The sequence below is a fragment of the Hirundo rustica genome, chromosome 7 (genome assembly GCF_015227805.2).
Source record: "Hirundo rustica isolate bHirRus1 chromosome 7, bHirRus1.pri.v3, whole genome shotgun sequence".
Taxonomy (NCBI): Eukaryota; Metazoa; Chordata; class Aves; order Passeriformes; family Hirundinidae; genus Hirundo; species Hirundo rustica.
Window position 1 is genome coordinate 26,184,807 of NC_053456.1, and position 205,153 is coordinate 26,389,959.

The 205,153-nt window shown below is 42.1% G+C and overlaps 4 protein-coding genes across 15 annotated transcripts; 1 reads left to right on the plus strand and 3 right to left on the minus strand.

Moving 5' to 3' along the window:
- Nucleotides 1-14,470: 14,470 nt before the first annotated feature.
- PLEKHM3 (pleckstrin homology domain containing M3) lies at nucleotides 14,471-95,448 on the minus strand. 5 transcript variants are annotated; one of them, XM_040069831.2, is made up of 10 exons: nucleotides 95,400-95,448; nucleotides 95,180-95,259; nucleotides 85,145-86,001; nucleotides 77,819-78,754; nucleotides 65,394-65,539; nucleotides 60,441-60,634; nucleotides 48,794-48,857; nucleotides 31,733-31,890; nucleotides 21,781-21,843; nucleotides 14,471-14,561 (listed from the first exon to the last, which is right to left on the minus strand). In XM_040069831.2, exons 3-10 carry the CDS (start codon nucleotides 85,797-85,799, stop codon nucleotides 14,534-14,536), a joined length of 2,244 nt encoding a protein of 747 aa, XP_039925765.1. In that variant the 5' UTR covers nucleotides 85,800-86,001; nucleotides 95,180-95,259; nucleotides 95,400-95,448; the 3' UTR covers nucleotides 14,471-14,533. The 5 variants fall into 5 exon arrangements, with proteins under 5 accessions (XP_039925765.1, XP_039925766.1, XP_039925762.1 ...); XM_040069832.2 differs by lacking the exon at nucleotides 21,781-21,843; XM_040069828.2 differs by lacking the exon at nucleotides 14,471-14,561 and having other exon boundaries at nucleotides 17,969-21,843.
- A 14,333-nt stretch (nucleotides 95,449-109,781) lies between these two features.
- CARF (calcium responsive transcription factor) lies at nucleotides 109,782-144,559 on the minus strand. Of its 8 annotated transcripts, none has more exons than XM_040069838.2 (19): nucleotides 144,485-144,559; nucleotides 140,717-140,838; nucleotides 138,914-139,177; nucleotides 137,802-137,922; nucleotides 135,465-135,594; nucleotides 134,990-135,074; nucleotides 130,886-131,075; nucleotides 128,591-128,711; nucleotides 127,586-127,729; nucleotides 126,909-127,142; nucleotides 126,355-126,517; nucleotides 125,303-125,378; nucleotides 122,738-122,797; nucleotides 121,576-121,706; nucleotides 120,209-120,575; nucleotides 119,045-119,748; nucleotides 114,184-114,237; nucleotides 112,978-113,141; nucleotides 109,782-112,862 (listed from the first exon to the last, which is right to left on the minus strand). In XM_040069838.2, the coding sequence occupies exons 3-16, from the start codon at nucleotides 139,121-139,123 to the stop codon at nucleotides 119,630-119,632; spliced, it is 2,151 nt and encodes a 716-aa protein (XP_039925772.1). In that variant the 5' UTR covers nucleotides 139,124-139,177; nucleotides 140,717-140,838; nucleotides 144,485-144,559; the 3' UTR covers nucleotides 109,782-112,862; nucleotides 112,978-113,141; nucleotides 114,184-114,237; nucleotides 119,045-119,629. The 8 variants fall into 8 exon arrangements, with proteins under 8 accessions (XP_039925772.1, XP_039925768.1, XP_039925770.1 ...); XM_040069834.2 differs by having other exon boundaries at nucleotides 138,914-139,180; XM_040069836.2 differs by lacking the exon at nucleotides 144,485-144,559 and adding an exon at nucleotides 144,119-144,282.
- Nucleotides 144,560-144,622: 63 nt separating this feature from the next.
- Nucleotides 144,623-152,628, plus strand: WDR12 (WD repeat domain 12). The gene is made up of 13 exons (XM_040070205.2): nucleotides 144,623-144,754; nucleotides 144,836-144,930; nucleotides 145,928-146,022; nucleotides 146,668-146,774; nucleotides 147,611-147,726; nucleotides 148,120-148,274; nucleotides 148,937-148,982; nucleotides 149,166-149,251; nucleotides 149,438-149,578; nucleotides 149,693-149,798; nucleotides 150,719-150,851; nucleotides 151,359-151,431; nucleotides 152,164-152,628. Exons 1-13 carry the CDS (start codon nucleotides 144,714-144,716, stop codon nucleotides 152,239-152,241), a joined length of 1,272 nt encoding a protein of 423 aa, XP_039926139.1. The 5' UTR covers nucleotides 144,623-144,713; the 3' UTR covers nucleotides 152,242-152,628.
- A 20,258-nt stretch (nucleotides 152,629-172,886) lies between these two features.
- Nucleotides 172,887-200,844, minus strand: FAM117B (family with sequence similarity 117 member B). The gene is made up of 8 exons (XM_040070005.1): nucleotides 200,307-200,844; nucleotides 193,286-193,434; nucleotides 188,557-188,649; nucleotides 187,922-188,035; nucleotides 183,176-183,319; nucleotides 181,960-182,185; nucleotides 181,018-181,138; nucleotides 172,887-178,799 (listed from the first exon to the last, which is right to left on the minus strand). The coding sequence occupies exons 1-8, from the start codon at nucleotides 200,842-200,844 to the stop codon at nucleotides 178,481-178,483; spliced, it is 1,704 nt and encodes a 567-aa protein (XP_039925939.1). The 3' UTR covers nucleotides 172,887-178,480.
- Between the last annotated feature and the right edge of the window lie 4,309 nt (nucleotides 200,845-205,153).

A 205,153-nucleotide genomic window follows, 5' to 3' on the forward strand; every position in this document is an offset into this window, starting at 1 on the left:
CCCACGCCGGGCACCGAGTCCCGCGGCGGAGCAACGCCGCGCTGCCCCGGCCCACGCTGCGGGACGCGTCCCGCCGGGTCCCCGTCCGCCGGCGCTCGGAGTCCTGCGGCGGCCCGGGGACAGGCGGCGAAGCGAGCAGATGACGGTGCTGCCAAACCGCTGCTGCTCCGCGTCTGTGCATCTCCTTCCCCTCTTGCCCGCCGTGCCCCTCCCGAGACCCGGGACCCTCCGCCCCGCCAGGGCCGCGACGGCCCGGCCCGGCTTCCCCGGCTCGGCGCCGAGAGCCAAGCGGCTGGAGCAGGAGGGCGGGCGGCGCCCGCGGCTCTGCTGCCGCTTCGCCCCTTCCTCCTCGGGCCCTTCGGCCCCTCTTCGCGGGAAGAGGCCGGGGCCTCGCCCGCCGTAACGGGATTGGGACGAACGGGGGGAAACCCTGGGTAGGGAAAGGGAAGACGTGAAAGGGTCCCGGCCGGATCTGCCTTGCTCCGGCCTTGGCACATCAGCCCGGGCACAAGGGGCACTGTAGCATCCACCGCCGCTGCCTCCCGGCGCTGCCCGCGCCCAGGCTGCCCCTGGGGCAGCGCTCCCGACCCCCGGAACGCTGAGCCTCGGCGGGAAGGGAAACCGCCCCTGCCCGGGTGCAGGCAGCTGCGCTACCGCGCTCCTGCCCCGGATTCCGGTCACCATCCGCTCCTCCAGCCCCCTCCCGGGGGGTTGGCGAGCGCTGGAGCGCAACGCGAACCAGCGACGAGACCGTGCCGGGGCAGAGGGCTCTGCCCAGCGCCCTGGGACCGCGGGCTCCTGCCAGGGCCACCGAGGCGGTCACGCTCAGCTGCCAGGAATTCCAATCCTCCAGTCCATGCATTCGTAAACACCGAAATTGCCAGCCTGATTTTCAAACGCTTCCCTGATGCCCCCGGCACGTTCGGGGCGCACAGGGGAACAGACCTGCTTCAGAAGCCAGCTTCGGGGGCACAGAGTGCAGCTGCTATGGCACAGCCCTATTCTGGTCAAGGCAGAAGGCTGCTCCCAAGCCCTTGCACAGGAGCTACTCACTCCACCTCAGTGGATGCGGATGGAAGGGCAATTTGGACCAGAGCACTTGCATCCAGCCTGGATCTGCTGGTCAACACATACCCACAGCACACCACAGATACAGACAGCTTGCATTCAAAGCCTGATGCTGCAAAGCCTGATCAGCACCCAAAATACCTCTAACTGCACCCAGAGCCCACAAAACAAAGACTCAAAGCATGACTTAGCTCCTGCCAACCTCCCAGAAGTAAAACCTGGCTTGCTCATTGCTCTGAGGCAGTGGCTGATGTACCCACAGGCAGAGCACTGACTGCTGATGGCCAAAGTCAGCAGGGATTTTAAGGCCAGGAACCTCATGACCACCCCTGAAATCCACATGCACCCAGCCTAGGCATGCATATTACTTGGCACTGCCAACTTTGATGCTTAACAACATTTAAAAAAAAAAAAAAAAAAAAAAAAAAAAAAAAAGTCTGACATCCTGATACCTCTTTGCTTTATGCTCTAAGTTTTCCCTGTAATAGAGCTATACAGAAGAAAATTATAAGTCACATATTCCTTTGGAAGACAGTGGCATATCCTCATAGCAGGAGTCATAATTTTTAATTCTCCCCAACAATGAGTTTCTGTGAACTAGCAGCCCAGCAGAAAGCAATCATAGACAGTTTCATTATGGCTGTCAGTTGATTATCCAAATTATAGCTGAGAGCAGAGGGCAGCCTTTTTATTATCTTCATTGCTGTACAATTAGAAAATGCTGATGAAGCTCCATAAGAGCAGAAATTCCCTTTTTTGTTGGCATTTTTCATTTTTATAAGCATTCTCTTGGGCAATATCTTAGTTTGATTTGACACACAATGGGGAATGAGTACATAAGTGGGAAGGGAGAAGATAAGAAGGGGAAAATGGGGCAGCTCTTCATTTCGGTTAATCTATCAACTCTTGTAGCCTGGTTCGGGTTTTGCCACTCCTCCAGATATATCTAATTCTTAGAGCCTGGCTGTAAATAATGCTGCATTTGCTACACTGGGGACACATAAAATCCAATTAAGAGCCAGGTAGACATCTGTTGGCTTGCTCTGTTTCCCTTTTGTTTTTTTATGAATATGTAGCAGAACAACCAGAGCAGGATTAAATATGGCATAAGTGCAAGTGCAGTTGATAGGTTTGTTACTCATCTCTTCAGTACAAGAGTACAGTGCTTTATGTGCATCCAGCACTAATAGTAACAGAAGATGTGCCTGCACAAAATTTACTGTGTCAAACTCTGCAGACAAAAAAGGAAGTATTTCCTGGCCCAAAGAAAATGCTTTCCTAGTTAAAAAACTCTTCAATTATTAAAAATCGCTTTACCTTTTATCCATGTGCAGGAGTGTCCATGAAGATCCACCATGCTAAACAGCTCTGCTTGGGAGCTCCTCTAATCCCTGCTCCTGGCTCCAGCCCAGAGGATACAGGCATGGACTGAAAATACGTGTCCTCACAGAAACACCTTCCACCCACTGAGGCGCTTTCAGCTGGGATGCAGCAGTTCCTGGGAGAAGCAGAAAGTAAAAAGGTGATAAATATTTCTGTATTTGGTTCTCGCACTGCTGATTGTCAGGGTACACTGTTTACCTGGACAAATTGCTTTTATGAAGGATACCATGACTTTTAAAAGACTTCAGAAAAGGACTAAGCGAGTTTCCTTTGTAAAGACTGGCTGTTGCCCTTGCCCTTGTTAGAGGACTCAGCAGACTTTTGCAAAGAGCTTTTCAGCCCAGGCTTTGGGCAGGGACAAAGCCAGAGCGCTGATCTGGCTCTCGGCTTTGCTGGTACCAAAGCAGGGCAGGAACCTCCTGCCCCTCTTGTCATAGGATCAGCACACCACCCCTTGGCCCTCGACCCTTCTTGCCTGGAGCAGCAAATCCTGGTTTTGTCTGCGCTGCTGACAAGACTCCAGCTCCCAGGAAGGGAGCAGTGGGGGCCCAGCGCAGGTGACTCTGGTCTCCCGGTGCTGGTGGGCAGCCTGCCAGTCACCCCAGCTGGAGGCTCTGCTGGCTCAGGCACTGCTCGAATTAGCAGTGACCCCTGATAACAAACTGCTTGAGTGAGGGGTGCTGGGGACCATAAGGTGGTCTGCAGCAGCACAAGACTGTGCCTTACTGCCTGTCACAAGTGCAGGAACAGACATCACTTTTGGCATCACGGTGCAGCCCCCAGGCAGCTCCAGCACAGCAGACCACTGTGCACTGGTACAAAAGGAAATCAGTGTTTGCCCCACACTCAGGACACAGCTGCATGCTGCACCAAGGCAGGTGTGCTGCTGCTTCCACCTGTGGCAAGTGTTTGCCTTCTCACCTGAGAGTTGCAGCTCCAGGCTGCCTGTGCTGCAAACCCCAGCACCAAGACTGACCTCGTGCATCAGCTCCTAAATAAGACCAAGGTTCTTGCTGCACCACAGGCAGGAGGGACTCTTGGCCCTTTGCAAGCAGGCAGACCAGAGTGAGAATCACTGCTGGCATTTGCTGAGGGACCCTGGCACCCAAATCCCACTGAAGTGCAACAGCAGCAGGGGTGAAGGTTTCTCATGTGCCCAGATGAATTAAAGGCTGGGGCTGGGGAAGAGGAACTCAGATTTAAATCACTTGAATGGTTTTCACCATGCCTTGCTGAAATTCCCTTAAAAATCCTAGCTTACATCAATACAATGTGGTTTTGTATACTCCTGTGCAATTATACGCCTTAACATTTTGCAGGAAAACAAAACCATGCCGAACTGTAGCCATATCCAAAAAGTTACATGGAACTTGAAAACTTCTGAGTGAATTAACCCAAAACTTGATTTCTATCAGTGACTCAGACTTTAGCGATACCTAACACAAGTGCTGCAGTTTGCAAAATGCCACCAAAAGTTCAGGTAAGACCAAAATAAAATCAGGAAGAGTGGCTGCACATAAAACCAATCTTGCCAAACTCTTCACTTCTTAATTAACTACACTTGTACATGCAAGTGCACATAAAATGTATGTAATGAGTTTTCTTTGGTCTCTCCTGGCACTGGGAACCTCCCATGAGCCACAGGTGGAATACTGAAGGGGTGTACGTGCCCTGAGATGCCACTACCACAGCAAGCAGAGGCAGGGTCAGGGCCCTGGCCCAGAGGTGCAGGGATGTTGGTGATGATGAGGATGAGCCTCTGCCATGCCATAGCCATGGCTTCAAATCTCCTTGCTGTGACTCACACAATGCTGAGACAAAGAGGAAGCAGTGAGATTCCTTACATCTAACTTTCTTGGGGGGTATAGTGCAGCCTGAAACATCTGAAACTTTTCAGATATGCAGTTTTTGAAACACATCACGTTATGCTGCTTTTCTTTTTCTCTCATGGGCCTTGAAAAGAAAACAGTCCCCATAGTGAAGTTGACATGATAAATTAGTATGGCCCTGGCAAAGCCCTCACTCTTCATTTGGCAAATACTTATTTATGGACTTTCAATTTGTGGCTTATGTAACAACAGGGTGAGTGACTTTCAAAAAAGCTCCGCCATGTATTGACCTGATACAGCCTAATGGGTCCTTCAGAGCAATTAGGATTTATTGTGTTAGCGTCTATTGTGTATAGAGACCATTTTAAAAACATGTGTTATTTACCCAGAAAGCAGTAATGACTGTTTAAATACAGTGAGATTGTTTTTTTTAACTCTTGCTGCTCTATACATTGCAAAGAAGTTGCTCCAAATATTTTTTAGAGTTAAATACTTTGCTCCAGTCCGGATTATTGTATGGCATGTATACTTGTATGCCTATAGCTGTAAGTGAACTGAGTTCTCAGGAAAGCTGCAAAATGAGCAACCTAGAAGCAAGGAATCTGAGATTTTTTTCTCAACCAGGGGGCCAGTGCTTGCCACTCCAGTGGTCTGAGCAGCTCAGACGTTTTCCTAACTGAGAGAGCAGGGCATTTCCCATGAACCACGTGAGTTTGGCCCTGTCTGATCTGAAAGCCCAGCAGAAGTGACCTTAAGAACCATGCAGCTGTGGTTTGCATCATAGCACATCTAACCCTCTATGTGCACACGGGGTGGGGCCATCACCACCTCCCTGTAACCTCCTGGGGGCCAGCAAGCAGGAACACCAGAGTTGGCTCCCGAAGACCAGTGCAGGTGTGAGAGGCCAAAGCCCTGGCCAGGCTCCTCAGCAGGCCTGAAGGGGCACAGCTTTGCAGCCCAGCAAAGATCAGCACTGGCTTACACCAGCTCTGACTGACCACAGAGTAAAACAAACCCCCAGCTCATACATGGGAGCCATCAAGTGCCTCTGTGAAACAATAACAATGTAGACTCATTACTGCTTGACTTATCTTCAGACCAATGCTGTTTTGATCAGCACCAGCTCAAAAATAAGTTCTGTCCTTTTCTGCCTTTTTCCTGCCCTCTCCTTTGCTGTGTGAGACCTTCAAGGTGAAACTGCTCAAAGCAGCTCTTCTCTGGCAAAATGCTTTTCCTGCCACGCTTCAGATGACAGCCTTTGGAGACTTGTTTCTATCTGCTTGTTTTACAACAAAATTAACATATTATCTGTTACAGCCGCAGAAACAGAAGTACTAAGCAGTTTTTTATTCCAGCAAAAAGAGGGATAGGTTAGAGGACCCTTTGGCTGAAAAAATTGTGGCAAGTATTTCAGAGTAAGGATGCAAGTCTCCAAGGGACAATCCTCTGGAGAGCAGTCAGCCAGCCTAGACTGAAGCTGACCATAACTTACGATTTGTTTTCTGGAAAATTCCGACATCAAAAAACAATGTAAAACACACCAGTTTGTTCCATAAAGGGCAAGCTGCCCATACTTTTGAGCAATCCTGCAGCATCAGGAAAAGCTAGAAGGTTTCCTCTCAAAACATGAAGAATTCCTAGAAGCCCCCTGCCCAGGAAGGCCTTAGGAGCACAGGACAGGGGAGGACTTGGAGCAGGGGACATGGAAATCCTGGAGTGATGGATCTTGCCGGCAAACTGGGCAGACTTCAGGCAGGAATCTGCCTGGTGAGCATTTGTCTCTTAGGTCCTGCCTGATTTTCAGAGAAAGTTGATCATTCAAAACAGAAACTTTTCCAAGAAATTTTCTGTCTCTGCTGAACTGACAGTTTCCAAAGAAACTACTCCTCTCAGTATGAACATCTGCAGTTAAGGGTGGCCTCTCCTGGCCTTAAAATTCTATGAATTGGTGCAAAACACGATAACAACTGTTGCAAGTTCAGTCTGTGTTCAGAATTGCTTGAGTTCAATCTGTCTTTTCCTAAAAATACAGAGTTTATTCAAAATAGGTTTCAAACATGCCAGCCAGTTTGACTGCATCTCTTCACTAACCTCTCAAGATGCTGCGATCAAGACGTTCCAGATGCAGTGATTCCAGAGTTTCTCGAGGCAGCCTTAAGGGATCTATATTTCCAGAAACTGGGCTTCTTTGCAACATGCTAATTTGCTCACTTAAGATCAGAAGTAATCAAAAATTATGCATTTGAAAGCTTTATCCTGTATGTGTACTTACGTACAGTACCCTAGAAGGAGAACATTCACATACTCACATGCTTTGTTTTCATGTTTCTTCCAACAAGAAAGTGTCAAAGCCAGAGACCTCCCGAAACAGTGTCCTCTACCTGACCTTTTAGGCACTCTCGCTAAGATCAGGCACTTCACATTTTCCCTATCTGCTTCTTACATCCTTGAAGTGCTTGACACAGAGCTAGAGGAATATCTGGAACTAAGATTTAGTGAGTCATGTCATTCACATCACGTGAATGAAACTATGTTGAAATACAGATTTAAATCCCCGCATAATCAACATTTATTGGACACAATAAAAAGAACCAGAAACAGATGAAAAGGCAATTAGCACTAGCTAGAACTATACACATTTTGATTACTTCCTTCTGCAAATCATTGACAGCATAATAGAATACACAGGTCAAAGTGATTTTTGCAAAGGATGTTGCTAGCAACCTTCCCATTCAGGTATTAGTCAGATGTGAAGGATTAACACATGCAAGTGACCCTTACGTCCTGCAGTGGAATGGAAACAAGGAGCAGAGTCTACAGCAGGAGCCAGAATGGCCTTTTTCCAGCTCAAGGCTGAGTGGTTGATCTCCCAGCTCTCTGTGGCAATGAAGGCAGGGACTAATGTTAACAGAATTGGAGGAAATCAGGAAATTTGCTGGGGAAAAGAAGGAATCTGTTTTCTAATTCCTGTATGTCACTGTCATGTACAGCAATATTGAGCACACAATTATGTTATCCTGTTTGAGATATGATCTGGTGATGCAAGAAAGTGCTCCAAAATATTCCACAAGGGCTAGCACAGAGTTGCCAAAAACATTGATGACAAGGTCGTGTGCTTACTCTTACAGTATTTGTTTTACCAAACTGATACAATCAAACTGATCTTGTATAAGCAACAAACTGACACAAAAGGTAGCACAATTGCTGTAAAGATGGGGCTCAGCATCTTCCTTATGGCATGAAAACACCGAAGTAGCTTGGTTCGGCTTTTTGCTGAGGGAAGTCTGTCCAGCTGCAGGAAAACTCATGCTGTAGATGTATTTCCCTTATGCTGGGGAAATAACTGCCCCACTATTTGGGACAAAGGAGAAGCTGAGCCCTTCTCCATGTCTCCCAGAGACTGGCACTGCCAGACCCCCAACCATTACACCATCACGAGGCAGACAGGATTCAACTGGGTGCACCCACAGAAATTCCTGTGCAAGCTTCCACCTGTGCCAGGTGCTGAATGTATCTGCAGTTCAAACTGCTCTTGGGCTGAGCAGACAGGGAACACAAAAAACAGGAGGAAAAAAAGGTAATTCTCCTTGTTTCTGCAGACACAAAAGGTCTGTGGTTTGTCTCTGTGGCCAGAGGGAGCTGTGAAATCAACCCCACAGTCCTAAGCTGGAAAAATACCATTCTGTCTCCTGCTGCAGATGCTGTTCCTGTCTGTGTTCCAGCAGAGCACACAAGACTGAACCTCTGGCTCTCTGCTGCAGGGAGGCAAGGCTGCACCTCCCTTCAGTCAGGGCCAGACCTACTGTCCTGAAGACAAAATCCATCTTCTGGTAGACAAGCAGTCTGGAGGGAAACAAGGCAGATCCCTTACCTGGGCCAGCCAGGCTGCATCCTCACAGCACTAAACATCCTTCTTTGGGGGAGGAAGGGATAGAGCAAGGTGAGAAGACAGTGTAATCCTTTCAGCTGAGACTTTGCTAAGGATGTTGCTAATTAGCAGAGAGAGGATGTACTGTGGCTGGTGAGAGACAGACACGTTCTGTGTTGTGAGACAGTGCCTTCAACCAGCTCTATCTGTGAGACACTGTGAGCTGCCTGATTGTGTTTGTACTGCAGGAGCCATCCCAGCAACACCAGCTGAGCCCTTGATGCCCGCTGTGCTGCCCACAGCCTCATATGAAACTCTTGATGGGATTCCAAACAGACAAAAAGTCTTGGCTGGAAATCTTATTTTCACTGTTCTAATACAACCAAACCTATTTTGTGTAGACATACAAAGTGGCTGTGGATTCCAGGTGATGGAAAAAGACTGGTATTGGAGCAGCATCTGTATTTCCTAGGCTTGCCTGGATATCTGGGAGATAGAAGAGTGTTGTACTCATAGCTACCAGAGGAAACAGGGAGGCATTTTCAACCTCTACCAGCAGTGAGATGTTGGTCCAGAACTCTGTGTGTGTATCTCACACACTGCAGTTTGGAAACATTTCCAGCTGAGACTACCAGATTTGGTGGGTTGGTGTCTGGTCTAACCACAGTGCCTAACCACACTGAGTTTAATCTGCAAGAGCCCAGTTTAAATTTGTGGGACTGTGTGTGGTTGTGCTTGAGACGAGCACGTGTTCCAGCAGCCCTGTATTCAAGGATAGCTAAAACGTACATCCACTCGCTAAGGAAAGCCAACAAACTAACCCCAGAGCTTTCTTCCATAGATGTTATTTAGATGCCCTGACAACATAAAAGGAATGACTCTTAATTTTGTGCCTCTGTATACTTTCCATCAGGACTAAAATGCCCTGAATTTTCCTCAGTACTTAACCCCCTTTATGTAAGGTCAAACCAGCCTTGTGGCTCTTTTAATCTTGCATGTTACCAAGACACAGCTAAGACGCTCTGTTGGGCACATAGGCTCCTGACTAAACCTAGTACAAGAAGTTCAGGAGATGAGCTGAGACTGATAACAGCAGCAACCTGATCTCTACAGAAGTAGGGATTAAACATATTCAGCTGCACCCTAATGCAGCTGCCTAAAATAATCCCAAGGTGTGCTGGGCCAAAATGTTCTTTAATGACTTCTGTATGTACCGATGAAGGCCTTAGTGTGACTGAGAGCCAGCACAGATATGAGAGATTTGAGGGGAGAGAGTGGAGGCAAGTGCTGTTTGCACTGTGCAGACTTTTGGAAGGATGGGCAAGGTTTGGTCTTCAGCCTGAGCAGATTCCTCGCCTTTACAAAGCTGACTGAGCTGCTATCAGGCCTTTTCCTAAACAGATCATAAAAACCCAGGTGCAGGTGATTATTTTATGAACAAAGGGGGAACCAACAGAAGCAAAACAACAGCAGTGGCTTCCAAGTCTCTGCTGGGGAAAGAGGGACAGGCCACAGCCTCAAGGTGTGTCTTGCCAGGCTGCAAGAAGGGACAGGGCTTTTTAAAGGTCCTTGACATGGGCACGGTGCTGACTCTGACACCATCCCCCTGCCCTGGCTGCAAAGTACCTCCTGTAACCGGCTCCGAGCTTCAGAGAACGAAATCCAATTTACCTGCACAAAGAGGAGCTGGGCGAGGCCTCCCCAGAGCCGGTGGGTAAAGGAGGGCTGCCAGTTCCCAGCCCCGAGCTGCTCCCCTCCCAGCCAGACCGGAGGGAAGGGGGAAGGGGCAGCCACGGCAGTAAGTGCAGGAACAATTCACTGGAGAGCCACGGTGCGCTTTGCAGTTTGCCCACTAATTACTATTAAGCCCCGGTTCCTTTTTGTGTTCCAAGGGGCGTCTTCAATGTGGCACTGCTTCTTGGGCCTTTCATGCGGCTGGGCTAACCTCTGAATAGCGGGCTGCCCCCCTCCTCGCTACCTCTCCCTTTTTCTTTCCCCCTTTTGCTTTTCTGATAGTATTTTCTGTCCATGTTGTGTAAGGCCCTAAATGAATCTTGACTGCCCCTACAGCCGACTGGAGACGCACAAAAGCGGCCCATTCCAGCGGCCACAGCGCCATTGTGTGCCCTAACAATGCACTAATTGGCGGTGACAATTGTGCGGCTGGGGAAGAAGCGGGGGCCGGGCGGGGGTGGGGGTGGAACACGGGACACGGGTCCTTTCCAATCACCGAGGCGGGTCAATAAAAAAAGAAAAGCGTAAGGAGCGAGAAACACGCTCTGCTCCGCGTCTCTCCCGCGGGCACGTCCGTGCCCGTCCCAGGCAGCTCGCTCCAAGGGCCCCCCCCCCGTATTCCGACATGGAAGCGTAATGCCAAAAATGTTCCCGCGTGGCTATGCAGAGCAAGAGATGTGCAATCTACAAAGGTCACCTCAACCTCCCAGGCTGTCTCATCACGCCAGAGGCTGAAGAACTCCCGTGATGAGGACACCACTGAGATAGTACGGGGAAAGGTCACACACACAGTCAAGAAGATGCTGCTGCTGGGGCACTCTGCTCTGGGTACGCATGGGAGACTGCTCGCCTCTCTCTCAACTGAGCTTAACATATCTGTATTTTGCACCAGGACAGTGGGATGCAAATACAGCACTCTGCTGGGGTAGGTGCTGGTCCTGTGGTGCAGTTGGGAGTAGGGGAATGAATCTGAGCCACATCTCCAGCACCAGCAAAGCTGAGGGCTGGAGGGATGAAAGGGACAGCAGGTGCCATGGGACTGAAGCTGTTTATTGCCACTGGGACACTGGACTCAGGAGGGACTAACTCAGTCTCACACTGAAGTATGGCAGGAATGAACCCACAGACTTTGAAAGCTGTCCTGTATGAAGTTAGCCCTGGAGTTTGAAAGCTGATGTAGCTGACAGGTGAGGGACAGATTTCAGCTCTATTCATTAGCTTTTAAGATAAAATATGGGACAGGAAATGGCATGGACAATGCTGTTGAGAATGAAGTATGGGAGGCTCATCCAGCTGCTTTGGCTCAAAATTAATTCAGACAGTTGACAGATGGGGTCAGATGCTGAAGTGCTTAACACCTACCCATCTGTTTTCAAGACAGCTTCTATCAGCCCCCTCAGAGAACAGTGAAGACCAGGATGCATGGAGCACTCTGGTTCCTGACAGAAAAAGCAAGGCAAGCCAGGCTGGCAGCAATACTCAAGTTTATGAAGGGCTCTGAAGTGTCTTCTGGACAAAGATATTTCTCTTATTTGGAGCTGACTGACCTTTGAGAAGCGTCGTGCAGCGCAGGGTCAGGAAGCAGGTAATTCTCCTACTCCTCTCAGGACAGCTGTGGTGGGGAGACTTCTACTAAATGTTTTGATAAAGAAGAATTACCTCCTGCATCTGGAAAGAAGCAAGAAAAGGCCTTCCCATACAGTGGCATCTAAACAAGGAATAACTACATGGCAACCATCTCTAGTGGAAGAGCAATCCTTTTCTAGAAAGTGCCATGTATTGGCATGGCTTGGAGAAGCAATCTTGCCATAACCCTCTTGAAGGGCAGACACAACAAGCAGGGAGGACAAACTGGAGCTGCAGACCCATGGACAGACAGGCACTGTGCCTGGATCTGAACTCCCTGGTGCTCTGACTGATTGGGACTGGCGTTTCAGTTTGGTCCACTACATATAAACACTAAACTCAGCTAAGAAATCTGGTCCTGCAGCCAAAATGCTGAGGGGAAGCCTACTGTGAGCCCAGCATGAGCAGCAGAGTTGCAACAGCCTAGAGCTGGAAGTGTGCAGAGTCCAGGGTACACTGCGTAGAAACCCCGCAACACTGGACTCTCGCCCTTTTCACCTCACGGCCACCCGGAGCACAGGAGTTCTCTTACTGTAATCTCTCAGATTTTATGGGTCATTGTCAGCATTTCAGTGAAACACCAAAGGACATCCCTGCTGCCAGAAGGAACCCTAATCTTTCCAGTTATTGCAAGGCGGACTTAGCAGCAGTGTTAGCTCCTAGAATTTGGTGGTGGCAATATCCTCCCTGAGACAAAATCATGAATTACCTGCTCTAAACACAGTAAATGTGCTTCTGCTTGCTCTCTCCTAGCAGGCCTCCACACAACTCCTGCTGACAACTATGGGAACATTCCCATGGATTACCACAGATGCAGGAGGGCCCTATACAGTGAGACTTCTCTGCCACCCCTTTGCCCTAAGCCCTTCACAAAGTACTTTATTGTTTTATGACAGTGAACACTTGACATAAATCTCTAAGCACAGCTAACAATGTTGATACTGTGTAAATACCTACAGCAGAGACCTGTATTTTATGATGCTTTTGCCCTCTTTTACCTGTTATCACCCAGGGTTAACTCTGTGCTAGACGCAGCTGTATTTCACAAGGAATCTGCCAATTTATACACTGCTACAACTCCTGTCTTTAAACACTGAGAGCCCAGCTCTGGTTCTTTGACAAACTGCAGCTTTCACTGGAGCCAGCAGATCTTGGATCTGCTTAAAGGATCGAACATGCTGTCTGTTAAATCTGAAACAAGTGTCCTTCAGAAGCGCAAAGTCCAAGCCAGAACAGGACATTTTGCAATATGTGCACAACAAAGTATCCACCAGTGTCACAAGCCATTGCATGACAATATCTGATGACAGGATGGTGCTGGCATTTGTTTTCCACCCTAGCCTTGCTTTCTTGGGCATTTGTATCCCTGGTCTCAGAAAGCATTGCAGGGGAAGGTACAAACTGAGGGAGAGACACAGAATCATGGAATAAGCTGAGTTAGAAGGGACCCACAAGAGCTAGTGAATTCAACTGCTGGCCCTGCACAGCACCATCCCCAGGGGTCCCACCCCGTGCCTGAGAGCATTGTCCAAACTCTTCCTGAACTCTGCCAGGCTTGGTGCTGTAACCCCTTCCCTGGGGAGCCTGTTCCAGGGCCCAGCCACCCTCTGGGTGAAGAACCTTTCCTTCATATCCAACCTAAACCTCCCCTGACACAACTTCAGGCCATTTCCTCAGGTCCTGTCACTGGTCACCAGAGAGAAGAGATCAGTGCTGCCTGCCCCTCCTCTTCCCCTCATAAGGAAGCTGTGACTGCAGTGAGGTGTCCCCTCAGTCTCCTCCAGACTGACCAGACCAAGTGACCTCAGCTGCTCCTCTTATGGCTTCCCCTCAAGGCCCTTCACCATCTTTGTTGCCCCCTCTTGGATGCTCTCTAATAGCCCAACATCTTACTTACACTCTGGTGCCCAAAAACTGCACACTCCTTGTGTTTCATTACTTTGTTGCTGCACTTCAGATATTTGCCTTCAGTATCAGTCAGAAATGAGATTAATTTATAATCTTAAATGCTAGGAAAGCACTTTGGACTGAACTGCTCCATGCATGATGATTACATCTATTACTTTCTTACACCAATATGGTAATTTGCAATTTATTTTTAAACAATACCTAACTCTACTAATAATTCCTTCTTACTTACCTCTAAATGCATCATATTGCACCTACATGAGGAACAACAGAGAATTTTCAAGTCAGTGCTCTTAACAGTTCTTATCTGACTTGTCCTGCTTTCCAGATGAGACTTACAACTTCATTTTTAATATCTAAATGAATGCTAACACCTTGAACTAAATTATAGAAAATCGAAAGTCACTTACTAAAAACAATGGACTGACTTTTCTACAGCATGTTTACAGCTCCAGTGCCAAGTTTTATAAATGGACGGAATTTACTCCTGCTTGCCTTGGAGACTTTGTCTGGTTTTAATTTTAACACTTGATTATCTGAGCTTTTCATCACCTTCTCATGGTGGCAATACTCAGGCCACTAAATGGGACCACTACTTTGGAGAGTATTTAGTTAAACAAGAACTCTTTTAACAAGATAGTCCAGAGCTACTTACACACACTCCCAGAATATTTTCATTTGCCCTCAGGGTGCTTTCACTGAAAAGGTATGGTAAGCCTCACACCTGGAAGGTCCCTAAGGAAAGGAGGAGGATGCTTGCTCCAATCGACTTCGCATATTAACTCAAATATTATTAATTTTGGTCTGAGAGCTAGAAGGGTAGCTTTTTTAAAATGAATTGTCCTGGCTTTAAAATAAGAGCTAGAGCTTGGATTGGCGTGCTCCTCCCAGGGCTCCACAGACCCCACGGTCTCCACTCTGCGTGGATGCTCTTTCACACCATCACTTACAGGGTGACGTGAGGAGGGGAGGTGGCAGTGAAAGGGGAAGGAGATGTCATAACAGAATTTGCTCACCTTGTAAAGCAAATAAGGAGGAAGAGAAGATATCGCACATGGTTTCCTTGTGCAGCTTGTGTGGTCCTGGTCAAACATTAACTCACTGCTTGTAGCTGATTTCATGACAGGGATGAAGTCCAAAGGTTCCTGCAGGAGAGAGGATTGACATTCCAGATGGACTTCTGGTCTTTCTGAGGAGGGGCAAGAATAGTGAAGGAGGGGATATATCCTTCTCTTTGAAAGCTGCCAGAGCATAGGGCTGGGTGTGGAATGCTCTGGGGAATCTCAGGCAGTGGGTTTAGGCTCATGGGCTCCACCATAGCTCTGTGCTGCAATCTTTAGTCATCAAATCCAGATTCAAGGAGCTGCAGAAGCTCTTTAGCTGGTGCACTGGAAGAAACAAGAAGAACAAGACTCTTGCCTGCTCCTACATCCATGTGTGTGAGAGCCTTTATAACATGGGCAATATCCTGCCCTTCCAGCCCCACAGCAGTCCCCTCAGTCCACCTGGGAGATGCCTCCCTTAGTCAGAACTCAAGGCCCTGACCTTGGACCCTTCTAGCAGAGGTCCACGTGGCAGCCACACAGTAAGCAGCTGCCTCCTGCAAGCCTCCCAGGAGCTCTGTATCCAAGGGGGCCTCAAAGCCACAGTAAGCTGTCCTGGGAGCTTGTGGAAGGGGTCAGCATCATTAAAAACCTAGGAATTTGTGGCTTTCCAAAACCACAAGATTTAACTGGGAATCCAAACCCCCAGAGCCTGACGCAGACATCAACAGTACTTCCAGAGGCCCTCCTGGCTGATTTCAGGGAACAGTAACTATCACATCTTCTTAGTTTCAGAAGAGTTTAACCAACAGAGAAGCATTTTTCAGAAATCACTCTTTCAAAGCTTGCCCTACCCATGATACAGTACCCACCAGAAGTAAAATTAAAAAGGACGAGTAAGATTTTTCAGTGTTTATTGAGAGTTGCCTTTATACAGGAGGGACTGGTGCTCTGATGCAGTCACAAGTGAACCCAAATAAACCCTGCTCAAGTGTCAACAAGCAATTCAACTCAATGGATTTAAATTATAACATCATTACACATCAATAATAAATTAAGACTACTGCTCAGTAGTTGCAGATAATTTAAAAAAAAATCCTTGTCGAAAGTAAAAAAACCAAACCAAAACCGCAAACACAAGAACAATGAAACACACATAACAATGTTGCAAATAAGTTAACAGAGTAGCACAGACACATAACAGTATTCCAAAAACTCAGGGTGCACTGCCAGCAATGCTAAAATTCACTGTAAGTGGTGCAGGTGAGCTGGTGCTCTGGCAGGAGGAAAGCCCAGGCTGCCAGGGACCACATCAGCCACTGCGCTGTGCTGCTCACACCTGGCTTTCCTTGGCTTTTACTGCCTTGGCTGAACTAAAGTTGATTTGGAAGCTGCCTTTATCACTCAATACCTATGAAACACACATTTTTCTCATTAATTAACTTCTGCTTACCTAAAGTATTGCAGGAACTCATATAAGGTAACTTGTTATCACAGGTATTAATTAAAAATCAGCCTGAAAGCACAGTTTCGTTTAAGCAAAATCAACGCGGTAGACAAGTGTGTAAAGCAAAACCGAAAGAAATCCTTTTTCCACTAAAACAATGCTGTGTATTCAAGGATTTATAATGGTTTAACATGTGGATTAGACAGGAATAAATAAATAATTGAGCCACTGACACTTGTGTCTAATACACTTTGGTCGTGCTGATAACTCTCCAGACCTAGATATCTCTGATGCTGACCACAAGTGGCATTTTTGCAATTTGGATTAATGGCCACCCCAAGGAACTTGGGTGCAATTGGCATTTTAGGGTATGACTCAAGCCATCACGGCCACACCGGGTTTTCAAGTAAAGAAGGACTTTGCACATTATTATCCAGGCTGTCTCCTCGCTGTACTGCTAAAATGCAGTAACAGCACGGCTGCTGTCAAACGGGATTCCTGCTACTGGTGTCAAATGTGGACTTACAAAATCACAGTTAGCATGGACATGTGCCCCAGGCTGACACATGCCACATACTTTAGCAAATAATGCTAGAATTTCAACGGGTTAACCCTCTCTTTAAGGTAAGGCTGACTAAACCCCCACTGGATCAGCCTCCAGGGAACCAGGCTGCGTTACAATTGAGCTTTGAGGAAACACCTTCACTCCCACAGCCCGGGACCCAGCTGGGCAAGTGAGCAGGGAGCTCTGTATGGGAGCTCCTGGCCACACTGTGTGGACTGGCCAGGGGCTCTGGGAGGAGCAAAGCTGCATGTGACCTGACCCTGTTTTAATTCCCTGTACTTGACATTATTATACATGCATAGCTTCTGAAAGTCTTGCACCACTGCATCTCAGTCTAAGCAGCCCAGCTAGTCTCAAAAATACACATTATAAGAACCAATACAATCTCCACGCTATCCTCTCTCATAATGCCCTCACAAAGCAGACAGTAAACAAATTTTATGGTTACCATTCCTAGCAAGATGGAAAACAGTCATGAGCAAGGGTTTTAAGCTCCAATGCCAAACATATTGCATCATGGCATAGCATTTCTAAAAAAATTGTTCACTTCTCAAAATTTAAGGCACCAAAATAAGCAAAAGTGAGGAGTTCCCACATAGCTTGGTGTCTTCAGAGCTGGTATATGAAGCCTGTAGAGCTCACTTCATGAGGGCAGAACAAGCAAACTGATTTACTCAGCTGCTCCTGCAAAAGAGCAGGTACAGCACAGGAGAATTTCAGTTTAAGTCTACAAGTTAATAAAGCAGCAGATGTGATCAGGAAATCCAAAACGGGAAGAGAGATGCTAATATACAGTACTGTAAGGCACTCCTACTGGGAAGGGAAAATTGGAAGGCAAATCACGAAGGAGAGAATGACTGGACTCAACTGGTTCAAACGTAACGCAAAGAGCTATGAAGCTCCAAGTCTGGCTATAGGCTCAGCACCATGAGTAAGGACATGGACAGAGACAGTGGAGAGAGAGGGGAGACTGGCTTGCAACTGAGCGGCAGAAAAAAAATTAGATTACAATGATTATTCAATTCATTTCTTTTATACAGATCAACAGTCAGCTGCAACCCAAGCAGCGACCTTTGGCACGTCTAGGAAACTCAGTGGCTTCTGCTGCTACAGGGAAAAAAGCAAAATTCAACCAGGCAGCTTCCCCATTTCATTGTAAACAGACATCCTCTGCTCTTTTTAAAAATCTTTCAAGACATTATCATCAATCTATTATAATACACACACTATCCTAATAATAAGAGAAGCCTTGACAAGAGGAGCTCTAGAGATAACCCTGATGATTCACTCCTAACAGGGCCATCAGAGCCTGTGCAGTACTGCAAAAAACTTAAGTTCCTCTCAAAAAAGTCCCTTCCCTCTCACCTGCCAATTCCTACCAATCCCAGCAGTGAGCTCATGTTGGTATGTGCCAGCCAGGATATTTTATCACATCACAAACCCAACATTTTCCACCATGTAAGACAGGAAAAAAAAAAAAAAAAAAAAAAAAAAAAAAAAAAAAAAAGAAGAAAAAAAAAAACAATAGGAGGATTCCTACACAAGAAATACTAATCTCTCTTTTCATAGATTGACAATACAAAATGAGCTGCATTTTGCATCCCCTAGGTAGACCCATCTTCCCATTATAGGAAAGGTAGATGGTTAGGGTAAAGGGGAAAAGAGCCTTGAGTAAGGATCTCAATAGTGTCCTAGATTAAAATAATATCAGACTAACAACTAACTATAAGTACCTGTAGAGAGTGAAGCCATGGTCCGCTGCAGTTAAGCATCCTATTTTTACACTGATAACAAGTTCTGTACAAAGCAAAAGCAGTAACTGGATTACAGATCAATTCCTTCCCAGTCATCTATGAAAGCATCTTCTCTTTGAAGAAAACAAACAGCATATTTTATTCTTGATTCACAATGAAATGGCATCGTTCAAATTTCTTTCATGCGTGGGCAGGACAAGACTGAAGCACTAATACATAATTTCACCTGGGTGGCGGGGAGGGTGCGGGCAGAGTCGTGCAATCTGTAAAACACCCAGGAACTTTTACCAGCTCATTCAGAAATCTGCAGGCAGAGCCACGTGCAGGCTGAGGGCTGCAGAATGGGCAGAGAGTAGCAGTGGGGATCAGCACGGAGCACTGTTAGTACAGCAGAGACAACCAGGCAAGGGTACAGCGCTGTCTGAAACCCAAACCACATGCAGAGCCCCAGGCTGAGGCTGGATTAAGCCTTTCATTATGCTTACAAAAATCGGTGACAGAATACTTTATCTTGCCCATTCATAAGGAATAACTATTTTTGGATAGGAGCTAGGCATCCCTGAGAGGACATCATCTTCCACATTACAGCCTGCTCCTAGAGCTACTGTGAAGCTGTATCACTTTTCCAAAGTAGAAATGGAAGTCTATTCATTTTAGGAACTAGCTGGTTTACAACACTACTGGATTTTAAAGCAAATAACATGATCTGTATTTTACAGTATCCTTTTACATAAAGCTCTGGGCACTGACAGAATATCAAAACATGCTCTTGCTCTATGTTATTGGTAATGGCAGTGGTTTCAGACCCATGGCTAATTTCAGAAGTTTTGCCAACATCATACTCTTTATATCCTTTAAATCTCTGTTAACAAACAAACTGTTCTGTAATACCTATACAAACCCAGAGCAACTCCAATGCTATCTAAGTTGTTATTCCAGAATTCAATTCCAATATCTGACCACCCATGACTGGTACTTTGGAGATAGGACATACGTGAAAGTAGCTAATATTTTGAAATGTCTGAACCTTGATTCCTTGACTCCGTATGGTTTTTGACATGCACTTTAGCAGCCTTCTCTAAACTGAGCTGGACATGAACCAGCACTGTGAGGTATCATAAATACCAGAGCATGATGATATGAAAAACACCACCATTTTTTTCTTTAATGAACTTACATTATGTCTACAGGTAATTCAAAATAGTACCTGCCAGATGCTGACAGTTTCAGAGCTACTGGCTTTGCCACAGGAGTAATTGTAGTGACACAAGCTGAAAAACATGGGAGCGTTCTGTTTATTCAGCCAGTACCAGTGCAGTTCCTGTTTGCCTGACTAATTCCACAGTACTTCCCCAGTGTTTGCACTTCTGAACACACAGGGAGTTCTTTGCATGGGAATGGATTTGCAAGGAACATTATACCTTTAAGGGTGATAGCCAAAAGCAACTCATTTCACATAAGGAACAGTGAGCTGAGACAGAGACACCATTGTGTATGGGAAGTATTAATTTTAGTGACAAAGGTGCATGATTCACCAGGTTTATTAAGTATGGGAATCCCTACAGCACTTTGCCAAGAACATGGAAAAACCCTCACTTCCTTCTAAAGAATCCCAATGAAAGACGGATTTCTGGAAAAGAAAGGCACTGGTTGTCTAATGTATACAGATATAAACGTGCTTCTATACATATACTAGTTGCATTCAAATTTGAGAAAGCTACTTTTTCTTTAACTAGAGGCTGGAAAAGGTAACCACTTATATTCCAGTACAAGACAACTCATTGTAGCATTTTACCTTTTAATCTAAGTATGATGTACCCTGTTCTTTTATTTAACATACTTCAGCAATAGTGAGATGCTTCAACAATCAAAACTGCTTTCTGCCTTGAACACAACAGTCTGTAGATTATATAGGAAGCAAAAATCAGTATTCCATATTTTCACAAACCTATGTGAGATGAGAGGAAAATATACATGCAACTGGCATTATTCTCCTGAAACCATATTTGCTCTCTGTATATAGATGTGTGCGTGTGTGTGTGTGTGTGTATATATATATACACACACATATATAAATATATAAAGATAATGCTTCCATAGGTATGTAATACACATATCACTGCAGGGTGTGGAAAAGAGTCAGGAATGTGAAATAGGGGGAAGACAATCTAACTGCTCATTGGAGGTGAACTCGCCATAAATTCAACATACTGCTAGTAATGACACACATCTCCCCAGTTAAATCCATCATGTACTTCCCTTTACAAAATAATTTACTGTGTTTAATACTTCCCTATGTTTCAGGTGTGTGGAGCAGAATCATACCTCAAGGAACTTCACTGTCCACCACGGAAGTCATTACAGAACTATAAATGCCTTGGAGCTCAGAGAGAATGCAGGATACAAGTTGCATATGAAAAGGGCAAACTAGTGTTTCACAATTTTGGAGGTATTTGCTAACTGCAATGGGCAAGACCACTTTCCTGACTATCAGTTTAACAGGTTCAGATCAGAAAAACATTTGAAGTAAACTTCATGAAATAAAAAGAAAATAAATAAAAATGTGAAGACTTAAAATGCCCTAAAGTTTCAGATTGGAAGGAGGAGAAGCAATACCAAGTTACTACAGACAAGGACATAGCCTCCCATAAATCAAGAGTAACCAGCACAAATCTCAAAGGACTTCAGTGACAGAGCTTAACTGATATTCCCAGCCTGAACAAAAAGAGCAGCAAGTCCCATGCTTTTCTGAATATGGAGTAGTTCACTGGGGTCATTATAAATATATAAACATAACTGAAGGAATTATTCTGCACCTTATCTTTGTAAGCATCCCGAATAAGGTTTAATGGGAGATCCTCTTCTTTCCTTGGCAAGGAGATCCTTTAAAATGTAAATGCACTGATCCTCTAAGATAGTTCTGTGAAAACATGAGGAAATGGAACCACATGTCCATATCAGGAGGAGACAGTGGATTTAAAATAATTCCTGCTCTATTAGGTTCTGTGAAACACCTCACCAGAGCCCCTGCCAAGGCCACTAATAAATAAATAATACACATAAATAAGTAGATGATTCATCAATTCTAAATGAACAACATAAAAAATAATGCAATCATGGCAGCAAATATTTTCTGCCTTGAGATAAAGTCTTCTCCAGAGATGGAAAAGAAAGTCAGGTACTTAATTATCCAGACCTAAAGCATTTCTCGTAAACCACGTTTTGTATGAGACCTAACGGCTGGACTTCAATGCAGTTTAGCCACTGGTATTTCAAAGCCAACAAAAGGCTTTATGGCCACTTTGACAGCTCTTATTCACAAATGAAGAAGGTCAGGTAATATTTTTCAAAGAAATTTCTGCCTGTCTAAGCCAAGAATTTGCTTGAGCTGGCAGCTGGGAGAGGGATTCTCTTCAGGCTAGACACTGCCTTAAAGGACCTCATGTGTTCTGATATGACAATTCAAACATGTTGCAAGACTCTTCGAAGTTCTCATCCATATTCAGTTGCCTCCAGAAGGATTTCTGCTTCTTCTGCAACTCTTTACGCACACACCTGGGGCATGGTACAGCCTTCACTTTGCACTCAGAGTGGAAGACAGCACCACAGCTTTCACACCTGCAAACACAAATTAGTGTCAAAATTCAATCACAAAATAGCACCAGAGCATGCAACAGGCTTCATGTGGTCGGTGGGCAGTAGGTTCCTTGACACCATTCTGGGACCTCTAAGAGCATTATACTTCATTAGAGTGGCGTTGTAAAAGACACTGGTATGGCCACACCTCTGCTGGTATAAAGCTACTCAGGAGCACTAAAACAAATTGACTTGTACTCATTTTGCAGTTGCTGAGACTCTGTCCCAGCACTTCTGCTTCACAGACAAGTTTTTGGAAGGATTAATACTTATCTTCTTGGTAACTAGTATTCAGGTATGTCACTGAAAAGACATCAACTTTGTTTTATGAAAGACATGTCTTATTACTTTGTTTGTAAATGAGGAGTGACTATGTTGTTTTCCAGTAAGGTATATTTCAGCATTTGCAAAAACAGATTCTGTGATTTGCAACAGCCATGATACGACATATTTCTCATTGAAGCTCCAGAGGTCAGCTGTTCTGGAAAGAGTGAAGAACAGTCCGCTTCAACGGCAGGAGAAGTTGTCATTTCAAAAGTAAAAAATGAAACAGACGTAAGTGATATCGTCTGCCTTGTGTCCTGTGGAAGACTAGATGAACACAACCGATCTATGTTGATCAATTGACCAATACATTGAGCTATGCTTCTGGCATTCAAAGTTGTGTTATTCTGTTCTCAAATGTGACATTAAGACTTCAAACAAATCAACTGGTCAAATAAGATGACTGGTTTATTTCAGGGGCATTGTGAGGCAATGAATTTAATGTTCACAGCAGATCAAGCCCCAGTTGCAGACTGAGCAATGAAACATCTGGTGATCATGAGTCGACTACAACTGAACAGTTGGACATTCCCAGCCTTTCAATGGAAGTAACTATCTGTAGTGATGAGTTGTCACTACAGCTTTGTAACCAAAGGAAAAGTAAAAGGAGGATTGCCAGATGTCAGTCTTAGATTTCAGTTTTATAATCACATAACAAAAGCAACAAAACATGAAACTTTAGAGTAATCCTGAAATACGAACAACGGGTGTTGGTCACCGTTGGTGATTCTTTATGATATCTTGAAATGCCTTGCACTTTTTTTTTCCTTTCTTGTAGCTATTGCAGTCAAATGACTATAAGAATTCAAGTGCTCATTGTTATAACTTTAGTGGGGGTTTTGTTGGTTTGTTTTGAACCTATTTTTCATAGAAATAAGGTTCTTGTCTTCAAGACTGCAAAGAAAAATTGAAAACTTGAAGAAGGAAACCACCTTGGAGCCATAAGTGAGAAGCCATAAGGCATGTGGTCTGACAATACTGAGAGAAGTCCATAAGCTAACACAACCTATTAGCTGTATCAGCTGCATCTCACCTGTAACTTTTACAGAAACTGGTTCTGGTCTGGCTGCACTTGAAGTTTTATGCATGGGTCCAAACATGGCCTGAAATTTAAGAGCTGCAGAGCTTTGAAAAGTCTATGCAGAGATTTAAGGAAGCTCATTTCTAACTAGCATAAACTGATAAAACTCAAATATGAGTAAGAAAAGGCAGGTGAACAAGGCTAAGTATAAAGCAGTATATTTACTGGCTTCCATGCTCTCTTGCAGTAAAACTTGACTGTTGGATTTCTCAGCTCAGCTACAGTCTAAATCTGGTTTTGAATCACGAAACCAGCTCACGCAGAGACATTTACAATTTCTGTACACAGAGAGTGTGTTATTGCCCCTATCCTCTGGAGCACATGCACACATGATTAGGACTCATATCCCACTGATTTCTTTGGGATTACTGATCTGCCTTCCATTTAGTGTGCTTACGTGCTTTGCTGGGTTGGGATCTCCACAAACAGACACACTAATGGGCAAAGAATAGACAGAAGGCAGCAGTGTCTTTAAAACTTTACACCACTCTGAACTGACACTAATGGTGATTTTATCAAGCTAATTCTCCCTTGTTAGTCAGCAGTTTACAGTGCCCTGGAAGTTGCTAGAGGGTAATGATTGATGAGGAGTGCAATTTTGTACTCTCACATCGCCACTCCCTACGCTAGCCCAATATTTCTCTACAGCATGCATGGAAATGACAAAACCTATCAGAAATTGCTGCTGAAATGGATTGAGCAGGATGAGAGAGGAGCCAGCACACCTGCTCTCTCAAGTCAAAGGCTATCAGCAGAGCAAACAAAGATGGTGTTCAAATTAATACAAGTTAAATTTTCAGAAATAAGGTCAGTGGAAAAGATTAACAAACTTTTTTCCCATCGCCCAGAATCAAAACACAGAGAAAAACTGTCTGAACTGTTATTCATTAGAGCTGGTGCAGTAGGTGAAGCTCTGCCCAGGACCCCACACTGTCAGGCACTAAGCAGAGGCAGAGCAAACAGCCAGCCCTGATCTCACAGTCACTGCACTGACACCCACTGCTGCCATCATTGGTCCATTCTGGTGCCCCCACCCCTGACTGCTGCACTGAGGACCTATTTTCTGCCTTCTCTGGTAAAGGCTGAGCACAACCAAGGGGTGCAGATGACAACAAAGAGGCAGCCTGGAGGAAGGGTGCTCTGAGTTGGAGAATAAAACTGCCTCTAGCTCTGCACACGAACAAGTAGAGAGGACACCCATATCACTGCATGCTTGTGATACAGACACTGACACTGACACAGAAAGTCACCAGGGCAGGGACAGGTAATGCTCATCTTGCTCTGCCTTCATGCAACTGGCAAGTTACTCCCTTTAAATTGGTGGAGCTATACTACCCCAAGCTACCTACACAGCTTTGCTTTTCCTCACATCAAACACGGTCAAACTGGCCCTGGAATGCCGACTGGTTGACCATTTCTAGCCTCACTGCAAGAGATTCTCCAGTGACACCGAAAACTCCACCAACATTATATTCCTTTTTAGAATATTACAAACAGATTGCTTCCTAGTTAATCCTGAGACCTAATTTTATCTCCACATGTGAATTTCCTAGGGTTTTTTGTTGTTTTCAAGCCTCAGTATATCAAAATGATTTTATTTCTCCGGAGAAATAAAATATATTGCGTAGCCTATAAAAGGCTCACTTAATACTCCACTACACTTACTTATCTTTCCCCTAACCCTTGTTGTTGTCATAGGTAATTCACAGTTCAGGTGCTATTTCTGAATCCTGACTTATTCTTTGTCTAGAGGCCAAAAAGTCCATACATCCTTTGTAAGAATGCTATTCACCACTGATAATAAGCTGATGAGCCCATAGCCATTCAGGCTTTTCATGTTTCCTTCTTTAACGAATGATATTGTGACACTGCACATTAAAAAATAGCTTCTTGCTATTTTTCAAACAGTATTTGAAGACTTAGTGAACACTGCATATTGTTTTCACACAGACTTGCAGTCTTCTAAGAAGGCAGCTGAAATAGCTTCCTCTCTATTTTGGTGTTTTCTCTTTTTTTTTCCCTCTTTCCTGACCTAACTCAATTTCTGTTGATACTTTAGGGCGTGTTTTATGTTTTAAGGATGTTTTACTTGTATGGAGTAAAAAATGCAGAGAATTATTCAATCCTCTAAATAATTTCTATTGCAGGAAAGTGTAAGAGAAAAAGGACAAAGCTCTCCACAGCCAGACAGGCATTATAATGCTCTTATTACTATCATTACTACTTATAAAAGAAAAGCCTTTCTACATTAAAAGCATATAATCATTCCTTGTATGCTGAGGAAATGCTGATGTTAGTAACTCCCATTAAGCCTGGGCATTTGAAACACATCAATATTTAGTAAATTGTAAATTCTGGCATGTTCTTTTCATGCTTCCCATCTATCTTCCCCAGGATTATAACTCAAGTAATTCTAGATGCTGCACAACCAATTGATCATGCTCACATTTCTCCTCTGTGCTGCACCACCATTAAGTGCCCCTGAGCAGAATCACGTGCCCAAAGTGGGGGGTACAACACAGAGAGGCCTCAAAGAGCTTTCACCTTAAACAGACAAAATGAAGCAGGGATGATCAACAGGTGGCCCAGGATGTCATCCGAAAGACAGGTTTTTTCTCTCATAGGAACCTTGCTGGCTGGCAGACTTACCAATGACTGGTATAAAGGTGGGATAAAGCTGCTGGAACCAACCACGTTTATTAGGATATCTTCAGTCCCATGCACATGGGCTGGCTGTACCAGACATTTCACCATTCCCACCTCACAAGAGGAAGTGAGAGGTGAACTGGCTTGCTCAGGGTCAGCCAGGGCTCCTAGCAGAGCTGAGAAGGGCAAAGAGCTCCCATCCCACTGCAGTGCCATATTCACCCATCGCCCTCTCTTCTGTCATTTTATATATTAGCTTTCATTTTTTTCATTTAAAGAACTCACTTCCTTTGTGCCAGACCTTGCATACATTTGGTCAAGTGGGTAATCCTTTGAAACAAATTTCAGCAAGGATTTAATTTAGGGCTGAACCTTTAACTGACTAAACTCTTCAGTTTCTTCTTTCCTGCCATGGAGAGTAAAAGTAGGATTAAAGGGGGTAACCCATTATGCTTTCCTTAGATGATGCTAAACAGTCACCAAGCATCCAAAACACTGAACCACCTGTAACTTGGCTATTAAAAAAGCCCAAAGAGCAAACCACATTGGCCGAAGTAAGCCTTGTCTGGGGATTTCAGCATGACCACCATCCCACACTACACACATGTGTCTGTCTGCAAGCATTTCTGAATTGCTCAGCTGTGAATATCACAGACAGGCCCTTCAAACTCTGAGCCTTTAGCAGAACACAAAGAAAAGGAAAAAGGACTAGCCTGTGTTCACTTACAACACAAAAAAAGCCCCAAAGGCAATCAATGCCTGACACACACGTGCAGCAATATTACTCCAGTTGCCTAGGAACCAATGCCTGCCTAGTGAGGGATGCCCACATAGTAAATGAATGGAAGAAAGTTGGCATTAATATGACATTGATTGAACATTCTAGTTAAAAACCACTGTGACACGAGGCAGGTTAAACCAACCTCTAAAGCTAATTCAGTTGCAAAAGACAACACTTGATGAAAAAGCTGGTATACTTTATTGTTTTCTATTTACATATTCCAGATAATATTACTGTGCTACCCTGCACAAACAAAAGTAAGACAATGTGGGCCAGAAGATTTTGATCAGTTTTGACAGATTCAGGAGAAATTAAATTACCAAGAGAACTTAACATCTACTTAGGTGCCTACATTTCCTCAAAGAAGTGCTGAGCAGATCACTTCAGAGTGCTTTGAACTAGCTATCAGCATCCGATAAGCTAAGCTCTCTCAAAAATTAGGTACTAAACTACGGGCACAACTCAGGTAAGCCGGGCCTGGGGAAAGGCTTTCTAGCATAAGACAAACCAATCTAAGCAAGAGGGAAAATTATGTCCCTTGAATGATGTCTATGACCTGTGCCAAGGTATTTCCTGCAATGCTGTACACTACATATTTCAGTCTCTCCACCGAACATCTCTCTTTAACATTCTCCCAAATGCTCCAAGTTGCATTTATCCGGTGACACAGCATCCATAACACAGTAAGCTGTAACTTCACAAAGACTTCGGCATGCACGGCCCCAGAGCCTTTAGTAAGACTTGTCACTATGTGCAAAGTACATTCACAGGTCTTATCAGGATGGTGGCCAAAGATTATGGAGGCATCCAAGCTGGTTGATATAGTCAAGCTTGTTCTGTGGCACGTCTATTTTAAACTTGGGCCTTCTGGTTTGTATCTTAAAAGGTCTACATGTCTTAACTGATCAGCAGAACAAATTAACTTAGCAAAGTGAAAACAGTTTAGCCTTGATAAATGAATACGAACACAAAAGAGCAACTCTCCACGGTGCACATACATCTACAGTCAGCACATAAAAGGAAAGGAATGGACTAAATTGTTCTTAACAAGCAAGTAACTTTACCAGCAAAACACTACAAATTTAATTGCCTGCGAAAGCAATCACTAGGATGATGACAGGCAACACCAAAACTTTATTAACTGGGTAACATAAAATAATCTTAATTATAACCATGATTGCTTAATTATCTGATGGAACAGAAAACATGTTTTAATGAATTCTATTCTCATTCTAAAGGTAATTTTCTCGGTATTCCTTAAGATTTAAAAATTGTTCTAAGTTATAAAACAAATACAGCCACTACTGTAGACAACAGTGCAACAAACTTTAATTCTGGTGTTTGGTTGTTGGGTCTTTTTTTGATTTTAGGAGAAAGAAACAAAACCTTTTCTCCACATTAATGAAGAGCAAGCAAAATCAGAGCAACTTGAGGGGAGGTGCCTGCTTGCTAATAGGCAAGGTTAGCTCTAACGAGTCAATTTACAGCCAAGGATATTTAAAGTCATTGCACAACACCTGTAAATATAAAATAAGTGATATGATAATTTTATATGATTACACACTAAATTTAAGCCTGGGGCAAATTTAGTCCAAGAAATAAAATAGGAGGCAGAGGCTCAGTTCGTTTAAGTTGCCAGAACTCAAGCTAAAGCAGAGCTCTGAGAGTTTACATTAGCTGAAAATTTGGTCCATGAAATGTGCAATTAATTCAAGAGGCTTTGAATAGTTTTCATGACTTAAAGGCCTTCAAAAACAAGGTGAAACTGTGAAATTTTGAAAGAACCTTGATGGGTAAGACAGGAAAGAGGGAAATAAGGGACAGAAGGATCCAACCAACTGGAAGAGGCATCAAAAGGATGGGACAATTTTTAAGAAACTGTTTAACTACTGAATCACAGCTTTCATTAAGATCTGTGCAGAATGGCCACCTCCCAAGAAAAGCCAGAAGAAGGATGTATCATTAGAAAGCTTATGACTTTGTGAGCCCACCCTTACATTCAAGGCAGCAAACTGTTGCGCTGTATTGTTGAGCAGGATGTAAAGAGCCTGCCAAGCACAGCCCACAGACCCGCTAATTAAGTGAACTGATTGTGTTTGTTTTGGAACCGTTTGCCAACAAAGGAATGTGTCACACTGATTAGTGAGAGAAGGGTATGTAATATATGTGTATTCAAACCCCGAGGAGTGCATAACCCAGGTATTCACTCTGTTTGCCCAAGGACTGACAAAAATGACTCTCAAGCAAATAACCAGACCAAAGAGAAACTCCAGCCCTCAAGAGGGGCCCTCTTTTTCTCTCAGCTGTATCTATCTAAAGAATACCCATCCTTCATAAATTCCTGCTGAACACTGTACCAGAAACTGCTGAGAATATTTTGGAGAGAAACAATCTCTTCACCTCCAAGCTGACTTAAGAGACCATGAGGAGGGAAAATTACAAGCCAACTGAGAACCACCCTAGAATTGTAAAGGCCACTCTGACAGCTGTCACTCTTCTCTCCAAAAAGCAAAAAAGGTCAGGGAGGCAGGCAAAGAACCAAATGCCAGCTCAATACATATAGACATAGGCACACACAAACAAAAGCAGGCTTCACGTTTCAAACATGCAGCAAAGAGCTGAAGTCTGCAAAAGATGTCATGCACCCACACTTCAATATTTCTAACCTAATAGCCCAGTTTGCTGGTAGAATTAATAGCTCAAAAGTGAACGAACATTCACATGCAAAAAGAAAAATATAGTCTTCAGCAGCTTTTTCCTCCTCAGCTCACCAGCTTCAGCTGGGGTACCTGGCAGTCCAGTATCGTGTACAAAATATGAATACTATGCTGTAGATAGCAATTCCAGAAAACCTGGACCAAGAAAAGGGACTTGTAGTCAATTATCTCTGTACACTGTGGACTCAGAATAGTACAACTAAATCACAAATCTGAGCTGTTTACCCAGAGCTCTTTATGACAATTGACAAGGAAAGCTAAACATAGAATTTTCAGGTATAATTGCAACTCTTCACATGGACCTTTTAGGACTTGCCATTCCATTTGCCACAGGTTACTCTCCCTATTTCTAACTAGCCTCCTCACCTTACATTTGTCTTTGTAGTGGTCAGTACATCTACTTCAGAAACCTCTCTCATCTTCAGGAGATGGAAACAAACACAAAATCCCTCCACCTGGCCTTCTCCCTCAGTGCTTTGGAGCTGATGGAGCTGCACAGTAAAGTGTACAAGCTCCTCTGTTGGCATAACTTGCCTCCAGAGCAAAATATGGAACTGAAATAATCTGGTTAGTTCCACATAGGTGTGTGTGTAGTAATGGGATGAGAAAACTAACTAGGAAGGGAAACAAAAAATGCTGGGGATGAAAACAAGGTTTAGTTATAAGGCGTAAAAAAGGAGTAAGCAGAATGATGAAATAAGAATGAGAAATACGGGAGAACCTCTCATGCTGATTGTGTTTTAATTAAAACCATTAGCAAAGACTGCTGTCTTTGGCATGACATCAACCATAACTCCACATTTGTGAAACAGGAACACAAGTCCTTTCTGGCTTCTAACTCACATAAACACAGGAGCTAGAGCAGCTTCTGTTGGCTTGAACTGCTGACAAATTCTATTTGATTCCAGAGGGTTTTGAACTCTCTAATTGCAAGGTATGTCTGATCTCAGCTGAAGGGCAGGGAAACAATACATACCCAATGATGTATTTGTGATCAAAAATCCCCCAGCCAGATCAAATTTTAACGTAAACTTGTATTCCCAAATGTTTCTTCACATTCTCATTAATCTTTTGGGAATATCTTCAATCACCTTTTATGCAGTCTCCACAGACATTTAATGTTTTATGCCATCTTAGTCTTTCTTTTTAACTCAGCCTATCTCACCATACAGCCTAGATGTATCCTTTCTTAAAAACTGTTTATAGAACTCAGCCCCACACCTTGCTTACCTTTCACCCACGGCTGTATCAATACATTTTTTAGAATAAGACTCTGGAAAAACAACATGCAAACAACCTTTGAAACTCAGATCAGACTGAAAATCCCTTAAGAGTAGTCCTTGGTTACTTGTAATTTAACATCTTTGTGCACACAAGGGAACCAGACTCTTAAAAACCCTTTTGACAGGCTGGTCCTGATGGTTTTGAAAGGTGGATCCTTGATTTTTTTTCTCCTTTCGAATGAACACTTTGGAGAACAAATTACAATGTCTGTATTTGAAACCGCCAAAAAAACCCACTTATCTGTGGAGGAATGCTGTGCTGTCAGATATACTGTCTTTCTGTTAAGGGTGGAAAAAAATATATCTGCTTTATTCAAAATCCAAGACACTACTAAAAAAGGGTAGTAACACTGCTGTGTTGCCAAGTCTGCTTTGATCTGCTTCTAGGTTTTCCATGTGACTCCTGTCCCTGACCTGGCATCCAATACTCTACATGATCTGAAATAAAGGGGGGTTTTGTTTAATTTAGGACTTGCATACACTTATACTTACTTTGTTGCCACCCGAGAATAGCAATATCATTAAAAAAAAAAATCTTGCATACACAGGCAGTGAGGATTAAGCAGAGAGACTAGCCAGAAAGAGCAGAGAACTAGCAGAACATTTCATGGGGAAGACATTTCAGAATGGATGGTTATTGTTTTATAATGGATAATCCCTGTACATTATGGGTCCAGTGATACCAGAGAACAGAAAGATGTCTATGACCACTCCAGAAAAGTCATTTGGCTTTTCAGGACACTTTGCAAACTCAGAAGAGCTTTAGATAAATCACACTGTGCAATGATACTGGGGGGTCTTCCCTTTTTGAACAGCTATTTTGAGACTTACAGAGCTTTGGGAAGTAGCTTTTCTCATTTGTTTCCACATTTGCTCATGGTGGTCTCCCAGGAGCAGTGATCTACTGCAGCTGCCCAGAAATGTACATTAGTGGAATCTAATGTACCTAGTTATTTAAATAAAAGGTCATGAGGCTGAGAATCATCAAGACTTTAACACTCAAATCAAATGTATGACTGACATTACCACATTGGAGTACCTGCTTGTAGAAATGTCCTCAAAGGGGTAAAGAATTTCTCCATTGTTGCAAATCTCACAGATGAAACCCTTTTGGCTACAAAGGCTGCAGCTGTACACATGAGAGGTGGCAAACTTGATCACCTTTCCCAAGAAAGGAGCCAGCTTTCCTTCAATAACCTGGAATGAGAAGATAATACTGAATGAACTCCCAGAAATAACCAGAATGCCCTGAAGGACTGAGAGAATATTTATTACTACAGAAATGCAGCTACATGATGTTGGTTAAAACAGTAAGAAAGTTACTACCCAACAATTACAGCTCCCTGAAAACACAAGTGATAACAGTAGTCAGTGAAGCAGCAATGATCTGAACATGAAAACTAACTCACTATCTCTTTGTAAGTCTCTCCATGGCAATAACAAAATACCAGTAGTCATTTTAAGTACAACAATGCATTCATACAATAAGACACAAAGAAATAAATAGGAAACGAGTTTAAGGCTTCTACATTATCTCTGGTAACTATGAATACTGCCTTACAATTTTTACTTCTTCCTTTTTATGCACATATCACAGTTTTGGTTTTGTTTCTTTTCCTTCAAAGTACAAGCCTTTTGTGAACAGAGTCCTAGCTTTAGTCCTTCAGCAGGACTGTGTTTCCCACTGAAAACCATTCAGATATAATGTTCTGCTCCTTGCCAAAATGAATAACTTCTTAGGTAAAGTCTTAAAGAGGAGCTTGATTTTTTTCCCTTCCGTGTCCAGCTCTCAAATCAAGAAGTCCCAAAGAATCCAGCTAGACCATTAGAAGTGATTAGCACTCTTCATGTTGGTGTGGAAAAAACCCACCGAATCTTAAAACTGCTAATCACAACACTCATCTAAATTTGTGACTTGGAGACAATGCCTCAATAAGGGGTGCTATTCAGGCAAAATACTTTCCATTCAGATCAAACTTCTAGAGACTTCAAGGAATTTTGCTGCTGTAGGGAATAATGAAGATGGAATAAGGCCCTAAGTGTATATTCTTCTCTCCTGGGCTTCCTGTGGTCTGAATGGCAGCTTGCCAGATTAGTGATAGAAACGTGTCATGGGATTTGATAGCAACCTCCTGTAAAAAGGAAAAAGAATGCAGTAATTGCTGACTGAAGACTTGCACAGGGCTCTGCCCTGGAACCCAAAAGTGGGGAGTTTTACACTTAAATGAGAGCCAGACTCAGTTCAGGCACCCCTTCCCTTAATATGGTAACACACCACTTGTAATTTGGGTTTAGTGTAAACAAATCTAGATAACGCAGAGATACCAAGGCAAAGAAGAACAACAGAGAGTCTGGAACCAAATGCCAGGTAGTAAGGAAACTGTGTTCCAGGGCAACTTCCTGCCCACTAGCCAAGAAAGCCACTGCTAACAAGTACACCTGGAAAACGAGGTGCATGGGGAGAGCTGGTGCTGATGGCAGGGAATGGCACAGGCTGAAATGTGCCCCTTCTATGCCTTCAGCTCCAGCCTGCTAACAGCACCTGCAACAACAGGAAGCAGCAATGTTATTGCTACTACTGCAGATAGGACATCTGCTCATGTCAGAGGAAAAATGACGTTCCTATTGCATCCTGGTATAGGAAGATCCCCTTCAACCGCAATATAAACAATGCAAAGAAGCTGCTGCATGAAATAGAAAAATGAAGCCATAGTTCAAGGTAGTGTTACTGCTAACCTTCTAACAGATGGTCAGAAGCTAATTTAGCTCCCCTAGGCTGGGGTTTGTTTTTCATTTTGAAGGAAGAAACATTTTGCTTGAAGACTCAACAGTTACAGAGAGGGTCTGAAAGCCAAACAAACTGGGAGTAGGGGGAGACACAGAGGTTGACAACATTCAATAAACAGAAAGAGAGAAAGAGTGAAGCCACCCAGCTAGTGAAAAGGCTGCATTTCCCTCCAAAAACCCACTTAAGCACTAATAGATGAAATACACATACAAAGATAATAAATAAACCACAATGCATACAAATTTTCCAGAGAATTTTCATTCTACAGCAGTCACCTCAGGCCACAAGTGCTCGGCTTAAAATGCCAGGCTAAAGACACTCTGCAAACAAACTCTCTAAATCTGAACTAATGTCACTGTCAGCAACGATGTAAAAGTTAAATCTCTGAATTGAAGCAGCATTTTTTTATAATCTAATAAACAGAATTATCATAATGTTACCTTCCTAAGCACTGGGGGTGAATTTAAAACTACAAGGAACAAAAGCTTTCCTGTGGTGAAGGGTTCACAACCTAAGCAAGACACATCGAGTGGGCAGCTGCCCTGAGGAGACGGTGATATTTGTCCCCCTTTATTTATTTATTTGTATGGTTTGTTGTAGCACTGTACTGGGTGGGCTTGTTACTCTGGCCACTGCACACACACAAGCAAGATGGTATCTTCAAAGAGCCATGCATGCCAATTTTGCAATGTGAATTACAGGCCATTTTACTGTATTATAGAAGGAAGACAAAGTGCAGCATCAAATCGATGTTATCAGTGGTTTTAGCATCTGTAAATTTTGTGTTATTTTGTTTCATCAGAGACCTCAAGGCTGTGCACAGGATGATCTTTCCTTGCAGCTTTCTCTCATTCTTGTTTGTGGCTAGCAAGAATAAAATCTAGGCAAGCAGAAAGGGAGATTCTACTTGCTGTCCAAAGCCTACTTGCTGTCTACTCACAGTTTGCGGTAATAGTTTCACAGCGTTTTATGACTTGGGAAAAGGAGCACAGAACATGTCATCAAAGGTTTTAAAACTTCTGTGACTGCCAGAGGTCCAGAGTCAACCAGTTTAGATATCCCAGAACCATGATGGAAGAGTCCCAGGATCTTCTCCCAGTTGTTGCTAAAATCTGATTTTGAGTTTTAAGGAAACACAAGTGATTAAAGAATAGAAAATGTAATGCATTATCCAGATATCATGGAAATTAGGGGGGGAAAAGAAAGACCTCAAGAGGCTGTCTTGGCAGAGCCACTAACATTTATCTCACTCTTTACAGCTGTATCTGTTCCTAAAGCCTTTCAGAGATGAAGACTTCACAGCCCCCATGCAGTCTAATCCAGCACACTGCTTCTTACTGCACTGCTTCTAATCCACACACCGTTCTCACTGCTGGAGTCACTCCTAAGCTTTGACCTGAACCTTTCCTAAGAACATTTCAGTTTACAAAATAAGTTTACAAAACAGAGAAGCTGTGAAACCACTCACTACAAGCTGCAGAAAAGTACATCACATTTCATAAGTGTGGCAATTTAGCACAAAACTAAGTTAAGAGTATGCCAAAGGAACAGAAACCAAAATTTTCATCCTTCACTTATCTCTTTAACATAGGGGATGCCTCAGCATACACCTGGCAAAAAAATGAAAATATATACCTGTCTCTTAAAAAGAAAAAAGTATCAAGCTTAAATTAAAATTTTGCTGAGTTCAGATTCCCTTCTATTTAGAGCACACATAAAGAGCAAGGTCTGTTTACAATCCAAACTCTTTGTAGAGCAAGCAATTGCTTAATTGCTCAAAACTACAGGTGAAAGGTGATTAATGATGGCATCCCAGTCAGCAATTGACAGAGGGTACAATGCAGCTTCTTCTTCCTTAACTGGTCAAGGAATCCATCCCAATGTCATTTTGGACACAGGGCCACGCTTACCATCGCTGTACCTGGAATACATTGGGGTACACTACTTGGTGACAACAGAAGGAAAACAGTTCTGTTCAGAGGTCCAAAGCAAGTTGTGTCTCTGAACAGCTGCAGTGTTCAGATCAGAATCACAGTTCATCTCTCTGGATCAGGAAAATCATTTCTCTAAGCTTCCACAAGACAGAAAGCCATGGCTTTGTACACAGCAGCTCCTGTGTGTGTCACATTAGGAACTGTATAAAATACACACCCACATGTACATACATAAAAGCCAGGCCCTGCCCTCAAAGCACTTACAATTTAAACCAGCAAAGCAAACACTGGTTTTTACAGTAACTGCCACATATCTCCCAGCTGAAATGGGACAAGCTGTATTTCAGAGGAGCCTCCCATACAGGCTCCCTGCCCACACTGCAGAGCATCCCTCTGGCCAGAGTCTGGCTGCAGGTGCCAGGGCTGCCAGGAAGAGAGGAGGAACCAGGAAATCTAGCAGGAGCAGATACCTGCCCCACTGCCCAGCCTCCTGAACCTAGCTTGGGAAAGCTCAAGCTGTACTGAACAGCGAGAGGGGAAGGCAGAGACTTGTCTGCAGCAATGGGAAAAACAGAAGGGGTGCGAGTATCTGAATGTGTGCTGAAAGAGTGGTGGCACAATTATTTTAGATGACTTCTGAAGATGCATCTCATGCAAGTCAATGTTATAAACAAAGGTAAATCAAACTTTCTTGGGACATCTTTGTGTTGAGTTCAGGAGCAGTATAATTCTGAAGAAACAATTGCTCAGAATAAGTGAGGTGAGGGGAAAATACAGGGATGGCCAATCACCAGCAGACAAGCCAATCTTGGCAAAGGCTGCAAGAGTCTTGTGCAGTGGAAGACAGGACACATGCACTGGGTTATGTGCTTCCTGATTCACCAGGAAGACAGAAGATAAAAGGCAGCAGTGGCTATGGTACAAGGTGAAGTCCCTTTGGATACATCATATTAATATGATTATGAGGGCAATGTGTGATCAGTCAAAGTTTAACTATTTGCCAGGAGGACGGTTCACCCCCAGTGGTTTCCTGATCCTTCTATTCGAAGACTGGAAGTTACTCATAGTTCCCTTGCTCTATCAAGGTGATGTTTTCACAAACAAAGGGGCAGCCAATATCCCCAGAGAACAAGAATTGCAAAGGCCACAGACCAGAGCATCCACCAAGCCAGAGAAATCCCCCACTATGTGCACAACAGTGCTCTTGTTCACACACAACTTTCAGGAGCAGCAGGTGCTGCCCAGGGGACTGTGAGCAGTGTCCCTGTGTCTGACCTTCACAAGGCACTTCTGAGCCCACAGCACTGCCCTGCACTGGAGGAGGGGCAGTCCCCTCAGGTCTGACACACGCTGGGCTCCAGCTCTGACTCCATTGCTCACCCTGGCTCCCTGGGCCGAGCACAGTGCTGGCAGAAGTTCAGCCCTGAAGGCCCCACTGCCCAGATCCAGCTGTGTCCCTGTGCAGCACAAACCCCCAGCCCCCACTACACACAGCAGAGAAGTCAAGTCACTCTGTCTTCTCTGTTCAGTCAACAAAAACTCCTTGTGTGAGAACCTACTTACCAGCATGAAGGAGGGTTGCACAAACCAGTCCCATGGGAGAGCAATGTAGGGAATATGGTGTTGCAATGTATGTTTTCATATTAAAAACCAAACTAGAAAAGTGGCCAAGGGAACAGTAGCAGAACTTCTCAAGTCTGTTGAGAGTTTTAGCCCAGAAAGGTGGTAACCTAAACTCATGCCTTGTAACAACTTTCTACTTGGGAAACAGAGCAGGACCAAAAACTAGGTATGAAAAAACCCTATTGCAGAATTAGAGTTTGTTCCAGTTCCTGAGAGCTGTTCAAATTTCAAAAAGACATTAATAGAAGCCTCTGGCTGGGACTAACTGAAAAGCAAACAAATATTGATTAGGCAAGGCAAGCATGGAAGACCCCCCCTAACTCAGACTGTGTCACTTCCATAGATGCAATATCCCAGCAACTTTAGCGGGAGCTAGGGGAGAGATGCGTAGAAACAGAAGGACAAACGAGTTAGCTGTAATCCACTAGCACTTCAAGTAACCCCTGCAATAGCCTTTCACCCACCTAGTAGATCAGGGCCACAGAAACACCCAGACTTTGCATCATGGCCACATAAAATCAGTACTGAAGTCCATCAGATAGAAAGAACTTTCTGGACAGGAAAGAAAAAACAGCACAGTTTTCAGATATTTCTGAGGGCAGTGAGTGTTTGTTTTGAGGGCAGGGCTCCTGTCAGCAATGCTAGATAAGAAGCAAAAGGTACTGGGTAAGACCTCCATCCCTGCAGGAGTCTATGTTGTGAATTTGAGTGAAAGTCATTAAAAGTCCTACCCTGTCTGCGCATTTTTACCAACTTCTAAAAGTGCAGCAGATGTTGACATAGCATGGAGATCATAAATACCTTTGATCACCTACATTAGGACTGTCAGAACAGACAGTAAAGGGAATACAGCTTGCTGAGCTTTCAGATACGCTGTTCTGCTTAATGCAAGAAACTGCCAGGGTTAAGTCTAGATTCTCAACAGTGTCATGGTATATTACAACCACATAAAGCGTTTCAGGATTAAAATAATTTCAAAATTTTTTAATTAAATTTGCTACTCTGAGTAATTCCTACCATATGATAAAAGTAAAATCTGACACAGTCTAAACAAAAAAAATCCTTTCTTAGGATCCAAGATAATGGAGAATCAACAGATGAAGGATATTTTCACAGAAGCTATCCAGAATCTAAGAGCAGGAAGATAAATCTACACACATCTTTGGGTAGGATTCTGCCAGCTCTGGCACAAGGGGCAATGAACCATGGGTATCGTGCAACAGTTTGCCTGTAAACACTGTCAATTTGCTGTGGCTAAATCAGGAATAAACTCCAAGATGGGAACTCGTGAAACGTCCCCAGCGCTCCTGAATCCTCAGATCGAGACCTGCAATTTCCTCAGGTATCAGAAGCACTGGAGGAAACACTGGTTATTAGCCTCATAAAGGAGAACCTGCTGCTACTGCTCTGCCTAAGAGCCTGGCCACCAGTATTCCACGTAAAGTGGTAAAAATACTGTAAAACTCAGGTTCTGTACTCCTGCCACTGTGAGATAAGCTAAATTTGCCAAATGGCTTTGTGACCCCACCCTTGTAAATCAGCTTGTTAATCATTATCATCATAGAGGCGATAAAGTTGTTTTATGAGCCAACACTGAAGCAGTAACATTAACTACTTATGCAGGGGCTGCTGTATTTCTCTGCAGATAACTTTTATTAGAAGACACTCTCTTTAAAGACACAGGTTTGCTTCATAACTTTCTTCTGGAGCACTGAGCAATCTGTTCCTCTTATTCCTCCAGTCTGATCTACATGTCAGACACAAGTTTTGCCTGGTGGGTACGGGTTAAGTGATATGAAATTCCTAAAACACCTTGAACTACAGGTTCAAAATCTATCTAATCTGGATTGTCCTGGCCTCTCCTCCTGACAGAACAAAATTTATGATTATTTCTCAAGGCCAGACGCACACTTGGTTCTATCTGAGAGACAGACACAGACAGAATTTGCCAGGAGGCACTGACGCAATGCAGAAGAGACATGAAAGGCCAAGAGGCACTTAGAAAATAGGAGGGCTGGTGGACAGGAAACTCATTCATGATCCCCAATTATGTAAATTGAAGAGATAGAAAGTACTATAATTCACAGGAATAATGTCACAGGCATGTCTGGCAGAAGGAGGCTACCTGAAGGAGCAGTCAACAATTGTGCACAGCTTTCCACCATCCTCTATAGAAAAGGTTTCTGCCCCCTTTGGTTGTTTTCTTTCTACTCTCCAGAGACAGCTAGTCTGAATCATGCCTTTTCCTAACAAATTCAGAGGTAAGCTCCAGCTTTGCCTAGACTTTAAAGCACCACAGAGAATATGTTTCCTGGACTGAATGAAAGGGCAGATAAAATATCCTGAGCAGGCTGTCTTCAATTCACCACTTGGATGCCCACTACCTCCAAATTCCACCAGTGGAAGCTTTGTGGAGGAGGACTAAACATTCAATAATCTTTCTTCACCTCCAGAACAGATGAGAAATATGCTTTTAAAGGAACTACCAATGATGCAAGAAAACAGGCCTAGAAAAATCCTTTAGACATGTCCAGTTTGTTCCTCACCCTCCAGCACAACCAAAATGACTGTCTGATTTGTTTAAAACTTCTCACCAGAGAAATACCACAACAGCCCAGTGCTCAGAACAACTGGAAAGTTGTTCCTAATGCCTCCCTCGGATCTCTTTTGCTGCAGTCAGCTATCTTTACTTTACACTCTACCTCGTATCCTAACATCACATCTATTTCAGAAACCATTTTCTGACAAATTCTCTTGTCTGTCACAGGCAATCCTTGTCACAAGCCAGGACAAGCAAAAGTGGACTGGGGGTGCAGGAACAATACAATGATTGCCTTTACCTATTTGTTTACTGGATAACAAGCAGGTATTTTCTGCATTCATTAAACATGGAAGTTGGGCATTAAAGCTGAAATGCAATCTCTACCCCACTAAGATTTTGGTGGGGTTAGGACTTCTGTGAGAAAAACATTGACTTGGAAACAAGCGTGCCACAATATGCTTAGCTAAGGATAATGCAAGTTGCAGGGAAAATAAAGGGAAAACATTCCCTAGCTGGGAAGTTCCCCATCATTTATATCTAGGGAGCAGACAATGCTTGTGGACTGCTAATTTCCTCGAGGATTTTTTCTCTTCCGTTGGCTAGATTCTTAACACCACAAATTCTTGTTACGATTTCAATGCACAATTAATCCTTAGTTCAGAGGAAAAGGAAATGGGAGGAGGAAGGATGATCATGAGGTAAAAGTCACGGAGAGGCAGATACCAGATCTTAGGCCCCCTCTTTTGTGCAATGTACTAAAGTCAGCTGGCTCTCCTTGCTCCATTTTGACTCCCAGTCATCTCTTTCAGATTGCCATCTTGTTTATTTAAATTACAGGCGATTTAAGGGAAGAATGATCTCTTAGTATTTGTGTGCATGCACCCTAGAATCAGTCACTGTGCACTGCTATAAAACAAAAAAGAACACAGCAGTAACTTTAGAAGAGCTTCATCTTTGGTTGTGACAGGCATGCTATGGGCCGCAATCCCAGCTCCTAACAGCAAGAGTGATACCACCCCACCCTCTCCCTCCTCTTGACACCCCCCACAGGTCCCTTGCTGTCCCAAAAGCTGTTCAGCCTGTGGCACGGGTGACAGCGGGGTGGGCAGGAGCAGGCGAGGCCAGGGACTCTGCTCTCCCGCTGCTGACACCGGCGCACATTGCGCCGCGCTAACTCGTCACCCACGCGGGGCAGAGAGCAGCCCGAAAGGAAACCCTGCAATAAACACTGCGAAGAACAAAAGAGCCTCGCAAAACCGACTGCCAAATAAATCAAACTAAAGCAGAGCAAACTAAATGAGTGAGATTTCAATAAACAGAAATCAGAAGCCCCCTTTGGCTTGTTTGCATCAGGCGGTCTGCACTGATGGCAGAGCCGCTTGCTGTCCACAGTCCTTCCGGAGTAAACCCCTGAATATGTTTCACTTTAATTTGGTATTAAACAGAGACTCCACAAATTAGCCCCTAACTAAAACAGGCACTGGGAAGAGGAAAAAATACAAGGTCGAGAGCAAACACTGCTAATCTCTGACAAGCACACATAGGCAGAGGGCAAGGTGAAGATGGAGTTTTACATTGGCTGGGGGAGAGGAAAAACAAACTGGTGACAGCTCAAGTCAATTTATAGCAGGAGACAGAGAGGATGACAAGGTTCCTCCAAGCCCTCCCCCACTCTTCTCATTGAAAGGAAGAAATGCCAGAAATTTCAGCAGGTCTCTGGATGCAAGCTGACACAAGTGAAGAGGAGATGGAATTGTCTCAGTATAAACAACATGCTTGGAAATCACCTGTGCCAGCTCCCCAACAAGACTCACACTCACTGTGTTTTGTCTTTCCTCCTTTCTCCTCTCAAGGATTCCAGGCCGCCACATGTCAATTTTGTCACACCCCAAGTTCTCCTGATCTTGTTGCAGGGATGAATTATAGGTTGTTTTAAGAAAAAGGTATTCAATAAAAGGTTAAAAGCTGTTTTAATCAAACAAGGTTGAAAGAGTACCAGGAATTTGGCTGGTAGAAAACAGAAAGCACTTTACTTAGCTTAAAAACATACATGACTCTAAATACAGAAGCAAATATGCATTCAGGCAGAGACTATATATCTGCTTTCTTTTTAACATTAAGCAGGCAAATGCACGCAGAGATATTAACTGACTCTACATGGCCACTGAGCAAGATGACATTTCCTGAGTGATGGCACGAAATTAGAAACTTTCCCGCCCTTGCATAGGACTGGATCTGGGCATCTTAAGGAGGAGTCCTCTGAAGGATTTTAGAACAAGAAAGCAACATACCAAGAAAATGACTAGGGTTACTCTGAAAAAAACTCTGTGAGTACAAAGTATATTTAAAAGGAAAATCTAAAAAAATATATGTTCTTCTCTCATCCAAGCAGGTAGCCCCGAGACAGTATTTTATTTTTTGGGAAATTTGTTTTCTTGGGATGTTAGTCCTGAAGGAACACCCAGCTGGCTTTCCCAAATCATCATTTTACATGAAATAGAGCAATGAGTCCAGAGCCCAATTCTTCACACTGCTATCCACTGTACTGGCCTTTTCATTCTGCACAGCAGAAAGTAACAGAAGAAACCTGTTTAGTATAAGGCAGCAGAAAAGGGGTAACTTGTATTACTGCTGCTGCTCCTATGGGCTGAAAAAAAAAAAAATTAAAATATCTCAGGAGATCTCAGCTCAAAAGCTCCTGTGAATCACTGGCACCACTTTAAACAGAGTCATTTTAAACAGAGTTTCATTCTAAAAAGCCACACTTAGCCCAAGTGGCCTAGATTACATATTCACATGGAAAAGGACTACAAGTATTTAATAGACCCTGTTAAAAATTCTGGTTTCACACAGTGCTGGAACCAGTCCTGCTATTAAAAATATCTACTAACTATCTTGCTGGATCTCTAGACTTTGCCTGCAATACCTAATGCAGATGAACTTGTCATCCTGACAGCCACCTGCCAAAATGCTCCTACCCAACTCTTAATCCTGAGCCTGGCAGGTTCTGCCATGCTCTCTGCCTGACCATGAGCCACTCTGAATGACAGCAGCTCCCCTCCCCAGCAGAGCTGAGGTAAAAAGGAAACGCCAGTAAGATCATCGAGAGCCATTACCACTAATTGTAACCAGAGCTGTCAGCACTTTGGGGAATTACACACACACCGGAATGATCAGCTAACCTGAAGCTTCCTGTTCTGTTGAAAGGCAGCTCGGCGCTGGCAAACTCCAGGGAGTGACAGAAATAAATTATGTGCCAGGTGCTTTAGGATGACCCTGCTTGAGCAGGGAGGTTGGACCAGATGACACACTGTGGTGCTTCCAACCTCACCCATTCCGTGATTCTGTGATAAGGGAGCCACAGCCACAGGAAAGTTGACAAACTGTTTAACTGCTGCTTTGCAATCAGATCTTTTAATATTTATGAAGATGTACATTGTATGTTTTTCCCATCCTAGGACTATTTTCATATTCCTCTGCTAATATACTTACCTTAGAACACTGTCAATCAGGCACAGGTCATAAAGGAGGTCATAAAGACAGCTATTAACATGATGCCATTGTGGTCTAAGATGTATCTTTACATAGTTCACACAGAGAACTATCTGGTATTATTACACTGGCAGTAACACACTGCAGGGCTTGCATCTCTGTCACATGCTGTGTCAGCCCTTGCTTGGGAGGCTGGGGACGTGAATCCATGTTTTCCCAACGTTGCCGAACTCTGAACTGTGGCAGCTATGGGACAGATGATGTGCCTGGCATTTTGCTGCTCTTGTTGAGCACAGTCAGCTCCCACAGAGAACTGTGACAGACAAACCTTCAGCCACCTCAGAATAGCCAGGCCTGCCCAAAACCTAATTCTCCTTCTCATTTTCCACCTCCTGCCCCTCAAGCAGAAAAAGGGCTTCCCTATAATTAAAAGAATCTGCTGGTACAGCTACATAGGTAAACCTCTTTGGTACATAGAAGTTTAAGATGATACAGCTTATACTGAATCACTGAATGACACAAACTACAGCAGCAGACTTTCTCATTGATATAATTGAGTTTACACTCATGATTTCACAGGCACAGCTACATACACTAAGAGCAGGAGGGCGTTTGTCATGTACCCAATTCAGTAATACTTCTAAAACTAGAGCAAGCCCAAAGTATGTCAGTCAAATCCCATTTTTCTCAATCAATACAGCCACATGCACGGGTTCTCTGTGGGTTAGATGCTACATCCCATCCTTTTACTGCATGAATAAAAAGGAACTGATGGGCAGGGACACTGCCGCTGCTGGGCTTGGAATTCATCAGGCTGTATGTTACAAATCTATACTAAGCATCTATCAGCAATTGCATGAGGACTGAGTTATCAGAAAACAAGTTTTACTTCTGAAAAAAACAGCAAGTAAAAGGCAAAAGAAGTCCACACCTTGCATTCTTTGCTATTGTTGGGACTGATGAAACAACTTGTCTAAATCAACTAAAGCTTTGCATATATAAGAATAATAGAAAGAGCATCTCCAATCTCCTCCTTCACTTCTTCAGGAAGTGCAATGAAAGCACAGCATGGGTTAAAAGCCTGGAGGAGTGAAGGAGACCTAATTATTTGTTTGCTCTTCTAAGACTTTCTAATCCTAATCTAACAATGTTCTAGGCCCAAATTAGGTAGGACTTTTGTTTCACTGAAGTTAATTTTTATTTCCCACACTCTTGTTAGGGAGTCTTATATGCAGAAAAGCTTGACCAGAAACATTAATATTTCCCAGTGAGGAATGATTCTGTGAGACCAACAGTCAGCAAGCCCGAAATGCTCCCATGAGCTGTAATCAGTATTACAAACATCAGAGAGGAAGATGAAATCATTGATCTGTTTGTCAGTAGGGGAGACATCTTCCTAATCCCTTCAGTATAGTATGTCTAGTCTGAAATCTTATAATCCCTTTATTTTATGTACTGTAACTGTGGATATTGTCATTATGGGTACTTAATCCTCTCAAAGATGATACATTTCTGGCCTCAGTGACACTGTTGTGGCATTAAACTCCTCATACTCACTGTGTTCTGCGAAGAAGCATTTCCATTAAAGATTTTTATGCATTCCTAACACTCACTGTATGATCTGTGCCATATTATTGTGAGAACAGGGCTCTCCTGTTCATCCTTTCTCAGCACTGTTCTTCACATTATTTGTTAGCTCATCTACAGGTAGTCAGGAAAGTTGATCTGAAGTCAATAATGTTTTAACTAAATTTCAAGAGATTAGTTTATCTATAATGTTAAAATGGATAAATTATACTACATTAAATCCCTGTATGGACATACACATTCAGAATGAAAATGGCCTTAATACAATTTATGTCACTTTGATTCCAAAGTAAATGGAGATAAACCAAATGAAAGCCACTTATATTTTGAACAACAGTATTTACATAGTGATTCAAAGTAATTCAACTCATCTTTTTAAAATCCCATATTTTGTCACTTCAGTATTTTTCCCTGAGTGTTCCTGTACAAGTCTTCAAATTATCATCTTTTTCAATCTCCCATCTTGCTCACAATTTCCATCCTTAGCATCCAGTAATTTTTGCCCTTATGTGGATCCTTTTCATTTTACTGTATCTTTTAGACTTGGTATAACCAGGATGAAATAACTGCCATGATTAGGAGAGTTTCTGCAGTAAAGACCATCACAGAATCACAGAATGGGTAAGGCTGAAAGGGCTTGTTCTGTGTTATCTGGCTCAAGCAGGGTTATCCCAGAGCGTGTGGCACAGAACTGTCTCCAGGCAGTCCTTGAATATCTCCAGAAAGAGAAAACTTCACAACCTCTGGGCAACTGGTTCCCATGCATGGTCACTGCACAGTAAAGTTCCTCCTCAATGTTCAGGTGGAACTTCCTGTGCAGCATGGCAATAATCTTTGTACACTCATGTATCTTGCTATTTAACATAAGAAAAAGGCACAACATCAGTTAACTCTGTATGGATGAAACGATGAACCATCTGAATTTGGAAATCACCACAATAACCTCTTCTAGTATTTTACTTCAAAAGCTCCCATTAACATGTTATGTAGTCTAAGCAGCAAGAATTACTTGTCATGAGAAATACAGACTCTTGTCTGAGTCAACTTTGGTCCAAATCAACATTTAACAGCGTAAAAATTGTCTGTTTCAATAAAAGCAGCCCCATAATCACATCTGTATAATCTGAAGGGATAGTTTTTAACTCCTGTTGCACGAACTCTGTCCATACATGCACAAAAGCACTGATGTGCCCATCGGTAATGTCAGCAGAGAACGGAGTTCACACCTCCAGCAGCTTTAGGATGAAACTACCCCAGACTGCAACAGCACATCATGGTCTAGAAGACTAATCCATTTTTCTAGTGTACTATGTCTGCTAAAGCCAGCAAATTCAGGAGTGAAAACTTGCTTCCTAACAAGTGGAGATCTCCCTCTTGAAAGCTTTAATTGACTGGAATAACCCTGGATAAACTGCCTAACAGAGATGCACAGGGTTATGGGTGATGCAGGGCAGATGACACGAGGTTGCAGAGACAAGCAAGTGCAGTCAATGAGGCAGAACAGGCAAGCTGTGGTGTTTGTGCCTGTTAAATCACACTTGGTGTTTGTGCCTATTCAATCTGAACACATCTCCTCAGTTGCCTTGTCTGCTGATATCTCCAATGACACCAGCATTCTAAGAACATATACCTCACAGGAATGCCCACAGATAGACTTCTGTAAACTTTAATGTAGTCCTTGGGGCCTTGGTGTGCAGCAAAATCTTCTGGAGTCCACGTGTGCATTTGTGTGCACATACAAATAAAGATGGTCACTTGCTGCCTCTTTGGTTCCTAACATCTGCTCTACAAGCATTTGTTAATGACTCAAGTACTAGCAAAAAAACCACTGCCCCACCAGGATTTGGGAAATTTCCAAAATTAAGGCCATTTTGTTACTTTTTTTTTTTTCATTCTGCTTTTAACCTCACAGTAAAATCTTCCCCACTAGAGCCCTACCCAAATAGATCCAAGCAACAACCCCCCACCCAGACCACCAGGTTCATAATATCTAGGCCCTGTTAAGCTTGGAAAGAGATTTATATTCGACTGTATTTTAGAATAATATTATAAGCCGCTTCATCTACCGGCAAACAGGCATTTCAACTTTTTTTGCAACTAAGAACAGACCCTCAAACCCCATTTTTGAAACTCAGCTGCTTGGTAAGAAACAACCACGCTTTCTAGGATCTTTAAAGGAAACTTGGCCAGGAAACAAATCAGAATTGAGCTGGGACTAACCAGGGTTAAGGTTGCTTATATCTGCAGATTACCCCTCTCTGCTTTTCTAATTCACTCACCGTGCCTTATCTTTCCATTAATCTTTAATAAACCTTTTAGTTAATTCCCCAAACACATGCAATCTGCATGACAGCAGGATACAGTGCAAAAGCAGTCCATGGATACGAGGAAATAGGCAGCAGAGGGATTAAAAGGAGGAAAAACTTCTAGGATTAAAACTACCCAAACTGCAGGTCAGTGGAAAATGATGAGCAGCTGGGAGAAAGCAGCAGTAAGGGGCAAAGCAGACAGGAGGGAGGAGTTGTTAAGGGTATCAGTATTTATCTGACCATTGGATTCATTCTCTCAATGGGGCCCTCCTCTCCTTTCCACACTGGATCCGCTTCGACAAAAACAGGCAATCCAATTTCAAACTTAGAGCCTCTGAAATGTGGAAAACCCTCTCCATGCTGACAACAAGGATATAGCTAGATTAAAAGGTAAATGTAATTTAACCCACCCCAGCAGAAATGGTAATCAAATTACGTTGCCTCTAAATATGATAAGTTTGGGACCGGAGCCCTCAGGGGAAGACAAGGTGTCTTGCAAACACAAACACAAAGAAACATGTTAAAGAAAGTGCTAAATCAATGCATGAATTATGACTTCTACCCTCCTTCTCTCCCCCAGGGTGCTTGATAAGCTGCTGATTGCTTCTAAAATATCTACTAGCAATGTTAGGAACTGATTAAGCAGCTTACAAAGCACTGGGGGCTAATAGACAGGCCCACCAGGGAGACTGCAGCTCTGGAGTTAAGTAGCTCGCTTTTTCATGCCTTGATTATTAAAGATGAGATAGCAGAACATGCTGAAAAGATGTGGAAACAGTTTCAGACCTCAGGCAACTGGCCTTTTTATTTTATATATGGAATCATTTCTACCCTGTGATTTCACCAGCCAACAAAAGTCACATTTCCTGTTGTTCTGTAGTCTCCAGCTCTGAGGGGCATCTGACCTACCTCAACTTAATGTGTCAACTGAACATCCAGAACTGACTATGCTACCCTTATCCTGCCAAAAAGGCACCACTAGAGAAGGGAAACATAGGTGAAAGAAGCTTAAATTACTGTGTTTTACGTGCCACTGGCAACAGCATTAGTGTGAACACAGAGGTGCCCAGGCCAGCCAGCACACCTCACCCCATCACCTCCTCCACTGCGCATCTGAGCATTGCAGCACATTCACCTTAGATTCCCTATCCTCCCTTTTCAGCTCTTTTTTCCAAATTCTTCTTGTTTAATCTGCTACATTAATAAAACTCTGCTGTTCATGTAAATGTACTTCAAGGTTCCTGCTGCTGAATCAATATCAATGCCAAGACAAATTCTGCTGGCACATCACCTCTTCCATGGTCACACCTGTCACAGTAACACTGCGTGGCTCAGCTTTGTGCAGTGGGCTGGCTGAGGTTTGGGGAGAGGGGGCAGTGGGGGTTAGGTTCCCCCCACCCCCTCCTCGTGGCAATGCTCAGCAAACTCTGTAAATAATCACGCTGTACTAGGGACTTTACAAAGTTCAAAATTCCTGAATAACGACTCTTTCAAGCAAAGAAATAAATACTACTTGTCACCTGTAGGCTGTGACTTTAATGAGAATTTACTGAGCAGATAAAAAAATTTCTCATCACAAAGTTCTCTTTGCAGACTACAGTTTTCTTTCACAGTCTCTTTCCATCTCTATTTGAACACTGATGCTCTAGGCTTTCATCCCTAACTGGTGCCACTGTTAACCCATTTTTATACTAAATTACATACCACAGACACAACTCAGAAGGGCAGCTATTTATGCTATGAACAGCTGCAAGGGAAATGTACAGTTAGCTCCAAAGGCGAGAACAGGCTCCATGTAACAGTAGAATTAACCAAAGACACTCACCTGCTGAAGGTCAGCCAGAGAATAAAGATGGATTTGCTGAAGAAGATACTCTCTGGGAAAGATCCTGAAAAGAGAAAAATGGGTATGTGTCAAAGCTTTTTGACTGGGAAACTGGAAAGTTTCTTGCCCCCACCAAATAAAGGCAGGACAGTGATGTCAGAGAGAAAGAAACTAGAATTATATCACCCTCTAAGCACTAGCTATTTTTACAGCTTTCTGCATGGGCAGAACAGTCCCACAATAAGAATAATTTCCGTGCCACTGTCATTCTCTAGTTGTCAGATCATATACTGAGACATTAACAACCACTGAAATCTCCTTCTGACCACACACAATGTTTCTTCAAACAATTAATGCAGCAATAAAAACAAATAATGCAAACTACACATTAGAAGTATTTCTTATGGTCTGAGGCAAGATTCCTGGTCTGCTACAAAGCTCTAACACTTAGTTTCAGATGAGATTTATGATTTTGTAACTGATACAACTATACTGGGGAAAGGACCGTGCAGATAATGTTCTTCCAACATAAAGTTGACCGATATCAATTCCCCTTCCCATACAGAAATATATGTATTGGTACAGACTCTATAATGACTTACTTAAGAAAGCAGCATTTACCTTTCATAAGCCAAGGTTTCAGGCAAGATCATTGCTTATGTACTGACAGATGTGATAAGTAAAGCTAAATTACAGGAAACTGAACAGAGAAGAGATGCCCTAATTCGACTGATTGGCAGTGAAACGAAAAACTGGGTTAATATAACATCACAGAGAATAAAAAAAGGACATTAGAACATTAAGTCAATATTAACAAAGAAAGTTTATTAAAACCTATGCATCTGCTATAAAGATGTCAGGAACAGAAAAAGCACATCTATCTCGGTGTGCACGCACAGAGAAACAACAATCTGACCGGCTTTACTTTCCATCCACACAAAACAGATACACCACCACACTCAGGTCTCCTGGGGAGGGGAGTATACTCTTGCACATTACTCTTGCACAAAAAGCAACCAAGGATCTTAAGAAGTGAAACTATTTCCCACTATATGTTCCCTTTCAGAGCAGAAATTGTAAATCCCATTCCTAAATCTCAGTCACATTGTTTTAAGGCAATACAGAAATGAAACTCTTCATATTACTAAATGCATGAACAAAGCTCTGGCAAAGACTGGTTTGCAATGGTAGAGCTGAATGGCATTGAACAGAGAGACCACTGCACATATTCAAAAACACCCCAAAGAAAGGCCAGTATTAACTCTCATATCTTGATATGAGACTATTGAGAAAGCACACAGCAGTTCAAAGAAGAGATTTCAGAAGCTGCAACAACATAACCAGCTAAACCACAGATTGAGAGAACAAGACTACCAAGTGCAATTTTTCCACAGAACACAGATTCTAAGAGATAATGACAATGCCTCTGTTTCTGGTATTCCATTAGTTGTCTTAAACAACAGCCTTACACCAATAGTTTTCAAAGCTGCATGTACTGAAGGGACTAGGCCTTCTCACTGCTGCTAAGGTGGACAATACAAATAATTAGTAATTCCTTTTGTACTTTTGAAAAAAAAATTAAGATTTATTGGGGTAGGAGTAGAAGAGTTGCAAGCAAGGCACTGACAGCTGCACACCACCCATCTTACGGCACTCCTCTGGAGCTGGACTGTGCCATTGCTCCCTTTCACTCACCAAGCATATCCACTCTACCCACCCAATTCCCAGCTGCAATCTCACTAGGGCATTGCCATTTTTCCCTTTCAGCTCTGTAGGCTATACTATGGCTCCTTTCTCGGGGGACTGTGTTGCAGTGGCTCTGCGGCATCACACCTTCACAACACATTTGGCACAATGGCAAAGACCACTGGAAAACAGTAAAAATCCAGACATCAGACAGGATATGACACTGGAACTGCTCATTTGCACAAAGCAGACTTATTAAAAGGAGACAACTCCAAACAGCATTTTGAAGCATTAGTATTTTTCAGCTCAGACAGAATTTCTTTCATTACAATTTACCCATCATTCTCCCCTGATCACACAGGCAGGCACTAAACAGCTTTGTCAGAAACTTTTGTTTGCTGATGCCCTTACAGCACTGCTAAGGAAAACAATTAGCTAATGAAACATTTCCTTTTTCAGGAAATAGCCTGAATAGCCCATAATACAAAAACTGTAAATGACTAGCATTGATGACTAACATCACATTCCTCTGCCTTCAAGGATAGCATTTTATTTCCTTATTTCCTGCAAGTCCTATCTCCTAGTAAAAAGTATGCAGGAAAAAGCAAACTCACGATTGACCGAATTCCTTTGTCAGGCAAGTCTCAGCCAGCACAGGCCCTGGTGACAAAACTTATCCCCGAACCTGTCCCCTTCTTTAAAACATGCTAATTTGCAGAAATAGCTCTGCAGAGCTGGTATCCAATGCACCTCCTCCCTTCCAAATCTATTTCCAGGGGGAAAACAGTGGGCACTGCCCTCCGAGTTTTATGCAAAATACATACATATATATATATATATATATATATATATACACACACTGTACATACTCAGTACTCAAGTGAGGGGACTGATTATTTCCATTGCTACAGAAACTGAGGCATAAAAACCCCTTCAGTAAGTAAGGCTGGTCCAGCTTCAGATCTGCAGTCCCTCTATTGACTTGAAAAATTAAAACTGGTTCTCTATGGTAGGCCACAGAGAAACAGCAGGCAGCCAGAACTCACAAATGCAACGGCATTTACAGAAACCATGAAGCAACAGGGCCAGTCCCTGGATGATTCCCAATAAATGCAGAGATGCAAAACACTTCAACATTTGCTCACACTACCAAAGGTGGAAACCATACAGCCCCATGGCTGTGAAACCCTGAAATTACCTAAAAGGAGGTAGCTCAGCCCCCCACTCATATAAATGAAGCTTTTACCACACCTGTGGCCAGCTGAGCAACCGCTTCAAAAACAGGCCTTGCTGTGCTGCATGTCTGCAATTAAGTTCTCCCCCAGAAAATTTCTATTAGTCCCATTTGGAAAGAAAAACCCAAAGCTCAACAGCTACCTGAACATAAGCGGTGAAGCCACCTCCCAAAAATGTTCATTGCCAGTTGTCAGCCCCTAGTGGGTGGGGAACAAGAGTTTAACAGGCATCAAAATAGCAAACCCAAACACATTTTCAAAAAACTCATCATAAAACACAAGTGAATCAGCTGGGGCAGGAAATCCATACAGACCAAGCACTCCAGTGAGCAAGAAAATGACTGAGAGCCGGTTCCCAACAGTCTGTTTGCCTGCACAGGTCCTCTGAGCCTAATGAGGTCATGGCTTATATACAGTCCTTTTCGGTAGCAGGCACACAGGACTGATTCAGAGCCTCTTGCTTCCCAACACAGATGTCTCCTCTCACGTAAGTAGTAGGAAGGCAGTGCCTATGCTATCTCTGTCCCTCTATCTACAACTGAAATGGTTCAAAGGAAATCAGAGTCAGTAGAGAACAGCAGGTGAGACGGGGCTCACACAAACACCACGCCATGGCATTAGCATCTGGGCAAAGCACTACAAGGCATCCAGATCAACCTAAAATCACACTCCTGTCCAAAAATCTCACAGAGACCCAGAGGAGGCTAAGATAATGACACTTAGGAACACTTTACTAGAAAATATGCATTTATTTCTGCATGAGGTTGCATCTGGAGCTTCGAGCATGCTTGGATTAATACAAGGCCTTGATAGAGAAAGACCAAAATGTGCTTGAATTTTACTTTTCCCTTAATATAAAGGTCCTTTATAAACACCAAATGGGAAATCTCTGATTAGTCATTTGAAAACAAAATAAAAGATGTCAGTTTTGTAAATCTTTTGATTGATGTGCTACAACTAGATTTTTTTTTCTTCAAAGTTGGTCAATTAAAAGCATTCAATACACAGTGGCCTTTCAGTCAAATCTTAACACAGAAAAGAAACTGGAGTGAACTAGACAGAGGCCAAACACAAGATGTTAAGACTCATCACAATAAAAATTCAAACCTCTGCAGCTTCAGAACGTGACCTGTGACCCTTGAGAGGCAAATGGTATCAAGTGCATGTCCCACTAAAAGCACCTCCTAAGCTTTCACAGCTTGGAAACTCCCGGAGCAGTTTCACCACTGGTGAGTCACAGCACTGCTGCTGTAAACCCCGGCTGCCAGGCAGGGTTTAACCTGCAATGAACAAACCAAGTTCAATGCTAACCAGCCTCTAGCTTTGCCAGTTACTGTGAACAATGAAATCCAAAGTCCTCTTGGTTAAAGGTCTCTTAATGGCTTTATTGTTATGCCCTAGATAGAAACACAAACAATGCAAGCAGAAAAGAAACACACCATCCAAGACTTTTGATCTAACTAAAAGTGAGGATTCTCAGCTTCTGATTATTATTCTTTTTTGCTTGATACTTTGTAATCTGAGGTATAACCTTCAGGCAAGACAGAAATTTCATCTGTTCCTTCTCGGATGATCTTATCAGGTAAGTACTTGAACAAACAAAGGTTATCTTTTAGTGTCCTCCTGCAAACAGAACCACTGATAAGAGTTTGCCTCTTGCATTTGGATAAAGTGTGTAGTCAATGGTGCTTTCTGAGCACTAAGTAATTGCTCTGCATTTAAAGCCTGTTTATCACCAGCGTAGGTAATTTTTCTTCAATGGGTTAAATATCCTGACAGCTCTGCTAAAGCTACAACCAATTAATCTGCCTATGCCTGACACTATAACCAAAGTACAAACGTGATAAGCAGGGGAACTCTTCTTTTTGCAGTGCAATCAAAAGAAATCAAGTTAGTTGGCAGGTGGGCACAACCAACACTCCTTTATACCAGAAAGACTCTTAAAACCTAGGATGTGAGTGGGGAAGGGAGGGAAGCTGGCGGCACGGTTTCTGTGCCAGCCAGGAGTGTCCCGTTTGACCAGGCTGAGAACTGTGTGACTGAGCCGTGACTCACAGGGGACGCAGATGACCCGGTCCAGCACAGCCCTGCCTTCAGCCTCCTCTCCACCCCTCTGCAGGAAGCTGCTACACCCACAGCTGGCACGGCACCAGGGTGCCAACTCTGCTTCCTCCTCCAGCACAGTGCCATCCTGGCACTGCAACTCACACCTCTGCAGCTACTGCACCACGCTGCGAAATAAAGCAGCAGAAGGCTGGCACATGCTGGTTACTGCTCTTTTTTGCTTTTTTGGCCCTGAACAAGAAGCAAGAGCCCTCTCTGGTCGTGTCCCTGCAGCCACGCACTGGCACCAGCTGCAGCCACGTGTGGAGCAGATGGGCAGGACCTGTGTGCACTCTGATCTCACAGAGAGCAGTTCCAATTTTTCAGAATTACTAATCAGTTTTAAAAGTACAGGGGGGTATCAGTGAATTGCTAGTTATCCCTAATATACATGGCAAGGTAAATAACATTTCTTGCTGTGTTTTCTCTTGCAATTCATTTGACATGGACATTGTCAATTTAAGGAAGACAATGGCATCAGAGGTGAGGGAAAAAGGTAGGATTTTTTCCCGTGTTGCTAATTCTCATAATTTTCTTCAGGCTTTTGATTTTCTATTTCCTTGGAAATCTTAGCTCCTGGAATTTTGCTGGGAGAGAAGCACCCAAACTCTCCAGCCAACAAAAGTTGTTCAGAAAAGCAAGGGCTTGGGAAAGCTAGTGATTTTGAAGTCAAAAGATAAAACTAAATGAATGAATTTAAACCAAACCAAACCGCTACTTGTTCATTTAATTCTTGTCGCATTATACAGCAGTCATTTATTTTTCTAATTCTGTGAGTTTAGGCCAAAAAAGCATTTGTGAATCATTTCACATTCATGAGGTATGAACACTTCTGGTCATGTTCTGGGAACAGTCACTCCCACATATCTTCAGCCCACACTAAGTGCTAGATTTATTAGCAAGCATGTCCAGGTAAGGTATTATTTCATGCTGTTATGAAATTCCCCACGAGCATCCCTATGTTGAAACAGTTACTCTTATCACCCATCAGCAATCCTGAACCAGTTTATAAACTTCCTACTAAAATGCAGGACACCAACTCTCTCTCCTTTGAGATTCCTTGAGCAAGGTTATGGTAACATTGCGAAAGACAAGAATTACTACAGATTTAACTCACGAATCAAGTACCACTGTCACTAAAAGCAGAACAGACAATTAGAGACAGTTTCATTTTGAAATCAAAATAGTTTAGATTCCCCAGCTAACTTGAAATTAGGAATAAGAAAATAGCCTTTGCTTTTGTCAGGCCCTCTTGAACCTTTGCACTTTGCTACTGGAAGTTCTATATAAAAACACAGGGATAAAAATGGCACAAGTCATATTTAATAATTAATTAAATGGCGTCCACATCTAACAGGAAGTTGTTTTTAAATCGTTGTTTTTTCGAAACCAACCCGGTCTCAAAAGGTGAATAGATACTACCATTGTGAAAGAGATGTAATATTACTCATCTATTTGACAAGGAGATACAGGTGTGCCCCCTAGACCATAAAACACTAATGTGAACTGAAAGACGCACCTGTCTTCTGGAAGACTTACCATGGAAAGTTCTGGCAGGTTCCTCAGCTGGATGCTTACCATGGTAGAGCATTAGCTTGTGCTTTTGACCTTCCCTTGACATGAACAGACAGCAGCACTGCCTCCACCCTGGCTGCTCTGGCACACGTCTCAATGCTTCAGCTGTTTGTTACCTCTAGTTGAAATGAAAGCTCAAATTCCACCTTAACATCATCCCCTCCGTTTTAGCCAAACACTTTTTAAGATGCTAATTTGCAAAGATCCTCCATGCATGGTTACTCCTCCCAAAAGAGAGAAGAGTTGAAGCGAAGAGGTGAAGGTAGTCCATTTGTATGAGCTCCATCAACAGGTAACTTTATTTCAGCTACTGCAATGACTACAATCATGCAGGATCTAAATAAAACAACAAATGGCCTGTGCATACTTCTCTGCATTTATTTTCTCACCTTTCCTCACTTTGGGTTGTTGTTTGGTCTTAACACTGGTTCCTCTCAAGATATGTAGGTATCCTCTTTGAATAAGTTTCTCTCTCATCCTCCTTCCAACCACCCATGCAACAAATTTTCTTCTTCTGTTGGTCTTGCCATTATCTAAGAGCCCCATAACCATATCCTTCTGTTTCTTCCCTGCTCAAACTTTCTTTTGCAGTTAACTGCTTTCAGAACCAGTATCTTTGCTCTCCTGCTTTGGAATTTTCCACTCCCCAAACGGCCTAAACATTGCAAAGCAAATGGAGAGTCTCCTTTGACAGTCTGGAGATGACTTAATGACCTCCTGTTGTCCTTGGTCTGAAAGATGACATAGCCCCAGCTTCACATACATGAGGTATTTGGAGGTATAGTGATTGCATTAGATCAATCAGGATTCCTGCGATGTGTTTAGACAGGTTCCCCAATTGCCACACAAATATTTTGAAAGTAATCTATTCCTGTGTCAGAAGTGATATGTGTAAGGCCTCACTGTAGGAAGTGACAGGACTCCATTGTTCAGCATAACCGAATTTGGGCTTGTTTCACCCTGTGCTGACAGACCAGCAGGCTCAGCCAGGACCACACGTCTGCGGCAGTGGAGGTGTACCTTTAACCTCTGCTGCTACACAGGAAGACCAAACTGGAGCCTGCTAAGTGATGTATCTAGCACTGGAGTTTTGCTGGGGTAAAACTGATGTACTGCTGTTCTGGAGCTGACAAACAAATGGTATCAGACAAAGATGAGTTACAAGAGGGACGTTTTTCCATGTAGTTTCTCACTACCATTCAGATTTACTTACAGAACAAGAGCACTACAACAGGCATTAACGCATAGGGGAATGAGCTGCAAAACATTTACCTTGTGTCACTGACATCTGTCTAAAGTATCTGGGCTAGCAGCACCCGAATTGCAAGTTTAGATGTACAGCTGAGAGAACAGATAGCCCAGAGGGCTCCCCAGATGGAGCTCCAAGGTTGGCCTAGGTTACCCTACCCTACAGCAGATACGCAGGCATCTGAACACTACCCCAAAAATCATTCTGACAGTTCTTTGTCCTGAAGACTCTTCAATCATGACAAGAACAAAGCATCATTCAGCATGGTTTCCTAGAATACCCCCATTATTTAATGGACTCAGAGATTCTGTTTCCTTCCCAGCCATCAATTTTTTGGACTCCATCTCGGTTTGCCTGCGCCATTCATTCACCATTTGCAGGCGGTGGTGGGATCTGTACAGCTCCACTTACACTAATTCTGCGTTGGCTCTACGTTTCAGTCCTGTATGCCTCTGCCTGAACAGCATGTACATGAGCAAGGCAACAAAAACAAGTGACAACTCGTTCAGTAAAGACATGTGATGCAAATGATGTGTTGTAACACTGAGGTGACAGTTACAGCTAACTAGGCATAACAACATCCCTCGTAAAACAGGGAGTTCAGCAATAGGCTGGGAATCTCATCTGGCTAATATCAGTGGAACACTTGCTATGTGCTGGTGGAGGGCCTTATTTCACCTCCCAGCCAAGTCCATGTTCCTTATTTTTCCCCCTGCAAATATAACAGCGTAGAATCCAGTGGAGCAATAGGTGAGAATAAATCACTGTAACTGACAAAGACCATTTTTATTGTGAGCCTTCTAGCTACTTTAAGGATCTCTTCTGTCTTTTTCTTCCTTCCCTTTTTCCTTCCTCTTTCTTTCTACTTTGTCAGTCATGTCTCCAAGGTTCACAATGTGGTTTCAGTCCTGAGTTCCCTGCTAGATGCCAGGTTTCAAAGTTCTCGAAGTACCTACCTAGGCACACCAAACATTATAAATAACATTTCCAAATTTAAGCTGACTGGATCCTGAGCTAACCTGGTTTATAGCCATCTGGGATTCTTCAGAAAAAGTGACTGTAAGCATTGTAAACAGTTTTGTTATCACAGAGGACACCAAGAGTTTCCAACTTCATTGCCATCTTCGTTTTGTGATCTGTGTTAAAGAGCCAGGTATAGATTTAAAGTAGATGATAATGCAAATAGTATTAATAAAAGAAACCTCAGAGTGATCTCCTTTTCCCTAATAAGGCAGGCTCTATCAGTGTCCCAGAGGCAGCAAGGTGCCAATACAATTAATCAGTCTGTTTTTAGTTCTCTGTAGACAGCAATATTAACAGTTTGTTTCAGTCTGTTTATATGGGTCTGACAGGTCTTCAAGATGTTGTGTTCACTCTCTTGTGATTAATAGTTATTCACACACTAAGGTGAAGACCAAGCAGAGAAAGAATGTTTTTAGAGCAGGACAGATAACTGGATTCTCTCTCTCCATCTTTCACTTTTAATTAGGAAACAGTACTAAATTTAGGAATACTGTCTCACCATATTGTTTAAACTCCTCCTTTTCCTGCAACTTGCCCCTGTGATGAGCCAAAGGAAAATTGAAATCACAAATTTTCTTTGTTTGCTTTGCAGCCGTGCTCTATAAAGTCATCACATTGGTAGTGAACATCTGCACACTGGGATATTAGATGAAGGCAGAAAGCCATTGGGAGCATTCTGAGCAAGAAATAAATCCTTACAGGAAAAGAACTTCCTTCTTCTCATCTCTGCACACCTCTTAGCGGACATCTAAGGGAACAACCAAGCACCAAAGCCACCTCAACATAGACGCTACAAAGCAAGAAGGAGCTGGACTCTAAGGTGTGTATTGAACATTCCTTCAGTGCCTTTTACACTTGCAGCAAGTCTTGCTGAACTGGAGATGCTTCCCTAGTACAAAACCAAACCCTTCTTGGCCTGAGGTCCTTCCCTCCACCACACAGCTTTAATTGGAGACGGTATGCAGAAACTCTTAAAAAAGAAAAAGGAGCATTAGGAGCACTTTCGCCCAGTTTCTCCTTCTACCCTTCTGAGTGTTTCATTTTGACACAGGGATGTTTTCCCTCTCCACCCTGCTCCAAGAAAAGAGCATGTTCACATTTCTGTGCTAAATTTTGTCCATTCTCTCTTCGATCTCCTTAGCAATTGTCATCTCTCCATTTTGGAGGTAGATTTTGGGTTGTTCCTCTTTTGTCCTGGTTTCTTCATTAACTCAATTTCCTGAGATTTCTTCCTTATTTGAAACTCCTCCTGGTTTCCCTCATCCCTTTTCTTACCTCTAGTCAACTGATAGTTATGCTAAGCTATCCTTTGAACTCTCTTCTTTTACTGTCTTACCCAAGTCTGTTGAGTTCCTTGCCTCCTTCTCTCTATTTTAATAAGAGAATTACTTTTTTCAATACTAATCAGAAAGCGTAATCTCCTTTCTGCTACTTCTTCTGAACAACCTTCAAAAATCTCATTTTCCTTTTAGTTTTATTGAAGAGACAGCAGAGAAAACCAGCTCTGCAAGAAAATACCATTCTCTGGAATTAAAGAAAACCATCCTAAATGTTTAAAATGTTGTAAGCTGCCCTAGAAAAGAACAGGAATTGAGTAGTAACACACAAACACATATTTACCCGCAGTGCATCTGCACAAGAACTCAGCAATGCTCTCCATAAACCTGTTGCTGTATCCTTCTCCTACTTTTTCTGGGTAGTTCATCAAAGCAGTGACATAGGTTATGTACCAAACAGCAGACCAGCTCTCCTTACCTGGGATAAAGACGTGGATGCAGCCTCCTCCCCTTCCAAAGAATTCAGGTCCCTAGAACACCATGCTCAAAATGCAGTCACTGATGTCACCTGCGCCCTTCCCTTTGGCAGCTCACAGTTTCAAAGCAGTGGCTTTCCTACTTGCAGTCTTGTCTTAAAAACTCAGCTATACAAATGCTTACAGATGGATCAGGTCAGCTGCATGTGCCCAGAGCCACTCACCTCACAATATCTCCCCATCTCTTTTGGAGATCCACATCAAAAACTACTTGACCTTTTTAAGGCCGCAACTGTGGCTTGACAGTTTTAAGAAAATTGTTCATTTTTTAGCTTGTTAGAAAAATGCAGCAGCAGCTGAATGGACTAAGATACAGCACTTCTAAAGTTCACTTTTTATGAAACTCTGTTTTCACCACAGTAAACTCCATATGAAACACCTTTTCCTGTGTTGTGGCCATGTATATTTGCCAATAAACAAAATTTTCAGTGCAGCCATGTCATGGATCCTGGCTGAGCAAGAGACCAGCATAAATCACATGCTGAGCCACGTGCCAGGGGACTACATCTGACCTCTGCCTCTGGCTGAGGTCATCACAGAGGAGAGCAGAGGGGCTGGAAAGGGGGTTGACTCTGGCCCCCCTCCTGCTTTGCCACACTGTGAGGTGTTTCAAAGGTCCCAGCACTGGCTACCTCACCGTGATGCCATGGCAGGGGGCACGAGGTAGCAGATCTGCCTCAAAATACACGCAGCCGAGGAGGAGTAAAAGACACTCACAACAATGTGTGATGCCCCGGGGCTAAGAGCTGTCAAGAACAATTTCAGATATTCAAACCCTATAAAACAATTTTCTTTGGCAGAGGACAAACCAGCTTCCCAGGGAACTCAGATACATGCACAACATCTTTCTAAACGGGTAATGCCTTCAGAACCAGAGTGTGAGAAAAAACAAAACAGGCAGCGGGAGGGGCAACACGCCAAGGAAGCTCCATCCTTGTGCTGTAGGTTGGCTGTGGCTCTTACCTTCTACGCAGATCTTCAGCCACTGCTGCTCTGCAGCTGAACAAGTAGGCCCGCAGAGATTTTAGCTGCTGTCTCAGGCGGACAACGGTTGCCAGAGGTTCAACATGATTGTACAACATGGGATTTTCCTGCTGGATATCAATTAATGGCTCCTCATAAACATATTCCAGGAACTCTTTGGCTTGCTTTGATACCTAAAAAATAAAGCACTTAAGTTAGGCTTTTCTCCCAACTCTTTTTAAGCCGATCTCCCCCTCTGTAATCTGTCAGCTATCCTATACATCTGAAAATTTACTCTGTTACCAATTACAAATGGAGACAGAGTTGAGAGAGATCCAACTCTCTCTGCTTATAGCCAAGTCAAACTTCATCAAGTCCTTCAAAATTGAATGCATGAGATAGCTACTTAACCAAAATACAGTGATATCTGCAGTCACATAAGCTTTTGCTGCAGAGTAACATAGCTTACCAGATTTTTTAAAAAGTCTAAAATCTGAATAACCGGTTTCTTCTCTGTTACTATTTTTCTGTTTGTTCACTGCTTTTTGGCAAAAAGCAAGTTGTTGTGCTTTTTAAAATACAGGTAAATAAAATTGAATCTTATTGGTATTACCCAAGGTGGATCCTGGAGGCCTTTCAATAAATATTTAATTTTCTAGCTTTGTTCAGTCCCTGTTTTATTTTCTAGCTTTGTTCAGTCCCTGTTTCAGGTCAGCCTTCCTAAGGCATCAGTTTTGCTCCCAAAGTTCCATCTGCAAGAAGTTTTTCATGCACTTTTCATGATAATTGCCTGTTTTATCTCCACCTGAAAAAAGCTGCTGGAATCTCAATAAATGAATGGGACTCCTGTTCCATTTGAAAAGATGCTCCTGCTCCTTAAGTGAAAAGGCCAAATTCCCTCTCATTCCTGATTTCTGCATTTTATCACAGCTGGAAAAGAGAAGATGGGATTACATGAAATGAGCTGCAAATCACCTGAAACTGTGATACAGATATATTACTGGTTCCACAACTCAGTTAGTCCTCCTGGACCTCTAAGTCAATGTTTACACTGAGACAAAGGAGGGATGAGTTAGGCTAACAAAAGTAGAAAGGGCACACATGCCACAGCCTCTTGAGGTTCAGAAAGTTATTTCCCTTCTGGTGCTCTAGGTAAGAGCAATACACATCCTTATAAATAGCACCACTTCCAAAAACAGCATGAATAACCAGTTACTGACAGGGGAAGCTGGCCCCAGACGTAATCTTTTCACAACATTTAATACAAATGTAATCTTTTCACAAATTTAAGAAATATGCCAAGGCCAGCCTTCCCACCAATAACTACACAGGTAACAAGGTGTGCAATTTTAAATACAGTAGACCATAACTCCACAGGTTTCTCAGACTCTGAAGCTGTATTAAATATCCCTCCTATTAACATTAAACACCCCACTAATTTAATTATTCTATAAGCTCCAGACTTACCAAATTTTTTAACACTAGCAATGCTGGTATTTTATTATGCTTATTGCAGTGCATTAAAAAACTGCAGTTAAACAACCTGCTCTTACAATCATTAAATCTGACTGCACTACCTCAACAATCCCCTGGCAACCTCCATGTCTATAGAGTAATTATTAGTCCTCTTCCACCAATTAGCAAATTAAAGCAAGTATTCCATGATTCCCTAGGAGGTGTGTGAATAGTTGGCACAGTGAGTAGCTCCTCCCACCAGAAGGACCAGGTGCTCAGTGCTGCCTTTGTCTATCTCCTTGCTTTAAGCCTCTGTTGAAGTGATGGGCTCCTCATCCACCTGCCCTCCTTGCTGTCTTGGGAACTGGAGGGCTCCTGTCTGAATCCTACACTCACACCTGAGCACACCCGTACCCCTGGTGGGCATCTCTCCTGAGGCATTAAGAGCATAGAAACAAAGAGATGCCACAACTGAGGTCCCCTGAGTGACTCTGTCATATACATGCACCATGGTGACCACGTATTACCGTGCAGCACTGGTGCTGCACGGTCTGAATGCAGCCTTTGAGGAGAGAGGAGCAAAGCAAACCTTTTCCTCTCCCTGCCAATCCAATGTACCCATGGAGTGCTGACTGCAGGAAGAGTAGCTTAGCCCAGCATCACTGGCTGACAGAGAGGTGACGGTGCACTCGGCATGGCTGACACCGGCACACAGATCTTGTAAAACATTAACTCATATTGCCAAACACAGCAATGTTACAAGAGGCTGAAACAGTCTTAAAATGGGAAGGGTTGGGCAGGCACAGTAATTCAGTATTTTAGTATGCATCCTAGCATACTCACAGTCCCCCAGCTTTACTGGGCAGTAAAACGACCCTATTAAATCAGCCAGAAGACGCAAAGTGCAACAGGGTTTTGGCTTTAAATGTCATACAAGGATGAATGCTAACACTTCCAGACCTTCCTTTCTAGAGCCTGCAAATTTACAGTTCAAAATTCAATTTACCATAAGTCAGCTTCTCTTGAAACCTTCTGGCACAGGGAGTTCATTTCCTACTGTGTTTGTCTGGCATTCTGTGCAGGCTGAAAGCTACCTGAAACAAACTGCAATATTTAGCGGGCTTTGCGTGCAAACAGGGAAAACACTTGGCCCAAGCAAAAGGAAGAAAGAATGTACACAAAACCGCCTCTTTTCTTTTGCCTTCACACAAACACATGGAAAAATACCAATATGAAAACAGTAGGAGACACGAGGAAAAAAACGTGAACCTTGGGACTGAGCTGCAGCTTTGGTTCTGACAAAAGAAACGTGTTTAACTGCAGAGTCCTTTCAAAGAGCTTCTGTTGCAGCCAGGAGGATTTCTCTTTTCCCACCCACATGCTACCAGATGTTAATTGCACTGTTGTTTTTCAGGATCCTGCGTATGGGAAGAGAAAGCTCTAGAGAGGTTTATTGTTTCTGCTTTTCATGACCTATCTTGCCAAATGCAGACAAGAACCTCTCAATTTCCAAACTTAATTGATGCCACAGCTTATTTTACAGCTGCTGCTCAGATGTTGAGCTCATGAAACATAAAAAGAGAAACATGCCCAGCAACACTGCAAAAGCTCATGTCCTGCAGCAACTTTTGGTGCTAGCTTTACCAGAAACAGGACAGACCCCAGAAACCCCTGAGGAGGCGAGGAAGAAGTGACAGTGGAAAGGAGCGCAGGTTTGCAAGCTCTTCACTCAATTTTGCTTCCAATTTGGTGGACTGACACATTTCAGACTGTGTAAAACAAAGAAGCTTTTAAATCCTGGAGGGCTCTTTCAGTCCTGGCCACCAAACACGGTATGTGCTTATTTCCTGCAGGACCTCTCTGAGTGTGCAGCCAGAAGTACAGGCAGGAGCATGTGTCCCTCTGCAGAAGCTCCACTTTCAGGCAGGGCTGTGCTACCTACAAGGGGCAGGACAGCGTTCTGATCTTCACCTTCCCTCCCTGCCTTAGTTCCTGCTCTAATAGTTGGGGATGATGTTTTTTCCTACCTGAGGGGTTGTGTCCTTTCTTAAACTCACCTGAGCACTTTCACACAAAGACAGGTAATGCTGCTGCACAGAATTTGCTTGTATTTCCAAGGCACCTCATACCTTTTCTGTCTACGAAAAGTGCAAAATGGAATTTCTCACTATTACAGTGAGATGACAATAGATTAAGTTTTCTATGAATGCTTAAGCTTTAAAGTCCTGTTTCTTTTTGTGCAGCAGCTGCCTATACCACAGGAAACAGACCAGAGCATAGTTTTTCTACTGCAGATTTAGCAAAAAAATCCAGTTCATTTTCCTGGCAGTATTACTGACAGCTTGATACGAGGTCTTTGCCTTACTATCCACTAGCCCCACACCAGGTCTGCTTATACTACCAAGCGCTAGCAAGTTTAGTCATGGGTAAAAGCATCCAAAAAAGAACTTTTAAATATTCCTAACTTCTAGGCATGGGAGGGCTTTTTGTCTCCACACCTTGGAGCTCTGCAACTTTGAAGAATCTTGCATTTCACAGAGCAAGACTATCATTTTCCTGATGGCAGGCTCTGGCTACCTTTTAATAATCTCGCCATCTGACAAATTTTCTTCAAGAGACCTGCTTTTCCTCTAATAGGGCATTTACTGGCTATTTTTTTCCTTTACAAATAGCACATAATAATAATATTTGCAGACACAAAACATCAAACAGCCTCTCCTAACAGCGGCTGCTAGGTCTTAAGCTCTAGCATGGTCTGGATTCCTTATGAGTTTGTTATTCTTTCCGCATATACTGCCTGAGATGGCAAAACAACACTGTTACTGTGTTTGCTGGTGTAACGCTTTAAGGCATGTAATCAGTGCCCCTATCTAGCAACCAGCCACCGAGACAGCAGCAAATAGCAGATTATAAAAGTTTTAGAAAAGCTCTTGTGTGGCAAGTGAACAACTGTAGAATTTTCTCATTATGCTACTTTCATTTGTCTGGTTCAATCAAGTGCTACAGCAATGTCTTCCCAGTGTCCTTAAAATGCTCATGCCAAGAGACAGGACATACTGGGCCTCACAAACACTGAATTTGGTAAGCCAATTTCTTTCCTATAGGCCTTTCCACAACTGACATCCATCACTAAGCAGGGCCAATCCTCAGCCCCTGGTGGTCATGAAACAGGTACTCCTCAAGGGCCCAATAACTGCAAGGATTAGAGCTGAAAGAGAGTTTGCTGTGTTCTACCTCTCCCTGTTCCTTGAACAGCCAAATAAGCAGTAATTAAAATGATGCCACCAAGGAGAAGCATGGCTGCTCCTCTGGAGGAACACCTTAGATCTGGCCAAGGAAACTGTGATGAAGACATGTCTTACAGAGAGAGCGTGGCTCATTTTGTCAAGAGGGACAAAGAAGCCAGTATTAGCAATCAACTCCTGCAGCCTTTGGGCTGGTGTGTTTCTATTGGCAATTCAGTTCACTTGCTAGCTCTCCAACCTGCAGGGAGATTACCTTGTATTTGGAAGTGTCCCAGTTATGAACCAGCCGTGCAGGGATAAGGAAGGTGTCATCCACGTGGCAGGTGCTGCAGTAGTACCATCCACTGTAGCTGCACACCTTGGCTTTCCCATTGGACAAACCTATGGAGCGCTGACAGCCTAGAGAAAAGAGAAGGGCAAAAGTTTGGGTTTGTACACCAAGCCAGAGATATGCATTCAGGGTGGAGTCAGAAAAGTATTCCTCCACTTGAGATCATTTTAATATTTTCTTTATTTTACCCAAGAGACATTTCTCATTCCATAAAAAATTGAGAAATAAATATCAGTATTCTTGGACTAGTGCTGAAAAAACACACACTAACTTGATACGTCTGTGACAAATAGTTCAGACAGCAATCAAAAGATACTTAGCATTTCTCAAGAAACAAAGGCAGAAGACTTGCTTGTGAGACACTGGGCATTTAAAAGCCATGGCCATCTGAAAACCACGGCCTGAAGCTCAGACAGGCCACATTTACTGTATGCTTACTCCAGAGAATTCCCATTTTCCCCACAACAGAACGGGCCAGCATTGCCTGCCTGCAGGAGTGCACAGCCAGAAGGGATGCTGACTTGGCAGGTAAGACTCAGCCACAGAATTAGCACAGCCAAGGCAGACCACAGTCAGATCATGAATAATAACTGAGGAGCAGTCACAGTGAGAATGAGTAGTTCTTTACTAGCACCAGCGACACAGCTCAGTTTCCAGCAGGGATTTTTTTTCCTTACGATTGCATTACTTTGGTGTCTTACAAGGTCTGAGGTCTGCCTGACACTTTTTCACAGCTAGATCCCTTGCTTCTTCCCATGCCCTCTTGTGTGGAGTCCCCGGGGTAAAACAATGTATTCAAAAGCTGTTGCTTTAGTTGGAAAGAACTAATGCAGAGATCTCCTTCACCTGACCACCTGTTTTCACTAAACACAAAAACTCAACGTACTTGACACTTCTGTCCTTCAATAGTGACTAAAATGAGCCAAAAGTTCATATAATATTAGAGAGGATGGCTGAAGACAGACAGCACAGTCACATTAAACAACCTGCTCAGGAACTGAGGCTAAAGACGTTTGGGTAAGATGCACCAAGATGTCTGTGGTTGTTAACAACACCTCTAGACATAGCACACATGACCATAGTTTTGCTTTTCCTTCAAATGCCAGAGTGCCCATACGACATTTATAGCTTCAGCCAGAGCACCAGGGCCCCACTCTGGCATATGCTGTATGCTCAGATGGTCTCTGCTGCAGCTGGTTATAAATACTGAGTAACACAATCCTTGTACATCACTTTTACTGCAAAAGCATTGGTTAAACAGAGTTTTTCAGGTACAAGTCCACTGACAGATTGCCTTTGTCAATATCATTAATTTCATTTAGTGTAATGACATGACTTCTCCAGCTGAAAGCATCTTTTCTTCCCAGTAGAAGTTACACTGATTTGAGGAAAGAGTGCAGGTCAGCTACTCTAGGCATATATTGAGCTCCTTCTTCCCCACATCAAATGATGCCATCATGTCCCCCTCTGCTGTAATAAATATCATTAGAATAACCTAACCAACACAATCAGCTCACTTCCTCCTCTTTCACACACCAGAGCCATTTGGCCACTGATTCTCTGCAATACACACTACCAAGTGAATCAGTATGGGACATATCCTGTTTCCATCTCCCTCTTCCCCTGCCTTTTTGTTGTTTTTTTTTTTGTGTTTTTTTTTTTTTTTTTTTTTTTTTTTTTTTTTTTTTTTTTTTTTTTTTAAGAAAGGACATGCAGTTTCTTGGGAAAAGTAAATATATAAACCCATCAGTTGATAAAAAAATTATGTTCATGTCTTCTTCTTTACCCTTCATAAGATCAGAGCACAAGTATTAATGAAATTCTAGTGATAAAGCTGTGTTTGAATGCAAATAGTCTCCCAACTCAATGTCACTGAAACCTTATAAACCTTCCCCACTAGCCAACACTTACTTGTCTGGGGATGAGGATGGGACAGGACATACTGATTTCACTTAATGAGCACCATGCATCCCCTGACACTCCATTGGCTGCTACCTTGTCTTAATACCCTACCTCCTGTCTCTTAGACTGAAGGTAGAAATAAGCTAAAGTCAAATTTGAACTTTATTCTAAACTAAATTCTAAATTTAAAACAGTTGAGAATTTACCACTTTAAGGCCTAATTTATTGTAGCCTCCTACAGCTAGAAACTCATTCCAGTCTATGGAGGGAGTTTTCTCAGGAGAGGAGTGACAAAGCACAGAAATGCTGGGAGGCTTCTCTCCTCCTCCTGTGTCCAGCCCATAAGAACTGAAGTTCTCTGGGGTGAGGTGAGCCTCAGTACGCAATCTTGGATGCCCTTCATCTTCAGGAAGGGCGGTTTTATGAAGAGGAGGAAGCGGAAGAAATTCGTACTCAAGCAGCATGCACTGCTTTCTCCCTTGTTACAACGCTTTCCTGAGCCCACATTTGTTTCCTTGTTCCTCTTTACACCTGGTGTTTTTCATTCCTCTTCACATCCTCAAGAAAATACGTTCTGCAAAGCTACATAACAGTTGTGTAGTTGGGGTTTGTTAGATGATAATGTGGCGCTGGCATCCACCTTATATTTTCCCCTACTTTACAAGCTTTGCTGTTTGAAAATCACCATCTTTTCCATTCCGCTCTGTTGTGATTCATAATGATGGCTATTTCCACAACCCTTTCAAATCAAGTTATCAAAGCACTCATTTTCTTTGATGTTATGCAGTTCAAAGTGGTGTAGTGTGACAAACATATCTCTGTGGCATAGACCACTTATGCTACTTTGTTTTTTTAAGATGGAAGAAAATAGATCAAGAATGAGAGAGAAGGAAGAGGAAGAAGGACTGGCCATTGGATTAATGACCTTGGAAAACCTGCACCTGGGCATTCAGGTACATCAACTTGCCATGATGTTTACCAGAAGCAAAGCTAGTACCGATTTCTGGCTTGAAACTCTTGAGCACCTCTCCCAGCAGGACAATCAGATGTAGCTGACCACCTCCAAGATCAGTAACACAATTCAACAAATAGTTTAGGGTTTGGGAAGGGACCATGTTTGCAGAGAAAACACTTAATTGCCTACCTAACTAGAGAAAGCACCTTGCACAGAGTGGGAGGAAAAAGCAGCACAACTCTTACCAAACCTTTCTCACCTATTCCTAATGCTCACACAAAATATTATCTATCTAATATTATCTGTACAAAGGTCTGGCAAGCCAGGAGCCTAATGCAAAGAGAATACCACAGTATTTGCTAGCAATCCTAAAATCATTCCTCCCTATAGAATGTTATAGAGCAAGCTACAGAGGGAAGAAGCGTAGGTGTAAGGTATAGTGTTAGCAAAGAGAGGGAAGGAATCATCCCAAACCTTTCATCACAGAAAATACAATAAAACAACCTTGGAATCAAGGAAAGAAAATAGGGGTTAGAAAAAATAGCAGTAAGGAAGTGCTGTTGGGCACAGATGAATCTCTCTCAACAACATTTCTGCGAGCAGAGAGGGAGTATCAACATCAAGAGACTCATGTCCAAGTGCAAAGACTTCAGGAAGAAAGTAGTACAGAAGGTGAGGTTAAAAAGTTGGAACAAAAGTCTATCCTTAACTTAAGGTGGTGGTCTAGTATGGAGGAGGAATCCAAGATATCTGAACACAATTCCTCTTTGAAGTGCGGAAAACACCACTTTCAGGTTGCTGCATATTCTTGTGGTCAAGGAAGACACATACAACTATCCTTTTTATCCAGATACCTTTCTCTTTAATCTTAGAGCAAGAGAAGACTGGAGTAGCTCCACAGTGAAAGAGAAACAGAGAAAGTGAAAGACCAAATTAGAATCAAGTACACAACTATTTTCCTTATTCAATAAAGTTCCTTGCTCAGTAACAGGAAAAAGCAAGTCCCTTGTGATTGTGTGCCATAATTAAATCTGTGACAGATTAGCTTAGAAGCTAATTCATTTAGAAACAACATACAATACAAAGGAAAGAAAATGATCCACAGACTTCAAAAGGCTTTCAGCTTGATAAAGGCATAAAGCAGACTAAGCAGAAGGAGCACCGCAACAGATTTTCAGTGTTAGATCAGACATACAACACTGCCCTATCAGCTCAGCACTAACAGAAGAAATAAAGTGAGAATTACTTCACTTGCTTACCTTTATTCCTGCACATCTATTCGAATTCACTCCACCATGGGAAAACTCAAATTCACAAGGAAGATACCCTAACAATCCAACTGAGTTCTCTCTTATGCCTACCCAAGTTTGCATTACACTTTGTCCTCTTCCCACCATTACTTTCCAATGCAATTTTATTTTAAATAAAGAATTAAAAACTTATAAACCTCCAAGCAAAGTCTGACACACTACTTGCCTTGCCTACATTTTTCTGTGAGCTTCTTATGAACTTTAAAAAAAGACAACAAAGCCTTAACAGATTAAAATTTTTTTAAAAAAAATCTGTGTTGAAGCCATGTGGGTTTAACCCTATCAAGTTATAATTACCTGAGCCACATATAAAACTCATGTCAGCAATGTAGACATCCCACTTTAATTATAAACTAGATCAGCTTCTCCAGAAATAAGGAAGGGTTCACACATCCCCAGCTGACTCCAAAGGATGGCCCAACTGTTCCAAGTCAATGGAAATCTTGACTATTGGCTATCGCTCAGGACTAAGTGCTACAGTAACAGATCTTGCATCCTTCTTAGCACCACTTGAAGGTACAATGCACAGGCCTGGCTTTCCTGTCTTACACATTCCAGCTCAGCTGACTTAGCTGTACAGGCTTAGTGGCTCTGGGCTGGGGAGACTGGACCCAACCCACCCTGCTTGGAGATATCTCACAGGTACCCAGCTTCAGAGCAGCTCCCCAAGGCACATGAGATGAATTATTCCCTAGGCACCCAGTCTTTCTTCCAATCAGCAAAGGTTGGATTGGTGTAGACGTCCAATATTTAGATGGCTGGGGGTAGGTGAAGTGAATAAAACCCTTCAGTCATGCTGAACACACAGAACTGTGACTTTCTATGAGAAGATCAACTATCAAGAAAAAGAACCTCATGTTGGAAACAAGTCAGGTGATAGCACGTATGGGTGCATACACAACATTTTGCATGCCTGCATTGTACATGTTCTTTGTGGAAGACAGCAGACAGGCATGCTGCAGCTTACACAGCTAAATTCTGCCTTCCCAGTAACACTAATAGGAGTTAAGCCTCCAAATATAACACCAATAACTTAAAAGTCAAAGTGTAAGCTTGCTCTCCACATGAGAAAGTCAAGAGTAACATTTCACCACTAAATGAGAACTAAAAATCCTAGCTGTGTCAAATGGCAAACAACAAAACCATACATTTGCAAAGTAGACTTTATGTGCTTGGATTTCCCTCCACTTGAGTTTCATCAGAAGATAAGTTCTTTTACCTTTAGTGTCAAATTCTAAGAGGTGGCAAAGTCATATTCTTCCCAGAGAATATGCTCTGAGGAAATTACAAACAGCTTTGAAGACACACTTTACACATAAGCTGATCTTTGTGATCCTTTTAACGCATGGCCAGTCTGCATTCTCCTACTGCACATTTTCAAATCCTTTCCGTGTTCACAGGACAACAGTACTGAGGAGTAACACCATACACCTCAAACTAATCTGATATTCTCTTCCCCATGTCCCTATAGGATTATTCTCTGCAGTATCTGGTTCTTTGCTGAGACTCTGAAGTGCTCCCTGACAGAAGCAAATGGGATCTACTATGGAATGACTTACTGGTAGGATTCAGTAATTCACCAGCTCTTTGGTCAGGAATGGGAACTGAGCACACTCTCTGGGCCAGCTCTTGAAGCCTGCCTGCCAGCTAGCAGTAAGGAGATAATGTAAGTGTAATTAATAATGGCATTCCTATTCATACAGTCAATTACATTCCTGCTCGGTTCTACATACTGAGATGGTAGACCAGAGAACAGAGCAAAGAGCAGGCCAGCCATTTCTGTTACCAGAACAAACACTGGTGCCAGTACCCTCAGCCAGCTCATTTAGCAAAATGGGCCTCTACTCCAATCCAGTTTTCATTTCTGCTCTGCAGTTAGTTTGGAGACCACTTACCCCTGCACTGCTCGCACCTTGACTTACACAGAGGGCTACCTGGTTTGCCAAGTTTCATTTATTTGATACAGCATTAGCACACCTAGAAATAACCAGCTCTTTCTTTTTGAATACACAACTGGTTTCATATCTCCTTTTCACAGAAGGAACAGAAGGAAGTGCAGTAAGTGCGGTGACGTATTTTTACCAATGCTATTTGGCTGAATTTTCTCTTGGTTGCACAGCACTACCACAGCACTGCCTTGGGCATATGAACTATCCAGATTTACAAAGCACAGGTACATATCAGAGACTACAGATGCTGCAGAAGGCCAGACTGAGAACCTAAACCCTCCCTACCAGTTGGCCTCTGGTTTGTTCTGTAATTTCTTTTACATTGCCCCTGATTTGATTCACATGTAACAGTTTTGCAATAACACACTGCTTTGGCACGCAACAGAAGAGGGAGAGCCTTGCCAACGCACACCCAAATGCCCTAGTTTTGCAGCAGTGGACCCTAAAGCAGCCATTTTCCTTCAGTGTTTGTCCCTCAAGGCTGCACATCTGCAAGGACACTCTGATATCAAACAAATGCACAGTGCACTTCACAGGAATTTTTTCCAGAGCAGCATTAGGACAGGCTCCCTGTGATGCTGGCTTCTGTGACACCTCTGAGATTCACACATCTTGGCTACATCTTCTCCTCTGTCAAATTTTGTTAGAACAGTCAGGTAGATCCAAATTTTATGGGGCAAGGGTGAAGCTGAGCAAACAGTATTGGAACATAAGCTTTGCTTTCTTAAGAAACTAAATTAACAGCCATGGCCCAAAACAACTCAGGAACTTGGTATAAACTGCAACTGCAGGAAAAAGTGTTGTGCAGATGCCTGTGCCTTTCTGCAATGACAACGCCTTTTGTAGCAAAAGCTGGCTTGACTGATTTAAAAGATGCTAGCCCAACAAATAAAGCTCTCTCTTGCACACAATTCATGGAAAAACCTCTGGGTTCTCCAGAGAAGAACTGTGGGGGGTGTAGTGGTGGTGTATATGTGTTGGCATTTTCAGGTCGGAAAAATACTTCCTTTTGTCCAGATGTAGCTTTTTTCCATCTCAATAAAGGTGAGACTTGCACATTTAGACTCCCTGGTTTGGACACTCTTTTCTTTGAACTCTGTGCCAAAAGAACCCTCGAGACTAGTTTCATACAACAAATGGACCAAAAAGGTGACCAGACAACCAAGAGTTCTTTGGGGGCAGTGGAACTCATACCTAGCACCCACAAACTAGGAAGAAATGAGGCACAGCCAAGAACAAACAGCCTATGCTTACAATAGAGACACATTCACACCCAGCAGAACTGAGCTCACAACAGCACTATAAATTAGCACAAGAACGTACTGAAAACCTGCAGAGTTGTTGACAGGGGCAGGTTAAAGCAGTGGGGTCACCTATCCCCAGAGAGGCAGAAAAGGCTCCTTTCAAGGAGGAATATGTAGATTCATCGGCCAAGACAGTTGTATTGGCAGTTCCTCTGCAGGGCTGAGACAAAGAAGTCACTTAAACACCAGTCGATTGCAAAGTGCGCATCAGGGCACAGAATAGGCACTGAACAGAACAAACACTTATCTAAACTGCACTTCCAGGCAGCAGAAGGCCAAGTCCAAAGTGAATCCCATGCAGGTGAAAATCCCACTCTGTGAAGGCGCCAACCAAATCCCAGGAGGGTGAAGGATACAACTTCTACCAGACAAAGCTGATAGTTTTCACTGTCACTTCCTTTAGTCATGCCATCCTAGAGCTGCACTGAAGAACTCGTCTTATCAATGATGATTAAATGGCCTCTGTGATCATAACTGATCACTGATAAACAGGTTCAATCAACCCAAGCATGTGGTATCTTCCAATCTTTTTCCAAAATGAGCTGTCATATGGCAAAGCACTGTGGCCCAGCAACCTCGTGTTTTGAAGCGTGTGGGTCCACTGCAAATAAAGTGCTCCCTGCTACACAAATTCCTTTTTTTTCACCCTTCTTTGCAAACACTCCCCCCACTCCTCCCAACAAGTCAGTGACCTTGTTTAAACATGGTGCATTTTCCAAATACTAACTTAGACGGTGTTTTTTTCTGCTCAGCTGGTTTAGAAATCCCACTGCTAGCAGTGGAAGTCTTAAGTGAATAGAAATAGGGCCTGAAAGTCGCATATGAGACTAGAAGACAAAAGCCCAAAGTGAAGATACCTAAACAATAAAACCTTTACAGTGCAAAACATTCCTAGGGGATTTTACAGTCTCAAATACAGGGAAGGTAAAAAGCCGCTGAAGCCTTGGAAGAAAGAGATCAACTGAAATGAAACCAAGCACAAAACAAATACAGCACTCAGAAAAAGCACAATCCTAAAAGCCCTGGACAGGTGAGAATAATGGTTATTTCAGAACTGAAATGTGACAAGAGTGCTGAAAACCTTCCAAAAGACCTTATGGTATTTTATTATTGTGCTGCATTTTCTAGGTTTATCTTCTAGCATCTTTATTTCAGTGACATGCTACAAATAAGTGTTGGGTGTAATGACAGTTCACTAAGTATTTGCTAAATTCACGGATGCTTTTCAACTATCTGTATTTGAGAAGTTTCAGTTGTAAGGCTTTTTGATGATGCCTTGGAAAATTGAACAAAGTTGACATCACACGTGACTATTTGATTTTGGTTTTAAATCACACTTGCTGGCTTGCAAGCTATTAGGAAACACTTTCTTTTCATTAAGGCGGGGGAAAAAGGAATTTTATTTTTACTGCAGTAGGGACTGACTCCAGACCACGGGGCTGAGATAGAGCAGAGGTTGCATGACCCGTGCATACTGCACAGGGCTATCCCCAGGCTACACACATGATCACAGCACTAGGTGCAGAGTGATTCCTTGAAAGACAACAGCTCTCCACCTGCTGCTTCATTTGGCAGGGCTGCAAGCTCAGGAAATAGCACATTTACTAACCTTGCCTTCTCTGCACCTAGTGTTCAGCTCAGCCGGCCAAGTCATTCAAGCCCTAATAGCAGTATTTATCGTTTTGGCAAGAGAGGAGACATGGAGAAAGCAGGGAGGAAAAGACAGAAGGCACCCAGAAGAGGAGCGAGGAAAGCCACACAGACAAATGAAAGGGTGCAGAGCACATTTTCCAGAAGGCAGGAGTTCCCACATCCATTAGGACTCGCTGTCTAAGTAACAAGAGTTCCTGGCAGACACAACTGACTTCTCTGGAAAAAAAAAGTATGTTTTAATAAAGGAAAGGGGGAAAGAAAACAAAAGGTGAAACAGAAGAGAGCTATCAAAAGAACAGGAGCTATGCAAAAACAGGAGGTGAGGACAAAGGCCATTTGTCTTCCCCATCTATGGAAAAGTGATGCCACATGACAAAGAAATAACGACAGTGAAGGGCACCTGGGGATATTTGCTCCTTACAGACCTCGAAGAGAACTCCTCCAGGAGAAATGCCTACCTTTCCCTACAAGTTTTTGTCTGAGCCAAAAATATAAATAATGCTCACAAATCTAAAAGGATTTATAAAGTCCCTGCCTCTCCACTGCTAATCAGTGGCCTGTTCATTCAGTTTTTTTCAAATTACAACAAATAATGCCCTGCCCTCTGCAGTAAAACATAATTAGAAATGTGGAGAAAAGCTTTTGTATCTGCTGGTCAAGCAAAAGACAACTTTTTTCAAACTGCCCTTCTGACTCCAGGGTATCAACAGTTATCCTCCCTGCCCCATGACTACATCTGACACCACTGCCCTGGCTCATATGGCGAGTTGAAACGTGCTAGTCAGACTCCAATATAAACCTGTCAATAGCGAGGCACAGACATTCACATCCTTCCCTACCTGCTTGTGAATATCAGCTGTTTGTCTGGGACCAATTCCTTGAAAAGCTTTTACTGATGGAGAAAAGGAAAGGGGTATGCAGAAAGCATGTCAAACAGGAAAAAAAAAAAAAAAAACAAACCCAAAAACCCAAAAAAACACCACAAACAGGGAGGGGAACCCCACAAAGACTGCAAAGAGAAAAAAAAATTTTAAAAGCCTGTCCCCATCAGGTCCTCCCAGCAACCTTCTTTATCAGAGGTTCATTGTCAATCAATTAGCCAAGGCAGCAGGGGTCTGTAGGGAGGGGGGGAGCCCGAGAGACAATGGTCTGCCCTGTTGTATTACTATTTAATCGCTTTTCCTAAATAAATAAAGCAGCCCTGAGGTGCTGTCATGTCAAGGGAATTTATAACAAAAAACCCATCATTTTTCATTGGTCATTACTTTTCCTCCCCTCCCACCCCTGCAGGACTAGAGAGGGTTATTACTGTAGCCGTAAGTTCCATCTTTGTGTTGCTTGCCTTTGATTCCCACTCGGACCTTGCCGCTTTCTGGCACTAATTTGTCAGGCTGAACAAAGGAGGGATTTGTACCTCCTGTAAGGTCTCAATTAGGAAAGGCTTCTGCTGTATTATGTGCCATTGGGACAGGACACAAAGACGGTAATTACAGGAATTTGCACTAAATGGCTGAAGAATTCACAGCAAAACTTTTCTTCCTCCCCCCTCCTCCTCATCTTTCTCCAAGCTCACCCCTCCCGGCAGCCCTGTGGAAAGCCGCTCTCAATGCCTGCAAGCCGTAATTACCAAGAGCAGGCCCCTGGGGTTAAACAGCAGCCCCGGCCCGAACGGCACAACTGCCCGCAGGGAGCGAGGAACGGGGAGAGAGGCTCAGCTCGCCCGTGTGCCTCCTCAGCACAAACTTCTCCGAGCCAAACTAGTGCCCCCAGTTTCTCCCAGTTCTAACTAAAATTATTTATTCCTTTGCACCATGGTAACAGCTCCAAGTTCCAGCCGGATCTAAGGGTCTCAGGAATGCGAAGGACTCGCTCCTACAGAAAGTGCTGTGAAGCCCCATCCTCGGGGACAGAGAATCGCAGTGACCAGCTTCCCACAGACCCTCCACAATTCAAGAGGAGTTTCTCTGCACAAGAACATTTGTTCAGTTTGGCAGACTAAAGGGAGACCACAGGAGTATTGGGGAATGCCTCAGGTGTATCAGGAAAAGACATAATGCAAGCCTGGTCACAGCACCTTATTTTTGCAGGGAATACATGAGTGAGTGGAGATTAATCATCCCATGTTTGGGAGAGGGAATCCACCCACTCCCAGAGAAAAGTCTGCTCCTGTACTACATAAAGCAAGACTAAAACCTGCTTCACATTGGAGACATGTATTTTGTTGCCATCCCAGGGCCTGATCCTACTTTAGAAGAGATCATTGGAAATATTCACTTGAAACTCTCCTGAACCTCAGTTAGAGGATGAAGAAAAACGTAAAACAAATTACATCAAGTCATAAAAATGTTGCCAAGAACAGAGCTGAATTCAGGCAGAAGCCCAAATACTGTGACCAAATCATTAACTGCAATGATGCCAACCTTCACGATGCACCAGCTGCCAGGTGGGTGCCATGCACCGTGGAGAGACAAGCAGGAACATGACCTGCAGGTGACTAGCAGAGAAGGACAAACCCAGCTGCACCCACAGTCAATTCTGAGGGCAGTCCAGGACTTCCAGGGCTCAGGTCTCCCCTGGAAGGGATTCAGGCCAGCCAGCAGGTCCTGGGCCCTCACAGATACTCCCCAGAGTTGTGTGGTTCCAGAGCAACATGAGAACCACATCCCAAAGCAGCATGGGGAGGATCCAGGACCATCACAGCTCCCACAATACAAGAGAAAAAGTCTCCAAAAGAGCTGCTTCTGCTTGAGCTGACAATTTCTAAGTAAGCGTAACTAAAGCAAGTCAGAGACTATATTTTAGGCATAAGGTGCCCATATTAGCTCCATACAGATGCCCTTGCTAAAGTAAAATTACAATGAACTGCATTCACACAGGTCCTCTCCATTTTCACTTCATTCCCAAACTGGATAAAAACATGATCTTGCCTACAGGACTAGAGTCAGACAACAAATGAATTTAAACCCCTTTAATTCTGGACCACCTTTACAGTGTCCTGAATCAAGAAAACAGCTCAGCCATCCTGTAGGGCAGCCCTGGCCCATGCAGTGCTGTATGTGCAGGATCTAATGTTTCAGCACTGTTCATCAAAAGCAGATGAACCTCTGAATATCCCATAGGTTTTTCTCCACATTTGACAGAGAGAAAGGCTAACTACAGCCACAGTGAGAGGCAGGGAGTAGCTGTGCTGCTAAAGCACACACATGCTCTTCCAAGTGATTTCCTTTTCCTGCAGAGGGGGTGTAGGGGCAGATGCTGCAACCTGGCTGCTCACCTGCACACTTGAAGCTCTGAACTGTGAGCCCTCTCTCCAGGGACAGTGTGGTCAGGATGCTCAGGAAGCTGGTGGTCACAGACTGGCGCTTGGCCTTTCTGAGATCATTTCCAAAGGGCCGGTCTGCAGGTTTGTTCCTAAGCGTGACCTGTGGGTTTTGAGTTAAACTACGAGTAGCATTGGCTGCTGCTTTCAGTGCCTCCATCCACTCCTGGGCCCTCTGACGGGTCTCTGCGCGCAGCCGCAGCACATCTTGGGGAAAAATGACCTGAAAGCAAGAGTCACAGCCATCCTGTGTATCTGTCTGGACCGACAGGCACACATCCACATTGTAGCTCAGCAGGGGATCTTCATCAAGCCTACCGGGTTGGAATGCCATGAGATAAGACCTGTTCAAGACAAAAGTAAATGCCTTCCAGTTATTCTGGACAGTTAACCTGTAAAGAGTCCCTGATTTCAGAATATTTTGGTACTCTTTAGTGTTTTCAGTCAAATTCATGGACAGGAAGACCTCCATAGGCTTCTCTAATAATCCATTAGTTTGAGAAAGGTCACTGTTATTTTCAGGCTTTGGCACATTCTCCAGCTTCTCCTGCTGTCTTGTAAAAGCAGGCACAGAAGCACGCACCGCTTCCCAAAGCTTCTGTCCCCAATCCAAAGTCTCCCATGAGGACTCTGCCTTCAGCTGTAGCTGTGAGCTGTCTGACAGGACAGTGTCCACCACCTTGGTTTCAATGCCACCAGTAACAGTGACCCTCTGAAAACGCATGAGTGGATACACGGTGGGAAGAGTCTGGTTGCCACTGCTGTCCAAGCAATACAGGTACAGTTTGTACTGGGAGAGCTCAGCATAGCAGGTTTGCCAGTAGCTGTCATTGTCTCTTCTAACTTCCAAGTATCCCTTCTTCAGAAGATTTGGGAACACTGTCTTGTGTTCTGGAAGAAAAAAATTAGAATATTACAATTACGATTTTTTTAATTGTCTCAAATTATTACATCATTCTGGCTTCCACATCTCTCCTACCCATACATGGCATATCTGAGGATAGGATCACAGAGAGAATCTTCATTTAATAGGTTATAATTATCAAACACGAGCACTAACTCTACATTTGAGCCACCGAGAATACAGCGCTTTTTTACCCAGAGGTACCAAAACACCTTACAAAAAGGGAACAAAGAAACAGAGGGAGAGAGAAACAAAGCAATTTTCCTAAGATATCCAGGATGACAATGGCAACAAAACACTAGAGGTCTCCCAGAATCTAGTCCAGAAGTGGACAATACTATCAGGTAATCTATTGCCAGCTCAAATAGATTTTGACAGTGAAACACATACAAATTAAAACACCTTACCCTCTCTTTCCTGCTCCTTCCCAGGCTCAACTTCACATTTTCACACACACCACCTCTGCCTCCCCCATCTTAAGCAGCTCAGAGGGAAAGGGAATAGTGGTATCGGATCAGCTCCTGTCTGCTGCTCCTTCCTTCTCACACCTTCCCCCTACTCCAGTATGGTTCTCTTCAGGGGCTGCAGTCCTTCAGGTTAAATGTACCCCTGCATGAGCTCTCCATGGCCACAGCTCCTTCAGGAAACCTCCATGTTCTCCAGCATGGGGTCCCACACGGGCCTGCAGGGAGATCCTACTCCACCACGTTCTCCCCAGGTGCTGGAGCACATTCTCATCCTCTGACCCTCAGCTGCTCTTGACAGCTGCCAGTGCTGCGCCCTTCCTGAGATATGCTCTGCCAAAGAGGCCTCACCTGTGGCTGATGGGCACAGCTGTGTCCTGTGGAGGGGCTGCTGGAATGGGCTGGAAGAGCCCTGCTGCCAGCACTGGGTACAGCACCCGGCACCTGGACTCACCTGCCAAACGCACAACCATGCCAACACAGCAGTCTCTTACCACATTTCAGCACGACCTGGGACCAGAACATTTTGTGCCGCTGTTTACTCCAGGGTTTTGCTGATTTATCACAATCAGGCTCAGGAGTAGCAGACACAACCAAAAATGAAAAGTAAGAGGTTGCCCAGAGGGATTCAAACACACACACCTGAGCGTCTCAGCACTTCAGGTGCTTTGGAGCAGACCATTTCACAAACCCCCGCCCAAGGTAAAGTCAAGGGAAATTTTCTTCATCCACAGAAAGCCAGCCACACACAAGTCACTCCAAGCACTAAAATGATGCCTTTTAAAATTTAAAAGGAATTATCTAAAGCATGTCCAAGTTTTAAAAAAACATTTTCCTACAAAATTTGTTCCAATCTGATTTACATCACTTCAGCCACCACAGGCAAGATTCATATTTTCACCCTGGGCTAGGCATGTGGCCCTAGGCAATTTTTGTTGGTCCCTGTACAAATTCAAAGGCATTCATTGTTACACTGGATACCAGCTGTAATTCTTGGCACCCTCTTGGCACCCAGGCCTGAGAAACAAACTCTTATACCCATTTGAGTTCTACTTCACCCTTCCAGCAAGGGTACCTGTGCTGGATCTTGACTTACAAACAGTGACAAGCAAAGGTTTCTGCCTCCGACTGTCTGTCTCCCTTGGAGTCTGCAATTCCTGGCACAAGAGCAAGGTAGCCACCCGGAAATAGCTCCTCATCCACTGCCCAGCATAATTAGGTCACAGCAAAATCAGCATCAATTGACCTTAACACAAGCATTACAGACCACAGCAATACAAGAGCTCTCTACTCCAGATTCCTACCCTGGGGCTGACAGCCTTTGAAACGGGGATAGCTGGAGGCATAAAACATTTTCAGCATCTCAGCTTAACCAGTTACACATGTTAACAGGCCACACAAGCTTCAGACATCATCTCTGAGTATACTGAGGATGGCTGCAACACAGAGCTAAGAGAACAGAAACATCCAGACTGGGGGTGAAGCTGGGAAACAAAACCACACCTGTATAGAAACGACATCCCCATCTGTACTGGGCTTCCCTGCTAGCAAGGTCAAGCCTGTTGGCCCAACAGCTCTCACCACAGCTGGCTGAGGGGTGAGTCTGTCTGTCCTCCCGGAGCACAAGGAAAGTCGGGGACTTTTGAGTATTGGAGGAATTTAGTTACTATCCAGGGGCTTCTGATACCAACTGGGGCAACCTTGGGCTGTAACCTTCATTCTAAGAAGATGCTCCTGCCTTTGGCTGGAAGTATTCCTGCAGCTAATTCTCAGTTTCTTCTGTGGGCAGGAGAAAGAAGCAGAATAGTAGCAATGTAAAAGCTTTTGCCAGCTCTTCAGCGAAGACCACCTTTAAGGATTTATAAGGATTAAGTTGACAAGCTTCAGTTAAACGTAATGAACACTGAAAATTAATTGGTTGATATACTTAATGTTGGTCTGGAGATCTCATGGGGGTTAAAAATGGGGGAAGGATGCTACCTTGCATCTCCCCCTAACAAAAAAGAGGCATTTAGGTTTCGCCTTGACAAGTCAACTTCCCCATTCACCCACATACTCAGAATGGAGCCTGCTTTTAACACCAGTGCTCAAAGCACTCCATCTACAGAGATTTCCTGCAGATATGGCTAAAACCATAACAACAATTTTAAAAACTGCTATTCTGGCACTAGGTCTAAAAAGGTCAGTATAACTATACCTTGCATATCAATAAACTACTCAAGAGTATTTCAGCTAAATATGAAAACTGAAAGCCTAATCTATAACCCAAAATGGTAGAGGAAAAAGCACACTTTGATAGCCCAAACAGATAGATGTGCACACACATGGACATACTATAGAGAGCCAATTTTGTTCACTGTACATCTCTGGCCCTGACATTCATTAGTATTTCTGCACTAACTCAAAAGCCATTAATTTCTCTGAAACCCACACTAATCCCTTTGTAGTGCAGATAATGGACAGCCATTCTAGAGTCATCTTCCCTTTCTATTAATCCAATCAGGGAGGCAGCGCTTCTGCAGCTCCAACTGCAATCTCTCTCACTTCCATCAAGTACAGATGACCGTTCAAGCTTCTCCATAATAAGACAACTCATAACCTTCCCCCAGCCACCCCTCCTTCATCTGCACACAGGTTTGCTTGTTTTTTGTTGAGTTAGAGAAAGGCTGTCTCTCCCTGTCTCTCACAGCAGCAGCCCCCTCTCCCTCCTTCACCCCACTGCTTCCCTCCAAGCTCTGTGAAATTGCCTCCAATGGCTCTCGCTCAAACTGGGACAGGACCAGCAGCCACCCTGATTAACATTCAAATGCCTGGTATTGTTTAGGTCAGGGCAATAGATGCTGGCACAGACAGGTTGAATCCATATGCTGCACATACACACACATCTTACAGCTCTGCTCCTTTATCTCCTCCACATGCACTCCGCCAGATAATACCTTTTTATTCAGAGAGCAAATTGTACCATCTCTTTATCCACCTTCCAAACAGAAACTGCATCTCTTTTCCTCCTTATGGAGACAGGCAGAGTAAACTGAAGAAGAAGAGTAAAAAAAAAGAGGAAATAATCTCAGTAAATGGCCCACATCTGAGCCATTTGGAGTTATAATTTCAAGGAAAGAAGTGGAAGAAGGCAGGGGAAAACAAAGAGAGTCAGCAGCTGGGGACAGTGTAATAACTTGCTCAGCATCTCTCCTCTCCCTTGGGAAGTGCCCACTTGTCCCAGCTGGAACCCTGCACACAGCACTGAAACCAGGACAGCCTAGAACCCACCTACCACTCACCACACTTGGGGCAGCTGATGCCACCAGCACCCCTGGAGAGGGAGAGCAAATGTTGTATCAGCATGTGCAGATGATACACACTCCAGAACAACTGACTGTACTTGCATCTCGGTTGGCACGGCAGGAAAGCTTTCTCTGTTTTCCAGCACTGAAGCATTTCCAACAACAGTCATTCCAAGTAACTTGGAAAAGGGCAGTAGCAGAGATGCCTAGTTTGTGAGGAGTTTGCATCTTGAGGGGGCATGCCTCTCTGAATTCCCTAATACTTAGTAAGTGACGAGCATAAGTTACAGAGTTTTTGTCAGTAGTTTTCCTCTCGGATTTTTACAAAACTGAGCATTTTTACAATACGTGTTTGGGACTTAAAACGCTCTCAAATTGGGTTGGGCTAGTCCCTTTCTTGGCAGGATATGCTAGATCAGGGACAAACTGCGCCTCAGGTCCACAATGTCCACTTATTTTCCGACTTAAAAAAAGTCCTTTCTTCCCACCTGGGTCTGCAGATATGTATCTTTCAGTTTGTCAGTGTGCAGCTGCTCAACAACAGTGACAGCTCTAGAGTGGCCCAAGCTCACAAGCACAGCAGGCAAATAAAACAGCTACCTGGAAAAAGTACTGTAGCACCCACACTGTCAGGAGTGGTGGTGTGTGAATGGTAACATCCACAAGCATCAAGCTGTGTTTAAAACACTGTGTTTTAAAAATCCAAGCCAAGCTTCACTGTATATTACAGAAGCAGCATTCTCTCTGTTTGTCAGGCCACATGCCCAGAAATACAACAGCCTGCCCTGAATTTGCTTACAACTTCTGTCTTTGATAGCCCTGCTTCCTGCTTATGCCCCATAGCACAAACTGGGTTTATTTCTAGCACATGAGCTCTTTTACCAGCAGGCCTAAAATACTGCCCCAAAAGGCACAGCTTCTTTTCAGGTCCTTTTCTTTCTCAGCACATGGAAAGGATTCAGTGTCATTTTATTTGTATTACGGTAGAATTGGCCAGGTTAACAGTTGGAGTAGATAATCTTAAAGGTTTTTTCCAACCTAAATGATTCTATGATTCTATAAAAGAGCAAGCAGCAAGAACAGATAAGCCCACAGTAATGGGTATACTATGATGGTAAGGAAAAGAAAAAAAGTGAAGAGTTCATCTATGCAGTAGCTGGGACAGCTTTGGAGGACTGGGAGACCTCTGCAGGCTCCAGAGGGAAGTCCTTTACAGCAGAGGACTGACAGGAGTTGCTGAAGGTCCTCTCAGTATCCCACAGCATTCATTTAATTTGGATTAAAACCCTGAAAAGGGATGTCTTCTAAGGATGCAACCACTATGACCCCTTCAACAACTGCAGCAGGTTTTATCCAACCTCCAAATACATTCTTCAGTCTTTTCTGGAGAATAATTAGTAGCCACAGATACACGTCTGCAAAACCTACTCTCTTGTTTTTGTTCTCTTTTCAGCTCAGCTCACAGTAGCAGCAAATTCTTTGTGAGGCTCTCTCATAAACACAGAGGGAGGAAATAGCATGGCTACCTTGTAAAACCTGCACAGCAGCTGAACAGAACATGTAAAGGAAACGGGTTAAAAAAGCATATTTTCAGAGCACAGAAGCTATCCCTCCTCAAAGAAGGTAGCCCTGCCTTCCAACATCCCATACAGAAAGGCTCTTGGAGGGCACATAGCAAGCACTGAAAACCTCGCGAAGTGGGTCCATGAGAATTTCATATCCCAGAATCACAGATTAGGCTTAAAACACTATCAGGGACACGTACAGATCTTCAATGGCTACATTTTAATGGAGTTCCTGTGGGCATATGAAGTTGTTACACATCAAGTCAAACCCAGGAGATGCTAAAACAAAGAGCTCCGGCTCCAGACTTGTGAGAGCATTTCTGTTCTACATCCTTTCCACAGAAAGATATAGAACAGAGACCCCACTCTACAAGAAGCAATATATCTCCCTAAACAAAAATAACAGCAGGTATACTTCAAGGACTATATGTCAACCAAGTACACCCTTCTTTGGGATACAGCAACTATGTCACAATATAACACAATAACCTACATGTTTGTAGGTTAATATTGACAAACTGAGTGCTTTAGTTTCTGTTAATTGTTTATGGACTGAAGAGCCAGCATTATTTAAAGAAAGAGAGCAGAGATCTCGGGCCTTACAGTAAAGCTCTGCACACTCTCTTTTTAATGGCCACTCTCACTTTATGAACACCGCTTTAGTGTGGATTTGCCATTCTCCCAATAGCTTTAGCAATCAAAGCTTTTTTTGAGTTTGGGAGAATCATTCAAAGAAATTATCAGAAATACACAGCAAATAAATTATTTTCTTCCTGAGTCAAACTGAATAAGATAGAAGCAAAAAGTAAAACAAGTTTAGTTTTTTAAACCATAAAAAGAATAGAAATCAAGGTAAGTTTAAAAAATTACCCTTAGGCAGGCAAACACAGAGAGCCACACCAAAGACAAAAGAATCATACTGATTTATCTTCTTTTAAGAGTTACCTCACAGTTGGGTTTTGAGTGGGTTTTCTGTGCTTAACATCCAGCTCCTCCTTCAAGACAAGTATTAAAACCAAATAGGAAACTCCTCATATAAACATAAACAAAGCACCTGCACAAACCTGTGTTTCCTTGGATATCCTCTCCCTTAGTTAATGCCAGGTAGGAAAGCAGAGCACAGTTACTGTCCTGACCAGGGGCAGGTGGCTGCTGCAGGGAGGTGCCTGTGAAGACCACTCTCCAGTTTACATGGCTGATATCAGAGCGTGACCTGTTGTGACCTGGTTTGAACATGGAGGCTTCCTCATTCTGCACCAGGATGTCATTCACTGAGCGAGGCCTATCTCTCCGCCGCTGGCAGATCCTGAAGATATTAAAAGCCGTGGTCTCCCCTTCCCCTGCCCAAGCAAGGCTGTCAGCAGCCGTTCCCCTCTGCACCATGAGTTGGTCTTTGGCAGGGAATGCCGTCTGAGCTTTGGTTTCCAAGAGGCCATTTTTGCAGTGATCCCAGATGAGGCTATTTTTGGCTAAGGAGGCGACGTTCCTCAGGTTCCTGCTCTCTGCTATCTGATCAAATACCTCATGGCCAACGAGTTCAGGGACCTCCTGCACACCATACACCTCAGAGGGCTGCACAATCTTTTCAAGCTTAGCATCAAAACTATTGAAAAAGTCCTCAGTCACTTCCAAGGCAGGGCTAATGTCATCCACTTCGAGAGCCTCCATATCCTGCGCTGCTGTGGGCTCAAGGCGTTGCGATGCGTTAAGATACCACATCAATATGGAGCTAAAGACCTGCTTCACATCTGTCCCTGGCACACCATTAACTTAGATGTGGTGGGCAAACACAGTCACCAGCCCCAACCCATAGTGGCAGGAAGTAACCAACTCAGTTTGTCTTCAGAGGGAAGATCTAACAGCCACTGACCAAGTGGGCTATGGTCCCTGTATGAAACAAGCTCATAGTGATGAAGAGTACCTGTAAAGAAAAGCAAAACATCACGTCAGTAAGAGTCTATTCCCAGGTAAATATGTTTAATCATATCACTACTTTCACAGTCATAATCTCCTCCATTTAACTTTCTTCTTCAATTGGCACCAATATTATTATGTATGAAGAAATCCTGTGGTTTTTGTTGTTCACTCTGTATGAACTCTTGCATACAATCACTTTTTAAACTAAAGCTGCAGAGAGCAGGATGGGGCACCAGATGATGGGAAACCAAAGCGATACAATTTGTTAACCAAGCTTTAGAAAGCTACTTTGAGAGGTAGCCACCTAAGGAATGCTTCATAGAGTTTTCCTTAGGGCTCTAAGAAAAAGTTGATAAACTACAGGGTCATAAAACAGGCCAACCAGACTCAAATAGTTTGCCTTTTTGTCCAAGAGTGATTGAACTCACAATTTTATGGAGGCCAACATGAGTTTTACAGTGGCTATTTTGCCTGTCTGCATGAACAGAACTGTGGCGTTTGCCAAAAAAATCAATGCTATGAGGCTGCTGCAGAGCACTGCACAGTTTCTTTCTAGAATACCACTGTGAAGTTAACAGAAATCATGCAGCAACCTAAGCCCCAGAGAAAATGCATCCTACCACCAAAATGAAATATACTATATCCTGCACTGTCGCAAACCTGCAGATCTTTACTTCTAAACTCTTGACTAACTGGGCAAAACATAAGACCAGCAAGGAGCTCTAAAGGTAGAACTGTTGAGAGCTGTATTGAACACCTGAGCTTACACCTGTAAGGAGGAAGGAAGGGAGTTTCTATTCCCTATGGTGCAGTAGGGGGGTGTCCCATTGCTGACTCCTGCCACACCAAGCCTGCTGCTCTCTAACTTCTCAGTGTTGAAGCTCCATCCACAGTGCTGCCATGATAAAGGGAAATGGATCATGGTATGTATGTTTAAATTGGGGTAACCTGTCAAATGTCTGCAAGTTCTTGGGACCTATAGACTGGGCATTTGTACTGGCAGAACAGCCCTCAAGTCTCCTAAGATAAATCCCAGTACCTAGAGCCTGTACATGCAGAACAGCTTAAAGTCAGAGTTTTGAACACATCAGCTCATGTCCTAGAAGCAGCAAAGCTGCATTAGCTCAGAGCTCTGCCCAGATTAATACACTCTTAACAAAACTAATTAGCTGGGCTAGGCCGATAATTAGCAGATTATTAGCTTGTAAATGCTGCTGAAGTGCTACCAGGACCCATGAAGATTTACACCTAGCAGGAAAAAAACATCTATTAAACAGCATCAAAACCAGATAATACTTCTATTAAGGTGTTTTGTTTTTAATCCAGAACAGTCTATTAGCCTAACTTTTATTAGGAAAGCTGCTTAAATAGGCATCCTTTACTACAGCAAGCCAGAGGGAGGGAGGAAGGAAGGTGGTCAGCAAGCCCCCAAGAAGGGGGCACAGCGCAGCACAAACCAATTTCCACAATCCCCCAGTGGTTTCCTCCCACACCTGCTCCAGTTGTAGTCAGCCATGACACAGCTGTGCTCAAAAGCAGCAGCTCACCTTCCTTCCTAGTAGATCTGCAGTTCAGACTGTGATGTCCACAAAGACACTCCAACTAAATAACTTTCAAAAGCAATAACTAATCACATACACAACTCTGGAACATTAAGCCTTTACACCAAGATCTTTCTCCCCTTAACTTTCTGCAAGGATTCATTTTGTTAGTCTCATAGTGAACCAGGGTAGGATAAACCTCAATTATGTGAACATAGAGTAATACACTGAAGATAGAGACAAAACCACAACCAGAGAGCTGAACAAAACAGACCTGGAGTTATTTCAAATCAGAACAGTAAGGGAGCAGACTCTTCACAAAGCTGTGCAACTGTGCCAGTTGACAGCAGTAGGAAATTAAGTCATCCTGGGCACATCTGCATTGTCAGCTTAATGTAGCATGGAGTTTACTCTTGAAGCTCATTCCTGCCAGCAGCCCCAGAACAGTGTTCTGCTCCCTGGCACCACAGAAGCTTGGGAGCACAAGGAACAGCCTAAGGGACATGATGTGATGCAACCTGGCCACTTATTCTACATCCTTCCGTAGCATATTTTTACAGCAAGAATGGTATTTAGAAGCTGCAAACCGCGAGAGGCGTTCACTTGAACAAAACCAGCACCAGCATAACCGGAGGCCTGCGGTGAAGGCTACAGCCTGGTCCACTCAAAGATGCTGCCTCATGGGGACTGGCAGAGAACGCAGCCTTGCACTCCCCCACACAACTGAGCGGCAATCACTCCAGAAGGGCTGGTGACACGCCACTGCAGCATTCTAGCGATAGCAGATACAATGTTGTTCTGTTCTTTATTGTAAGTCACCAGGAAAGGTGGAAAGCGAGGGATAAAAATTGACACTTACTTTTAACAAGTTCATTTTTAAATGCCGGAGGCTTCAAGCGGCTGAACGTTTCTCTGGATCCTGTGAGACTGGAGCTATCCAGTACCACCCAGCCAAGTGTGGTGATGCCAAACTACAAACTGACCTCATATCCAGTAGGATGCTGAATCACACGGTCATGAGAAGATGACAGGTCCCTTAACACATGGTTCACAAACTGCAGCATTCATACCTTCCCAACTAGTCTGTTTGCCCTGCTCAAAAAAGATGGGAAATCAGTAGTGGCAGGCTCATCCTTTCCTACACCACCAGAGCTGTGCCAGTAATTCCCGCTAGCACTGGGATCCTGCAATTACATATCCTCCATAAATGCAATTAAGCACTTTCTACCAGTGGCACTCAATGAAAATTTAATTCAGACGTCTGCATGGATTTGGTGCCAAAAGAAAGCAAACTCTGACACTGCAGTAAACAGTTTCATCAGAGTCTCCTCCAGGAGGGAAGGCAGTGAAAATCACTTCCTTTATGGGAAGCGTAAAAAAAGGCAAACACTGGGATAAGTTAAACTCCTTTTAAGTCACTGTAAAATGTATTGCTTTATGTACTGTTTCTTGAAACACCTTAAATTTTCCAAAGACATTCAGTCTAAGGCAGTGAATATGGAAGGAAGAAAGAAGCATCAGCCCAAACGATTATAAATTGATGAAGCTATGGGCAACTACAAGCTTGGATTTGTGCTCATGCAGGCCCCTGGGAACTAGTCTTAGTGAAAAAAGGATGAAGAAACATGCTGCACTGTACTCAGCAAAAACAGGACACAGGGATTGCAGCAGCTGAAGAACAGTTTTCTGTATATCTGCCCAGCAGGAACATGCAGCAGTCAGATAATTAATGTGCACCTACAACATGAATAGTCTTTACTATCACAAGTTTATAGTGGCCCCATCGCTCACATGGCTGAGGTAAACAGCAAGGATTACTGGTCATAGCACATGAGACACTGATGTTCAGCTTAGTAAAGATTACCTCCCTTGGAGAAGCCACATGGATTTAACTTGGGTGACAGCAGAGAAAAATCATGAATGACAAACACCAAGGAAAATCATGAATGACAAACACCAAGGAAAATACACTGGAAAAGATCATTTAACTTCCTGATAACGTTTTCTGGATCCTTGTGGGTCATGGAAAATAGCCAAGCACTGCACGGCAAGGTTTAAAAAGTACAGAAAATGCTGTGAAGAAGAGGGGAAAAGCAGAAAGAAAGGAGACCTCAAACAACTTGATAAGCAATCCTTTTGGTTCCAGTACTCAGAGGACTTCCTACCTGTATTCCAGATAACAGAGACACTTAACACAAGTGATGCACAACAGATAAACAGAGACTTCCCCTTTCCTCTGGTACTTGGAGAGAGAATTAGAAAGGAACTATAAATGATGTTCATGTAATTCATAAATTACAGGAGCTCTCAGTCAGTAAAAGGTAGCAAAACACAGGTAATATTAAAAGTCCCTCAAGTCTCATTGATTCTTAATGATTCTTGGGCTCAAATTCCTGGCAAAGACTTGTGTTTCTGAGAATTTTATCTCAAGAGCACAAGAGGAGTTTTACAAGCTACCTGTACACAAATAGAGAGCAGGAGTGCCTCAGGCACTGGGGAGCTTGCCCTCTCCCCTTCTCAACACACTGGAACCTTCTGTGGGAACCAGTTCTACTTATTCCATACTGCATTACAACTGTGGGCTGAAACTCCAAAGCCAAGACGGAAAACAGAGAGAGATTCTTTCAGTTAGGTAACAATTGGGGTAGCAGAGCAAATTCAAGCAGCCTAGGAACTTTTTTTTCTGTTATGCTGTAGGCCTGGACTACTACAGTCCAGTTCATGGGCCATGTGTTGTTCGGACAAACCTGGTCTGAACAACAGCTCATGTAAGAAGAGGTGAATGCACTATCTCATTGAATACAATTCACTGGGGCTGGCACAGCTAAGGACCTACTGAGTTTTTCTACCTGTGACCTGAATGTCTTCCAGTGGTACCTCAAACAAACACAACCTACAGGTTTTGCTGCTACAAGGATTTCTGACCTGCTCTGTAGGTCACACCAGACAAGTATTGCCCTGAATCTAAACAGGACACTCTTAGGTCAGTGATAGGCCTTGAAAACCAGGAGGCTGTGCTGTGCAGAATCCCTGGAAAAAGCTATGAAGCTGATGACTTAGGTGCTGCCTAACAGCCGAGAAGTTGAGCTGTCAGGTGGGCACAGCTGAGTGAACAGGAGAGAACAAGGATGCACAGACGGCTCACACAGAGCTGTTACCATTGCCTCTGCAGTTCTGCACATCACTGGCACAAAGTGCTTGCATAAGGAGCTGAAGAGTCCTGCAAGAGTCCTGGTTCAAGGCACTTCCCCTCCGAGTGGTTATGAACCTCAGGCAATGCAGTTCTCTGAGCAGCAATTGAAGGCTGCGCTCTGGCTTGCCTGTCACACTCATCTTGGAGAGGCAACTGATAAGGAGGAATTTCACAAGGGACAACTGTAGAGAATGAGCATCAGCTGGGACACTGTCCCTGTGCAAACTGTCACATTCTCTTGGATCCTGGCTGTATTTTGTTCCCGTGGCACAAGGCAAGCCTTTTCCCAAGTGATTCCAAAACTTCTGCTGTGTGTATCAAGTTAGACAGAGCACACAAGCTTGTTAGATTCACCATTTCAATGGCTGGAGGAAATTTACAGTGCCTCACAGAGAAGAGAAAACTACAAGAAACTTTTCATATATAGGGAACCACAGTTTCAAAAGGTTGCATATGACAGTCAATGGTTGGTTCAAAATCACCTGCGCAATTGTCTTTCGATCACATTTTTAAAGGCCCTCTCCAAAGGCCTCTTTCTCCAACAGACAAACTGAGAAATTAACTGCTTACATTTTTCACACTATCCCAACTTTAAAATGTCTCACAAAAATATCTTTTGACTGATAGTTCTGCACAAACCCACTGGAAGTACTCCGGAAAAACTCAAAAAAACTGGAGAGACTTCCTGGTCAGGGAATGCTTGGCTGTAGGGTCAAGAGAGGGTAGCTGAATGTAAGCATAACCGTTTCCATGTTGCAAACCCACCTGTTTACCAGTCTCATTGCCCTTAAGGATGAAATTAATTGCCAAATTTATCAATGAAGAAGAGCTCCCACATCCTGTCTGCTAGACCCAGGGAGGGGCAAATAGCAGGAACAGCTCCAATTAACTTGGGACCTAATTACAGTCAAGTTAAAAGACAGTGGTGATCTCTTCTACTCTTCAGAAAACAAAACAAAAATAAAAAACTTCGAAAAGATGAACTAAAGAAAGAAGTGAAACCAGGTGGGAAGAAGGGGAGGGGAAGCAGACCCTTAGCAAGGATACATGAGTCTGGCTCTGTGAAGCACAGATTTTCCTCAGCTGCTGATCTCACCCAGTGCCTCTAACAAGGAAGCTCCCCGGGCATCCTCCCCGTGTGGAGAACTAACACAACACATCCAGTGATGAGCACGCAGCAACACACAATGACAGTGCTTACAGTAAATATTATCTTTAATTTTGACTGTCATTTGGAAACAGTGATTAAAACACAAGGAACACTAAGCTGCAAAGAGCACAGCAGCCTGCACTAGAACAAAGCAGGGCTGGAGGCTGAGGAGTACTCAGGAGTGGAGGAAGACAGACCACCAGAAGGATTCCTTTTCCAGAAACTGCTGGACAGCTCTCTCCAGATCTTTATCGCTGACTGTTTGCCTTGCAGCCATCTGACACACATCCCTCCTGGCTGGGAAGCACCACCAAGTAATGAAGGGCTGTGTCACTTCCTGGGGATGAGTAACCACTTCAAATTGCAGCAGCTGGACAGGGATGAAGGATGAAGGACTTTACCACGGAAAGGAACAAAAAGCCAAGCGGACTGAGCACAGGGGAGCAGCTGGTGGTGACACAGCCAAACCCATCAGCACGTGGGCACTTTCTTAGGTCACGTCAGACTGAAAGCCAGACCACCCCTCCACATGCTGCCTCCTGGCTGCCTGACCTCGCAAAATCCACAGGGACAAAAAGAACAAAGCAGTGCAGTGATTTGGCCCAAGACGTGTATCTGTGGCCTTAAACACACCTGTAGCCTCAAATAACAACCCAAGGGAGTGAATGATTTCTATGTTTATATTCTAGTTTTGTCTGAAGCTGTGGAACTTGCATTTTACATGCTGTCCTTGTCCATAAGAACACTGCTTGTTCTGCCAGGCACACAGACACCAGAAAACAGCCTGTCACCTCCTGAATTCGGCACAGAGTACAGAAATTGTCAGCGAACAGGGTATCCAAGCTGGGTGATACAAACTCCTCCAATACAAGAGGAAACATGATTTAACTTGACAAGCAGGAAACAACGAACAACATGACTCAGTCTAATACTTCTAATTGTATCTAGCTCTGTGGAGCAGCCTCGCTCCTGCTAGGATGTGGAGCAACATTGTATATGTCAGGTGAAATAAAACTTCTCTTAAAAAAATAAACATTTCTACTTAATGCAAACTGAAATTTTATAAGTATCTCCTCACTCCATGTTTTCTAGGACTAGGTTGAAGAGGAAAGTCAGTCAGTCCTTAAATGCTTGATTTTTTTTTTTTTTTTTTGATTTTTTTTTTTTTAAGTTCAGAAATTAAGACATTTTCAATTTGCCCTTGTGGAGCTGTAAACAGAAGTAAAAAAGCACAGCTGGGAATAACAGCTTGCTGGCAAGAGGCCCAAAAGAAGATAAGAAACACACCATCTCCCACAAGAACACAGGAGACCATTTCTTCCCTGAGATCCCAGCACAGCTGTAAGAAAACACATTTGACATCCAAATCTGTACTGTTCAGCTTTCTGAGTAGCCCTGATCTGCAGATGGAGCTAACTCCTATCTCCAGCTGTGGTACCCAAAGAACCAGCTGGGACAGTACAAGCCATTCTACAGTGAGACCTGGATTTCCTGTAACTGTTAGCGGTTGCATGCTGACACTGAGGGAAATACAGCTCTTAATCACCACCTCATTTCAGACCTCAAACTAAGCTCTTCTCTAGTTTTTCAAACAGCCAGGACCACAGTGCTTTGTCACGTAAACTGGCAGGAGAAGGAAAGGAAGCAAGGATCCAAATAATGCTTAAGTTCGGCAATCTACCACAGCAACCCAAACGCTCAGGTCCTGGCAGCCCTGCCCCTACAGCTGACCCTGTGGGATGGCTGTAACCACAGGCACCGCTACAGAGTTGTGTGACTACCCAGCACAAGCGCTTGCTCTTTTCCAAACTCAACTACATCTTCATTACAGAAAATCTTAGCAGAAGCCCTGTAGAAACCTCAAGGCATCTGATGATATTGAAATGCTAACAATAACCTGACTTCAGTCTGATAAGGTCCTGCAGGAACAACGTACAGTCTACTACAGACTGATAAGTACTTTCATTCCACTGTACAGTGGTCTGTTTCACAATTTAGATTTTTTGATTTAAGTCCCAAATTTAATTCATTACTTTTGAATAAATAAGACATAAAAGTGGCAAGATGAAAATTACTGTTACTTAAAGTGGTATGGGCATTGGACCAACTAAGATTCAGATGCTTTCTTATTCTTACTGTGACGATTTGTCATCCGTTGGTAGGGTATGTAGTGCTGAAAGTGAGATTTGTCTGCAAAGCTTTGAAGGATGAGGGCCATTTGTGCATATTTGCACAACAGATCAGGAGTGAGTCATGATGCCCTAACAAACGTACACTCGAGTTTCTTCCCTCCCCTCACCTCGCACTGCCAGTAACTCCAGCGTTCTGCTGACACTCCAGCTAGCGCACATTCATTCCCATATAACACACTCCACTGTCAGGCCTATTTGGTTCCAGAAGGTATAACTCCACTGGCTGTGTCTGGGTGCCTGCTCCTTAAAAGAAGCAATTTTACCGCAAGGTAAGAAGACCACGGCATTATGTCACACTCTGGGCTATTAAAATAGAGAGGGACGTCAGCACCCTGTGCCTACACATACTGGAGTCTGACCCGGGGAGCACCCAAATTCCTGCTGAGACCGTGAGCCGGGAGGGGAAACGAAAGCGCGGGGCCTTTTTATGCAGAGGGGAACACGTCCTTCCAGACGAGCACATGACTGTAGGCGTGTTCGTGCTATAAATGCAAACGCGGCCGCGCCCGGGCCCTCGCCCGCAGCCCCGTACGCTCGGGCGGGCAGGCAGCGCGGCGAAGGCTGCGGGAAGCCCGGCCCGGCCGCCCGCCCCGGAGGGGCCGGGGAACCTGGCAGCCCCCTCCGGCCCCGCCCCGCCCGCGGACCGAAGGGAGGATTTCTTTACCTGCGCCCGGGCCGCGCCGCGCCCGCGCTCCGGGAGGGGCCCGCGCTGGCCCTGCCCGGCGCCGAGCGGCCCCTCCTGCCGCCGCGTCCTGCCGCAAAGCCGTCCCGGCCGCCGCGGGAAACGGCTCCGCCGCACCAAGGTTCCTGCCGCCGCCAGCGCCGCGCCCGCGGAGCGCCGGCCCAGCCGCCGCGGGGCCCGGCCTTGCGCCAGCCAGCGGAGCGCCGGCCGCCGCCCGTCCCGGCCGCCCGCCGGTCTCGCCTGCCTTAAAAATACGGCACTAGGAAAACCGCAGGTTTTCCTGTATAAACATCGAGGGTAAAGTTGCAGCTTTCCAAGTTTAAAGCAGCCGGGATTCACGGGGAGCTGGCACTTGACTTCAGGAGAGATGGGAAACGGAAAATCCTTACCGGATTTTAACGGACCCAAGTGCGAGCTCGCTTACCTAGGCAAGAAGGCTGCAGGGAGCAGCGTGGTGCACGAATCCGTATCGCCGCAGGGCAGCAAAAGGATCTCTAGCAGAACCTGTTACCCAAGGAAAACAAAGAGTTACACGACAATTACAAATGGCTTGTTTCAGGTAGCATGGCAACCCACCCATCAATACTGGTCCTGTAAAAATAACCTCAGAGCAAGAAATAGCCACGTCTGTACTAGGGATGCACCTGAATTTTGACGTTTCGTGTACACAGACCCCTCTCACTAGCACCGTGCTCGGGTCTAAGCTCACGGGCGCGGTTGTGTCTCACTGGCTGTGCCACAGGGGAGTCGCTGGTGCTGTGCTGAGCAGCACAGATCGGGTTAGTGCTGAAGTGGAACCACAAGATGTGGTGCTGAATTGAATCCATAAAGCGGATTCACAATCCACAGCAAAAGGCAGGTCAGCTTCCACCAGTAATTTTTCATCTTCTCACACATTAACCATTTACTGTATACTGCAAAATACAACTGTCACAATTAAGGAAGTAGTATTCGTATGGGTTATCTCACTTCAGTGACAGAAAGGATAAATGAGAGCCTTTGGCACACAAAATACCAGTTAATCTGGCTGAAAAATTAATTAATCTCGGCCTTCAGACCACCATACATTCAAAGTCCTGCTCCCAAAGATGAATGGCTTCTTCACTGGGTAACAGTCAAGGACTAATCTTTTTTATTCCAATTCAGCTGTATCCACCTAGATCCCAAAAAGGACAAGGCACTATCGTTGCCTGCCAGGTTATTTATCACTACCCAGCCTTTTCTCAAATGGTACTTAGACATTTATCTCTCGAGCTCCTCAGAAGAGACTCTATAGGACTCTTGTATCAGGCAGTGCCTTTCTTCCAGTTACAAACTAAAAGTTTCCTTTCAGGCCCAACCAAATCCTGCACAGGGTAAGCTGGTCCATATTACCTGTGAGGACACAGCTGTCAGGGGAGAAAAGCAGGCAGTGTGCACTGTAAAAAAAAAAAAAAAAAAAAAAAAATCTATCCCTTCTTTGCTTCTGATTCCTCTAGTCGATTTCTATAGTAGGGATTTTTCTTCTCGCAGTCTGTGTGCCAATGGAGAGAGGAAAAAAAAAATTATCAACATTATCTTTCAAAGCTGCAGAAGAACACCCTCAGTTCTGAAGAAATAGGAACCTTTGAATTTTTTTATTGTTGTTGTTATCAATATATATATCTTTCAGAATGCAAGCTTCAGATTTTGCAATTTTCATTGTTTAAGCACATCATTGTCCCCCAACATGAAATCACAAGCTGTTTCCAGTAAGATATACTGGTTAAAGACACAGTGGCAGCTATCTATCAGAACCTTCCACACAGCTTGACTTCCAGCTTTGTCCTCGTTGCTCACCAGCCATCACCATATAGCCCAACACTGAACTGTGCATGGAGCCATATGGTGGTTACCTGAATGAGTAAAAACATTGTACATTATTTGTCCATATGACAAAGACATAAAGGAACTCATCTTCCTGCTACTCGGAATGTGTCAAGTGTAATTTTTTCCTTAGTTTCAACACTGTGTTGAAAGAGGTAAAATTGTCTCTCTTTAGTAATACTAGAAAATTAACTTAGCTCCTTTCCTTGTGGGACAGTTTGCACGACCAAGAGATCCTTCAACCTGAACATCTTCCATGAGTACTCTAGCATTATCCTTCAAAGACCAGATCATTGCACCATGTGTTCCTAAGTTTGGCTGCTGATGACAAGAATCCAAAGCTCCTTCTCAAACTCTCAACAACACTCTGGACACATCCCTTGCTGGCATAATGTGGAAGGAGCAATACCTATTTTTTGTGGCCATTGACCAACTTGACAGCTCATACCAGCTGAGAATCAGACCCACCAGTCTTCCACTGCCTCTGAAAAAGTGGCCTTTTTTCACACGTTTTAATTACTGACTCCCTACATAGAAGCTATTTCCTCAGAGAAAGGCCATTAACTAGAGCGTTCAGGACGAGATGAAGCCTTTCTGATAATTGTTGCTTGAGTTCATGTTTGTGAAAATAAATATCATCAGATGATTAAATTAAACACCACAGCCAGCCCGGCTATACACTATTTTCACTTATCATGCAGAAGGGGAGATCAAAGAGAAAGACTCAGGTAGAATTATTCCAACTCTTCCAAGTTTGGCTGATAGCTACCCATTGAACACACTAATTAGCTTCCTGCTTGGGGTGTGCAGCACAAAATAAACCCTCCCAAAATTGGGTGCTATAGCCATTTTCATGGTCTGTAATCACCTGCACACAGAAGGATGAGCATCTCGTCTCCTCCGTACAGCAAAGCAGCAGCTCTGCCCGATTCTGAATTTGGGGGCTATTAGGCCTCCGTCCCCTTAGCAATTTTGTGTGGGTGCAAGGAGAGCTGTGCCTAGGGAACATGAGGAAAAGCTGGAGGCACCCCAGTCCTGCGGGGTTTCTGCCTCCCAGCTCTTCCCCTCGCTGCCGGTGAGCAGCCATGCCCGTCTCTGCGCTGCTGCAGTGAGCAGCAGCACGGCTCACACAAGGCCCCTGGTACGGGGGCTGCTTAAATAGGGAGATGGTTTCCGAGATGGAGTTTGGCCCAGCAGTCGCCTGCTTTGCTTCCTTGGGCCCTGGAGGGCAGAGCGAAGCAGTGGGCAGCGTAGTCTGTTCCCACTGCGAGCCCGCTGTCCTCCCGTGAGCACACACACCCACACAACCAGAAAGCTCTGCTATTCTTCTGCTAATGGGATTGGCACCGCTTAAAGCAGTCTGCGAGGGTATTGTCTGCAACCACAGCAAGAGAAACATTATTCAAAGGCTATTCAGGCCCCAAAAGAAGCGGCAGAGCAGAGTAATTATCGAAGACTCTCCATTAACGAGGGCATCTTTGCTCTTTGTCTGTGTTGGTTTAATAAGGGCCACTAATGGGGCCGGGGGAGGGGCGCACTAATGCTTCTAAACAAACCTCCTTCCCTTCCCCACCCCCGCACTGTGAGGAGAGCTGCCTTTATGGGCACTGACAGCCGGCCTGGGAGCTACCATATTGCAGAGTGACCTTCGCGAAAACTTAGCGTGAACCCAGCCGCATTCAGCCCCATCCCCACCGAGCCGCTTGGAGCATCGTTTGGGTAGCTGTTCTCTTTTTAGCCTTTCCATATTTCCCGATGCTTGCCAGACCCTTTCGTACAGCCCCTGCCCGACCTCTCTCATGTCATCTTGTGACCCTTCCTGGCTGGACACGACGGCACTGAGTGGCAGTAATGAGGGACGACAGTGCAGATTAAGTTCTCGCAGCAAAACCTGGGACTGCTGTCCATTATCCAGCAGCTGTGACTGGGAGATGCTGCTGGGAAGGCACGGCTGGAGCAGCCTCTCCTTCCCACACTGCCGGAGAAGGCAGGCTGGGATTTAGCATGGGCCAGTGTCTCCTACCTGCTGACTGTGGGCAGTTCTCTGGTGATGAAGAGATGGACTGAGGCAAAAGCAAGCATGAACCTCTATCCCAACATCCTTCAGAGCCGCTTTCAGGAACATGCAGCTAAAATTCTTCTGAGGGTTCCTAAACTTCCCCCATCTTCAACCACCAGCTGAAAGGGGCCAGTTTTTGCGTCAATTTGCAATGTTACAGGGTCAGATGCATGCTGGTCACTAAAACAGTGAAATGGGGCCAAGAGGTCTCAGGAGGTGTCTGCAAAAGACAGCACTGAAAGAGTGAACTGTAATGGTACACACAGATACAAATAATGAATGATACAGCCTTTCCCAAGGTGTTGTGGATAGAAGGTTGAGGACTGCTAGACTAATTTTTAGCCAATGAGGAATTGGAAGAACAATAAAGGAATTATTCTCCCATGAGAAGGTCTTTTACTGAAGCCAAGCTATGGACACTGTGCTACTCTATCTCGCCTTCAAGTAGACGGTTGTACTGTACAACCAGTCCATGCACTGCAGAGACAGAGCAGTGTCTTTGTGCCTGTACCTGTGCAGGGCAGCAGTCTTGGGAACCTCACTGCTGAGCCTCTTTTGTTATGATAAATTATTTCATTCAGCCAAGGTATGGAATGACAAAATTCTCTGCACGGGCACCCACCCAGTCCTCTCCACTTAGGCAAATATCCTGGTGCTAAAGGTTTATCACAAGCAGAGGAAGAAAGATATGTGGAGACAGACTCCTCACTTAAACCACATGACTCCGGATTGAAGAAAGAGCCTCCACAAAGGATTTTACCCTTGTTTCCTCAGGGCATGGTAGTTTTGAAATTTTCATGATTTTCACCTTTTCAACATTTCACCAGTAACTGCATCTCTTCTAACAAAAGAAACTTCTCAGAGGTGCTCCTCTGAACACCATTCTCCGCAGGATCAAAACATCTCAGAACAATCTTGTAAGTCAAAGAAAGAGCAATCACCCTTTACAACAGAGAGCTAAACCTCAGTAAAATTAAATAATACCTGAGGTCATTATTGCCAGGCAGAGCTCAGAAGTCGATACAGTCCTTTCTCCAGAGTCTTACTGCAGTGTACCAAGATCACTGGTATTCCTTCACCCGCTTTTGAATCACACTTCAGGATCATACTCCTAATACAGAAAATCCATCCTGTTTTCAGTATTTCATTCTTCATGTTAATCAGTTTCTGTTTATATTGTTTTTTTTTCCTTCTCAAAAGAATAATCATTAAACATGCATAAAGCAATGATTACTAGTAGCACAGGACTTGGCCTCTGGCATGGGTTTTGCTTTATAAGTGTCTTTAAAAGTCCTCCTTCTTTGCCACTAGCAGATAATACTGAGAGCTTTGCTGCAAATGAAGACAATATTTGAACAAAAACAAAACAGTGACTCAGAAGGAAGAACTGAAATCTCATTGATAACCAAAGCAAGGGGAAATTAACAGAAAGGTGAAAAACTAAGTTGGTTTATGGCTTAGAATATATGGATACCACGAAACAAGTAATTGTAGCATGTAAAGGAGGGATGATCAAGGCAGAGATTTGTCATGAGAAGGGGGAGTCTTGAGACCCTGCATGAAGGAAAGCTCAGTGAGCAGCTTGTGCATGGCAGGCTGAAATAAGATGGTCCTTTAGAAAGGAGGAGAGCTCACAGTATCTTATCTCCCAGAGACAGAGATAGGATGGGCAGTGAGAGACTGGTGGATCTATTTCTTGGAATTTCAGCCAGACTAGGACAGCTGAAGGTAAGGCATCAGGTACAAAAGAGATGGAAACTCAGTAAGTAAGGTCTTAGAAGCAAAGCTTCCGTCTAAGAGCCACCATCTTGTCTGCAAGTCTCTGTCCAATTTATTCTCCTCCAGGTCTAGTTCCTGCAGCAAGCAGGGAATCACTACATCAGATCTCATCAAGCCAGTTCTATTTAGACTTGCTCACTAACACCTATAGTTTAGTACAGAGATATTCTCTCACCACCCTCTCCCTTTATTTATTTATTTTTATTATTATTATTAATTCTACTAGCATTTGAAGCTAACAGACAATGAGCGTAAGTGGATTCCTCCAGGTTGTTTTACTTCACTCTACTGCTGTTATCCCGTTACACTTTAAATAAACTATCTAACTGGGATCTGATCTGAATCCTACTAAAACAATGAAAAGGCCTTCACTGGCTGTGCAGTTTTGGATTGTGCCCCAAATTGTGTTTGACCTCATTTAATGTAGACTTGAGCCATTCATTCAATTGCACCTGTGTCTTGAAACCCAGAGGAAACTAGGCTGGAGTAAGGAGGAGTAAAGCATGCATTTCCAGAAAATCCTTTGTGTATGTTTGCAAGGAGAAGACATATTATGGACAGGAAACAGCTATTAATCTCTCCAAGTGCCATCCTGGTTTAGTTCAATGCAACTTCCCTGCTTTGTCTTTGTACCCTTAGAACTCTTCTTTCCTTACTAAACAGGTCTTGTTCTGCCAGCTTAGCAAAATCCTGTCCATCTAATGCTCTCAACTGGTGTTTCCTCCACCTCCTTTTTATTCCTGCAGGCCATTCTCCTGGATAAGAGGAGTGGTACAGGGAAGCACTCACTCAGCAGCCTGGTAGATCAAGGGTCCACTAGAATGGGGGACAGTAGAGACCGTGTGACATTTTTGTCTGTCTCCATGCAGCCCCATTTGGAAAGGTTTACAGGCAGGAATGCCAGATTAGGGTGGTGACCTTCTTCTTTTACTTCTCTGGTATGCCATGGGCTTCCTGTGTGAGTTAAATCAAGCTGCTTTAAGTCTCCACATCTCCATTTCCTTGTCCAGAAAGGGGAATGCAGATGCAAGGATACATTTGAGAACACTTAAACTCTACACTGATAGGGACTGGGAAATCAAGTTTTCATGAACTCCTGTCCTAACCAGGAGTGGCTTCTGTATCCTGCACCATTATTTAGCCTCCCCATCTTATGGGGGTATAGGCAGCCTTAAGTGAAGCAGCTGAATGTTCAGTACTCTCATTTCCTGACATGTTTTCTGCTCTGCTCTACCTGCCTATGAACTCCCCCTGCCTACCTTTGCTCCAAGCCCATCTGTCTCCTTGCCCTGGCCCCACCCAGTATCTTGGCTTTTAGTGGCCAGTTTTGGTGCAGTCCATGGTTCCTCCAGCTTCCCAGTCATAGGCACTGACCTTACTCTGCTGTCAGGACATTGCTCACTCACCCTGTGAGGTCTTTAATACAGCAGAAGAGAGGAATATCCATACCATGGGAGGCAGCTCAGTGCAGAGATTCCCCTCTCCAGCACCAATCCTGCCAGCTTTGGGACTGGGAGGAACTCTGACACCTCAGTGCTGTGCAACACTTCACTCACCTGCCCGTGGGGCCCTGAGAGCAGCCATCCTGCACCCAGAGCCTGGGCCAGTCCCTCTGCATGGCAGCACAACCATGTGGAGCCTCCAGCCAATTCAAGGATGCCTCACAAGGCACTCTTTGCAGTCAGTGTACATACAGCCTATGTGAGCTCCTTGCTGGGATGGAAACGCTGTGGGAAGGAAATACTGAAGCTGGAGTGAGACAAGTGAACAGATGTCATACAGCAATAACTTCCACCCCAATTCCCCTGGAAAGGTTTGGATAGAGAGCCCTGACCCAGATCCCATCTAGAAGAAGTCTGAGATGCCAAAGCTTTCACAAACATAATCTGTTAACTCTACCTTAAATCAGTTTATAACAACTGACCACATAGAATTGTTGCTGCTAGCAAGTTGCTTTTATTTTCTCCTACGAAGTTAACAGCCAGACCTTCAGTGTCTGCTGCTGTACTTCCCTACAGTGACTCCTCATCTTAATGCTAATTGAATTAGCAAGTAGCAGAGCAGGGAACTCTGGTTGATGCTTTAGCCTTCCAGGTGCAGCTGCAATTCCATGGAAGTTAGAGCAGCCTCAGGGCTCTTTTTCTCTCTGGCTTAAGGACCAGAGCTCTCAAAACCATAAGTGTGGCTCAGAGGTATAACTTCCCCATAGCTACAACTGCCATACAAATACTATCCTGAGATTTAAAATCCTCTTTACTCCATCTATCCATCATGGTACTCATGTTCAAAGTACATCCAAGAATATGGTCAGCCTCAATATTATGTGTTATAATAGTCTCAGACTTTTTCATTTTAACTTTTAAAGATAGGGCACAAATAAAAAGAAGGGGACAAGGCTGATAGAATAAACAGAAAAGCCAAGTAAATAAAAATGATGTGTTGGTGTTCATGCAGATGAACCTCTTAGGTGATTAAGGAATATAAGTTTGCCTCGGGCAGAGGAGTCTCTACAGTGTCACCTATAAGAGAGTAACACTTTCTAGTACTTAATGCTTCCTGTAAGAGTAAAACCCAAGCAATCAAGCTTTAGACAACTGTGTCATGAGATACCAAGGAGAAAAGCTTAGGCATTCTGTATCTGAGTATACCCTGAAGAGGGCTGAATTATCTTCTATTCCACAAATCAGATTGAGCTGCAAATCAAAACTGCAGTATTTAGGCATAGGTATTATGAAGTCAATGCCATTGTAATGCCTTCCCATCTTCAGCCTTTTGCAAGAGCCCCCTTGTCTGGCTTCCTTAACAGGATCTATATCCAGCAGGACAGCATGTTTCTGGCAGTAATATGCCACTGAAATACTGTGACTTGCATGTGAGTGATTATTTTGAGTCATAGCTCATATCCATCTGTCTCTATGGACCTTCCCCTCCGATATTTCAGATTTTCCCCACCGTGGCTACTCTGCTGGAGACGTGGCCGGGCATCAGTGCCCTCTCCCGGGCAGAGCTGCCCCGCACGAACGCCAAGCCCGGCTTGCCAGAGCTCTGCACAGCAAGCAAGCTTGTTTTGCCTCAGGCACTGGAGCAGTATGATTGTCCATTTGCTGTTGCCCTGACACTTAAAGTAACCTCACCGAGCATTAAAGTGACAGCTGAGCTGCTTGTGAAGGAGTTAGGATATGTTGAAATATAACTAAACAGATTAGAGGTGATGCTCTCTAGGAATAGAGGTCCACACGTCAAGAACTCTGAATCATTAAATGGATGTCATGTAAATTAAGCTTTGTTCTGATTATGAAAAGTTATTTTAGCTACTATATCTAAGCTCAGCCAGTTCAAGTGTGGCTGTATTTCAGCCTCCAAAGGCCCTAAATTCTGGTTGCTAATGTGCTGTCAACTGCACTGTTACAGTGACAGATCGCTAGTGAAGAACAACAAGGAGATGACAAACGAGTCAGTCAATATGCTTCATGATGTTATCTTGTGTTTTCAAGTCCTCTCTAGGAGAATTTTGGCTTTGGAGAATATTGCTTGAACTACTACTTTGTGTATATATACACAAACACATAGTAACACGAGTGCTCCTGGTGTTACAGTCCCCGTGTATCCATAGGGATACAAGAGACAATTTACCTCCTCAAAGAAAGGTGGGAAGATAAATCCGGTCACAACAGGGAGGTGCTCAGATATAAAAGAAATTGCAGCTACAGCATTTCATGATCTGAGTGTCTCTGAAAGCCATGTGTAATTTCCTAAGCAGATGCAGTCAGCCCTTCTAATTTTGCCAGTGATGGAAAAAGGTGCATTATAGTCATCAATAGCACTTTACTTTCCATCTGTGTTTCCTCAAGAATTGTGCAAGGTATCATGATTCGTTCTGACTGCTTAAGCCATGAGCTCCCTCTAGCAGCAAAAAGGATTAATGCAGTTGGTACCTTTGTCTTTAAGGAACAGAGAGCATATATAAGGAAATTTCAGTAAGATGAAGGACGTCTGACCTTTTTCTTATTTTTTGACGAAAAAACCAAAACCAACCAACCAACAACAACAACAACAAAACCCCCATAACACATAGTTATGTGCACATAGCTAACATTGTCACCCTAAGAATGATGGGGGCAAACACACTCACAGGACAGGAAAAGGCAGGCTCTTCGTTTATGTCCTAATCCATGAAATACAGGTACAGACTGTACAAGTCTACTCTGGTTATCAGTTTTCACAGGAGAACAATATAAACTGGCAAGATGATGATTCTGGCCTTGAAGATGTGCTCATTGTTTAGACGAGCCTTGTCACCAGAAAAGAAACAAAAAGAGAAAACAGGATGAACTTTGACAATAAGCATGTGAAGTAATCCTTTAGAGTACCTCAGACCACAATATTCAAGCTGGGCATTCAGGGATTCTCTAGTCTTTCCTTCCATTTTACAGCACATGGGAGCAAAACAGGATTGTTTCAGTGGTGTTAGAGCTCCCCTTTCCCAGGGGTTCCCAAATGGTGTTACTTGAGTTAATCATGTGAGTGAGAAGGGCATCTATGGGCTACGGTTTAAATCTTCCAGAGTGTGTTGTCAAGTTTCCTTTTCCAGACCCAGGGAAAGAAGACATGTAGCCAACATCTTTTCTGGTGGCATTTGGGAGTGGTTTTAGAGGCGACAAGCACAAACATGCTAAAGCCTGTATGTATCTGCTTCACTGACTACAGTATTTCTGTTGTGCCTGGGGCCCAGGAAGCCTCTCTCATTGGCACAGCAATTCTCTCAAAACACATAGAGAACAAAGAATGTCAGAGTGAGGCAAAACTCCTGACAAGATAGGAAAGGTCAAATGAATTTGCTGCTATACACAGTTGCTGGCCAAAACTGCAAGCCAAACTAGTACATGGAAGCAACACCAACCTTTACACCGGTGCTCAGTAGTTTAGAGAGCTCCTTCTCCTATGTTCAGAAGAAAGCCACAACTCTGTAGTCCAGGCAGGCATTGCAGATTTCAATTGTTTGTGACATTCTCAGTGACTCTGTACTAGTGTCTGCTGTCCCGTCTTTGACATCCAAGTCTTATCTTTCACATACATCACATCTTCATCAGTGCTACCAATACCCCAGAAAGATCAAGCACCTAATTAAACTCCCTACAAGGCTTCTGTTTTGAAGAGGCTGTTAATGTAAGAAGAATTTGTCTCAACTGGTCCAGTCTTGCTGGGAAGATCACAGACTCCATTCCATGTTGCAAGTTGCAGGGGAAGCAGCACTGAAAGTCCAGGAACCTCTCCTTCTCCCTTCATACAGTCTGAGATGCTTTAACTTCAGGCACTCATGTTGTGGCCAGAGAGTCCCAGTGACCCCCACACAAAACAGATCCGTTGTGGCTTTTCTTAGGAAAAGAACAGCATCGTGCTGAGCAGGGACACTGCACCCTCTGCCATCCCTCCCTACTGCCAGGGCAGGGGGAAAAGACACAAAGGGTGAAGTGCAGGGAAATCAGCTGATGTGGGAAACCAGGTCAGGCCAGGCTGAGATAACCACATATCTATCAGTGCTGATGCTCCAGAATTGGTGCCTAATAGTGTTGGTAATTGCTTAGTGCTCATCTACATTTAGAACTTTGGCACGGCCTCTCCCTTCATTCAGTGCTACTTTTTCTGATGTCTTACATGCACCACCTCCTGTCTGTGATTGCATGGGCCACCCCACTGCAACCCCTCTCTCTCTCCACCTGTTTGCAGAACAAGGAAACGCATGGATACTGGCTGACAGAAGCTGAAAATGAATTTTTGATGTGAGCTGAAGAAAGCAGAGTCACTAATGATTCACAAACCATCCAGACCCTTCACCCTTCCCAAGAGTTGGACTTTACAATTCACTGAAGACTGTCATTGATTACAGCTGCTAGTGATTTCATTACATTTCTTAAATTTCAATATCTAATTAGAATAAACCCTCTAATTCTTCTAAAATTCTCCAGCTTGAAAACAGCTTAGAGACTACATTCGCTAATCAAAGGTAAAAAAAATCAAATTTCTGACTGTGTAATTATAATGTAGACTTCAGTGACTGCTCGGCACAGAAAGAGGAATACATGGTAAAAGCCATGCTAAATGTTTAAAATTCTTTTAACACACAAGCAAACCACATAACACTTCAGAAAACACTAAGTTTTTAATCACTGCCTTTGTCAAACTGCTGTGCATTCTATGAACAGTTTCTAAGGTTCTTGCCTTACTGAACTGTCACATGAGAATAAGCACTTTGCTTTTCATAGGATGACTGAAAGCAGCTTTCTGCCAAGTTGTTTGTAGCAGTTACTATTAACAAATAATTACATAGGTACACATGTATGTGCACTCTATGAGGCTGCACACACACACACACACACACACACACACACACACACACACAAATCCCAGGGGTTTTGCAGCCTCCAGAAGTATACTTCCTCAAATTGCCATCTCTTGATGTGAACAGAGCACCTGCTGCAGAAAGAACCAGAAACATTTACAAGAACTGCTACTAATGTTTGTTGTCTGAGCAGGGTGCACTTAGCCAACATCCATCTCCTCTCATAACCTAACTGGCATCATCCCTCCCGAAGTCAAGAACTAGGGAATGGATAGCCTGGGAAAGAACATACTCCTGCCAAAGGGTCTGAAGGAGGGCTGGGAAAGTATCCTCTCACTTCCAATGCCACAGAAGTAGCGGGATGACTTAGTGGAGTTCAACCAGATGCCATCACCAAGCTCCCACCTCGGCTTTCTCCTGCAGTGCTGCTCATTAATTCCCCTAGAAACCTTTTGATCTAACATGTAACACCAGAAGAAAAATGGGGCTCACATCTATCTTCTATTTCATCCCTTGTTCTTTCATCTGCTGGATATAGAGATGGTGGCTGTGTCCCCTGCCCACACTCAATAACTCTGCAGCCACTGTTTTCCAAACAGCAGAACCCTCAGCCTGTCTCTTCTGCCTGATTCTGTAGATGACAAAAAATTTTACAGTGCACAGACCTTCCATGGAAAGAGTGGGCTCTAAATTATTATTGTCAGTGATCTACTGCCACTCAAAACATACAAAAATCTGATGAAAGCCAGCAGAAGTAGTTTTGGATGCCCCATTCTCTACTGTCTGACACTCTACTGTCTCTACTGTGCTAATTTTCTACTGTCTGACACTGCTTGGCCCTGTATAAGTGATAATGTTATAAATGTGGATTAGAACATCAAGACATGCATTAGCAATGAGAACCAACCATCACAAAATCAAAAAAATTGCCTGCTTTCCTCATACAATATATTAAAACATCAGTTCACGTAAATATAGATAGAAAATTTAAAATCGAAACTAATTAAAAATTCCAAAAGAATGGTATTTTTGTCCCAGTGCTTTAAGGCATTATGAGCACTCCTTTCAGGCCCAAATTAATCAGCCTATTACCTGTTATGCTATGTAGCAATAGTAAGGTAAATATTTTTTCCCACTGTCTCCCTTCTAATGGAAAACAGGAATTACAGATTTGAGCACAGATTAGTTTATTTCAGCTTCTACTTTTAAAAAATGGAGCTTCAATTTTTGACTGCATCATTGTTTTTAGGCTGCTTTCTCAAGCAACCCATTTAAACTGGGATGTAGTAAAATGACACTAAAAATTAATCTTAACTTAGTATGTGGCCTAAGTAGAGACTTCTTTTCTGGCTTGAGGTGAACAGGAACAAATTTGTGTGTGTGCTGCTGAGAGGGTTTTGGAGGTTTGTGATAGCTTGTGCTCAGGTCCACAATGCCAGCTTGGCTCATGCTCCAGGATTTCAGAACACGTTCTATGGGCTTCTCAAAAGCAAGAGTTTGTTTTGGTGCACATTTTCTAAGTGATACAGACTTTCCTTGACCTTTCTTTAGTATTTTCCACTGCTTCTCTTTCTGACTCAGCTCATTGTCACCTAAAAGACAGCTAAAGTACTTGGTTGTGAAACTGCACTTCTCAAGCAGCCAAAAGTTAACCATTCATTCTAAAACAGCGAAAAGGAACTGGAGTAAGTGATGGTCAAGTAGTCAATAACCTAGTTCAGTTCTTACTCTGAGGGCAGGGATGATAAACTCCGTGCAAAAGACTTTCAGCTTCAGGTATCAGCCTCAGTGAATACTATGCTTCAGCAATGGTAACATCAAAAAATTATTCCCCTGGTTCCTCCAAATCTCAGTACTCACCATATTCTGCCAGTTTTGCCATCTCAGCAGCCTTAAATAATTCCATCTCCAGAAGACTATGTTTTATCTAGACAACCAACTTGACTAACCTTCCTGTAAATCACCTCAGGAATGGGAAAGAAAATTTTTTCTAAGTTAGTAAACAATACCACTTCAACACAGCAGAGACAGCGTGCCACTAGAATGTACTGACAAAAATCCCCTGGAGAAATTAAGTGACAGCAACTAGAAATCTGAAAAAAGCACCCAAATAGGACTGTTACCAGTCTGTAATATTATTAGCACTACTTGATCCTGGATCCTAGGAATCTCTTCAAATAAGCTTAACATATTATCTTTTGTTACCAGACAATGCGAGAGAGAGAAAGAGAGAGAAAAACCAACCATCTTTCACTCCTCAAATATCTCAAAACACTCACCTGTGTAAAATTTTTATATATGCCAGCTGTTGCCTCGGTTTCTGGGTTTAAACAAAACATTCATCATGGACTCTGATCTTTTTATCATCTCACTGGTACGTCAGCAGCAAGACGCTGGATAATGAACACGGAGTATTGCAGGCATCTCAGAGCAGGCAGCATCACTGCCTCACACCACACTATCCTTGGCTCTGATGCCAGTCAAACTGCTCTGGAAATCTTGTCGATCTTTGCAACGTTATGCCCAAAAAGTAGTGCTTCTCTGAGTGCAGAGATGGCTCCAATGTCTCTTCTTTCTGGAAATCCTAGCCATTCAAAATTAAATACAAACCTGGTTTCCCTACTTGAAACTATTTTAACTGCAGTCAGGAACCTACAGTTCATTTCAAAACAGTCATTTCATTGCTAAAATCTCCTGACAACTCTCAAAGAAATGGGAATTCATCAATTCTGAAACACAGAATGAATACAGCATGTGAAGTCTCTCTCAAATGTCTTCTGATAATTATCAAGAATATTCAACTTTTATTATTTGTTAGAAAATATGCAAAATATCATATATTGCCATGAAGTACTTGTGTCTTATGCTCTAAGTAATAACTATTGACTTATTTTAACTTATTCTACATAAGAGATCAGCTAAAACAGACCCTACAATGGATACACAAAGGAATGAACACCAAGTAAAAGCTTGACAAAGCCAACAGAAACCAAAACCACAGACTGGCATTTTACAAAGTGCTTTATTTCCCAGTTCTTTCTGCAATAAACATTTTTGTTTACAAGATCAGAATAAACATCAGTGTACCACCAAAAGTATTAATCTGTAGTTAATCTCTGAAAGATCTTACCTTACTAATGCTAATTATGCTGGCTGACTTTAAGGTACATTTTGTTAGCACCTGTCCCCAGTGAAACGTTTCCATTTTTGCAGTTATTAGCTAATCTCACTAGCGATTTCTCATTTTGCAAAGGAGTTCAGAAGTCTGAAATAAGAGGAATGAAGACACTTTTGTTCATAGATTAAACCAGATGAATAAAAACATTTCACTATGAAAACATCAATCTTTTTACAATTGCAACTGATGAACCCTAGGTCACAGCTCCTGAAGATGCTAAATTTGGTTCCAGTGTAGCCTGCCTTTTTTTTTTTAAAGATAGCAAATTCACTTTGCCTGATCCAAGGAAAAATCACAAATTTAAGGAATACTTCTGCACAAAAGATATTTGGTAGCTATGGAACATGAATAATCATGGATTTTTCCACAACAGCTGGTGGCTAAATGCTAAATGAAGGATTCCTTTCCCTTTTATAATAGTTCAGAGAAAAGAGAATTGCCATATGGCCCTGACATAGCCAGAAAAGCTTACAGCAAATAAACAGTAAGACAATAATCAATAGTGAGTGATATAATTGGAAGAAAATACTTGAAGTCACAATGACAGTGCAATTCTTTCCAAAGCTCATCTAATTCATTACCAAAGAATTCCTTTTCATCCAACTGTTCATAAACAGTTTTATGGACAACTAACAATTCACCATGTTCCCTTCAACAGAGACTCTTCCCTTTATAGTGAAATGTGAAGAGAGAGGATGAAGAGAAAATTAATTTAACTAATGTTAGGAAGCTATCCATCAATTTTATATTCCAGTGGCTCCTTTATAAACCAGGAAGTGTGTCTTGTCCCCTAGTACCCTGTCTAGATACCCTTGGTGTTCAGGTATTTTCCAAAGGTGGTGTAAAAACATACATATAAAACTTATCCTCTAAAGGAAGTTCCCTTCTTATTCAGGAAAACGATCTCTGAATAGCACAGATAATAAATCTCATTCCCAAACTTGGCTTATTCCTTTTCCCAAAGTTAACAGCACTTTCACCAAAGATGTCACTCACCACAAACTTTGCCCTATTTTGAAGCACTGCTAGACAAAACACTGGGAAGATGCTACACCCTTAACACCTGTAAGAACAGCTTTACCAAATGACTCTCCTATGCTCAAATCTATAAAAATATGGCTGGTATTCTCTTCCAGCTGAAATGTAATGGATTAGACATGTTCCTGAGTTAATTCTCCACCTGAGATCTACTCTAGTGAAGAGGTGAATACACTGAACTTGAAAGGCCTAACATGAATATATCCAGAAATGCAATTCCTGATTCAGGCAAGGTACACTACTTCCTTCACACAGAATGAATTCTTAAAAATTAACCTCTGATTACTTAAAAAATTAAAGGCAATAGTGACTTGCAGCAATCAAACAGAAATCAGGATTTTTCCACCGTGACTTGCGTCCAGATGTAAATTTCAATAGTTGAATCAATATGAGGAAAGCTAATTTAATTTATTGCCAATAAAATAGATAAAAATCACCGAGAAACAAAAGCAAATTAAAACAGCACATTCCCTTCCTATTGCCCTCTTTCCTCAGACTCAACTTCACATTTTGAAACCCAACTTCTCTGTGTCCCCTTGTCCAAGGCAGCACAGGACAAACTGGAATATGGGCGTTACACTCAGTCTGTAACAGCTTCTTTCTGTCTCTCCATCGTGGGTCCTCTCCACAGGCTGCAATCCTTCAGCAGAAGCCTGTACTGGCATGGCTCCTCTCCATGGACTGCAGCTCCTTCAGAAAAATCTGCACCTGCTCTGCCATGTGATCCCCTGTGGTCTGCAGGGAAAACACCTGCTCCAGCACCTGAAGCAATTCCTCCCTCTCCTTCTTCTCTGATCGGGGTGCTCAAAGGACTGTTTCACCTTCTTCCTCACTCCCCTCTGCCTTGCAGCATTTTGCCCTTGCTTACAGACCCCTCCACAGAGGTGCCCCATCTCCACCGATGCGCTCGGCCGTGTCCCGTGGCAGGTCCACCGAGAGCTGCCTGGAACCAGCTGTGTCCTGCACGGGGCCGCCCACACCAGGGCACCTCGACTCAATACAGAAGCACAAACTAAAAGCTGAACATCGAGAACTTCCTGGCCGTCTCCTGTGCTCTCTTTCAAGTTGTGCCCAAAGTGTCACTTGTGAGGACGCAGTGGGGCAGGCCCACAGAGTGATCTGGAATCCCAGCAGTAACGCTGTACTGATAACGTGCTGGTACACAAAGTGCAGCCTGGCATCAGCACAGTTCTGCGTTTGCGCTGGCCTGTGTGGAGATGCAGCTGCAGGAGCAGAACCTGCGGCAGCTGCTTCCTCTGAGGACTTCTGGAATGAAGGGGGCAGTGGAGCTCACCCCAGTATTTCCCACTCCTTAAGCAAAGCGCAATATCTTACATTGCAGTCATGTAAGAAATCAAACTCCAGCACAAAAAAGCAAAGAGGAAACCCCAAAACATGGAAAACTGAGGATAGAGAAGTTTTTTAAAATGAGAAATTTGTTTCTGTGCTGCTCTGGGTATGAGAAAGAGGCAACAGGAGAAAGGCAGAAAAGTGGAAAATGAGAACATGTCAAAATTATTTCCCCACTCCCAAAAAGCAATGAGTACAGTGGTAGGAGACACCAAAAAATACGGCTAAGCCAATGAGAGGTCATTTTATGGCTTGTATTATGTACAAAGTTAGACATGCACTAGCACCTGACATGAAAAACCTGTGCACCCACCAAATTATTGTGAGGATATTGATTTTAAACTGGTAAAACCCCCTTTCCACAGATCATCTGTTCTCAGTAGAAGTAAGGTCAGGAAGGTTCCCACTTCCTCCATCTCCTTCCATGTGCAGAACACCTCGGACGTGATAACAGCTTTGTCAACAGCCAAAAACACAGAGTTACCAGACCAGTTTGCATTCAGAAGATAGCTAGTGCACTGAAGATAAAAGCAAAATACATAATTACCATTCTAGCTTTTATTAGATGTGAGATCAGAGCATAAATAGTAACAAATTCAGCAATTAAAAAGTAGTATATAAAAAGATATTTACCATCTAAAGTGAGTAATTTCAGCTATAAGAAATTGCAATCTTCAGCTGAAACTTTGAGAGCTTTCTATCTCCTGCAAGCAGCTTTTTGAAAACTTCTCTTCCTCTTCTGTTCTCTGCTCTGGTCTCTTGACAGTTATCTGGAGTACTCTCAGAGGTAAGTGATCCTGAGAAAACAGCAAATACACAGTGAACTAAGAGATAAAAGTGGAAGACAAGGGGGAAACACCTGCACACTTCAGAGAACTGAAGTGTCCTCTGTAAGAAACAAGATTTCCAATTCTCTCTCACATTTAATTTTAGCTTTGAAAGAAACAGCTATGTGAAAAAGTTAAATTTATGTAACTTAACAGCGACCTGACAAAGCAAAACTGAACCTAGCTCTAGAATAGATTTTTAGGCCCAACTTGCGATTAATTTGCAGAAGCACTGTTAAGCGGTAAGCTGGCAGTGAAGAGAAATTGAGATTTGTTTTCTTCCCACTGCTGACCAGTGTTTGTCAAGAAACACATTTAAGAAGAAGTATTGTGTAAGGGCAATGTTATGTAAAGAGCAAGAATGCCTAGTTTTACCATGATCTTCAGTTGCTTATTCCTTCTATACCAGCTCCCGTTCCTAAATTAAGTACACTTGAGGCTGACTGTTCTAGGTGCTCCCAACTCCCTGAACATTTTCCACCAAGTTTTCATACACAGAGATTTTATCTTCCCTTAAGCTGGAAAGCAGAATTTCAGGAGCCATCCTTCAAGAGATTAATAGGACCAGCTTTGCATCAGGCAGAAACACAAATGCAGCTGTTCTTGGGAGCTGGAATGTTCTTTTTCTGCTCAAGAAGCACTGCAGAAGACAGGGGCATAGCCTCAGAATTTGTCCCTAGCTCAGACTAAGAGCAAATTCACAACAGAAGGCTCTCAGTTCGTGAGACCTGACCATTTTTGACACCACTGACTTCACTACACCAAAGCAAATTCCATGCACAGAGAAAATTCACCATATCTAGAACTGATGTGACAGATGTTAATGAACAAACTGTGGTTTGCAGATACTATTACTGACATGATGTCAAGTGACCAGGTAGATAGATTATGCAAACGAGAAAGTGCCCTCATGTGATGGGATGGGTCTTAACTATGGATTCTGGTGTTATATGCAAGACACTGAACACAGCAGAGATGGAAAACCACCTACAGAGGAAGAAATGTGCCAAACCTTTCAGGCTCTGAGCATGGTGGTTTTGAGGGGTAGTTTGGAAGGCTTCATGTTCTGGATAAAAAGAAAAAAAAAAGTGAAAAGGCTTAGGTTATTAAAGGGTTAGAAGTACACAACATTATTAAGTTAAAGCTTGCTCTGTAAAAAATAAGGAAAAGGACTGAAAGGACTCTGGGTAAAAGCTCTCTGCTGCTTCTTTATAAAACAAATATTCATTTACTTGAAGAAAATGCAGAGAGACAATAAAAAGATCAGGAGGTGCCACTTGCCTGCAGTTTCATTATGACATGCAAAGATGGCAATGTATGAATGAGTATTCATTAAAATTGTGGGACACACTCATAAAAACACTGAGATCTGTCCAAACACTAGGCATCTTGTCGAGCCGACCAGAGAGAGTTTGCAATAATACTAATATTCTGAAAAGGAAGATTTATTTTTATTCTCTATTGGAAAATCCTCTTCCTCCCACCAAAGAAAGTGCATTACATAGAAGTCATGTCATCAAACTTTAATCTCCTCTGTTTAACTCCTGCAGGTCCTCTCATAAGATCTTACACACTTTCATGCTCCCCATGTCCCTTGAAGGCTTGTAGAACTTCTTGTGTGGACAAGCAGAAAGCACAGCTATGTCAGCACACAAAGATAACCACTGTATCCGAGGGATGCTTTCAGGACTAGCACAGAGAACGTTAGTCTGGCACAAGGACACTGGGACTGCACTCCCTCTCACTGTCTGCCAACACACACCTCTGTTTCTGGCTCTCCTACTGCCATTTGATTACCACACCTAATTATGTTTCAAATAGTATCTAGAGACCGTTCTCCAAAGAGCAGAAGTATTCCTATGATCTTTGCTGGAGCCACTGAACTGTCAACGTTTGACCAAGGGAGAGTTGAAATTTTTACAGCATTTTAATGACAGTTTATGCTGTATTGACACTGTCCTGCTATAGAAATCCAAGTACATTAGACAAATGTCCAAATGACAGATCCAATAGTATGGAAGCTTTTGCTCTCTAGTTCCTTCCTAGTGAGGACCCAGAAATCAACTCTTATGAAAGCACTATATTACAAACAGATTTTCATTATAAGCCTTATCAATCCCTATTAGAAAAAAGATCAGGAAGAGCGAGAAATTTAATTTACTTTGAACAGCATGCTCTTGTTTAAACAGGCAGAATGCCATTAACAGAAGCCAGTACATGCCAAATGACCAACTGAGCTGCACTGCAGAGAAGGACGGTTGTAGTAAAAACATGAATTCCAATTATCCACATTAAAAGATCTAATTACATGTGCCCTAAAATATCTGCCATCAGTTAACCACAGATAAGTGCAATTAAAATGGTATTAGAGAACTATGTGCAAACCACTATAGTCATGTTTCCATTTAATTTTAAGGTACATACATCTATACATGTATGTGTATGTATTTTAAAACTATTGCCTATTCAAAAGTAACTTGCATACAGGGCTATCATGTACATGCTTTTTGCAAGGTTTCTTCTATCCATCAGAGGCTAAAAGACTACTGATGAGATTTATTCCCACAGCTCCTATTTTCCCGTCCAGGGAAGACTCCTTAGGACAAGGACACTCAGTACTTGTCCTTGTAAAGCTTTCCATGCTTTTAAAACCACTTCTGTACAAGAACAGGATGGGGTCCTAGCTGACAAACATGTACTAGTAGTTTGAATGATACAGCAGTACTATTAAAGGCATGCACATATACTCCTGTTATTTGCTCTCCCCTCCTACCCTCCTCAAATCATACCTTGGCTGCTGTTGTTGGATAGACCAGCTGGATAGCTTCTGACCTAAGAAATCACCACCACCTGTTTTACACAAGGCTTGTTTCATTCATTAATGAGGTGCATTGTTGCAGGGAGAAGGTAATTGTCACTGATGGGATAGGCTCATCCCATGAAGTCCATTCCAACGAAAGCTTTGTTCAGAAAGGCAAGGCAGGTCAAAGATTATTTTCTCATCAGAGACCCATAAAGAGCAGTAACGTTTCCCAGCACCATCCTCAGCTATATCACACTTTCTATCTCTAATGGAACAGATTCTTCCTACCTAAACATCTGAGAACGTATCTGCTTGAATATGCTTGTGAGAGAAAATTGTACTTTTGCCAACAGACAACAGCTAGAATCGGAATTCAAGTGGTGTGAGAGAGGCCAGCCCTAACAGCTGGCAGATAAACCATCCTTTCCTTCTTGTTTTATCAAATCTTTTCAGTTGCTATGAATGTAAATGGTCTGTGAAACAGGGCTCCTTCATATTCATCCTAGTAATGATGATAAACTCCTAAGCAAGCAAGTAAAAAAACTTAATGAAATTTAAAAGAACACATGTACTTATGATCATGGGGAAGGAGGGGGGAAAACTGATGGGGCAAAGCTCACCAGCATTTACCTGTGCAGTGAACTCAGCAGCTCCTTCAACAGTCCAACAGTGACACACTGAGAATTGGAGGGCCTGAGGGCATGAGATATCTGTGGAAGCCTTAGTAAGTGTGAAGAAAGAGATATTTGGGCAGATACTGAGCTGCAGTCAGTGGGATGAGGAAAGCAGCAGGTGAATCCAGTTGGGAAGAAAAGGTTTGTTTTTCTTGGTAAGAGATAAAGAAAAAGAGTCTACAGCCCTTGGCTGAAGCTCCAAGAGGAGTTTCTCCTTCATATTAGAAGCTAAGAATGGGCACCTCAGACTATGTGGAGTCATTTTTCTAACTGTGGTGCTCACAAAAACTCAAGCAGCTTTTCTGTTTTTAAGAGCAGGGCAGGCTTCCCTTTACTTCCACATCTTTAAATTCCTACCATGAACTCACACTATCCACTACTGGCATAGAGAGGACTATGGATAGACTCAGGAACTGCACTGAGCCTTTGGGCTCTCATCCCCAAAGCCCCCCAAGCACAGCCCCCATCAGCCCTCCCAGCAGGATCCTTGCTGTTCAGCAAATTCTTCCATCTGGTCTCCCTGGAGCTGTCCTACTTGTTCTCCACCATCCCTAAAATCCACTGCCCTGAAAGAGCTCTTGCATTTCTCCTCATGAGCCCCCATAGCCACAAAATAGAACATTGCTTTAAAAGACCAAGTAGTTTACATTTGAATAAGAATATTATACATTAAGTTGCTATAGAAAAAATATACACATACCTATACAGACATTTGTGCCTCTATATTTTGTAGAAACTGCAATAATTTTGTACCACAAAATGCACTCATTACCAGTACTGGTTTCCATCCAAGAGGCCTCTAGCCTTGAAGGAGAGCTATGGATGTGTACCTTTTTACACCTTCTCCACATTTCACCAAAAGGTTATTTTTGCATGCACATACAGAAGAACATCTCCTCTTGTAAAGTAACTAATCACTCTTACAGACAACCAACAACAAGGATTACTGGAAAATAAATCAGTTGTTCATTTACAGTACTGTTGAAAGTCAGGAATTCTAGGTTTGCAAAGTAAGTGCTTGCACACAACAACCACAAGAAAACAAAGTAAGCATCAGAAAAACATCTACAATTCCAAAGTAACAACCACACTAAATATGAGAGGCTCCAAAAAACTGGAGATTTTTTTAATGCACTTGCATGATAAAATACTGGCTCTTATTTAATAAGAGCATGATCCTGTTAGAAAATTCTAACGGGAGCTAACCCATAAACATTACCTTTAAACAAACAGTGTTTGCAATGTTAGTTAACCTTAGAGAAGTTTATGTACGTTAAGACTAAGATATGGCACCTACCAGATTTTGCACATAAAGGCATTTGGAACACAAGTTCAGCGTAAGGGTTACAAAAGTTTTAGCTTTAAATACTCAAAAGAAAATGAAAAAAAAAATTTTGAATAACCGTTGTTTGGAAGATGTTTGTGAATACTTGAATGTAAGGTAAAGGATCAATTTTAAAATGTTAATATTTTGGTTCATATAATATTCACAACACTTTTTCTCTACAGAAATGAACTAATTATTTTCCTTGGAGTCTTCATTTGTTTGTTTTCAAGTCTGAAAAAAGTCCTCACACTGAATTCTTCCACAGCATGCAGAACCCGCCCCCCCATTTTTTGATCAAGCTCTCAACTGCTTAGTAGGAACTAATAACAGAAAGGCTTCTATTGCTGTATACAAACTACTCTGAATGTTGCTCTAGGAATTCAACATCTGAGGCAAACAATGCAATTGCTTAACTTGACATCTATGTTGGCACCAGTTTCATTTCATTTACAGCTTTAAACTGATTCCAAGTACTTTGTAGGTGTGATTTTTTTTCTTAAGGAAACATCTGCCACACAGTGCTTGTCACTTACTATGGCTTTAACTCAAATATTACTAAACAGTAATTTTTATCACATTCAATTTTCTAAAGATTCCTGATAATTATTTTAATTGTGTGGACCACATAAGTCTTAGAATTTGTCACTTTTGAAAAAGATGAGTTTGTTTTCTGAACGTTGAGGTGAAAGCACACTTGAACATATTGCTTTGATTACTTCCTTTGTTTTCTTGGGCTTCTCTTTGTTAGGAACGTATCTACAAGCCCTACATCACAAACAGCAGCAGGCTAAATCACATTTGTCTGAGCTGATAGCTTTAAGTGCACACAGCAAGAGGTAGATAAGCTGAAATGGCAGCATCAATCATTTTCCATGAGAAAGACTCCTGTGTTTAGCTGTTATGACCAACTGCAAATACAGTAGCACTGCAAAGGAAGGCTGCATGCATCAATAAACCCCATTAGAAAGGCAGAACTTAAGTTGAAAGACGTCAAAGTTAAAAACATTCACTGTTACAATTCACACACTTTTCTTCATAATACAACTTTACGTTCACCTGGCAGCCTCACCTTTCTCCTCTCCTTGATCTTCACACCATGAACATTATGATCAGGTCAAAGCTGCATTTTCTTAAGCATCCATGTCCTTTATCACTTAGAAGTTCAGCATCCTGGACCTTCCTTTTGTCACAAAACCATTGCCATATTGATCACTTTGCTGTTGGATTCTATGATCTTGGAGCTGACAGATTCTACGGTCTCTGTAGTGCAATCACAATCAAGAGTCTCAAGGGGAAAATGCAAACCCAGCATTGTGATCCACATTCTAAAGCTAAGGAATTAAATTGTGGAAGACCTTCAGAAACAATGAACAAAATGGGCTATTTGGATAGAATCCAAATTACTCAAAACTTGAAACAGAAGAGAGGTGGTGTTCCACAGGGCAACTGAATGACATGGAGTTGGCAGTGAGCCACATCAGTCAAACCAAAACAGCTTTCTGTCAGAACTGCTCTAAAATATGCTTAGTCTGAATGTCACAATACAATTAAAAAAGAATGGCAGTACTTTGAGAGCACCTGCCTTTCCTTCCAAGACATTTAGAGTCCTCCAATTTGAAAAATCCTTCCAGGCTTCACAGGTGAAGGTGAAGAACTATGGTGAGGAACTGTGGCAGTCTCTGATTTTATCTGTCTCCATAGACAATGCTTTTTCTCTTGGTTCTTGTTTAACTCGGCTCACACAGGTAACAACACCCTCTGTGTTTTCTTCAGCTTAAAAACAAAACAAAAATCAAACACTGAAGTTCAAACTCCATTGATAATGCTTCAGCCCCAATAACTGTGCATTTAAAAGAACAAAAAAGTTAGGAACTCAAGCTAATAGTTAAGGCATATATGAAGTTTACTACTTTTTAGCTTGACAGACAGTTAGTCACCTACCGTGCTCTAAAACATCGCAAGTTGATGTGAACTTACTGCAGTAAGGCTCCCCTTGAGTAACAATATTTAAACAAATTTATAAAAAAATAGAATGTTTGGAGTTATAAAATCACTTTCACACAAAACATCTTTCCTCTTTCCCGTGGAAAAATAAACTAATTAGAATTGGCTGGAAGAAGTCGGTCTTGGAGTTCCCCACTATCAACACATTTGCTTCCTTTCTTCAAGACACAAAGAACAAAATCCAGTGCATTTTCTCTATTCACATATTATTGAGAAAACTGCAACTTACTAAGTTCTGGCTGGCTGCCCACAATCTGTACTGGAATAGTCTGTACATCTCCCAAGAGAATCTGATGCACTCCTCCTTCCAGGCTTCTGGAGTCATCCACTCCTTCAGCTGGTACCAGCTGGCCCATGGCAAGCAGACTGTGATCAGAGGCAGGCAGAGCCCCAAAGGAAGGTGCAGCAGCACTGTCCTGTGTTGGGCCAGCTCCTGCCTGCAGACTGTGCCCCTGGCTCAGTGCTAGAGAATGGCTGCTCACTGCACTCCCCAGGGAATCCAGGAGACTTGCAGGGCTGGGAGGGGAATGGTTGTTTACAGCTAGCAGGGCTGTTGATCCGCTGGTTGAGGTAAATGCTGACTGCAGCTGTAATCCCTGTAAAAGAGAAGGCAGAAGTACCAACATAGCAGTATTTACAGTAGAAAGAGTTTACATTTAACAGTATGTATTGCCTAGATAGCTTCTGACTTCCTACTCATTAACTCTTCTGAACATTCAATCCAGCAACTCTAGACTCAAAATGTACTTGAAAACAATCAGGACAATGGAATCCAGCAGCACTTAGAAGACTGCTTATGACCATGAAGCTCTAATTTTGGATTGATATTCAGTTTCAGATCATTCCCCAGCACTGCCCATTCCCACAAGAGGGGTGTACTACAAGCTAACAGACTGCTTTAAATAAAATGATGTGAGGTGGAGCCAGGCTGTCCTCAGAAAGAGAGGAAACAGCAAGTAGAACAGGATCTTACTTCAGATTGTATTTCTAGGGAAAAGATCATGCATTTTGTTGGGGTTCAGGAAATATGAAGGTAGATTTTCATAGCAGTTAAGGAAGGAGGATAAGAGAGCCAGCTTTGAAGGGAGATGAGCTTTAGAAGAAGCTCTTTTAGCATGACATTCTTATCCCTCCCTCTTCAGCCATTCAACCTGCAAGTTTACAGCCCTGAGCTAAGAGCACTTTCAGGATTTTAACATATTTTCTTAGGAGGCTGGAGAAGATTTAAAAGGAATAAACAAGCCTGTCTTATCTCCCTGCAGTTTTGCAGCAATTTCATTATGAAGTGACTGGACCACATGAAAAACGAATAGGTACTTGGTTTGAGGTGGAAATCCACTGCCTCCATCCTCTTGGTTTTGCCTTCACAAGAGACCCTAACTTCAAAGTGTCAAAGGATGGCAGTGGGATCCCCTGCACCACAGCTATATGCTAAATGTGACGTGCAAGAGCAACCAATGTAAGAGCTGACAGCTACTTCAAAGTCCGTGTTACCCAGCTACATTTGGGATCAGCTGAGAGGGAACTTGCTGCTCTCAGCTCACCTTCAGCACATCCAGCACAGCATGTTTGATGTTCTGTAAGACTTGACCGTACCTGAAGTTGTGCAAATATCTTGGGCTGAAGTGAAGAGAGTGAAGACAACAGCTGAGCTGTTTCTGGTATCAAGGACTCCCCGCTCTGGTTGGATTCTGCTTTGGTGATGACTGACTCCACTCCTGAGCTCCCTATGGTGCCAAAGTGAGGAAGCAGACAGTTATGACAAATCTCTTCTTTCTGTTTAATAAAAGCCTCCCCTGTGAACCAAACAAACTCCCTTCAATCTCAATACAGATATACAGAAGACATATACACACATACATATATGCTGTTCTCTTTGCAGAACTTGGATGCTAAAGAAAGAAGACTGGGTATGACAAAAAGACAATTCTGCAGGAAGGTTGTATGTATCTGTACAGAGCAAAAACAAGAGGCACCAATAAATCTGTTCCTGAGAGCAAAGTAATTGCACCCTACACTGTGCTTTGAATTAATTTTAACATAAAAGCTGAAACATCTCTAGGAAAGCAATAAATAATTTGACAATCTCTATACCTCAGTAAGGGCTTAAAAACACACAGGTATCAAAAGAAAGGGTTGTCTTTCAAAATAAAAATCTACACAGGAAATTTTCTATGTCTCACCACTCCCACTCCATCTTTGTGAAATCAGCATAACTTCTATGCAGTATCATCCAATTATCTGGAGGTTTTTCAGCCTACAGATTATATCATATCCTCAAAATTCTTATTTAGTGCAAGAATGATGGACTTCATTTCCTGAAGTTTTGTGAAAACTGAGATTTGTTTATAACAATTGCTACAAGAAAACTTCTCATGACATCATTCCATTTCCTGTTTGATCCACCCTGAACATTTTGGTTAAGCTTTATGCAGACACAAGCAGACACTGCTCAGCTTCTTATTTCTCAGTTCCACTGTTACAGAAGTAGAAGAAGTTGCCCCGTGAATGCAGATTAGTCTGGTGAATGCAAAAAACTGAGAATGGTCAACTGCAAAACATTTTCTATCAGAAAATCACAGGAAAAGTTTCCAGCAATCTGAGTGGAGGTAGATTTTTCAACATACATAATGATCTGCAGACTCTTAACTATCGTAACTGACCAGAAGCTACATACAAATCTATAAATCTTCTTGAACACAAGTACTTCAAATATTTAGACTCTTTTGAATAATTTACAGAGATCCCATATGCGTACGTGAATGTTCACATGCAGGAACAGAGTTCTCTCCCTGGGTTGTATTCCACAGCAACACCCCTGGGAAAAAAGATAATAGTTCAACTCCTCCCCTACTCACTACAAAGAAAGTTGTATCACACGGAGATACAGAGTTCTGCACAAACAAGTTCTGTTACTGACTGCTTTCTTAAATGTACAGTTGTCTCCATTTGGCACAAGTTGAAATTAAAAAAAAAAAGTATACAAGGAGTAGTCTGAAAAGTCTGTTTTCCCTTGCTACCACTTCACAAACATTATTGAAAGCTCATTTTTAGGAAGTCAGGCTTCTTTTTTGTAATACAATTATAAAGGTGTTGGAAGGTGTACAAACACATACCCACACATGTAAGGGGAGACGAGACATGCTGCAATTAGAGTTTTTGCTTATATTCACTGAGCTGATTCACATGTAGAGAAAAACTAAACAAATCCCATACTTTTGCTTCCTGTAAAATTCAGTATGTCGCTGGGTGGATTTTTACACATTTGATAGGCTACTTTGTCTTAGAAAATCATCCGTGTAAAACAAAGCAAGCAAGAATTGGTCTCTTTCTGAATGTTCTCCAACACTTCATATAAAAGTCATCCCTGCTGAGTTCTAGCACAGCTGTCGAAGGCACAACTATCCTGTGTCTCTCCACAAAAACACAGAAATGGCAATATTAGTGCAGAGATGCAAGCTTAAGTGCAGTCAGTCTGTTCACACTGCAAATTTCTTTTTTTTCCTAAAAAACAAGACTTCCTTAAAAAAGAGGGACACTGTTCAAGCTGGGTCTAAAAATTTACCTCTTGTTCTCTCACAGCTGTAAACACTGGAATTCTTCCCTAAAAGCACCAAGCATACATAATGCTCTGCAGTTCAAATCAATCCATTTCAGCAACAGCCAAAACAAGTTAAAAAAATCCCCAATGAAACAGAGCCCAACCTTTGCCCTTTTTTAACAGTTTAACACTGTGTACATGGAACTGCTTCACATAAATCAGGTTCACCAAGTCGCTGAGGAGAACTCATGCAGTGAGCCAAACCTCTGGGGGTTTATATTTCCTGCTACAATGAACATGAAATTGGCCCACGTCACACCCTGACCTAAGGGGAAAGGGACACACAAACACATCAGGACTTCTTCAGGCAAGAAACACAGGATAACTGTTGACACTAGTAAATCCTGAACATGACAACTGTGACAGTGCCCCTTTGGCCCCCGTAGACTTCTCTATCAGCTGTCTAGAACAAAATGCACCCACCACCATGGTTCAGTTAAATGGGGAAACCAGCTGGCTCTGCTACTGAGATTAAAAACATCTGCAGAGTCTGCAGCACGATCTTAATGTGTGCAAGCAATTAGGCTCTTGCACCTCACTTCAATCATATCCCTGCTAAAAGCCAGGGATAGTTCTGGTGAGTTTCACATCAAACTTATTAAACGGAGGATGGGGAAAGCATCTACAAACATGAGGAAAAGCTCTTTTGGTGTCACAGTAGACACAATATTCTTGAAACAAGGGTGGGAAGGGCAGAATAATCTAATTTTAAATTTATACCAGCGACCATAATCCAACAGAACATCTCAGCCTATGTGTAATTTTAACTATGTGGTCAGCAAGTAGAACTAGTTACAAACACTTGTATTTTGTCTTAGTACATGTTTTGAAGTTGAAGTAATAGTAGTAGGAACCCACTTTCAATGAAGCAAAACCAGCACAACATCTTCAAAAAAACAAGTCCTTGAACAAAGAATGCATGAAAGTAAGTTTATATACAAATCTACCATATCTATACTCCAGTTTTGCAACAGACTGGAAAGAAGTTTAACACTTTGTGGCTCAACAATCACTAGGAAGAGATGATACTTGGGTACCACATTAATAAAGAATTTACATCACAAAGAATTGAAGAAACACATATCTCAGGCCTGCTGCTACTTAACAGCCATGTTTCTATTTCTAAGCAACAAGGAAAAATGGAAAAGATTGCTCTCAATTCCAACAACAGGAACACAGTATTTGTTGTTCAGTGCCTGATCCTAGCACTGGAACTCATCAGGCCAATGACTTCTGAGGAGCAGGAGTCTCAATGTGTATTGAAGTCCCTTTCAGCGAGACATTTAAACATATGTGAAGCACAAACCACCTGGAGACTCCAGTACCCTACTGGATCCCGAGTACTGTGTCCCCTGACAGACATTTCTGCCCAGTAGTCACTTAATACTCTCTAAACAGGTATTATTAGCACCTTCATCCAAGGCAAAATGTTCTTTCCAGGCAACCATCCCATTAAAATTTTTGTTTGCTTGAAGATGCTAAATAAAAGCCAAATTTATAATTTTAATACTTCTGCCAACAACATCATGACCACACATATTTTTTCCATACATGCAGTCAAACAGAAAAAAAAGTAAACCAAAATAGTTATAGCAAAATAATGTTTCTAAGTTCACCTGAGTGACAGGACATGAATGCAACCTCCCGGGAAGGAAACAGAACTTCTTTGATATAGCTAATAAAACATATTTGGAGACAGACAGGTTATACATGCAGTCCTACCATCTGAAGGTGGTGAGGCAAACGCAACAGTCACTGTTTCTGTGAGGACATTCCCACTGTCTGTGGTCCATTGCAGCTGAAAGGAAAAAGAACTCAGTTCTCAGAAAGGATGCAAGCTTGTCTACAGGAACACAGGCTCAGTATGGGACTGATAAGAAAACAGTGTCTAAAACTACATTTCTTACTTTTTTAAAATTACGTATTTTAGGACCTCTTGATTCAACAAAAAAAGTACTGTAAAAGATTTTTAAACATGCACTGTGTATCAGGAAGGTTATCTGCTTTATCTGCTGATGACAGTTTAATGACTTTAAAACAGAAAACAGTCAAACCATTTGGCTAACTAACAAGCACAGTCACCCACCTGGGCTACACCAGCATAGGGACAGGGAAAAGACTGATGACACAGCATGATTTAATAATGCTGCTTGTCAAAGCTGATTTTATATCAGCTATTTCTTAGCAGTTAATCATAACTGGGAAAACTAGGATCACTGTGTACCCTTTATTACTCAATACATGGAAGAAAATTAAGGAACAAGATTCAAGAGTTACTGAGCATCTGGAAGATTCAACTCCAAGCTCATTGCATTTACTATGAAGTGCATTTATCACTATTTACACATTCAAAATGTTTACCAAGTCCTAATTTAGACCACCTGAGACACACTTCATCCCCATTTTTTAGCTACTGAAAAGTAGCAGTAACTTCTTCAAAACACAGACAGCAACAAAGCCATGAATAAAATTTTACACCACATGTCAGTTTTTCTACTCCAATGGCTTCCAGTTCATGCAGTCATCAACAAGTGCTAATACTGTAATTTGTCAACCAACTAGCAATCTAATGCTGACAAGATAAACACTGAATAAGGTCAGAAGATTTTATTCACATTTAATCCAAGCTTGCTCAGCCAGAGATTCCACTGAAAATATTGCTGCTGGAAATATAAAGTCACAGAGAATTTTGGATGAAATACAGCTAAGTGGTGAAAATTAAGATTTCCAGTATTTAACTCCAAAATCAAAAAGATACAAAAAGGCCAACATACCGTTGCTGGGATACTGTCTGAATTATACACCATCTCTCCATTCCTTAGGGACTTCTGCACTTCATGAATGTGGTTCTTGATGTCATTCACAGTGGGGAAGAAGGACAGGTTATGTCTTTCTGGCACTTCATCAGGCGTGAACAATTCCCTTTCCACATACTTTCTGTCATATGTTAAAGGACATTTATTACCATACTTAAATATATTCCACTATTTCCACTGTTAAGAGACACTGCTACCTTCTCCCTCCCCTTGTTGCAATGGCAAGACAAAAGCAAGCTAGATGATCCTCTGAGCCAGCTCTTTGCGCATCTGCTACAGAGTTTGGAATTTAAAACCCCCATTTATTCAAGTAACTTTAAAGAGTACAGCAGCTCTTAGTGGCTATCTACAATGACATCAAAGATATCAAAAGCTGAGAAAAACAGACTCATGACATCTGGGAATTAGATTCAGTAATGCACCAGCACTGCCCTTTAGCTGCAAACCAAATTAATCAAATACAAAAGTAGATATAGCACTACAGACTGAGAGCACTGCAGACAGTTCTGTACCTCAGTTGCTTCCTCACTGCATAGACCTGCTCTATTCCCTGAGACACCAGCTCTCGGATCTTGTCTGCCACTTGAGGATGAAGTCGAGAAGGCAGAGTACTGTTCTCATCTCTGATGACTTCCTCCTCCTCCTCAGGAGAAGACACAGAAAGATGGGATGGTGAAGGAGGGAGGCAGGAAGCTTCCATTTCATGATATTGGTGGGCTTGCTGAGTAGGTAACTGTACATACCACCTAGCAAGAAAGAGAGAGTTCATACACACAATTCTCAAACAAAGGCAAAAAATTAGTGTCTTGGGGGAACAGCCTGAGAACTATCAACAACCTAGTCAGCGTGACAAGTTTTTACAGCCCCTGAGCAAGAAGCTGTCTTTCAAAACTCAGGGCCCTCTCACACCTTTCAATGCAAAATGAACTAGATCAAACCCAAAACAATACAACTATGTCTATTGATACCCTGCACGGAAACCCTGCAAGTTCTATAGCTTAGTGCTTAACACATTTACCAAATTAATACTTCAGTGTCATAGAAGTCTTACTGACTTTGGATTTTTGGAATTGTTAATTTTTTACTATTAATAAGTGACTAGGTAAAAAAACAAAACAAAACAACCCAATTAAAATACTGCTCTTTTCTGCTTCATTTGTGAAAATAAAGAAAAAAGTGGAAGTTTCACCTGAGGACACCACCAGCATCTATCAAGTTCTTCTTCAGCATGTTGAATGCTTTCTCCTGCTCCATTCTTATGATTTTCTTGTCAATTTTAGGGTCAGTAGGAACCCCGTATTCTGGAAACTTTTGAACCTTTTTAATATAGATCCTTCCAAGGAGGAATAAAAAAAATTCTCCATCAGTATACTTCGTCCTTGGGAAGGGAAAGGCAAAAATCCCACTTATTTCATATCAGGCAGTATAAAAAAAGTTCAATTAGAGAGCGTGAGGAGTCTGAAAGAACTGTAAAATTCTTAAGGATACATTAATACATATGGATGCAGACAGACACACTTCTGTTCTGAGCTGGAAGCCACTCAGCCAGAGTGATTTTACTCCTCAGCAAAAGCCCTTGTCCCTCAGTATAGTAAATGCACTAACACCAATTGTGAACTGGCTGCAGTTCACCCAGCTGTGCAGAATAGAGCACATACAGACCTAGCTGCAACTATTCATCAAACACACTCTTAGCTCAGTAAAAAACTGAACAAGCACCCAGGAGAATGCTCAAGGGTGAGGAAAAAACCCATAGCATTGAAGAAGGAGAAAATCCCCAGTGACAGGAAGAACTGTAACTCCTCCAGCACACAGGACAGGGCTAAACTAGGATGTCTGATATCAGTGCAATTAAAAGCCTGAAGAAGAAACAACAAATAAGATGAGTTTTAGCAGAAATAGTCACTAAAGTACACCGCAATAGTTTGTGAATGCTCAGGTAGATAATGAATCCCACTTGTATTTCACAGTGCTACTTTGCATTCAGGGAACCTATCAAGTTTCAGCCTCATTCAGTCAAACAGGGCAGTATCTCCTCCTTACCCTAAATGAGTATCAACCTCAACTTATCAAGGAGATAAAGCTAAGAGCTACACTATCAGCTACCACCCCAAACCAGTGCTCTGTCATGGCTCACAGAAAATGCTTCCTTAGGATGCTCAGTCACTCTCACAGCTTTACAGATAATTCTTACCTTGCTGGACAAGTGGCTTTGTACAGCTGGCCAGAGGTGCTTTCCTGCTCACCAGCTTTTTTGGGCTGAAATCCTTTCCTCCTTGGCCCATATTGGCACTCCATTACAATGGCTCTGCTTCCTGGAAACAGAAAGTAATGCGCTCTGTTCAAGCAATCACTGAACTCATTACAGTAAAATACTAACTACAGAAGAGACAAGAGTTCTGAAGCAGTTATTTCTGTTTGCTGCCAGACTCTTCAGAAGGCAGAACCTTCAGATACAGCAAGCAAATACAATGCAAATGCTTCTCTCCCAGCATCTAAGAACTCAGAGCACTTTAAACCATTTCTCAAACATAATTATAACACCTCACAGCACTCCTCAACATATGTGAAGGCAAAATATTGGACTTTGCCCTGGTGAGCATCAATACTTCACAAGATGACAAGTCTTTCAAGCAACCAAAGGAGCACAATACTGGTAATAAACATAAAAAGCAGAACCCCCAAAACAACAGAGAAAATCTCCAGCTGAAATCAAAGGTGTGATGGTTTTGGCTGGGATAGAGTTAACATTCTTCCCAGTAGCCTGTGTGGGGCTGTGTTTTGGATTTGTGCTGGAACCAGTGCTGATAACCCAGGGATGTTTAGTTACTGCAGAGAAGGGCTTACACAGAGTCAAGGTCTTTTCTGCCTCTCACCCCACACCACCAATGAGGAGGCTGAGAGACAAAATAAATCAGGAGGGGACACAGCTGGGACAGCTGATCCAAAATGACCAAAGTCACATTCCATGTCATATGGCACCATGTGCAGCACACAGAGCCGAGGGAAGCAAGAGGAAGGGCGGGGAGGGGACATTCAAAGTTAAGAGTGTTTGTCTTCCCAAGTAACTGTTAAAAATGTTGGTGTCCTGCTGTCCTGGGGATGTGAAGTTGTGAATGAATTCCCTACTTTGCTTTGCGTGTGTGTGTGGATTTCCCTTTACCTTTTAAACAGTCCCGATCTCATGAGTTTTCTCACTTTTTCCTTTCTGATTCTCTCCCCCATCCCACTGGGGGAATGAGTGAGCAGCTGTGGTGATTTCCAGCTAGGGTCAAACCATGACACAAGGCCAACAGCCATTTCCAGCCTCCTGGCTTAAATCAACATTTCAGACCATGCTGGCCCATAAAAAGCTCAGCATTGCAGTTAAGAAATCTTAACTGCTTAATAACAGAGTTTCAGAGTGCACAAAACCAGACAGGCTCAAACAAATACTGCTTTGCTCTAAACTCAAATTAAGTGACTTCCTCCAGTCAGACCTCTAACAAAAGGGATTGAAAAGCAAGGCATTAAAGTGGTCAAGAAAGGGGTATCTTCCAAATGTCTTCAACATCACATTTAGTTATCTTTTATTTATAGTTCATGTACTCTAGTATGTTGTATAAGGAGCTGCCTAAGCCACAAGTGATATACCCAGAAACTTTTGAAGTATTATAACAGCAACATGATGTGCTTCCATAAGACACTAAATGATCTAGATGAAACTAAAGATGTCTCATACGCATGTTGGGGAAAAAAAGGATAAATTGCTTTGATTTTATTCCTAGTTTTCTTTTATCTCAGTTTATTGCTGAAGCTTTAAAACTGGTGCTAACATTTCCCTTTTTCAGTAACTTTCAAGGAAAAAAGGAAGAAAAAACCCCAAACATAACATGCATTCCTGTCACTCATTTTCTCTATGTAGCAAGTAAAGCCCATTCATTTTATATCCAGATTAAACTCTTGGTAATTTCATGAGCTAAATATGTAACTACCAAGCTGTGAAGTCTGCATGTACATTTCAAAAAACCCCAAATGCCAGAAGTGTCTCCGCTGAGGTCTGTTGATGTTTATCTTGCTTGCTTGTTTGGTGTTTTGAATTTATTTATTTATTACTTTAATCTTTGCAATTTAAATAGCTTAGTGACTCCTGTGGAACAAACTCTGCTAAAGATCTTCAAATCAGGCAAGAATAATCGAACAAGCTCTTACCCTTATGGGAACTTTCACGTCCTAATAGAGCAGCTGGGACTTCCACCTAAAGACCTCATCACAAGAACCCCCATCAAATGGTACTTAGCTAATCTCTAAAGAACAAAAGGAAATAATCATAGCAAAACATAAAAAAGGAAACAAGCTCCCTCAGACTCTCACAGCAGTGTGCAAGCTGCTCCTTTTTTTGTTTGTGTCTTGACCTTATCAAAACTAATGAACAACATAAAGATTCTCCTTTACGGCCAATTGGGTGCCAGTGTTGAAATTTTGAAAGAAGTTATTAAAAATTAGTTACCTGCATTGACAAAGGGGATCCCATCATATGGGACATACTGAGATTTCCACATCAGGCGTGTGGCAGGTTTGGCTGGGCTTGGAGACTGGCGCGTCCCCCACACGCTCTGTGTCTGCTGCTTGTGTAGCGTGAGAACACTCTCTAACTCTGTCTCGCTCACACAATAGCCGCGGTACGAGTCCCCAATTCTCTGCGTGGAAAGGATGGGAAATAACAGGATTATTCACCCATCTGACTGCTGAACACTGCACAAGAAAACAAAAGCAGTCAGGGACTCCAGCAGGTGAGAACATAGGCCCAGATTTTTGGCATTCCATGTTTTTTGTCACCACAGTGGTATCCTCATAAAGAGATTTATCATAGGATCTAACAGAAGAGCAGGCCCCACGGAGGTCAGGAGTTTGTCAGCCATCAAGACCCTAAGAACACCAAGAAGCCCTGAAAAGGATACAGTCACTGCCAACTCTGATTTCCAGAGGACAACTGCACTCCTGTGGTTTACAATTGCAGACAATGACTAGACAAATTAGTATTATATTAAGTTTTTCACTTGACTGCCATAGAGAATCTCTGAATCATGAGTAATTGTCTCTACATTTACTGCAACACACACCCTGCACTAAGCTGGAGCAGAACGCACCTGCCCATACCACCAGTAACTGTCTCACCTACTCAGTGCACTAACTTCGAACTGAATGTCTCCCACAGCATCCCTCCCAACCTTCGAGGCACTCTTGATTCTCAGCATCACACAGAAATGTACTATACCAGATTTGCCACATGCAAACTGATGATAATTTCAATGAGCTCTGCTAATGTCTGAGCAACTCCACAAAAACTGCATCTAACTTGACCCGAAGTAGTTATCTAGCTACTCAGTCCCATCACAGTTGGTTCAGGGCTGGTCTGCAAAGGCCAGCCAGCAAGCAACAAAATTACCGGGACAGAGAAGAACTTTTCATCAAAACCCAGAATGTAACACTTGCTTCTGTTTATATGCAGCTCAAGGTCAGGCTGGCCAACCAGCTGTAACAGCCAGAGAAGTTTGCCAGTCCAGTGTTAAAGTATATCTCTAGGACAAACACGTGGGGCATGAGTACTAAGGTCTGATAGAGTTGTTTTGCCACCTTCAGTGACAGAACACCCAGATATGAAACAACACTGACAGCAAAAGAGCAACAGTGTCTCTCAAAGACTATCACACAGATACCTTCGTGACAACTCCTTAAAACCTGCCTCACACTCACCTAAGCAAAACAGAACGGCGGCGGTTAGCAAGACCTAAAGTCAACAATGAATGAATTGTGCCAGCACAGCGCCGCCGCTAGTGCGAGGCCAGACAGGGAGGGCTGTGTGTGCACTGCGTGTGAGTCACTGGCACTGCTCACAGCGCAGAGCTCACTGCTCTGCAGGCACTGTGCGCCAGCGAACCAACCCGCACAGGCTGCGCCCACGCCGCTGCGGGGAGCGAGAGACACTGCCAATTGTTTAGCTAGGTGTTATAAATACTACTTCTGAACAAAACTTGATCTGAAACATTCAGGAGAAGCAAAGTAGCCTGAGAAGTACCAGAACTTCTTTTCTTTCCAGAAATCTGGGATGCTGCCTTTCAGAAGAGGGATTACAGCACCACTGCACATAATAAATACTGCAAAACCAGCTGGTTTGTTTGGTTGTTGGTGTTTTTTTGTTGGTTTGTTTTGTTTTGTTTTTCCCCATATCTTATACCTGTCACTAAAAATAGGTCACTGACCTTATTTTAGAGAGATGAGAAGACTGATAAAACTGTTGTACCAGAAAAGTACCAAAAACGGATAAGGCACTGTCTCCTATTCTGGCTTTACTTTTGCACAAGTTAGATCATTTTCCCTAAATTGGTGGTAGGGGAGGAGGACAATGAGAAGAAAACCATACAGTACATAACAGCCCTGATTTCTACAGGCTGCACAAGTAGGAAAAAAAACAGATAAATGAGACTACCTTCTTCAGACAAATAAATTAACTTAATTTTGTATAGTTAATTAATGCAGTTTTCAATTACATTTTATTTCAGTAGGCTGATACATGCAGGAAATGCATTCTGATCAGACCACTGAAAACTAAACATAAGTTATTGAAAGGAACTGGTTTTAAATTAACTCTGTAACAATGTAATTACCTTGAAGTAATCACGTACTCTCCAGCCTTTTTTAACTCCATGCTTCAAGCCAAAAAATGGAGCAATTCCTTCTTTCTCCCCTGGCCTTGCCTCAGCAAAGTACATAAGCTTACCCTGAAGTACACACACCCAGATGAGGAAACTCACAGCAGCAGGGTACCAGAGGCACTTTGCAGCCCAGACACAGCAAGTGTAAGCTGAACCTCCCAAGGCAATCAGCTTTTACTGCTCGGTGTTTGCCCACAGCATTAACTGCCAAAGGAGTCACTGCCCTTTGGAGTGCAGGGGCTTCACCTGCTGACATCTTGCGCGAGTCACAGATACCACAACACTGTTTAGTTTCAATTCTGGCGGACAACTGAAAGAGTGGAGTTGTGAGCTGCCATATTTACCAGCATCTCTTCAAACTTGATCTGCAAATTTCAGTAGGACCCTTCAACTCTGTTACTAGTAACAAAACATTTTGACACCTGAAAGATAAATGACACCTCAGTATCCCAGTGTCTCTAGTCTGTGCCCCAAAAAAGGCACAATGCATCCCAGCACTCTCTGGTGGATCAGGGAGGATTAATGCATACAGGCAACAGTTCTGTTGAACAGCAGATGGATATGTTTGTGTCCTCAGAACATATTCAAATAGATATTATTTCTATTTCCTTTTCTTTAAAAATAAGAACTTTGCTATAAATGCCACTGCGAATTTTAAACACAGCGAGTGAAATTTATTGTAATAGAGAGACAAAGCAGATCCTAAATCCTCTGACAATATGATACCAATAATAAATGATTCAGATAAGCCACATGGATGTGAAGACAGGAATGAATGAACCACACAGTACTAAAAACACTGTGAACTTTATGAGCTAACTGGCCAACTGAATTAAGCAACTGATTCTATAAAAATGCTATCTCCACCATGGAAGAACTGATGCTATCAATTTTCTGAATTCTTAACATTTACATGGACATAAGAGTGGATGGTACCATTTTCATTAAATAAATGGCATAACACAAAAGGAATAGATGAATATATTTAATTTAAAAAATGTTTCTAAGCAGATACAGAAAGAAATTCAATTTCTAGGTCCCTCAAACTGCAACTTCTCATTATCAGTGGTCAAGTCAATAGGAAAACAAAACAAAAAAGAAGTGGTAGAGATATCTAAAGAGATTAGGCAGCTACAGACTATGAGCTTTCCTTTTAAAAGGTACAAAGAGAAAGTAAAATCACGAAGAGTCTGGCAGCAGGAGGAAGGGGTAGTTGATCTCTCAAGAAACTTCCCATCTCCCCTCCCTTCCTCTTAGGGGACTTATGATGCATTCTAGCTGCTGACAGCATCCTAGTCATCAGGACAGCTCTGCAAACATCTAACAATATGCAAAAATGGAAGAGTTCTGTTTAGGTCAAAAACCATCACAGAACATAAAGACAGCATTTTTCAACAAAGGAGAAAACAAGCACAAGTAACCTAACTTGCTGGGACAAAAAAAGAAATCAGCAAGAATATCTAAAATAGGAATCTTTAGTGAAATATTGATATGAGGGTGTGTTAAGTCTTAGATTTTACACTGGCCAACGATACAGATTTTGATTTCTACATGATAACACAAACCACGTGAACAGTTGCAGAAGTCAGCAAAGTTTGCACTGTCACTCAACAGCAAACTAACATGGCACACAATGGCTCTTCCCAGCACTACAAGCCAGCAGGTTTTCAGCAGCAATTCTTTTACTTCGGGAACTGTTGACAGTCAGTTATTCTAAAATTCTCAAAACAGAAAGGAATTTCACAGCACTTTATGTGTTTAACTGTGCCAGCAGTACCAGTGCTATATAGCAGGAAGCTTGAACACTTCTACAGCTATGAATTACTTCTTTCAAGGAACAGGAACACTGTCTCAGAGCTAGATGACAAAAGATGAAGTCAGAATTCTTTGTGGCCCACCTCACAGCTTCTTAGATGGCGTGCCCACGCAGGTGTATTTAGTGGCAATGGCTGAAGAGGGATTGGAAAAGAATCTTCCACTACCCTGGGGAAAAAAAAAAAATAGAAGGCTATGCAGACATTCAGAAAAGCAACAACTTAGTCTAAACTCTAGGTAAGATCAAATCAGTGTATTATGTATAACCCTAGAGCATATGATCAAACTATGGATATTATATCAACATGCCTTAAAAATCTGTGGTTCATTTTCTTCATATTCTATTTCATTGTTAAAATAATCCACAATTTAAAAAAGCATTTTAAAACCCTGTTGGTTTCTACATTCAAGTCCTCCAAACATTCAGTACCATGTGGGTTCATAACCTCTGTTCCATGGTAATTTTGTGATAACCATTGCAAAAACAAACTACAAGGAAAAAAGGCAGTGCTAACAGTGGATGGAAATGATTGTTCATCCCTTTAACCCCTGACCTACCTGGTAGTTGTTTTTTTCGATATAGTGAGAGATGCCTGTGGATGTAGAATGTAACTGCTTGCACTGTCTGCTATAGAAGCCACCACCACAGTCTGCAGGTTCCCATCACCACACTTCTCTTCCAAAATATCTTTACAAAAAAAAAAAAAAGCGGCTTCTTAGTTAATAACTGAATGTAGAATGGGGAAAAACAAGCTATGATTAAACTTTGTGTGTTGTTAAAGCAAGCCTTTTGACATCAGAAAGAAGTTTTATAGATGATAAAGCAGTCTAATAGTTGTGAATCAGTGCTCAAATTCCTGGCACACATAAGAAGGTACACTTGAAAAGGCTGCTTATATTTAAGGACTTTGCTAATTGTGCTAATGCTTATGGATCCCTCCACAACCAGGCAAAGAATCAGAAAAACTTGCAAATTACTCTGCTTCCAGGAAACCATATTGGATTGCTCAAGTATTTTGTTCAGCTGCGAGTCGCAAAAGCTGGTTGCTTTTAAAACAAACAAAAAAAATGAGGTAATGATACTGCTTTGTATTTAGAAAAGAACACTTAAACAAGAAAAACAGGCCTCTTGTAATTGAATCTGACATGCTGTTAGAACAAATGTTTTAGCCATTCTTGGTAATAGGGAGCAATCCACAAGCCAAAAATTGCTCTTCGATTGAAGCCTGTGTGTACAGTTAAACAAAAACATAATGGAAAACTGGGAAAGCAGACGTTCAATACTTTGGTCTGAACACAAACACACGAGATCTCTTTAGAAGAAGGATTTTTGCCCTTCAGTTATGAAAGCTTCTTTCCTTTATCCAGAGAGAGTGGTAAGCTATTGACACAGCACAGAAATGGATCCACACAAAGCTCCCTAAGAAGATTCGTAAGTGTGCACTCGGATTAACACCGCTCTGGCTCAAAGCACTGGTTCCTCCTACAGGGATGTGCCCTTAAGACACTACAGGCTACTTTGAAGTCTGCACCATTCCACACATTACCACCATGTGCAGATGAGTGAAACTCAGGAGCTGACAGGCCATTCTCCTTTTTCACCTCCAGTGTAAACTGCTGACAAGTCTCCCCAAATGTCTTTTAAAAACCAAAACACTACAAAGTCTTTTACACAGTAAGCCTCCAGGAAAAACAAACAAACAAACAAACAAACCCAAACAAACAACAAAAAAAACAACCACACAAAAAAACCCCCACACAAATGACACCTGGAGTACTGTTGTACAACATGTATTCAAATACTATGAGACCAAACCCCAAGTTGCATGAAAAATGGAAATGCAAACCCACTATTTAGTATTTCAACTTAATGCTTACAAAGAGTAGCAGCAATTATTTTGTAACTAAAGGCTCCCAGTTGGCTTTAAAGTAATATAAGACTGTGCTGTAACCAAACCTGGTTTTACTCCAGCAAGAGCTGGAGAGGGAGGGAAGGTTGAGCATTAGGGTAGGAACAAGTCTTTCAACGCAAGGTCAGGAAACCATATTGCAACTCTAAGTGAAAAGGGCTAGATCATGATTTGAATTGCAAATCCTTCTTCCATCTACCCAGCACCAGGACTATTCTTACTCTTATTCTTACACACTTAAACGGTGCTCAAATCTTGAGAATTTTAGAGAGAGAATGAAAAAACAGATTTAAAACATTTGAGAGTTTAACAAAATGTGACCACCTCATTCTTACTCTGTGAATGCAAACTAGTACACAGCGTTTTGCCATTCAGCAAGGACTGCAGATAAATAATTAATGCTTTCAGATTTCAGTATGTCCATTTTCTAGAGAAAACCTTAAAATTTGTGCTTCTAGTTGTCTATCTCAGCACACACTTAAAATGTGACACTAACACATTCCAATGAATGGAAAGTTACATCTTATTTTCCTTGACTGGGAACTGAATTTCTAGATAAGTGATTAATTCCTGGCTTCACAAAAGATGCATCATCACCAGTGATCTCTGGAACAGATGACTTAATGTTCTTCTGGCCTGTCTGCACTACAGGAATTAACTACTTCATTCACGATGAAGTAAACAAATACTGATAGTACAGCTGATGGCACAAATATCCTTATTAAAGGTAAGTAAAGTAAGAAACAACTCTGTGCTTGATACGTCAATCTACCCATCACATACCCTTCAGAAATGGGACATAAGGCTTTTGCCCAACAGAAAATGTGGCGTGTGAGGTGCCAGACTCACAATCAGAACGTGAGATTCAGTGAATATTTTGTCTTATAACTGACTACAGAAAGGAAACAAGGTGCTTAAAAAAGACCATGGAGGATGAGCTTCATCACAGGAGCACAAGCCCTCGAGTCCCACAGGTTAAACTCACCCTGTGGGCTGGTCACATCCAGAAGCTGACCTGGAGGAAAAATCACTTGGGTCACTCCTGGCTGGGCAGAAGGAATGACATGCAGCACCTGTCCATCTTCTGACTGGCTGGCAACAATCATCTGTAAGGCAGTCACACAGCAGCATGAATGACTCTAGTTTGTACAGTGATCATGCAGCACAACCGGGTTTGATTATTGATTATTACTAGAACAGGAAATCTTTTGCTTAAAGTTAGGGCTTGTATATTTATTTGACTTTACATAATAAGAAAACTGTCTCTTTATTGTCAATTTCTTAAAATTACTTTCCCCTTTTAAAATAGGCCTTTAATTAAGGAACGAAAAAACCCACACTACCTGATTCTACAATGAATGACACATTTATTTGAAACTGACAACTCTATTATTAAAGCTATCAAACACCTGAAAGCCATTCATAGTTGGATTCGCTGTAACGCCATTCACGGACTAGCAGAACTAACAGTAACATAAAAATTGTGACCTTTAATTCAAAGAAACTGACCTCTATGGGCAGCATGTCATGCAAAAGCAGAGAGAAGAAAAGCTCCAGGGATTAAAATATCAATACAAATTAAATCACTGGGGATTCTGAAAACTTGAACAACTCCTTACATCATATTCACCCATAATTACAAAGGACTCTTTTATTACAAAATAGATATTACAAATTACAAAGCAATATTTTAAGAAAATTAATTGAGGGCTGGGGGAAAGGTGAGACATAATGATGTGGCTTACTGCTAATGCTCTGATTCCCCCCAAAAACCAGAGAGATTTATCCAGAGACTACAGAGAAAGCAGCAGCAATAGAAATACAAGATCTTATCACGCTACAGCATCCAGGCTCGATTCTGACAAAAGACATCAGCTGTTGTTTAATAAAATTAGTAATGGTTGCAGACAGGATTTGCCTACCTGAAGAAGGGCAACTGGAGCATGAACTGTACCATTGAAAAGTTCCACCTTGTTGCTAGAGATAAAGTCTGAATCAGGCTGTTGCTACAACAAACCACCACGAAAGAAAGAGAGCTCTTCAAAGAGCTCCCTCATCTGTGAGCACAGCCCCAGCCCCGTGCGCAGACACACTCACCATGGGTGCACTGGGCCCCCGCAGGGGCTGCAGCTCACACAGGGGCTGCCTGGGCTGCTCTGCCAGGTGGAATTCCTCCGCAGAGCGGGACCGCGCCTGGGGCGGCCGCGCGGCCACGGCCGATGCTGGAGGGCTGCCCGAGAGGGGCACCGCGATGGGCAGGGCTGGGGGAGAGTCGCTCTGGCCAGACAAGGGATCCCTGGAATCCATGCACGTTAGTTGCTTTCACAGAGGAAAAACAGTAAAATGTACTTTGAGTAGCAGCTTCTACGAAGAAAAAAAAAAAAAAAAGAAAAAAAGAGAGCATTTAAAACCAGCGTAGTGTGCTATACTGTATACTCAGAAGAGTTCTTGTCCTTCTGGCTCAAGAGGCTAATTCTACTTTTGTTTTCTATTTCCATGCTAAAAAAGTACTCATATTCCTGCTTCCTAGAACAAAGTCTGTCTACTAAGGCAAAACACAAATCCTTTTGCTCAAAATCTGCTCCCCAGAACCGCTTACCACTTTAAAACATTCTCAAGTCTGCCCAGAAACTGAGAAGACATATACCAAAAAGAAACACTGTAAAATATTCACCAACTTGATTTGACTTCAGAAGAAATCTTAGATACTATTCCACCCGGCCTTTCCACACATTTAGCATTTCCGCACATTCCACACATCTGTAGCATTTAGCTACAAAGAAAAAAAATCTCTACACACTTTTAAAATTCTTTACCAAAGAAGAAACATGAGCAACACAACCTCTGATTCAAGGCTAAGAATTGTACAGCACAAGGCCAAGAATCAGATTTTCAAAATCTTAAAATAAATAGAGCACATCTTCATCACGTTTGCACAAGTGAAGTCTTAGAGTACGTCCCATTTTCATTAAATTTAAGTGCATAGGCAGAAATACTTGTCTTGTTGAAACTGACAACACAAACATTAAGCATGTTAAAATAATGGAAAAATAGGCAGTCCTTGTGTACAATAACATGTCAAGCTGTCATTGCACCAATGCAAGAAGGGCTGCAATTTCTTGTATCTCTTGCAGCAACTGCACAAACAACTCTGGTGTTTTTGTGACAAAAATTAATACACTGCAAATCAAATAATGAAGAAAAACATTCCTAAATTTTATATATAAGTCAGATTTGATCTAAATAATCTCATCAAAAGTTCTGCAGATATAAATCTTCTGTGCTGAAACTGTAGACTGTGAACTACACCAGAAAAGCAGCAAGAAACAAATGGCACTCATTGTGTTAAAGACATTGTGCAGAGACCATAAGCACACAAGTCAATCACTACCTGAATGACATTTTATGTTAGAAGAACAATCTGCAGAAGAGTATTCATGCACAGAAATCTCCCAAAATAAGAAGACCTGGCAATATCTGATAAAAAAATATATGAAAGACTCTTCTTCCTCAACACATACACAGGTGTCCTGTGTCCCTGGACTCTTTGTCACATTTGGTCACTAAGCAATGTCACCTCATTTTCCCCTGTTCTGAACCTCTCCATTCCAACACATATAAAGTATTCATTTTTTAAAGGGTTAACAAGATAAAACATGCATTTCTTCAGCACTGTAGCAGGATCTAATTACTGAAGGTTGTCATTACATGTAACCTCTGGATATTCATCAGTTCAAAACTGAATGACACAGGAATCCAAGGGAAGGATGTACATTCTTAAAAGACACGATGTATTACTCTAAAGGCAAGAAAAAAAACCCTGCATTCATGAAATAGCATATTTTAATCACAGAGTGGATGTGAAGGAAGCATCTTCACGGACAAGTGTTCATACCTCACCTGGAAAACCTGATCATTCGTTTCTGACTCTTCTGTACCATTACAGCTGCCTATGAACAAATAGTTAGATCCTTCCATAGCAATATCATGGTCAGCTCCACTTTCTTCCATTACAAGGTGACCTGAAAAGGTTATAAAAGTTCATTTTAGCCTTCTGCCAGGAGACTGCTGCAGGTGCTGTCTTTAGGTCTTACAAATTTAGTGTTACAAGTTCTAATGCTGTTGCAAGATAACAGCAAAGTTCTCAAGAAATCCTTGCCTCCTTACCACTTTATTACTCACTCCAGAAAAACGTCAGCGTGTTGCTCCAGGAGTACAGCTTAGCCTTTTATATAAGACAACATGCTTGATTTGTCATTGCATACACAGATACAAAACACACATACACCCTCCCACCATTTTCATCTGAATATGTCCAAAAGCACTGAACTAACAACCACACACATCTAGAAAACACTTGATATTTAAGCACATGCCAGCAGTGCTTCATAAATACATTAGTCACCTTCTTCCATAATCACCAGACAGAACTTGCATTATGCAACTCTGTCATGCAGACATCTTGAAGGAAATCAATTTGTTTTACAGGCTTATAAGACACCATATAAATGAAATAAAATGAAATTAAATGAAAATACAGTGGTATGCTTTGGAAAGAAAAAACCCACCAGATATGAAAACAAAATTTGGCACTAATCACAGGGTAGAAGACAAAAAGACAGAGCTCCCAGCATTTCAGTGATACACCCCCTACCCAAAGAAAGCTTCAAGATCCTCAGTTGCCCATTATAAACCTTCAAACAGACAGATAATACTGGGCAGTGAATTACCACATCCACAGGATAATGCTCTCATGCACACAGCATACCCTTAAAAGCAGTGACGAATCCCAAACATTCCAAGCAACAGGACAAAATGACAATTAACTTGGCCCCTACCTAACAAGAGTATACAAACATAAAGCTGCACACATCACATACCCAACTGAATAGAAGAAAACTCCTGTAGTTTGGGGTGAAGGAGGGGGAAGAGTGGTCACGATTTTTCCCTTCAGTATTTATTTTAAAGACAGGCTGCACTATATTAGCACATGACTCCTACCAGCTGTATCTTCTTCACCACACCATGCAAGCAAATTCCTCAAGACGGACCTTCTTGGCTGTGGTATTTCAACTGTTTACAGCTTTTGTAAGGAGACTGTAACGGGCTAGAGAGTCACTTCAAAAGAATGTACAACTCTTAAAGCACAGATTTATTCTGCTTTGCAAAGGTATAAAGGACACAGGCAAAGTAAATCCACATCACCTTGGCTTTTGAAGCTGAATAAAGCATCCTGCTGATACAAACAACGTTGAGAAGTTAAGCTGCTCATATGCTCAATATATTAATACTTTAATCTAAAGCAGATTTATTTTTCCATTCAATTTTCAAGTGATGACACTCCAAACCAAGTTCCAAATGAAGTTACCTCATGTTTACCAAACATGAGCTTTTTTGAGCTTTGGATCTGAGAACAATTATAAGATGTTCCTTTTAAAATGTCTGAAGCATCTTAGCAGCAAATGAAAAACAAAACCCAGAAAACTAGATTTCGTCATCACTCAACCATTTCCTGTCAGCTCAAAGATGTAAAGAAGACATGGCAGTTTTGCAAAAGCAGCACATTTAGCTCTTTGAGATAAACTGAGTTTGTTCCAGAGATACTGATGACACGTACTCTGAGCATGCTGGAACCCAGCAACAGAACACAAGGACAGCTCTATGGGGACAGACCAATGACCCAGGCAGCCCAACATCCTGCATCTAACAACAGTTAATAACAAGGCCCAGGGAAAAAAATCCAGCAGTAGGGTATATACATGGTGATATTGATCCAGCTTCCTTTCACAAGCAGCCCAGAAAAATCTGAAGATTTACATTTGTTTAGAATAATCCCCGTGGTACAATTTTGTCCCATGATTTTGTCTAATCACTGTTGTAACCTGGGCAAACCACTGGCACACACATCACTTGGAAAATCAACTTCATGGTTTAGCCATCCAGGTTTCATTAACCTAAGTGCTTGTGAGCAACAACAAACGAAGATTATTATTTTCTGCCCTAAAGAAATATCCTTCTACAGACGTGTACAAGTACATGCACAGTTAATAGACCTTATAGTCATACAAATATTGCTGACCAATTCCCCAAACAGGAAAGATAAATCCTGTATATTTATGTATACCTACGGATATTTTGTCATGAACGTGTAAATAACAACAAGTATCTCTTCATAAACATTAAGTGAGCTCCACAAAAATTCTCACAGTAACACCACTGTATCACACATTTAACAGTCAGCTGAAGGAGAAATGTGGACGTTTAATGTTAGTGTACAGTGGCAACAAGAGCTGCATCCTCAAAGCACACAGGCAGTTCCCTATGCCTCAGCTTCAGCCTTAACACAACTCCACCCCCACGACTTTGTAGGCTGCTTCCTGAGTCCAGCGCTCCAGAGCCATTTCCAGCACATGGATTAGTGTATTTTAATGCCACAGCTCCATTTCCTTCACCCTGCTTCCATTTGGGAAGCACCTTTGTAAAATAAATAAGGCCATTGTTGTCCTTGGTTCACCTCTACAAAGAGCAAGCAGCCACAGAAACTGCCAGCACAGGCAAACATGAGAACCATCATAAGCACTGTATGCAGGGTGTTGGTTATACTTAACAGAAAATACATACAGTCGAATGCTTCACCATCAATCTCTTTTGGGTTTTCTGCAAAATGTTGCCGAGGTTTTATACTTCAGATAACTGCATAGCTTACAGCAATCAAAATACACTGTCTGAAAAAGCTCCCTCTGAGGGCATTTCTCTACAACCATTCAGTCGCACAAATTCTCAAGGGCACGGATTACAGTAAAACATATCAGGGAGGAAATTGGGGCATAGTGATACTCCCCAGTAAAGGAGTTACAATTAGCTTTGCCAACTTGTACCAGGTTTGAAATTTAGCATTGTAACTATCGCGGAAGAGGAGGCAGATGCTGTTAAGAATACAGAGAAGATCTGGGGACTCACACTTAAAACGTTTCTCAAGTCAGTTTTTGGTAGACACCAAAAACTGGAAAATGCACCTGTGTCAACTTCGCAGACAAACAACGTTAGGTCTTTGAAGTATGCTCAATAAACAGATGAGCTTTCAGAGTCTCACGAAACAGCAAACACTCAACACCCGCCCGCTCCAGCAAGCGGAGCCACCAAAACCCGACCCAGCACTCAGGGGAAACGCCAGTTGTTCCCCAGAGGCCACGAAGGACTGTCAAAAAGGTAGGGGGGGAAAAAAAATATTATGCACAACGCAAGCATACAGCATATCCTCACACAAGCACAGCTTTCTCCCAAAACACCAAACTCACTTACAGCTTCTTTTTAAGTCCACCGCGCGTTGGGTTTATTACTTCTAGTAGGCAGTTTATTGTGGGTGTGTCGCTTGACAGGCAGAGAAACACAACCCGAGTGACTCCAAGCAGAGACCCCCCACTCCAGCGACCCCGGGCGCCAAGCGGGGCACTGCCCCAGCCCGGGCAGCGCGGGCGGCCGCGCTCAGGAGCGGCCACAGGAGCCGTTCCCGCACCCGCGAGGGTCCCCGGAACGCGGCCCCCGCGCCCCAGCCCTGAAGGAGCGCGAAGGGCGCCTCAGCCCGCACGCGTCGCGCCCGTCGGCCCCGCGGCGGGGGCGGCGGAAGGCGGCGGCCCCGGGGGAGATGCCGGAGGCGCGTTACCCCACCTGGGCTCGGCTCCCGCAGCCCCTCCGCCATGCGCGCCTCCGCTCCGCTCCGCGCACGCGCGCCCGCCCTCAGCGCGGTGCGGGGCGGGGGCGCGCGGGGGGCGCCGGGAAGGCGGCGGCGCGCGGCCTCTCGGGAGCGCGGCGGGCGCGCGGCACGCGGGCGGCGCGCGGTCCCGCGGGGGGCTCGGCCGGGGCGCGCCGCGACACGTGGCCCGTGCCGGCGGCGGCGATGGCGCAGCTCACGGCGAGGTTCCGCACCGAGAACCGCAGGTGAGCGGCCTCCCCTCCCGGGCCGGGGGTGGGTTCGGGAGCGGGTGACGCAGGGGCGGTAACGGAGCGCTGTGCCCGCAGGTTCGCCGTGGAGGATGTGCCCTTCTCGGTGCCCGCGACCTCCGAGACCACCGACCTCAGCCACCTCATCAACAAGCTGCTGGCGGCGGCGCACGGTAGGTCCCGCGGCGGGGCCGGCCCCCCGGAGCCCGGCGTCCCTCGTGTCCCCAGGCCGGGCCCGGCCCCGGGCTGTCACAGATGGCGGGGACGGCGACAGCGACAGCCCGAGCCGGTCCTGCCCGCTGCTTTGGCCTGGCTGCCCACAGTGAGGCACTCCTGGAGCTTGATCTGAAACGCTGCGGGTACAGGGGCTGCTGGGCAGTCCCAGGAGAAATGCACCAAGGGCTGGAATACTGTGTGTGCCCGGCGCCACGGGCCAGGCTGCCACAGGAATGGAAGTGTTGCCCAAAACCTGGTACAAAAACTAATGAAACCAGAGGCTTGGGTTTCATAACAGCCTTTAAGAAAACCTCAGCTATTCTGTCAGCTCTGAAATGGGCCCACTGGCTTGAAAGCTTATCTAAGGAAAGACACTTGTCCAATGTTTTTGGAAAATCCCATTTTACCCATGACGTTGCAAACAAGCTTGAACAGAAAACTAGTGCACAGTGCAGTGCTACTGCCAAAATGCAGAGCCTATGTCATTTATGCCATTACAAAGGGAGAAATATGACCCAAAAGTTCTTAGGATTTTCCTACTGCTCCACAAATACAGGACTCTAGCTGGTGGTAACAAGTGGCAAGATCCATACAGAACAGTCAGGAAGCACCGCTGGGGTTTGATTACGCATAGCTACAGAGAAAATACAGTAAGAGGCAAGCAACTCTTTGAACCCCAACAGCAAATTTGTCTTCCTCTTAACTTAAATAATCCTGTGGAAGTAATGGGCTGCCCATTTAAAACTGTGAGAAGAAACTAATCGGTTGGGGTATTTGTTCTTATTGTCATTTGTTTTGGGGTTTTGGTTTGGTTTTTGGGGGTTGTTTATGTTTGAGTCTTTTTTAAACTCTTCCTGGCTCCATTTTCCTAAACCAGTCACAAAATTATGCCATTCTTGAAGGTATCAAATAAATACTGTCACCTGAACATTGATTTTTCCCAATTTGTTTCAGAGGATCACAAGTATGTGGAATTTGACTTCCTTATCAATGGCCAGTTCTTGCGATTGCCGCTGGTCACACACATGGAAATGGAAAATATTTCCACAGTAAGTCATACTCAATGTCTCCCCTTCTTGGACAGTAGAACAGACTTAGTCAGTTTACTTCAATCTGATTTTGATACTACACTCAGCTAGGTAGATTTCCTTGCTCAGTTTCATTTCTTTTCTGACTTTCCCAGGAGAATTCCCTGTATTTTTAAATCCATTATGAACTGCAGTGATTAGAGACTACCGACAAAGCGGTGCAAGGAATGTTATCCAATCTGTTGTCTGCACAGTTCAGAGGAGAAATTCTTCTTATTCAGTTCATCATTAATACATTTTTGTCTCTTATGGTGGGGGATAATGGGGATGTTTAATATTACCTCTAGAAAATGTTGCGAAGTGTTTTAGACACCCATTTTGTATTAGTAAATACAGAAGAAAAGGAATGTAAAAAGAATGAAATCACTTGCTTTTGCTTCCAGCTTGCTATTAATAGTAATTGAATAAATAAAGGGAAAGCAATGTAATTCACACTTTTTTCCTAAATATTTAGTTCTACTGATGTGGTGAAGGACTTGGGTACCAAGACCTTTAGTCAATAAACTTGTATATTTGTGCCACTCTACAGTTACATTTTACTGTTAGTTATTAAAAAAACCAAAACCACGCTACATCAGTAAATAAGTATTTTGTCTGTGAGCTCAGGAAGAAGTGGTGGAAATAGAGTATGTGGAGAAATACATGGCCCCTCAACCAGAAGAATGCATCTTCCATGATGACTGGATCAGTTCCGTTCAAGCCACTGAAGAATGGTACATTAAGCCAGTTCTAAGTTTTGTCTTGCTTATTTGTGTTCCTCCATAGTATCAAGTAGAGCAATATTTTCTCTTTAATAATCCCTTGGGTGGGTTTTTTTTCCCTATTTGTTTTATTTTTCTTTTTTTAACACCTCAAGTCAGTCAGTTACTTGCTTTTGTAAGCAGTTCACTGCTTACACTGTCACATGACAGTGACTTTAACCAGGTAGAAAACAGCTGGAAACACTGAACTTGAGATACTCCTTATTCAAATTAACACAACAAATGCTGTTTAGTATCCTTTTTTTCTCAAAGGAAAGCAGGTTTTCCTCATTACTCTTTTTTGCTTAAACCCTTGACTTCCAGGGTGACACCCATTAACAACAAATAGAGCAGCATACCTTTCTGCAGAGATTTTCCTGGAAAAAAGCCAAAGAGGCATAATTGCCTTTTTCTACTGTATTTTCACATTAATTTTCTAATCAACTAGGTAATATTCATATATTAAGAGAGATTTGAAAAGGCTTTGAGAACCTCTGGCAACATGCTAGTTTCACTAACAAATTAAGTCTTGAATTATGTAAATTCTGTAAGGGATCTTAAGTCCCACCAACCAGAGCATGCGGTACTCTCACTGCTTGTCTTTCTAGCCTGAACACTTGGCCTCCCACTTGCAAGGCTTTAATGAAGCTTGGCCCTGTAGCAAAAACCATTTTGTCCCCCCTTTCAAAGTATTTCTTTTAAACCAGTAACTTTGCTAAGAGTTTTCCAAGTTTCTGGTTGAGGCTTTATTTCATAAAAACATTTGTTGGTCTTAAAGACAATGATGTTTCCAACGCTGTACCCTGTAGGATATTAACTGGCTGCTACGATCAGACTGCTCGGATCTGGTCTGTGGAAGGAAAATCCATCATGACAATAGCTGGGCACACAGAAGTAGTGAAGGATGTGGCGTGGGTGAAGCAAGGTCAGTATATATAGCAGGGAAATAGTAGTAGTTTGATTTAATGGGGGAGAAATGTTAGCATTCCTTGACTATGGATATTTCATTATCTAAATGTAATTATTTCAGTCTCTGTCAGTGGTGTAAGAAATGAAGTCATGGTGTGCATAAAATAGTCCTTTGACTATAATGGATATAGTTACTTTAAGATGATTCTTGTTTATCCACCTTTCAGTCTCCATTAGCAGATTCTGGTGTAGATGTAGTTATATTAACTGTACTTGCAGGGTCACAGGATGTAAGCTGAAACACATACAAGTATCTGTCTGTCTGCTCGCTCTTCTAGGATTAGAATAATTATTTAAAAAGATTTTGGAAAGCTGAGTTGGGCGTGAATGTAAACTTTTTCTTCCTCAGACAGTTTATCATGCCTGTTACTCAGCGCTTCCATGGACCAAACTGTCCTGCTCTGGGAGTGGAACGTGGAGAAGAACAAAGTGAAAGCCCTGCACTGCTGCAGGGGACACGCTGGCAGTGTCGAGTCCGTGGCTGTTGATTGTACGAGAACCAAAGTGAGTGACTTCTGGAAAGAAACCTTTGTGTTTTGGGATTTAGCAGCCTGTTCCTCAAAAATCCTGGCTTTGTCCTTGCATGGGTATGCATCATGATGATTTTATGACACAGTGATAATTTTCCAGTCTTGCTATGAGTGGTGGTTATTGGGAATTAGGAATGTTACATCAATGCTAAGCCATAGAATCACAAAACCGTTTAGTTTAGAAAACAAAATAAATTTTAAAGTGTATTTTACTTTAAATACATGAGAATTTTGTGCTATAATGAACTATTTTGAAATTTGACCTAAATTTTTTTGCAGTGGTTTTGGTGGGAAAAAAAATTCCAGAGTTCTTGGAAAAAGCAGGTGGTAAAGAGGTTCTTTCCCTTCACCCAGGAATTCAACAGAGTACTCCCACCAAAGGTGGAGTCATTGCTCCCAGCTTGACTCAATATCAGGTTAAAGTCAAACGTTTTCATGCTGAAGGAAATAGGTATTTTGTAGATATTTTTCCTACAAAGGAAGTAAAAAGAATAATTTGATGTATGCCAAACATTTTTGGGGGATTTTTAGGAGCCCAGCACTGTGTGTTATAACACGTTGGTTCGTTTCTCAAGCAGGTCTCTCTTCCAAGGTCTATGTGCATCAATATTTAACAAAATGTTTGTGTTCATACAGTTCTGCAGCGGATCCTGGGATAAGATGTTAAAGATCTGGTCTGCAGGTAAGATCTAAGTTTGTAAGGCTGTACATCACTATGGTGTGTTACTGGTTTGATTAATGACACAATTTCAGATCTTGTTATCACCTGGTTGTAGGCACCACAAATATGGGGATTTGCTTAATTACTTATATGGAGGTGGAATTCAAAAACCTATAGCTCAAGTCTGCCTGTCTTCTGTCCCAGTACCTACAGATGAAGAGGATGAGATGGAAGAAGCAGCTAACAGACCACGGAAAAAGCAGAAAACTGAACAGCTGGGACTGACAAGGGTAAGATGAGCTCTGGGTTTGTCTGGATTTTTCTTTAGAAGTGTAGCCACGACAAATAATTTCTCTTTGCTAAAGGTGACTTTAAAACTCCTGCTGGTATGTCTCAGGATAATCAGACTTTTTTTATTTGTTGAAATAATAGATTTTTTTGATAACTGACTCACATTTGTCACCATTAAATTCCAGACTCCCCTGGCAACCCTCTCTGGCCACACAGAAGCCATCTCCTCTGTGCTGTGGTCAGATGCTGAAGAAATCTGCAGCGCATCATGGGACCACACCATTAAACTCTGGGATGCCGAGACTGGAGATCTCAAATCAACTTTGGTGAGGTCATTATACTCTGCCTATAGGTTCAGCTGGAGTCCAGTTCAGAGAAAAAGAAAAAGCTGTGTAAAATAGTAGCTCCTGCCTTAGAGTTATTATTTTCTTTACTGGCAGACTGGAAACAAGGTGTTCAATTCTATCTCCTACTCACCGCTGTGTCGACGTCTTGCGTCAGGGAGCACCGACAGACATATCAGACTGTGGGATCCTCGCAGCAAAGGTGAGCTTCAACGTGCAAGGTCTCAAAGATGTTCTTCAAAATCAGAACTCTGTCCTGAGACATCTGACAAACTTTTCTGGTCTCTCTGCTTGCAACCAGCCATTTGGGGGCTTTCATTAAATACAAAGCTTACATGTATTTTCTGTATTCTCGTGCAAGGCTTTTTTTAATTTCTTACCTAATAATTTAGATTTTTTTTTTTTTTAATTTGCTAATGAATGTTTAGCTGTGCAGTTACAGAATGGATTTTTTTTTGTAAGCTTCAGACTGAGGCTGGTCTGATAATCGTTAAAGTGAAACAGTAATCACTTGGACATGGTACTATATTTCATAAACAGATGGAATTACAGATATTATGACTGAGCCTGCCAGATTTATTTTCATAGACACATTTCATAGAATGGTCTGGGTTGGAAGGGACCTTAAAGATCGTGTAGTTCCAACCCTCCTGCCTGGGCAGGGACTACTTCCCCCAGAGCAGATTGCTCAGAGCCCCACCCAGCCTGGCCTTGAACACATCTTTTTTGTAGGCTCTGTTCAGATACTGGAAGGCCACAAATAGTAAATAACATTTACTTGTTTGGTTTCTGTAGATCTAATCCAAAGTTCACCAGCATATTACATGTTGTTAATAAAAGTTTCTTTTTGTTTGCTTTAAAAAAAAAAAAAATCTTTGAAAAGGTAGTTTAGTGACAAGAAGATACATTTTGAGGGGTTTTGGGTTGGTTTCTTTTTGGTTTGGTTTGTTTCTTTGGGTTTTTTTCTTCCTCGGAACTTGCATGGCTTACATTGTTGTTTACTTTAAATAAAGTTCACTTAACATTTAACTTGAAGTGAAATCACACTGGATTTTGTACACACCTTCAAAGTGCTGGTTTCAGCATCTGCTGACATCTGTGTTTTCTCCTCTTTCTATTCAGATGGCTCCTTGGTACTCCTGTCTCTGACTTCTCACACAGGCTGGGTGACATCTGTGAAGTGGTCACCTACCCACGAGCATCAGCTGATCTCTGGTTCTTTGGACAACATTGTGAAGCTTTGGGACACAAGGAGGTAAAATAAACCTGTGTTTGTTGCTGTTCAAAGGCATGTAAGCTTACAGGGTGAGCTACCCTCATGAAACAGCAAAAGCAGTCAGACACATTCAGTGGAAACACGTGTGGCATTTGTGAAAACCCTCTAGGTTTTGGAAGTCAACCATAAAATAAGATGGAGAAAAACACTTATAGTTTACCACATATGCTGTTGAGCAGCATCTACACATGGAAGAAGGAAGCTGTAATAAATTCTTCCTCACAACAGATTGAATTTCAGTCTCGAAGTTGTTTTCAAGCAGATGAAAAATGTTGCTGCTTTTCTCTTTGGGGATGTAGGAGAGGATAATACTAATGTGATTGGCTCTGGGGAAAGCAGAGGAAGCATCACAGATGGTCGATGTCTGTGCTCTCAAAGTGCTTATAACTGCTTGATCACATCTGTTTGATAGCATTGGGATAGCATTTCTCCCTGGGACCAGTTGTCTGCGATTGCTCACGTAACTTCAAACCTGTTTTTCGCCAGTTGCAAGGCGCCTCTGTATGACTTGGCTGCTCACGAAGACAAGGTTTTGTGTGTGGACTGGACAGAAGCAGGGGTAAGAATCTGAAGAGCAACTTTCTTGATTTGTACACATGGTGTTTAAGAGGAGAGCTAAAAGCAGTCATGGGCTGTTACTTCCTTATGGTTAAAGCTGGAAGAGAGCAGGCAGTTGTAGTTGTGCTGTGTTGGATGTCTGGGTGGTGGTGTCACAGGCACAGCAGCATGTCCCCACACTCTGCAAAGGAAAGGGTGGCAGCAGCAGCAGCAGCTCTGTGGCTTTAACTGAGCATTATAGTGATATTCCAACCAAGGAGAGACAAGAACAGCACTGCACCTTACTCAGAAAACACATGTTCCAAGGTAGTCTTCTGCCACTGGGACTAAAGCAGCAGCATGAAGTAAAGCTGGGGCGTGCAGTCAGTACACATAAAAGGGGGAAACTATAATCCTCTATAGCAAGCTGTTCTGCTGCTGTAGTGGTACACACATATTTAAAATTACCAAAAAACCCCATTCTGTGAGTGTTCAAGGTTCTCAGTGTGGCTCCTGTTCACTGCAAAAGTCAGGAAAAGCTTTAGCAACTTTCCTACACAAGTTTCACTTCTAATTTTAAGAGGAGAGTAAGAGACAAAGTTGCTTCTGCATTTTAATGCATGACTCAAACCTGGAATCAGCAGTTTATTATTCACTACTGCTTTTTATAAAGGAAAGAAAAATTGAGTCCTTAACTTTTGTGTACTTATTTTGCTTCGTTCTGATACTAACCACAGTTTCCTTCTCTCCTCAGTTGTTACTGAGTGGAGGAGCAGACAACAAACTGTATTGCTACAGATACCCAGCTACCGCCTCTGATGTTGGGGCATGAAGGTCAACAGCCAGAAGACTTTTTTTAAAAAAAACAAGATTTTTGCAGCTGTTGCTCTCTGTTAGCATCTCTACACAACCAGCTTCTTAAGAAAGGTAGAGTTTGTTGCTCAGAGAGCTATTCCTGGTTTTGTATTGGTAACCTATACCCATATTTCTCACAGAAAAATAGCAAAGCCCAAATGGGATTCATGTGAAACAAATCAAAGATCATTTCCTCCCTTTTTGATGGCTTTGAATTAACATCTTTTAAATTACTATTTGTATAGCCCTTTTAATAAGAAGTAAACTGTTTGCTGATAATTACAGAAAAACTACTCACTGACTAAATTATTTTTTGAGTTTACCAGCTTTCTGTTGAAAAAAAAAAATAAAGCTTTTATCAACAGTTCATTGGTTTAGTGTGTCATTTCAGATAAAAATGACATTTCAGGTCTCCTCTCAGTCTTGCTGTTGGGAGTCCTTAATTAAGAACCCAGGCTTCTTTCTAGGATGAAGGCTTGGTATGTGTGCAGTGGAAATAGCATGATATAGAGGAACTTGACAGATTTACTGGCAGGTGAAATATTCCATATTTTAGTAGCTCATAAATTAGGGCTGTAGATTATAAGAATGCCAGCCTTGTACCACAGTACTTGTGTTGCACTAATGTGGTGTCTTGGTCCTAACAGCAGATGCATAGAGACAATGGTGGATCACAGAGAGAAGGCAGAAGTAATTTGTTCTTGGAAAGAACAGATTCAAAAAGTTGCGATAGCTTTTAGTTTAATAGAGGATAAGCACTATTCAAACATGCAATTTCTCTGCTGCTGGTTTTGCTTTGAGTTCAGCATTCAAATGAAAAAGCTGTTAGTGCAGCTTGTTAGATTACATACCTGTGGTGTTAAAGCAGCACACTTGACAAAACACTTTTTAAAAAGATAAGCTGACACTTCAGGTGACATCATCTTAGACTAGTATTACTTAGACTCAAGGAAACCCAGCTGACATTAGTTGTTTCAGTTCCAAACAGTGAGTTTGTCAGATCTATCACCTGTAAAAAAATACACTGAATGTATCTAAAAATGTAGCTTTTGACAGACCACAGTGAAAAGCAGGAGCATTTTTATATCCTCCCCTTGTCTGGAAAAGTACTGGGCAAAGGAACAAAGAAGAAACTAAGTAAACCATATTAACGTGCAGTGATACCAGTGTAAGTACAACTTTATTTTTGGAATATATCTGCATTACCACTGTCCAGAAATTTTCCTGAAACCAATACTTTTTATATTTGGCTGACAGTTCTTTAGATAATCTTCCATAAATGTTTTAATAAGACTTTCAAACATGCAGTCCTTCCATTTAAAATAATCGTGTGAAATGACAATGGTTAACATGAGTTGATTTTAAAACTGCGGAAGAACTGAGTCAAAAACATGGTAATCCAGAATCAAGGTGTTGATGGTGACTGTACTCACAAAAAATACTTTTTTTTCCTCCCCTAAAAACCATTTCTGCATATTCCTAGTGCCCCAGTAGTATAATACAAAACAGTAAAGATTTTTTTATGCACTAATCACCAATTTTGCTTAAACATAAATGATACTACAAGTGAGGGGAATAAAGACAATAATCAGCTACTGCCAGGTTAACCCACATGTTTTTTTAAATCGATGGGAGGTGGGGGTTGGTTTGTTTTTGGGAGGCTGTGCAATACACATTGGTCTATTTCTATCTTCACTCTGCACTGACACCTGACATAAAACTGTCCACCAGCACACGTGTGCTGCCTCTGAACACAGTTCAAACACCACCATGCATTAAGACGCACATTAAAAGCATTAGTTCAAGACAAGGGTTCACCTGCTCGGTCCCTGGCTTAGTGTCACACTTGCATGTTCTGTTCGTGTGTTTCTTTTTACCCAGCTGGTTCTTTCAGCTTGCTTCTTGCTTTGAGAATTTCGTCTTTGCTTCTGGATGGTTGCCATCCCTTTCCTACAGCCAGCCCTGGCAGGGCACTGTTTTTTCTCTCTTGTTGGCATTTGGCTAATTTTTTCAATCTGAGTCTTCTCTCAGCTAGGAGATTGAATTAAAAACAAGGGAAGGGGGAAGGAAACAGTAAATATTCTAGTGACACACAACCTGAATGGATGTGGCTAATGGGATATATGGATATATGAGTTTGGGCCAACAGTGCAGATCTCCAGCCAGTGCTGCTCTGCCTGTCCCTCTCAGCTTACAGACCAGAGCCCAGGGTGAGGTTTGACCTTAGTGAAGATAAACTTACTGAAGTTTTAATTGGTTTTGTATGGGCTGATAAATTTCCAGGATACTCAGCATTTTCCTCTAGATTTTAGCATGCATACCTTAGGAAACAGATCTAACCACATATGCTTAAAGTGACTTCTACAATTTAAACAAAAGTGTTTCACCAAGATCGGAAGGAAACACAAAGATAAAGGAATACACTTCTAATGAAAACTGAGATACGAGGTTTTCTACTGCATTTTCTGACATTTCTGCAGCAGAAAGCACTAGTTTGGCATATGCACGGATTCCCCAAAGGAAAAATACACTTTTGTTACACTCTTAAGTTGATTTAAGTCTTGTTAATTATCAACCTGTTACTTAAATGTGGATATAACTCAAAGAATTCCAGAATTTTTAAGGTTTTTCTCATTACTGAATTAATGGAGGGTGCAAATTATCTCCAAAATTGTGTGATGATAAACATGATTCTTCAAAAAGCGAACAACCCCTCCAAAAACCAACAATCAAACAAAAGTCCCAAATAAGTGGTGGATGTGATTTAGTTTCCATGACCTCTCTGAAATTTCAGCATGTGCTCTTTTCCCTTGCTGCAGGGAAGGCAAAAGGTTTTATTAAAACTTAATGCGAGCTAGGTTGACACGCTTCAGATTTCTACTCTCCGTCAGAATGGGGCTGCCAAGCTGGCCCTGACACACCCCAGTCCAGGGGTAAATGCAGTTTATGGATTAACACCCTGCTTGAGTTTGAGAAGCACAAGGCTACAGTGACCTGCACAGATACTTCATTGGCTAACGACAAATTGTAGTAGCTTATGCTGCAATTTATGTGCCAGAAAAAGTCCAATCAAGTTTGAATCACCAATTTTATTTGATGTGAGCTCATTGGCGGAGATCTCAAATTACAGGCAAAACCTCGGTTGAAATTAACTGTCAAGAAAACCAATTTGAATTGTCCTGTAAATTGCATGAAATAAGTGGCTTTTCAGCTGCCAGTGAGAAGCTGGCTCAGTCTGGTCTAGGAAAGACAGCTGTTCAGTCTGGATGAGTCTATCGAGCCATCCAAATCAAGACACGTACTGCAGGGAATGCTGAAAATGTAACTCAAACCACAAAAATGTAAATTTCTGTAGCAATTTCAATATTCGTGCTTGAAACATCAAAATGTTGATTTTCTTTGTCTTTGCAATCTATTCCATTGGACAACTAGCAGCCTGTAACCAACAGGGGATCTGAGCAGAAAAACACCGTAGAACTAAATAAACATTGAAATAAATGCTCTGTGATTAGTACCTACACTTCCAACTATAATGTATAATTTAAGCAAAGAAATTTCATTAAATGTTCAAAATGACCTCTGAATGCAAACCAGAACCCACCCAGTTTGTATGGATGATAAGTCAGTTATAGCAAAACCTCCCAATAATCTATATTGCTTATCCAAAAGAGTCCCCCCATCACACTTCCTACTATCTATGGTCTATAAATTTAAAATAGGGAAGTACAGATCTTCAGTCAGACCACAGCTGTTCTAAACTGCATGTGAAAGACAGCTGAAATCCCTTGGAAGAGCCTTCAGGAAATGCTCAGTGAATTCATTCCTTTCCTTTAACTCTCTCTCTATCCCAGTTCTTGAAAACTGTTCAAGTCTGTTACACACACGCACAAACCAGAAGTCTCCCACGGATTTCTGCTCCCAAGACAGGTCAAAAAAAGCAGCTGACAAAGCACAGAAGAAATATTGGAAATTGAAACACTCACCAAAGAATGAAGATGACTATGGTAACATCTGATGCAGAGCTGGATGCCAAGTTAGTGATAAACCTGTGGACCATGAGGAGAGTCAGTAAGAACCGACAGAATATGAATACATGAAACTGGCTCATTCTTCCTGCCAATAACAAGTACTGGTTACTTTCAACAGGGCACCCTCAGTTGCCTGTATCATTTGAAAAGCCCAAGTGTTAGAATGGCATTATTGCTTTCTGAGCTGTTCAGCACCAGAAAGGAAAACCATCTTAAGCTATTTTCCCCTCTCAGTGGTGTCACTGCCGTACCTGTGCACACATCCCTGCACGGGTGGAACAGCTTAGCAGGTTTGAGTTTGCTGCAGTAACCAAAGTGTTACCACAGAGTCTGGCAGTCAGGCTGAGAATTCTTTGTCATGTGGATTTGTTTGGGGGTCAGCAGGATGACAACAAATCAGCTACACTCTCCTTTTTTAACGTACTTGCAGCACTGAAGGCTACCCGGTGACATAAATTCCTTGTTTGTGTGATTCCAAGCCTTAGGCACACTGCTGATTGAACAGTGGGGGTGGACGCTCAGCCCCATCTGCTCAAAACACGGACTGAAGCAAAGCCTGAGAGGTGTGGCACGGGTGTGCATTAACGGGAAGTGTTGTTCACACCATGGTGCTTGGGATTCACAACAAATATGTTTTCTAATGTCCCTCGTTAAAGCCAGTAATTGGTTTTCTAATTTAAAGAGCACAGATTTCCATCTCTCTCCTATTCTTTTCCCCTCAGGTTTTGCATAAGCTTTAGCCCAAGTGTGTGAAGGTTTTTGCAAACTTGCAAAAACCTTTCAAAAGTAAAACAAAACAAAAAAAAAAAAGCAGTTAGAATTTGTCAGAATTTCCCCGAGTTCCATTGGAGAGATCTTACCTCTCAGGTCTCAGATTGGTAGTTTGTCATTTTGGTGGATTCTGAGCATAGGATGTGGTGTTAGAAATCGCTGGCAGTAGGTTTTTAATACTTGGAGTAGAAATCAAGAATACTTTTGATGTTACACAAAAGATCTTGTTTCCATCTTACCTCGACATGCAAATAGTCCTCTTGATATAAGTATAGGATATGAAAGAATAATGGATTTAACAATCATAATGTTTTGCCTTTGGGTCTAAGAGTATGCAAAGACCTTCAACAAATATTCTCAGTTGCTTCTCAGAAAACAGTACTTACCTCTTATTGTACCTGCAGCTACCATACCAAACAGAGTGTTTCCTAGATCTAAACAGAACAAATTGAAACAGATCCTGGTTTCAGTTAACCTGCTCTGATTACAGAGCATGTCAGTTAATACAGTGAAGCCTACCCAAATCAATGGCATTAATACAGATCTACAGAGGAGCTTACACGCAGCCTACCTGCATGCAATTTACAATAATTAGATCTCCTATCTTAATGTAGCTGAAAACTGAGTCAGAACCAGTCTCCAAAAAATCAAATACTCCATGTCCTTTTCTGACAGGAAATAAATAAGATTTGTCTTCCTAGTAACTAAGCTTTGGACAGAATGGTGAGGGGGAGGAGATGATGGTTTTTCTCCCCTTCTAATCCAATCTATTTAAACAGAGGAATCAAAACAACAGATGTTTAATATGGTACTGGCACCACAGAATCCAGCATGAACTCACCAAAGATGAGAAGATGAAGAGACTATAGTTTCCTTAGTTCAGCTTTCCAGACTCTAGGCTGCTGTGATTTCAATGTGCAAATCCAAATGGTCCTGTTAAAAAGCAGCCATGGCTTTTTCCAGAAGAGCAGCTTCCAGCTGTGCACCATCCCACCATGCACCACTCTGAATCTCTGCAGGATCTATAGGTATTGCTTGCTACATGTAAACAGAGGATTATGAGACAAATTCAACCAGATCATTGAGAACAATGATATTATGACTACATACCAGAGGAGTCTGTCTTAATGAAAGAAATCTCTAGTTCTAGTATTTTTCAGCCTGCTGCAGTATAGTGCAGCAACTGAAAAATATTTTCACTTTTGGGACGTCTGAATTGTAATCTCTTACATCTTTACTGACATATTTGAAGGTAATAATTTTGCTTAGCTAGCTCAAGTATAGCTTTTGCCATTTCCTACCATTCTTCTGTATTTATTTTTTATAATTTGTGATACAACATTTTGTAGGGCTGCTATTTAAAAAAAGTTGGAGGAAACCAAACTTTTTTCATTTCCCCCTGCAGCAGCATCTTCTTGCCATTTACACTCCTTATTTTGCTACCCACTCCCTGTTTTATAAGCAAAGTACCTAGTTTCTTATTCCTCACAGGACTATCAAGGTCAGGAAGGTAAAATCTTCCTCTTTTTAAATAGACCTTTAGGCTAACGCTCGAAGATAGCAGACACTCTGGGTTCCCAATGCCATGTCACCATTTTTGTCTCCCTGCACACATTTCTAAGTTTCCCCCGCCACCCTGAGAGGAATTCCCGAGCACCTAAGGACAGGCTCAAGGGATTCAAAGGAAGCACAGCCGATGCTCTGGTGCAGCCCTGGCTGCTGACATCAGCCCTACAGCCCCAGCAGGGCCCTGGGAGGAGCTGCTGCCCACAGGCAGATGTCTGCATACCTGTGGCTGAAGGCAGCACCCATTCTCCAGGAGCTATTCCTCCCCGTCTGTGCTCATCCTTACTCTTGGTGAGAGGCACAAGGAGCTTGGATCACCACCCTTCTGGGACTTTTGTCTTGGTTGCACTTCATAAACTGCCTACAAGGAGCACTCGGCACTTGTCAGTAGTTAAATTCCACTCTTGTTTCTATTCTTCCTGTTGTTGGGAAGCTTGATTGCTATGAGATCAAAGAAAGCTTCTATATTTTAAATTTTCTAATTTTACACTCCTACTGCTCATTTATATGATTATATAATTAATAGTTGAACTGCTTATGTTCATCAAATAATAAATCAACAATTTCTTTCTAAAAAGTGTTACTTTTTTAATGTTCTTCCATTCAAATGGCCTGTACAGGTATCTACTACGGAGCAATAGAATACTGATGGCGACTTTATGGTACAATATACAGCAAAAAGCTTCTCCTAGTTTCAGATTATTCTTTCTTTTCTCTTTTTTAGCATTCTTGTTATTTAAATAAGTACTGAATTTGTAACATTAGGGATATACAATATCTATTTCTCTCGAGATACATATTTCTACAGTATATAACATCAGGGTACATTAAAACATCTATGGTCTCCAGAGGGAGTCACTACTTGGAACTGACCACAGAGATTAGCATTGAAATTTCATTAAAAAATACATTCATGCTGCATTTTCACAACTAAAAGAATAAAAAGTCCTCTGTTAAATATTCAATCTAATTATACTTTGCAGGGCCTACAGCTGTAATTGTAATGACGAAAGAATTTTATAATGCTTGAAAACTTCAATAGCGTATTATATTGAAAAACAGTAATTAGAGATTTAAAAAGATTTTGTGTCTTTTCAATTAAAAAATTAAATGCCAGCATAATAATATGTAATTGCTGATGTGCTATTCTTTATAAATCCCACAGTGTAAAATGACAACTAATGTGGAAAGATTGTGGAAAAGAAATTCCCCCTCCACTGCACCTTTACCTCATAATCCTTAAAAAAAAAAAAAAAAATCATCACCAAAACTACCTTGGGATAGTAAAATCAGTATTTTACAGATATATTAAAAATATTTATGGGAAATGGGTTGGAAACTAATATTTAAAATTACATTACAACTACATAGCCTTTTAAACTGCTGTTTACAATAAGCTTTTCAAAAACGTTAATCAATATGGCCTTAAAATGTGTAATAACACATAAAATCGTATACACAGTGGTTTCTCATTCATTTGTAACTTTTTGCATTTTGTGTAATTTTGGGAATTATTTAGATATATAATTTACATATAAATTTATTTAGATAGTATAATTTTTTCCTAAGCTTCCGTAAGTCTCAAGAACCTGAAGAGAAAATTTACCTCATAAAATTCCTGGAAACATTACTAAGAACATCATCTTCAATCCCACAGTTCAGTTAAAGACATTTTAGTAGAAACCCAGCAAACCCCACCACATTTAATAATATGGAAAAATATTTACATTTATCTTCTTTTGTAGCATGCCTACACATTCCTTACATATTTTTTCTTCCCAATGCCTATCATGTCTCCATTTTTCCATATGAAGTCTGACATGTACAGTAGTGACTTTTTTTTTAATTCACTCTTCCCCCACCCCAGGTACCTCACAAATAACTGCAAATGTCAGAATCTGAAGGTTGTCTTATGCACCTTAGGAGTTTGGAACAACGTGCTGGGTCTGCCACCCTCAGAGCTCTCAGGATAAAACTTGTCAGTAAATTGGAATTGCCACACATTTTATTTTTCAATTACTTGTTTTTATAGCCATATCGGAGGAAGAAAATAAGCTAGGGCTCTTAAAATGTCTCCGGCAGATTACAATGCAAGTGAATCTGGAAAAAGAGGACAGATGTCAAGGGCAAGGATTTCAATTTTATTTTTCAGTAGTCCCCATTCATTCAGTTGAATGCACAGCTGTTAATTCATATGAAGGTATTGCTGCAGTATTTGGAGGGACACATATCAAAAGCAGAAGCCATTTGATACTTGAAGAGAAAACCACTTTGCTAAACTCTGATGTCTGCCAGGTACAAGCGTGCAGGTGCTGGAGATCCGGTGATAAACGGGAGCCCTGCCCCTCTCCCCCGCTCAGGCTGTGTGCCTGCTCTGTGTCCTTCCCGCACATGCTTCTCCTGTTCACTGGGCTACACAAGCACCTCAGAGCTATTGCTAACACAAACCCGCCCAGAGACTCACCAAGTGCCAAACTCCAGCCCCACAGGCTGGCACTTGGCACAGCCCTGCGCAGCCCTGTGGGAGGGATCTCATGCCCCAGGGGCCAGGCAACAACAGCTGCTCTTGGACATTGGCACCAACAGATTGAAGGGAAGGGAAGCTCAATGCAACTGCTGGCCAGATAGACACACACCTTGCTATCAAACACAGATCCTTCCCCCACTTGCCTACTGTGAGCCTGCAAGAGCAGAGGAGTCATTATTACTGGATGACATTTTAGCTCTATTTATAATCAGAATGCTGGGAATTCCAGTTTAAAGGATTGGCATTGCCTAAGTTGGCTTTTGCAGTGTTTTCATTCAAAGCTGTCCACAAGCAGGCAAACAGATTCCTGTTATAGCTGTAATTTCTAGCTGCATTTATGGAACGTGCATCTCTGGTACTTCTACACTTTGGGGCACAGAATGGCAGAAAACCAACTTTATGTACCACCTTCTAGCTTTAGCATTTATTATTGTTCTTACCATGCGGTAAAAAGGCAGTGAAGGGCAGCCTGGGTGTGAAAGCTGAAAAACATGATGACTAAAATCTTAATTTTTACTATTTTGTAGTTACAGTCAGTCCATTTCTTCCATATTTCTCAAAATATTCTGCTCTTGCACATTTTTATAATTTTACTTCTACATTTACATTGGCCTTTGTTTCACGTTTGTCAGGAACTACCAACATTCTGCCATAAAACTGCAATGTTTGATGCCCTCTGGCATGAAGTAGAAAGAAGCAGTGATGTGGATAAAAGATGAATCCCACAAGTTGTATTCCTGACAAGAGCAAGCAAAATGGGGAATTCCAAAAAGCAAAGATTCACTCATCCATACAAGTACTGTCTACACTGCAGGACGTATTGGCTGCCAGCAAGTTTACCATGATTTAAGTGGATACAAAGACACGTCATCAATATTAAGGTTTTATTGGATCTCAAGAGTGAGCTCAGAAAACAAAATAGAACTAAACAAATCCCCTCCACAGCTGGAGAACAAACCCCTGCTGTTCTCTATATTTGTTATTAAAGCTGAAGAATGTGCTTATCACCATGAACAAGTCACCATAAGAGAAACCTTGCAACAACTTTCTTACTCGTTTAGGCAATCATCTTCCAAAAGCCACTCCTCCATCTTCTGTCCCTCCAGCAGTTACTCTTTCAAGTGCTCTATGTGAGCAAATGAAAGGGTGAAGGAGAACTTCTCTCTCTTTGCTGCCCAAAACACTCGCCTCCAGGACGACAGTGTCATTATACACAAAGTGCACAGCTAAGATTCTGCAAAATAAAATAGATCTAAGCCAAAACTGCACATCTACAGCTAGGTTACTGTAAAAGATTACCTTCACTCTTCAGTTTTCACTTTAAGAAAGTGAAGAGCTTATAATTATTATTCAGTATTTCTACATTTTTCTACAACAGATGGTCAATGTCTGTGGAATAGACATGATCATATCATAGAAGCACAAAAAAACCTCATACCAATAGAAATGTGTAGGACTGGGATTTAGAATAAGTTGTTTTAAATTCACAGATTCTCTAATCAGAAACTGTTCTGGGTAGTACACTGTACAGTAAGAGTCAAAGACTGATCTTCTTTTGCCTTTGCACGTTCCAGCTTGCAGAGGTTTAGCTGCAGATGGAAGGAAGGGTTACCAGACCTGAGTGTGAGAAGCTGAAGGGGCGCAGGCCAGAAGGTGAACCTGCTTCAAGGCAGTCACTGGAGCTCTTGTCCCATGCCCTGCCAGTCTATCAGGTATCTGCTCTATCCAGACCCCTCCTGCTCACCTGCCCTTGCCAATTCCCCATGATTTGAGCATGCATCTTCCCATGGTAGGGATGGACCTGATGCCTTTGTCTGCCTACATGTGGGAATGAACTCTCCCGAACTGCAGTCTTGCACAGCTTACTCATCTCTTTCAATAAAAGAGAGCAAATGTAACTTTGATATTTAAAAATTTATCTTCAACTTAAAAAAAAATAAAATATGAAGAATTCTGCAGAGCCTTCTGGAAAGCAACACAGGGAAAGGCTAAGCCCTAATTCCTTGTCCTCCTCCAAGCAAATAGATTCTGTGCTCATTCACCCCTGAATATCCCAATTATCCTTCAATCCAAAAACTACATGCACAAGTACCTGGAGAGCTGCATGCTTAGTAGTGAGTTTTCCAATTTTAGAATATGTGAAGTTTTATGAAGAAGCAGCTATAAGCTTGGGATTAAGTGTGGAGGGGTTTTGTTCTGTTTTTGGTTTTTGTTTGTTGTTGTTGTTTTGTTTTTTGTTTGTTTGGGTTTTTTTAATGATAATCAAATAGAAAGCAAACTGTTTGAGATACACATACTGTAGGACCAGACAGTTAAACAAAATGCAAATAGCAGCCATCTTTAAACTAGTTCAATGAATTCTTTGCTTGTGATTCTGTAAACTAGCTTAGCTGAGGTCCAAAGCCCTTGAACAGCCAGTGGACTCCCATCTCTATCACTCTGTTGCAAGGAGGCAAATTTCTGTTGTAGTGAGTGTGACTTTCTCACATATGCAAAGTTTCAGAAAAGGAGACTGATGAATTCAGCACACTCAAGGTCATTCCACATGGTCATTTGCCAATGTATACAGAAATGCAGAACATTTATTCTCCTTTACTCTCACTTTTTCCTCTTTTAAATCTCTCTGGCCATATTGTTTATTAAAATTCCGTCTATAAAAGCATCTTTACAGAATTAAGAAATCTGATTAAATTAATACATCGCTGTACAGCACTGTAACTTAGAAAATGGAATCTCCCTAAGTGTGACCAAAATTTTGGCATACCATCATCTTCCTGAGGAAATACAAACAGTCTCAGTGTTATGAAGTATAACCAGAATTTCTGTGACAGTTTCTAAACACATTATTGAAACTATTTTTACAAGCAGAAATTTGAGAGAACATCATCATTACACATCTTGCGCTGGAAGAATCAATCAATTGGAGAGATGGAACAAGAGGTCAACGTGTTCTTTCTTTCTCAAGAAAGATTTTTCCCTAACCGTTACAGAAGTCTCCCTTAAGCAACACCAGTGAAGAATGTGGAGAGGAGAAAGATGACATTTCCAGAAATATCAGTAAGCAACAAGCACAAAAAAATAAACTGCACTCTAGAAGAATCATAAACATTCTGTACATGTTTCATTAGAAAGGAAATAGCTGCTTCCCAGAATTCTTGGAAAAAAACCCTCAACTAAAAAAAGACTGATTTCTGATCTTCTTCAACTCGCAGTCTTCCATTTTATTTCTTTTTCCTGTTCTAAACACATATTTTACAGTATGTCTGTTTTACCCAGCTAACTGAATTACCAGGAACAGGAAAAGTTAACACTTAGATTATTAAACCCTTGAAACACCAACAATGGTTTTCCTGTAGATTGAATGTTAAAGTTTAAAGGTCCAGGACTGTGATGATGGGGTTACGAAGGATTGCTCTTTATCTCAGGTCACCTCACCCACAGCGCCAGGCAGGTCCTTCTGCACACAGGGCTCACATCTCCAGCCCTTAGAACCTATTGTTTGTCCTCTCTAAGTGCAACCCCAGCTCTCAGTCTGTCTTTGAAGCATCTCAGAGGTGACCACGGCAGCACTCGGGTAGAGCTGGCACACAAGAAATTGGCTCTGTTTTCACCTGATCCCCAGCTGGGAGGAAGGCAAAGAAAACAGTTTTGTTCTTATCCAGATTTCAATAGCAGCTGTCGGAAAGCTGCTCAGCTGTTTGGAATGTCAGAAGCAGTCCCTTTGGAGCTGGATTAGAGGGAGACGGAGACAGCCAAGAGCGCTGAGCAGATAGCTGTGTAACCATGGAGTAAAACTTACTGCATATTCACAGACAGAAAGAACCCATTCTCTGTCACATACAGCTCACCCTCAAATCTTGCAAGCAAGGCCTAAACGAAGCCTATTCTTTAGGCTTCACTAATCTACTTTCACTAAATAACTACATAAGATGTATTGGGACAAGAACTCTAAAAATAAATCTGCCAGTCTTATTGGAGGGGAAGCTACAATGTCTGCAAGCCAACAAAAATAACAATTTTTCATCCTACTCACAGTTCAGGAAAAATATTCATGTTTGCCAAATTAAAAAAAAAAAAAAAAAAGACAAAACTGATGGGAACGGAAAATATTTTCATGCTGAAAGAGGATATTACAAACAATGGAGACTCAGAGTCAAATGTCTCTTTATCCTTTTTAAAGGAACTTTCTGAAATACAACACCCAATTTTTGCAAGAATGATGTAACCTTTAAACAATGCTACTCTAAATACTTTGTCATCTAACTTTTATATAATTATTTAACAAATTATGATGGAGCTGACCCACCCATGCCTACACATTTGAGAATTTCTTTGGCCTCCTGGCTTTAATTTTCAGCCCTTCTGGCAGTATTGAAAAAACTGTAAAAGAGCTGAAAATTTCAGGCCTACTTTTATTTCAGGAGTTATTCCAGAAGTCTAGAATACAGAAGTTCAATGAAGAAACAGTGTGCAGATAAGCAAGCCTGATGATTCCCAGATTCAAGCTCAGAAATGGTTAAAAAAGAAAACACCAAGAAAAATTGCCTGCAACACCTGTACTCAAAACTACTTCTTGACATTCCTTACTATTATTCTTCAGAAGAGAGGGTAGGTGGAACAGCTTTTCCATGAGATCTGCCTAAATATATACACTAGGGCTGATCTAGACAGCACCAAGAAGTACCTGCAGTAGTATCACTGTTTTGGGGTCACTTGGTCTGTCCAGCCTGGAGGAGACTGAGGGGACACCTCACTGCAGTCACAACTTCCCTGTGAGGGGAAGAGGAGGGGCAGGCAGCACTGATCTCTTCTCTCTGGTGACCAGTGACAGGACCTGAGGAAATGGCCTGAAGTTGTGTCAGGGAGGTTTAGGTTGGATATGAAGGAAAGGTTCTTCACCCAGAGGGTGGCTGGGCCCTGGAGCAGGCTCCCCAGGGAAGGGGTTACAGCACCAAGCCTGGCAGAGTTCAGGAAGAGTTTGGACAATGCTCTCAGGCACGGGGTGGGACTCCTGGGGATGGTGCTGTGCAGGGCAAGGAGTGGGACTCAGTGACCTCTGTGGTCCCTTCCAATTCAGCGTATTCTGTGATTCTATGTCAACAATCATCCCTCTCCTCTAGCTGAGATGGTTTGAAAAACCCAAACATTCTGTACTGAAACATGATAACAAGAACATTAATATTTTCTGCACAAAGTGTTACAAGAGGAAAGGAGGAGGAAGTGTTTCAGCCTGCAAGACCAGGAGCCCCCAGCCTAAGACAGTAGCTCACATTTTCAAATGCTTCCCAGTCAGAGGCACGTGCACGATAATCTCCTGCAAACGAGAGGAACAGCTGGCTAATTAATATATTAGCCACACGCAAAGTTAGGATGAATCAACCCAGCTACAGCTTCAGAAGTCCCAACACATCTACAGAGAGGAAAAGCTTTGCTCAGCCCTCTTATAGCGGCCAACACACTTCTAGGCCACCTGCAGAATCAGTTACTCCAAAGCAGCATGAAAAAATTTCTGCAGACCCTGGACTTTCAAATGAGAACATGCACTCATTTAAGAAATGCCAGTTGAAATCTGGCAGCAACCAAATGAAAACTTCACTACTTATAGAAATTAATTTTTCATCTTGAAAGTAGGTTATGATACAGTTATCTGAATAAGTTTACACATAAAGACATTACATCCCACTGTCCTACTTTACAGATTGCTAAGTTTTGCAGGAGAGAAGACAACTAGAAAACTGAAGGAAGAAAAATTCTATTGTGTTTTGGCAACTAGAAAAATGGAAAGAATACCATTAGTCCATTCTCAATATATCAGGATAATATTCTAGGAATCTGGATCCCTTACTAAGTCCTGATTCTTTCAGTGTTGAAGAGATCAGCCAGCAAAATGAAAATACATTAAGTATTGGGTTCAGAACTTTATAGTTTGAATGCACACTTTTCAAACATACATTTTAAAATACTCAGTCAAGTTGCTTTTGCTAGACAGAGAAAATAAGAATCAGAAATAAGCTTGGACTGAGAAGATTAAACTGAATTCTTGGAGACTTTCCAGTAAACCCACTAAAAAAAAATTCATTTTAAAATTTGTGTGCAATTGTCTTGTATTCAATAAATACAAGTTCCAGTGTTCCTCAAATCGGTATCAGTACTTCAGGAAAAAAAGAAAAAAAGAAAAAAGAAGAAGGAAAAAAAAATGGAAAGGAAAAAAAAAGTAAAAACCACCATCTCTAATTCTTACAGTAATCATAGATCTTGTAAAGCATGTTTTATAATGTAAAATATGTAGTGTTCAGCACTACAATAAAATCAGAAAAGGGTAATAGCTGATGCAGTTAATAGTATCTACTGGGGCACTATTTCCTTAAGCTGCTCAAAGGAAAGATCCAAAACAACTGGAATAAGAACTAATTTGTAATAAGTGAGTCATCACAGGGTAGCCTGTGCCTTGTACTGAATCTAATGGCTCCTATTTTACAGCATCTTAATCTTGTAGTTGACATCCAATTCACTACTTCCCAAAAAGTTATTAGTAAAAGCGATAACATCTGAATTTGCAATGGAAAAATGAATCAGCATATGAACTCTTGTCCTACAGATCTTTTAGGCTCACACAAATTCATTTTTCTCTCCTTCAGAGGTCAATCACATTTGGCACTTTGCAGTACAAGCACTACATTACGGTGTTAGCCAGCAGTACCACACTCTTGGCTCAGGGAGAGAATTTGTTCTTCACTTTGTATGCTCAAAGTCCCACTGCTGCCAGAAAATGTGCCAGTAAGAGGAAGGGAAAAAAGTAACATAAACATTCCTATCAAACAGCATTTGACACTGGCTGTACCCAGTCTCATGTAATGGAACTCAGGCTGAAGGATGGAGAAAACATTCAAGCAGATTGCATTCTATTGGATTATGAAATACTTTTTGTAAGAAACACCAAGTTTGTACCTTATTAAGACCCCAATTCTAGGTGATCTGAAACATTCTTTGAGTTGCATTCAGCATATGAAGTAGCTCAATCTACCACTTCATTGCATGGACCAATCAACTCAAGTTAGGCCAGCACTTCTAGTTCGTTGAGACAAGAACATACTTCAGATACTTTTTGTTTGTTTACAGATATATCCTGAGGTCAATTTAAATGTTTTATTATTTAAAAAGGTCTTATTGTATTTAACAACAAACATTATCTTATCTTTTTTTCTCGCTGTCTAGAATAGTATCAAATCTGTATCAACATCATTCAGTAGTTTTGCAGATCTGATTCTCCTTTCAAAGCCAGATGCCACTGGATATTCAGCAGATTAACTGCTTAATGTTTAGATAGTTATTCTACGGGCTGTTATCAACTGTATTTTATTACAGTGGTCTTTAAAACAGACTAATTTCATTTCACTATTATAAAAGGGTTTAACATCCTGCTACAGACACAGACCATCATCTGGCATGATGACGAACATTTAAGTTCCAAGAAGAACAGCATTAAAGGATCCTACTATGAATTTTAAGAAAAAAATCAGTCTCTAACGCCTTGGGTTTGGGACATTTTGGAGCTGTTTGAAAGCCTATTAAACTGGTGTGGTTCAATCCAGATAAGATTTGATTTGTGATGGATCACAGAGGATGAAAGGGGGGGGTTGGAACTAGATCTAGCTAATTATTTTTTATCCCATAGCCTTCTAAAAATAAAATCCCTGGGGTTACAAGGCAAATAGTAGTTCCAGGAAAATACTCCAGGGCATACAAAGGATTCTTTTTAATTGTTCTATCTTCAAGGAAATCACATGCTTACGACTCACACCTGAGACAGCAAAACTCTATTTGGGACATAAAAGTGGATGTGATGATGGTATCATTTCCCAACCCTGAGAAAGCCATGAATTTAGTTTTTTCATAGAATCATGTAACAGCTTTGAATGGAAGGGATCTTAAAGATCATCTTGTTCCAACCCCCCTACACTGGGCAGGGATGTCAAGGCTGCTCAAAGCCCTGTCCAATCTGACTTCCAGGGATGGGGCATCCACAACTTCTCTGGGCACTTGGAAAGCTTTACAATTGTTCTGCTGTCGGCAATTTCACAGGACCTTCTTTGGCAACAAAGGTGAGACTGAGCACAGGTTCTGCATTGCTTCTCCTGCAGTTAGAATACTGATGTGGTATTGCCAAAAATGAGTCATGGCTGAAATCTTGAAATTGCCAAAGAAACACATGAAACACCCATCGAGACTAGGCCAGGATGTAGCCCTTTTATGAACTTGGCCCATGAAATGCCTCTGTCTTAACGTGCAATTCACTTCTTGCAGCACCAAAACCAGCATCAACCCTCTGTGGGTTCGAGTAAGCCCAAGGCCGTGGAGAATTACGCTGCAGGACAGAGTTTGAAGATTTTTTTTTTTAGTCTATGCGGATTCTAGCTGGTCTTGCATTTCTGATCCTGTAATTTCTGACTGCACAATAGTGGGTTTAAAAGGAGTTTTGACTGATTTTGTGACCCTAAAAAGAGATTTATGGAACCACTGAAAGTGCTGTGGAAGAGAAGAACAGATATGTAGGCAATCCAGCTTTAAACAAGCAATGCAACTGAACACACATCTGTGAAACTATGTTTTTAAGTGGCTGCATTTGATGCTGGCCAGAGATCACAACTTAGGATCAGAATCAACCTCTGACTCCTGAGCTCAAAGACCTGCTGCTTCCCATGGGTTTGCCTTACTGTGTGGATGGATGTGGGTGATTTGGGATGGCAGCTGTCACACACCTGCAGGAGAATGCTGCCATCCATCCTACTCATGAAGCAAGGACAGCTTCTGGAATTCTCTTGTAAGAAATTTTTGAAACTTAGCAAACATGTCCCTGAAACCTGAAGATAACTTTATGGGCTGAAGACATTGCTTACAACTTGAATTAAAAGATCACAAAAAGACCATTTTCTGTGTGAGGAAAGGAAATTGTTCCATTGAAACTGCAGGAACATGCTATAAAACCTTTGAATGAGGAATTAAGTACCTACAATACACAAAAGGTTGGGAATGTCTAAAAAAAAAAACCCAGAACAACCCTAGACCAAACTGCTCTATTTAAACAGGAAATAGAAACAAAAACTTCATCTCAAGAGAGATGTAACTCAATTATCTGACTGCTCAGCCTAGTTTGCGGTGTCCCAGCTGACGTTAACTGTATTCACTACAGCAAATATATGTAATTTTGCAAAACTGCAAATCATAAACCAAATTCTGCTGTAGCCCTTTATCTATTCTACACAGCACCCGACTACATTTTGCAGCTGATCAGCGCTTTTATGAATATAGAAAAATATTCTTCAGACACAATTAAAATCTTGCAAAAGCCATGCAAAAGATTTGGGCTAGGCCAGGATGTACCTTCTTTGTTAATCTGTCCAGTACAAGACATTGTAGGTCAAATTCTGTCCTATCTTGTAATTAACTTCAGAGATTTGGAAAGATGAAGGGCAGAAAGAACACACTCTTACCTGCTGCCTGCCTGACACACAGAGCCAGATTAGTTCTGGCAGTGCTCACTGTTCAGCTACTTGCAGTGGACACCACTGGCAGGAATAGAGAAACCTCCCTAACAACCACTTCCATCAACAGTGAAATCTGTGTTTACAGTGGTCAGCTACACATCTGTAGCTGGAAAAGGCATCCACAACAAACAGTGCGAACAGTTTCTTAATCAACAGCTTAATCACAGCAGTTACATCCCCACGCTCATAAGTGCAGGAATTAATGAACCGTGCTCTACTTTGCTTGCAGTAATGAGGTTTTAATCTACTATTGAATCTTTTCTCTGCTACAAGCAATGTCACCACAGTGTGAAATTGCTACTGACCACAGACATGCTCCTACATCAATATAAGCATCAGTTACAGGGCCATGGCCCAGGTTAGGTGAAACAAGAGTTCTGTAAACAGTGCAGGAGGAGATGAATCAGGCTTGTTTGGCAGGAGTAAGACTTGAAAAAAGATATATGCAGTGGTGATGAATCCAGCCTATTTCAAGTGTGGGAGAATGCCACCTAAATTATCTCCTCCATCCTATTCTAACTTATGTCAGCAGTACACAACACTTAACCAGGACATGTTAGGGAGTGAACAGTGCTTCTGAAAATGCTGTTATACAGATGAAATGGTATTAGACAGCAGCACTTCAAAAGTTTTAAAGTCTGGGTGGGATGACTGTCTTACACAATTTCCAAATGCTGAGTGAAGAGCCAGGAAAAGGACAGCAAGTGAATATGATAAAACACAAGAAGCCTTTGCTTACAACTTCTATGGTAATTTGCTATCAAGTCAGATCTAACACCAAGAAAACACTGAGATACCTGAACAATCCTCCCAGCAGTCTCCTGCCTGATTACCTCTCACAATCTGAAGAAAAAAAATAAAAAAGAGTAGCTATTTAACTGAGGAACATAACTGTTTATAATGGAAACAGTGCATCAAGAATTGGAAGACTCATTGCTCACCAGAGATGCTCTTTCCATTCTCTTTGTCTTCACAGGTAATCTTCATCAGCGTCTTAACATCTCTGGCAGTTTTCCTATATGTAATGCAAAGTCTGAAAGTATTTTGAACACCAGACATATTTACAGTAAAATCATCCTTACATGCACAAAAACATAAATACTAGATTTGTAAATAGTGATGAAGAAATAGTTTAATGGAGAATGAGGTCACAGCCTATTTAATAAAGAATCAGATCCTGTTTATCCAGAGACAGGCAAACATCCACCGACAACTGAACAGGTAAAAAAGACTAAAATGGAGAAAGCATCAAATACTTCAGACTTCATTGGCTGTGAATTCCTCTTTTACATTTCAGCCAAGCAGTTTCCCATTTGGATGTAAATTGACCCATGGTGTCTGGCTGCGAAATGCACAATATTAGGAACTTCATGCTGATACCATATTTATTAGCCCAAACTTTTAAACCACTGGAAAATCACAAGCTAGCCCTGCCTTGAGGGACACACACTGGTAGTCCTTCAATTCTTCAAGATTCCAAGGAGTCTACCTCTCCATTCTGAAATGAAATATGGCCGACAATGATTTTCCAGAAGGAAAAAGCTCCAAGCCTTTTAGACAAATTAGACCAAATTTAATATAAAGCTAGCAAAAACCTCCCAAATCCAATAACTTATCTACTTTACCACTTCTAGTTTAAAGATTTGGCTCCAAATTCTGTTCATGAAGAAAGACGCTTGTTTTGAGTAAACAGACAAATGTAGAACATGAGACTATTTCAACAATCAGCCTAAGTGCCTCCTCAGGTAGGCTTCAGCAGTTGCACTCTACTGGACAGCAGAATGAACCTACCAGCAGGAATCCAGGGCTTTTCCTCAGTCCTGCCTTCATACCTTCACTCCCAGGAGAACACATGCTGAATCCTTCTGTTGCCAAAATCCAGGACTTTATGTGCCTTCCCCTAATGGTGGAATTGTAGCATCCTCAGGAACTGACTAAACTTACTGAAGATGAAGACAGGGAAAGGCAGAATTTTCAGGACTCTTTTCCAGGAGGCACTGGAGGAATGAGGGTATGAATTAAACAAAGATTACATCTTGACATGTTTTTTCCAAAAGGGTTTAAAAAGTGCTTATTTTATTTGCAGTAAATGCCCACTATCCTCAGGGTAAAAGCTCAGGCAAATCTCCAGACTGTGAGAACACAAAAACCCCTTGCTAGTAAAAATAAATCCAAGAATCGCCCATAGCTTGAAGTGACAATTTTTTATTTTAGGCAAAAACAAAAAATAAAAGGCCAAAAACATTCCGCTATTGCAGTTTGTAAAATTTTCACTGTTTTCAGTAGAAACAGTTCACAAATCAGAACGCAATATTCAAATAACATTGTGCAAAATTGTACTGGCATAACTACACATAGCAAAAAGACTAGTGTAAATCAAGAATTCCATTGAAATTAGTTGAGCTGCTCCAGTTTTACAACAGTGTACATCACCTCAGAATAGGCCCTTTTTTGCAGAACATCCCTGGAATTCCTCTTGCTTACAAAAAATGCTTTACATGCAACAAATAACCTATCAGTACAACATAAGCAAGAACATCTCCACAAGTTATCACAGTGTAACAGAGGAAAACATGTCAGCCAATTTCATACAAAGGCAAATCTAATGGCAGTTTTGAACATTCCTTGACTGCTACCCTCAAAAATTGCACATTTCAATATCCAAAATAATTTAGAATGAAGCCAAGCTATGTTCTTAACTATCAGTACATTGACAATTAGGATGGATGATGTGTTGTTCAGAAGGGGGTCGTTTTCTTTTTTAAACTTGGTAAATTTTCCAAAGAGAGTTGTATCAGAAGTTTGTGTAATAAATGCTAATTTGCAGTGTTATCAGGCTAAGTCTTCTTCTCCTATTCAGATAGACCTGTCAACACTACAGAAGTCTCTGTAGTCAAATACAAATCCCAGTGAAGAACTATTAAACAAAGACCATACTTTAAACATTTACTGATGACATGCAATGAAACCAAGCAAGCAGTAACAGGACTCCATTTATGTTTGGAGCATTCAGAGAGACTGTGAGGCTCAGCTGGGGTACAGGACTGGAATTTCACAGAACACTTGGGAATAGTTAACATTCTCTCCCCACTTGACAAGCAAAGTAACAGTTTCCAAACAATGCATCTAAGTAATTCTTTGTATAAACAGAGCGCTGAGAGCGGAACTGATTTTCAGAGTTGCTGAACACTCACAAGCTCACATCAAGAAAGTACACAGGTACATCCTGCAGTGATTGGTCACTTTGTTTTCCTGTATACCCATATTCAGAAAAACAATTCTATAACAACTCTGATCCCAGTAAAACCAATCATTCCCCAGTGCTTTTCACCTCCCCAGGTTATGAAGGGCTTACCCTCTATTGGCCTTCCTAAGAGCAAACACTTTTGGTGTAACATATATCAACCTGGCTCGGGTCTAAGTCATCTGATGAGGAGCACACACCTGAACTATGGAATTATATGGAGAAAGCACAGTCCTGATGTTCTCAAGTGCTTGGGTGCTTTTATTTCCTTTTTGCAGGTTATATTAATCTCATGTGGATGAGTAAGAACAACACACAGGTGTTGCTTTGGAAATGCATGTAAGTGTGCATCAGTTCTGGAAGAGAACAGCTCTGCAAGCCTGTACATAGGAAAAAAATAATAAAAGGGTCTCAAAAATACCAGCTCTGCCTCCAACCACATGGATAAAAGCAGCAGACCTATCCAGACTGTATGTGTGCATGCACACAATAAATCAACTGGAAATCAAGATACCCAAGAAGTCACCCTGCAGGAATAATCTCTGTAACTGCAGATCTCTGGTGACTTCCTACACATCCTCCTTTGCCCTCTCAGCTTCATGGAGAAGCTGTCAAGTACTCACCAAGGAAACATTTAGCAAGGAAATATGGACATCACTGGCACTGAGTTTCTGTGAAGACATCAGTCACCATTTTAGAGAAGGCAGGGAGAGAGAACAGATAATACTTCAGCAAGGAATTACTGTGGTACTGCTGAATTCTCTTAATAAGAAACAAGAAGTTCGGCCTGAGGCAGAGGAAAGGTTAATGGATATGACTTTGTTTCCTTCTTCCCAAAAAGCTCAGTCTCAGTGTTTTTCAACAGTCTCAGACTCTGAATTCCAGGAAATTGTATTTTAGAACAAATCAAAAAATAGCCCTGAGACTAAACATACTTTATAAGAGCTGCTATTGCTTTTGTAAGTCAAACACAGCAATCATTTACTTCCACAGTAAGCAATATTCAATTTTCACTCCCTTTTTACCTCTCTTGGGATATGCATCTGAAACCAAGAATTTCTTTCCAAGATATATGTACTTAAGCACTGTCTGTTACTTTTCCAAGTACTTAAATACTACAGGATTATGGCACCAAGCAAGGAAAGAATAGCTGATGCAGGTCAAACTTTACCAAAGGAGCTCTTTCCCTGTGCCTTGAGTTTTTGAAAAAACAATTCTAATAATCACAACTGTCACCATGGACTTCATTACAATGAACTCCTTCCTTGTGACTTAAGCAGAATTTACAACTGGAGTAACATCTTTTAGTGTATCTCAAAATCAACTGCCAGTGTTATTGAACACAACCAGCCTTTAAGTGTGGCTAGAAGTGTAGAACACCAAGAAAACAAGAATATCAAATGTGTCAAGTTGTGCATAAAAATAGTCCTTTACTTTTTTCTTAAGCTACAAAGTAGGCAATCAAGGAACTGACTAGGTCTATGCATAGTTAGGATTTTAAGTAAGCCAAAAGAATTTGAACTTTTTCAGTAAAACTGTGCTTGTGTAATGCACAGGTCAGCTCCCCCCAAAAATGAACATTCCACTCTATACATAAAAGAATTTTTTAAAAGCGCCATGAACTCTCAGAGCTATTTCCGAATTGATTCAAATACTTTAGCTAACAGCTATGCTATGGCACAGGACAGCACATAAAAAATTTAAGGCTAATTTTTGTCTGCACACATGAAAGCTGGTCTCAGAACAAGAGCTGTCATATTTTCTTAACTCTGAGTCTTTAGTGTGGATTCATAATAAACTTGAGCTGCCACAGCAATAGTAGAGTTGTCCTGCATATAAAAAAGACTGAACGTTGTCCTGAATGCAGCTTTTTTTATAAAAAGCAAAAACTTCACACATTTACATTTGGTTTTTATCAGAGCAGCTCACTAATTTGTACAGTACATTGTCCAATAACATACAAGGTAAACTACCAGAGATACTCAAAGTACTACAACAACAGGTGCAAAAGAAAGTCCTACGTAAGAAAGCCCACTGCTGTTTGGGAGAGTCACACTGTGATGAAAACAAACATCAGAATGCATTTTGGTGAAGTCAGTTAAGTGTCAAGGCTGTAATAAAGGCTATTTGTTAACTTTAGCCCTTCTTCATGGTTCTTAACCATTCAGTTAAGATCTCCAAATAAAGCACTAGGCAGTTTGGCAACAATGAAGTTCTTTACGTGCTACTGTTACAGAAATAGAAAACAGACTTAAAAGCACTTCCTTCACCTGAATATGATCTGGATTCAGTCACACCAGGTTTAAACAAACCTATCTAAAGCAGTAAATTTTAGACTTCAAATTGCACTGTAGTGTTTCAGAAGAAACAGATTAAATCCACAAAGCCTAGAAAAGAACTATTAACTGGTGAAATTACACAAGTTTGATGCACAAAGCTGCTTATTTTTAAAGCTCTGTTCCCTCAACAACTCCAGGCGACTGTCAATGTCGATGCAAATCAAAACTGTTATTTCAAAACAATTCTGTCTATTTTCATGGGAAGATAGATAGATAGAAAACCAAATTAGGTTTTTTTGCTAATTTAAGAGGTGAAATACTTTCATATTTCTGGGTACAATTTTAATTTACTGATTTTTTTGCATAACATTTAAAAAATACTATAAATAGAGAACTTGCACATTCTAATATGATTTACATTTACTTGCTTCATAGTTACTAATACAGGATTTAAAGGAACAGCAAATACGCACCAAAATTATGATTATTATCTGCACATATGTGCAGGTGATTTTTTTTCTCTTAGACAAAATGTTTGCAAGCAAATGCATCATATTAAGCACTGAACAAGACTGTTTGCAGTGTCATCTTTAAACAGTTGCCATTATGAGGAGACCTGAGAATACGACTGATCCATGTAGGCTACGTAGATGGAAGTTGTGTATATGCAAGCCAGTGAGACCTGTTTGCGTGTAACAGACCAATATTCAGACCCAGACACTGCCCACAATGACACCTACTTCGAAAATTACTGAGTCAAACTCTGTTGAAGAGGTACAAGATCAACTTGTTTTGTAAGTGACTGTGACACTGGTCTTCAGGTCATTGCAGTTTTCTGCACATCTATAATTGTATTAACTCAAACCCAAGTAATGCACTCCAGGAACACATGAGAAATCTCAGCGAAGTTCCCGAACGGTTTCTTTTCACAGTTGCCTTTCCCTCCCATTTTTGCCTTCTATTGTAATTTCAAAGCAACCATTAACTGCAACATTATCAGGACAAACCAAGTATCAAAAGAATCCTCAGTTTTACATGCCAGCCTAAGCTGCTAGTCAAAAAGAGAGAACGTATCTGCTGCTGTAAACTTCTGCATAACAGATATCATGCCTGACAAACCACCACCTTCAATGCACACACAAACACCACTATGACAAAAGGGAGGAAACCATGCACAGGTATTTCAGTATTATGTGGCCAGGGTCTATAATACAGTGATGAGTCACGTCAGAGCAAATTTGTACCAAGAGTGATTAATGATTCAGGCTGACTCTTAAGGACCTAAGCAAGCCTGTAAGAGCCAAGTATTTTCTGGAAGAAAGAATACTGTGTAAGAGGATAGAATGTTTTTTCCCTACATCTGCACAAAAATTTTATGAACAAATAGAACAATACCAGGGCAAGTGCTCTAAAATGCAATTTTCCAGCCAATAAACCAAGTAGGAATTCTGTGAAGGAAGGAGTTTTAAGAATGTGACTTACCAGAAGCACAAATTTCTGATATTAAAAAAAAAAGTACACTATATACTAACACTGTTTTTGCATATTCTTCTGTTTTAAAAGTTTCAAACATATTAACTTGTCTTGCTTTGTTTAGGTCTGAGGCTGTTCAGCAAGGTCACATAATTTGAGACTGCTGTAATAGTTCAGCAATCCTTTGGTCCCATCAGCTGTAAGCCAGCCAAGTACAAAAGAATCTTCCCTACCAAAAGAGAAAAGAAAAACCAACAAAACAAACCAAAAAAAAGGGTAGGGGGATCATCAGCAGGAAAGACCATCTGCTACAAACCAGAAAAGGCAAAATTTTGTTACAAAATACACATTTTCATACAAAAGACATCTTGCAAAACCATCTGACTGCCCCTCCCTCTGAAGATTACAATGGTAAATGGGATCAGCTGGCTGGTCTTGAGATTTGTTTTAAGGGGGAAAGAAAAATCAGAGGACACACCATCATAACAACTGGTCCTTTAAATGGCAAAGGAATATGAGAGTCTGTTTTCACCAGTGTTTAAAAAAAGCAGGAGAGAAACAGAACCAGAGTCTTCAAAAGCAGAAAGTACAACAGCGTATCAGCTGCTGCATCCTCCTGAACTTCTCAATGTGCTACCAAACTGTCAATTATACAAACAGTTCGATTATGGCAGTGCCATAAATTATTAAAACAATGCGTATGTGTGTGATCAGAAAGGTCCGGTCAACCGGTTCCATTTTCTTCCCCAGTAGTTGCCCAGAAAAATGTCAAGACAATCTAAATTATTCTTCAGCTTCCTCAATACATCCTGACTGCTGGAGCAGAGAGGTCTGTGGTATTACTGTACTCGTTCCGCGAGAGATCCTGTCTTGATCTGTGCTTGTAGTCAAGGCGGCCATAGAAATGGGCTGTAACAAACCAGGCGTCATGCTGGAGGAGACAGTCAGGCTGTGCGTAGTGCCCTTAAGTGTGAGATCCTGTGTGGGAAGAAGTGGCTTGAGGATGCTGACAAGACAGAAAGCAGAGCCACTTTTCGGAATGAAATTCACTTTGTTCTTGTCAGGGCAATAGAAGGCTGGAATTTCATGCAATGGCTTTGGCCTAGAAATAAAATACACACAATAGTTTCATGGAACAATCAAATTCTGCCAATGGCAGGGATGTATTGCTGAACACATCACCAGAAACAAGCTGAGGTTTCAATCTGAAGTATTTCAGCTACTCAATAATGCCTTAATGACACTCACAGCACACAGCAAATGACAAGACGGTTTAAACCGCTTGTTTACACGTGCTGCAAGGCAACAGCAAGTTCTTAGGGCAGGCTGTTTCCAAACCTAAGGAACCCAACCAACTTCATGCTTGATCACATGCCCTATCCATGAATTAGCACATTCATTATATGAGAAAGTATTTTCAATTGTGTTCTTTGGAAACTTTCACAACCCAATCAGTTCTGCCCCACATACCGACACTATTTATACAGCAAGCCATGTGAAAGAAAGCTGGCATAGCAATGATCCTAATACTGCATATCTCAAAGGGGTTCATGATCATCGGGGATCCCCTTTTCTATACTTCTGCCTTCTTTGCATGTTCACATGAGAGTGCCCTGACTCTCCACAGAAGATGACCCCAATCTTACTAAAAAATTCCATGCAGAGAGTAAAGCCTAGTTTTCATGATCAAATACCTATAACATGGGAAGGAAGTGTGGAACACATATTTAGGTCTTGACTTGCAGTTTTGCTATCTCAGCAAAAAATTCAGCCCAAGACATGTTCTAAAAAAACCCCAGAGCTCGAATGGAAATCATGGACAGCTTAGGAATGCCTTCTGTGTTCACTTCAGTGTTCTAATGATGCAATGTAAATCTACTTACAGTGGCCAAAAGTTTACTTCAAGATGGAACTACAGAGATCTGCTCTAAAGTCTCTCTTTTACTGCTTGAAAACAGCCATCAGAAATTTTTATTCACTTTTTGTTGTTGTCAGCACTGTCCTTTAGCCTATAACATCTCCCTCCCCTCCCTGTGTTTGTAAAAGAGACATGTTCACTTCTGTCTTTGTTTTACTAAGCCAAGCAAGCCAATTTTCCAGCATATTCTTGTAGAGATATTTTACTCTGAAAAGTAAATCTGTTCATGAAATAGGGTACATTTTCATGCTAGCTGATTCCCCCAAATGTGCAGAAAATTCAACCCCACTTGTAATTTTTTTTTTTCCCCAAAGAAAATCCTGTATAGGATTTTCAAAAAGGAACTATGTTAAACAAAGGCTGAGCTTTAAATAAGTGCACTCATGCAGACACATGGAATTCAAGTAACAGACGTGAAAAGATTTTTTTTTAATGAGACTGCAGTGTCTGAGGACTGCCATAGCAAGGTAGAAACCTGTGTAGAAGCCTGTTTCACTCTACAGCCCAATAGTCCTACAGTTACACAGAGAGGACTTCCAAGAAGAAATGCAAATAGAAGTCAAACTGCAATAGAGTATGTTCCTGTAGCAAGTGACTAATTACCTGTTGGCTACACAGTTTACGCACACTAAAATAGAGACAGGTAACTTCAGTTACTGCAACCCTTCCCACATTGCTATGGGACCGGCTGTAGAGACCTCTCAAAATCCATTTGCACAGGTCAGCCAAGCTAATTATTTTTTAACTAACATTTATACTAGATGGCATTCTTGAGGTAATATATAGGCATAAGAGAGTTGTAATCTATCTACACTCCTTGTGTGACAAGATGCAATTTTTAACTGTAGGTTAAGATTCTTGCATACAAGTGACATGAGGGTATAAAAACTCCTCTGAAATAATAATAAAACACAACCTCCCATAATATTCCCAAATGACAAAAGTTGGCTTTTTCAGAATAATCCAAGCATGAAATACTCAAGGTCAAGTTCACTCCTCTGTCACTAGAAGTTTCATGACTACTTTGATTTAGCTGAAAAGAATATGGTCTTCAGAGTCTAGATCAGTGGATGTGCCTGTCAAGCTGTAACATACATTAGCAGATGCACCTGCACTACAGGCTGTTATTACCTCTCTCCCTGTTTGATTATTTGAGTTTTTTCCCCACTATCTGCCAGGTAAGAGACCCCTCTCAAATTATGCTGGTTTTTAAAAAACACAACTCAAGATTTTAACACTACATACAGATATGCCAGTATAAAGTCACACCAAAAAAAAGAGATCAGGCTGTTAGCATGGCTTTAGCAACTGCACTAATAACTTCTATCTGACACAAAATCAATAAAGCAATATTTAATCTAATGGTTAGATGTTATTTCTTATGCAGCAAAAATCAACTTACAAGTTTTCCTCAAAGACTTTCACCTTTTCACAGCCCTCAGGAGGTTCACGCTTGAACATGTAGCTGTTGTTGGGTTTTGGCGAGGTAGCGTATTTTGGCAAGGGAGAATTATTCCCATTTTCTGCAGGAACAGAGTTTCTCATTACTGAAATGTGACACACTATAAAAAAACCACAAGAGCTACCTTTAAATGCCCCCTGAATTTAAAGCCACTTCCTTACCAATGTTATGAAATTAAAAAATATTTTCAATTGCCTTCAAAGCCTTAATTTGCAAATAAATTTTCTTATCTCAATCCCTTTCCTTCTTTATATTTCTCCTTACAACATTTTCAGGCAATCTCTGATCATTCCTGAATATTCTCAATTTCTAACTGCAAACCTAAATTTATGGCTCTGTGCTGTCACCACTTACCCAAAATAAATGGGCAGGAGCCATATTCTTAGAAAAACAGAACAGGTTTATGTTGAATTATAAAATTCTCCTAGGATCTCTCAAAAGATTTCAGATAAAGAAAGAATAATTAAATAAACCCTAAACACTTAAACTGCTATGGGTATGTGTATGTGTATGAAATGCTATAAGGTTGCAGATTTTGGTCAAGATCATTAAAAAAAACCCTGACACAAGCAACAGGACTACTGTGCTGCTTCACCCGATACTGTATATTTTTGCTTCTTCAACCTGCTTAAAATACTTGAAGAATCTATTACCTAAAAGAAAAGCTTTTTGTGAAGCACATTTCTCAGTCATATCTATGCAGCTTTAATTAATATGTGCACACACAGTATTTAGAGCAATTTGGAAAAAAAACAGATCACATACAAAACCCCCCACATTCTACCACTTCTCCACAGATGCCGGGAACAAACCTCTTTTACTTAAGTTGTTATGTGCATCGCATAAGTTTGATATTGTTGAACTTTTAAAGTGACAAAGTACCTTTATCTCTGGAATCACCAAGGAGATCATCTGCAGAACATGGGCTTTCCTCACTGCCTTCATTACAGATGGTAAGAAATGAGGTTGGAGATACTGACTGGGAGCGGCTGCTGTTGTTACTGCCCTTGTCTGCTCCACCGGGTGTCTGGGTATCAATGCTGCGAGTGCTGCTGCTGCGCTGCACCAACGGAGGTGGGGCACGGTGCCCATCTGGAATATCCTGAGGCTGTTCAAAGTTAAAGGTATCAGACAGCTGCTCTTGTCTGGGTGGCAATTTCTTTACATCCAGTAATGGTGAAAGTCTTTTGGGGTTTTATAAAACTATTTGAGGTAGAAAATTCTATTTGTTACATGCAATTCTAAAAGAAACTAAAATGTCAGGTTCAGAAACTAAGGGCAACAGTTTTCAAGATTTCACATCATCACAGGATTGCTGTGGCTGGAAGGAACCTGTTAAGATTATCAAGTTTAACGTCTCTGCTCAAGCAGACTCAGGTAGAACAGCGTGTCCAGGACTCTGTCAACTCAATGTTTCCACAGTTTCTCTGGGCAACTTGCTCTGGGTTTTGCACACTCTCACACAAAAAAAAAACCCACCCCAAAACCTAGCATTTTAAAATTTATGCCCACTGCCCCTTGCCCCATCACTGGGCACCACTGAGAAGAGACCAGCTCCCTCCATTTCTGCATACAAGATATTTATGCACTTTGATAAGATCCACAGAGCTGTCTCTCCTCAAGGCTGAACACTTCCATCTCTCTCAGCTTCTCTTCATATCAAAGACATTCTGGTTCCTTAATCATCTTCACAGCCTGTATTTCTAATACCTTATTATTAAATCCACCATTAAATACCATCAAAATAGAATGAAGATTAAAAATGGGCAAACTATGGTTCACCTAGGATGAAGAGAGTTCAGCATGGGCAAAAAAGAGTTATTACAAAAAACTCTCAAAACAGACATTTTGCTTTTCCCCATTTCACTGAGATTTCTTATTATGAGGAAAAGGTTCAGATTCAAGCTTTAACTCTTTCATTCCTTTTGCTTTCCAAGAGACTTTTCAACTAACTTTATTAAAGAAAATAATAAATACAAACATAAATTTAAAAATTTCAGACAAATTTAATTCAAAAATGGTGCAAAATAAAGTTCATGACTTGATCTCAAAGCAAAACCAAAATAATTATATACAGCAAATGGTGGCAGATACATACAACAAGTTGCTCCTCTTTGTCTCCTGTCTCCTTAATTATTATCTCAATCTCTTGATTCAATCCTTCTACACTGTTTCGGAATCGTGACCCTGTTGATTTGGTAATAGGTATCACAGGAACGAGAGCACTCTTTGGGATGGGAGCCTAAAGAACCAGAGACAATAAGAAAACAAGGTAGATTTATTTACAAAACAAAGTTACTATTTCTACCCAAAAGTGACCCTTGAAACAGAACACATCTACACCTCACTACCAAGGATTTACACAAAATCATAATGATTGTGTTCAAATGGATGCTTGAACTGAAGACAGACACCCTGAATTTTGTTTCAAATCCAATTTCTAGCAGGAAAAGCTATATAAACTAGTCTCAAAGTCTCCCCTGATATGGTCTACCTCTACCTTGACATAGCTTTACATGTGAAAATGAAACAGTAAACATTTAAATGTAAGTAATTTTGAAGTCTTTAAAATATATTCACATTTCTCCTAAAACGAGCTATACCACAGTGTCACATCACTCATTGTTAGACTGTCACCTCATTAAAATTATATTCTAATGGAAATCTGTGGCCACCTGTAATAACATGACACACGCAGAAGGAAAATTATTCCACAAATGCAAGATTGCAGTATGTCAAAAATTAAGGCAAATGTATTAACAGTATTAAGACAGAATAAAAGGTCAACAAAACAACTTAGGGAGAATAAAATCCCAAACTCAAATGTTAATATTTAGTTGCTTCAGAATGAACATTAACAGTTTAAAAATCCAATGTTTCAAAATAAGCACAAAAACTTCATTCTCAGAAAACACGTTACGGAAATTTCCCAAAGCTCCCTTTGGCACACCACGACTTCTTGAGATTTCCCAGTCTCTCCATTAGCAACTGTCCTCCTGTTAAAAAGGTCCCCCTACCAGAAGATTAGAAGATTCTGCACTCATTAAGCAGGGATACCCTACAGGTAATGTAAGACTCCCTGCAAACATTTAGTTCAACTCGAGTAACAGCACAACACGCTTAAGTCACAGCAGAATTCCCAAGTAAAATTCCTGGACTCTATGGCCTAGTGTGCCATGCCTGAGGACAACTCCTCTACTGACTGAAGGACCAGCATTATCTGGTCTTCAAAGTGCATTTTTGTGAGGGGGTTTCATTTTAATTTTTCCTTTTAGTAACAAGACTGCATAGACAGACACCAAAGCATTTTAATTTCCTGTGTACATTCTCAAAAACCATACAAAGCTTGTCTGGCAGAAAATCTACCTCAGAAAAATTAATGTAAACAGGATATTTTAAGCACAGTTCCTAACAGAGACTTCTTGTCACAATCACAAATCTCTACAGCAGCAAAACTCATGAATTATATTGCTTCTGCTTTCCTGAATCATTAGGTTAGCCATAAAAAACCCCCCAAAACCAAACAACTCAAAAAAGACTTGCACAAGAACTACAAAAGCTTCTGTTCAGGAAATGCTTGTCACTCTGTTTCTGTCAGCAAAAATGAAACATTCTCATAGTGGCCAAACTTGTAAAGAGTCTCCAAAGTCTTGCCTGAAGATGAAAAAAGCACTGGAGAAAAGCACAAAAAAGTCTGAGAAAGCAACCCTGCTAATTCCAAGCAAGGCCTTGGCTCAACAATCGAATAAACTAATACAGGTTGATTTTCAGCCACAATACAGATATATTAGCACAGGTTCAGGCACTAAAGGCTGTTTATGCACCCATAAACATTATTCAGTATATGCATTCTTAGGACAAACTGAGCTTGTTAAAAAGCGGAACACAAGTATGCTTTAAGATTCCAGCAGCCATTAACAAAATGTGGGAATTCTTCACCTTTAAATGTGATTGCCTACCACAACAATTCTTACGTTCATGCTACTATTTGAAGAGCTCAAAATAGATTCAGCAGAGTTCAATATAGTGAAGTACAGCTTGTTTCATTTCAAGACAAATAATATTATGTACATGATTGAGGATTATTTCTTAGCTCAGGGTGTCAGAGGGTGGAAAAGGAAGGAGGTATCGTGATATGGAAAATCAGCCTCAAAACAAGAAACTTTTTATTAGAAATACTGAACATGCAGGAATAGGCTACCAACCTTTACCTGGGAACACTTACCACGAGGCAAGGTGCCAAGCACAGGATAATAATTACTGTGCTCACACAGTAACACATGGGCACAGTTTTCAGTTCTGAAGCTTACAGGTACAGCATAAACTCACAAGGCAGGATAAAGGGAGGATGACAAATCTAAATTGTTTACAGGCATTTCAGGAAAAATGCTCTAAGCTTCTTCAAGCTAGGAATGTGAAAAAAATATTTCTAAATATTCTAATTACTAAATTCTGGTTTCCACACAGTCCTTCCCACAAATCCTGAAGGAATATAGCTGCTGCCAGAAATTCTAGTTTAGCAGTTCTAAAAAAAAAAAAAAAAAAAAAAAAAAAGAGAAAATCCAGGAACTTTGCCCTTGATGACTACAGTTACAGATTTTCACTCTGAGTTAAAAAACAGCTGCTAAATGTCATTAATCTAAACTCTTCTCTTACTCTTTGAATCCTTCTTTAACATCTTTCCTTCGCAAGTAGCTTGACACAGCTGGCACAAAATTCACCACGAAAAACAATGTTTTGTTTTGTAACACTGTCCTGGAAAAGCTGCTTTGCTTCAATTTACATTTTATAGTCTGTTTCACAAGCCCAAAAACGAATTATTTCATTGCACAATATTTTATTCACAAACCATAAAATTTGGCAGAACGTAAAGACATCCATGCCAGAAACAAAATAATAAAATAATTATGATATTTTAAAAGTTATGTATATAATTTGGGGAGGTATTTTTCAGAATAGCCGCATCACTTCATTTTTGAAATTAAAACACTCAAAGATCATCCGTACTTAAGTGGCAATACCTTAGCATTCAGAAACCCGCAGGTTTGTAGAACGCCACGCAAACCTATTAAAATGTGTGTAATTCTCCAGTGTACTAAAGAGCCTACATGGAAAGTTCCTCAGTATACTTTTTGGTTGAAAACATCCACCCGCTCTACAAAGTCAGATGAAACACCTTAGCTGATCTGTCTTTTGCTTTGTTTTCTTTTTTTTTTTAAACCAATAGTTTGACACATTTTATATGTTGATTTTCATGAACTTTCTCAAAACCCCCTAGAAAGGGATTGGGCATTCTTGATTTCGGACTGTTCTGACTCGAGCAGACAGTAAAATCAGCAGCACTGTACACTGCAGCAACACTTCAATAATCCCTAAATTGCTATGTCAAAAAATGTAATTCTAAAAAAAAAATCCTAAATATTTCCAGTAGCAGAGAATTCAAACTACTGACAAACTGAATTCAAGAGGCACGCAAATCCTGAAAAGTCATAATTCCTAATTAAATGTCCTACAGCAGAGCTAAGAAGTTAGAGTCTGACACAAAAGGTGCTAATGATTTTTATACAAAGTAGGAGTCAAGAAGAACAGAGCAGAAGAAATTCAAAATACTCTTTTTTCTTATTTTCATTCTTGAAGTAGAACACATTCACTCAGACACTTGACTTTGAAAGAAAGAATGAAAGAACCTGGCCAAAATTATTTCCAGAAGGATGGAATGATAGAAATGAAAATTTTCATTAACTGTTGTCAGATTGTATTTACTGGAACAATTAATGGCATTTCAGGAGTAATTTGGAATATGATTAGATTTTTCACAGCTGAAGTACTTTCTCAATGCACAACACGGACAGCTTCCTAGTTTCTTTCAACTACATTGCCTAGCCAAGGCTATTGTGAGGGATTTGTTCTTTTTGTAACTGTTAAAGAAATAGTGTGTATCAAATGTACATTCATGAGATATCAGTAGGGAGAGGAAAAAAAGTTTCCTTCTGAAAAAAATGACCGAACTTTGCTATTGGTTTTCTCAAAGTTACTCAACAAAAACACACTTGAAAAAGGATCTGTGTTTCTAAAAGCCGATAATTTTTTTCCACCTGTTATCAATTGAGCTAAAAATAGTACACCTCTGTCAACCTGACCTCATTAGAAGTCTTGAAATAAAACTGAAACTGCACACAGAACATGTGGTGGCCTAACCATTATAATTTTTGCAGAAGGGATTATTATTTTAAGTCTCAAGGCATGATAAATGAAAGGGAAAAAAGAAGATAAAATCTTTCAAAGGCTGAATGAAGTTATGAAGTGTGTAAACACTTAAATAAATAATTCCATGGAGCAATCTTTTGTCAGGTAAGCTCATCATAGTATTAGACGAGTGTTTGGCAAGACAACAAAATGTGTTCAGAAGAGCTACCTTTTATCTGAGTATACAGTCTTACCAGCAGTTAGCTCCATGCCATAGTCTACATACAAAGTCATAATTGTTACAGCAACATGTAATGAAGAAGATGGTCTATAGTGTTAGATTAAATTTATCTGTTTTCCTTTTGTGGAACCTGCAGAATGCACTTTAAAAACCATGCTTTAAGGATGTATTTAACTACCTGAAATTATTTGAAAATCGGAGTTCAAAGCCAGCTCACCAAAGCAAACAAAAAGATCTGGGCCCCCATTCACTCAAGTAGCCAAAAGAAAGTGCTCTATTTCGTAGAATTCACCTCTAGCTACAACATATTTAGCAGTCTGTGGCATTTCTAAGTTCCCTCTAAGACAAATCACAACCTTGAAAGGACCTAAAAGTAGTATTAGCTACCCAACAGGGCCAAAAAGCACAGAGCCTTACCTGACTGTGGTTAATGGCTGCATGGTTGCCATGAAAAGGAGACTGTCTTTCCTTGTCTCGATGATGCCTGCTGCTGTGTTTGCTTCTCTGCAGCTGTTGACGCAATTTTGCAATCTAAAAAAGGAAAAATTCACATCAGATTTCAACAGGTGTATTCAGGTACACAGGTAATTTCATCCATTAATTCCACCTTTTAGTTAAAATTATTTACTACATTACATTCATAATTATTGCCAGTGCTAGATTATACTCAAGTCCTTGCAAACCTAGTATGTTAGCTACCAGTTCAGCTGATGCTCAGAAGACGCCTCTGGAGGTCTAGTGAAAAAACTTGAAATACATAAAGTGTGAAAGGAGTGAGATCATTGCTATTATTCCCTTCTTTGATGAAAAAATGTCACCAGCATTGAACACTTTCTTTCCCACACGTTCAGGTTTAAAATATTAATTGACCTGCATTGTTACATTAAATCAATATCAAATGAACAGCCATTTTATATTTTTTACCAAGCCCACCGTCTGTATAATTAAACCAAGTACTAAAATACTCCTGCCTTCCTGAAGCATCATGGTATCAGTGCATACAAAAAAACCCAATTTAATCCAAAGTTATCTAAAGTAATGGCGTTTCTGACCTCCTTGAGTTGCTCATTGCTGCCCCATGATGATGAACGTTTGTGTGAGCTTCTCTTCTTTTCCAAATATTCTTCAGCCCAGGCACTTTCTGTCTGTAGGAAGATTACAGGATTAATTAAAAAAGGTAATTGCTACTTTTTGGCAGAATATTTTGAGACAAATGAGAAAAGAGAACATTTAAGATATGCTAGATTCAGAACTGAAAGTGAACGGTAACCAACTAGAAGCCTTTCTCACACGTAGAGTACAAAAAAGCAGAGCGAAACTATATAAATAAAAAAACCCAAACCCACAACTTTCAGACCCAGTGTAATATAGGGATGTGCTAGTTTCCCTTCCAAATGACTGAGCATAAGGCAGTACTCACAGCCAGATGTACCACAGGCTGCTAGAGAGCTCTGAAGAACCAGCGTGAGGGTGCTGAACTGGGGGGAGATGCTATATTTCATTTCCTGTACAGATGCTGACCTTGTTATTTCTGAAGCATTAGCAAGGCTGGCTTGGAGTAAGTGCTGTGAAAGGCTGCAGCAGCACAGCTTCAAAATCATGTTCTTGCTCTCAAGAATGAGAGAAAGGAAAGCAAAACATAAGCACCACTAGAGCTATAGCAAAGCAGGGAGTAAATTTATTAATGCCTCAAAGGGTTCCAGGTTCACAGTTGTCCCAGGCCAAGCAGAAAGAAACACAGATAATACTAAGCTGGTTTCACTCAACCAACAGAGTGTCAATCACAACCAACATTAGTGTTTAATCAAAAATCTCACAAACATATTGTGGTGAAGGAGTTCTGAGAAATGCAAAGTATCATTAAGACCCACTGTATCTCAGTTAAGAAAATGCAGTGGGGCAAGACTGTGATAATACTGCATGCTTCATGTGCAGTTTGTATTCCCATGTAGCCACCTCCAGGAATGTCTTCAAAAGCAGTGAACTGTAAAGGCTCTAAGACTGACAAGTTGCATCTATCAGAAGTCTCTGAGCAATCACAGGAAATACACCCAATGGAGCAAGGGGAAGAATTTCTGGAAGGATTTCACAGACTGAAAGAGAGAGCAAATTCCTTGAAATTCACTTTTGCCACCACGCAGTTCTGAGCACGCAGTGGTGATCCAGCTAACTTTATTTTTGGATATCTCGCTTTCTCCTGTAGAGAAGAACTTTGTTTGCCTCAAAGTCTTCTCATCTACAGTGTGCTGTGGTTGTTCCTACATGTGAGACTAACAGCTCGCAGAAGCCACATGCTGACCTTTCTTACCCCAGCTGTATCACAGAAACTCAAGTCTTTTGTGATATTAATCCCTCTTTTAGAGAATATGGAGCCTTAACTCCAAATATACAGGTTGCAACCCCACCAGTTTCAGTTACAGACTCAAGTTTCATAAAAATGAAATCTTCATTATCAGTACTTTTTTAATCTTCATCATTCCAAATCAAAAACTAACTAGGATAAATATGAAAAATAAAGTTAATAGGGTTGCTTTGAAATTCCTATTTCACAGCAAAGTCAGAATCCATTACAATCTGTTTTTCTAGAAAAGCACTCACTGATCTTTATCATAAAATAGAATAATTGATAACCCCCATTCCCAAGCACCAATCTTTGTCTAGTCAATTCTCAAATGTCAGTCAGGAGTATCATCCTACCCTCTAGCTCCTGAAACAGTAAATTTTAACTACTAATTCTAGCTTCCCAACTCAGCACAACCATTACACTTGCCTACAGGAGAATAATTAACACTCTAATTAGTCTTTGCCTTTAATTTATATTCAAGACTTTGACTCAAGGTTCAAGAATTATCTAATAAATTAATATCTGGTTCACTATAAAGCATTAAAGTTGCTTTGATGCTTATCCTCAAAACAAGTAGTTAAAAATCTTTTCAAATTCAACTACAGGAAACGTGTACATCAAAACAGAAATGCAATACTATTTTAGCAAGTTTCCTCCTATTTATTCCCCAAATTTTGTTTATAAATACTTACTATCAAGAAATAGACCAAATAACCAATAAGCAAAGTGGGATTTATATTTCTCTAGGTTCTTAAAGTACTACTACTTGCTTATTAGTTGTTACCATGCACAACACCTTTCTAGAATTACAAAGAAATTAGTTTAAGGCTAAATTTATTACAGACAGTAGAATGCTTCAGAAAAAGTCTTAAGAGGCAAAAACTTTCCAATCAAAATGAATTATTTGAGAATTAAAAAATACAAAGTAATTGTCTCATTTTAACTTGTAAGACAAACATTTCATTCAAAGAAAAAAAAGATTATTAACACATGTTTTATAAGCACATAAAACAACACGTGCAGGTATGAATTCTAGCCAGACCCTTGGATGCTCAATAATACACTTATTAATCATCCAACAAATACACCTCATGTACATAATTCAGTCTAGTTTTACAGACAGGTTTCATCAAAATACTCAATTGCAGGAGGAGTCTGATAGAGAAAGAGTCTCTGCATGACCTGGGGGGTCTTACACAGCTCTCAGCTATGACCCGTGGGTATCTCTAGAAGGGCCTGCAAGCTGAAGTGTGCTACTAATTGCTGTCTCTTCCCAGTCTGCTTCCTGAATGACTCCACTCCCTGTGCCATAACTCCACACAACCAAGATACCCCGCTTACTCAACTTGAAAACCTTTTATTACTTTGCAAATACAATTCCTGCCCACTAAAGGCTTGGAATCAGAACACATACATTTCACGTCAGACTTTGTGAAATCTGAAATTAGACACTGGAACCAGAGTATCTCACAAGTGAAACTTCATCCAAATATGACATTTTCAGAAAAGCTGAACAATACAAATGGGCAGCCTGTATTATCTGGGGAAACTAACCATTGTAAGTCACATTTTAAACTTGTCCCTAGCTCCAGTGGCTGCTCTCAGGCCCGCTGGAAGATTAAAACCAGTAATATCTCATCAGTGTCATATCAACATCAGCTTTGGACATACAGATGTATGTCTATAGCCCTAAATATTCTACTGGTTTGATAAATTTTAAATTAGGAAGTGCAAACAGATCATTTTAGTTTTCTCAGAAATATACTACCATAAATCACCACTAAATGTACTTATTCTGCAGAAATATCTAATGCCCTTTACAGTCTTCCCATTAACATTTCAAATACATTTCCTCTACAAAAGTCCCACTACCACAGCAGTTAGATGTGTCAGAATTGGAAGAAAAAGCCAAGAGCAAAACACAAACCAAAAAGGACGATATCTGACTAATACAGATTATAAAAGCCCAACCATGATTCAGATTATATCAAAACTAACCTGAACGAGATCAATTGAACACAGCAAATACTTTGGTAGCGGTACAGAAATACAATTACTTTGAAAAAAGTATTATCCTAAGAAATCGAACACGAAAATAAATTGTTAGGACACCCAGACGGGTTTAGTTCTGCCCTTTAATGATGCCTTTTAATAGCTAGGCACGAACAGCCACTCCTTTGTATATCACATACCTTCCTTCATCCTCCTCCTCTTACTTCAATTTGCTTACTTTTTTCACCCTGTCTTCTAAACATTTTTTCAATTCCTTTTTCTGCAAAGAAAACTTGTTTCTCAGCTGTCCTTTCTTCTTCACGAGCTCCGAATTCCATCTGACCCACATGATCATATTTCCCTGCAAAACACCTTCCTTCTCTACTAATCTGCTCTTTGAATTGTGGTCCTTCCCACAAAAGGCTGTGGATCTCAAAAAGGCCCCACAGTACCACAGCTAACCTCATCTGCTCAACACCCTACACGTCCTTACACACTGAGAACTAAGCGGACACATCTCTTCTACTGTTACCAAACCTAATAGAGGTTCCAACAAGGGTGCCACACATGCTATGAGGTCCTCTTCCAACTGCATTCTGCTTATGTTCTTTGGAATTAGTGGAGACTTGTTGAAACCACGATCCAGGAATAGGGATTTAAAATTGAATACATTTGCCTCTGTCTTTCACTACACGTTAGAGAAAGCCACTGCCAGACTGCACCCACTGAAAAAGAAATGAAACATCAGGATATTTTAAGGAATAATCCATTTTGAACCACTTCTGCATACAGAAGGGATACCATGTAACAACACTCCCTTTAAAGGGGAATGCCACAAACACAGTCAGGTAATGACAATTACAGGTGGCACGGGACTGAACCTTTAAAGTTTGTGAAATTTTGTTAAGTAGTTGATGTTTATTGGCAAGTAATGTATTTTTCTAATACTTTCCAGTTGAGCTAGATTTCAACACCACTCATGGTTCAACGAGGCAGTTCCTCAATGCATATAATTCTATAATTGGTGCATAAAACCCAAGTGAACATTACAGGGCTTTTACAAACAGGATGAAGAACTGGAGACAGACATAAGGACACATCAATAAGTTCTCTGTATGAATCTAAAGTAAACAGTACATAACTCCAGTGCTACCTGGTGCACTGCACCCTGAAAGGACAATAAGAATACAGATGTACAATGCACTAGTGTTTCCCTGAGGCAAGAAGGAAGTGGAACACCTAAAAGAAACTACAGTTCTCAGCCTTGACTTAAAGAATGCAAATAATTCACACATGCAATAGCAAAGGTAGGATTCCTGCAATTTGAAAGTGAATAGGAACGTGTGAGCCAGAAAGCTAAAGTGAACATTTTCAAGGGAAAAGCTCCATACATTTAAATCCTCTCTTCACACTTAAATACAAAAAGACAAAAAACTCTGTCCTACCTGTGTGGCTTTGTCTCGCATACAGGGAGCAGCTTGGCCGTGATTATCCCGAGGCCACTGTCCAGCAAGGTATGGAGCAGCGAGCGTATCCAGTGAAGATGTCCGGCGAACAATACTGGAAGGGCTTGATGAAGGTGGTCTTGATTTGTCTGTTAGAGCAAGAACATTTGATCACAACAAAATCAAGAGAGAGAGCGAATCCATTTTAATAGTCTACAAGAAATCATATCAAATTAGAACTATGTTATTAAGTGCACAACAAGGTAGTTTTAATATGGAAATTAAGTTTGCTTTTCCAGGCTCTATTCTGTTTGAATAAGCTTGAAATCTGTTTCTATGGTTTGCTCGAAAATATCCTTATGTCACAAATGTTGCATTAGTGCTTACGCACCACTAATTACTCCTTTGAAAGTCTAATAGTCATTTGTATCTTAAATGATAAAGGTATAGAAGAAATAAAAATAGCTACGTTTATACATAAATAAAGGTTACTGAAGAAAAACTGGGTTGAACTTTTTCAGTTTAATTCTGAGCTTCCAGTTTATCCCACTAGTCCTTCGTTCAGGGGACACTGAAAACCCGCATGTTTTAATCACTCGGCACATGACATATGGCATAACCCTTAGATTCAGAAGTCAACTTTGATAAGGTAATCATTTACATTTTACAACCTAACTGAGACATCTCCCTTTACAGGCTACTTGGTAACTACATTCACATTTGCTTGGAGCTGTATCTTCTGCAACACCTCATCTGTAGTGTATTATTGGCATCCCTCAGAACAATTTAGACACTAAGAGGAATCCTTGCTAAAAAAGGTTAAATACAACGACCATTGGAACTAATATGAGAAGGAAGAACACTTAAAAACAGAAATTTGTATCTATCTCATCTGTCAATGATGTCTTAAGTAAAGAGGCAGTAAAAGACTACACCACAAGCTGTGAGGAACAAACACTGAAGAAAAGTTTCCTCAAAACAGTAACTGAGGTTGGTAAATTTAAGAGATTGATAAGCAGCAAAGACCCAGGGTTTAGATATACATATGTGCTCACACAATTTGAGATGAAAAATGCAAATCCTCAGATCACAATGATCTAAGCATCTCATCTACTCCCAACTAAAAGAATTACAATTATACTTGAAAGAATTGTGCATTAATTTTACCTATAATGAATAGAAATCCTAAAATACATGGCTACAACACAGCAAGCACGATTCAGAAATCAGATGGAAGCTTTATAAAAGGGCACTGGAAAAACTCAGTCATGTGTCCTCTCTTGCTGTGTCTTAGGATGAATTCTGCACTAAAAGTATCAATAGCACAGCAATTTGTATTATACATAAATTCATTTACAGGCAAAGGAAATTGTGCCCGATTAGTGTCTGACTGCTAGTCAGAAAATAAAACCACTGACACTAAAAGTGCAAATTCAATTTCTAAGCTGTTGCAATCTACTAAAAATACGTATGATAAATACTAATAAAACCTGTTAGGTATAGATTTCAGTGGAGTAGACAGAAACTAAGGCTAGTGACATTCTACACTAAATAGCCTCATGCAAATTTATTAGAAATGTACACACTAAAAATGTGGGAAATATTCCAATTCAACTATAAGGAAACAATTAGCACTATAATCAGCCACACTCACACAAAGCAGTGAAGAAACCTCATCTGCTTTACTATTTCTACTAGTCCCAACAATGATACAGCCTTAGCAGATTTGCTCTTGGTGTAGCAGCAAATGTGTTTTGGAGTTTGCACTGAAGACTCCTGTATGAAAGAAATTCTTTTACTACTACTACTACCACATAGCACACTGAAGGGTCTGCTTGTATCAGATCATCTCAAAACAATTCCCTTCGTGTGTACTATAGGACAATGTGGCATGCTAGCACAACATGTCATTCCTTAAAAATTACACTGGCTTCCAAAATTAAATCAAACATGTTATTTGTCTTAGAATGAGCTGCCATATCCTCCCTGTTTGTTTTTCTTCTCAGTTATTATTCTTCCTCTTCAAGAAGCTTCTCTCTTCTTACCAAGGGGAAACAGAAAGGATGTGAAAAAAAATTATAAATCAGGAAGTGTACGTAGTCAGCCACATCATCTGCAAAGCCACTGCAGCAGACAGCTTCAAAACTGAAGAAGCAGAATCTATTACTCTCTCCTCTCCGCAACAAACAAAACAAAAAACAACTGGAAAGACTATTTTGCTGAACAAACAGAAAGAATGAGAACTGAAGAGCCTGTTTACTATTTAAGTTCAAGGGAAGCTGCTCATTTCAAGGCACAAAGCCTGTAAATACTCTCTTTTCCTCTGATTTAAAAACACATTTAAGAAATTCTGTTTTCAAATTACTTATATTTAGATGGGGGAATGATGTTTGGATATGTTTTTACTTTCCCACCATCGCAACCTGTCTTTGTACAAATTGGCAAAGTCTACTACACGATTCTTACTATTTCAAAACATTTCAATGGGAACATATACAATGTTTTCATTGCACTTTCCCCTACAATACTTGAAGCAAGTGTTCAGCTGCTATTTTTCCTTGATGTGACCTACATAACAAGAGATCTGCCTCCATAGAGATAACAGTTACAACAGCTGTGGCTGATGAAAAACAATGGAGCTGTTTCATCAAATAGACGCTTCTTAAATATTAGATCTCTTTTAATTGGCCTGATTATCTCTCTAAACCAAATTTGTGATAAATTTCAACCCCGCTATCCAACCACCTCTAGCATAAATTTATTTGTAAAGTCTTTCCGCAATCTGGTCTCAAAGAAAGCAAAGTCAAAGAGCAAAACCGAAGAGAACATACACAGCACAAATCAATGAAGTCCACAATGTGGGTAAATAACAAACATTGCCATGTCTTCATCAGTCATTGCTGCACAGGTGACCAACAGAAGTCACTACAGGCGACCTGGTATCACCCACGCCTCTTGCAGAGTAAAGGCACCCCCAAAGGCAGCGTTAGTTCGGGCACTGTAACAGTGGGACTGAGGAGCAAAATGAACAAAAATAGATTCTTACCAATAACTAACTGAAATGTATGAAAGAAACTAAAGAAACACCATCTAACATGTACTGTGAGAAAACAAGCAGCAGAAAAGCCTAGGATGGCACTGAACTCACAAAATTCCCTGACAGTTCCACTTGAGGCTTTTTTAATACAAGTGGGCTATCCAAAGTAGTGAGAATGGGTGAGACCCAGCTAGCTCCTCTGGCATCAAAGCACACAGCTGACCTTATTGCTCTGTTTTGGTCAGGCTTTTCCCCAGAAAGGACATTCACAGGATCTCTCCCATACACAGCTGGCACAGCCACCTTTTCCAAAACTACAACTGGTCTCTGGGCCATCACCTACTTTTCATGTTTCATCAAAAGAACTGAACAGACAGCGCACTAAGAACAGACACACCACCCAACTGCATACACTCCCTTTGGAAGAGAATCTTGCTATCATCCTCACATAAATTTAAAGAGAACCATTCACTAGTAATTCAAAGTTGTCCCACTGTAGAAGAATGACTTAGTGGTGTTTTACAAAACCAAACCTCAGAAAGCCCAAGATGTTCAAGCTCCTTACCTCTAGTAAATGAAAGTATTTTTAATACCAATAAGCTTCCCTGAACTGCTGGCCACAAGAAACATACAGTATGATGCTGCAAAAATTAACTCACTTTCTTTACACCTATCTTTTGTTAAACAGCTTAGGTAAGCAGAGCAGGAACATAATGGTACACAAAGCCTTCTCTCTTATCTTACACTGATATATTTCAAAACTACTGCAAAACCTTGGTCATTAAGGTTCACAGGTCTGCAGTTATTATTGTGTCACTCACCAGATTATTAAAATAAGCAAATTCTGTGCTGAAATTTAAGAGTATAATGGAGTTCCATTTCTTCCTCTCTACCTCTAAGGAAAGGTTCACATCTGACTTCTTTTAGATTTCATATGATATTTTCATCATTTCCATTCACACAAGTAGGCATTAATATTACCTTTCCATAGACAAAACAATTAAGTTTTCATTCTAAATAAAACTAGTCAATTTTTCTCCTTAATTTTCAGAATGAATTTACAGTCAACTAGAATATACCAGAAAGTCCAGCACCCAGTAGAGAACTCTCTCACTGCCTCAAGGCACCTGAAAGTAAACAACTGCTACGGCTCTGGTCTTGACCTCCTTGTTTACTCAGCCTGGTACACTGTAACATTCTTGCAGCTGAGCAGTTCCACTCCTCTAAGATGTGTTTTATATAACAAGATCCCATTCAATCTTTACTCAGTGAATAAACCAAGGCAAACCCGATGAAGATAGAGAAATGTGTACGCTCTATCTCAGGTTGCAGCAGTGTACTAGTAGGTCAAAACACCATGGCCTCGAATGGGTGGTTTGCAGACAGGTGAAGAGGCACATGGGAAAACTGAACAAAAACTGGAGATTGCAGGACAGACATTGCAGTGTAGAAATGAGGCCTCAGCAGCGATGGGACGGGTTAACACATTAACAGCCAACTAGAAGATGAATTCTGGGAAATAAGTGCTAGAGACCGCAGAAAGGGAAATAAAAGATGAAAAACAGGTAGTAGCAAGATCTAGGTCCCCGGTCATACTTTGGAAGGAGAGAGAGTGGCAAGAAAAGCATGGAAAATGAGAAGCTGTATGACAGAATCTTCCATTTGTAATTATCCCAGAGTCAACAGAAAATTCAGTTGAGTATTTACAATATTTAATTGCAATTCAGATCAGAAAACAAGGGCTAAAAAACCCACCCAAAAACCACACCCCAAACCCACAAAAGTCACATTTGTAAATTCACAAGTTAGGGTTCCCGAATGTAAAGCAGATTCATGAAAACTAAGTTCAAAACTATTCAACTGTTTCCCAGGAAAGAAAATCTGAAAAACATGAAACTGAGTCTGAACTATACAACTTATATTTAGATACAACCAGTATCTAACCTCAGAAAAAGCTATCATTTGTCTAACCTCAAGGTTCATTTTTATCTACAAAAATACATCTGCAGCTGTAGGAATGAACAAAAGCCATCATTAACTGAAAGCAAGAAACAGAAAAACCCAACTTATTCTACAGCAGATTCTGACCAATACCCTCAAGTGTCCTGTGCATCTGCACAACCATTGCCTCTTTAGCAAAAAAATAAAGTTCCACCACCCTGTTCTCAGCTAACACTGTTTACTCATTTAGATGAAGAAAAAGCCTGAAGTTAACTCAGCCTCTATCAAGCACTGGACTACAGAACAAATGTGTTGGGCAATATTAAAGAGGTTGAGCTTGCATTTGGGGCCAGTACAAGTACTGCTCAGAAACTGGAACATGTGGAAGCAATTAAATGGACACTATTCTCCTGTTTTCACACATCTTGTAAAAAGCCAGTGGAGTTATCTTAACGCAGCAGAGTGATCAAATTACTTGTTTTCTTCTATATGTTAATTCTTCAAAGTACTAAAGAGGCCCGCATGGTTTCAGCAGACTTCTCCACAGTGACTAAAAGACAGTGCAATTTTTCCACCCTAAGTCATCTGACGCATGCCTTTACAAACAGTTTTTGAACCTGGAGCTCAAGGCTAACCACGCTCTTCCTCATTCTCTAGGCCAGCAGATTGCACCTTTGGCAAGAGTTCCAAGAAGTTCACAGAAAGAAGACAGGATTTTGTGATGCATATAAAGTCTCTCAGATTACTGATTAACAAGAATCTCAAATGAAGAATACACACATTCCTCAATCCAAAGCCTTTAATATAATACAGCCTTAATAAAACTCTCATTACTCTTATCTGGAAAGCGGAAAATTTAACTCAGAACCTTATCAGTCCTCTCTTGCACTAGCAGACTACGAAGCACACAGTCATTTTGTACCAACTGGTTATGACTGTCTCATTTGGCAGTGCCATTCCTCAAGAGCCAGGATAGGAAAAAAGAAAAAACCCAATGTGGTAGTCTGGTTACAATCATCGAAAGGGGGAGGAGTATTAGAAGAAGCAGAAATGTTAAAAGGAGGGCTAGTCCTAGATTTTTGCATGTACACCCCTGCACGTTAGTCAACTTTACTCTTTAGATTACCACAGGCAATTTCATGGAAATGAGTAGCTGCAAGCTTTGGTATCTTAAAAGTAACATTTTTTCCTAGATTTGAGGACATGAACACAAAGCCTCAGTGATGCATTTCTGAGTAAACTTTTAACCCAAGAAGAAAAAGGACATACATATGCCAGCCTCTATCATCCTCAACCTGATGGCATATATTACTTACATTCCAGCATTCCCAGTAAGATTTAATTATTGAAAAAATTAAAAGGCAGTTTATTACAAAATATATGCTATCATTAAGCTATTTTCTATCTTCACTGTAGCACAAGTTTGTCACCACTCTCAAGCACACACATCCTCCTGCAGGGTTCATGTTGAAAGCAACTACCAAGACAGATACTGAATACTTTCGTTTTACGGCTATGTGCCATGCCTACAGCACTAGTTAGTTCTTTAATTTCAAGCTTAGTGACACTGGATCGCAACCACATACACCATCTGGCACGAGATGTGCAGAAAGGGGAGATGCGAAGGCTTCACAACAGCCCCCAAACACCAAATTCACCTTAAGTTTGTGCCCAAGCGCCTTAAGTACATCTCCCCTCCTGAATCCCTTTCATCTGCCAGCCCAAGGCAGTACTCGCGGTACTACAGAAGCGGTCACAACCCCCACATGGCACGCTTGGCTCTCTATTCCTCTTCTGAAAGCCAGGGCGCAAGAGAGCAGCAACAAAAGCAACGAGCCCTTCCTCGCACACACACCCGGCAAGCCCTGCCGCCGGCCAGAGAAAGGGCAGGGCGAGCACCAGCCCGGGCACAGCCCTGTCCCTACCTCTGCCCCGGGGCACGGCGCGCTCCAAGGCACCGCCGGCCCCGGCCCTGCACCCCGCGCCTGGCCCGGCCGCCCGGGACGTGCCTGTTGCCGCCGGCCCGGACCCCCCGGCGCTCACCTTTGCAGACGGGGGAGCTGGGACTCTTCCTCTCTGGGGAGCTCCTGCCCGGCTCCGGCGACTGCCGCCGGTGGTGGTGGTGCCGGACCCTGCCCTCCGGCAGCGGAGGCACCGGCGAAGAGCAGGGCGAGGGCCCGCAGCCCGGCGGCGGCGGCGGGGGCGGCGGCGGCAGGTGGTGGTGCCGCGGGGGGCTGCCCCGCGCCCCGCCATGGCCACGCGTGGGGCTGCCCCGCGAGGAAGCGGCGCTGCCGCCGCTCCCCGCTCCCCCCGGCGGGGCCGTGGCGGGGCCGCCGCGCCCGCTGCTGCCGGGGGGCGCCGCGCGTGGGAGCCCCGCTCCCGGGCCGCCACCGCTCCTCGTGGGGCTGCCATGTTGTTGCTGCTGCTGCTGCTTGAGCTGGAAGGGCACCGTGGCCCGCATGGGCTGGAGGCGGCTGCTCGCTCCCGCCGCTCCGCCGCCCGCCGCCGCCGCGCCGCCTCCCCCCACCACGGAGGTGGCGGGGGTCGGGGAGCCGCCGCGCCTCACGCGCTGGTGGGACATTGTCCGTCGGGAGCCGGGGCTCGCGGAAGGCGGCCTGAGGCGGGGAAGGGAGGGAAAGGTGCGAGGCGCGGGCCGCACCCCGCGGGGTCCGACGCCTCAGGCGGTGGCGGCGGCGACGGCCGCCGCAACCCCGTCCTCGTTCCCGTTCTCGTCCCGGTCCCGTCCCCTCCGCGCCGCTGCGCCCGCAGCCTCCGTGCGCCTCATCAACAATAGTGTCCCGGCCGCGCGCCCCGCCCACCGCGCCCTCCCATTGGGCGCGGCGCCGCTCGCCTCGCGCAGCTACGGCGCGCCCATTGGCTGAGGGGCGCGCGCCTGAGTGGCCGAGCCCGCGCGGAGGGCGCGAGGAGGGGCGCGAGGGGGGGGCAGCGCTTAAAGAGCCGCGCGCGGACGGCGGCGGGGCCGCGCGCTGCCCCCGGCACGTGCGGCGGGGCAGCCCCGGCGGGAACGGCGCGCGCCCCCGGCTCCCCCTCACGCCGGGTCGTCGCCGCCTCCACGGGCAGAGCTTCGAGCCGCCGGCGGCTCGCCCACCTCTCGGTCCCGTTCTAAGGGACCATTATCCCTATTCCATCGCTGCTAGCCCGAGGTGCTCTCCAGTAGGGGACGGGGCTCCACAGCGGTTTATCCAATCACTTTGCCACCAGCTCCGTGTTACCGATGATGGCACCAGAGACGTGGGCAATATCCAGGCAGACTTGACCCCCTTTTCCCTCAACTGCTGCTGTGTTTACTCGCCTCCGTTAGGTCAGATTAGTTGCATCTTCATTGTAATCTTTTAACGATATTTGTTAATGCTGGTATCCTCTTAACCATATTTATACATGAGAGCAGTGACTACAAGCATGGAACAGGCCTCAGTTCAGGTGCTTGGTTATTTAGATGCAAGGTAAACACACGTTAATACCCTCAACACGAGAAAGAATCAAGAAACATTCTTTTCTGTCTTTACTGCAAATGCCTTCTGAGCTAACAGAATTTACACAAATTCTTTTCAATACTGCTCTACAAGTTGCATGTTGCAATTGAGAAGCATTGCTATGATACAAATGGTGTGACAGCAATTTACATACTGCTCTCTGTTCGAATTGGTTGTGCTTCAGTTTGTTTTCTTCCTCTCTCCTTTGCTATTTCTGGTTGAAGCCCACTTCACCTAAAAATCTAATTCTCCTTTGAAGAACCCCATCCTTGTGGCTGCCAACTTAAACCTGAAAAGAAAGACTATGTAAGAAGACAAGGCTCTTCTTAAAGATTCCTGGATTACTGGTCTACCTAAAGCCTTGAATAGTAAAGGTCTTGTCAGAGTTGAGAGCATTTTGTGAGGAATCAGACTGGCAAAAGATAAAGGAGAACAGCAACAGAGGTAGTGATGAGGTTGTTGTGAAGCAAGCTCTTGCATTCTGGATTAAATACATTTATTTTGAAAGGCATTATGCTCTCTCACAGGTACTGTAAATGATAGTAATATGGCCTGAAGGGGACCTGCATGGGTCAATCAAAACTTACTGCAAGAGGCTGTGCCCAGTCTCAGGAATCACCCCTGAAAGTTGCTGCCAAGGGAAGGCTCCAGAAGCCTGACAGATCAACCTATTTTATCCCTTTCTTCAACTCTGCAATTTACTTGTTACCCTGTAAATTACACATAGGGACACTTTGCGGTCATTTTCCTGTAGCCAGGACAAGCACTGCTGGTACAATGTGGCAAGGCATCAAAATCCCAGTTAACCCATAATTAATGAAATATCTGGGAGACAGTGCTCTCCTCACTGGGAACGGCTGAGAGGCAGAGAACAGTGTAAGCGATATACTGCTGTCAATGGGGATGAAGGGATCTCGTCATTCCCTCAGTGACTCTACCACGTATATATTAAAAAAGAGAACCTCAGCTTTAAAGCTCTCCACAGGTAAACACCCAGGAGTTAGAAAACCAGCACCCAGCGTGTCCACAGAAATAAGTGGAACCTGTCTGCTTCTTCGTCCTTCAGCTGTTTCTGTGACTCATCTGTGGGGCAACACAGCGAAAGAAATTTTTGAGAAGGGGAAGAAAATAGTCTAAATCCTTTGAAAAGCCAGTGGTGCCATTACACAAAGTAAGGTCACGGGACTAGAAGAACAAGTTTTTAGGAACTAAATGGCAAGATGACATTGTCAGATCCCAAGGGATGTAATCAACACATAGCAGCTATGTTTTCACCATTAGTAAAACACCACAGCTAGAGAACAGCCCTACCTGGAGCTGCTGGCAGAAAGCACCAGGGGAAGCATAGAATTTTCAGCTTCTCACCCAGTGCCACCATTAAGGGGGGCTGGGGGCACACAGGCAGGACAGCTGACCCCAGTGGGGCAAAGGGATGTTCTGCACCACACAGCAGCAATCCCAGCATGTGAACGAGGGGGAAAGCTGGCTGGGGGCTGCTGCGCAGGGACTGGCTGGGCTTTGGCTGGCAGGAGGTGAGAAATTGCAATGAATCACTTGCTTTTTGTATTCTTCTAGTATTGTTATATATATAAAATACATATATATATATAATATCTACTATACTATATTAATATCTATTCTCATCGTTATATGCCCTATTGAACTATCTGCATCTCAACCCACAAATTTTACGTTTTTCCTCCTCAGTTCACATCCCCCACCCACTGGGAAAGAGCAAGTGAGAGAGCAGCTGTGTGGGGTTACCCTGTCAGCTGCCTGACAGGTTAAACCACAACAGCAGCCCAGAACAAGGCAGTTATCCTAAAGAAGGTTAATTTATGCAGCATTTGTTTCACTTCTTTGCCGCAATTTTCTGTCAAGAGCAGAAGATGCAGTTCTTCCTGCTGTGACAGCACCCACTCCCAGTGCCTGTACAGTTGTGCAGCAGATTTTCATCCCAGTTTATCCTCACCAGAAATATTTCCCAATACTTGCTAGCAGTGGGCCATAAAGATACTTCTAAGGCACAAAATATTCTGAAAGTATTCTTATTCCTGTTACTGCTTTGAAGAGGCCAAAAATGACAGGTACTGATTCATATTTATTTTCAGGCTGCATACTATGGAGCCAAGTCACGATTTCAATTGCAGAAGATACCTGTGACAATTATAGTACATCCCACATTATTGTCACTCTGCAGAGATGGCACTGCTCCACAGAGTAGCTGTGAGAATATAAAGCAAAGCATTTATGTGTACTGCTTATCATCAGTTGTGCTGCTTTGCACGCAGCAGACGTGAGAGCTCAACATGTAAAGTCATGTACTCAAACCTACTCAAACACCGTGTACTTCTTACGTTCATTTGTTTAAACTGTAACTAATGTGTTACAACAGGATCTTACTCCTACACCTTATGGAAATAATGGAAAGAACTAAAGCACTTTTTCAATTACAAAATAACCCAAACCCTCAAAATAAAACCCCACCCCCAAATACCTTGGATTCAGATCCCCCAGACTCTTCCAATTCGCACCTCTCAGGCTCTGGGTTTTTTTCAGCTGTCACCTTCCTTCCTGCCTGCACACTTTGCCAAATGCTGTCCAGGTCACCTCTGAACAAGACATTTCATATGGTTTCATGTGTAACCTCTAGGCTGGGGATCCTTCAGATCTGTGACACTCTTACTCTGGCCATAACACCTAATGTAATGTGGATCCAAACAGTGATCCAAAAGAATAGAAATGAATAGAAATGAAACTCCTCATCACCACAGAAGCTGTGAGCCTCCAGCCACCAGCGTGTGAGTCTGCCTTGTAGTGACCACAGTCACTTTAGTGACTCCAAATGCCCTGGAGTCACATGTAAACAGGGAGGGCCCATCTCCAGCTCCTCTGCCTGGAATTTTTATCAACCCATTGGCCCTGGGAGCTCAGCAGACACTGTTGTGCTCACAAACCAGGCTGAAGTGCCACCCCAGGAGGTGGTAACCACTCCCACATCCCACTGGTTTGGAGGCCTTCAGCAGCCATCCAGAGTCCTGCCAAAATGTGCTGCTCTGTGCTCAGTGCGGAGAGATGAAGCCTAGGCATGGCAGCCGGCTCCTTACGTGCAAGCTGTTGGCTCTTTCTTAAAATATGGTGTGTGGTAAATGCTGCAGACACAAACAAATCAATCCAAAGGCTGAAGCATATTGAATGCCCTCAAGGAAAGACTGATCAAACACACAGAGCTGCATGAACAAATCTGGAACCTGCTGAAAGCAGGGACGTAAACAAGTCAGGGAACTGGTCAACTGCTAACACCAAATGAAAAGCAGAGAAACAAGGGTCAGAGAGGTTTAACTAAACTGAGAGGCCCAAATCCCACTGTACAGCTAATAAAACAAATAATACTTA

Excerpts from the sequence above, each read along its gene's own strand:
- FAM117B (XM_040070005.1), bottom strand. The coding sequence starts at position 200,844 with ATGTCCCACCAGCGCGTGAGGCGCGGCGGCTCCCCGACCCCCGCCACC. Across the intron at positions 188,650-193,285 it reads TGCGAGACAAAGCCACACAG|ACAGAAAGTGCCTGGGCTGA; the intron begins GTAGGACAGAGT and ends ATCTTCCTACAG. Across the intron at positions 188,036-188,556 it reads GCAATGAGCAACTCAAGGAG|ATTGCAAAATTGCGTCAACA; the intron begins GTCAGAAACGCC and ends TTCCTTTTTTAG.
- WDR12 (XM_040070205.2), top strand. The coding sequence starts at position 144,714 with ATGGCGCAGCTCACGGCGAGGTTCCGCACCGAGAACCGCAG. Across the intron at positions 146,023-146,667 it reads AAATGGAAAATATTTCCACA|GAAGAAGTGGTGGAAATAGA; the intron begins GTAAGTCATACT and ends CTGTGAGCTCAG. Across the intron at positions 151,432-152,163 it reads TGGACTGGACAGAAGCAGGG|TTGTTACTGAGTGGAGGAGC; the intron begins GTAAGAATCTGA and ends TTCTCTCCTCAG.
- CARF (XM_040069838.2), bottom strand. The coding sequence starts at position 139,123 with ATGGATTCCAGGGATCCCTTGTCTGGCCAGAGCGACTCTCCCCCAGCC. Across the intron at positions 131,076-134,989 it reads GCCATCTAAGAAGCTGTGAG|AGAATTGGGGACTCGTACCG; the intron begins GTGGGCCACAAA and ends CTTTCCACGCAG. Across the intron at positions 125,379-126,354 it reads CAGACAGTATCCCAGCAACG|CTGCAATGGACCACAGACAG; the intron begins GTATGTTGGCCT and ends TTTTCCTTTCAG.
- PLEKHM3 (XM_040069828.2), bottom strand. The coding sequence starts at position 85,799 with ATGTGGTATCTTAACGCATCGCAACGCCTTGAGCCCACAGCAGCGCAG. Across the intron at positions 65,540-77,818 it reads TCAGAGCTTCAAGTGTGCAG|GCTGTCAGCGCTCCATAGGT; the intron begins GTGAGCAGCCAG and ends TCTTTTCTCTAG. Across the intron at positions 48,858-60,440 it reads GCTGAAGATCTGCGTAGAAG|GATCTTTCCCAGAGAGTATC; the intron begins GTAAGAGCCACA and ends TTCTCTTTTCAG.